The sequence below is a fragment of the Vitis vinifera genome, chromosome 2, assembly GCF_030704535.1.
Source record: "Vitis vinifera cultivar Pinot Noir 40024 chromosome 2, ASM3070453v1".
In the NCBI taxonomy this organism is placed as follows: domain Eukaryota; kingdom Viridiplantae; phylum Streptophyta; class Magnoliopsida; order Vitales; family Vitaceae; genus Vitis; species Vitis vinifera.
The window spans coordinates 7546922-7785934 of record NC_081806.1 but is presented as its reverse complement, the minus strand read 5'-3'; the positions used below and the strand labels follow the sequence as shown (position 1 = coordinate 7785934).

Sequence of the window (239013 nt, the reverse complement as noted above, 5' to 3'; positions counted from 1 at the left end):
TTTCTAGAAGACTGTAATTGAAGTATAATTTATTTTTAGTTTAATTTAATATGATTTTGAAATCTCATCTAAATAGAATTATTATTTTTATTTTCTAAAAGTTTAGGAAATATTTCTAAGAAATCATAGTTAAATAGAATTATTATTTTTTTCTGAAATTTTAGGAAAAAATATTGTTAAATAAATCTTATTTAATTATGCCATACTCACCAACATATGTTTATTTATTAAATAATAAAAAATTCTTAATTATTTTAAATTTGATTTATAGATTTTTTAATTATAGAATAAATATATGCATAGAATTGTCTAGAGAGACTACAACATATTTTTAAATACAAATGCTAAAAAGTTTTAAAAAATTATTATTTAATTTTACATATATATATATATATATATGTAATATTAATTGTATTCCCTAGTTGTCAACTTGCTTTGCATGTAGAACAAACCTAATAGTTATTAAAATTTTGATTACTTTATTTTTTAAAAATTATAATAATTTTAAGAATATAAATTAAAATTTTATTTTTGGTTAGAATTTCTGTATTTTATATGACCCAAATTTCATTTTTAAGCTTGTGTATTGACTAAGAGCACAATCATAATGGATGTACAATGGTTTAGGAAGGAGCTATGTCATATGATCCCAATTTCATTATCAACATAGGTTAAGAAAAATAGAGAGACCTAAGTTGGAACTCAGTTGACATTAAAAATATTTGCAGGAAGGGAGGAGATAATCTTTATATTTACTATTTAGTTATTAAAAATTATAAATATAAATATTAATTTAATATTTTTACCCCTTGTAAAATAAAATAGTGATTGAATGTGAGGTAGGGATAAAAAAATTGATGGTGAAATTTTTTATAAAAATAATAATTATATTTTATGTTTATAAAAGATGAAAGTTACTTTTTATAATATGTAATTATTTTATCCAACTTAATAAAATCACTCTTGATATTATTAATATTAAAAGGGTTATATAATATTTATATTTTTACCCCTTGTAAAATAAAATAGTGATTGAATGTGAGATAAGGATAAAAAAATTGATGGTGAAAATTTTTATAAAAAAAATATTATATTTTATGTTTATAAAAGATGAAAGTTACTTTTTATAATATGTAATTATTTTATCCAACTTAATAAAATCACTCTTGATATTATTAATATTAAAAGGGTTATTCAGACATAAGGATTATGTAAAAAATAGTTTCGAAATTGGACATGGTCCATTGTGGATTATTTTTTTGTCTTTTTTAATTTTCCTACAAAAAAAGCTCGCTTCATTCTCATTTTTGCTACCTAATTCTTTTTTTGAAAGCTCATGTTGTTATTTCTTTCTCTCTCTTTTAGAGGTCCATGGAATTTTCTCATCACCATCCATATCATGAAACTTTTTCATTTCTAACTTAATCTTTATGTGAGCATTACGACTTGTTGATCACTTTTTAACAATCACCATGATTTCTTTTGTCTCTCTTCTTGTCATTGTTTTAATTGGTCTCTTTCTTCACAACAATTTTATTGGTCTCCATCTCCACTATGTTTCATTTATTTCTCTTACCATTGCAACTTTGTCTTCATCTTACCGTATGACAAGTTCAACTAAAATTATTCAACTTAATTCATCTATAAAAAATTATGTAGTATTTGTTTTTCAGTTAAATAGAAGAAACTAAATATTTTGATTTTTTATATTCAACCAAAAGTAACTAATTAATATCAATCAATGCAAGTAAAGTAAATTTGTTATCAAAACCATTTTTTTTTAGTTAATTGAGCCTTTTTTATTGTGTTTTCTTATGCTTATTTTTACAAATTGTTTTTTAGTTAAATAGTTTTTAAATATTTTATATAAATAAGGGTGTTTGGCGAGTTTTTTTTTAAAATATTTTCTAAAAAATAAAATAAAATAAAATAACAAAAAACTTGTATGGGTAAATTGTTTTTAAAGTGATTTTTTTATTTGATTTTCTAAAAAGATTGTAAATTCAATTTATATAATATTAATTAATTTTAATTCGAATTTTACTAAAAACAAAAAAAAAATTTTAAAATATGGATAACATTTTTTACGGATAATGGATTTTTAGTTAAAAATGAATAATAATGATTTAAAAATACTAATGGCTACAAATAAAGTTTTAACTTTGTAACATGTAAATGAGTCAAACTTTTCATTATAAGCACATATTTAGTACTCAATTACAAATATAGTATATTTGAATATTTTGATTTAATTTATAATTAATTGGATTCAGTTTTTTGAATTTCAAATTATTCTTAAATTTTTTAAAATTTATTAAATAATTAAATTATGGATTATGTATGATTTAATTTAGAATATATTTGCCTAATGAGAAAATCTAAAAAATATAGTCATGTTTAGAGAAAAAAATAGTAAAGTCATTACTCATAATATATCAATTTTGTTTATTATTTTTTGTCACCATTAGATCTATTTTTGAGTGCTAGAATATTTTTAAAAATTATTAAAATTATTAATAAATTCAATATAAATTGTTATTTGATCTAAAATTCATTTCTCTGGGAGAAAATTTATAAAAATATAACCATGTGCAAAAAAGAAAGAATAGTTATTGTAGACCAATTTTTATCTGTAATTTTTTTGTATTAATTAGATCACTATTTGAATTTCAAATTATTTTTAAATATTAGACTCATTAATGAATACAAAGCATTAGATCTTCCTTAATTTGGAATTTATTTGTCAAAGTGAAAAAAAATTGGAAAATATGATTTTATGTTGAAGAGAAACAATAGAGTCATTTTTAATCAATTTTTGTTCATAAATTTTTATTATTAATTAGGTCATTAATTGAGTTTCAAGTTATTTTTAAAACTTACAAAACTCATTAATGAATCGAACACATTAAATCTTGCTTGATTTTGAGTTTATTTTTTTAATGAAAATATTTGCAAAAATATGATTATATAAAAAAAATGTAAATTAAAAAAAAACAAATTAATTCAAACCAATAAATATTTATATTTTTCTTATTTTTAAGAAGTTACAAAAAAATGTTTATCTAAATAGTTCTTTACTAATAAATTAATTAGAATCAAACATAGATTATTATCACTTTTTAGAGAAGGAAGTGTTGAAGTAGAGAGTAATTATTGGAAGCGGCTTTGTGGAAGCGGTTTAGTAAGAACATTGGCAAGTTGATCTGTTGAGAAAATATGAGTAACACGAAGAGCACCTGATTGAACTTGATCTCGAATAAAGGGATAGTCAATTGCCACATATTTAATGCACGAATAAAAGACTGGATTAAAACAGAGATAGATGACACCAACATTGTCACAATAGATAACAGGTGGTGTAGGTAGAGTGACGCCAAGCTCTGTGAGAAGGGAACAAATCCAATTGATTTCTGAAGTAGTAGTGGCAACTGATCGATACTCAGTCTCTGTGGATGACCAAGCAACTGTACATTGTTTCTTGGATGACGACCAAGATAGATAATATAGGCACTCGTAGAGGTATAATCGTCTTTGTTGCCAGCCCAATCTGCATCTGAGAAGGCATGAAGAGAAAGTGTATTTGCCTTATGAAGAAATAATCCATGAGTCAATGTGCCACATAGATATCGAAGCAATCGTTTTGCAACATTCCAATGTTCAGACGTTGGGTGATGCATGAATTGGGATAACTTGTTAACAACATATGACATGTCTAGGCGAGTGAGGCAAAGATACTGTAGACTGCCAACAAGGGTTCTATATTCTGTACAGTTAGTTAGAGCTGTACCTAAATGAAGTGTGAGATTTCCATCTGTAACAAGTGGTGTAGCAACAGGTTTTGCACCGGACATTTTTGTCCGGGCAAGAAGATCAGAGATGTAGCGCATTTGAGTAAGCAACACACCAAATGGAATGGTAAGAACCTCAATGCCAGGAAAGTAGGACAAGACGCTAAGATTCTTGATTGAAAATCTTTGTGCCAGGAGGTCAATGTAGCGCTGAATAATATTGGTGTTGGTACTTATGATAATAATGTCATCCACATAAACAAATAGATATATAGTAATGTCACCTGAGTGGATAATGAATAGAGAAGTGTCTGCATGAGAGTTTGTGAACCCAAACTCAATGAGGAGCTGGCGAAGTTCAAGATACCAAGCCCGTGGGGCATGCTTGAGTCCATATATAGCCTTTTTTAATTTGCATACATGTGTTGGATTGTCTCTATCAACAAATCCCAGAGATTAGGCCATGTAGACATATTCAGAAATATGGCCTTGAAGGAAGGCATTATTAACATCCAACTGTTGCAATTGCCAACCTTTACTGACTGCTAGGCTTCGAACAAGTCGTATTGTTGTCAACTTGACAATCGGATTAAAGGTGTCATGATAATCTACACCAGGTCATTGATGAAAACCTTTGGCAACTAATATGGCATTGTACCTGTCAATAGAGCCTTCAGGAAGCCGTTTAATACGAAAAACCCACTTACATCCAACAAGATTCTGAATAGAAGTAGATGGAACAAGTTCCCAAGTTCTATTCTGAACAAGAGCATCAAATTCATTATTCATGGCCTGTCTCCATTTGGGATCGATGAGGGCTTAGTTAACAGTATGAGGCTCAATGTTTGATGGTTGAGAAAGGACAGCAGTGAGATTCATCTTGGTTAGAGGTTTGTGGATATTGTTTTTGGCTCTAGTGGTCATGGGATGGGTATTTTGATGGGTGGATGAAGCTATGGTTGAAGTAGAAGAGGTCTTAGAATTGTGTGGTTCTGGTGGTAAACAATTGATTGGTGGGAGGGGCGGTCGACTGGTTGGGCATTTTAGGACGGATGTTGACACGAGGAATCCCTTTGTGGAGGTGTATTGAGTGAGCCATTTGAAATGGTTAGAGTTTGGATCGGTGGAAGCTAGTTGGAAATGAGCTCTGGGGTGGGACGAGCTAGATGGGATTGGTGAGTGGTAAAGGGAAAAGTGTTTTCAAGAAATTTGGCATGACGAGAAATATAGGTTTTAGAGGTGGACATATCAAGATAGATATAGGCACTTTGTGTTGAAGAGTAACCAAGAAAAACACAAGAAGTGGAACGAGAGTCAAGTTTATGTTGAGAATAAGGACGAAGCCACGGATAATATAAGCAACCGAACACCCGAAGTTTAGTGTAGTTGGGTGAAGACTCAAAGAGTTTGTCAAAAGGAGATGAAAAATGTAGTGTGAGTGCGGACATACGATTGATGAGATATACGGCATTATCAAAGACGTAAGTCCAAAAAGTTAGAGGCATCGATGCATGAGTGAGAAGAAATAGACCGGTTTCAACAATATGGCGGTGACCTCATTCGGAAATACCATTGTGTTCAGGTGTATGTGGTGGTGTAGTAAGATGGGATATACCATTGATGGAGAGAAAATTATCAAGGGCTTGATATTCGCCACCATTATTTGAATAGAGGGTAATAATTCGGTGTTTAAATTGGTTTTTAACTAATGCCTTAAAGCGTACAAAGACATCATACACATGGGATTTCCGTTTAAGTGGATAATACCAAATATACTGTGTATAATGATTAACAAAAATAACATAGTACTGAAAACCATCAACAGAAAAAACAGGAGAGGTTCATACATCAGAAAATAGAAGTTCAGGCGGATGAGATGAGGTTAAGGTAGAAGAAGAAAATGGAATTTTATGACTTTTATTACATGAACAGGCATTACAATGTGTGGAAGAGGATAACAGACTATACAATGGTAAAGAAAACTTAGAGACAATATTTTTCATAATAACAAATGATGGATGACCTAGTCTAGAGTGCTACTCGGACGAAGTGGTCTTGACACTGGAAAATGCAAGCAATGGTGAAGAGGTAACAGAAGGAAATGTAGTCAGCCACTCATATACGCCATCCTTAGGTTCACCCATCAAAAGGATTGCCCCCGTGTTTAGATCCTTCACCTGAAAAATAGATGGTGAGAATTCAATAGAAACATGGTCATTAGTGGAAAATTGATAAACTGAAATTAAGTTCTTTTGCATGGAAGAGACACAAATGACGTTTTGTAAAGTAAAGGTGTGAGAGGAAGTAGGTATGGTGGTAGAACCGATATGTGTGATGGGAAAGGCCGATCTATCGCCGATCATGATATCATCAAATCCTTGATATGAGCTATGAAGAGAGAGATTGCTTAAGTTAGACGTAACGTGGTAAGATACTTTACTATCCAGCAGCCAAGTAGGAGTAGTATTGTTGCTAAGAACAACATGATTGGCTCGTGGTTGCCAGGATGTGAAGGAGAAATATCCCTAAGTGCCTTGAGGACGAGGTGTAGGGGATTGTTGATTAGTGACAAACCGAAACATCGGGCATCGCTTGACAATGTGTCATTGAATACCGCATGCTTGACAACGACCTATATAAGGTTTGGGTTGACGTTGATCATGAGGAGAAAACACAATGGTAGGGCCTGGTTGTTGTGGAGTGGTGGCTGGTGGACGCTAATTTGGACGATTCTGGAAGGCTATAGGATTTTCCGTTGCTGGTAGTGATAGAGGAGATGGTTGAGCTGTTTGAAGAAATGCTTATTTGTTGAGAAGTTTCTCATGGAGCTCAGCAAAATAAATTGACTTGTCACGGGCATTAATTGCATCAATGACGGATTTGTACTTATCACTTAGTCCTTAAAGAACCCGATCAATAAGATCCTCATCATCAACTGGCTTCCTCAAAAAGGCAACTTCATCGGCATGAGTTTTTATCGCCTGCATATATTCACTAATTGATTTTGAGCCCTTGGTACACCGCTTTAATTGTTCCTTCAATTGTTTAATATGACCACAAGATGGTTTGACATAGGTATTGGCTAAGGTTTGTCATGCATCAAAGGAAGTGGTGGTGCGGGCAATAAGCGGTTGTAGTGAAACGATGATAGCACCAAGGAGAGCGCTAAAGATGAGATGATCCTGACGCTTCTAGGTTGTGTATGCCGGATTTGGGGATGCAACACCAGTGACAGTGACGGTGGGTGGTGGTAGAGTATGAGCGTCATCAATGAAGTGATGAAGATCATAACCTTTAAGAAAAGATTGGATTTGAAAGCTCCATGTGAGATAATTGGTGGATGACAATTTGGTGATATTGGAGAGATTGATTGTAAAGAAAGGATGTTGAGGATCTTGGGAGTTTTGGATGGTGATAGGATTGTTGGTGGAAGAGAATGATGCATCGGAAGCCATTGAGGATAAGGAAAAAAAAGAAGAAGAAAATACGCCCAAGAAGATTAGGCTCTGATACCATGTTGAAGAAGAGAGAAGATTGTTGAGAAACAATGACTTGACTTTTCCATTGATTAAGAATGAATATATATACACAAAACCTAAAACATAAAAATAGGAAACAATCCTAGAATCAAGGGATTACAACAAAAATAGGAAACAATCCTAAAATTAGGGAATTACAACAAAAATAGGAAGTTACAATTAATTACAAGAATTTGAAAATAGAAAGAAAATTTGTTGGAATGAATTCTCTAATAGGAAGATTATATCATCCCAAAATATTATTTTTAATTAGATTATAATAATTTTTTTAAAGAAAGATATAAATCTGTTTTTTTAAGTTGTTTCATATGTTTTCATTTTTAGAAATAGAAAAAAAAAATCAATCATGTATTTTTTTTTACTTGTGTTAAATTATGATAATTTTTTAAGAGAAGCATTATCTAAATCCATTTTTATATTTTATACCTTTAAACTTGTACAATTATAAAAAGAATTTCGTTTTTTTTTGTGCTTTTATATTTTATGTCGAAAGACATTTTATTTATTTGGATACGGGAAAATATGTAATTGAATTGTTCTATTTATTTTTTCTTTTGTTTGGTTTTGGTTTATTAATTTATCATTTGTCAAATTATTGAATTTAAAATATTTTATTTTAATTATATAAAATAATAATAAATATAACATTTATTTTTTAAGGATTATAATGATAAATTACTCATTTATAATTTTATTATTATAGTAATTTATATTATTTTGAGATATTTAGAAAAATGTTAAATTATTTTTTGTCAAATAAGAATTAATATAAAAATTATTTTTCTTGTTAAGATGTTGATTTGACATTAAAAAACAAATAACTTCACACTTAATAGAAAAAAAATATAAAAAAACAAATAACTTAATACCTAATGCTAATAAGTTATATTGATATTTAACTTAAATTAAGATCTATTTAACTTCACTTTTCTACGGTAATTTCTCTGATTAAAGAAAAAAGCTTTAATAGTATAATTTAAACTGAATTAATTCAGCATTTACAATAAGGATAGCATAATTCCATGGAATATATTCGTGCTTATTTTATTTTATTTTTAATTTGAGGAAAATTGAAGTTGATCTTGCTGCTTTCGTACTTCACACACCTCGTACACTAGTGGGTCCCATGTGACGTGGCGTAACATATGTGGCCCACAAATCAAAACAATGTCAGGCGAGCGTGAAGCGCGTGGTGGGTTTTCCCTCTATGCACTCACGTACACCCAAATCAACACCCGATTTCCACATACACAGCCTCTCTCTCTCTTCCCCCAAACCTTTCTGTCATTCTTTCCTCACCAAACCCTAACCCTAACCATAACCCCTCTTCCTTTTTCAAACCACCCAAATCCAGTACCCTAACCCTAAATTCACACACCACACTCCCCAAAACCCCAATGGATTCACAACCCAACAACCTCTACGACACCGCTTCCCAACCCGACACTGGCAACGACGCCTACACGTTCATCGAATTCAACACTCAAGGCGAGGACTTTGACTACCCTGACTTCCGCGACCCGATTCGCCCCTCCGCCTGGCCCACGCCTTCCGATTCGATATCCGACGCAGCTGACCACCAGTCCGATGCTTCTCCTGTCTCCGCCGCCCCCGGCAGCGCCACCAAGGCCCGCGGCGCCGCCGGCAGCAGCAGCAGCAGCCAGGCAGCCGTGGACGCCTTGGCTGCGGGAATGAGCGGATTAAACTTTGAGGAGACTGGGGATGATGATAATTATGAGTACGGAAAAGGGGATTTCACGGAGCACGCGTGCAGGTATTGCGGAGTTCAGAATCCTGCGTGCGTCGTGCGGTGTAATGTGCCGTCGTGCCGCAAGTGGTTTTGTAATTCACGCGGGAATACGTCCGGTTCGCATATTGTGAATCACCTGGTGGGTGGAGTCATAGCGGTTTGTTATGATGTGATTTGATTTGGCTTTTTAGTTATATGTGACAGTCATTTATGTGTTTAGATTTTGTTGGTGGGTTGAATGGAGGAAATATAAGGAACTAGGAGTATAAAACTGTTGAATTCAGAGTTTTCTATGTTCTTTTGTTTTAGGGTTCACTGAGAATTTAAGCAACTAGTTTAGATTTATGGTCGGGAGTATGGAAGACATGTCTGGGCATATAGTATAAAGGGATTTTCCCTGTATCTAGCTTATGATTGTGTTTAGATTTTGTTGGTGGGTTGAATGGAGGAAATATAAGGAACTAGGAGTATAAAACTGTTGAATTCAGAGTTTTCTATGTTCTTTTGTTTTAGGGTTCACTGAGAATTTAAGCAACTAGTTTAGATTTATGGTCGGGAGTATGGAAGACATGTCTGGGCATATAGTATAAAGGGATTTTCCCTGTATCTAGCTTATGAAAGTACCAATCAATAGAAATAAAAAAAGAGGAAGTGTAGTTTAAGTCCCATCCATGAGAAAAAAGGAATTAAAATAATGAAGTGAACAAAATAGTTGTAACAGCCATTATTGCTCGGAGTTTTTGTTCTCTATGGTCAAGGAGAGAAATCTAAGTTCCTAACATCATTTTCTTTTTTAATCTCTTCTCTGCGGCTAAATGCTAGAGTTGTGTGTATTATTATCAGTTCCCCCCAACAAATTTCCCTTCCTTTTTTTTTTTTTTACCCCGTTATTCATATTTTTGTATGCATTAGAGACAGTCTCAAACATTCTATAGCTCATGAACATTCTATTTAGCCTAATTTGAAAATTCTGCTCATTATTTATTTAATATGTTTGTTGGCTACCATTGAACTCATGAATGGATTATAAAAAATGGATAGAATGGATTAACTGGTGTATCTCATCAGCCAATTTCTCTGTTTTAGTTAATGGCTCCCTTATGGGATTCTTCTAAAGCTCTAGGGAATTAAATCAAGGGGACCCTCTATCCCCTGACCTGTTTGTGATTGCTATGGAGGCTCTTAGTCGTTTGCTTTTGAAAGCCCAGGATGAAGGTTTTATTATGGGTTTCAAGGTTGGGGAAAGGGGGTTGAGGGTGAGGAAATCTTTCATCTCCTTTTTGTTGATGACATTATTGTTTTATGTGAGGCCTCTCAGGAGCAAGTTACTAATTTATGTTGGCTCCTTGTGTGGTTCTAAGCCATTTTGGAGTTACAGGTAAATTTGGAAATACTTATAAAAAAAGAAGAAGATAAATTTGGAAAAGAGTGAGATGATTCCAGTGGGGGAGGTGGACAATTTGGAAGAGTTGGCTTGTGAAATTGGTTACAAGGTGCGAAAGCTGCCAACTTCTTATCTTGGTCTTCCTTTGGGGGCTTCGTACAAGTCAGTGGTGGTTTGAGATGAGGTACAAGAGAGGTTTCACAAGAGGCTTTCGTTATCGAAGAGGTCGCAACACCTTTAAAAAGGGGGAAGACTCATGCTACTTCGTTGTACTCTTGCTAATTTACCAATCTAGTTTATGTCATTGTTTACCATTCCAAGAATTCTGAGGTTGAGATTAAAGAAGATTCAAAGGGATGAAGCAATCAATTGTTTGTAATGCCAAATTGAAAGGTGGCCTAGGTATTCGTTCTCTTTCTTTGTTAAATATGGCCTTCTTTGCTAGTGGTGTTGGCATTACTCTATTAGTTGTGATTCACTATAGAAAAAAATCATTAGGGGAAAGTTTGGGAAGGAAGAAGGGGATTGGAGGTCAGATGTAGTGAGAGATTCTCATGGGGTCAGGGTTTGGAAAGCGATTAGGAAGCAGTGGGACTTTTTTAAAACAATGGTTTCTTTTGCAATGGGTAGTAGGAGTAGGATGAAGTTTTGGCAATTTAGGTGGTGTAGTGAGGAGCCCTCATGTGAGATTTTTCCCTCCTAGTTTGCCTTATCTATTTTGAAAGAGGCATGAGTAGTTGACTTTTTGGGGGTAAAGAGGGGAACTCGGAATTCAGAACTTCTGTTTTGTCAGGAATCTAAATGATTGGGAGTTGGTTGATATGGAGTGGTTCCTTCACATACTCCATAGACATACAGTGAAGGAGGAGGATAGAGTGGTTTGGAAGGGTATAACAGAGGGGTTTTCTTTGTAAGAGGGTTTTATTTTCTTTTAGAGACAGGTTGTGCTATCCCTTTCCCTTTAAAGATTATATGGAACTCGTGGATTCCTGTAAAGGTGAGTTTCTTCACTTAGAGGCTTGTTGGGGTAAGGTGTTGACTTTAGATCACATTCAAAGAAGAGGCTGGATGTTATTCAACAGGTGTGCTTTGTGCAAGGAGTTAAGAGTCCATTGATCATATTTTCATATATTGTGATAAGTCAAGAATTTTATGGCAGTTGGTGTTCTCCTTTTTTTGGTATTCAATGGGTTAGTTTCGAGACGATTAGGGAGACTCTTCTTGAATGGCATGACTCTTTTGTTGGTGGAAGGTTTGTTAAGGCTTGGAGGACTACACCTTTATGTATATTTTGGATCATCTAGAAGGAAAGAAATTGAAGATGTTTTGAAAATGAAGAGTTGTTAGATCAAAGACTAAAAAACATCTTTCTTAACAGTTTATTTATGTGGGTTAAAATGTACATAGGCGAAGCCGCAAAGGCTATATGCCTTTGCTGGACTTCATAGATTGGTTGGGTCTTTGTTGAGCGAGGGAGTATTTTTGTGCCCCTTCTTTTCTGCTTCTTTTTTTAGTGCTAATTGTATGTGACCCATGTACTTATGTGCTCTTTTTGCGTTTTTATAATACGTTCTCTTATTTATCAAAAAAAAAAAAATGTAACTTAGATGCTTGAGAAGGTGTGTGCCTTCTTCTTTGGTTAGGTTTAACTTCTAGTTTTTAGGTGAATTACTCAGTAGATCTATCCATTTCTTCATCTTTTCTTCTTCCTTCTCTTCTTTCCTATTGCTTGTCTTTACTTTCTATCTGATTATAATTTGCCCATCCCACAAATTCCAATGTCTGTCTCTTCAGGTCCTGCATCAACAATATGGTGGTTGGAGCTAGGTGTCTCAATTAATTAGTAAAATTTATGTAAGCACCTGTGATTGCGGCCTATAATCACAGTGCTCCTTCTCTTTTTTATTCTTGGTTAGAAACAAAATAGTATTATGCATTCAAAAGAAATATAGAGTACGACAAGGATAGCACTAGAGCAAAATTATGATTTGGAAGTCATCTAGGGCAAGTGTTTGGATCTATTATGACATACCGGCCTTTTCCAAAAGAACAGTGGAAACCAAAAATCCCAAATTTATCCAAAGAAAGCAAAACCAAATCCAAGGGGAGCCACCTACCTAGTCTAGTATAATGAAACCAACAAAAATCCTATCAAACTCCTTGGCGACAGGGACCCATAAAGCTGCTGAGGAGTGAATACATCTCTCAACATTGTAGATAATCCATATTTCCTCAAAGATTCTAGTGCTCTCTCTTACATATATCACCAAAAGAGTGCATAACTGACAAAGAGAGTGTATAATGGAGCACAACACCCTAGAACATTACCTCTAATCCCCTTTCCATGATCATCATATGTAGGATTTCTCTTGGAGCCACCTGTTGGATGCTTCCATGGCAATGATCACATGGGAGGGCCAATGGATGAACTATGGTCAATATGTATTCACTTTTTCCCTACAAAGAATTCATTAGTCAGTGCTGAGAGTTTGAAAGGTCTCTTTATCTTAAGAGTATCTATTGTGTTTGCCTTGTGATCCACCATCCATGTGGAAATTTTTACCTCAGGGGTGGTTGGAACTTAATATGAATTTGGTTGGTAAGCAATAGGTTGGTTTATTTTTTTTTTGATAGGCAAAAGCACAAAGATATATTAGAGAAAGGGAGCTTGAAAGGCAACCCAGAGCATACAGGGAGTATACAAAAGACACCTAAAACAAGCACCAAAAACACAAACACTCACCGAACCTCAACAAGAACCCAACCAATCCACAAAGTTAAACAAAGATAAAGAGCCTACAACTATAGAAGAATTAGCCCAAGATAAGAGATTACAAACAAAGGAGTTTTTCAATCTTTGAGTCGACAAAGCCCCGTTATCGAAGACTATCCTATTTCTTTCCTTCCAAATTGTCCAAAATAAACAGAGAGGAGCTGCCCGCCAAACCTTTCTATGATTCTTGTCCTTAAAAGAGACATACCAACTTAATAGAGTGTCTCTCACCGAAAACGGCATCACCCAATTGACCCCAAAAAGAGAAAGCAAAAGATCCCACAAAATCTTCGTCTTAGAACAATGAACAAGAATATGATTTATCGTTTCCTCTTCAACGCAACACAAACAACATCTATTGGCTAGAATCCAACCCCTCCTCTTAAGCTGATCTTGAGTAAGGACCTTCTCCCAAGAAGCTTCCCAAGCAAAAAAGCTCACCTTTGAAGGAACATACGAACTCCAAATAATATTACCCGGAAACAATACTGCATAGCTATGATCAAGAGACTTGTAAAGAGATTTTACAGTAAAAATCTCATTTTTCGTCCCTCTCCACAGCATCCTATCCTCCCCATCAGCATCCAACCTCTTCCCTTGAATGGACGATAGGAGTCTCTCCACCTTCATCAAATCAATATTGGAATGGAACTTTGTTTATAGAAAAACCCTGACATTGAAGTATTGAATTTTGTATAGGTATGTAGTGTGCCTGGGAGTTTCTGATGGGTTTTCTTCTATGTTTAGTTAATGATAGATTTTTTTTTTTTCTTGTTTGTGATGGTTAATGTTATTTACATGGTAGGTTATCAGAGGTTTTCTTGATAAAACTACTCAATTATTTTCTTTTTTGATAGGTAAAAAAGAATTGAGTAAAAAGCATTAAACAAAGCGCACCAAAGTACATAGGACGTATGCAAAAGCCGCCAAAAGATGGCCAAAAAAGGAAGGGGAAACAAAAGATGGCTCCCTCGCTTAGTTGAAGGCCTAATATCCTTCTATGACCCAACCAATCAATAAAGTCATAGAAGGATATTAGGCCTTCAACTATGTACAACTTGGTACAACAAAACAAGTTATAAAGAAACAAACTTTTTAATCTTTGGACAAAAAGCCCTTCATTTTTTAATGATATTCTATTTCTCTCCTTACAAATTGTCCAAAAAAGACACAAAGGAGATGCTCCCCACACTTATTTCTTTTCCTCTCAACAAAGGACCCATGTCAACCTAACAAGTTTTCTCTTATTGAGGAAGGTACACCCAAGAAACTTCGAAGAGAGAGAACAAAAGCTGCCACAAACACCTTGTCATACCACAATGTGACAAAATATGTCCAATCGACTCTTCTTGGACATGACAAAGGAAACATTTGTTAGCCAAGGACCACCCTCTCTTTTGTAGTTGATATAAAGTCAAAGCTTTACCCCATGATGCCTCTCAAGCAAAGAAACTCGCCTTAGGAAGAACCAAGAATTCCAAATAACTGTTTATGGGAAAGGGGTTGAACTCCAAGGCTCCAAGCAAAAATAAAGGGACTTCATAGAGAAAGAACCGCTCTTAGTCTCCAACCAAATCACCTTATCTTCTCTTCCTCCATCCACCGCCTTATCTTGAAGCCTTAAAAGAAGACATCTCACACTCTCAATCTCCCAATCGCTTAGACACCTAGAGAAGTTAGGAGCCCAACAACTACTAAAATCAGTTGACAATTAATTGTGATCTGGTGCCAACCCAATAATATTTTTAAACTCTATTTGTTTTTTAATAGAAACATGGCTTTTAATTCCCTATAATTTTTTTAGCTTGTGGATGCATATTTTGAACCATTTATCATTTTTCTTAATTCATGAATGCTATATATTCTCCTTTGAATACCTTATTTGATAATCTTTGTTTTTACCAGAAAATTATGCATCTACATGTTTAAATAGTATTAGTGTCTAAAACGAAGGTGGAAAATATCAGTTGTTTTGCTGAATATCTCCTTTAGCAGTCCATGATGTGGCAAGTTAGTGAATCACAGATCACAATCTGTAATAGGATTTAAAATACTCTGTGCTGAGGATTTTCTGGATTCAGTGTGTTTTATTGGGCCCTTTTTGTAGGTTCGAGCCAAACACAAGGAAGTTTGTCTTCATAAAGATAGTCCTCTTGGAGAAACAATCCTTGAATGCTACAACTGTGGATGCCGAAATGTGTTTCTTCTTGGATTTATATCTGCCAAGACAGAAAGTGTTGTTGTTCTGCTTTGTAGAGAACCTTGCCTGAGTGTTAATGCATTGAAGGACATGAACTGGGACCTGAGTCAGTGGTGCCCTCTTATTGATGATAGGTGTTTCTTGCAGTGGCTTGTTAAGGTGAGGTCTCTTTAGGTTCATTTTTATTCTATCTACAAAATGATTTAAGATTACCAATTTTCTAACTTTTTGCCCTTTCTAGATCCCATCCGAACAGGAGCAATTGAGGGCACGGCAAATCAGTGCCCAACAAATAAATAAGGTAGAAGAACTTTGGAAGACAAATCCTGATGCTTCCCTGGAAGATCTTGAGAAGCCTGGTGTGGATGATGAACCCCAGCCCATAGCCTTGAAATATGAAGATGCATATCAGGTGCGACCATTGCATAAATTTTGCTTGTTTCTTGGCATTATAATGTTGTGGAAAGATTTGAAGTTATGTCATAGCTATTTTGCTAATAAGTTGAAACTGTTGTCTTTTTTGTTGCAGTATCAAAATGTATTTGCACCACTTATCAAGCTTGAGGCAGACTATGATAAAGTATGGAGATTAGATTTCTATTTTTTCTCTCTTTTTCTCTTTTTTCCTTGCGGATTTAATGATTGTTATGGGAAAATTAGTTCTTGTGATTCAATTATTTTATGGTTTATTTTGTATGCTAGTGTGCTCTATTTTTTGCACTTGTTTATAAAATATTATTATTGCCTATTAAAAAATATTTTATGGTTTATTTTGTAATTTACTTTTACCAATGGTACATGTTTGCTTGTTTTATTAGAAACATCAACCTGATACAATTCCTTTCCTTTTTTGCCCTTAACAAAATGCTATGCATTAATTTTATTATCTTTTATTTTGTTATAGATGATGAAAGAATCTCAAAGCAAAGACAACGTTACAATTCGCTGGGATATTGGTCTTAACAAGAAGCGTATTGCATATTTCGTTTTTCCAAAGGTGCTTACTATTTTTATTTTTTGTTTAGTACAGTTTTATAGATTTTTTTTTTCTCCCAGATATTTTTGTACTGATTTGTCCAGTTTGCTGAACTCACAATACATGTTTTGCTGTTTCAGGAAGACAATGAGTTGCGTCTTGTACCTGGTGATGAGTTGCGGCTGCGTTATTCAGGAGATGCAGCTCATCCAGCATGGCAGTCGGTTGGGCATGTGGTACACTCTACTTCTTTGAGATCTATTTTTTCTTTAGTTGATGTATGATTTAGCTAGTGGTTTTAGATGTTCTATTTTCCTGTTCAATGTTGTCCATAGTACACATCCATGATATATGTATGGTATCACATGCCAATTCTCTTGTTTCAGATCAAGCTAACTGCACAAGAGGAGGTTGCACTTGAGCTTCGTGCCAGTCAGGTAGTTTCGGTTGTAAGTTTGGTAGTTTTGTTTCTTCCAGTCATTGTAAAGTTTGAGCTGTTCTTAATCCTTATTTTCATTGTTCTTTGCAGGGAGTTCCTGTTGATGTGAATCATGGTTTCAGTGTTGACTTTGTGTGGAAGAGTACAAGCTTTGATCGGATGCAGGGGGCCATGAAAACTTTTGCAGTGGATGAAACTAGTGTCAGTGGGTGGGTTGCCTACTAGGGATACTCTTGTTTGCATCTGTTTATATTTTAATGAGGATTTGACCAAAACTCTTTTTTCTTGTGCACTACCATAAGGAAATATTTTGAAAGTAGATGTTAATTTTTACTTGCAACCTCGTTGTCAAGAATACTTTGCTAACCGTGCAAACCTGAACGTTTAACTATATGTATGCATATATGTGCTTAAACTTGAGTCAAAGCCCTCCATCTTTGGCTTGCTCTTGGGCCTAATTTGTATATTCCATGTGTACTTTTTTGCGCCTTTTTCCAAGTGCCTTAATATATCCTTTTTTTTTACCTATTAAAAAAAACTTGAGTCAAAGCCCAAAATATGCATGGAGATAGAGTGGGCTAGTCTTTGGTTAAACAAGCCCAATTTCTCTCTAGTAGGTTCTCTTGGGGGCTGACTTAGGTGCCATAATGCTTATAGAGAAGATTTTCGGCCTTCTTGTTGATTTATTCGTTCAATACTTGCGTCCCAGTTGCTCCATCATTCCTTGAGCTTTGTCAACATGTTGTCATCCATGCAGATACATTTACCATCACTTGTTGGGTCATGAAGTTGAGGTTCAGATGGTTCGAAATACGCTCCCTCGTCGATTTGGCGCACCAGGCCTTCCAGAGCTCAATGCTTCTCAAGTATGCTACCTTTATCTTATAAATGAAGGACATTTATATGTTATACTTAATTAAAGTGCAGCTGTTGTTTCGCATTACGTACTAGGGTTGTTTCTTTTTTTTCTTTTTGTGGTGGGGGGAGAGGATTGGTTTTGGGTTGGGGTGCATAAATCTGGAGTGAGTGTGTGAGTGCTCACGTGTAGATGTGATTTTCATATTATTTATTTGTGTTTGTATAGTCATATTGCCTATGTATACCCATAATAAAAAAACCTCAAACAACATATTTGCCATGGTAAATTCAATGAAGGATGAGAAATACTTTCAAGCTTTACATACAACTAATCAAAATGGAAAAACAAGTCTATACCTATTAAAGAGAGCAAAACAAATTGTACATTTTAGATAGGAAACCAAAACAATGTAGCATTAATAAACTCAAAACATTTACCCTCTACCTTGCAAAGGCATTTGTGGTATAGGTCCACAAAGAAGTATAGAAAAAATCTAGTCCTAAAAAGCATCCATAGATTGCCATCCATCCTAAAAAATTCAGGCCTCTCAAAAGATCCCAAAACCTCTGAAGGAACAATCATCATCCTTGTCACCCTTTTTTTCTTGTTTTTGTTATGGGGGTGGGGTTTTGGTTTGCAATCAATCCTATCATGTTCGAGCAACTTAAGTGTCAATGTGCTAAGCTAGTGGATAGTGTAAAAGAAGATCACATAACACAATAATAAGGACAAATAGTTTTGTATCATTAGTATTAACTTTCTTATTGACCACAAGCCACCCAAAGGCCTTAACCATTCGAGGAGTTTTTCAATTTCAAATGAGGTTAGTGGGAAGGAAAGGGATTCGACTAAAAGAAATAGACAAAGCTTCGAGAAGAAAAAATATGAAAAAAAAAAAGGATTTTTGGGCCATCACCACAAATAAATGAATAAAACAAGTAGAATAAAAAAAAAATCGGTGCAATAGCCTTTTAAGGGAATCTATGTGACCACTTGGAAACCATGTTGGCATCCTATCCATTGGGGTGTGACCCATATTTACTCAAAATAACCATAGACCATAAATTCCACTGTCTTTGGAATCTTCGGAACATCTTCTCAAACAAGGCTTTATTCCACAAGGAAATCCTCCTTAAATCAAAATCCTGTAATGCCTTTGGTGTGCACACCTATTCCCGATCTATAAGGTGGTTTCTTCCCCCTTTCCAACTCCTAACCACATAAGATCACTTAGCAATATCTCAATCCTAGAAGCCATATTGCTTAGCTGTTTTCAATGTCAAGTCATTATTGTTCTCTAAGGATGGAGAATAATGTAGTTTTTCTTGGCAAGGAGATTTGGGGATCTCGTGCTCCTCTAAAAACTTGTTTTTTTTTTGCTTTGGAAGCTGTTTGGGGGAAGATCTTAACTGTAGATACTTTAATGAAGTGGGGATGACAAATGGTCAATAGATATAATCTTTATAAAGATAGTGAAGAATCAATCAATCACATTTTGATTCATTGTGCTAAGACAAGAAAGCTATGGACCTTTTTGGATTGGCTTGGGTATTTCTAGCCTCAATGAGAAATCTCATCCTTTAGTGGAATGTTAAGGGTTCAAAAGAAGAAAAAGGCAGTTTGGTATTTGGCTCCCATTTGCTTTAGTGTATTTGGAAAGAGCACAATTGAAGGACCTTCGAGGATGATGAACTTTCCGACCAAAGAATAAAGGATCTCTTCATTCGTGCACTTTTTTTTTGATAAGTAAAGCAAAATGTATTAATGAAGAGACGGAAAGTTGCAAAGTATACATGGGGGTATACAAAGCAACTACCCCCTCTCAAAGCAAAAAGAAGACCAACAAATCTCACCACCCCTTAGTTGGGCGCTAACCATTCCAAGAACCCTATAAGGGACATACGCTCCTCTCCAATATACAATCTAGCCCAGCTCCACAAACTACAAACAAAAGAATTCTTAAGCTTTTGAATATTTAACACTCCCCCCCTAAAAGCTAATCTATTCCTTTCCTTCCAAACCGTCCAAAAAATACACAACGGTATGGATTTCCATATCTTTTTCCTTTTCTTTCCCACAAAAGGGCCCCTTTAGCTAGTTAAGACCTCCTTTACAGTTTCTGGAAAGACCCACTGCACACCTGATAACCCAAGGACAATATCGTACAGAACTCTGACCACTATACAGTGAATAAGTATATGATGTACAGTTTCTTTTTCACAACCACACATAAAGCAACAATTAGGAAGTTGTCATCCTCTTTTCTGGAGCCTATCAAGAGTGAGCACCCTCCCCCATGTAGCCTCCCAAGCATAGAATGCAACCTTGGTTGGGGCTGAATCCACCCAAATGCATCTTGGCGGAAAAACAATATCATTGGATCTGGTCACCAATCTATACGCTTCTTTGACCCTAAACTTTCCATTCTTTCCTCCCGTCCAGTAGACTGGATCTTCCTCGATAGAAGGCTTGTAACCCCTCAGAGCATGGAGCAAGTCCCCTATCATATCCATCTCCCAATCGTTAAAGTCCCTCAAAAATCTTAGATTCCAACCCCCTTGACCGAAATTTTGATCCCACATCTCCTCCACCGTAGCATTCCTATGGGAAGCCATAGCGAATAGGTGAGGGAAATTTTGGGACAGCCTTGTACCATTACACCAAACATCAGTCCAAAAATTGATTTTGCTTCCCTGCCCAGCTATGAACCCCATGTTATCCCAACACCATTCAGTTTCCTTCAAGATTTCCTTCCACACCCCTACTTCGAACGCCCCATAAGCCCTCTTTGCTCTCCAACCATGACCTTCTTGCCCATATTTCGCCGTTATCACTTGCTTCCATAGATTATCTTTATCATAAGCAAATCTCCAGATCCATTTACCAAGCAAGGCTTTGTTCAAGAGCACTAGCTTCCTTAAGCCTAACCCTCCCTTGCTCTTATCCTCACAAATCACCTCCCACTTGATTAGATGAGCTTTCCTTTCCACGCTTCCTCCTCCCCAAAGGAAGTCTCTTTGAACTTTTTCTAGTCTCCTAGCCACTGACTTAGGCATTCGGAACAAGGACATATGATAGATTGGCATGCTAGCCAAGGTGCTTTTTATGAGAGTGATTCTCCCCCCTTTGGAGATATATTGTCGTTTCCACCGTGCTAGTCTTCTCCTCACTTTCTCTTCCACCCCATCCCAAACTGAAGGGGTTTTGTTAGGAGCCCCTAATGGCAAGCCCAAGTATTGAGAAGGCAACGAGCCCACCCTACACCCTAATTCCAGTGCCATCTCCTCTATATTGAATTTCATTCGTGCACTTTTTGAGTGGTCTAAGGATTCTTTGGAGTTGGAGTTCCCCTCTATATTGAATTTCCTACATACTCTTTATTGTTTGTGCTTTGCCTTGTTAGTGTGGAGCATCTTTGTTTGTGCTTTGCCTTTATACTGCTTGTATACAGACCCCCTCCTTTTTGGCACTTTTAATACATGATTTTGTTGTCTATCAAAAAAAATATTGCTTGAAAGATGCGCATTGATTGATTTTTTTTTTATAGGTAAATAAAGATAGTATTAAATAAAAGTGCCCTTTTTGGGTGCACCCAAGTACATAAGACGTATGCAATAGTTGCCAAAAGATGTCAAAAAAATTGAAAAAGGGATAACAAAACACTACTCCCTCCCTCAATGAGAATCCAACCAATCAATGAAGTTAAGTAAGGACATTGGCCTTTAATTATATATGACTTGGTCTAAGACATCAAGTTACAAAAAAATAAGCTTTTCAGTCTTTGGTCAGAAGACTCCTTGTTTTCAAACGATCTTCTGTTTCCCTCCTTCCAAATTATTTAAAAGAGGCATGGAGAAGGTGCTTCTGACATTTTTCTGTTTCCTTCTGACAAAGGAGCCACAACATCCTAACAGAGTCTCTCTTATGGAGGAAGGTAACACCCAAGAAACATCAAAAGGAGAGAACAAAAGTTGCTACAGAACCCTCGCCTTTCCAAAATGCAGCAAGATGTGGTCAATTGACTGCTCTTGAATATGACAAAGGAGACATCTATTAGCCAATGTCCAAACCCTCCTATGAAAATCTAGTGTTGGAGCTGTGAAGTTAATCTAGTGTTAGAGCTTTTCCTCAAGATGCACATTGATAGATTTGTTACATAGCTTCTAAATGTTTCAAGGTAGTTCAATGAAAGATAGGCTTCTAAAGTGATGTAGTGAGGTTTGGAGCAGTTTCTAGGAGGTCCTAGACATGAGAGGTTCTCATCATAGGCAGGCCCCAGATCCAAGTGCTTTTCATTCTTGATTATTGCACTGCCTTTGCTGGGCCCATATTCCTTATTGATCTTAAAATGGATAGGTTCACATTTTTAATGGGTGCCTTGTTGAGGTGGGGTTACCAAATGCATGGCCAAAATCCTAAGAATGCACTACAGGTTTTAAAAACTGTATTGGGCACTGGGGAAACTATACCCTTACTTTGGTCTATTTGAATGGGCCAGGAAATCTTCATACACTTCATATTTTTGGTTCACATCTTCCTCCGCTAAATCAGGTCATATCTCAAGGGATTTCTCTTTCTTTTTCCTTTTTTTCCCCTTTTTTTTCCTTCTTGGGTGGGAGGGTTGGGAAATGGTCAAGATTTGTTATTGTTTGGCTGTTACATGTTCATGCTATGTTCTTTTTACTTAATTTCCTGTATGTGTGATGGGTTTGTTGTAATAGCTGTTCCTTTGTTTGCTAGATTCCTAAATTACTGCTGAAGTAATGTTGCTTTGAGTGATCCTTACTTTTTTACTCCACTAGGTTTTTGCTGTAAAGAGTGTACTTCAAAAGCCAATAAGTTTGATTCAAGGTCCACCTGGCACTGGGAAAACTGTAACTTCAGCAGCAATTGTATATCACATGGCTAAACAAGGCCAGGGGCAGGTAATTTAATATCATTTTTTCCCTATTTTCTACCTGTTTAGACTCTGTGAAGCTTCATTTTTATTTTTTGATATTTCATTGCTTATTAGGTTTTGGTTTGTGCTCCAAGTAATGTGGCTGTAGACCAACTAGCTGAAAAGATAAGTGCCACTGGGTTAAAGGTAAAGCCCTTTGCAAAGTCAAAGCTATGCTTGCATTTACATTTGATCTTTAAATGTGTATTGCTTGAGTATGTTATTGTTTTTACTGCCATATGTATCATTGGATGCTTGTGTTCCACTAAATAGAATGAGGTGAATAATTGAAAATTTTATAGATTTATCATTGTTTTGCCTGATCCATGTATCACCTAAGCTCGTGGGTGGTTTTTGACTTGATATGTTTTAGGCGCTTTTAATGCAAGCCCCTTTTATTACCTATCAAAAAAAAAAATGTTTTAAATAAATTTTTAATGATGTGCTTATAAATTTTTGGTTGTATATTACTTTGTGCATTGCATAAGAACTAATTGTAATTTAGAGCTATTCTTTGCTCATCTCCTACAGGATTAGGCTATAATGCAATGTGAAGAAAAACTTTCAATACTCTGTCATGATATGGTTCTGTACTTTGTCTAAGAGAGTATTTCCTATTGCATTTCATGATCTGAATTTGTTTTGTAATGCTGTAAAGTTCTTGCCTAATTGATCTATTTGTAAAAAATCAAAGAGAAGTGCTTAAGCTTTCCTTCTGAAACTGTTTTTAATAGAAAAATTAATCTGTTAGATTGATTGCTTTCAAACTTCAATAATAATCATATTCTTTTTTTTTTATTTATGAGAAACAACAAAGCGATATATTGAATTAGGATTTAAGAAGTACAATAGAAGGATGAAGAATCCTCCCTCAAACAAAAGCTAAACAAAAGGAATACCATAAACCATATGATAAATACAAAAAGCAACCTCTCCATACTGACCCACACCCTTGGAACTATACACTACAAACCAATCAAGTTGAACCACATTAAGGGTAATGCCCTTAAAAGTTGTGGTGCAAGGAACCCAAAAAGAAGTAAGGAAATGAATGGTATCCTAAAGAACTTCTGAAGTCCTTGCCTTGTCCCAAAAAGTCCTAGCATTTCTTTCCTATCACATAACCAAAAATTAAAGCAATACAAGTGGTTTGCCACAATATTGGGCCTCTCTTGGAGCGCTTCCAAATCCCATATATGAAATGGTCATTATGTCATGAATACTCCTCCAGGGAGCCCAATCCAAAATTATATTCTAAAATCCATAAATGAGGCCTAAGGCGTAAAGTTCACCTATGTCCTATGCATAAGTCACAATCCAAGGTGATCTTCTGTGAGGTGATATACAATCTATGATGTATGCTAGTTTATAATAAATAGTGAATTTAGGTATTCAATGTTTATTACACACTAATATCATCAAATATGATCCAAAATTTGAATCCAAGCAGCACACAGAGAGAGAGAGAGAGAGAGAGAAGGAAAGATCAAAAGCATCCAACAAAAAGATAATTTGATCATATAAAATTGCAATACATAGAAATTTCAAGAATAGAAGTGTAAAAAAAAAAAAAAAAATAGACAAGGTGCATCTCTCCAACAAGGTGCATGCTTTGATTGGCTAGGCACTACAACTTGGGAGTCATTATGCTTAGGCAAGGCATGCCTAACGCACACCTTTAACAAGTATGATACTAACCCTTTTCGCAATGGTTTTAAAAGGTTTATTATTTTATTTACCTTAGTAATTGTAATTTCATAATTTTTTTTTTTTGATAGATAAACTCACAAAAAATATATTAAGAGAAAAAGGCGCCTAAAAGGCAACCCAAAGCATACAAGGAGTATATAAGAGGTGCCAAAAGGCAAGAACAAAAAGAAGGGGGGATACAAAAACTCACCAACCCTCATGTAGAACCCAACCAATAAAAAAAGTTGATTAAAGGTTTAGGTCCTACATCTAAACAAGACTTAGACGAAGACCAAAGATTACAAACAAACGTATATTTCATCCTTTGAATCTAGATATCCTCATTTTCAAAAGCTATTCTGTTTCTTTCCTTCCAAACTGACCAAAATAAACAAAGAGGAGCTGCCATCCAAGCCTTTCTATAACTATAACTTTTATAAAAAACTGTGATAATTCTTTATGGAAGACTACATCAGAAAGAAAGATATAGAGATTCTCAATGGGTATAAGATTCTTGCTAAACTCTCTGGGATGAATGGCTGGCAAGGTTGTTGTCCTAAGATGCCTATCTATATCTCCAAGTGAAAAAGCAGCCTATCTTTCTGGAGCAATTCAGAATCTCCTTCATCCAATGGTCATATATCAAAGATCCTTTTCTAGTTGAAGCCTATGGCAGAACTGTTGCTGAACTCCTTTCCACCAAAATGTTAGCTCCAACAGTTTTTCCTTTTCTAGGCCTTCTAATAGAAGCTAGGATCTTAGTCTCAATGGCTAATCCAAACCCAGATGACTTCAAGAACTATTAAAAAAAAAAATATCTCCAATGCTATTTGACTAAGATTGCCCAAAGAACATTAATCAAAGTAAGTTTGAGCATTCCTTCTAGTGGAGCAACTCCCTCTAATCTAATAACTTCCACTTTCCTCTTAGGAGAGCATATCACTCTCCAATTTCACAATCTAACACACTTGGGCCCCAAGGACTCCTTGGTCATAGACAACCAAAGAGTAGTGAGATGATAGATAGTCTCTTTCAAGTCAAAATTCTTATCTCCTCCTATCCTATAAATCAATGTGTTCCTCTCAAGCGAGACCTCAGATCAACTATAAGGTGGATAGGATGGCCTATTCCACAAAGCTCTCCCTATAGGGTTCCTCATTAACCCCTAAAAGGAAATAACAAACAAAGCAACAATGCTTCTAAAGCAAGCCGCATAATCCTTCCTAGAGAGAACAATCTTTGCCTTGACAATCCTTTAAAAGGCTTATGTGCTAACTTGGATTCTCTACCTTTGAATCCTTCAATTCAAGTTCCTAGTATTGAAATCACTTATTACCTAAGAGTCCAATCAATGCCTTTGACCGCTCTTTGACCTCTAGTATTGGCCTTCATTGCATTTCCTTTTTTCATTGTGTCTACTAATTTTGGATAAGGACTCTTCGATGAGGACAGTGCACATTTGGCCCTTCTACTTTATCCACATGGATACGAGTAAGAGCTTGAATGCCATCCACCTAGTATTAGTAACTTTCCAAAGCCTTTTTGATTGCACCTCAACCCTAGAGCTCCAATTTTTATATGATTGCTTTCACCACATTTTATGCATATAATAAGGCTTAATGGGAACAAACCTCTAATTCCATACCACCGTCGTCTTTATCATTGCATTTGGAAGACCACTTGTCATGCGTATTCCTTTTTGCTTCCCCTAGCACTCAAAGGAAGTCAATTTGGATCTTCTATAATACGTTAGATTGAAGCCATCATAAAAAAGGGAGTGGATGCAAAGTACACTTGTAAGTTCAAAATAGTACTCTTTTAAGCTTAAGAGAAGGATGTCCTCTTTCCCCATTCCTTTTCACCATTGCAATTGATGTTTTAAGTAGAAGAGCAGTTTGTTAGAGGGCTTCATAGTGGACAAGAATAGGACTAGAATATCTCTTTTACAATTTGCAGATGACACCATTTTTTTCTTTGGAACGTCTTTGGAAGATTTGTAAAACCTCAAGCTAATCCTATTGGTTCTTAGGCAAATATTTGAGGTTAAGATCAATCTAGACAAGATTACTTTCTCTGGTATCAATACAAGTCAAGATATGATCTCTAGATTGGCCTTAATGCTTGAATATAAAGTCTCATGTTAGCTCTTTAACTTACCTAGATCTTCCATTAAGAGAGAATCCGAAGGCAAACGAGTTTTGAAATCCAATGATCGACAAAAATTTTAAGAGATTGGATGAGTGGAAAAAAACCTTCTTATAACTTGGGGGGGTAAAATAACTCTAATTCAATCATTCTTGTCTCACAACCCTAGCTATTTCTCATCTCTTTTTAGGGTCCCAAAATCAGTAGCATTAAAGATTGAGAAATTGCAAAAAGATTTTCTTTGGTCAAGGGTTGGGGAGGGCATTAATTGGGACTTATTGTCTCGACCAAAGGAGTTTTGAGGTTTTAGGTTTGGGGAGACTTTTTTGAGGAATTTGTGTTTTCCTAGAGAAATGGCTTTGGAGGTTCCCTAAGGAAAGTTCTACCATTTGGCATCAAGTTATTTTGAGAATTTATAAGATACATCCTAATGGATGAAACGCCAACATTGTGGTTAGATGGTCACATCGATGTCTTTGGAAGGCCATTGCACAGGTATTCCAGGATTATTCTTCACATACTCGCTTTATGGTGGGTGATAGAGCCGAAATTTGTTTTTAGGAAGATTTGTGGTGGGGAAATCTACCATTGTCTTCACAATTTCCAAGTCTTTAAAGAGTTGTCACAACTAAAAATTTCATCATATCAACTATCGTTGGTAACTCTTCTTTCTCTTGGAACCTTAACTTTTGTCATAACCTTACTGATTTGGAAATTGAGAACCTTGAAAGACTCGTGTCCTCACTTACTGTTGTGCGCTTGTCTGCATTTGTCACATGTGACAGTTTAGTCTTTATCCTCTCTAGGCTTATTTTTAGTAAAATCATTCTTTTTGGCTTGTCTAATATTTCAAATCTAGTTCCTTTCCCTCCAGTCAATTTATATGGAAATTTAAGGTCTCATCTAAGGTGAAGGCCTTTGCTTTGATTGGCTAATGGTGCACAAGAATACCAACTCCAATGATATGCTACTGTTGAGAAGACATTTCAAATCGCTTCTTGCTTGGTGTAATTTATGTATGAAGAGCAGAAAGTCAATTAACCATTTCTTCCTACATTGCTCGATAACTTCGGGGTTATGGCACAAGCTATTTAGAAAAGGTAGGGTGAAATTGGTATCATCCAAGAGTATATGCAACATGAAGATTATTTTATACAGGGGTTTGGGGAATTCCATTAGAGGCAAGATCCTTTGGAAGATCACTTGTCTAACATTGCTTTGAATTATGTGGCGAGAGAGAAATGCTAGGATCTTTGAGGATAAGTGGAGGATGGCAAAGATGTTGTGAGATCTATTTTTCTTTTATTCCTCTTTTTAGGCCTCTTGTATAGACGTTGTTAAAGGCATTTCTCTTAATGTTATTTAGCTGAACTGGGATTCGGTGTGTAAACTAAAAGTATTTGGACAACAATGAGAGGAGTTTAACCTGGGATTGAGGAGATGACACTTATGTATATCCTTAAGTGGACTAAATAATTTTGTATAGGTCTCCTGGTATGGTGGAGGAATTTCGTCATACTTTGATCAGGATTTTGTATATTGTGGGGAGGACCCTTCATCCTTCTCGTGTACTTCTTATCCATAATCAATACATCTTTATATCGGATAAAAATATGTGTATATATATGAATAGGACACCCTCTTAAGAAAGATATTTTCTATTCCAAGATGCTATCCTCTCAAAATGATCCTCAAATTTTCACACCCAGATTTAGACTTCTAATAAACTTCCAACAGCAAGCTCAAATGAGTAGATGGAAGTGGGCCGATTCTACACCCAAGCACAAATGCTATGATGTATTTAAAGTTTTTTAACATTGCGGATGGGGCAATACTGAATACCATCATTTCTTGAAAAATTAGGCTGGAAACCTGTGTTTATTTTTTCTCGTTGAAAAAAAACTGAATTTCTTGGTATGCATTTTCTGTGGATTCCCTCCCCGCAATGTTGATTTTTTTTGTTAATCGAGTGTAACATTTCTTTGAATTCAGGTCGTTAGGCTCTGTGCAAAATCGAGGGAAGCTGTTAGTTCTCCTGTTGAGCATTTAACCCTTCATTATCAGGTTTGTGTATTCACTCATTTCCTTACAATCATGTCATGTCTTTCTTCTTCATTCTCTTTTCCTAATATTAATCCTAGTATTGATATCTCAATAATGATTTATTGCAGGTTCGACATCTTGATACGTCGGAAAAGAGTGAGCTTCATAAGCTACAGCAACTGAAGGATGAACAAGGTGATTAATATTTTTCTCTGTTTTACTTCTTCTGGAAGATGAGATTCATTTTGCTGTGGCATTCAGGGTTTTCCAGTTTGGCTTAGGGTCTTAATGATGTGTATGTGCGTGTGATTTTGATTATTGATTTGATTTTTCTTTGAGAAGAGGGGGTATTGTGCAGGAGAAGGATGGGGAAACCCCTATGCAGTGGATTTTGCTTTTGTGGTGTTATTCTCCTTTACTTTTTGAGTTCCTCCAGTTCCTTTGTGCAATGAGAAACAAATAGAGGGAACCAGTGCTTGAAGCCAAATTGTTTTTCCAATATTCTTGTTTCATGTAGCCAAATTATGCCCATGCCAACTTTAGCTGTCTACTTGTCTATTCTTTTTTTTGCCAGAAAGATAGAATGTGAATGCAAGCTTTTTTGAGTTTGCTTCATCAGCCTATGGCACTCGCTAGACTAGTGTTTTCCCCCTTTTTCTGATGTGCTCTAAATCTCACAAAGAACATAGGGTGCAAAGATACATATCTTTGCCTGCATGTTGTCATTAAAAGAAATCGGTGGAATTGACAAATATATTTTAGGGTACATTACTCTACATCCCTTGTATTTTTCGCATTTTGCACATCGACCTGCTTATTTCTGGAAATTACCGATTAATTTTATTCCATTTCATTTTTGTTGCGATTCTTCAGTCAAACAGTACTTAAGTTGTACTGAACAAGTACATATTGTCTTAAATAACAAAATTAACTTTCTTATCTGTATACAAACAATAGCTATTATTGTTTTATATGTGAGCTTGTTTGTTGTCCAATGCCTATAAAGCTGAAATATATTTTTGTATGATAGGGTAGGGATGAGGATTAGATGGACATGTTTGGATAATAAATAAGTTCTCAATAAGGCACAAATTAATCTGGTTTTATTAAATATATGATAAAATTAGTGTCATTGGCTAATAGAATAATGTGTACATTTAACAAATATGACTTTTAAAGTAAATACTGAATGTTGATGTGGAGATGCAAATTTTCTTTGATTTATTTTTTATATTTAAAAAACATTTAATGCCAAAAAGATAATGCATGTCATTCCCATTGGAAATAGTAAGAGGGAGCTAAGATTTTTAGCTCCAATTATCATAATGAGAAATGTCAATATTTCAAGATGTTGCCAAAATATTGGAAAATATAATTTATATTTTGATAAGTTTAGTGTTGAATTTTCCTCATTTCAGCAATATAGATATTTTAAGAAAACCTCAGTGATATTCTGAGTAAATTCTGTACTTCTTTCTATATAGGTACCCCAAATTATTGATATTTGTGCCTAAATATCGATGGTATTGTTGATTTTTATTCATTGTTGGACAAAACATACAGTTTCATGTCCTTTAGAAAAGAATTTGTGGTTCTTTGGCTTACTTGTAATTTGTCTTGTTATACATTCTAAAACAAAAGGTGGAGAATAGACTGAAACTATGTTGCATGGAGTAGTGTAAAAAAACCCAAAGAGTAATGGCACAACATGGCATCGGTGTGGGTAAGGAATAAGCGTCCAATCATGGAAGGAGGAGAGGATGAAAAAGGGAAAAAGGGGGAAAAATTTGCATGCATTTTTTACATTGCAAGTTGCCGTAGAATTCTGAGATTTTTTCTGGGAGAGAAACAAGTCAATAAGGCCTGCAATATGATTACCGTCATCGACATAGGTTGGTATAGAAGCTGGCAGAGCCAGAGACAGGATTATTCAAATCCGTCTCTAATAAGGGATCTTGGAATGTGTTCTTTTAAGTAATGCAGTTTGCAGTATTGTCTGCAAAACTCCATTTAGATGGATCCATTATTTAAAAAGACCTTTTTCAAATAATATTGTTACTTATTTTTGGGCACTTCAGTGCATTTTCTGTATTCATGTATCCTAAGATTGGGTGGTTCAATAAATCCAAGACCTAATGCACACTTGCATCTGACACTCATGTCTTAGTTCATTTAACATAGGATTGAAATGCTGTGCTGCATGTAGTGGTTCATTAATTCCCTAAAAGTGAGTTCTTTTTTTGTTTGTTTATTTATGGCATTCCTTATGCAATATGGTTAACGTGTTTGTGTTAACCAAAAAGATGCATATATTTAATTTCTGAATTTCAAATGTGTGTCCTGATTTTGTAATGGGGTTTTTCTTTTTTGGTTCCAATTTTTATAGGGGAGTTGTCTAGCAGTGATGAGAAAAAATACAAAGCTCTGAAGCGGGCGACCGAGAGGGAGATATCTCAAAGTGCTGATGTCATTTGTTGCACATGTGTTGGTGCTGGGGATCCTCGGTTGGCCAATTTTAGATTCCGTCAGGTAGGCATCTCATCTGAACATGCAGTTATCATTTGACTCATTTCACTTTCGAAAACTTTTACACATGGTTTTCCTTTTTTTTCAGGTGCTTATTGATGAGTCTACTCAGGCTACTGAACCTGAGTGCCTCATTCCTTTGGTTCTTGGTGTGAAGCAGGTATCTAGCAATCAATGTTGTACATGCTGGTTTCAACCTGATTAACACTTTTTCCCTTCTAACAAAAATTTCTATATTATTAGGTTGTCCTTGTTGGTGACCATTGCCAGCTTGGTCCAGTCATCATGTGTAAGAAAGCTGCACGGGCTGGGCTAGCTCAGTCTCTGTTTGAGCGTCTTGTGCTTCTGGGTGTGAAACCAATTAGATTGCAGGTGATGGTTTTGTCTGAGATGTTAATTGTTTGTGAAGTTTTTTGGACTGTATCTTGTATTTGATCATTTCTACCATCCTCTTTTTGCTGTTTGATGCCTGCTGCGGCACACATATTAGTTTTTAATAAACTGATAGAAAGTAAAATTTTGTCATGCATGACATCAGTTTCTTCAAAACATCTGGATGCCAATCATAAATGTTTTGATATCGGTGCAGATCTAATGAACTCACTTGTCTGGTCTTTTCCTATTGTGGGCATTGGACACCAAAAATTAATCAATGGTTTTCTTCTTATATAGCCTGAGACTTTGAATGAAGTTGAATTTTCTTGAGCCTCTGATGTACCTTGCTGGAAGCTTTATCTTCTTCAAAGCTGCTTTGATATTTTTAGTATATCTTTTGGTTATGCTTGGGTGGGTTATGGTAAAAGTTCGCTAGGGTTTAAGCTTTTCTCTTGATCAATCCTTGAAATGTTGAATTATACTGTTCTTTTAAAGTTCACAATTTTGTGGTCTGATTTCATTAGTTGTATACTAGTCCAGTTGGCCTGAAAGTCAAATGAATTAATGTCCTGACTAGATCCTGTCCCTTCACAGCAATTTCTTTCCATGTGTTTCCTAATTCTTATCAACAGATACATTGTTTTACACTACTTTTTAATAAAATTCATCTATTGCTGTGTGTTGTGTGTGTCCCCTAGCTGACAGTTGTTGCAAGTACAATTCTCTCTTGGAGTATGTTTTTGGTATTTTATGAGTGACAAATGATGTTATTCAGTATAATTGAAATGGCTTTTTGGTTTTATAATTGTAGGTGATTTGGCGAATTATGGTTATCCTCACATGTGTTTGTTGTATTGTTTTCATTGTTGTTTATATGTAAAATTTTATTGCTTAGATTTCTAGAAACACTGATATACTATGTTTTGTACTCTCAAATTACAGGTTCAATACCGTATGCACCCATCCCTGTCAGAATTTCCTTCCAATAGCTTCTATGAAGGTACACTCCAAAATGGAGTGACCATCAATGAAAGGCAATCGTCTGGCATTGATTTTCCTTGGCCTGTGCCAAATCGACCTATGTTCTTTTATGTCCAGGTATAAGAATCTATGCTTTAAAATTTCAAGTTTGTTTCTTATCACTTGCAAGTTTCAACATGGAGAATCAGGGGAATTCTTCCACAGCTAGTGCATAAACCTATGTTTGATTGCATTACTTAGAAACTCTTTTGAGCTCGAGAACATTGTTTATGTAGAATAACACTTGATAATTGATGGGTTCTTATTGAAAGGCATTATTTTTTGTATTACTAAGTTCTCTCTCTCTCTCTCTGCGTGCAATTCTTAAACAGCTAGGGCATTAACCATTATCTGAAATATCACCTCTCTCACCGTCTTATATTATCGCTGTTTCTTTTTGTTTGTCTCTGTTCAGAGATGCTTTGTGTTTTCTTGGTTTCTGTGGACCTGGATTTCTGTTTACTGTTCAAACAGAATTTAGTTGATTCTTGTAAACATTTTTAATGTATTCCAGTGAAGGAGAAGCTGTTCACTTAATTCTTATTTATGTTAAACAACCCCCCTTGTTTTTGTAGATGGGACAAGAGGAGATCAGTGCTAGCGGAACATCCTATCTGAATAGGACTGAAGCTGCAAATGTTGAAAAAATTGTAACTACTTTTTTAAGAAGTGGTGTAGTTCCCAGTCAGGTATGCAAATAAGTCTTCTTACATTGGATTCTATTGATGGGCATCTATCTTGTGATTTTATATTAATTGGGTGGAATAACTTTACAGATTGGGGTGATAACACCATATGAGGGACAGAGAGCATATATTGTGAATTATATGTCGAGAAATGGTGCTTTAAGGCAACAACTTTATAAAGAAATTGAGGTTATACTCATTTTTAACTTGCTAGATGTAGATGTCATTTATTTTTTTGATAAGCAAACAGAGCAATCTGATTCTTGGTATCAATGGCAATGTAACTCATGATCTTTATCCATTCAAAAAGATTTGCAATATAATGTATGGTCTTTGCAGGTTGCGAGTGTAGATTCATTCCAGGGAAGGGAAAAAGATTACATTATTTTGTCTTGTGTGAGGAGTAATGAGCATCAGGTCGGTTGATCAATTTGTTAGAAAATCTATTTCCTTTTGCAAAGTCAGCATGTAAGAGTTAAACATTGGTCCTAAATTTGAAATCTTGATGTCACATTTAATCCTATAGCTAGTGTTTAAGATTATTCTTTTATTCAGTTAGCCTTACTATGGAAGCTGCTTTGAAATAATTCTATATTTTAACAATTCCACTTTCTAGATGCAGTTTTTTTGCTTTCAGTAGATGTTGATTTGTTTTGAAAGTAGATAGATCTCCAAATGTAACTTGGCCTTATTAGAGCAGAAAAATGAGAAGCATCTTCCAATTTATAACATCATTAAAATAGGTAAAAGATTCAAGATGACTCTTTCTTATAACTCATTGTGATATTTGAAGACAATAACCTGCTCCATGTCTCTTTGGTCATCCTCCTCTTTTTTATTGGGTTTGGAGAAGACAAAAATTGAAGCCATGGGTAAGCGGCTCAATTTTTTTTAGTTGCATGCCTTTCAGCTGGGATGGTTTAAGCTCATTAGGTGGGGAAACCAGGCCTTGATGCCTTTCTACAGACTGTATAGGTAGATGTTCCAATGAATCCTTACAATCCAAAACATTTTGCTTCATGAGATTTCTGACCTAGCCAGCAGGTACGTGAGAAGTATTTCCTATAGATTCATTTCACAAATGGAAATACTTTGGAATAAATGTACAAGTTATTAGACTTTGCAGATGTGCGCGACCACTGCCCAGTCCTAACATGGTACTGTGCAAGCATATGATTGGTATAAGAAAAAAAAAAAAGGAGGAATCTCAAATCTTTTGTTTGGTTTTTCATGCAAAATTTGGAGGAAAATAAATTTTAATGAGAATTATTAAAACCTTGTACATTTTTTTTTCCATAAACCAACTCAAAGAAAGAGAATGATTTTTGACAAGTATATGTCATGTGGAGATTGCTTTGTCCATGATGGATTTTATTGATTGGTTGAGCTTTAAAGTAAGAAGGGAGTTTTTTTTGTTTATCTCTTTGCTTTGATTGGCTTTTTGGTGCGTTTATACACACCATATATGCTTTTTTGCGTGCCCTTTTGTTATAAATGATCTTTGCCTATATATATAAAAAAGGTTATTGTTATGTGCATAAAAATGCAGAAGAATCAATTGACCATCTCCTCATCAAAAACCTCAAATTTCTTTTTCAATTCGTGGATAGGGGACTGTGACACTTTTTGTTCTCTTTAATTGTCATCATGCTGGTTTTCCCTTTCTTTAGTGAAAGAATTGTTAATGGGTTGACATGAGAGTTTTGTGGGTAAGAAGAGAAGAAAGACTTGGAGAATAACTCCTCTTTGCCTATTCTTCCCAATTTGGCAAGAGTGTAATTGAGCAACCTTTGAAGGGATGCCACACTCAGATTAATCTCTTAAGGATTCCCTTATTTGTAATCTAAACATGTGATCTCAAGGGTCTCTTCAAGACAATGTTCAAGCTGGTTTCCCATCCCTTTCTAGCCTTCGTTTTGTGGTTATGCTTTCTATATATATAAGAGGAATGGCATTGGAGAAGTATGGTAAAAACCATTATGAATTTAAAACTTTTCCTGATACTTCCTGTGATTTAAATGGAGGCTTAATTTCTCCTCAAGCTATTTTATTAGCAAGAGGTATGAAGCTAGAACTAGGACCGCTTGACTCTTCTAGCACTTCTTAAATTGGAGATAAATACTTTATATTAATATGGGGTCATTCATTTTCTTATTCTGTCCCATCTGCTAATATCATTATCTAAAGCATGAGCCAAATTTTATTTTGATGGAATTCTGGATGGTATGTATGTGATCCAATTAATACCACAGGTTTTTTAACCCAAGTTTAATGTAGGAAAAGCCAAATTCTTTACTTGATGGCTATTTGCTATGGTCTAATTATTCTCTTACTATTGTAGGTGTAATTTTTTTTGTTCAAATTTTGTTATTTAAAAAAAAAAACCTTGATTTTAACTTTTCCCCTCTCTACTAGGGCATTGGGTTCCTTAATGATCCTCGCAGGCTTAATGTTGCACTAACACGTGCTCGTTATGGTATTGTCATCCTGGGAAATCCTAAAGTTCTTAGTAAACAGCCGCTATGGAATAGCTTGTTGACACACTACAAGGTATCTTTTTGCTACTTGTTCTCTGTTATTTTTCTTTGATGGGTTAAGTTAATTAGGGCCTATTTGGATTTACCTGGCTTTTGATATGTTGAAACCAGCCAATTGATATTGAAACAGTTGGATGGCATGTTGCTGCGAGTTATTTTAGGTAGTGATGTTGGAATTACATATTTTATGTTGATCTTCTTTCCATAAGAAGGCCATAAAATTGATGGTTTGTCGCTTGGTTGATGTATTATTATTGGCAGAATTGAAGGTCACTTGATACTTCCTTATTAAGTCATTTTTTTGGTACTAAATATTTTCTGCTTTCTTTCTTTGTTTGAAAAAAAAAAATCACCAGGAGCATGAGTGCTTGGTTGAAGGTCCTCTGAATAACCTGAAGCAGAGTATGGTTCAATTTCAAAAGCCAAAAAAGGTACGGCACTGGAAGAAGTAATAGCACAAATTAATCCATAGTCAAAGGAAAATGAATTTGCAGCATAGATAGTTCTATTCTTTCTCTCTGTTCTTTTTCCCTTATTATTTTGTGGGGTGAGGGTTCAGGTGATTTCATTTATGACCTTGAAGCATTTGTTGAGAGTATATCTTAACTGGTTTCATGGTTGATCTTCTTATGTCACAGATCTACAATGATCGTCGACTTTTCTTCGGAGGTGGCCCTGGGATAGTGCCTAATGACAATTTTGGAACTGTTACTTCGTCAAGCCCCAGTGCTGATAGAAGAAGCAGTCGTGGCAGGGGTATGTTAATTGTTACCACACTGGATCTCTAACTGTTTGTTGTAGCAATGCCATAGGCTAGTGCTTAAGATATACCATAGTTGCCTGGGTCCTAGGATGATGATTATAAAATGTAGAATCACTGCAGGAAATAATTTTGGTGAACATATCAATACTGATATGGATTCTCCCAACCTTTAATTTTATTTAATGTCTTAATGGCTTTTATATGGTATGGTATGGTATGATGACTTATTTTCCTATTGCAGGTTCATATATGCCATCTGGCCCACCCAATGGTACTCATAAACCTGGAGTGCATCCGGCTGGGTTCCCAATGCCTCGTGTCCCCCTTCCTCCATTTCATGGTGGTCCCCCATCTCAACCCTATGCCATTCCAACTCGTGGAGCTGTACATGGACCTGTTGGAGCTGTTCCTCATGTCCCTCCACCAGGAAGCCGGGGGTTTGGTGCTGGGCGTGGCAATGCTGGTGCTCCTATTGGCAGTCATCTTCCACACCAGCAAGGTTCTCAGCAAGCTGTTGGGAATCTTGGCTCTACTTTTAACTTTCCTGCTCTGGAGAATCCAAATAGCCAGCCATCCGTGGGTGGTCCATTATCTCAACCCGGATTTGTTACTAATGTCTGTACCATGTGTCCTATTTATTCTTTATTATGTAATACTATCTTGACATGGTTTTATTCTGAAATCTCTTTATTGTATGATAGATGCCAGTACAAGGTCCGAGCCAAACATTTCGTGATGGATTTTCTATTGGGGGCATGTCGCAGGTATATTATTTTGGATGATAACTAGTCTCTTTCTGTAATGCTCTGTTCTTTATTATCATTTCTTAAAATTGTATCTTCTGATGATCATGCAGGATTTCTTGGGTGATGATTTTAAAAGCCAGGGTTCACATGTACCTTATAATGTTGCAGACTTCTCCACACAGGTACACATAATAGAATCCAAAATGGTTCTAGACATCTAACCCCTTATCTTATGCATTGTGTGTGTGCACGTGTGGGAGAGGGTGGGGGAGAGAATTATGGACTTAAAATTTGGAGCTGCTGGAACTGCAGGATCATTTTGACTTGTGTGCTTTCACATTACTAAGTATGACATTGCTTTAAAAATTTCATACTCACCTCAAACTGAAGTCTATAATGGAAATTTTTATTTAATGAGAATTGGAGAGCAAATATGTGTATTAAATTTCACTAAATTCGTCATACTTTGCTCAAGAAGCATATTCGGCAAAATGAGATGCCATAGTGCATGCATTGGGAGGATGGGATGGGAATCCTTTACCAGATGCTCTTCTATTTATTATTAATTCTCTTTCAATAAAATGTCCTCACTGAGGAAAAAAGAAATAATGTTCAGTAGATTGTGTGATGAATGATGCTACAATGCTCTTGTTTGTTGACACTTGTCTCATTGCTCTGCAGGCTTCTCAAAGTGGGTATACCCTTGATTATGCTACACAAGGAGCGCAGGCTGGGTTTCCAGGAAGTTTCCTAAACCAGAACTCTCAAGCTGGATATACTCGATTTGGTACTGGAAATGATTTCATGTCTCAGGTTTGTTCAATTTCCCAGCCTTCGCTTGTTTTATGATTATTTTACTGGATCTGCCTTTCTAACCCCTGCTTGTGCAGGACTACATGGCTCACGGATCACAAGGTCTGTTTACACAGGTTGGCTTCAATGACCCATCCCAAGATGATGCCTCCCAGAGCCATTTTGGTGTGGCCAATCCCAACCCCCTTCAATCGCAGGTTTCTTCTTATACCAGTGCTGGTTGTTAATATATGTCATAGGTAAAATTATCAAAATGGTGAAGGTGTAGGAGACATTTAGTGGTGAGAAATGGGATGGTTTTGGGTTATGGCTGTATGTCTCCTGCATCCCACCTCTTTGTTAATTTTCCTAGCCTTGGCCCTTTCCAGTGTAACAGTTCACAGGTGCCTGACTTGCAGGGTTTGATGAATCCTCTCTACTCCCAACCCTTTGCCCATTACAACACACAGCCACTAAATTTGCAGGCTCCACAGCAGCAGCAGCAACAGCAACAGCAAACACCTCCCCAGCAGGGCCAGAGCTCCCAAAACCAGAAACTCCACTACAATGGTTGAGAGAATGCTGGGGCAGTTTTGATTGTGATGGGTTATAGTCTTTGCATCCAGCATCTTGATTTGTGCTGTCATGTGTGCCAAATTTATGTGCCCTTGAAGTGAAGATGGGGCTGCCATTTTTTAAGGTCAGTTTGATTCCTGTCCATTACCCATACTAGATTATTCTAAATGGCTGAGAATCTGATAGTTTGAGTTAGCAAATGGCTATGGATCTCTGAGAAAACACAGGACAGGCACATACTAGGGCTGAGAAAGAAAAGGATAACCCCAACTATCTGCTTGAAGTTTTGCATCGTTTTGGAGGGAAGGTGAATGTGTTCTGAGGGAGGGAGAGCAATTTGCATGGCATGGTTTTGTCGAAAGGGTTTTGGTTCTCGAACAAGCAGAACCATTTTGTTGATTCACGGGAAAGAGCCCATTTTTCATATAGAAGCAGTTACCACTGAAAATTTTGTACAGCATACCTGGGAAAATCAGCCTAACCCTTTCAGCTCTTCCTGACATGTAATTATACTCTTAGATTATAATATTGAATAGACAATGACGACATACCTTTGAAAGTGTTCTGTTTTTTGGTGTAAGTACTGCTGATTAATAGGCTCTGGAGGTATATAAGAAAGTGTGATACTGGTTTTCATGTGAAATTGGTTTGCCCTCCTCTCTTCTATTTGATTTAATTAGTGGTTCTATCACGGAGTAAATCATGTTTGGTAGTAATCTTAAGTCTTATGGTACTCTGTTCCTTTCTGCATCATATGCTTTCTTCTTTTAGGTCTTTTTTGTATAGGGTTGCAATGGTTTGACTGATCATGCGCTACCCATTGTCTCCTCACTCAAATTCAGGCACTCTGATATTAGATTTTAAAACATTTACCCATCTCAGATCGAAGAACTGGCTGGGACTTTGTTACCAAAGCAGAATATTTTTGGAACATATTTTAATTGCCTGGTTTTTTTTACAAAAATAAGGTTAATTTTATTCACTTTCACTGAGATTTTGGAAATTCATCGGGTTGATATTTTTAATGAATAATCAAAATTTCAAGGGAGTTTGAATGAAATTAAACCTAACAAAATAATTAAAAGCTAAGCATTTTTATGGACTTTTATTCTAGAAAATGTAATTTCCAAAAATCGTTTTTTAAGAATTATTTTCAAAAACATTCTAAACACCCTAATCATCTTTGCATGTGTTTGGTAGCCCAAAAAGACCCTAACCCCATTATTCAATCAACGTTCACACAGAGAGGGAAAAGGAAAAGGACACCAACAGAAAACCAAAAGCTAAAGTTTCTAAATTGGATTATTATTTTCTTTCATACGCCATCGACCGTTGTGCGGTGACTAGTAAGTAATGATTCAATATATGTCATATCACAGTGATCACACTATTGTTTTTGTGTTAGACTAAAGACTTTTTCCTTCCGACTCTATGATCTCTCTAATAATAAGTATAAAAATAGTGAGCATTATTTAGTCAAAATAAGAACAAAAGCATCTGGCAAAGGAAAAAGAAAAAGGTGGGCCACCTACGCATCACCCAGACCTTCAAGCACAAGATACTCGCCCACGTGGCAACCCTCAATCGGTGGAATGAGATGGAAAATGGAAAATAGGTCCCAACTGCCATCCGACACACCCACTGGACTCGGCAACTCAACCACTCCAAACCCTTCACTCACCAACTGCCCCAAGCACTCATATGTCCACTGTCTCACCTCGCTCCCGCACCACACCTGACTCCCACTCCCACACACCCTCTTCAACGTCTTCGCCAAATCCCCCATCGCCTCCACCTCCAAAAACACGTCCGACATCAATACGATATCAAACTCCCCCTCCCCCTTCCTTGCTCCACTACTCACCCACTCCTCCTCCTCCTCCGACCCCCACACTAGTTCCCTCACCTCCACTCTCTCCCCTAATCCGTTCACCTCCACGTTCCTCTCCAGCCCCCGCAGCAGCGCCTCCACGTCCGTCAGCACCACCCGCCCCGCCCCCAGCATCGCCGCCGTCAGCCCCGGGAGGCCAGTTCCGGCACCTAGCTCAATGACGGACTTGCCTCTGATATCTTCAGCGCGAGTGGCCATCCACTGGGAAAGCAGCAGGGAGGAGTCCCACAGCCATGACCCGGTGAGGACTCGGCCGGTGGCTGAGTCGCACACGTCTTCGAGTTCGTGGATGGTGAGCTTGTGACCTGAGATTGATATTTCTCTTATGCCCATATATTGTGTTGACTCTCACAGTTCACAGAAGGTTTGCGCTTAATGCTTATAGCCATTGTTTTTTGCTCTGTACAATCTCCTTTCTCCTGGCAAAACAAGAGTGGAAATAGCTTTCTTTCTTTTCTTCTTTTTTTCCGTTGAAAGTGTGATCTATTTCGGAAAAGTGTAAAGAAAAGAGGCAACTTGGTTGATATTTATTATTTAATATAGGCAAGGCTTATGTAACACATTCTAGTAATGTGAAGATGCTTGATTTAAAAGGCCTCCACCCATCCACTCGATTATAATTGGAGAATATGCCTCCGCTTTAACATTAAAGAATAATATTTAATTCATAATTCAGACCTAAAAAGTTATGGAATATATCCTTATAAGATGTGTAATACTTTATAGATATGATTTTATTTTATATTTTAATTTCTATGGAAAAATAAATAATTTTTGTAATGAGTTGGTTGAGCAATTCGGAATCTCCATAGCTAGGGTTCAAAATTTCACTCCTTAGTTGTGACATTGAATTGAGAGATCTTGTACCCATATATTCTAATTTATGTATCTCTCACAATCCCATAAATATTAATAAAATTTGAAAATGATTTATTATAATTTTTGTATCTCTCAACATTGCTTGAGCGAGGTGAAGGAAGCTCTGGTGGAGGCTCATACCGATCATGATGTGCAAACCATTCTTTGACTTGGATATAAAGATAAAGACTAATCAAATCATTTAGTAGATGGTTTCTTCAAAGTTTTCCTCAAGAAGGTAGAATCCACGAACGAGTTTTATCAAGTAGAGCCAGTAATTAGAGGCATCAGTGGCGTAACGTTCACCTATTCTCAAACTTTAAATAGGTAGGATGACATTATTGCTCCATTAAGTCATTTTATTGAATCGAGAGTTTCAAGAAAGCTATTTTTAGTAAGTGAAACTACCAATGCGGGGTAAATCGAAAACTAGGTAACGGTGCCCAATTGTGTGCTAATCTAGACTCGTAAAGAGTGTTGGTCGATTAAGACAGCAAGACAGTGGTCATAAAAGTCGAAGTCTGCCAAAAAGTGTGTAACAACCCACCTACCAAATTAACTAGTCTTAGAAATGAATGGCGTTGAATCACATTACTTATATCTAGGCGGGCATTTTGACTAAGAGGGATGGCAATCGCTGCAAAACTTGGGGCGCAAGCCTGGACAAGCGATTATCGGATCTTGATGGTAATAGCAAATATTCAAATGAGAACTTTGAAAACCAAAAATAATAAGAAAATTTTAACTTGGTATTAATTATTAAGCCTATCTTTGGTTCTTGAACAAATTGTGAGAAATTACTAAAGAAAGAAAATGGATGAAAAAAGTGAAATCAAAAAATAAAAATTAGTTGTAATATAATAAATTATTTTTATTTGTTATCTTAAACTCATTTCACTTTTTTTAAATATTAAAAATGTATAAGCTTTTAATTATTTTTAATAAAACTAAACATTAAAAAAAAAATTAGTTTTTTTACCTCCAGAAAACCAAAACTAGCTTAAATAAAAAAGTTTCAAAAAAAAAAAAAAAACAGAATTATCATAACCATCCAAATATAGAACACAATATTTCTTTTCAAAGAAACAGGATTTTAGAACATGATAAAAACTCGTAAAAAGGCTAAGAAAAAGGAAAAAAAATTGAAATTCTCTTATTTAATCAGTATTATATTTTATATTTCCAACTTTTCTTTTGTATAAAAGATGAAACCTTGATTGCTTTTGTTTTGGCCTCTTAAAATTCCTAAAGAAATTTCAGGCTGATTTTGGAATATTATAAATGTGTGGGTCTGGGCCGGTGCCCGTTTTGAAATTCCAGCCTAAGCTATCCGGGATAAGAACGAGACGAATCATCCTACGTGAAGTTATTGTTATTTAAACATATCCTTATCTTCATCTCAAACAAATAAACAAATGGGGCAACGCATACGTCAATTTCCCCAATCTGGCCCATGCAGTCCCCTATAATATTTTTATTTTTAATTATATTAAAAAATATATAATTATAAATAAATAAATATTATAATTTATCTTTTTAGAAAGTAAATTTTTTATGTATCAAAGAGGAGAAAAATGAAAAAAAAAAAAAAAACAAAATTAACTTTTATTATATATATATATATATATATATATATATATGATTATGACATCTTCTTCTTCAAACCAAATTCCTACAACAAAATTTATAAGAGAAGGAAAATATACAAATGATTAGTATTCCTTTGAAAACTGATTAATACTCAAAAAAAATTTATATCTCTTGATGTTGAAATTTTTATTTAAAATTAATTTGTTGAATAATAAATGAATTATTTTTCTATATTTTATTCCTTTTATAGTTAAATTTTAAATTAAAGAATAATACTTTTTATTTCAAATCTTATCTAATAAAATTAATTTAAAAGTTAAAACAAAACAAAATTATTTATTTTGTAAATAATTATTTAATAAAATTAAAAAATAAATAAATAATAACTTTGTTTTTTATAAACTCAATTTTTACATAATATATTTAAATCTGGAAGTAAAAGAAACAAAAAGTAACATATAAATATTATTTACATTATAAATACAAAAATATAAAACTAAATTAATTTTATTAGTTATAATCAATTGAATTAATTTAAAGATAAAATTAAAGATAAAGAACAAAATATTTTTTAAATCAATATCTAATTTAATTTAAAATAATATTTTTAAATATAGGATGTTAACATAATTTATATTTTATAAATATTATTGTTGATAAATATCTCAATAATTACAATTATTTTTAGATATTAAATTTAGTAAATAAAATCAATTATATATATATATATATATTATTAGTTAAAATATTATTGAAAAAAAATGAAAAAATGAATTTTCTAAAATAGTCACTTAAAGAAATGATTTTTTTTTCCTTTTTAAAAAAAAAAAATTAAGAAGCCTTCTTGAAGAGAGACTATTTCGCCATAATTTTTTTTTCACCAAGAGACGATTTCTCCCTAATTAATTAAATTTTATTTTTTATTTTTTGTTTTTTATTTTTTTCAAAAATCATCTATTCAGAGACAATTTTTACCTATAAATTTTTTTAAAAGAAATTTTAAAAATTGTATTTCAAAGGAAATAATTTTGTTATATTTTTTTTAAAAGGAAATAAATTGTCTTTTGAAGAGACAATTTTAAAATAAAATAATGATTTTTATTTTTCTCTTTCCCACTTGACAAAGAGTATTTTTAGAATTAGTTTAGAAAATATTTTTTAAAACTATGTCAAAAATCCCCTTTTCACCTTGACAAACAATCCTTCTCTTGTAGCAAGGAGTGACTTAAAAAAAAAATGATATGAAGAGCTTTGACACCTCACGGATCCACTCCATGAATGCCATCATGGGCACTTGAGTGGAAAGGAATATTTATCGTGAAAAATAAGAAGAATAATAGGGATAATTAGATTAATTTTATTAATTATGTATGTAAGGAATAAAATTAAAACTATAGTTAAAAAAATAATAAATTTGAATTTTATTTGTATTTTCCTTTTTCGTTTTACCTTCTACAAATCTAATTTGATAATCCAAAATTCCCAGCCCGTTCATCCATGTCTGGGCCACACGATTCGAAGTTTCTTCAGCAAAAGCCCAATTGTATTGTAAATGAATGGGCCGGATTGGGTTTGTTTAGTTGGATCGGACGTGGATCCACAACAAATACTCGGCCCAATACGTCGGTAGCTAGTGTGTTCATGTTCCAGAGGCAGAGATTTGACGGTGAATGGTGTGATTGAAAAGATGTTACTGACAAGGTCGTGTAGGGATATCGCTCCTTGAGAGTGACAGGCGTGGACCAACAGGATGAGATTTCACCGAATCCCATGCCGCAAAGTTAAAAAAATAAGAAAAGGAGATATTAAATATGATTTATGGTAATATTTAAAATGACGGCATTTAAATTAAAGTAAAAACTTTATGATAATTAAAAAATTGAATTCTGATTCATTTTGGGTGAGATACTATCATTTTAATTTTTTTAATGCATGTTGATTTTTATTTTTTATATAGAGTTAATTATCAGAATTTATTTTAAATTAAATTTATATATATATATATATATATGAGATATTTATTACATGTCAAATCAAATATTAAAAATAATTATCCATTAATTCAATTATTAAAAATGATTATCCTAAGGAATGATAATAAATGAAATAAGGTTTAAATTTTTTTTAAAAAAATCTAGGATAAATTCGGATATTAGATTATCTCGTCCTACATAAAATTAATTTAATTTAATTTTTATTTATTTATTTTTAATAATACTAATAATAATATTTATTAATAAAATGAGTTATAAAAAATTATAATATTTTAATTATTATAAAATATATTTATTTTAATATAATTAAAACAATTAAATAATTTTATTTTTTATTTTTTTCAAAGTTAAATATGATAGATAGACTGTATGTCCATATTAAATGTTTTTTTTAATAAGGGAGAAATGATAATTATTTTAAATAAATGATACGAAACCAGGCTCATTGCATCCCTAGTAGAAATTCGTTCAAATGTCGGTTACGTCGCACCAACGTACCCAAATTACTACCGCCATAAAAACTCTTTTTAGCTGGCCATAAAAAATAGAATTTACATAAAGGGAGAAAGGGATGGGTGGCGAATGGGCAAGTAGGAAAGTGCGAGGGATGGTGTTATTTCCTGTACTAGGAGACATCATGAGCGAGCTGGCAGCTCCTGACCTCTCGGACGCTTGCGGAAACGAACCTTCCTCAGTTGTGCCTGTGCCTTTGGTGACTTTCTCGGATTTGTCATGGCCTAAAAAATCGTGCCACCCCTTCGTATACCTAGCCTCGCATCGCATTGTGCATAAAGTAAGATAATTAAATACCAAATGAGGAATTGTAAGTTAAACCGCTAAAGTGGTAGTGATTATCGGATATGAACATTGAAATAAAGAGGACTTATCTTTCAGTCTTGTTTAAAATCATATCTGACATTTTGAAAATATTTTAACAATATTTTGCAAATCATGATAGTGTGCTAGCAACGGATGAGAGAGAGACTTTCAAAAACTTTCTGCCTACAACAATGAAGATTTTTATATTAATTTAAGAAACTTTATATGCAATATTCAACACAATAGCATAATTCTCCATTTTAATAACTGATTTATAATGCCACGTGGGCCCTCAGGTCCACGTGTCTTGCCTATTCATATAGCGTTGATGTGGCTGTGAACGAAGATTAATTTTTTTGAATAATTTTTATGCTATGATTTCTTATGTGACCATAGTTTATTAGATTAATGAATGAGAAGACAAGAGAAATGAAGAGATGCCGTGTGGTATCATAATAGTGCATGATGATGGGCTATGATTTTGTGGTCAAATGGGACGTGACTACTGCGTCCTCGATCTTCTTGAGCACGGAGAGCGGGAATCTGGGACCCACCTTCCAAAGGAATAAAATATTTGGGGAATAAATTATCAAACGGTTACGTTTGTTGAGAGGGTCCTCAAAATAGAAGCCCACGTTATTAGCCCAAATATCGGTTTTACCCTCGTCTGACACGAATTGTTATTTGTTAAGGCAGGAGACGCTTAGAATCTTAGATCCTTGAACATAGACATGCTTATTGAAAGCTTTGAAAGAAAATATTGCGAGAAAAAATAGAAGTAAATAAAAAATTAGAAAAATTAAAAATAAATTTAGATATATTTTAAAAATATTTATTTATTTTCATGTAAAGAATCAATAATTTTAATACATGTATTATGATAAATCAAATATGAAAAATTTTATTTCCTAAAAACTTTTCCATTATGTTTGATTTTCAAAACTAATTAGATTTATTTTTTTCTTTTTTTAAATTTTTTTTCCTGTAGACTTTCTTTTTGTATCGTGTTTTCCTTGCATTTTCTAAAAAAATATATATTATTTTATAAAATTAGATACATATTTATCTACATAAATAATATAAAATCTAAATAGTGAGAAAAATTAGAAGAAAAATAAAATTTTAATTTAAAATTAATATTTTATTTTAAACTCATTTAACTTATTTTAACTTTTCCATATAAAAATTAAATGATTTGAAAATTCATAAGTTTCTAATTAATTTTAAGCGTGATTTTCTTTTTTCTTTTCTATTTTTTATTTTGTAATACAATCATATATGAAAAAATAATTTTTCTTAATATTTTTTTCTTTCTTTAATTTTTTTTTTGGGAAATAAAATAAAATTTTCATTTTAACAAAAAATATGTAGTTTCTTCCTCAAAATAGAATATTTTATAAATGACTTAAAATACATTCATCGATTTCTATAAATAACAATATTCAAACAAAACCAAATAGAAGTAATTGAAAAATGACTTAAAAATGTGTTTGACAATAATTTTAAAAAACGTCTTTAGTTTTTTTAATACTTAAATGATGAAAATTTTCAAGTGTTAAAAATATTATAAGCGTTTATTAAAATCACTATCAAAACAGATCTTAAAATAAATTTATAAAGAAAGTAATAATATAATTTTTCGACCTACTAATATATTATGCATTTCAACAAATATGTGTGAGAAATAATATTGATATTTTTGTTAATTTATTGTTAAATTAAACATATGAAAGTAATTTTAAAAATTATACTTAATAATCTATTTTTATTATTTTAAAGTTTTACCAAAATAATAATAATAATAATGAGACATTGGTCTCACCGTGTGTGTGTGCACATATATATCTAACCTTTCAACCGCAAAAGAAAAAAAAAAGATTTGGGATTAAAGCATTTTAAAATGCACCAAATAAAATGAAATTTGGGATAGTGAAGGAAAATTTAAGAATTTCTGCCAAAATAAATACATATTACCAATAGAAAACAATATTCAAAATATTCAATGGTTAAAAATATAAACAAAATGAAGAAAAAAATTATTTATAATAATGTTTGGTTGCCACAAAAAATCTTAAATAAAACCCCCAAAGGCAATGCTTGGTTTCCAATAAATATATTAAAAATGATAGATTAGATGTAAAATTACAAGTATAATTTAAATTATTCGATTGTTAATAGAATAGAAAAAAATATATAAAAAATCCAAAATGATGTTTGACTTCCAAAAAAATATAAAAGAAAATGAAGAAGTACGTAAGATAGATTCCATAGTAGATGTATCATTGTTGTTACAATAGTAAAACATATGAGTGCCATATTCCATAGTAAATGTGTCATTTTTGTTACAATAGTAAAATTTATTAGTGTTATAGAAGTTGTGTAGTGAGCATTGGAATATGATTTATTTAACAATAACTTGGTAATTATGCATAAAACAAGTAATGAAATAATAATTGGGGTAGGATGGGATAGGTTGAGCAATATCCTATGAACCCGATTTGGGTTTTTCAGTCATCTCGCAATTGGTATAAACTATTTATATTTGTCATAAATTTGACGTATTAGGAGTAGGAGGTGATAAATATCTGAATTTTAGAAAAAAAAAATTATCATTCTTACCTAACCCTTGACTTCTCGTGGGAAGAAGCATCGAGAAGGGAACGACATTTATGAATAACGAAAGAATATATCATGCAATAAAATAAATATTGCTTTTAAGATTTTTGTTTTTTATTATTAGATTCATTAAAGTCAATAAACTTTATCTTTAATGCTTTTATTTTATAAAATTTTGCCTCAAAGAGTCGTCAAGTTCATACAAGGACCGGTTTAATAATAAATTTATTATTTTCCTCTAAATATTATATTATTGACTCCGCTAAAATTGCCCGATAGAGTTTATATCTATAAAATACATTATCATATGGAGTTTTTTAATCAATAAAAAACTTGTTTATACCGTTTAAATTTACCCCAAACTTGATGTGTTAGAAGTAGTGGGTTAATAAAATATTGTGATTCTTATCTTACCTTTGACCTCTCATAAGAAGTATAAAAAAGATAGTGATATTTATGATTAATGACAGAATATGTCATATAATAAAATGAAAATTGTTTTTATGAATTTCTTTTTCTCTGTTATTAGATTCATCAAATCCAATAATTTTTATGATTAGTGCTTTTATTAACTTTACCTCAAGGAATTGTTGAGTTCATACGAGGACCAATTTAATAATAAATTTATTATTTTGCTCTAAATATTATATTATTGTCTATATCATTTAAATTTACACAAAATTTGACAAGAAGTAGGAGACAAATTACCCCGAATTTTGAGAAAATTTGTCATTTTTACATAACCCTTTACTTTCAATAGGAAGAAGTAACAAGAAGGTAACAACATTTATGATGAAGGGTAGAATATAGCTTCAATCAATAAATTTTTTAAAAAAACATGATTTTTTTCTTTTTGTTCTTTAATTTCTCTAAAATATAAATAATCACATTTATGTTAATATGTCTAATGAAATATTTGGAATAAGCTTATACTATTTTGATATAAACAATAAATCTATGATTAATATAATATTATTATAATAATAATTTAAATTATGTTTATGTTTTTTTTTTAATAATAAAAGCAATGTTGTACAGTTAAATAGACTTACTATTTTAGTATTTTTGACATTTTTATGTGGAAAACAAAATCTATGAATTTAATTTAATTTTCAACCCAGAGATTACGTAGCGTACGGAGGAAAACAGATGGAGTGGTAGTTTCGAAAATAACATTAAAAATGAAGGGTGGATTGGAATGAAAGAGTCCAGATCACACAAGGGCACTGGTGATGCTGATATCTTTATGGGAGTCCAGCTATGCAAACGTGGCTTAGACTCGTACAGACTCTCAGCAGAAGAAAGACAGCAAGAAAAGGAAAAGCCAAGAAAGGGAGAGAAAATGAAAGAAAATGGAACTAACGATTTCACTACCCAACTGACTTGAGTGAAGTGGAAAAACCTAAATTCTCTTACATTCCATGCGATTTTTCCAAAATTGTCTCTCACTTTCTATCTGAAAACGGTACGCTTTCTTTCTCTTTTTCATTTCTCTGTTGTTTTTATGTGAATGTCTATTTTGTGATAATTGTATGAGGTTTTGGTGTCTGTTGTTTGGATGAGTTCCGTGATGTGCGATTTTCGTAGTGAAATGGAAATCGGTGAATGAGATGACAGATCTCACGAGAGTTTTGTTAAGTGTTTGCTTGCTTCCTCTGTTTAAGAATTCAAGTTTAGGTTTGATGATGATTCTTGTAAGTGATCTGCATTGCGCGCTCAATTATTGTCTCTAAATGTACGTGGATGGGCTTTGTGCATAAGTTTATTCGATGTTGTGAACTCGTAAATGAGATCATAAAATAATGTTGAATATTCATATCAGTTAGGGCTGTTCTTTGAAGGTTTTCTATAAATATAAGTTACAAAATAATCGATTCTTTACTGTCTTGCTTTTCTGAGTACATTTGTTTGTTTGAAGTACCCTAAATCTACTACAAATATTACTGCATCTGCTCCAGGCTTTGTGTCCAGTTGTCTTACTGTATGGAGAGGATGAATAAAAATCGTTCATTATGAAGCTTAATTTTGCAAGGCTTGTTGTAGGCGTTGTTATTATCATGAGAAAAAAGTTAGGACGTACCATCAAAATTGGGCACCTCAGCAATTCAGTGTTGTAATGCAATTGAGCTTCTTTTCACTTCTACAATCTCAGTATGGAAGTGGCTAAAGTTTAGTCTTTTTGATAGCCAATAAAAGAGTATATTAGTGGCGCCTTAGATATGGCATACCGAGTTTCACACGATGTGTATAATATGAGCCAAAAGGCTAACCAAGGAATGAGAAACAAAAAACAACCTCCCACTCCACACATGCCTCCTTTATTTACGGTAGTTTGCTTGAAGCCCAACCAGTCAACAAAGCCTATTATGGACATTGATTGATGATCTATGTACACTTTAACCCATTCCAAAAAAGGAGTCATAAAGAATATTTAATTGCTTGATTTGATTGCTCAACATCTTGAAATGACCTTCTATTTCTTTCTTTCCATAGAGTCCAAAAAAGGCATAAATCAGAATATTTAATTGATGATCTATGTACACTTTAAGTTGTGTTTTGCCTTATATGCATGCTGAAAATTTGTCATAAACCCTGGAAAATAATATAGTCTTTTGGTAGCTGAAGCATAACTTCTTGTTGACTCCTATATGGTACTGGGAATCTATATGATGAAAGATAGTGTGTTATAAAATTGAAGACAAGGATGAGTATCTATGTGTTGTTCCTCAATTTGTGTCAAAGAAATGCATGTTTGAAGTTGTCTCTATCAAGTAACACACTTCAATGTCTCAAAGACACCTGTAATGGAGTAAGTGAATGATATGAATTATATAAGAAAATTGCATAGAAATCATTGCAGGTTTTTAGATTGGTCTTTTTGAGTTTGTGAACTATATATATATATATAATGTTTGAAACATTTTTTCAGATAAATTTTAAATAGTTGACCATATAAGTGGGAGATAGTGGAGAGGGGTAGTTTTCCACTTGAATTAGATTTGGTGAGAGGGGTCCTAGCTTGGTTGCTGGAGGGGGTAGAAGCTTACTCTGAAGGGAAGTTTGGAAAGTTCTTCAATATGGGAAGGCGGAAGGGGTTATAAGTTAGACTTTCATAGTGATAAGGCAGGTAGATTTGTTGCTTTGCTCTGTGTTGTCTTTGGAGGAGAAAAGGTTCTCCTTAGTTTTTCTTGAAGGAAGGGATGGTCAGGGGGATGGAAGACCCTTGCCTAAAAGATGAGGAGCATTGGTGTTGTTTCGGTGCACAGACCTATGGAGTCACCAAAGTGGTTGTCAGACAATTGGTGAAAAGTGGAGGGGGAGGAGCATCCCCAAAGGGCAGAAGTTGGTGAACAGAGGACAAAGGGAGTTAGGTGAGGTGTTTAGTTTTAGAGTGTAATTGAGGAGGTGTTGAAATATTCAAAACTTCTTAAGAAGTGCTTGGTAGGGAGATAGGGTGATTTTTCTAACCAGGTGTTGGATTTAGGCTCTTTGAAAGCATGAGCTAGGCATTCTTGGAGATTGAAAATTAATTTTCACTTGTCTTTGCTGGGGGGCTTTCTTATTTTTTTCGAGTTTGATAATGCCTTCGAAGTAGAAAGGATTTGGCTTTTGGGAAATCATTGATTTGAGGGGAAAATTTTGCAATTGGATTGGTGGAGGCTAGATGTAGTCTATTTTAGGGATGGGTTTTGTGCCAAAGAGGTTTGGGTGAGAGTGTTAGGGTTATTGTTGCATTTGTGGGGAGAAAGAGCTCTTTAAGAGGTTCAATGATGCTTGTGAAGGTTTCGTGGTAGTAGATGAGGAGATGAGGGAGAGGCATCATCTACAGTGGACTAGGAATCTTGTAGAATCCAATAGGAGGAAGGTTTTGAGTAAGTTGCATGTTGTGGATGGAGTACATGTTTTTGAAGCCTAGCTATGGTGGTAGATTCCACTATGGTTGATGATGATGGTCTCTAAGGAAAGGTGCAAAGATCCAAAGGTTAGGAATGCTGGTGAGTGTAATTCACATGTGGGTGGGAGAGTGGGAAAGGAGGAAGAGAAACAAGTAGGAGAGGTCTTAATGGTGTCACTAGAGGAGTCAAGTCTCCCTGCATACGCAACAACGATGAGTACTAGTTTTTCGGCATGATGACAACAACGATTTGTTGGTCGTCAACCATGTTGTGTAGATTCTATGCCCTCAGTGCACCTTGATGAGGTTCTTGTTGGGTTGTTAGGCACCTTGGTTCCTAAAGACAAGGAGGCGTGTGGCTCATGTTTTCAAAAGCCCTACCCATCTACAGATCTAGCTCTCCTAGTCAAAGCAAGCTTGTGTGTCACAAGCCAACTCAGTTCTTCAAGTTTTGCCAAAGGCTTTTTATTAGGCCAACCTAGAACAGTTAAGTTGAAGTCTAGGTTAGAAAAGAGCTTTGGCAAGCTGACAAAGGATGGATTAAGGGCTATTACTTTTGGCAAACTTTGAGGCGATTTTTGGTTTAAAAATTAATTTGGATAAAGGTGAGTTAATCCTAATGGGGGAGGTTTCTAATACAGAGGATTTGGCTAGGGTGGTGAGGTGCAAAGTGGACTCTTTCCTCTATTTATTTGGGCCTCCCTTTGGGAGCTTCCTTCAAGTTTGTACAAGCGTGGGATGCAATGAAGGAAAGATTTCAGAAAAGACTTGCTTTGTGGAAGAGGCAGTACTTATCATAAAGAGAAAGATTAACTTTATTAAAGAACACTTTATCTAGCCTGCCAATCTATTACATGTCTTTATTTGTAATCTCTTCTAATGTGATTCTTAGATTAGAGAAGCTCCAAAGGGACTTCCTTTGGGGGGGAGGAGAGCTCCAAAGAAGGCCTCACCTTGTGAACTGGTCAATAGTTTGTTTGGATAAGAAGGATGTGTGTCTGGGTGTTAGAAAGTTGTCTTCTTTGAATAAGGCCTTTCTTAGGAAATGGTGTTGGAGATTTGCTTCTAAGAACGGACCCCTTTGGAAATAGGTGATTATAGGGAAGTATGAAAAGAAAGAAGGGGGATGGTGTTCCAGAGCTTCAAGGGAAGGCTATGTGGTGGGCCTTTGGAAGGCTATCCAAAGTTGGTGGAAGGGATTCAACAACAGGGTTGGTTTTAGGGTGGGAAATGGCAGGAGGGTGTGGGGAGGAGCCCTTGGTTGTGGTTTTCCTAGAGTTTTTTTCAATAGCCATTGATGGGAATAGGTTGGGGAAGTTGGTTTCTAGAATCCAGGGTTCACAAGATAGATAAATGATTGAGAATTGGTAGAGGTGGAAGAGTTGCTTAGAAGGTTGCAAGGGCAAGTGATTAAAGGAGATGCTAAGGATGTTATGGTTTGGTGGTTGTCAAAGTGAGGCACCTTTATAGTTAAATCCTTTTTCTCCTCCTTAGCAAGTCGCTTTTCAAAAGGGTTCCCCACAAGCATAGTGTGGAATCCCTTGGTCCCTATGAGAGTTAGCTTTTTTTGCTTAGAAAACAGTTTGTGAAAAAATTCTAACTCTAGGTTAGCTAAAAAAGGAGGGATTGGTGTCTTTCAAGCAGATATTATTTGTGCAAGGGTGATGAGGAGTTAACAAACCGTATCTTCCTTTACTATCCTAAGGCAATCATGCTGTGACATCTTATTTTTGCTTTTTTAATATACAATGAGTAATGCTTTCCTTAATTAAGGATGCTCTCCTTAGCTGGTGGGGTGTCTTTGTTGGGAAGAAAAGAGGTCTAGAAAGCAACTCCTTTGTGCTTATTTTAAACCTTATGGAGGGAGAAAAATCAAAGAGCCTTTTAAGATTCTGAATTGACAAATCAAGCTATTTTATGCTCCTTTATATACATGTTTTTGGAGTGGATTAAGGTACATTTAGGGTCTAGCTCATTGTCTTTATTTGATTTTATAGATTGGTTGGGCTATAAGTGATGGAAGAGTGTTTTTTTTTGTGTATCCCTCATTTTTTTTTTGGCCTTGTATATATCATGTATGCTTTAGGCACTTTTAATACAATTGGTTTACCTATAAAAAAAAAATGCTTAAGAAAGTCAAGAAGAGCTTCCAACACTCTCCGTCCAATAGAGAGAAAGGCAGCAATGACGAGGTTTTCGTTGATCCCTTTTACAAGAGTGGGTTTAGGGTTCTAAGGAAAGGGTTTTGGGAGTTGATGAGGCTTTATTGGCTAAGGCAATAGGGTTTGAAGGTAGGAGTCCCTTTTCTTTAGGTAGGGCTGTTCCCTTTTTCTTCATCTGAGGTTTCAATGGTTAGGTCAATAGTTGATGGTGGTTGGACTTTGAATCAACTTGTGGTAGACGGTCGTGACTTGAAGAAGAAGTCTCATTTGAAAGAGGGGCTTCTTGGTGAGGCTTTGGGAGAAGGAAATCAACCACTTAAGTTGTTTTTCAAGGATGGTTCTCTACTAGAGTTTCCACAGAACATTGTGGAAGGCCTTTTTTGTGAGGATGTCATTGTTAGATTTGAGGAGTCATGGTCTTCCAAGTTGAAGTTAGGTTGCCGTTCGACGGGGGAGGTGCATCCTTTGGATGGTATGTAATAAGCTGATTAATTTCAATAGCTATGTGGGGATGCTAGTGATGGTTTCTGAAAAGGAGATTATCTCCCTTTTGAGGATGATGGATGCAAGGAGAGGGCATGGTGTCAAGACTTCGGGGCGGAAGAGGAAGCTAATCGCGTCTTCCTATTTTGAGAGGGAGATTCGGAAGTTGGAGTGCTCAACTAACTATAATAGGTCTCCTATGATAGTTAGGGGCAAGGGGCGGAGCAATGGGGATCAAACTCTTGTTCAGTGAGGATTTCAAGTTGAGTTGTGGGGGGCTTGAGAGTTAGCTAGGTAAAACTTGTTTTTATGATAGTTAGGGGCAAGGGGCGAAGCAATGGGGATCAAACTCTTGTTCAATGAGGATTTCAAGTTGAGTTGTGGGGGGTTTGAGAGTTAGCTAGGTAAAACTTGTTTTTCTTGGGTGTTAGGTCGTGTGCCTGGTTGGTTTTCCCATGTTGTTCTCTTTTCTGTCATTCTGCCTTTGGGTGCTTTTTGTATACTACGTGTGCACATTGTTGCACTCTTTCCCAAGGCTTTTAATATATTTTCGTATTTTACCCATCAAAAAAATAAAGTGGGATTCTCTTACTACTATAGAGGCTTCTTCTGTATTTTTACCATTATTAATTCATATTTCTTCATTTCTGATAAAAAATAAAAAATAAAAATAAAGTGGGAGAGTAATATCTGCAGAGAATGCCATAGGGTCTAAAGAATGCCCAAAAATGTTAACATTTAGATTGATGTGTTTAATATGTCTTCCCTATATGCCCCTTTAAATCCTTGATTTCTAGAAGTTGAGATTGGTTGTTGGGAAACATCTAGAAGATGTAGGTTTCCAACTTGCATAAATAGACTGGCTGAAATCCAGTTATCTTAACAAAATGATTGGTTCAAATGAGAAAAAGTTGTAGGAATAGAAATAATTCAAAGATTATTGATTTAGTATTTATCACATGAGCTACAAATTTCTGATAATCTATATATCAGTTTGATCTAAGATCTTGGAATTGGGTAGAAATGTGTCCCTGGAAGACCTGCCTCTATTTACTGCTTTTGCTGATTTTTTATTTTTATTTTTTTCTGAGATATTTGCTTATGCTTGAGCAAAGTTATATGCACACATGAAACTACTAACAACCCCCGTTTTCTAGGTGGAGTTTGTGTTTTCAGTGTTTATATTGTTGAGTGGAACCAAGGATCTTTTTTGAAGTTGCTCTCAGTTTTTACACCATATAACATTACTATTGCCACAATTAACAATGACAGAAGATCTAATTCATTATAGTGGTTCTTGTTGGATTATTATTTGCTTGGTTTTTTATTTCCTCATATTTTAGCTTTTATCTAAATTGATGGTCTTAATGGCAGATTAAAAGTTCAACACATCTGGGCTGTAATATTGATACATTTTCAGAAACTTGCTATTTTAGAACACTAAAGGAGGGACTACAGTTGAAGACGGTTTGAAGCAACTCTATGTTCTACTATTAAGTATGCTTCTACACTAAACATATTGAGTTTGAGCAGCAACCTAAAAGTTATATGCTGTTCTAGATGCATTCGTCAGATACTTTTAAATTCTGTTACTGTGACAAGTGATGCATCCCATGTTAATTTATGGGTGCCTTTGCCAGTCCATTCTGTTGGGATCTCTTTTTGTGTCTGTGCTTGCTCTCACTTCAGTGCAGTCTAGAGGTAGAAGCTCTGTGTCCGGAAACTGGTTACATGGTTACTTGGGATCTGGTTCCGAAATCCATAACTCTATTTATATTAAAAGATCAACTGATTTATCCACATCAAATGATTCATTATCTTGTGAGGACCTGGAAGGTGTTGGATCATTCAACACGACCTGTTTTCTGAATTCAAATTTGTATTTGAATTCTGATCTTTATATATATGGTACGGGAAACCTAGAGATACTCCCTCATGTTTCCATTACATGTCCTGCTGAGGGCTGTTCAATAAGTTTCAATGTATCTGGCAATATAAAAATCGGCAAATATGCTGCCATTATTGCTGGGTCAGTAGTTTTTTCTGCAGCTAATCTGACTATGGAACAATATTCTTCTGTAAATACATCATCTTTGGGTGGACCACCGCCTCCTCAGACTAGTGGTACTCCAGTTGGCTATGATGGAGCTGGTGGAGGGCATGGTGGCCGAGGTGCTTCCTGCTTGAAAAGTAATCGGACAAAATTCTGGGGTGGTGATGTTTATGCCTGGTCTACTTTGTCTGAGCCATGGAGTTATGGGAGTAAGGGTGGTGGCAACTCTGCTGAGAATCGGTTTGGGGGGGATGGTGGAGGGCGTGTCATGCTTAAGGTGAGGGACATACTATATCTAAATGGATCTGTAACTGCAGAAGGAGGGAATGGAGGACCCGGAAGGGGAGGAGGATCTGGTGGAAGTATCATGGTACATGCTCTAAAGCTGTGAGTACATGCTGCCTACTTAGACTAATCTCATACTTCTACTTTCTTTTGGCATGCGCATAGTGTGTTTAATGTGGAGATCCCTGCCCAGCAACTGAAAATAGGAACATGTGCACTTGATAATTTCAATTTCATTCTTGACTTGACCTTCTCCGACACACACACACACACACACACACACACACATATCACTCATTCACTAAAACATTGTACATAGGCAAAGTAGGTATCAAAAGTTTAAACTGATCTTGAAGAGTTCATGTTAACTTTTCCCAGCATACTTGCAAGAAGCTGTTTTAACTACATTTTTCACAGTTTTCTGTAACAATGACGACAAGAACAAAGCCTTGTATCCTTACTGATACTTAATAAGATGACAATGCATGTAAGCAAGTCTTGCACCCTGAGTGAACTCAATGAGTTTGCTGGTGAATGCTGCATGGTTGTTCAACTCCATCTTTGGCCTTTAGTTAAATCATAGGCGTATCATGTCTTCAGGTTGTGTTGAAATACGTTTTTTTATGTCCTTCCTCTTATCCTTTTACATGACTTCTGCCTGAGTTTTATCATTCACTTGATTGAACCATCTTAAATGATTTTTTCTCATTTTTGCGCACAAAAAAAAAAAAAAAAAAAGAAGAGAGAGAGACCGATTAATGTCTGTTAAAAAATGTTTGAAAATTTCATATATTTATAATGTTTATTAAGATCAACTCACAAAAACTGTTAAAAATTGAAAATTGAGTATGCTAACTAAATTTTAGTCCAATGGTCTTTAAAAGTTCATGATTTATCAATCCTGATTATAGTATCAACCTCACTCAACCCCAAATCTAAAGTCTTCAAACCCAAATCCCAGCCACCCCAATTACAATATATCAAAAGCCTTATAAACCATGATTAGCCCTAATTTTGGTGAACTTCTTTAGGTCTATTCAGGAAAAGAGAGAGTATTTAGGTAACTTTCCATGCTTTGAGTTATTTGAAGTCAAAGTTACTAGTATTTAGTTTTAATGAGTCTTATTTAGACTTTGGAAACTTTTTTTTTGCTAGATATTTCTTGTTATAAGAAGTTGCCATACTTTTTTTTTTTTTTCTGATCAGAAACAAAATATATGTATTAATTGAGAAAAGAAACATGAAAAGGATGAGAAATCCTCCCCATGAAGTACAAGCTTGATCAATAGAACTAAGAAAACCTCCACTAACCAAGGAAGGCTATACAAGAGGTAGAAAAGGCTGCCTGATCGAAAGAACTAGGTATACCTCCACTAAACCAATGAGGCCTAGTTGCCATACTTTTGGAGTTTCTATTTTCTAAAAGGTTTTATTCTCTAAAAGCTTCTATTTTCTACAAGCTTATTTATTTTTTATTTTTTAAGAAATTTCTATTTTCTAAAAGTTTCTTCTTTTTTTGAATTTTTTTTTTGTTAAAGATTATTTTTGAGGTTATTATGGTAATTTGAGCAATAGAGTTATTATAGGGTTGCAGTATATAAATTTGCTACTATGGTTTGTTATTTTCTAATTAATAAAAAGAGAAGAGAAATACATTTTCTTTTCATATTATTTGTTCTCTAACATGATATTGGGACTAGAGGTCTTGAGTTAGTCTTTCCTATTGCTACTATTTTCAACTATTCATCTACTGCTACGGTTGATTTATTCCATCATGTAGGGGTATAGGGCTGCATGTGAAGTAGGGTGTAAGCTTAATATATATTTTGGGTCCATATTATAACAATTTAAGCTTTTAGGAAAGTTGGTAGCTTAACATAGTATTAGAGATTTAGACTAAAGTAGACAATTAGATTCATTGAATTTTATGGTAGTAATTTGGATACCAATATTGTTTTGAGTCAATTGGTTTTGATTCCCATAAACAACACCACAATTAGAAGCCATTTGACAAAAAAAAGGTGATAGATTGAAGTAACTCACTTGGATAGCAATATGAGCAATGGACTACAATTAATAGTCACACAAAGGTTGCAAGTAAAAACACCAATAGAGCTCACAGTTACCATTATAGTGGCAATAAAGTAGTTCTCTAAAACAAAACAGGAAATAATTCTATAAGTCAATTAGTATTCTAGTATTAAGAAAACTTCTGTCATATTAAGTTAGGATTTCTAGGACATGAGAGGTGTAGTGTTGGAGGAGGCTGAATAGAAATTTATTTTTGTGAATCCCTTTTTGTTGTTGAAATGCATTCTTCACGTCCAGATGAAATGAGATTTGCAACTAGGAGCAAAGGCTTCAAACTTGATGTTTCGAACTTGATTTCAATTAGACATAAAGAACACCTTGCAACAACATAAGTGCATAAGGGAAGGGGGATCCTTGGAAAGAAGTTTATGAACCACTTTCAACACCAAGCTTCTCTTCTTCTAGGAATCGTGACTTCATTTGATTGCAGTTTTCTTAATATTTAATATTAGAGTGTTGATCGACTTTTAGAATTCTTCCCTTGTTGTTTTAGGCAACCTCTTAGTTACCTCTATTATGATGATTGCCTACTGAATGAGTTTTGTCTATTGATGTTTTTGATTGCATCCTTTGTAAGAGTTCTAGTTGTTGCCCTTTGCTCCTTTTACCATTCAAAGGAGTTACTTCAATCTATTATTTTTTTTAAATGGCTTTTGATAATGGCGCTATCTGTGGGAATCAAACTCAAGGCAGTATTGGTATCCAAATTACTACCATAAAATTGAAAACACTAATATTTTTTTGGATAAGTAAACAAAGAATATGTATTTATAATTAAACACTATACATCCAAGTATATATGTCGTATACAAAGGATATGAAAAGGTGTAGCTTGAAGGAGGGACAACAAAAAAAAATTACTCCTTTCCTCATGTAGATCTTACCCAATTTACAAAATCGATTAAAGGCACTGATATTCTGCCATGTTCATCCTAACCCATGACAGACAAGTTTATCAAGAAGGGGCCCTTCAATGATTGAAACAGTTTTCTCGAATGATCTTTGGTTCCTTTCCTTCCAAGTTGTCCAAAAAATACACAATGAGGCGACTCTCCAGACCCAAATCTAATTATTTAGTTGCTCTAAAGCATCATAAATAAGGTTAATTGTTGTAAAATGAAAATGCAAATGAACAACTAGAATTTTTTCATTATTTGCATCCTTTAATGGCAGGACTCCATGATGTTTGCTCATCTTCACTTATTTTTATTGGTGAGACCCATTGGCTTTATTTTTTATTTTTATGTGGGACTCTAGAAGGCTTTACTTTCTTGGCGCTTTATTCCTTTCCTTGTTTTAAATAGTAAAAAGGTGAAAGCTTGGCCCACTGTTATGTGATTGTAGGTTTTAACTTGGTGTTTTCCTACATAACCCCCCAAAGTCCAAAGGCCAGATCCCAATCCTAGATTTCAAAAATATTCATCAATCATAATCAACCCAAATTCAAAATTCCAAATGCAACTTTTCTTTGATATATTATTTTTAATTTTTAAATTCAATCTCCATCAATCATGATTAACCTTAAATCCAAAATCCTAAATGTAAATTTTCTTTAATTATTTTTTATTATTATATTATTACTATTACCATGATTATTATTATTAGAAATGAAAACAAATGCGAATCCTATTCCTAACCCAAATTCCAAAATTCTTGACTCAACCATAATCATCTTCATATTGCAGTAAATCCCACATCCCAACATCAACCAGTTGTCTAAAGTTGTAGTGGAGCTGAAATCCATGTCCTTATTTGCTAACTTAAATCTTTGTGTCCAAGTTGCAACGGGGTTGGGATAGAGAATATACCTTGTTGAGTTACAGAGAGATGATCCCTATTGGTAGGGATAGTATTCAAATGACTAACTAGTCATCTCTAGAATGAAACATACATTGAATGGGAATCTATTCTTGTACCAAACAAACAAACATGCTGTTTGACTTTTTCATGGATCTGTTCCTAGCTATTCTCATATAATTAACCATCTCAATTATTTTAACACCTTTCTTCTTCTTCGTTTACTTCTTCTATTTTTTGCTCTTCCATCATTCCGTAGACACTTAAGGATTGTAGGTGTATCACTTTCTTTTGATTGGCAAAAGGAAAAAATATATATTAAAAGTGCCTAAGCAAATGGTGCAGTAAAGTGTACATGACTTATATATTTGTTGTTAAAATAGGCAAGCAAGAGAAAGAGAGAAGAACAAAAAAATAAAACCCTTTCTACTTACTTTGAGCTAAGCCAATCTACAAAGCTTATCATGGTCAAAGAATAACATTTTTTTTTTTGATAGGAAACGACAAAGGAATATATTAATAGAAAAAAAGTACAAGAGAAGGATAAGGAATCCTCCCACCAAAGAAAACTAGTCTACAAGAAACCAAAAATAAGAAATTACACTGTAATAACGAACAACTACTCTAGGCTAAACCAACCCATCGAAGCTACACGCCGATAACCAATCAAGTTGTAACTCAATGAGGGGGGTTCCCTTAAAAACCTTGGAACAAAAAGGCCAAAGGGAAGCAAGGAAAAAAATAGAATCCCAAAGACTTTCTGGATTCCTTGCTTTATCCTAAAAAATCCTCGCATCTCTCTCCTGCCACACAACCCAAATTAAAGCTATACATGCAGCTTGCCATAAAACTATCCCTCTCCTCGATAAACCAAAGCCATTGTAAGTGATGGATAGCATGTCGGAAATGCTCCTCGGGGGAACCCAATCCATCTTGGCTAACTGAAATAATCTGTGCCATAACCCCAATGTCAAAGAACAATGTAGGAAAAGATGATTTGCTGATTTTCCATGCCTCATGCACAACTTACAAATATCTGGACTACAAAGAATAACATCCATATATAGTTTGACCCATTCCAAAGAAGTATTCATAAAAGAGAGCTTATTTGTTTATTCGTTCTGATTGTTCCAAGTCTTCAATTGCCCTTTTGTTCTTTCCTTTCACAACGTCTAAAACAAACACAAAGGAGTTGTCCTCTAAGGTTTTTTCTATTTGTTTCCCATGAAAGATTCATGCCAACTCAATAAAGTTCCGTTTATCATAGAGTACATCACCTATACTCTACACCAAATAGAAAGAACACCAACTACCACAGGATACCTGCTTTAAGGCAATGTAGGAGCAAATGATCAATTGATTCTTCCTCTATTTTGGGCATGTAGCATCTATTTGACATTATCCTTCCCTTTCTTTTAAGCTGATTGATCATTAAAATCTTTCTCTATGTTACTTCCCATGTAAAATATCCCACCTTCATACAAACCTAGGAATTCTGCACTAAGCTCTTGTGGGAAAAGGCTTTCTTCTACCCTGGACTAGGGAGTCGTAGAAGGATTTGACGAAGAGCTTGCTACACTTGGGCTCCTTCCACCCTATTCTATCATCCTCATCTCTCCTAACTGAACTTGTATGCAGTTTCTGAAAAAAGACTGTTACTCCTTTAAGCTCCCAATTGTGAAACTGTTTTGAAAAGTGAGGGCTCCACCAATCTCGTTCCATAACTTGCTTCCACTCCTCAACTACCCATGAATCTTTGGCGGGGACTATAGAAAATAATGATGGAAAGTCTTCTTCCAAAGCTAAATTTTCACACCACCTATCTTTCCAAAATTTGACCCCTTTTTTTCCATTTCCAATTATGAAATGAGATCTGCTCCTGGGTGACCTTCCTTCATAGACTATCATTCTCATAAACATATCACCAGAACCATTTGCCTAATAGAGAACTATTTAGAGTATCCCACTTTCTAATTTTCATTTCTCCAAACTTTTTATCCTTGCATATCATAGTTCAATTCACTAGATGTACCTTTCTCTCCTCTTCCCCCATAAGAATTCTCTTTGTGTCTTCTCCAATCTGATTCTCACTTTCTTGGGAATTATAGATAAGGACATGAAATACATTCGAAGGATGGAAAGGAGGGTGTTCTTAATGATGGTCAATCTTTCCCTTTTAGACAAGTGCCTCTTCTTCCAAGAGGCCAATCCACTTTACCTCTTCTCTATTGAGTCCCACATTGTACAAGACCCATGAGTCACTTCTAAAGGTGATCTATAGTATGTGGCAGGGAGATACCCAACCCTACAACTGAACAAGGAGGCCCCATCCCTCCACCTCACCAATGTGAATCATCTCACTCTTCTACAAATTAATTTCAAGGCTTACCCAAACTCAAAACAGGTCAACACCCATTTCCATTATCTCATGTGTTCTGCACTAGCCCTACATAATGGTAAGGTGTTATCTGCCAACAAATGATAAGAGGAATCTCATCTCAGTTTTTAACTTTTGGATATCATATGTACTTTTGGTGATTTCTCGGATATGCTATCTTGTCATCATTGATCAGTGCCTTTGGCATGTCATAATAATGTTGTCCTCTGCATAGCTCCTATAAAGTGTGTACTTAAAATCTTCTATTGCCACTTTAGTGTATACCATTTTCAGAATTGATAAGTTTCTCTTATTTGTACACATCGAGGAACTCCAATTTCTTGCATGGTTTGGCTGCTTTATATAAAAAAGGCTTTCGTATTTAAGTTAGTAAGTTTCATAAAATGTGTACCTCTTGGACCTTCTTTATGTGTTGTTTCTTGGTGCAAAAGAGAAAATAATGTGGTTTCTTTGGTGTGTTCTTATACATTTTTCAACTTGTTTTAGGGTTTTATCTTTAAAAAAAAAATCCTTGACAATGTTGTTGAAGATTACTGATCAAGTAACTCTCATTGCAAGCATTCTTTGTACTACATTTATTTTTTGTTGCAGATGTTGCGTCCATGACAAATTAATTATGTAATTGTAATCTAGTGGACTTTCTGTGGATTTTTCTCCCTAACTATTTACTTAATCATTTATTTGGATAGGAAGGGATATGGCACTATAAGTGCAGCAGGTGGTAGTGGATGGGGTGGAGGTGGAGGTGGAAGAATATCACTGGATTGTTATAGCATACAAGAAGATGTCAAAATCACTGTGCATGGTTTGTACTGATCACATGTTTGTATCTGGTAGTTTCTACTTTCTAGTAGAAGCTTTGGTTCCTTATTCAAGTGCTAATAAATATTTCATTCTTTTGTAAGAGTCTCAACTTGCTTTACAGATCTAAATGGCTGCCTTCTAGAAATTGTTAACAGGGATAATTCCTTCATGTGCTTATTCCTGAAGCAACTTCTCCATGGCTAAGTTCTTTAACTTGATGCAGCCATAGTTATCAGATGCTGTATACATTTGTGTATTTATTTCTAGAGGCTTGACTAATGATGTTGCAAATTATGCGTCTTAACACTTGTTTCTTTGTATTGGACATTGAAATTAGGGTTAATTAACAAATATTTAAAAAATTGCCATTTTGTTTAGTTGAGTAATTAACTGTAGACAAAATTCTATAATCTTAATTAGTATTTGCATTGATCCTGTATATATTAATATATATACAGGTGCGTGTATGTGTGGGATGCTGAATCATATGGGCTTATGAATCATGAACAAAAAGAGATCCTCTTTTATGGGATGCTATTTATCTTGTGTAGGTATAGGGCCAAATGGATATTTGGTCCTATTTTTATTTTCAACTATCTCAGTCTTAAGAGACTTAATCCTATTAATTTAATTCCATTAGTAACAAGAGCACCCTTTTGCTTCTAATTAAACAATCCATAGACAATTAATAATTAGGCTACCTCATTTGAGTGATAGGGAATAATAGGTAGGGAGCATAGAGGCTTTTTGTGTGTGTGAGATCTTTGCAATTTCAACTACATATTTACTTCTTGTTAACCTTGAAACAGTCAAATTATCTTTAGGTGTCAAGTTGCAAATTTTAGGTTCGTAAAATTTTGTTGTAAAATCTCTATGTGCCTTTAAACATTAAAAAGAAAAAAAAAAAACCTTTAGTGTTTGTTTTTGTTGCAAAACCAAGGATAGTTAGGAATTAGAGGTGTCTTTAGACTCATATAGGCTGTGTGGTCAGAATGTTCTCCAAGCTAGCAGGGTTGGGTTGGCGATTGAAGCCGAGATTTTAGTTTTCTTAAAAGGGTTGGTAGTGGTTACATCCATAGGCATTTTTTAATTTTCAGGTGGGGAGACTTGGAATGGAACTTGGTTTTGTTGAATAGATGTTTCTTGTGCAAAAGTGAGGAATAATCAATGGATCATTTGTTTGTTCAGTGTTCCAAAATGAGAATGTTGTGGCAGCTGATCTTCTCTCATTTCAGAGTGGTCTAGGTGATGCAATGCACTCTTCAGTTAGAAGGAACTATTAAGTTGGCATGGCTCATTTGTGGGGAAGAAGTGGAAAAAAGCTTGGATGGTTGCTCCTTTGTGTTTGTTCTAGACTCTATGGAAGGAAAGAAATAGGAGGGTTTTTAATGACGTCGAGTAGTCGGACCAAACAATCAAATCGTATTTTATGTTTAGGTTTTTTATTGGGTTAGGGTGTATATAAAAGGACCATTCAATGTCTATGATGGAATTGCAGATTGGCTGAACCTCGAGTAAGGAGTGGGAGTCTATTTTTTGTTTACCTTTTCCTTATTTAGCCTAGGCGACTAATGTATACATCATGTGTATTTCGGTGTGCCTCCTCTTAGGCACCTTTAATATATTTTCTTATTTGCCTATCAAAAAACAAAAGGGAAAAAGATCCAACTAAATGTGACCATCTAGGCCATACATGTTGTTTGACATCTGAAAACACACCATATCCTATGGGTTGTAGATGTTCCCTAGGGAACAAACTTAGCTCTGCATTCTGTCATCAAAAGCAATTATTGATTGCAGTCTACTGGATATGTTGTGCTTGTAAAGCTATTTCCTAGGAGTACTGGATATTTCTCATCTGTTTACAATTGGAGTCAGTAATTTTCTTTTGATAAGCAAGCAAAAATTATATTAACAGTGCCTATCAAAAAGAATACAGCAAAGTACATGGATCGCATACGAGGGCATTAAAAGGCAAGAGTATATTCAGAGTCAATAATGGTCTTAATATCAGATTTTTGTGGGAGGATTAGTGGGGAGATCTTCCTCTTTGTACTTTCTACCCTCAGCTTTATTCTCTATTCTGATGTAGGAACTAGATCTAGTTGCTCTGCTCCTGCCATAAGTCCACATTCCTGGCATTTCAATTTCTGCCAAGACTTTAATGCTTATGAAATTGATGATATTGGTTCCCTCTTGCTATCACTTTGGATATACTCTTTTATCTCTTTTGGATGAGAAACATTCTTTGGACATGACAGCCTTCTTTTCTTCTATGTCCCTTTTTTTACTCCTTTCCTTTCACTTCTCCTCCAGCCAGATCAATTTTGAGTTCTAAAATGTTCTTGAAGGTCAAAGTATTTGCATAACTACTGAATCACATGGGAGTGAATACCAATTATGTTCTTTACCTTATAAGACCTTATAAAATTATTAGCTCTGCCATATGTATTTGCTGCAAGGAGAACGGGAAGTTTATGGACCATTTTTTTCATTATTGTCCTGTACACAGGACATGCGGCAATTTATTCTCTTTAGCAGGTGTCCAATAGGTTTCCTTAAAGGAGATTCCATAACATGTTGAATATTCCCTTTCAAGGATTTGATAGGTGTGAGGTGAGCAGTCCTTTGGCATTGTGCATTGCTAGCCACATTTTTTATTATTTGGTAACAGAGGAATTTTAAGATCTTCAAGGATAGCCAGAACCCTTTAGCTGAGTTACAAGGCATGGCCTCTTTTTTTAATTTTGAATGAGAGATTTGTTGGCATTTACTTTAGCCTAATCTCTTTGGACACGAAGATAATCTTCTTGCCCGAAAGGAGGGTGGTGGCTTCCCTAGTTGATTATATGTGGCTTTACTTGGGGTGAATTTGAGGATGACTTTGTCTTCTTCTCAAAGGATATCTCATCCTTCTTTGCATCCCTTCTTTGTTGTTGTTGTTGTTGGTTTTTTTTTTTTTTAAAAAAAATAGTATGTCTCAGTTTTGTATTAAAAAAATCATATTATATCTATTTACAATATTGCAACATAAGATACTTATGAAATTGGTATTTTGTTGGATAGATACCATGCCAAGGGTGTTAAGTTCTATCCTTTCTGGCTAAAATATTCATAATTTTTTTTCCTGTTGAATATAAACAGTTTCTATGCATTTAGTATATTTTGGGCCTGTGAACATCATATTGTTCCTGTCTTTAATTCTGGTCAATACTTTACCAAAAGACTATCTCCTTTTATATGCCTACAGTTTTACAAAGGTTATTCTGTGGAAAGATGGAACTTTCAGAAAAATTTATGTTAAACTGTCAATCTACAATAGCCGTTTTCATTGTTGCAGGTGGTTTGAGTATTGGATGTCCTGGTAATGCTGGAGCAGCAGGTACATACTTCGATGCAACTCTACTGAGTTTAAGAGTTGGCAATGACAATATCACAACAGAAACTGAAACTCCTTTGCTGGATTTTCCTACCACCCCACTATGGTCAAATGTTTTTGTGGAGAACAATGCAAAAGTTTTGGTTCCTTTACTATGGACCCGAGTTCAGGTTGTCAAATCTTAGTCCTTTTCAAATATTTTTATTTTTATTTTTTTGCTGAAGGATGAAACTTTCATTTCTTTGTGAGACATGTTAATGTTGGTATAAAGATATATCCTTTTTGCCTATCTGCTTCCTGAAGTATTTCCATCTCATCTATGTGTTTATTTGTTTATGTTTTTCTCATGATGCCTATGTGGAAAATGTTTGCTCTAGAGTTGTGCAATCTGTATAATATGGGAAATAAAAATTGCAGCTTGTTAGTAATTGTTTTTGTGGGCAGCTGTTGCCTATATTCAGGGCATGTTTCTGTTTCTTCTTCTTAAACACTTGTTTAAAATTACTAAAGCATGTCAACTGAGTATTTGTTTCTCTTGTTCAAAGTCCTTGCATTTGAATCTCTTGTGAGAGATCTCATACTAAATTATTTTATAGATCTCCTTAGGAACTGTTACAGCTTTATTCTAAGTATGTTTGATATACATTGTTAACTTATTATGTAGTTGAGCTTTTGAATCAAATTGGTAGCTTAACATGATATCAAAGCCTTGGCTTTAAAGAGGTCATGAGTTTAAATCTCACACTTGACATAGAGTGTGCAAGCGAGAAGAGGTCACGTGTGAGGTGAGGTGTTAGGGATTTATCCCTAGTCGGCTTAATATACATTGCTGGCACACCACCTGATAGATGCTGTATTTTTTGGGGAGGACCCCTCATCCTTCTCCTGTACTTTTGTCATAATTAATATATCTTTTTTTCTTATAAAGAGAAAAAAAGAAAGAACTAACTCCTTAGGTTCCTTGGTATATTTCAGGTTTTGATTCCAGGATGTCATCATGATATTACTTTTTCCAGGCAGAAAATAATTTTGATAGCAAGTATTTAATCATCATGTTGAACTTTTGATTTATCCTTCTTTATGAATTCACAACTTGTCCTTCTTTGACAACCAATTTGTTGGTTGAAAAGAATTTCCAATTAGATTAGTGTTGCATTTCGTTGCATCAGAAAGCCAAGGGAAATAAAACAAAATAAAATTCCCAATTGCTTATTTTTTGTTGCTTTGGTTTCTCTAACATGAAATTTCTTATTAACCAAGGAAAATGGTTCATGAGGCACAATTAGGCAAAAAAAATATTTTTTAGGTCTCAAACAAAGAATAATCTGAGATTCAAAACCTAAATTTATTTTCATTTCTTGGACCAACCAATTGGAGGGTAAGATTAATTTTAGTTGAACATTTTTATTCTTGCTTTCTTACATAAAAACATTAGTGGTAGAAGTGGATGATGGATTTTATTGTTTTTAAGCATTTGGAATGCACTATAGGTGGGAGAAATGGGAGTTTATTGGATGCCTGGGTGAAGAAATATGCATGAAATGGTAGTTGGATTGATTTGAAAACCTTTGACCTAGTCAAGGTTGAAGGTGACGCCAAATACGGTTTAAGTTTGAACTGATGATTGTTGAGAGAGGTAGAATTTACTCCTAAGGGTTGGTCAAATGACTTAATGGCCCTATAAAATGGTTTATCAAATGGTTTCTAGGAATGGAGGTAGTAAATTTTAATGGTGCTTTGCATATACCAATTTGAACGGTTTCCACACATGTTAATTGGGCTTCCTTGCTCGCTCGCAACTCTTGAAAAAATGAGATTTGGATAAAAATGGATTGGATGGATTAAATGATGCATATCCACTAAAAAGATTTCAATATTTGTAAATGGTACCCCTTTTTGGTTTTTATTTTAAGAGCTTTAGGGGTTTGAGATAAGGGGATCTTTTCTTGCCTTATCTATTTGTGTTGGCAGTGGAGGTGTTGAGTTGTCTTTTGGAGAGGGCTAGGGAGGGTGGTTATTGGTCGGGGTTTAGTTTGAGGGGGAAGAACGGTGAGGGAGTGTAGGTGTTTCATCTATTGTTTATAGATGATATGTTGGTCTTTTGTGAGGATACTAAAAATCAAAAGGTACATTTAAGTGGGCTTCTCATGTAGTTTGAAGCAATCTGTGGGCTGAAAATAAACCTAGAAAAAAATGAAATGATTCTAATGTGGAGGAGTTGGTGATAGAGTTGGGTTGTGAGGTGGGAGAGCTTTCGTCTACTTACTTAGGTCTACCCTTAGGTGTTCCTTTCATATTAGTATCGGTATTGGGATGGGGTGAAAGAGAGGTTTCGTAGAAAATTGTCCATGGGGAAAAGACAATGTGCTCACGTTGATTTGAAGCACATTATCTAGTTTGTCTATCTACTATGTGTTCTTGTTTGCCATCCCTAGAAAGCTCAAGTTGAGACTAAAGAAGATTTAAAGAGATTTTCTATGGGGAGATGGGACTTTGCAGAAAAAGCCACATTTAATGAAATGATTGATTGTTTGCATGGATAGGAGTAAGGCGGGATTGGGCATTAGAAGGGTTTTATTTCTTAATCTTGCTCCTTTAGGAAAGTGAAGTTGGAGATTTGCTTCTAAAGGGTGAGTTTTTTTGGAAATAGGTCATATAGGGAAGTATGAGAAGGAAGAAGGGGTTGGCATTCTTGCGAAATGAGAAATGTGTACAAGGTTGGAGTATGGAAAACTATTAGGAAGGGTTGGGACCTCTTCAATAATGAGGCATCTTTTGAAGTAGGTAGTAGAAAGAGGGTGAAATTTTGGAAAGCTAAATGGAGTAGGAAGGAACCCTTGTGTGTGTCATTTCCTTCATTGTATGTTTTAGTAGTATCTAAGGAGGTTTGGGTGGCGGATTAATGGGATGAGAGGGGTGTGGTCATTGGAATTCGTGCTTCTATAGACACTTAAACGATTGAGAGTTGGGGAGGTTTTTTCGTTAGATTGCATGATAAGTCGATGAAGAGGGAAGAAAACAATGGGGTGATTTGGAAGGATTCAAAAAACAAAGGGTTTTTTTTCCCCATCAAATCCCTCTATTCAGTTTCGGAGTTGGGAGGTCAATGCCCTTTCTAATGTGCATTATTTGGAATTCACAAGTCCTGTCTAACGTGAACTTTTTTTCTTGGGAATCCAGTTGGAGAAAACTATTGATGTTAGATCAGCTTCATAGAAGAAGGTGGTTGTTGGCACATAGATTATTTATTTAATTTTTTTGGTAAAAATGATGAAGAAGCAATTGATCACATTTTTCTTCACTGTGCCAAAACAAGGGTTTTATGGTAGTTGTTATCCTTATTTGGCATTGTTTGAGTGCTCCCTTCCATGGTTAGAGAAACTCTTTTAAGCTAGCATGACTCATTTTTTGGAAAGAAACAGCAGAAAATATAGAGAATTACTCCTCTGTGCATTTTTGAACAATTTGGAAAGAAAAAAGTTGAAGATCCTTCGAAAATGAAGAGCAGTTGGATCCAAAAGTTGAAATGTTCTTCTTAAGTAACCTTTTAGCATGTATCCCTGTTTAAGATTCCCGTTTCAGTGGCTGCAAAAATTGAGAGATTGCAAAGGGATTTCTTTTGGTCAGGGGTTGGGAAAGGTAAAAGAGATCATCTTATTAGTTGGGACGTAGTGTGTAAGCCGAAGGTAAAAGGGGGATTGGGGCTTGGGAAGATTTCTTTAAAGAATCTCACTCTTTTAGGGAAGTGGTTGTGGAGGTATCCTAGGGAGAGTACAACTCAGTGGCATCAGGTCATTCTAAGCATTTATGGGACACATTCAAATGGTTGGGATGCCAACATTTTAGTCAGATGGTCACATTGTTGTCCTTGGAAGACTATTGCACAAGTCTTTCAGGATTTTTCAAAGTATACTCGGTTTGTGGTAGGAGATGGGGAAAAAATTTGCTTTTGGGAAGATTTGTGGTGGGGGGACCAGCCTTTGAGATCCCAATATCCAAGACTATTTAGAGTAGTCACGGATAAAAATATCCCTATTTCTTCAATTCTCAGTTCTGCTGGCCCTTTCTCTTGGAACTTTAATTTCTGTCGTAATCTTTCTGATTTAGAGATAGAAGATCTAGAATGTCTCATGCAATTTCTTGATTGTATGCATTTATCCACTTCGGCTTCAGATGCGAGATCCTGGTCTTTATCTTCTTCAGGATTGTTCACAGTCAAGTCTTTCTTTATAGCCTTGTCCCAAATACTTTCCCTACTAAATTTGTATGGAATTCTTAAGTCCCTTTCAAAGTCAAGTCCTTTGTCTAGTTAGTGGCACACAAGAAGGTAAATACTAATGACTTGCTACAATTGAGAAGACCCTACAAAGTTCTTAGTCCTGACATTTGTAAGTTGCGCATGAAGTAAGGAGAATCAACAGATCGTCTTTTCCTACATTGTTATTTGACAATGGGGTTGTGGTACAGATTATTTCAACTAGCCAAGATGGATTGGGTTCCTCCGAGAAGCATTTCAGACATGATGTCCATCAATTATAAAGGTTTTGGCACTTTCAAGAGAGGGATAGTTTTGTGGCAAAATGCGTGCATTGCTTTAATTTGGGTTGTGTGGTGGGAAAGAAATGCTAGGATATTTGAGGACATAACTAGGATTTAAGAGAATCTATGGGATTCCATTCACTTCCTTACTTCTCTTTGGGCTTTTTGTTCCGTGGTTTTTAAGGGCATTCCCCTTAACTTGTTACAACTAGATTGGCTAGCAATATGTGGTTCCAACGGGATGGTCTAGCCAAGAGAGCTTGTTCGTAGTTTTCATAGTGTAGTTTCTTGTTCTTTTATTGTGTTGTTTAGTTTTATCTTTGGAGGGAGGATTCCTCATCCTTCTTTTGTACTTCTTTATCTATAAATATATATAATTGTTGTTTCCTATAAAAAAAAAAAAGTAACCTTTTAGCATGGGTTAGGTTACACATAAAAAAAGGTTAATGTCTTTGATTGATTTTGTAGATTGGTTGGGGTCGTGTTGAGAGAGTGAGCTATCTTTTGTGCTCTCTCTTTTATGGTATTACCATTTGGTGCCCATTGTATATGGTGTACTGTTTTCTTTTCTGTATATATAGAACTTTTATTGCCCATTAAAAAAAGAAAAAGAAATCAGAGGGTAACAAGCTAGAACTTTTTAGTGAATCATCATTTTTAGCCCAATTCCATGTGCAGGTTCCATTAATTGCTTGATTAGCTAATCTAGGCTTCCAATAGAAAGAAATTTCCATGTCTTTTGATAAATCAAACGTCTCTATCATCTAATGATTGTAGCTCTAGAAGCCATGTCTCTTGGTATTGGGCACAGGAAATGACCATGGAAGAATATCTTTCAAAAGGGAAAATATCATCCCCCAGGAAAGGGCCTCTTTCAAGCCTTCAAGAAAGGTCAAAATTTCAGCCTTGGTAGTAAACCAAAACTAGTCAGCTTAAAGTTCTTTATTATCTCTTGGCTAGAGGTTTTGCTAGTCCCTTGGATGCCAGCTTGCATCAGATTACCCAAATAGTATCCATCAAAACTAAACTTGTATTGGCATTTGATAATCTATTTACTCCATGTTCTACATATAACCACATCTATTGAAATAATGTTAAAAGGAGTTCCACCAAACTCCTTGGTAATGACACTTTTAACCAAGTAAAAAGTTGAATTCTACCCATCTTGCAAACAGTTTTGCCATGATTATCATCAAGAAACTTGTGTTCCTTTTAACAAAATCACTCAGATTGTGGCTAAAATAGAACAGTGCCAATTCCTTTTTTGCCAGAATTTTCACCTAATGAATCCTTGCTGAGAAAACACTCTATGCAAAAGCTTTTAACAAACAATTCTTTGCTGCCCATTTCATTTGGAGACCCAAAACCCACTAAAGGTAATGACCTTTTTTTCCTGTTTAGTGCCTAATATGAAGCTGCATGGCAATCATATACTGTTAGTGGCCACTAGCCAGTGTGAAGGTTCTTGCCAATCATATGCTACGGATGAGAAGTCCTTATAGGGCTTTCAGTTCAGATCATTGTGTTTTATGCATGGGCAGTGGCGAACCAACTGACCATCTCTTTTTCCATTGCTTGTTTATCTGAGTGCTTTGGCCAGGTTGCTCAGATTTTCTAGGATGGGTTCCCCTAGAAGTTGACATTCATGCTGATAGTCTCTTTTAGGCATCGTAGGGGTTTCTAGAGGTAGGGTTCTGTTGTAAAGTTTCACTTTGATCTGGATGATCTGAAGGAGAAAAGCTCTAGGCTTATATGTGTGTGTGTGTGTGTATAGGTCTAAGGTGCCTGTTGAGGACTTGTTTGATTTCTTTTCTTGTCTATGGGGTTCCATCATTGAAGCTTTTATGGACACTCTGATTTTTATTATGCTAGATTGAACCTTCCTTTTAATAGGTGAAGGAGGTTTGTTGAGGATATATATATTTAAAGTAGGACCTGTTCCCCATAGTTCTGAATAGTTAAACTTTGATGGATGATCCTTGGGTAAAGAAATACAAGGTAGAGATTTTAGCTCTTTCAGAAAGTATGGGCAACGGCTTTGAGACTCCAATCTCTGGGTGGAGGGAGATTCTACAATTATCATTTTGTGGGTGTCTGAGGAAAGTGGTCTGTGGAAGTATGACATGTGGCTTTGCCAAATTGTAGATGTTGCTAGTCATTTAGATGGCTCTTTCTCTTGGATTTAGTGCTTAGCAAAGTCATGCTGTAGGTCATTAGCCAAGAAAGTAGCTAGGCAGCAGGGCCCTTTGCAGGTCATATTGTAGGTCATTTAGCCAAGTCATGCTGTAGGTTGTTCAGCCAAGGGAAGGAGCTAGCCAAGTATGGTATGTTAGAGTTGATTGTAATTTTCTATTTTCTCTGTTCTTTCAAGTTGTTTTCCAACTGTTCAAGATGCTATCTGTGCGTCTTGATTCATTTTTTATTTGTAGAAAATGATAAAGTAATAGCAACTATTAGAGGCAATTTACCTTTTTGTATTTATTCTGATTTTAATCCCTCTTAAGGATAGTTTTTAATGTTCCATTGATTTTTTGGTTGTAAAGGTGAGAGGTCAAATTAAACTACTCTGTGGGGGCAGCATCATCTTTGGACTGTCAGAGTATCCAATCTCAGAATTTGAGCTTGTTGCAGAAGAACTTTTGATGAGTGATTCTGTCATTAAGGTACATATATTTTCTAAAAATGCTTCATGTTCTATACATCACAAACAAACTGTTCTTGGCAGATGTCCTCAGTAAAGTTGTCTTCATTTCATCGATCAGGTATCATGACCATGCTGGGTATAAGTGACATTTTCTCTCCAAGTTGACTGACCATGTTGAGGAGGGCTTCCAATATTATTATATTTTTTTGTCTTCCTTTCTTTCTTCTTCTACATCTTTTGAGAACTCTAAACAATGCACCTTAGAATTTTCAATCTATTGCAGCCTATCTTGTCTGAATATTTTGTGTTCTCTCTCCATGAAGTACATGTTATATTTCATGTTTTAAGATCTATAAGTACTAGCAAATTATGCAGTAACACCCTCAGAAAGTAGAATATATGCCAATGCTCTATTCATGGTCTAAATTGTCTTTCTTGTTTGTGTGATTTTTTTTTTTTTTTTTTTATAAATGAGTGAAGGTTTTTGGTGCATTTAGAGTGGCTGTGAAGATGTTACTCATGTGGAACTCTAAAATCAAAATTGATGGTGGTGGAAATACTGTTGTTACCACTTCTGTCCTTGAAGTTAGGAATCTTATTGTTCTAACGGTATGGTTATTTTGACCTTATCCATATTTAGCTGTTGTGGACATACTTTGTTCTTGGTGAATTTTATATCTGAAACCGGGATTATAAATCCTTGTTTTTGGCAGGAAAATTCTGTAATTAGTTCAAATACGAACTTGGCTGTATATGGTCAGGGACTTCTGAAGTTGACTGGTCATGGTGATGCAATCAAAGCTCAGCGACTTTCCTTGTCACTGTTTTATAATATAACTGTAAGACAGATTTATGTTTTCTTTGTACATTTTAATTATGAGCTTTATGAATAGATTCATATCTAGAATCAGTTATGAGCTTTATGAATGGATTCACATCTGGAATCAATTATTATTATTACTAACTTTCAAGAACTGGAGATGGAATATGTTTGTGAACATGAAAGGGATAGTTAGCATAACAAGGAAGGATTAGGAATCCTTTGCCAATGAACCAGAAAAAAGAAAATCCAAAGCACCTCTGGAATCAGCTTTCATATCTGTACATGATGGGCTTGCCCAGAGGCTGCTTTTTTCCTCATGTTCAGAAAGTTTCCTCCTCAATAGACCAGTATTGCCAATAGATTGTTTGAATCTTGGATCAACAGCAGCCTACCATAATATTACCATGGATGCATGATGCAAAGATATGTGAAATAAGTATTCTTTTTCCAATTGTCCATGAGAAGTATGGATAATTGATTTATGGATGAACTGGTGTTCATAATGGAATGTGTTTCTCCTTGCTTTCAATATAAAGAACTAGAAGGAAAAAACTGCTTGACTCCTCCAAAGTGCTAATAATCTGAATTTCAATCTGAAATTCTTTAATCCTTCTGCAAATATGAAGGTGCATAAATGCAAATTGTCTGTGGAAGTAAGTGAAAAATGACATGCAAAGCTATAAGTAAATTGAAGTATTTAATAGATTGTACTCTTTCCCTTCTGCTTTCACCTTAAGGAACAAGAAGGGGAAAATGATCCTTCAAAGTCTTGATAATCTACTTTGCAAGGTTACTGCCTTATCCAAGTATGGACATCATTCTTGTCATCGACATCATCAACATTTTCTTCTTATTTTCCTTTTTGTGGTGTTATTTCAACAATTACAACAGTATATCTTTTTGTTGGTTTTTTCTTCTTTGATCATTACAAATGGTTGCTCTGTTACATCTTCATCTTCAGATCATTCTTTATGTTTCAAGTTTGTTTTTTCTGGTTCTATTCTATTATGTTGCATGAGTATGTCTTTTACTTGGACAGTTGCCTCACTTTTATTGGGGCCTTCAGTTTGGATCGTTAAGAAGTATTGGCTTTGTGCACCTTGTATTTTGATATTTTACATTGCCACTAATTTCTTTTTGGTCCTTTTTATTTTATTTTATTTTTCTTCTCTATCTTAATGATGCATGAAGGCAACCCTCTTGTCTTCACCTCCTGCACTTCCTTTTGTACTTTGCAGTTGGATTTTAATGTTATGATAAGGTATTTGTTTAATAATATGAATCTTTTTAGCATGCATCTGCATTTCTTGTGGTTCCATACAAACGAGTTGTGTGCCAGGACTACAACCTTTGCATTTGTGGAACTGTATTTCTTGTTACGATGCCTTCTTTCTTCAACTTGTTTCTGTTTGTTTTGATCACAGATGATTTTAGTTTCTTGTTTCAGTACTGTCTCTTACATCATTTGTAATGTCCTTTCAATTTTTCTATCTGTAAATTTCTTTTCCTCTACTGCTTGCACTTGTCAGGTTGGGCCTGGTTCCTTACTTCAGGCTCCATTGGATGATGATACAAGCATGTGAGTGTGAAATCCTGCTTCATTTTCTTGGAACTGCTAAGAGTACACAATCATCCACAATTAAATCATTTCTGTAATTCTCTCTCCTTTGTCTCTCCATCTGTAGGGTAACAAAATCCCGTTGTGAGAGTCAGACATGCCCAATGGATTTGATTACCCCACCAGATGATTGCCATGTTAATAATACACTATCCTTTTCACTTCAAGTAAGACAGCTTTATCTTTGAATTGCTTATTATACTAATATATTTTGGGAAATATCTGCTTTTCATTTGGGCAATTTATTCTACACTTCATATAGGGATGCTGGGATGTTTTCAGTGATGCAACTAACTTACAGATGGAAAATAAATCATTGTAATAATAACATTCAATACATAAAACAAATAATAGATTTTTAAAATTAAAGCAATTGTATACTTCCTGTATGCTCTTTGGCTTTTTGCCTTCGTTAATATAATCGTTTACTTATCAAAAAAAAAATTAAAGCAATTGAAATTCCTTGGCCAGTAGAGGAGCTACAGTGCTGAGGGGAGTAAGTAGAGTAAAATTTCTACCTTATTGAAACCATTCATCCTTTTCTGTTGCAAGATATGCTCTATAATTTTGTGCCATTGAGAATGGCCAGAATACAGCAATGCTTCATGTGTTGTTGAATAATGTGGAAGAATATGATTAGGAAATGTTATAGCTGTATTTTTGTAATTAAGGAGAGAGTTAGAATAAACCCCATAATCAAGGGGATTTGATAGAATTATGTTAGGAAAGTTTCTATTTTTTGTGCTAAGAATATTTGTATAAATATATGGGATGCACAAATTGAAATCAAGGAAAAAAATTATTTTATTTACCTTCCAATTCTTCTTCTTTCACATGGTATCAAAGCCGTAGGCTAGTGAATCTGGCAGAAGAATTTTCTTCGGTCTTCATTGCCAAGTTCAATGTTGACCTTCATTGTCGACCTTAAAAGTTTTTATTTCATTATCGATTTTTAGAGCCGTTCACTGACGCAGAAAAAAAAAAACTGATCGTGAAACTTATCGAGAAAGCAGCTGGAAACCTAAGCTACTCCACACCGTCGACCACTGCTGCAAACAAGGATCGAGCCCTTGCCGTCACCCCTCGTCGTTGTCTTTGTCTTCACCTCGTTTTGTTGTCATCTTCTCCTCGTGCCATAGTTGTCTCCACTTTGCGCTGCTGCTATGCCACCAACAGGAAGTGGGTCGATTGTAAACACACAGTCAACCGTCTCTCTCCTTCAACAGCACAGTTATTGTCTTCATCTCACTGGGCCACTGTTGTCCCCTTGGATTTGCCTCATATTGCCGTTGCAGTTGCCCTAAGATCTCGATGCTACCATCGGTTGATGCCACCTTAGACTGTCGACTTGGTTTCTCCCCGACTTCACTTTTTAGCCCGTGGGTATTTAAGGCTTGACTATTTAAGTTGAGTTTTTTAAGTCTTTGTCTTATAATTTTTCCCTAAAAGAAAAAAAGAAACCGCTCAATTTGGAAAAATGACGACCAGTTACAATGGAGGGTAGCCGAAGGATATTGGACAAACACACTTGTCTTCGATTCAACTAGTGAAGAAAGATCCTTGAAACAAGCTGAATTCAATTAGAAGGAAATTGAAAATTTGAGAACTTTGTTGAGAACTCTTGAGAAACTTTCAAGTACTTCCTCATTGACACTTTTAAGTAAGTCTCCTATTTCCATTGGATTAAAAGCCTCGAATGAAACCTTTGTCAATTCATGAGTTATAGATTCAAGTGCCACGGATCACATGACTCATTCATCACACCAATTTCACAACTATAATCCTTGTTCAAGCAATAGGAAAATAACCATAGCTGATGGTTCGTTAACCACCATTGCAAGTGTAGGAGATATCTAAATTAGTCCTACCCTCACTCTGAGAAATGTGCTTCATGTTCTAAAGTTGTCTACTAATCTTGTCTCTATACAAAAGCTTACAAAAGAGTTGGGTTGTAATTTGATTTTTTACCATATTGTGTATTTCAAGACCAGAATTTAGGGAAGATGATTAGACTTGCTACGGAATGGAACGGGCTATATTCCCTTGAGACACCAAGCGAATCATCCATATCTCTTCTCTCTTAGCACCTCTGTTTTAATAAAGAAAAAATCTAGCTTCATCATCATGAGCTTGGACATCCGTCATTTAGAATTCTTAAAATCTTGTTTCCTTCTCTATTTAGGAAATTAGATGTTGAGAGCTTTCACTGTGAAGTGTACGAACTAGCTAAACACAAGCATTCAACCTTCTCAGACAGTAATAAAAGAAGTTTAAAGCCTTTCTATTTAATTCATAGTGATATTTAGGGTCCTTCACCAACCTTTGGGAACCCAATATCCAAGACTATTTAGAGTAGTCTTGGATAAAAATATTCCTATTTCTTCAGTTCTCGGTTCTACTTGTCCTTTCTCTTGGAACTTTAATTTCTGTCGTAACCTTTCAGACTCTGAGATAGAGGACTTAGAATGCCTCATGCGGTCACTTGATGGTTTGCATCTTTCTCCTTCGGTTTCAGATGCTAGATTTTGGCCTTTATCTTCTTCAAGGCTTTTTTCAGTCAAATCTTTCTTTCTAACCTTATCCCAATTTTCTGGCTCTCCTCAGGTTTTTCCTTCTAAGTTCGTTTGGAAATCTCAAGTCCCTTTCAAAGTGAAGTCCTTTGTCTGGTTAGTGGCACACAAGAAGGTAAATACTAATGACATGCTACAATTAAAAAGACCCTACAAAGCCCTTAGTCCTGATATTTGTATTCTGTGCATGAAACATGGGGAATCAACAGATCACCTTTTCCTATGTTGCTCCTTGACTATTGGGTTGTGGCACAAATTATTTTAGTTAGCCAAGATGATTGGGTACCCCCGAGGAGCATCTTTGACATGATGTCCATCAAATTTAATGGTTTTGGTTCATTTAAGAGGGGGATAGTATTGTGGAAGCTGCGAGCATCACTTTAATTTGGGTTGTGTGGTGGGAAAGAATTGCGAGGATTTTTTAGGATAAAGCAAGAAATTTAGAGTATCTTTGGGACTCTATTGTTTTCCTTGCTTCTCTTTGGGCTTTCTGTTCCAAGGTTTTTAAGGGGACTTCCCTTAATGTGTTACAACTTGACTGGTTAGCGGTGTGTACTCCATAAGGAATGGTCCAATCTAGAGAGTTCGCTTGTTTTACTGTGTACTTTCTTGTAGTTTAGTTTTCTTTGGTGGGAGGATTTCTCATCCTTCTTTTGTACTTCTTTTTCTATCAATATATCTATGTGTCGTTTCCAATAAAAAAAATAATATTTGGGGTCCTTCGCCTATCCCAAATATATCTGGGGCATGCTGGTTTGTGTTTTTCATTGATGATTGTACTAGGGTCTCTTGGATCTTTTCACTTAAACACCAATCTGATGTGAGTTTTGTTCTCCCAAGTTTCCATAAGATGATAAAAAATTGGTTTGGTGTCACTATCAAAAGGTTTCGGTCTAACAACGCCAAAGATTATTTCAATCAAGTTCTAATTTCATACTTTCATCATGAAGGTATAATTCATGAGTCATCGTGTGTGAACACCTTACAACAAAATGGAGTTGCTGAGAGGAAAAATGGTTACTTCCTTGATAGAACACGAATTTTTTTGTTCCAAAAACATGTGCCTAAATCTTATTGAGGGGAGGTCGTCCTAACTGCCACACATCTCACAAACTAATTATTCTTCAGAGTCTTAGGTTTCAAAAGTCCTATGGAAATACTCTTATCATTTTATCTTAATATAAAAACCACAAACCATCTCATTCCTAAAATATTTGTGTGTCCTTTATGCATGTTCATAGTCTAAACAATGGAAAATTGGACTTAAGAGTAGTCAAATGTATTTTTGTGGTATATTTGTCAACTTAAAAGGGATATAAGTGTTACCATCCATCATCCAAAATTTTTTTTTGTCTCAACTGTTACTTTCAACAAAATTGATTCTTATTTTCCCACTCCTTATATTTAGGGGGAGAATTCCATTGAGAAAGACAAGGATCGACACTTCTATTTCAACGAGCCCTTTTTCATTGATCCTATTTGTTGAAAGAGAGAGAGAAAAAACCTTAATTCTCATTCATATGATTAACTTCTTACAATAGAGAAATATATATATAAGGCTAGGTTGAACTAACTACCATATATGTGACCTATATTAAGAAAGGAAAGAAAGATTGTACACTATAAATACATTATATTCAACACTCCCCCTCAAGCTGGAGCATATATGTCATATGCACCAAGCTTGTTACAAATGTATTTAATCCTAGGACCTCTGAGAGATTTAGTGAAGATGTCTGCTAGTTGATCATTTGAATTAACAAAACTTGTAGCAACACACCCTGATGCGATCTTCTCTCTAATGAAGTGACAGTCAACTTCAATATGCTTGGTCCTTTCATGAAAGACTGGATTGGATGCAATATGTAATGCGGCCTGATTGTCACAAACTAGCTTTATCTGTTCATTTTTTCCAAATCTCAATTCCTGAAGGAGTTGTCTCAACCATATGAGTTCACATGTTGCCAAAGCCATAGTTCGATACTCAGCTTCGGTGCTTGATCTGGCCACTACATCTTGTTTCTTACTCTTCCAGGATATTAAGTTACCTCCAATAAAAACACAATACCTTGAGGTGGAACGCCTATCTGAGGGTGAACCAGCCCAATCTGCATTTGTGTAACCAACAATTTGGGTATGACCCCTGTCTTCATACAACATACCTTGACCTGATGTTCCTTTAATATATCGAAGAATGCGGATCACAGCATCCCAATGGTTGTCACATGGTGACCGTAGAAATTGACTAACCACACTCACAGGAAAAGAGATGTCTGGCCAAGTGATGGTGAGGTAATTCAGTTTGCCTACAAGTAGTCGATATCTCCCAGAATCTCTTAGAGGCTCCCCCTGTCCTGGTACAAGTTTGACATTTGGATCCATAGGAGTGTCAACAGGTTTACATTCTAACATATTTGTTTCTTCCAAGATGTCTAATGCATACTTCATTTGTGACATAACTACACCTGAACTGGATTAAGCTATTTCAAGTCCTAGAAAGTACTTGAGTTTGCCCAAGTCTTTGGTTTGAAAGTGGTTGAAAAGGTGTTGCTTTAGTCTTTGGATACCCTCCTGATCACTGCTTGTAATGACAATGTCATCCACATAAACTACCAAATAGATGCACTGGCTCGAAGAGTTATGATGATAGAAAACTGAATGATCTGCTTCACTCTGAAGCATTCCAAACTCTTGAACAACTGAACTAAAACGCCCAAACCATGCCCGAGGAGACTGTTTCAAGCCATATAGAGAGCGGCGTAACTTGCACACTAAACCAGACTCCCCCTGAGCAACAAAACCAGGTGGTTGCTCCATATACACTTCCTCGAGAAGTTCACCATGAAGGAAAGCATTCTTAATATCCAACTGATAAAGAGACCAATGACACATAGCTGCCATGGAGAGAAATAAGCGAACAAAAGCAATCTTGGCAATAGGAGAGAAGGTGTCACCATAGTCACAACCACAAATCTAAGTATAACCTTTAGCAACCAAGCGGGCCTTAAGGCGATTAACCTGACCATCAGGACCAACTTTAACAGTGTAGACCCAATGACATCCAACTGTAGATTTACCAAGAGGTAAAGAAACAAGATCCCATGTGCCATTGGAGTGCAGAGCAGCCATTTCATCAACCATTGTCTATCGCCACTCAGGATGAGAAAGTGCCTCACTAGTGCTCTTAGGAAGAGAACCAGAGGATAAAGTTTACAAAGGCAGAATAGGATGAAGATAATCGATGGTAGCTCAAAAAATTATAAATAGGATGAGGATTACAAGTAGATCGATTACCTTTCCGAAGAGCAATAGGCAAATGGTCAGTAGATGATAGGACCGGGGTAGGAGAAATCGGTGGGATAAGAGGTGAGTCATCAGGTACCTCAGCTGAAGAGAGAGGAGGAGCAACAGCACGATGTCGACGATGATAAACCTAAAGAGGACGAGAGAGTGCATTTGAAGGGGGAGATATATAGGGAAGTGACAATACTTCAGAAATGGGAAGAGATTTAGAGGATGAGAAGAATGGAGAGTCCTCAAAGAAGGTGACAGTAGCGGAGAGAAAATACGATGAGTGTCAGGGGAATAACAACAATAGCCCTTCTGAAGTCGAGAGTATCCCAAGAAGTACAACCAAAGACATGAGGAGGAAGGAAATGAAAAGGTTGGGTAGGAAAAAGAAGGGAATGAGGGATTTGGTCATGTAATATAGATCAGGGCATACGATTAATCAAGTAACAGACTGTAAGAACAGCATCCCCCCAAAAATGAAAGGAACATGACTATGGAGAAGGAGGGTACGAGTTGTCTCAACAAGATGTCGATTTTTACGTTCAGCAACCCCATTTTGTTGAGGAGTATGAGCACAAGATGACTAATGGAGGATCCCATGTTGGGACATAAAAGAAGTAAAGGGTGTAGAAAAATATTCCCGAGCATTGTCATTGCGTAACACTTGAATAGAAACATTGAATTGTGTTTGGATTTCAGTATAAAATTTCTGGAAAATAGAGAATAACTCAGCTTGATTTTTCATAAAAAATAACCAAGTACATCTTGAATAGTCATCAATGAAAGTGACAAAATACTGAAATCCTAAAATAGACGCGGTTCGACACAAACCCCAAACATCAGTGTGGACAAGTTCAAAAAGAGACTTTGCCCGATTATTCAAACGCTTTGGGAACAAGACATGAGTATGTTTCCCAAGCTGACACGACTCACACGCAAGCGACGACAAAGTGGAAAAACGAGGGACCATCTTCTGGAACTTGGAGAGACTAGGATGACCCAGACGACTGTGAATGAGAAGAGGAGAATCGGTGGAAATGCAAGCTGCAGGAGATGAAGGTGATGTGAGGTGATAGAGGCCTTGAGACTCACACCTTATGCCAATCGTCTTCCCCATACTCCGATCCTACAAGATCACAGATTTATCAGAAAAAGTGATAGAACAGTTAAGAGTGCGAGTTATTTTGTTGATGGAAATAAGATTAAAAGGACACTCAGGGGCATAAAGGACAGAATGGAGAGATAGGGAAGGGAGAGGATGAGTCAAACCAATACCTTTAGCCATAGTTTGGGAACCATTGGCTAAAGTAACAGTAGGTAAGGCAGAGGTAGTAATAATAGAGGAGAAAAGGTGTTTATTACCAGAGATATGATCAGATGCTCCAGAATCTAGAATCCACGGGCCAAAAGAAGGAAACTGAGTAAAGTAGACAGAGACATTACCGGTCTGGGCAACAGAAGTAACAGAAGCTGATGTGGCTGCCTGATATCGGAGATAGGCATCATAATCACTACTAGTAAGGGTGATACTTTGAGATGTGGAGCTTGCAGCGGAGTCAGGTCGAGATAGCAGAGGTTTAGATGACTGAACAATGTGGGCAGTGCGAGGAGGCTGTCCATGTAATTGATAGCAACGATCTTGAGTATGACCAAACTTATTACAATAGGTGCACTGAGGACGTTGTCCTCGACCCCGATTGCCACTACGTCCTCCTCAAGAGTTAGTTTGAGAGGCTAACACAGATGAATCTGAAGGACCATCAGTCGACAAGGTCTGAGTAGAGGAGAGGCGTAAGAGACGAGCAAACACATCATCCAATGATGGTACTGATGGACTAGCAAGAATATGATCTCGAACAGACTTAAGATCTGGACGGAGGCCAATGAGGGTTAACACCATAAAGAACTTGTCAGTCTGTATTTTTTGAGCTTCAGCACCATTAGTGAAGGGCATCAATAAGAACTCCTTCTTAAGAGACGTAATCCGGCCAATATAAGTAGACAGATCCATGTCCTGCTGTCTCACATGAACAATATCAGAAACCACCTTATAAAATTGTTGAATATCATTTGTGTATAATCCTTTAGTGTGAGTCCAAAATTTAAAGCAAGTTTTGTAGGCACGAAGATGATGTAAAATTTTGGAATCAACAGATTGCCATAATACGCTGCATAATTGTGCATTGATCTTCTTCCATTGCACTTTGTTAACATCAGGTATAGCATCCTCAGGTGTGACAAGATGATCCTCATAACCTTGTCCCATAAACCAGAGTTCCACGGACGCTGACCAGGAGAGATAATTCTCACTACCAATCAATTTTTCCGATGTGATAGTAGGAGATCTAGAGATGATGGTTGTAAAAATAGGATTTTTAGTCGCCATGCCCACTTTACCTGAGATTGAATCACGTTTGTATCTAAGAGAGCTCTAAAGGGAGGTCGGATCACAGCTGTGGAAGAAGAACCTAGTATGTCGGGACCCAAACAAAGGAGAAAAGTGACTGGAGATGAAGAAGAGGCCTTCCCAAGTCACACACAGGTCTCGGCCAAGGAAGGGAGCTGCCGTCGGAGGCCAGAGGAGGCTGAAAGAAGACCCGCGGAGGCTGAAATGCCAAAAAAATGGAGAAGCAGGGTTCGAAGAGGACTGATAGAGGCTTAGAAGTGCAAGACGGCGCCGAACGAGCTTCTACTGGTAGAAGCTTGGCACCAGAAAGTGGGTCACACGCCCTCACGCGCCGGCGCGTGGGATTCAGGTCGTCGGAGAAAAACGTTTGTGGGAGGTGCGTGGATGGATTTTTGGCTCCGGTGCTTTGAGAAAAGTTGCATATCTCCTCTTTACGCTCCTGATGATGTGGTCGGTGTCGGAAAATATCGCCCGAAAAATGTTGACGGTGATGAGGGTTTTCTGACCACGATATGGCTGACCGGAAAGCTTTGGGAGATGGAAAAGGTGACTGGAATGAAACACGGTCACTGGACGGATTCCCAGAATTAATTACACGCGTAAACCAGAAAGAATAAAGTTTTCTCCCTTGACTCTGATACCATGTTGAAAGAGAGAGAGAAAAAAACCTTACTTCTCATTCATATTATTGACTTCTTATAATAGAGAAATATATATACGAGGCTAGGTTGACCTAACTACCATATATGTGACCTATATTAAGAAAGGAAAAAAAGATTGTACACTATAAATACATTGTATTCAACACACATAATCTAGTGTAACATGATCGATTGAAGCACATAGAGATAGACAAACATTTTATTAAGGAGGAACTAGATAGTGAGTTGATCTGAATTCCTTATGTATTTACCAACTGCCAACTTATAGATATACTTATCAAAGGTTTAAGCAGTACAATGTTTCAAGCAAGTGTATCCAAGATGGGAATGGAAAAGATCTATTCACTAGCTTGAGGAGGAGTGTGGAAGAATGTAATTGGGAAATGTTATAGTTGTTTTTTTTTGTAATTAAAGAGATGATTAGGACAATCCCATAATCAAGGGGATTTGATAGAATTAGGTTAGGAACGTTTCTATTTTTTGTGCTAAGACTATTTGTATAAATATATGAGATGTATAGATTGAAATCAAGGAAGAAATTTATTTTAGTCAAGAAAGAATTAGAGGCCAGGAATGAGGAGGTGGACCCTCCTAGGGATGTGGGTTTGGGCAGCGTGGCAAAAGGGGAGGATTTTGTGTGTCTTCCCAATGGTTTTGTTGAGTTCTCTAATTGTTTGGGGATGCTAGTTTTGGGTTTTGAAAAGGAAATTAGTTCTCTTCTTAGAAAATTGGAATCAAAGAAAGGTTGTGGGGTTAAGGTATTAGGGGGAAGGAGAAAATCCATGTCATCTTCTCAACTTGAGAAGGAAATCTAAGGGCTCAAGTACTCAATCAATTACAATAGTGCTCTGTCCATGGTAAGAGGAAAGGAGAGGGGTGTGGGGACTTGACGGTAGGGGTTTCAACTGATCGTAGGTGTTTATTTTATTCTGCTAGGGGTTTTTTTGTTATGGGTAGGGGTTCTTTTGTTTCTCCTTTTAGGTTTCTGCTAGGGGCTTTCCAGCCCCCTTGGGAGCTGGGTGTTGGTGGGAAGGTGGGTTTTAGTTGCTCTTTTTTCTTTTCTTGCTTGCCTCTTGGCCATATCTGTATATCCTGTGTGTACTTTGTTGCGCCTTTTTGCAAGTGCCTTTAATGTATTCTGCTTATTTGCCTATCAAAAAAACATTGACAAAGAGAAGAAGTACATTGTTATCTTTAAATAATTTTCAATGAGACAAATAACCAGAAAATTGTATCCCCCTCTGTTTAGGCTTCAATTGGTGGGTTCAAATGATGCTCACTGCTAATCAGACATATCTCAATTTGCTAATTAGGTTGATGTGATTGGCCAATTAAACTTATTCATTTTTTGTTTTAACCTTTGGAAGATTTGTCGTGTTGAGGACCTTCTTGTTAATGGCCTCATCGAGGGAAGCATCATTCACATCCACAGGGCAAGAACTATCATCATTGATACTGATGGCATGATTTCTGCATCAGAATTAGGTAATAGTATCCCATGAGTTAGTTTTATTGTAATTCTTTTATTGTTCTTTCCTTCTTTTGCTTTTGTTTCTTTCTGCAATTAACCTCAATGACTAATTGATCCCATCTTAAAGAAGCTGAATAAACAAATTGCTGTATGTTTAAAACTTTCTGAGTAAGCAAGGAATCTTTTTTAGGTTGCAGAACAGGCATCGGTAAGGGTAACTATTCAAATGGAGCTGGTGGTGGTGCTGGCCATGGCGGAAGAGGCGGCTCAGGACTTTTTCATGGGAGGGTGAGTGAAGGTGGTGACAAATATGGTAGTGCTGAGCTTCCCTGTGAATTGGGAAGTGGAACTGAGGGTCCCAACGAATCTTATGGACATGTGGCTGGAGGGGGAATGATAGGTAATAATTTCAACATATGGTACAAATTTCAGAAATAAGTTTCTCTGTTTATCATATTTATGTTTTTAATTTATGTAACAAAAACTAATGGGTGCTGGAGTTATTATAATGTTAGTTCTTTGAGTTGTTCCTCTTGGTAAGTATGCGATTTTTTTTGGTGTTATTATTGTAATTATTATTTTTAGGTGTTATTATTATTATTTATTAGAAACAAAATATGTATTAATTAAAGTGAATAAAAATATGAGAAGGATGAGAAATCCTCCTCATGATATACAAACCTGATAAAAAGACCTAGAGAAACCTCCACTATAGAAGGAGGACTATACAAAAGGAGCGAAAAGCCTATACAAGTATAACATCTCTTAAAGTTCATCTAGGAAGTCACCTAATAGGCCCAACCCTAGGGTATACATATCGAAAGACAACTAAGCTAAATTACACTCAAAGGAAAGGGTTTAAAAATGTCAATACAGTAGGCCCAAAAAGAAACATAGAAATGAAGCAAGTCTTACATCATCTCAGATGTCTTCCAAGTATCCTCGAAAATCCTAGCATTCCTCTCTTTTCATACAATCCACAACAAAGTAAGATAAACAATCTTTCAAAGAGTCTTGCCTCTAGTAGAGTTCCCAAAACACTTGAAAGAAATAACCATCCTATCGTGAATATTGCTTAGTTGACATTTCCCATTTTTTCCTTCATTTCTATCTTTGTAGGTTAACATTTCCTGTTTTTCCTTCATTTCTATATTCCCCATTAGCTTGCCATCTTAATTTTAACTTCTTGCACCAAATTTGGTTTTGAATTGTAAGCTTAATTCACACAGTTATGGTTATTCGGTCTAGATACAAACTTATGTCACACAGCTAAAGTTATGGCTTCCATTCAGTATCCTGCATTTCATCCGATTACTATTCCTTTTTATTCCATTTTTCAGATAAGTAAACAATTTCAATGCTTTAACCCAGGTTGACTTTGACATACATTATTGGCCCATTGTATGACAATTTAAGCTTTTGGGTCAAATTGGTGGTTTAACTCATTGGAGTTATATTAACAAGCTAAAACAAGAGGAGAAAGAAAATGCTGAAAAGAATTCAAAAGACCCAACCATGTGGATGCATTGGATGGGTATTCTGCACACATTTTCTTAGAATATACTCACATCTTAACATAACCACAAATCACAGTCCTATTGAGGGGACAATTTGTAATTTTGAGATAAACACACACTCACACACACACACACACACACACACACACACACACACACACACATATATATATATATATATATATATATATTTAATGAAGTGTGAGAAAATGTTGGTTTCTCAATCAAACCATTTGATATATAATCTGGAGATATTGATGGTTTTCCCATTTAGCAATGCTATGAATAAGTACTGGATGCTGAGAAAGAATTATCAATCAATTCACTTTAGCTTCCAAAGATGCCTCAATCCAGTTTGCTATTTGATCTTACACCTAGATTATGTTCACCTATTCTTTGTTTCATTTTTACTAGTGATGGGATCCATTCAGTGGCCTCTTCTAACGCTTGATATTTATGGAGCTTTGAGAACCAATGGTCAAAGCTATGTTGGGGCAACAAGAAACATTAATGGGACTTTGATTGGTGGACTTGGTGGTGGTTCTGGTGGGACAATTCTCCTTTTCCTTCAAACACTTGTGCTGGCAGAAAACTCATCTTTATCTGCTGTTGGAGGCAATGGTGGTCTTTTTGGTGGTGGAGGGGGTGGGGGTGGAAGAGTTCATTTTCACTGGTCTAAGATAGATGTGGGTGATGAATATGTTCCAGTTGCAATGATAAGTGGTGCCATTGATAGTAGGTATGTCTATCACAACACACATATAAATGTTTATCCAGTGTTTGAGCATGGACCTGTACAAATCTTGTGAATAAGTTTCTTATTGATTGCAAGATACCTAAAACCTTGTTACTTTAAGAACTTTCTGTAACCATTTTGATAGGCTATTAAAACAATAGATTTAGGATCTGTTGACCAATGAAAATCTGCTGCATAACAACATATTACTTGCCTTATAATGTTTAACAGTGGAGGTGCTGGAAACAATGGTGGTTTTCATGGAGAAGAGGGCACAGTTACAGGAAAGAAATGCCCTAAGGGCCTTTATGGTACATTCTGCAATGTATGTCTTGCTTTCATTTGATACTTGTTTAGATTGTTAAAATCATATATAATTCCATGCGATAGGAAAACCTTGTAGTTTTTCTATATCCTTAAGAAACATGTCACATTTTGGAAGCATGAACTAAAGCACTATGAACCAATTATTGCCTACAGAAAGATGTCACATTTTGCAAGCATGAACTAAAGCACTTTTAACCAATTATTGCCTATTAGACCAATGAGATTTCTGTCATTAAGAAAAGTAATTTCTTATGTGTTCTACTGTTTTTCCAATTCCATCTCTGTTTCTCTGCTTTTGTGTACATTAATGAGACATTGAACATCTAATTTGTGTGCTTATACTATAAATACTTTTCATGATTGGTGGATCTGAATTAGGGAGGGACTTTTCATCACAGCTCAAACTTCTTTCAAATTACCCTAGCTTGAGCATCCAATGTAACAAACAGCCATAGGGAGGTCATTTGACTGCTGGTTAAACTAAAGAACACAAAACTTTACCTGATAATGTAGAAATTTATGTATGTCATCTCTTGATAAGGTTGTTTTTGCCTTGACCGAAAATTGTGCATCTTTTTAAGGCATATGACCCTCAATAGTGGGACTAGAACTAGGTGTAGGGCTTGTGAACACTGGTGAACAGGAGTAAAAGGAATTTGAGGTTGCATGGAACAAATATATGGTTAAACTTTGCCTACTAGATTGAATGGAGTAAATTTTATGTTAAGCCATCCTTTTTTTTCTCATCCACATCAAATGTGTAGATGTATGCATCTATGTGTTAAGTATGCTTGTCTATGTGTGTACATGTAGAAGTGTTCTAGTGTTTATTCACCTTTGTAAGTTGATCAAGAAAATTATTTTTGTCTATTCTTTTGGCCTTTTAGTTTACAATTGATATATTACCTTTCAAGTACTTTCTTTGTCTTTAGATATATTTTTTTTTATAGGAAACAAATAATTAATTAGTAGTGAGGAAAGCTACATGGAAGATGAGCTATCCTTCACGTCACAGCAAATATAGAGTACAGATGGGCATGGATGTTAAAGATGGTCCTAGGCCCAAGGTGCAATGACTCCCCAGCTGTTGCATACACTTGCTGAAGAGGCGCATGTTGTCAATTTATTTATTTATTTATTCTTTTCTTTTTAAGTTCCTGGTAAAACAAGATCGTTTTGCCCTTTCCTTTTTAAACTGAACATATTTGGTAATATGAGCATATGACAAATGTCTGCATGTTCAAATATACAGGATTTTACAAAGTTGCATATATACCTAGGTTATGCCTCACTTTGCTCAATTGTGTCTTGTGCCTGAAATGCACCTTGCTCCTTTCAGAACTATGCAATTGGGAGACAGAGATGTTACAACCATAAATCAAGATCAGAAAACCCGATGAGTGATCCTAGGAGAAATAACACTTCAGGGTGGCATGAAATCCCTAATAAACTCTTGGCTTCATGCTTAGTGAATTGGTCCCACTACTGAGTTGGCCAATCTTGGGATCCAAGTGAGAGAGCAAGCCATACACACCTTCAAAGTTCTATAGTTTTGCAAATTCACACATTCAGTTTTCAGGGCCTTCTCTTGACCTGAGACACCCAAGAGGGAACAAAGGCTGAATCCACTTCAAAATTGTTAATGCCCTAAAATGTCTTTTAGGTTTTGAAGTTTCAATTATTACTAAAATATGTTATTTGAGCATTGCAAACTTGATGTAATAATTTCTGGATGATTTTGAATATTGTGTTTGTTTACAGGAATGCCCTGTTGGCACTTACAAAGATGTTGATGGCTCTGATGTACATCTTTGCGCTCCTTGCTCTCTTGACCTTCTTCCCAACCGGGCAGATTTTATATATGTGCGAGGTAATTCTGACGGTTGCGCTTTAATATATGTGGTAGTATTTCTGGTCTCTTTCTTTAACTTTTTGGTTCTTTTGTCCCTCATCTTACAAGAGGGTGCCCACACTGCAGGAGGAGTTACTCAGCAATCCTGTCCCTATAAATGTATATCTGACAAGTATAGAATGCCAAATTGCTATACACCTCTTGAGGAGCTGATGTATACATTTGGAGGGCCTTGGCCTTTCTCGCTTTTGTTGTCGTGCATTTTGGTTCTTCTAGCTATATTATTAAGTACCTTGAGAATCAAATTGGTGGGATCAGGTTGTTCTTATCATAGTACAAATTCAATTGAAACACAAAGTCATAACCATTTTCCATACCTTCTTTCGTTGTCAGAGGTACATGATTGATAGCAAGTATTCCTTCTTTTCCTTTTCAAATATGATCAATAGCCACATGTGGTTATCCCTAGACAATTTTCTGCATTTTATGTTTCTGAATTTCAAGGTGCGGGGGACCAGAGCTGAAGAAACTCAGAGCCATGTTTACAGGATGTACTTTATGGGTCCCAATACTTTCAGAGAACCCTGGCATCTTCCTTACTCTCCTCCCAATGCAATCATAGAGATTGTGTAAGATAGCAATTTAACTTAAAGGGTACTTTGACTGATGGCACAATTGGATGCTAGGTTTATGTTATGATATTATGGGTTTACAATATGGCTGGATTTCAATCATGGGAAATATTGGTGTTTGCTGGATAATTTAACCTTTTTCTTTCACTAGTGTTTTCTGTTCATTCAACAGAAGAAAGTGATCTGAATTATTAGCAATGTCCAATTAGGTTGGATTTTTGATCCAGGATATGCTCCTTAATGAAGCTTACTGATCAAGTAGATGTGTATGCTTAGAAGCCTATTGTATTGGAAGAACATATTAGCATCAGGTTGTGCCATCTCATGATTCAAAAAAATGTTTTCTAATATTCTGACTATTTTGATCTACAGGTATGAAGATGCTTTTAACAGATTCATTGATGAGATTAATTCAGTTGCTGCATATGATTGGTGGGAAGGGTCAGTACACAGCATACTTTCAGTGCTTGCATATCCTTGTGCATGGTCATGGAAACAGTGGCGTAGGAGGAATAAGATTCATCGCCTTCAGGAATTTGTCAAATCTGAATATGATCATTCATGTCTCCGCTCATGTAGGTCAAGGGCTCTATACAAAGGCATGAAGGTCTGGTTTATTATGCGTTTGTTATCATAAGCCATTTTTTTGCACTTGCCAGTTTGCTAAATGACATTTTAATCTTTTGCATGCTTAATATTGGGACAATTACAGAAACCTCACTTAATGCTTTTGTGGCCAAAACTGACCTTCCCTTGCATTTAAGTGATGTTATTATCTTCCCTTGTTATTGGGGGTGACTGATAGTAGAAATAAAAAGTTTGTTAAATCTATCCAATATGAAGAAGATGGTATGATCTTCCCAAGAAGGGGCACTTATGGCCATGAGAAAATTTTTGGAAATCATTGAGGGCCTTTAGTTTTGAGATCTTCCTTTGCTTGGGGGGTCCTTTACTTGGAATGGGGGCTTGAATAATCAACCATGGTTGAGGTTATATCGTTTTTTGGTTTTTGAGGGGTGGGAAGGCCCTTTCAGTGGGGTAGTGCAATGTATCTTACCTAGACCTCTGTCAGATCATTTACTGATTTTGTTGGATGGGGGTGGTTTGAGGAGAGACCCTTCTCCTTTTAGATTTGAAAATATGTGGCTAAAGGATGAAGAATTCAAAGATATGCTGAAGAGATGGTGGGTGGGGTTCAATTTTAGGGGTTTTTGCAGCTTCATCTTGGTCGAGAAATTAAAAATTTTGAAGGCTAAATTGAAGAGTTGGAACAAAGAGGCTTTTGTTAATGTGGTAGTTAGAAAGAATTTGGTTATTTCCTAGGTTTTTGGGATTCTAAAGAAAGGTTGGGGGCTTTATCTCTAGAGGAGGTGGTAGCAAGGGTGAAGCTTTGTAGATGAGCACTTACGGAAGAAATTAACTGGAGACAAAAATTAAGGGAGGTATGGTTAGAAGAAGGTGATAGAAATACTAATTTCTTTCACAAAATGGCAAATGCAAACAAAAGAAGGAACTTTTTGCTAAGTTCAAAATTAATGAGGTTTGTTTAATTGTGGAGATTGAGATTAAGGAGGAGATTGTCTAGGCTTTTCATAATATCTTATTGGAGCCAAGGGAGTGGCATTGCATCAGGGATATGAATTTTGACACTTTAAATGTTCAAGATGTTGTAAAGTTGGAGTAGATGATTTTAAAGGAAGAGGTGCTTAATGCCCTATTAGATCTAAATGGGGACAAAGCCCCAGGGCTAGATGGTTTCTTAATGGCCTTTTGATAGTTTAGTTGGGACTTTGTTAAGGAAGAGTTGATAGGTTTTTTCAATGACTTTCATGAGTAGGGCAAATTTGTGAAATGTCTCAATGCGACTTTTCTAGTGTTGGTTCCAAAGAAAAGGGGGTAGAAGAGCCTAAAGATTTTAGGCCTATAAGTTTGGTGCGTAGTCTTTATAAGTTATTGGCTAAAGTATTGGCTAATAGGCTTAAAAAGATGGTGAGTAAAGTGGTCTCTAGCTTCCAAAATGCCTTTGTGGAGAGAAGGCAAATTCTAGATGTCGTGCTTATTGCCAATGAGGAAATTGACTCTATGTTGAAAAGCAAGAATTGTGGGGTGCTATGTAAGCTTGACATCGAGAAGTCTTATGATCATGTTAATTGGGATTTCTTGCTTTTAGGCAAGATGGGGTTTGGGCAAAAGTGGATCAATTGGATTGGATGTCGATGGTGCATACCAACAAGTTTCTTGGCTCTAGTGAAGGACACTCCTAGCTTTTTTCAAAGCTCTAGGGGCCTAAGGCAAGGGGACCTACTATCGTTGTATTCGTTCGTGCTAGACATGGAGATGCTTAGTTGCCTTCTTAAGAGGGCTAAAAAGGGTAGTTATTTGTTTGGTTTCAAGGTGAATAGTTGAGATGGAGAGGGAATGGAGACTTCTCATTTGTTATTTGTCAATGATACTTTGGTATTTTGTGAGGCCACCCAAGCTCAAATGACCTATTTAAGTTGGTTATTTTTGTGGTTTGACGCCATATGGGCTTGAAAATAAATTTAAGCAAGAGTGAGTTCATTTTAATTGGGAGGGTAGAAAACTTAGAAGATTTGGCTTTTGAATTAAGTTGTAAAGTGGGAGATTTTTCGACCACTTGGGTCTTCCTCTAAGTGCTCCTTCTAATTTTTTGGCAATTTGGGATGAGGTGAAAGAGAGTTTTTTAAAAAGATAGACAATATGGAAAATATAGTATATTTCCAAAGGGGGAAGACTCACTTTAATTCAGAGCACTTTATTTAGTTTGCCTATCTACTTTATGTCGTTATTCCAGATGTCGAGGAAAATGAATTTGAGGTTGGAATAGATTTGAAGGATTTCCTATGGGATGGCGGGGATTTAGAGGAAAAGCCTTATTTAATAAAGTGGGCTATTGCTTGTTCAAATAAAAGAAATGGGGGCTTATGAGTTAGGTGTCTTTCTTCGCTCAATAAGCTTTTCTTTGCAAGTAGATTTTGTGGTTTGCAACGGAAAGGGAGGCCTTTTGGAAGCATATTAGAAATGGTGAATATGGAGAAGTTGAAGGGGGGTGGTGTAGTGCATGACAAGTATGGGGTTAGGTTATGGAAAACCATAAGGAAATTGTGGGGAGATTGTTAATAGTAGAGTCTCCTTTTTTTGTGGGTAGTGAGAAGAGGGTAAAGTTTTGGAAGGATAAGTGGTGTGGTAATGAGCCTTCGTGTGTTCCTTTCCTTCTTTATTTGTCTTAGCTAGTTCAAAGGAGGCGTATGTGACGGTTTTGTGGAATCAATCTAATGTTAGAGGTTGTTGGACTCCTAGCTTCTCTAGGCATTTAAAAGATTGGGAGATTGAGATTATGAAGTGTTTCCTCTCGAAGCTTCAAGAAAAGGTGGTCCATGGGGGAGGAGAAGATAAGGTGATCTAGTTGGAGACAAAGACCAGTTCTTTTTATGTGAAGTCCCTTTATGCTTTCCTAGAGTTTGGTAGTTTAGCCCTTTTCTTAGAAGGTATTGTTTGGAACTTGTGGGTTCCACCTAAGGCGAACTTTTTTGCTTGGGACATGTCGTGGGGTAAAGCCCTGACTTTAGATCATCTTCAGAGGAGAGGGTGGTTGTTGGCTAACAAATGCTTCATTTGTCATATTTAGGAGACGATTGACCACATCCTGCCACATTATGGTAAGGTGAGAGTTTTGTGGTAGCTTTTGTTCTCTCTTTTCAGTGTATTTAGGTGTTATCTTCCTCTATAAGAGAGCCCCTATTACAGTGACATGGGTTCTTTGTTGAAAGGAACGAAAAAAGTGTGGGCAACAACTTCTTTGTGTCTCTTCTGAACAATTTAGAAGGAGAGAAAAAGAAGATTGTTTGAAAACGAGGAGCTCTTTGACCATAGACCGAAAAGCTTGTTTCTTTGTAACTTATTGTCTTCAACCAAGTTGTACATAGCTAAAGGCCCAATGTCCTTATGTGACTTCATTGATTGGTTGAGTTCTCATCAAGGGAGGGAGTAGTTTTTTGTTTTCCTTTTTTAGCGTCTTTTGGCCACCATTGTATATGTCCTGTGTACTTTGATGTGCTTTTTTTGACACTTTTTTTTAATACAATCTTTACTTGCCTATCAAAAAAGAGGATGGTATGATCTTGGAAAGCCATAATTTAAGTTTTGGGAAAGATCTTGAGGTATTATCCTTGACTCTATAAGAGATTGATGCATGTTTGGACGTTAGACATGCCTTTTCAAGATGAAGAATTTAGTGAAGCTATCTTTTAGATGGATATGAAGAATTCCTTGAGCCCTAGTAGGTTTAATTTGGGTTATTTCCAAGACTGTTGGGAAAAAACCCTTAGAGGGGAAGGATAAAAAGTTTATAAGGAGCTTCGCTCTAGTAAAGTGATTATCATGATGCTAACTCTATCACTACTACCATCTTCATGAAGGAAGATGTACTGAAAGCCTTGTTGTTGTACAGAATGGGAATAGAATACCTTGGGCTACTCATTCTAGAAAATCCCATTTCAATGTTTGGAGAAGTCAAGAATGCAAATACAAAATTATTTCTATTTGTATTGTTTGGTATCTATTGGAATAGATATTCAAATTTAGTCAAACTGTCAATATTCTCATTTATCAAAGATTAGAGTGAAAATTATTTTCAAGATTTTAACATAGGCTAAAGAGATAAAGCTTAAAAGTTGAAACCTAATCATAATACAATTATATGGTCTTATTATTTAATTAATTTAATCAATTAAATGTAATTATATATAGTATTTCTAATCATAATATATATAAACCATCTAATTTATGAACTTATTGCTGAAGTTTAGAGAGAACCAACAATTTTGTTTCTGATATTTTTTACTTTACTTTCTTCTAGTAGGGGGATGTTACTCCTTCCTACTATTTCTACCCTTCTCAATTCTCCTTCATGGAGAATCTTGTCTTTCTAGAAAATCTTAGTTTGATGACCTCTTTTCATTAGAATCCTTTTCACTTTTCTTATCCAAAAGCAAAACCTGGTCATCTTTCAGATGGCAAGTTTAATTTGGAAGTTAGTTCCCCTGAAAGTCAAAGCAATCAGCAGTGACAGGTGTATTTGGGATGAATGGGCAGTCAGCTATCTTTCTCTTCATCGGTCAGTGTTGTTATATTTGAAAGCTATCCCAGATATGTTGGTTTTTTCTTTTCAGGATTTTCAGAAGAAAGCTAGGAACAACACGTTGTGTCATTGTGTTTTGTTAGCCATGCACAGGTTTCAAAACTTGAGAGAGGTCCTGGATCTTTGAGGATGAGTAAACAGATTGTTGGAATGTGAGAGAATTCTTTGTTAGTTCTTTTGGATTTTATCATCAAATGTATATTACCACTCTTAACAGTCTTATATCTAGAATTACAACGGTTGCTTAGCTACTTAGAGGACAGTCATTGACCATGAGGTAGAGATCTTACCTTTGTTCAAACTTCAAAGGTCTAAAACAGGTCTCCCATTGGTGACTAGAAATCACAGGGTGGAAGAGGACTATTTGGTCACTATCTCCTCATATTCATCCTTGGCTACAAGAGACCCCTGAGAGTATTGAGGGACATGGTTCCCTCCTTCATGTGGAAGCCTAGGTTGGCTGATTTTGGGAGGTAAACATTCTATTCAAGGAGTATCCCCTTCTGTTGATAGGAAATTTTCTTCCTCTTAAGAGATTCCTGAGACTGGATTGGGTTTTTCCTGAGATCTTCTTTTGCTTGGTTTTCCCTGTCGTCCTTGTACTTTTTTCCTTTCTCCCTTTTTCTTTTCTTATGTTTAATATGAGTTATCTCTTATCCTTACTGTATTTACTCATTTTGCATTCTTATGAAATTCTAGGTTTCCCATCATGAAAAAAATATGATAAGTAAAAATGGCAAAAAATTTTAGAAGAAAAAAAATAAAATTGAGGATTGGTAAACTTACTAGAACTTGGTACATGGCAGTTAAATTAGGTGCTACATCTGCCTCTGGATGGGCCCCACCTAGAAGAATCAATGGGTTTACAGAGTAAATATGTCAAAATTTTGAATCATCCAAATCATCTCAATTTTGCCTCAGAGATTTCTTAATTGCAACCACTTGATGGCTGGTTTGACAGGCACATGCACATGACCCTATATGCTTAGAAAGTCTGAATATCTATATTTAGATATTCCCTAGATGTACAGCTGAAGAGCCTGATTATGCAGTGGCAAAGTTCGGCATTTGGTTCACACAGAGCAGTCTTCGAATAATAGCAACATAAAAGGAAAATTAAATTATTAAAAAAAAATAAAAACATAAATGTAATCTACGATGCTTCTATTCAATAAATTTGCCCTTATTATCCAAAACATTTTTATATTTAAATAATTTCATTAGCAATGTAATTGATTTAAGTTGCTTGCATATTAGTATTAAGAAATTCAATAATTTCATGAAGAAGTTTTAGTAGTAAAATAAAATATTATTATATAAAAAGCTAGAAAACAAATGCAACAAAATATTTCATATTTAAAAAAAAAACAAGAATCTAGATTATATATTTAAATAATCTCCTTGTTAATGTATTTAATCTTTATTTGATTGCATATTAGTATTAAGCAATTCAATAATTTCATTAAGAAGATTAATTAGATTGCATATTAGTATTAAGCAACATTACGAAATTTTAGTACTAGACTAAAAAATTGTTATATAAAAAGATAAAGAGGAAATTTCAATTTTTTCTTCCAAATAAAAAGGCTAAAGATGGCTAATAACAAAAATTTAGGGAAATAGAGTTTTTTAGGCTTTAGCTCTAGTTGGGAGGTTCTTGATTTTCCACTTGTCATGGTATGATGTATCTGTAGCAGCTTCTGAGCATCAAATACTTGTTAGCTCTCCTCATTTTATTCTCCCTGAGATGAAAATAATCATTAAGCATATTCATTTATCTAATCATAACAAACTCTGTGTCCTGGAAAGAGAACAACTGGGATAGACATGTATATCATCCTCCCCAGTTCACGAAGAAGAAAATAATGGTAAAATAGTCTTCTCAAGGAAACATTTCCTTTGAATATTGGAAGACTAATTTTCTACTTATCATGCCTTTATATGAGTGGCAATTAATGCAGGTTGGAGCAACACCTGATTTGATGGTTGCATATATTGATTTCTTCCTTGGTGGTGATGAAAAGCGCATAGACATAGTGTCTATTATACAGAAGAGATTCCCCATGTGCATCATTTTCGGTGGTGATGGAAGCTATATGTCCCCTTATAATCTTTACAGTGACACATTATTGACAAATCTTCTTGGCCAGGTTTATTAGCAGCCTCTTTTATTTCTGTTCTTTTGAATAGCTATAACAATTGTTCATTTCAACATTTTCACTATGTTTTTGTATACCCAGCATGTCCCTGCTACTGTCTGGAATCGTTTGGTGGCTGGTTTGAATGCTCAATTAAGGACAGTGAGACATGGATCCATCCGTTCTGCATTAATTCCTATTATTCGTTGGATCAGTAGTCATGGAAACCCCCAACTTGAGTTCCATGGGGTTAAAATTGAGCTTGGATGGTTCCAGGCCACTGCTTCTGGTTATTATCAACTGGGTATTTTGGTAGTTGTTGGCGATTACTCGCTCCATAACATGAATCAGTCTGATCTATTGGACAGAAGTAGTGATGAATGTCCAAGGTAACTTTATGTGATTGTACACATGAGAAGCATCTGTATATGGTTCACACAAATTCTGCTTCACCATTTCCTGCACATTTTAAGATCTATAAAACATGGTTTATCCATTTACTGATAAAGTGTCTAATACTAGCTCTGACACATGTTGCAATCAACTGTGATAAATTTTGGTGAATTGGTTGTAGTTTCTTTATGTTCTCCATACCAGTGACATATCCCTACCTCTGAAACTGTGTTGTCCAGTGCACTGGTGAGAAAACCTTTAGATGAAGACCTTTCACTCTTTATGGGAGAACAGGTGCAAAAATATTGCACCATATGAAAGAAACCCAGTCTGTAAAATCACCTGTTGTGTACATAAAAAAATGCTAAACAGTTACTTTAGCTTCTTCCAGAGAGAACTTCTCATAACATCTGTTTGCATGAACTGATTTGGATACTGTAGCATGTTTTTTCTGATCATTGGAGAAGTTGTATTGACTTTGCATTTAATAGGTGGTTCAGGATTTTTATTGGTTGCCCCAAATTGTTGAGATAAGTCACTGTTGATTAATAATAATACAATGATGTGCATTGGAAATTAGTACCTCGAGTTGTTGGCTTGGTTTCATTTTGTTAATTTTCTTATTCTCAATCCCTATAAAAACAAAAATACTTTCTACTAGATTTGTTCTTTAATTTGTTATCAAGAGACCTCTTATCCATGGGTTTCTATTTTATTTTCCTTTCCTTCTTGTTTCCTTCCAATGATTAAGTTCATTTCTCATCATGATAGTTGAGGCTACTACTATAGCATATTAATTTTTTTTTCTTTCACATATGTGCCATGATATGTTTCTGGGTGAACATCTTACCTGCCTTGAGATTTCTGGAAAACTTTCCCTAATGTTTTAAAAATAGAATTGACATCTCCTGTGATTTGCCAATATGGTCATGGAGCACCTGTTGCTACTTTGCTGTCAAATATAGTGAGAAAATGTTGACATTATTAAAATTTAGCTTGAAGAATTAGTATTGCCTTACTTTAAAGCACAATTGTTTGATGGAAAATGTCACAAAATTCACTGCCATGATAATTTTTTCTTTTTTTGTGATGACACTTAGACCCGTCATTTAGCCAACTCATGCAGATGCAACCCACACAGCCACACAAACAACACATGCAACTTACAGGAAATAACTTTCCCAACTTGTATTATTCCCTCACAATGCAAGAAACCAAGGCTTACAAAATTGCACTATGACTATGCATAGACTCTCTCCTTTTCACATGCACAATAGGGTATTTATAGGCAATCAAGGGCCATCAGTTACTCCAAATAACTTCCCATGTTTTGTCCATGTTTTGAGAGCTAGCCCATGTTCTACCACTTGTCTTGGCAATTTCTTAAGGTCCCCAGCTTCTCCGTGGGTGTCCCACATACTTTGGCCTTGCTTCAAGTATTGCCAAATGGCCCATGCATCTGCAGCACAACCCCATCTACTGATGAATACTGAGCCACCTCTCCATGCATCAATTGCCTTCGTATCTGCCACGAGTCAGCCACAGGCCCATATTTTATGCTTCAGCCAACCAGCCCCTGATGAGTGGCCTCCTAGACATGTGCCTTGCTTGCTCCCCTTCCTTGGGTTTGCATGCATGCTGTCCCAAGCCAGGCCTTGTTTAGCAGGAGAACCTTTCCTCGTGTTGTAGGGTCTTGGGACCTTGGCTGTGCCAAGGTTCATGCATATAGCATTTCCCATCTGCAACCCATGCACCAAGTTGCCAACATCCTGCCTTGTCTCAGCCACATAGCCCACACCTGTTATGTGCCATGCTTCGCTCATGGCCTAGTGTCTACACCCCCATGCCTTGCCCAAGCCATTGTGCACTTGGGTGTGTGCAAGCTCTAATGGTGTCTTGCACTTGTTCATGGACAGTCTTGTTGTGCTCAGGTATGCTCACACCCTTGGGTTATCCCCCATCCACACATACTCGCACACACACATACCTATTAAAGAGTATTTTGTCATTCTCAGGTTTTTTAGGAGGAGACCTCATCACTTGGAAAAATAATTATAAAACAAGTAGGAAAAATACCTCAGCACTGGGAAAATTCTTCTTAGACCTCCAACAACTTAGGGAACCTGTCAAAGTGTTAACACTCAACACTAGTTGTGTCGAGCCTACATGAATGTGTCATCACGTGGTGCCATTGCCACACACCGTCCTTATGAGACATGCAATGTGTGCTGGCATTGTGGTGAGCACTTGCAGCACTGCCAGCTGCTCACCACACATGTGCCACTTAGCCACTTTGATCCTTCAAGGTTGCCTTAGCCTAGTTCCCACCAATGCACATCATTAGAAGCCCCACTCTCCACCATGAATATGATTACCTAGTCACACTGCCTTGTTTGAGTTTAGACATGCCACCACCAACATGCCTTGAGGTATGTGGGCACAAGTTGTCTCCACACATGCCCCTATGTTGCCCTCTAATAGCTATATGGGAGTTCAATTCCATTTTGAAAACATCAGAAGATGTCACTGAAATTACTCAAAACCTCAAGGGAGGTGAGTGTACTTTTCCCCAAGTTTCACTGGTCTTAAATGATAATATTGAGTCCTGTAGTTATGTTAGTGCACCTGGACTGGTATTGGCCTATTTGGGTATGAGAAGGTAATTTTGTTTTTTTTTTTGCATTTATATTCCAGAAAAGATACAGCAGTTGCAAGAAAAAGCCTTAAACAGCTGCAGAAGAGTCAGCCACATACAAGTCATGCATTATCTCGAAAAAGGATTACTGGTGGAATCAATGGAGGTCTAATAAATGATGCTACTTTGAAATCTTTGGATTTTAGAAGGGACTTTCTCTTTCCATTTTCTCTCTTATTGCACAATACAGGACCTGTTGGACGTCAGGTACTTAGATGATGTTTTCTACTTACATGTGGTGCCTCTTAAGCAAGATTATGATTCTTACAACTCTCCTCCCACCAAAAAATAAATAAGGGAAAGGAAAACAGGGAAGAGAGAGTAAGATAATTATTGGATTATTATTCAACATCTCATATTTGGATATTTTGTGTTTCAGGAGTCCCTGCAGCTGCTGATATCTATAGTTCTTCTGGCAGATCTTTCAGTCACCCTCCTTACATTGCTCCAGTTCTATTGGATTTCTCTTGGGGCTTTTCTTGCTGTCTTGCTTATTCTTCCTCTATCCTTGCTCTCTCCCTTCCCTGCAGGCTTGAATGCCTTATTCAGTCAAGGACCTAGAAGATCTTCGCTAGCTCGCATATATGCATTGTGGAATGCTACATCTTTATCAAACATTGTAAGTTTTTCCTTAGAAGTTGAATGACTATTAGTTTAATTAAGAATTTAAGGATCTGTTGAAATCCCCCATATGAATCCATGACTTGATTCATACCGAAAGAAATATAAAAAATTTTAAACCACTATGCTGTATCGAAGTCGTTATTTTCCACCACATCCACTTTCTTCTTGGAATTTATGCCTTTTTTATTTTTAATTATTTATTAATTTCAAATGGTATGCAACATAGAAAAAAAGTAAGATTTCCACAAACCTCATCATGCCTCATATTCAGAAATATGGCGCCTCATTACTTGAGTTACTGGTTCTAAGGTTAGGATATTGAAGTTAGATGTGCTTCTTTTTAAAATGGTAAGGAGGCTAATATAATTTTATTTTATTTTATTTTATTTTCTTGGCTTCATGGAATGGAACCTCCCATCTCCATCCAATCCCTTGCCACTATTCATGCCATTGAATTCATATGTTCATTTCAAGTTGATTAATTTGGATATTTGCAGGCTGTGGCTTTCATCTGCGGCATTTGTCACTATGGACTTTCCTTTTTTCAACCATCTGAAAAAGCAAATACATGGCATTCAAGGAGGTAAGACCTTCAACTTAGACAATCCTATCTAAAAATAAGATAATGGCATTCTTGGAATACAATAAGAGTTGCTTTTTCAATTATAATACAACAGGAACTTGCAAACAAGTGTGTGCACAGCCTTGAGCACACAACAAAAACTTGAGCTTTACCAAGTTACAAACTTATGGTTTGCTTTATTTTGGGTTTTGGACTAATCATTTCTATGGTACTCGGTATTAGCCATGGTTAGCCTAGTTGGTGAAAGAGAACAAGTTATATTTATGAAATTCATGAATCTAAGCTGAAGTTAAGCACCTTTTTATCTCATTATTATACAAAAAGAGTTCCAATCTGCAAATGCATAGAAATGATTAGTTAGGTTGCAGTGTCCACCATAAAATCAATCCTAGGGCAATATGTATGATTGAGAAGTGTTACTCTTTAAATCTATAGGAAGATTAGCTAGCTTGCAACATCCATGATACAATAAATTCTAGAGCAATTTATAAAGATGGGGAAGCTTTTAGTCATCTTCTTTGCACATTGCTCCTATGCAGGGAGATGAGCGTTGTGCTCCGCTCTGTTAGTTTCAATGAGGGAGATCCATAAAGATGATCACCCAAATTGGATCAAAAGTTACCATTCAATTGATATAAATATAGTCCTTTTTTGTTTTTTGAACATTATAAAATCTTATCTAAGTTTTGGAATTCTTGATCCTATTCTTTGCCTAAATTTATTTGTTTATTTATTAATTTATGCATTTTAAACTTTTGCAAATCTCTTTAGAGCTTTTGAACTGTTATGTCCACAGGGAAGACGATAAATGGTGGCTTTTGTCAACCATCCTTCTGCTCTTCAAGTCAATACAAGCTCGTTTTGTTGATTGGCACATAGCAAATCTAGAAATCCAAGATTTTTCTTTGTTCAGTCCTGATCCAGACACTTTCTGGGCCCATGAGTCTAGTTTATGACATAAAAGAATCAACTATTTGAGAAGGGAACTGTACACATTTTAGAGTCCTCTTGGTGTCAACAGGATCAAGAGATACGAATCTCTACTGCTCCCGGCATAGCCTTGGACTCTTGGCACTGTAAATATGTTTAAAGCTGTATAAAATCATTGATATAGTTTTGCAGTTTTATTCCTTTCATAACCATAGTGGCATGAGAATGTAGAGAATAGGTTACAGGAGTAGGTTTCTCAATTTTTCTAACTCAATTCTAGTCCAGATGGAGAGGTTTTGTTTGTTTGTTTGTTTGTTTGTTTATTTTTGTAACATACAAAAACTTCAATGCTTTAGTCTTTGGTTCCTTTTTCTCATGACCATTTTGTGTACCTCTTTAACTTCATTCTAACTTTCCATTGGAGTTTTGTAGTTGCGTTAATAGTTGATGTAAGTTTTCATATAAAGTGCCTGCTTGATATTCTGATTCAAATTCACAACTGGAAGTCCCTATTCTTTTGTGGATTCTTTGTTGTCGGGCTTTGTGATTCATCTGAGTGTTTGCCCCTGGTTAGATCCAATCCCAAATCCGATTTTTTTTTGTCTTTGCTGTTTTTTCATTTAAATTTGTTTCCAGAAAAATAGGAAAAGTAACCGAATAAGAAGTTCGGTTTGCAGTATGAGAACAAGAAATTGAAATTCAAGGTTGGAGCCCAGCCCAGCCCACCGCCGACTCTGCATGTATGATATTTAAACTGGACAATCATCTGCTTCGTATCTCAGGTACCAGGAGTAACTAAAATTTTTTTTAGCTTAAGCGGTAATCTTTGAATTTATTTTTATCTCCTCTGCCGCATTGGTCTTACTCGCCTAGAATTAAAGTATTTAATTCTATTATTTCTTTTGAGAAATGCTGAATTATATATCACAAAGACCTGATTTGCATTTGTTTTTCTCTTTTGAAAAATCGAGGCTTAAAAAAAATTATACAAATGAAGAGGAAATTATAAACAAAAAAATAATAATAAAGTAAAATTTTTGAGATACAAATAAAATATTATTAATGGATAATTTAATTAAAATATTAAAATTTCTATGTATGAAAAATATGTACACTTGTTGAGTTCCTTTTAAAAAAACATGGGTGACTGCGCAAGTAAGACCTTTTGATTTTGCATAATTTGAAATTCTAGTCACCTAAAAACAATGAAAAACAAATTTTGCTATGTTACATATGATTGCCCAAATTTTAAGCAATATTTTTATTTTTTTTATTTTTAAATAAAGAGAAGATAGAATTACTCTTAATTTTTTAAAATCATGTGATTCATATCACAAGGCATGTACTTTGAAGAAAGGTTTCAACAGCCATCTGAAAATAACCTTTTTTATGTATTTTTTAAAAAATTAAAAATAATAAAAAGTTTAATCTAATTTAAAATTATTTTCGATATATATAATTGCAATTATGTTTTAGGGGAAGGTGAATTTGATGTTAGTCTTAAAGATCACGTATTTTACATAATTGCGTATAAGGATATGAGATGTGGTGGAAGTGTTTAGTCAACCCATGTTTTCCTTTTTGCATCTCTCTTTCATTTTATTCAATGGAAAACTATCTCTTACTTCGATTCTTTTGAAATCCAAGTTTCCATTATCTCAACCCAGCAAGTTCGACCAAAATCGCCCAAGATCATTTCATCGATAATTTGTTTTCAAAATTTAAAAAATCCAATAATATAAAATTAAATTGTTATTTTTCAAATAAAATTTAAAATGGATGTTAAAAATTTTTTAAAGTAATTTTTAAAGATATAATCCAAGGAAAAGTAGGGTTTAATTCACTAATATAACAATATATGAAAAAAAGAACTCTGAAAATTTTAAATTAGTATTATCTTTGTACATTTAAAAATAATTTGAATTACATGCATTTTTTAATGAATCATTCAATTATTTTAAAAATATTCTTTTGTTTGTCATGTCATTCAAATCAATTCACAACTACACTCCTTCATATAAATTTTTTTTTAAAAATATATTATTATTATTATTTTATTATTTGAGATTTTTTTTTTCTTTGGAAACAAACATCTCATAGGATTCTTATTTTAGTTTCCTAAAAGTTTAAGAAATATTGTGCAAAAAAAAAAGTCCTATTTAAATAAGAATTAATTTTTTTTTATTTCCTAAAATTTTAAGAGGAAATATTGTCAAACAAATCTTATTTAATCATAATTACCAATTCAAAAAAATAATAATATTATTTATTAAATAATAAACAATAAATTTAATAAAATATAAATATTTTAATTATAATTAATTTATTTAATATAAAATAATTATTTATTTATTTATTTTATACTATATATCAAAGTACAATTATATTGTAAAATATTTTATATCTAAAAAACTCTTACAACAAATTTTATTCTCTATTATATCATACAATTATTAATATTATATAACAAATACAAATTTATTATTGGTTTATTTATTATCAAGAATATGAATTTATTTTTAACTTATTAATACTAGAATAAACTTTCTTTTTTTTCAAATTCTTACTTTATAATGTTTCTAAAGAAAAAAAAATTCAAATAAAAAAATAATAACAATAAAATATTTAAAAGAAAAGGAAAGAAAACATCTATATGAATAGTCTAGTTGTCAATTGATTTAGATGATATGACAAGTAAAGGGGTATTTTTTTGGAATAATTAGATGACTCATTAAAAAATGCATGTATTTCAAATTATTTTTATATAGATGAAGATAATTTAAAAAATTTGAGATTCTTTTTTTTCATATATTTTCATATTACTGAGTCAAATCTTACTTTTCCTTGTAATCCAAGTCTATATTTTTTATATGAGAATCTTTATTTCTTAAGTTAGAAAAATTAGCATTATTCTCTACTTTAAAAAATAAAATATTTAAAAATTTTAAAATCTATAGTAGTAAAAATAAAAAATTTAAAATTTAAGGTAATGACAAATATTTTGAGATTTTAGGAATTTTGGGTTTTCAAATTATAAACCATATTTGAAAGTTTGACATATTTTGATCTCCTTCCTATGAAATAATTGCCACCTTAGCTATCTACATATATATTTTTTTTTTAAAACAACATTGAACATTTTTTACTCATAAAATGTGTCTACGTTCTCAAGAGTAATTTAGAAATTTGCTCAACAATCCTTTTAGGTTGTGTTTGATGTGCAGAAATGAGGAGTAAGAATTGACAATTTATTCATTTTCTTCTTTTATTCCCAAGTTTGGATGACTTGAAGATGATGAGAGTGGAATAAAAAATGATTCAATTGGAAATGAAATTTATCCTATGAGGTATTTTTGATTCCTTAGTATAAGTTATTTTTAAAAATATTTTTCAAAAATAAAAAATTAAAGACTTTTTAGATAAATTGTTTTATAAAAACTGTTTTTTTATTTTGATTTTGTCAAAAACGAAATTGTAAATTCAATTTGTATAATGTAAACTAAGTTTAATTCACATCTTATTAAAAAAAAAATAATTACAAATAAATTAAAAATAAATAGGTTTTAATAAAATATGGATATTAATAATATAATAAAATCATAAATTATATTTTTATAAATATTATAAAACTATAGATATTAACATTAATTGATCTATTTTGTTAAAATAAATAATAATAGTTAAAAATTAATAATTTCTAATACTATTTATATTATTTTACAAATATTATAAAAATATGAATAATAACATCTTATAAAACATAATTAATTTATTTTGTTAAAAATAAAGAATAACTATTCAAAATTTAATAATTGCAAATACTATTCTATTTTAAATGAATATAAAAATAAATAAAATTTAATTTTTTAAGGTATAAATGAGCCAACTTAATCACGAATAAGACATTCTGAATTATTTTATTTAATTTAAAATTAATTAATCATTTTTTTTAATTTCAAATTATACTTAAAACTTACAAGATTTATTAAAAAAAATTAAAATATTAATTATGTTTATTATTTTTATAGTCATTATAAATATTTTTTTGAGTTTTATTTATTTATTTAAATTATTAAACTCATTAATAAATTCAATTCTTTATTTTACTTTATTTTTAAAAATTATTTTTTAAAAACAACAATCAAATAGTGACATAATTTTTTAAAAATAATTTGTTTTTAAATCACACGTCCAAATAAATTTTTATTATTTAACAAAAAAAAACTTTAAAGTGTTTTTTTAAATAAAAATAAAGAAAAATTTTCAAATTATATACTAAGATATTTTTAAAAATAAATAAAAAAAATTATTTTAAATCATAGATATTATTGACATATATATATATATTTGTTATTTTTATTTTTATTTTTACTTAATATTAAAATGAAAACAAATTATAATTTCAATCTTACATTCCTACCTAGAAATGACCAAATTCGGGAGTAGGGATGAAAATAAAATATTCATCCCCAAATTGTTGCAAAGTATTTTCCAAATGTCAGAAAATGAATTTTAGTAAGCTAATTCTGTCACCGTTTAATTTTGTATACAGAAAACCCAAAATAAATTCCATTTGGGACAATTTCCCTTCATTAATCTCAAGACATGAAATTAGGGTTAGGGTTTGTCCTATAAAAAGGCCCTTTCTCCCTGCACTTCCTCTCGTCTACCACTCACCACACCAGCCTCCTTTCCTTGCTTCTCTTTCCCCTCTCTGCCTTCTTCATAGGCCAGTTTCTGCCTTCTTCTTCAAATGCTAGTTTCTGCCTTCTTCTTCGAATGCTAGTTCTGGTAGCTATTGCAATGATGAAAATCTAGTCTTGTGTACCAAAGACTCTCTTCGGAGTTGGTCTGTGATGGTAACACAACCCTCTAAGAAGTTCTGAGCTTCTTTTTTTCTTTTCTTTACATGTTTTCGTATATGCTGGAGTTTTGATTTTAGATCTGTTTTTTCGAAAACTCATTCGTTGATTTTGGGAATGTTGTGTGTGGTTTGAGATTGGAAAAAGCGAGGTGACGATAGAATTCATTGGTCTGTCAATCCACTGATATCAACATCAGATGATGTTAAACAATGAATCCCGACAGGTTCTGATCGCCTTCTACATCCCACACATCCACATCTCATTATTATTTCTTTCTTTCACATATACTCTCATGATTTTTTACCTTGTTTTTTCTGATTTTTTCTGATGAATGTTGAAGGTTTTTTCGTGAAATTGATGAAAGGGAAAGTGTTTTTGTTATTTCTTTGAGTATTGGCGATTGAGTTTGGCAGGGGCAAGTGATGAATCTCATGAAGTAATGGGTAATTTGCGTCTGAATTTTTCCATTGATGCTATTTCACCTTGGAGAACTGATGCCCCCTTTTTTTTTCCTTTTTCTTTTTGTTATTGTTAAAATTAATTTATACTAATATGTTTTTTTTTATTAAATAGTAAAATTATAATATTTAATTATTAAGAATATATATCATAAAGGAAAGAAATGAAATTTTATTATTTTTTATTTGAATTATCATTAATTTTATAATTTTATCATTCTAATATTTGGGTTTGGTACAAATACTCGTCTAAATAATGAAAATATTTAGTATATGCAAATAAAATCGCAAGAACAACGCAAGTAGTAGGCACTAGGCAACTACAATCCCTTCCAGGGAAACTATGACACCTTGGTTCAGGCCCTTAGGACCGACCACTGACAAAGAAAATTTTGTTTTCTTTTTTACGTTGAATAACTTCCACGATCATTTTGAATGTTAATATTTTGTGTCATTGAGATGATGGAAGAACAAATGCCTCATCATCATTTGGACTGAATAAAAAAAATTAAAATATTTAATTTTTTATTTTAATTTTTTTTATTCAGTTAAAAATAATTTATTATATCAATTAATATAGTTAAAGTAAATTTATTATTTTAATTTAATTATATTTATTAAAATTAATAGGTTATTTTTATTTAAGTAAAAAAATTTAAATATTTAATTTTTTTTATTTAATAAAAAAACCATTTACCATTGAATCTTGATGTCATCGGATGTAGAAATAATACAAATGGGTTAATTTTAACTTGCTTGTTTGAGTTCATTAAAATAAGATGTTAATTTTAAAAAATGTTTTTAATTTTTTTAACACTTGAAATTTTTAATCATTCAAATGTTAATAATGTTAAAAATGTTTTTTTAGAATCAATCTCAGGTGCACTTCAATACTCCAACATTAGTGGTTTGGTTAGGATGATGAGTAATTGAAGTCTGATCTAAATTAATACATAATTAACTCCTAATCCTACCTTTGAAAGTGCCTTCATCCAAGTTCATTTTAACCTCACTTTTTAAAATTTGAGTTATTTAGATTGGTTGGAGTTGGTTGAATTACATAATTCAAAATTCATTGTGTTTTTTTTTAATTTTTCTCCATGTTTGTATCAAAATTTAAATAATAAATTAGATAAAACTTAAAAATAACCAAAAAAATTATGTTGGAGTTGCTCAAGTCTGACTCGTATTGATTTTGAGTTGAAAAAATCTAATTCAAATTCAATCCAAGTATTGAAAATTTGTTACTTGGATTCGGATTGGGATGGGTTCACTCAAATCACACTCTTAAATGTAGCTAATCACAAATTTTGAATGCATTTGTCTAAATTATCTTTACCTGCAAAGGAATAAGACGAACTTTGGAAAAAGCAATGAGTTAGCTTCGTCCCAATTACCTATAGTAGCAAATTGCAATTGTCTTAAATCACCATTGATCACATGATTATTCAACTCAATTCTTTCAACAATACATGGTTATCATGGTCTTTCAGTTCTCCAACTTCATATGACTGATTATACTTTTACCATCAAGTTTCCTGCTAAATGCAAATTTATAATACTCCTCCCTACTTACAGATTTATAGATTGCACCATTCTCCTTTACAAGCTCTGGTAAAGGACCAATGATTGTCTCAACACTAGGAGAATGGAATGCTGCGATGGAGAGGCGTTCCGTCTCTGGGTTCACCACCGCTCTATGCTCTATGCTCTTGTATTCCCCATTGCTCATTATCTGCTCACAATCAATGAAACCATAAATTATCTTACTCCTCCAACTTTCAGGTTTCCAATGACCATATTAATACAAGGTAATGTTACTTAGGACATTTAGGGTTAATTACCTCAAGAATGTCGCCAATGTTGACGATGAATGCACCGGGGACAGGCCTTATCGGTATCCATTTACCATTTTTCTTTATTTGCAAGCCTTGTACTTCATTGACTTGAGCAAGAAGGGTAAGTCCACAAATATCTGAGTGGGGAGTGAGACCTATAACCTTGCTTGCATGCACACAAGGGGGATAATAATTCATTCTTATCTGTTGTCTTCCCTTTTGAAACATATTCATGAGCTGCCCAGGATCGACCTTAAGGTTCTTAGCCATCAACTCCAAAAGGCAGATTGAAACTTTTTGGAGCTCTGATGAATACTTGTCGAAGGTTGCCCTGGTTTACAAGGTGGAAGCTTAAGCAATGTGTGCCAAGCATACTGTAATAAAAGGAGTAGATCTATTTACCTGAAAGAAGTGGGTTCTTGAGGCCAGAACCTCATATTTCTTTCAGAGGCTGGCCGGCATTGAAGAAAAAGTATATCAGCCCAATCAAGCTTCTGGTCTTGGGAAACAACAAAGTGTTGGCCATAACCTTCAACCCCATTTGGTAGTTTTGCATATGCATTCTTCTCCTTTAGTGGCAATTTAAAGAACTCTTGAAGGTCTGCCTTCATTTTCTCAATTACTTCTTCTGCTACCCCATGATTTATCAACTGTTTGATGACAATATGCTCAATTTAACATAAGACAGTAGCCCATTAAGGTATAAGATAAAACTATCCAACAGACTCGGCTATAGCTGACTTCAATGATTTTAATTTACACTTTCAATAATTACCCAGAATAATAAAGATTTTTTATTTTTCACCAAGGTGGTTTAGATCTAATTATGTTGACATGATCTAAATAGTAATAAAGTCTCTATCTAAGAGAAATTGAAATGAGAAATTTTCAGCACTTATTGTTCAAGATAGATTAGAACAAAATATCATAAATTAATTTCATGTGGATCTTTTGCAGCCAAAACACAAATTCCAAGGGATAAAACTAGGGATGCAGCTCAAAACAGGAACTCTATAAGAATCCCAAGAGATAAGGATAAGGATTGTACCTGGAAGAAGCCCCATTCTTTACAGGCATAGTGAAGTTTACCCATCTCATCTTCAGCAACCATGAGCTTCCTCATATCTATGGTGGGAATCTGGATAGACTCGTCCGCCAAAACTTCTTCTGACTGGAGTTCCGGCCGGAGGTACCGGCTTGGTATTTCACCTGAGTTGTTGGAAGCGAGAGCTTGGACATTTTCAACTGGAAGAAAGAATCCCGACTCTGTGCTCATTTCTTCACCCACCATTTGTTGTCTCCACAGGGTTTCTCATTATTGTATATTATACATCATACACATGTTTTGCTTTATTTTCTTTGAAAACGACGCGTTACCTAAAGCTGATGTTTTGCTTGCGAGATACAGAAAAAATCTAAAGATTCGTGCACCTAAAAACCAAGGCTCATTTAAGACCTTGACTTTAGATTGAAGAGCCTTCATTCAAAGTTGCTGAAAAAAACTTTGAATTTAATTTTCAAATTTGCAGTCGAAAATCTTTTAATATTATGTTAAAGAACTGTTGTTGAGGCTTTGGGACCAGGGTTTTTTTTTTTTTTTTTTTTTCAATTTTTTAATATTTAAAATTTATTTAATAAGACATATTTTAAAAAAATAGTGTTCATAAAATATTTAGAAAAATATCATCATGCTTCTAAAATCATCCTTTAAAATTATAATTTTACATGCAAAAACCGATTTTTCAAAATGAGATTTTATCATGAGCACAATTTAAATTTGTATTAAAATTGTCTTTTAAGATGAATAGTTATAAGGTAACTTGTCTTTTTGAAAATGAGATTTTAATATAGAGACAATTTATAAATTTATATAGAGATAATTTTGACATGAGTAGTGTTATATTTCTCATAATTTTCAAATTTTCAAAATTTTCTTTTGAAAACAAATGTAATAATACAAAAAAAAAAAAAAAAAAACCCCATATCATTCATCCTAATTTTGATTCTTACCTATCAAAGCAATGATTAATCAAAGTTCTTGCGCAATCTTGAGTACAAGTTACCTTTTTACTAATCTTTATGCTTTATAGTGTAAATAGAGATTCTTTTTCTTCGCTAATCTTTTGATTTTGCGATGGAGATATGGTTGATGAGTTCAATGACCTAATTATGTTTTAAATTTGTTTTGCTTTATTTTCAAAATATGCTTGTCAACATATTCACAATGATTTTGGAATGAAAAATTTAGATTGAAAGCCATAAGGACCTTCCTGTCATTGGAAAAAGGCTCACTCAAAATTAGTTGTCATTTTGATTGTGCCAAAGTATTATATTTGTTGAAAATTTTGAAGGTACTAAACTTTGAATCATGACATTAAAAGTATATAATAAAATTTGGATCATTAAATAAAAGTACAAATAAATAAAATTAAAATACAAATAAATGAACCTAAAATAATAAAGAATAAGGTCAAAATATAAATAAATATAATTGAGATACAAAACAATGAGACTTTAATTATCGTACAAAGGAATAAAACTCAAGTACAAGGCAATGAGAGTCGAGTTGGATGCATAGTACCACTTTATTGGTGGTGTTTTTTAATAAGTACAAAAAAAGTACACTAAAAATATATATTTTTAATTCTATGTATATTTTATTTAAAAATGGATGGATGCTTGTACCACTAATATAAGAGAATTGTGGAAAAACAATGTTACCATTGTCTAGAAAGTGAGGATTGAAGTAAACTATAGTGAAGTTCTATAATTTTATTTCAATACAGAGTAAGATCTTTTGTGGAAAGTTTTAATACTTTTTATGTATCATGTTTGATTTTGATTGTACATATCTATGGTTATAAATTGTGATATCTTACATCGGATATGAAAAAAAGGTTTTAGTGTCATATATATGTTTGAATTTCTTTTAATCTTATAAATACATTTAAATGTTGTGAGGACCCTTTGGATCCAAAGTGGATAATATTTACATTATCGGGAGAGGTTCGGCCATTATAATGGTATAATTAGAACTAATCCTCAACCCTTTTGTGTGACACAACAAGGATATTGTCTCTATATGTAGGGATGACAACGGGACGGGTTTTTTCGGATACTCGCCCCGCCTTGCCCTGCTTCGCCCCTAATGGGACGGAGTTTAAATTTAATAAACGAGTTTGGAACAGGTATGAGATTTTTTTTTTAAACCCGGGGCGGGTTCGGGTATTGCCCCATCCCACCCCGTTTACATATAAAATTTTAAAATATATTTATTTTAATGTAATTAAAAAATTTAAAAGTAATTTTTTTAAAAAAAAGCTAAACGGGGTAGGGCGGGACGGGTATGGGAAGGAGATGGGGATGAGAATTTTTTTTAATAAACAGGGCAGGGTTGGGAGGGGGGCGACCCATCCCGAACCTGCCCCGTTGTCATTCCTATCTATATGGGGAGTGATTGTGATATGTCATATTGTAGAAAAATTCCCGGTGTTAAATATTTTAAAGTGATGAGGATATTTTGTTAATTTCTTCAAGCTTTATCAATCAAGTGAAGGCATTAAGCATTAATAATGTAAAACAACACAGTTTAAAGGCCAAAATAGCCTTGGCCCATAAAAGTCCATGAATCACCAAACAAAGTTCTCAGGCAATGGAAGTTATCATTGGTCTTTCAGTTCTCCAACTTCATATGATTGATTGCACTTTTACCATCAAGTTCCCTACTTAGTGCAAACTTTAAATACTCATCCCAGTCTACAGATTTATAGATTGCACCATTATTCTCCTTTGTAAGCTCTGGTAAAGGACCAATGATTGTCTCAACACTCGGAGAACAGAATGTTGCAATGGAGAGGCGTTCCGTCTCTGGGTTCATCACCGCTCTATGCTCTATGCTCTTGTATTCCCCATTGCTCATTATCTGCTCACAATCAATGAAACCATAAATTATTTTACTCGTCCAACTTTCAGGTTGCCAATGACCATATTAATACCTCAAGAATGTCGCCAATGTTGACGATGAATGCACCAGGGACAGGCCTTATCGGTATCCATTTACCATTTCTCTTTATTTGCAAGCCTTGTACTTCATCGACTTGAACAAGAAGGGTAAGTCCACAAATATATAACCTTGCTTGCATGCACACAAGGGGGATAATAATTCATTCTTATCTGTTGTCTTCCCTTTTGAAACATATTCATGAGCTGCCCAGGATCAATCATAAGGTTCTTAGCCATCAACTCCAAAAGGCAGATTGAAACTTTTTGGAGCTCTGATGAATACTTGTCTAAGGTTGCCCTGGTTTACAAGGTGGAAACTTAAGCAATGTGCCAAGCATACGGTAAAGTCTGTAGAAAAAATTAATAAAAAGAATTCATGTAATCAGAGGAGTTAATCTATTTAACTGAAAGAAATGGGTTCTTGAGGCCAGAACCTCATTTTTCTTTCGGAGGCTGGCAGGCATTGAAGAAAAAGTATATCAGCCCAATCCAGCTTCTGGTCTTGGGAAACAACAAAGTGTTGGCCATAACCTTCAACCCCATTTGGTAGTTTTGCATATGCATTCTTCTCCTTTAGTGGCAATTTAAAGAACTCTTGAACAACTGCCTTCATTTTCTCAATTACTTCTTCTGCTACCCCATGATTTATTAACTGTTTGATGACAATATATGCTCAATTTAGAATAAGACAGCAACCCATTAAGGGATAAAGTAAAACCATCCAACGAACTCAGCTTCAAGTTCACCATATCATGGATGTATGGTAGAAAATTCCTACATCTTGGTAGTCTCTATATGTTCTACCTTTGGGGTTCCATACAAAAGTCTTAACCAAAACCATGAGCCCTTATTATGGGAAAAGAATCAAGGATCCCATAATTTGAGGATGAGATTTGATTGTATATAGAAGATTATTTTTGATTGATTGTAATTGATACGTTTGCACATAGATTCCTAGAATAGGCTAACCAATGCTTTGTATATATGCATCTTCTTCCCTTAAGTTGATAGATTGAATACACAACAGATTTCCAAACTTCCAAAATACTCTGTTCTACTCTGTTTTCTTTCATGGTATCAGAGCACCAAACCTGGTGACTCTGAATTCTTCCAAGCGCTTCCGCAACCTATTTCTTCGTTACAGCTACTGCCATGGACATCAACAAAACAGGATTGACATCATCGAAGGCTATCACAAAAGCTTTAGACCCCTTCTCTCTACACCACTCAAACCACCTGGGTATGGTACTTGTCTCCAAGGTACTTGAAGGAGATAACTATAGCACATGGAGTCGGGCTATGAGAATCAGTTTGAGTGCTAAAGACAAAATTGGATTTGTCACAGGTTCCATTAAGCCACCCTCTTCGACTGATGATAGTTTTCCTTCCTGGCAACGTTGCAATGATATGGTGATCTCATGGTTATTGAATTCCATTCATCCAAACATAGCCAACAGTGTGATTTATGCCGAAACTGCAACATAAATATGGGCAGATCTACAAGAACGTTTTTCACAAGGAAAAGATTCAAGAATTTATTAGATCAAGCGAGACATTGTGGAACATAAGCAGGGGCAGCAATCAATTTCGGTTTATTACACAAAGCTTAAAGCTTTTTGGGATAAACTTTCATCCTATCATGAAGTGTTATTCTGCTCTTATGGAGGATTAGAGAAACTTAAGGAAATGGATGAAAAAAAAGAGTTATGCAGTTTCTCATGGGATTGAATGATAGTTATGCTGTCATTCGTAGACAAATCTTATTGATGCAACCTCTACCTGATACACGTCGAGTTTACTCACTTGTCCTTCAACAAGAAAAACAGGTTGAAGTTTCTCTCAGTCATGGGAACAAGAATCGTTATGCCATGCTTGCAGATCGGGACAATAAGGCAACTTTAGCACACCAAGTTCAAAAGCAAAATACTCCACTGCACTGCTTTTATTGTGACCGTGATTATCACAGCATTGAGAAGTGTTACTACCTACATGGCTTTCCAATTGGCCACAAGCTTCATGGGAAGAACCTGAAGCCTCCCAATCAACGTCACTCAAATGCAAACAATGTGAAAGTGGAAACAAATAAGGCTGTGGAGATAGAAACAAAATTTCTTCCAACAAGTGATGGATCAAGGCTCACAGTTGAGGAATATAACCAATTAATGGTTATGATTCGTAAAAACAATGGTGGTAATTCACAACATTTTGCAAATGCCACAAGTATAAATATGCCATCATCCAAAATTACTCCAGATTGCCACACTCAAATATGTGTTGGATTATTGATAGTGGAGCCACGGATCATGCAACTTACTCAATTGAATTATTAGATCCGAAAAATTTGCTCAGGACCACTACCATTAGTTTGCCAGATGGTGGTCAAGCACATATTGAGTCAATTGGTTCATTGCATGTTACCCCTCACATTAAACTTGATGATGTACTCAAAGTTCCACAATTTCAAGTTAATTTACTATCAGTTAGTAAACTAACGCGGGCATTACAATGTATAGTTTTGATTTTTGTGTTGTGCAAGACGTTACTACGAGGAAGACGATTGGCCTGGGTAAGCAACATAATGGCCTCTACTACCTTGCACACGACCAAAATCCAGCCTTGGCTTACACCATTCACAAACATTCTGATCTTTGGCATCAACGTCTTGGGCACCCATCATCCGGTCCTCTTCAAGTTCTTGCTAAAATTAATCCTGAAATTTATTTTGATTCCAAGCATGTTTATGAAATTTGCCCTTTAGCCAAACAAACTCGTTTGTTCTTTTCATCTAGTTTCATTTCTTCTCACGCACCTTTTGATTTGATACATTGTGATATTTGGGGACCACATCGAATAAATTCTCATTCCAAGGCTCGTTATTTCCTAACAATTGTTGATGATCATACCCGCCGCTATACTTGAATACATCTCATGAGTTTTAAATATGAAACACAAGGAATATTGTAATCATTCATTTCTTGGGTGGAAACACAATTTAATCGTTGCATTAAAACTCTTTGAACCGATAATGCGACTAAAATTTCCTCTATGAAGCAGTATTTGGATACTAAGGGGATCAATTACCATCATTCATGTGCTTACACCCCCCAAAAAAATGGAGTGGTTGAGAGGAAACATCGTCACCTTTTAAATGTGGGAAGAGCTCTTCGTTTTCAAGCAAACTTGCTGTTAAAATTTTTTGGGGAAACTGTTCAAATGGCTTGCTATTTAATCAATCGCTTACTTATACCCCTTCTTTCTCACAAATCGCCATACCAACTTCTCTATAACAAGCTATCTTCATATCATCATCTATGAACTTTTGGATGTCTTTGTTATGCCACCAATCTCTTACCCACACATAAATTTGATTAAAGAGCTTGTCGTTGCACATTTGTTGGTTATCCTCTTGGTCAAAAGGGTTATCGGGTTTATGATCTTGAAACTAATAAATTATTTTCTTCCCGAGATGTTGTCTTTCATGAACATATATTTCCATTCCACAATAATCCACAAGAAGAACAATATGATATGGTCATTCTTCCTTTACCACAAACCTCATATGAACCCATAACCACAAAGACAACCAAACCCCAAGCCGATGATCAATCTTTGTCTCCACCACCCTTACTTTCATCTCCTGAGTCTACCTCTAATGAACGTACACTTGATCTTGACACCATTGTGTCACCTCCACCTCCTGTTACTCATCGTTCTAACCGTATCAAGCAACCAAATGTCCAACTCTGGAATTTTCATCTTTACCACACAACCAAGGTTGCTTCCAGCCAATCTTCTTCCTTGTCAAGTACACGTCACCCTTTGACTCGGTATATTTCCTATGCACAACTCTCACCAAAATATTAGAATTTTGTTTGTGCCATCACCACTCTTGTGGAACCTACAACTTATGAACAAACAGTATTGGATCCAAAATGGCAGGAAGCTATGGTTGTAGAACTCCATGCTCTTGAACAAAATCACACTTGGACACTCACACCTCTCCCTTCCAGTCATCGTCCAATTGAGTGCAAATGGGTGTATAAGATCAAATATAACTCTGATGGCACAGTTAAGCGATACAAAGCTCGGTTGGTGGTGAAAGGCTTCACTTAACGCGAAGGGATTGACTATAAGGAGACCTTTTCTTCTATGGCTAAGTTAACTACAGTTCGATGTTTACTTGCTATAGCTGTTGTCCGACACTGGTCACTTCACCAAATGGATGTTCAAAATGCCTTTCTCCATGGTGATTTTCTTGAAGAAGTCTATATGCAATTACCGCCCGATTTTTGTCGACAGGGAGAGACACTTATGGTATGTCGACTCAACAAGTCATTATATGGGCTTAAAAAAGCCTCCCGTAGTTGGTTTCAGAAATTTTCTACCACCATTCAACAAGATGGTTTCCATCAATCAAAGGCTGATTATTCACTTTTCACAAAGATCTCTGGTAATTCTTTCATAGTTGTGCTCATCTATGTAGACGACATGATCATCACCGACAATGATGAGAATGTAATTGCAGCTCTTAAGGAGTCTCTCCACACCAAATTTCGCATCAAGGACCTCGGTCAATTATGATATTTCCTTGATATTGAAGTTGCTTGTTCTAATGATGGTATTTCGATATCCCAACGAAAATACACTCTTGATATCTTAGATGAAGCAGGCTTGCTTGGGGCCAAACCATTGTCGACACCTATGGAAGAAAATAATAAACTCCTGCCCACGGTAGGAGATTTATTGAAGAATCCATCCACTTACAGAAGATTGGTCGGACAACTCATTTATCTTACCATTACAAGGCCAGAGATAAGTTATTCAGTTCACATTTTAAGTCAGTTTATGCAAGAACCAAGAAAGCCTCATTTGGATGTTGTTCATCATCTTCTGCGGTATCATAAAGGTGCACCTAAACAAGGATTATATTTTCCTGCCAAAGGAAATTTGCTACTAAGAGGATTTTGCGATGCAGATTTGGCTCAATGTTCGATCACAAGACGATCTGTGATTGGATATTGCATTTTTCTTAGAGAAACTCTTATTTCATGGAAAACCAAGAAACAGACAACAGTGTCAAGGTCATTAGCTGAATCAGAATATCGAGCAATGACTTCCATTACGTGTGAACTTACATGGCTCAAGTATTTGTTGGATGACTTGCAGGTAGAACACTCGCAAGCAACCAAACTATTCTGTGATAGAAAAACAGCACTCCATATTACTGCTAATCCAATTTACCATGAACGTACCAAGCATATAGAAATCGATTGCCATGTTGTTCGAGAATAAATTCAATCAGGTGCCATAATAATTGCTCATGTTCCATTGTCTTGCCAGCTTGTTGATTTGTTCACTAAGCCACTCAGTTCATCAATTTTTCATTCCCTTCTCAACAAGTTTGGCGTTCTTGACATACACGCTCCAACTTGAGGGGGAGTATTATGGGAAAAGAATCAAGGATCCCATAATTTGAGGATGAGATTTGATTGTATATAGAAGATTATTTTTTATTGATTGTAACTGATACGTTTGCACATAGATTCCTAGAATAGGCTAACCAATGCTTTGTATATATGCATCTTCTTCCCTTAATTGATAGATTGAATACACAACAAATTTCCAAACTTCCAAAATACTTTGTTCTACTTTGTTTTCTTTCAGCCCTGCATATGAATATGCATTCTAACCCAATCCCTCCCTTCTTAAAAACCCAAAAAAGAATTGTTTACAGGACTCTATATGCAATATCAGTTAAAATGAAGTACTCATTGAGCCAAGAGACATATTAAAAGAAATAAAAGCAGCCCAAGACATGAATTTGCCAAAAATCCCAAGGATCGACCAAATATATAAAAATAATTATACCTGAAAGAAACCCCATTCTTTACAGGCCGACTGAACTTTTCCCATTTCATCATCTTCAACCATGAGCTTCCTCATATCTATGGTAGGAATTTGGAGAGACTCATCCACCAAAACTTCTTCTGACTGGAGCTCCGATCGGAGGTACCAGAGTGGCATATCATCGGAGTTGCTCGAAGCAAGAGCTTGGACATTTTCCACTGGAAGTGAACCTAGCTCCCAGCTCTCTGCTCATCACTTCACCCACCATCTTCGTCTACTCTTGATGTGACTACCTCTTCGCTAGCTTCTTGCATTGTTTCCTTTTCGTTTGTTCGTTCCTTTTTTTCCTATTTTTTTTTAAATGATGTGTCGCCTAAAGCTGACGTGTCACTCGTTGACATTTTACTATTTTAGACACTAATTTTGTCAACTCTAAATCTTGTGCCTTAGAATGAAATTTACATATGGTAATGATTTAATATAAGGGTTACTCACAAATAAAGTTTTACAATAGGAATTAAAAGTATTTATTTTTTTAGTTTTTTGTTGACAGTAATTTGTTTTCAAATTTTAAGTTGTTTGTTTGTTTTTTTTTTTCATAATTTATTTTAAATTTTTGGTTTAACAAAAAAATTAAAATATTTAACTTTTTTTTAAAAATAAAAAAAATAAAATGTTGATTTTTTTTTTTACTTTTTAATACTTAATAAAAATAAAATATTATGAAAACAAATAATTTAATACTTAACACTATTAAGTACTATTTAATTTTTATTTTCATTTAAAAGCAAGTAAAAAAAATAAACATCATCTCAGTTCGTCATTTTAGATTCACGAAACATGTATATCACCTTTTGTTTGAATATCTTTAACTTTTTCTAATTGTTGTTGAAGAATAATAATTTAGGTGTTCCTTTGCATATATATATATTTTTTTCTTGGGTTATTTGATAAAAAAAAGATAAAATAATTTCAAATTTGTAAATATAAAGTCTAAAAAATTGATCAATTTTTTAAAGACATACTCTTCATGTTTTCCAATAAAAGTAAAATTTTCTTCTAAAATTTATATGAAAATAATCCTAATAATGAAGGGTATTTATGTTGAAATATATTATTTTTTAAGTTTAAATATGGAAGAGGCTAATTTTGTTGATTCAAGATTATTTCATCTATTTTAATAAAATAATTCTTCTTCTTAAATTATTAAAAATAGAAAATATAAGTAATTTAAACCTTTATGGGCTTCTATTGAAAATGTAATAATTTTTAAAAACTACTTAAAAAATTTGAGATATGGAAAGTTTTTTACTTCAATTTTTAAAATTTTTTTGAGGATATAAGGTGAATCTATATCTATTGAATAAATTTTTTTACTTTCTATATAAAACCTTCTAATTTTTTCAAAACATTAAAAAAAAAAAAAAAAAAAACGTGCATTCAAATAAAGCCATTTCTAGAACTAAACCATTTTGATTCTTATATATCAAAGCTATGATTAATCAGAGTCCCATGTACCTGTGGGTACAAGTTCTCTCTTTGCTAATCTTCTTGTTTTGTAGTGTAGATAGGAGTGGTGAGCTCAATGACCCAATTCCTTGCTTAAAGCCACGTGATTGGGTATTGATAATATTTTTGCTAAAATAATATCTTATTATATATATATATATATATATTTTACATAATAACAAACTTATTTATAATATATTAATCATACTTGTGTACGATTCCAATTCATATTAGTATAGAAATCCTAATTAATGTAAGAAACCTAAATAAACAATTTATAATGTTTCTCAAATTCCTAAAATTCTTATAATTTGACTTTAAGTTAGATTATAATTTCAACATTCTCCTTTAAACTAAGTTGTAAGGTCAATCACACTAAACATCATTTTCAACTTCTTGAACACATCAATTTTTAATAGTTTTATAAAAATATTTGCAACTTGATCTTTTGATCTACAAAGCCCAAATTCAATCTCATAATTTTTTACGAGTTCCTTAATATAATGAATTTGATACTTATATGTTTATTTCTACTATGAAACATCAAATTTTTTATCAGTGCAATAATAGACAATTCTTCATATCTTATTCTTAATAATAAATTTTGGAACTTGACCTTTGAGTTATTTATTTTAGGATCAATCCAATTAATATCATAAAAATACATTAATGTGAACCACAAACATGCATGTATGAATTCATGAATCTTATGGTTAAGACACTTGGTTTGATCAAGGTAAAGTTAATGTAGTCATTAAGACAATTTTTTTTTTCCAATACCCTCTTGATGTGTCTTGATGGTATAAAGAGTTTTTGACAAAAAAATTTCTTTATTTCTTATGCCAATACTCGTTAAAAAGAGATTTTTAATACTTTGTAGGATACCTAGCAAGAGAATGAATATGTGTAATTTAAAACTCTTGGTTAGAGATTAATGATGACATTGAGGCGGTACCTACCTCGCCTTGTCTTTATGGGGCAAGTTTGAAATTTAAATAAAAGGGTTAAAGGTGGATTTGATTTTTTTTTTTTTAAATCTATGATGGATTCAAGGCAAGTTCGGATATTGTCTTGTCTTACCTCACCCTGATTATATATAAAAATGATTTTTAAAATTAAATTAAATTAATTTTTATTTTCTTATTTTTAATAATAATAATAATAAAAAATACCTTTCAATCAAATAAGTTATAAAAAACTATAATATTTTAATATAGTTAAATATTTTGAAATATATATATATATATATTTAAAAGGTTAAATGAAGCGGTACGGAATGAGTATGAGAAATTTGCATACTCACGCCGCCCCTCCCAGCTCCATTTAATTCTTTTAATGAGACATGGATGAAAAATATTTTGAATAAACAAGGCAGGATTGGGATGATGACCTATCATGAAACCGTCCCGTTGCCATCCCTACTAGAAATGTATCAATTTACATAAATCTCTTATTGTTTTAGGGGTGACAATTCATGTTGGTGAATTGTGTTTGTGATATGTCAAAACTCATGCATTGGACTAAATAGGTCAACTTAAGCACAAATCAAATAATAATCAAATTAAAATATAAACCAAACATGCTAATTACTAAACAGGTAATATATTATATAACTCATTTAATAGTTAAGTCTCATTTAATAATCAAGTCGAACTAGATCTTTGTTTCAGCCAATATGATTAACATCTCAACCTAACATGTTTATTAGCCGATTGACCTATTTATTCAAAATCAAATTTTAAATCAATCAAATATAAGCTAAATTGGTTATGATTATAATTTGATTAATCAACACGGTTATTAAATAGGTCATTTTGGGTCAAATTCATGTCATATAGGTTGATAAAGAAAATAATCTATTTATTAAATAAGTTATATAGGTCGACACGAATTTAATTAAATAATATTATAATCAATCTAAATTTACAAAAAATGTGTCAAATTCGAATAATATTGATAAATTGTATCAAATTTTATCACCACTAATTTTTCTCAAGATTCAACACAAGAATGACACGCAAAATTTATCAGTAACACTCTCTTAACATCATAACAATGATATTTTGAGAATGATTCACGGACTTCTAGAACCGCAAAACATTCGAGTTTCATGCTCTTTATGGATTCTCTTTGGAGTCTCTCCAAAGAGTTGCTTAGTAGCAATGCGTTTGCTTAGTCCCAATTAACTATAGTAGCAAATTGAAATTTCTTAAATTACCCTGGATCACGTAATTTATTCAACTCGATTCTTTTGACAATACATGGTTATCCTTTCAGTTCTCCAACTTCATAAGATTTATTGTACTTTTGCCATCAAGTTTTGTACTTAGTACAAATTTTATATACTCCTCCCTGCTTACAGATTTATAGATTTACAGATTTATAATAAAGATGTGGTTCCCGTGTAGATATGCCATGCCATGCCACGCCTCAACTTTCTTTTGCTAAAGGATATCACGAGTAAATATTGAAAGGTTTTGAAAAAAAAGAAAAAAGAAAAAAGGCACCAAGACCACTCTTCTTCCCTTTCCAGGTTTTTTTTAAGCATATGTAAAGTAGGCTTAGTAGATGCAGAGCAGGAAGACCCGAAGAAGATGCATAATAAGCGAGGATAAGGTTATCTAGTCAGGCTTTTATTTTATGTGCTTTGGGGTTCTAATGGGGGAATCCAATGGGGGGAAAAGTTTTCCTTCTCCAAGCAGATAGGAAAAAATGATGTATTGTGATGATGCTACACGTTTTGATTCTAGCTGATTCTATGTACATAAGCTGCATGGGGTTCTCTAAAAAGGGGTTCCCGTTTGCATATGCCAATGTTGCTTTTCTTCAGACACATTCAATTCTAGCATGGAGGGTAGAAGAATAATCAAATATTTATGTTTGTTCTTTCTTCTTCGGGGCAGTAATATTTGGTATGTATTTCTTTGCAACTATTTGATTCTGATCAACTCTCATCTTCATCATATTCTTCTACGGTAAAGCTGCTAATTCCTACTTTGAAAGAAGAGAACATGTTTATTATTGCATTGAGAACTGCGCTGAAGATCTTCCTCAAATCTTTATTATTTGTGTACTTGAATACCATGCCTTACTGCAAGACTAGTACAAATCAGAGAAAAAAGGACTAGAGTCTAGAAGGTATTCCACCAGCCACTACCAGCGTCTCTCCAGTGATATAAGAAGCATCGTCGGAAGCCAGGAAGGCCGTGGCTGCAGCCATATCCTTGGTGGTTCCAAGCCTGTTTAGTAGAGTTTTATCCTCAATGCCCTTCTTCTGCATGAAAGAATAAAATAAATTGAAATATCCAAACCCATAGCTAGTCCTTGACAAACTCCAGTATTGAAAGCTAGACACCTGAGTACCAGGCCAGAAATGCACTTACAATCTCAGCATTTTTCGTGAGGAATTCGGCAAAGTGTGTTGGTACAAAACCAGGCGCAGCACAATTTACACGAGTGTCTGGGCCCATCTCAGCTGCAAGGGCCTAAAGGCAGATCAAAGCAAAGTAAGAAACATCTTATCAGCCAGCTAAAACAAATGTAGAACTCATAAAAAGTTGCAAGAATTACAAGGCATAGAACAAGTTCACAAATCATTCAATGACACTGCCACACTGGAAGTAGATTTTCATGGTTTGAGCACATGCAAAAGCAAACACCTGATCTAAAACAAGACAGGTGTTTTTGGTAAACACCTGATCTAATTATGTACTTACAGTCGAGACTGGAAACTATAGGGTCCGCATGTTACCCACGGACCAACAATTTCATTTCTTACAGTCTTTCCTGGTAACGGATGATTTCATTTTCATTTTAAATAAAGAAATTAAAATTAATTTTTTAAACTAAATTTTATATGGCAAGACAAGATCCGAATCCGTCTTGATTTTTCAAAAATTCAAAACCCGTCAAAGAGATTTTCGTCAAATGTGATGCCATCCTTCCAAACAATATTAATTTTCTTGAGTAGATTCATGTCGTCAACTTTCTTTTTTTCAGATTGCAGAAGGGGGGATATGAAGAAAACGTCAAACCAAAGTTTCCCAGTAACCATTTCACGAATTCTTTTATTCCCCCACAATTTTCCTTTCCGGGAAAGTCCCTGGGAAACTTCACAAGTCCCCCGTTAACGTTATAATATATTTTTTGTGTCTTCTAGAAGCACATTGAAAATTCAAAATAAGGAATACGCAAGACCTAAGAAAATCCACAGCTATAAATTATTGAAAATGATGTGACTTTTTTTATTGAAGATAGGGTGATGTAGATAAAGAAGGGCAGGTGGGTGGAGGCTAACTTGGGGGAGGCATAAGTGATAGGGACCCACTTCTAACAAAATACCACATTATAAAATTCATGATATCAGGTTCAATGGATAGAATTATTATTGTCTCTTTGTTATCAGAGATCCCATCTTATCCTATCCTTTAAAATAGATATTTTCTTTTGTTTAAAAATAATTAAATTTTTACCATACCATAGTTTATGTTGGAGTTGGGTTTGGGTGATGAAGTGGTTTAACCCGACCTAACCCAACCCAACAAATCAAAGATCTAGGGGAAGGGGTTCTGAGAATTGGAACTACTAGAAATTGCTCAAAAATCACCCCATTAAATATATAAATCAAAAAAATTCTTTCTCTTAAACTCTTTAAACTCTTTTTTTTTTTTGAAAAGAAAGATAAAAAGAACTTATGAAGAAAAGTTCGTTGAATTTTGAGTTAGAAATGAAATGGTTCTCGAAATAATTAAATGATGAAACAATTTTTTACTCGATTTTGAATTTTTCAAAAGGTAATCTAAAGATTTTCAATAATATAAATTTATTTTTCGTAGTTTTTAATTTATCGTTTTGTAAAAAACAAATAAGAGTGTAAATAAAGTTGGTTTGGTTGATTTTTAAATTAAATTAATTTTTATTTTCTTATTTTTAATAATAATAATAATAAATAAAAATATCTTTCGATCAAATAAGTTATAAAAAACTATAATATTTTAATCATTTATAAAAGACATTTATTTTAATATAGTTAAATATTTTGAAATTTTTTTTTTTTTAAAAAAAAAGGTTAAATGAAGCGGTATGGGATGAGTATGAGAAATTTGCATACTCACGCCGCCCCTCCCCCGCTCCATTTAATTCTTTTAATGAGACATGGATGAAAAATATTTTGAATAAATAGGGCAGGATTGGGATGATGACCTATCATGAAACCATCCCGTTGTCATCCCTACTAGAAATGTATCAATTTACATAAATCTCTTATTGTTTTAGGGGTGACAATTCATGTTGGTGAATTGTGTTTGTGATGTGTCAAAACTCATGCATTGGACTAAATAGGTCAACTTAAGCACAAATCAAATAATAATCAAATTAAAATATAAACCAAACACGCTAATTACTAAACATGTAATATATTATATAACTCATTTAATAGTTAAGTCCCATTTAATAATCAAGTCGGACTAGATCTTTGTTTCAACCAATATAATTAACATCTCAACCTAACATGTTTATTAGTCGATTGACCTATTTATTCAAAATCAAATTTTAAATCAATCAAATATAAGTTAAATTGGTTATGATTATAATTTGATTAATCAACACGGTTATTAAATAGGTCATTTTGGGTCAAATTCATGTCATATAGGTTAATAAAAAAAATAATCTATTTATTAAATAAGTTATATAGGTCAACACGAATTTAATCAAATAATATTATAATCAATCTAAATTTACAAAAAATGTGTCAAATTCGAATAGTATTGATAAATTGTTTTAAATTTTATCACCGCTAATTTTTCTCAAGATTCAACACAAGAATGACACACAAAATTTATCAATAACACTCTCTTAACATCATAACAATGATATTTTGAGAATGATTCACGGACTTCTAGAACCGCAAAACATTCGAGTTTCATGCTCTTTATGGATTCTCTTTGGAGTCTCTCCAAAGAGTTGCTTAGTAGCAATGAGTTTGCTTAGTCCCAATTAACTATAGTAGCAAATTGAAATTTTCTTAAATTATGGATCACATAATTTATTCAACTCAATTCCTTCGATAATACATGGTTATCATGGCCTTTCAGTTCTCCAACTTCATATGATTTATTGTACTTTTGCCATCAAGTTTTCTACCAAGTACAAATTTTATGTACTCCTCCCTGCTTACAGATTTATAGATTGCACCTTTCTCCTTTGTAAGCTCTGGCAAAGGACCAATGATTGCCCCAGCATTCGGAGAACAGAATGTTGCAATGGAGAGTCGTTCCTTTTCTGGGTCCACCACTGCTCTATGCTCTATGCTCTTATATTCCCCATTGCTCATTATCTGCTCACAAATGAAATTAACCATTCAAGAATTTCATTTGTCAACTTTCAGTCTGCCAATAAACAACAATACGAGATTTGCCTGTTTGGTTTAACAATATAATGTTATTTAAGAGAATTTAGGATTAGTTACCTCAATAGCGTCACCAATGTTGACGATAAACGCACCAGGGACAGGCCTAATTGGTATCCATTTACCATTTCTCTTAATTTGCAAGCCTTGCACTTCATTGACTTGAACAAGTAGGGTAAGTCCTCCGAAATCTGAGTGGGGAGTGAGACCTATTACCTTGCTTGCATGCACACAAGGCGGATAGTAATTCATTCTCACTGCTTGTCTTCCAACGTCAAACATATTTGTGAGCTGCTCAGGATTTATCAAAAGGTTCTTAGCCATCAACTTCAGAAGGCAGTTTGAAACTTTTACAAGCTCCAATGAGTACTTTTCCAAAGTTCCCCTGACATACAAAAGGAAACTTAAGCAAAGTGCCAACGAGTGGGTATATTTTTTCACTATTAAGCTCATTTTTGTGCTCAATGTTCTTTCACATTTTAAAAAATTATATGAAGCGTAATAGTTTTTCAAGGACAACAGTCATCAACAAGAATTCATTCAATCAGAGTAGTTAACCTATTTACCTGAAAGAAGTGGGTTCTTCAGGCCAGAACCTCATATTTCTTTCAGAGGCTGGCAGGGATTGAAGAAAGTGCATATCAGCCCAATCAAGCTTCTGGTCTTCGGAAACAACAAAGTTTTGGCCATAACCTTCAACCCCATTTGGTAGTTTCGCATATGCATTCTTCTCCTTTAGTGGCAATTTAAAGAATTCTTGAACATCTGCCTTCATTTTCTCAATTACTTCTTCGGCTGCCCCATGATTTATTAACTGTTTGATGATAATATGCTCAATTTAGAATAAGACAGTAACCCATTGAGGTATAAGGTAAAACCATCCAACAAACTCAGCTTCAAGTTCAGCTACATCTGTGACTTAAATGACTTAAAATTTCAACAATAACTGAGAATAATACAGAAGAATCACTTTAGAGGGTGATGATCATATATCAGATGTATGATCATTTTTTAGGCCTTTGAATTGAAGAGAATTAATCATAACCTCCCAATCTTTACTTTAGAAATTATCATTTTGTACATACCATATCATGGATAAATGGTAGAAAATTCCTAGATTGTAATAGTCTCTATCTGTTCTACCTTTGGGGTTCCATACAAAACCCTAACCAAAACCTTCAGTCCTCAAAACAAATCTATAATCCAAAACAAAATCCCTGCATATGCATATGTATTCTTACCCAATCCCTCCCTTCTTAAAAACCCAGAAAAGAATTGTTTACAAGAATCTATATACAATAGCTGTTGAAAATGAAATTATTCATTAAACCAAGAGAAATTCCAAGAAAAAAAAAAAAAGCATAGAAGCAGCCCAAAAGAGGAACTTGATAAAAATCCCAAGAGATAATAAACCCGGTTCAAACATATAAAAATAATTATACCTGAAAGAAACCCCATTCTTTACAGGCCAAGTGAAGTTTACTCATTTCATCATCATCAACCAGGAGCTTCCTCATATCTACGGTGGGAATTTGAAGAGACTCATCCACCAAAACTTCTTCTGAGAGGAGTTCCGGCCGTAGGTACCGGAGTGGCACATCACCGGAGTAGCTGGAAGCAAGAGCTTGGACATTTGCAACTGGAAGCGAACCCACCATTTTTTGTCTTCTCTTGGTGCCACTTTCTCTTTGCTCAGCTTCTTGCTCTGTACTCTGTGGCCTTTTATTTGCATTTTTTCTTTTCCTTTTGAGAACGATGTTTACCAAAAACTGACGTGTCGCTTGTTGACATTTTATATTTTAGACACAAATGTCGTGAACTTTAAAAACACGTGCGTAAAAACGAAACTTAAAAATTCTATTAATTTAATAAAGGATTAATCCATTAAAAGGATGAAAAAATTTTAAATTTGTAAAACTAATATATCCCGTTTTGAACTTGAAGAGTAATCTAATTTTGACATAAATACCCTTTAACACTTCTATTATTTATAAGTGTGTTTTTTTTAAAAAAAAATAATTATTTTACAAGAAAAAAATAAAGACATTTTTTTTTCTAAATCGATTATTTTTTAAATTAAAAATAAATGAAGGGTTAGTTTTATAAAGTGGAAATGATTCCACCTCTTTTAATAGATTATCCTTTTAATAAAATGATACATACAATTTTTTTTTTTTTCATAATAAATAAGCATCAATTCATGTGTACTAAGCATGTGGTCTACTGTAACCCATACAATGCCATTTTGAGTTTGTAAACTTGTTTTTTTTCCCTTTATATCATGGTGGTTGTTCAACAAAAACCTTTTTAGTAATTATAAAGCTAACTTCACATCCATTTGGTAAAATTTTCACCTTTTATGAGTTAGATCTATTTATAACCTTTTGCTGCTTTAAATCGATTAGCTTTACCATCAAGTTTATACTTTATCTAATAAATCCATTTGACACTTACAGGTTTTTTAGTCAAAATCCATTAGTTCATTGCATGTGGACTCCTCATGAACTAATGCCCATAATCTAATAGGTTAGTGTTATTAACCCATCAAGATTACTTTTTCAATCTTTAAGTTACAAATCCTCCTATTATGTGATCAATTGAATATTTTAACTCATAAAAAACATATGTCAAATTCCACTTCAGGGGTGTTTGGTACGTCGGAATAGGGAATAGAAATAATATTTTGTTTCCTTTCCTATTTCTTAATGAAATGGAATGAATTTGATGATCCCATTTCTAGCATTTGGATGAACTTAGGAATGCAAGATTGGAATGATTATTTGTTTCCATTCCAATGTTTGATAATAATAGGAATGAAAATGAAAAAGAAATAAATTTATAATAATATCCTTACATATAATTTAAAATATTTTTTTATTTTTACTTGTATTTTAAAAAAATAAAATTTGAGAGGTTTTTTGTTATTAAATAATAAGACTAAAAACATATAAATATACTCAATAAATAAAAAATTAACCATAAAGTTGGGCCCATATAGATCAATAGCAGCTGGAATAAAAAAATTAATCAATGTTGGTTTCTCGGTGCTTAATGGTTTGTTTATTGTTAAATAGTAATGATATGAAGAGATCTTCACTGTGGCCCATGCTAAAGTTCCAAAATGAGCCGGAAACGCAGCAGATTTTTTGCGAGACGGCAGAATCCATAGCTTTAACTAGGAAAGGAAGACGCCGATAATAATAAACAAAGGGGAAAAAAAAACCAAAAGTTTTGTTTTTGTTTGTTTTTTTCTTTTTATTTTTTTCCTAACCATTAAAAATTTTCAATATTGTAAACACGTGAAATCGAAAAATCTTTTTCCAACCATTTTAATTTTTCTCTCCAGATTCCATTAATACAAGATAAAGAAACATCAAAGATTCCAAACATAAATTTATAAAAAAAAAAAAATAATCGATTTATAGAGAAGAAGAAACACATATAAAGAAGTAGAAGAAGAAAGAGAAAATAAGGTAAACCTGATCGAAGATGTAGAAGGGGGTTTTCAGAACCTAGTTGTAGCAAACAATGACGAATCCTAGATCCAACAATCAAAATGTACATCCAAAACCCTATAAATTATAAATTGATTTTTTTTTTTTAAATATCGTGGAAGGTTTAATTGATTCAATTTGGAAGAATCACTTGTTGCAGAGAATTGGATGATGAATGGGTCTCTAGCTTTGCAAAGAAGATAAGAAGTGGATGATGAATGGATCTCTACCTTTGCAAAGAAGATAAACATCGGGTTTAAAGAACAAGATAAGAGGGTAAAATAGTAATTTAAGTTATTTTATATTATCAAATAGGTTTAATGAATCAGAATACCACCTACTTTTAATGAATGCAAATCCGACTCATAAGTTGGATTTGATTTCTGCCGAAATAATTTTTTATTTCATTTTCACCTTCTTAACATTTATCCAAACATAGGAATAAGGGAGAAAATGAATGAGATGTCTATTCTCACTCCCTATTCCCGTGTACCAAACACCCCCTTAAGGAATTACTATGACTACAAATTTTATGAACACATGTCCTTTAGATCACTCATGGGAGAAAATTGTCTTAATCCCATGAGATATTATGGTGCCTCTATTGAGAATATCTATCATTACCATCTTCTATCAATAATGACTCAATCTATAGGGGTATATCATCACATTAGGATCTCATTCATAGGTTAAGACCTCATTTTGATTTCACCATAGGTTCAATATCTTCTCAAGGTTGAGGGTTCATGTAATACAGTGGCCTAGTGAATCATAATAATCTAATAGTTTTACGTCATAATTTAATGTAGGTTATATCCAATGTGTAACCATTCACACTAGTACACTCAACATGAGAAATTCATCCCGACAACCAAGACAAGTTATCCTCCAATTAGGAGATAGTGCACTACAACCTTTACTACATTGTCTAAATCCATGAACTGACTGTAAGCTACTTATCAATGTACTATCTCCTCTATTGGATTACTCAAATCCATAAACCGATTATGAACTACTTATTATCTTGCAAGGAGTCCATAACTTGTATCTTCTATGAAACTCTTAATACACCAAAGTCATGTACAATGCAAATGATATAGGTCTGAATACTCAAATCAATATTAGTGCAAATGATGGATAGAAATGTGGAAGCTCATATTCTACTTTGTTGCTTCATGTCTTGTTTTTAAAAGCTCCAACCCAACATTGGATTTTTGACTTCTTAAGCTTTAAAACCATAGGTAGTTGGCTTTAAAAGACAATCTAAAAGTACTCCAAAATTTAGCTCAAATTCATGTATTATGTTGTTGCCTTTAGTTTGAGTTTCAAATTTCATTTTAAACTTGTTACACTTGCTTCAAACCTCCTCACTCTTAGTTGTTTGCCCTCTACCTCATGTTATAATATTAATTTCCCGTATTTCATGCCCATGACTTGCTTATTTTGTCTTTTCTTGGATCTATTCATGCTTCACAAATCTAAAGTAGTATTTTATTTATACATAATTGGCTTTTTCCTCTTCCTTGGTTGAAAATGAACCTTGTATTTACTATTATTTTCCTCCCTTAAAGCCATGATTAATTTTAAAATAAAAGTTAGATCTATAACTAGGGCCTTACAATTTCAAAGTGTGACTAATGTCTTGCTTCATTCTTAATATCAAAAGCATTACATGTTCCCTTTGGATTTTGATGTGCCCGAGTAGAGAACTTGTTTTTGTCCTGTGGTAAGCTTAAAGTGATTTGACTTAAGACATTCCAAATGTTTGAAGTAACCTACGATGTTTAAGCATTTATTTTTAGCCGATTTTCATTAAACTTGCTTTATTGTTGCATGAATTGCCTTATTAAGTTCTCCAACCTTGGGTTAATGATAAAGATAAAGATTGCTATAGAAATTTCTTAGTAGACCACCACTTTGATTGGCTTGGAATTGATTTCCTTACTACTAAAACGTGCCATTGTTGTTTCTACTCCATGAAAAATTTGCATGTTCTCCAATTTAGATAAATAGTACATGAGAAAAATGAGTTGTTCATGAGTAGTGCATAGCTTCCAATGACATTTGCATGCTTTGGAAGCATATCATATACTAAAAGTAGAGTAAGAAGGAGACCTCTATTCCACAAACTTGTAAATCATACATGGTTGAGTGATCCTTTGTACCTCTCAAAATCCTTTACTTTCTAAATCATCTAACCTCTTTACAATAGTAGCAATTTTTGCTCGGAAATCTAAACCATTTGAGAGTGTTTACACTCTAATGGCTCTTGGCTTGTTCACCCCTTTGTCCCTTAATTGTTCTTAGATGATCAAGTCGTCTTAACTTCTGGATACTTTTGCAACATAATTATAGAGAAATTGGAATCCTTTTTCAAGACTCTAATTCATGAAATCCCTACCATGCATCATTCAAGGAGTTGCTTCATCGGAAGAGACATACCCTTGTAAAGGTAGGACACTAACATCTAGTCATCAAAGCTATGGTGAGGGTAGGCTATGACTATCTCCTTGAATATCTCCCATTGGACAAAAATTTCTCGTTCTTCATGCTCTATAGTTTGAAATTTCCTTCTTTAGTGCATTGATCTTGTGAGGTGGAAAGAACTTTTATAAGAAAACAAGCTATAATTTATTGCAAGTTTTGATGTTGCAGGGCCTTAGACTATTCAATCAAGTCTTGGATTTATTTTTCAAAGTTAATGAGAAGAGCTTCATATGCAAAACTCAATCAAGTCTTAGATTTATTTTTCAAAGCTATGTGTATCTCCTTCACATCCTAATAGGAGTATGGGGTTCTCATTCTCCTAAATATTGGCAACAAAGGAACTGTGGTCTGGTTGTGACAAAATTTTGATTCTAAGGAATTGCAAATCTCCTTCCCACTTTACTTGCGCAAGTCACTGCCACTATATGCACTTGAAAAACCACCCTCAATTTATACCACATTCATTTTTTAGAAGCAATTATGATTGTAAAGAAATTTTATTTGGTAGTAATTATGTTCCTAAAAATCTTCATAAAGAAGTGTGGTGTGAAAAAACAAAATCAGTTTCAACATTAAATATCTATCAATGGTCAATTTTGATATAACGATAAATTTGATTTTTTTCGAATCATTTGGTGGAACAAATTTGATTGTAAAATTTTTTTATTGGGTAGTAGTTATGTTTCTCAAAATCATCATAAAGAAGTATGGTACAAAAAATGTAAGTTTCCAAACTAACCTAACTATGCAACATTAAATTTCTACTAGTAGTCAATTTCGATACAAAAATAAATTTGATTCTTTTGAATGATGAAGTGGAACAATTCTAATTGCAAAGAATTTGTATTGGGTAGTGGTAAATTTTCTCAAAACCATCATAAAGATTTGTTGTGCAAAAAAAAGAAAAAAAGAAAAAAAAATAGATTGCTTCAAAATATTAGTTAGACTTTGCTAAATTAAATTTCTATTGTTGATTAATTGCTATGTAACAATAAATTTGATTCTTTTGAATGATGAAGTAGAGCAATTGTGGTTGTCAAGAAATTAGATTAGGTAGAATTTATGTTCCTCAAGATCACTATGAGCAAGTATCATGAGAAAAAAAAATCAATTTACTTCAAAATTTTAAATAATTAAAAACACAAGTGATTAACTTGATTCTTGATACCAAATGTTAAAAATTTTCATTTTGATGTTTAATATCAGACTTAAAAATGACATTTAGCATATGTAGAAGAAAACATATCTTGATATATAATGTTGACTTTAATATGGTTTAAAAATCCCCAAGTAACCCTCTTGATATTCACTCTTGATCTTCACTCATTTGTTCATTTTGTATGCAATTCTTAGTGATGGGGATGGAAAGTACTTTAAAAAATTGTGAGTCAAGAAAAGGACTAAGAGCCTGGATGTATAGTGCTTTATGGTTCTTTCCACAATGAATGATCTTGATCTTCGCTCCCTCACTCTTTTTTTATGCAATCCTTAATGATGGGAATGAAAAGTGCTTTAAAAAATTGTGAGTCAAGAAAAGCACCAAGAGCCTCGATATAGTGTGCTTTATGGTTCTTCTCACCATGAACCAAAATTTAGGTTCTTCAGATCTTATTCTTCGTAATAAATTTTGGAATTTGACCTTTTAAGTTATTTATTCTAGGATGAATCTAAGTAATGCCATAAAAATACATGAATGTAAACCACAAACATGCATGTATGAATTCATGAATCTTATGGTAAGAAACTTGGTTTTACCAAGGTAAAGTTAATGTAGTAATTAAGGTAATTTTTTTTTTTTCCAATACCCTCTTGATGTGTCTTGATGATATAAAGAGTTTTTGACACAAAAATTTCATAATTTTCTTATTCTAATACTTGTTAAAAAGAGATTTTCAATACCAAGCAGGATACCTAGCAAGAGGATGAATATGTGCAATTTAAAACTTTTGGCTAGAGATGCATCAATTTACATCAATCCCTTGTTGTTTTTAAGGGTGACAACAATTCATGTTAGTGAATCATGTTTGTGCTGTGTCAAAACTCATGCACTTGCCTAAATAGGTCAACTTAAGCACAAATCAAATAATTATCAGATTAAAATATAAACCAAACACATTAATTATTGAACAGGTAATATGTCATATAACTCATTTAATAGTTAAGTAATATTTAATAATCAAGTTGAGTTAGATCTTGTTTCAACTAATACAATTAACATCTCAACCTAACATGCTTATTAACCAATTGACCTATTTATTCGAAATCAAATTTTAAATGAGTCAACTATAAGTTAAATAAGTTATGATTATAATTAGGTTAATTAACACAATTATTAGATATATTAATTTGGGTCAAATTCATGGCATGCAGATTGACAAAAAAAAAAAAAAAAAAGTTTATTAAACGAGTTATGTTGATCAATAGGAATTTAATCAAATAATATAATGGTAATGAATGAGTTGTTTTCAATTTTTTCAAGTAATTGAAGGGTTCAAATCCTCTTAGTGTCAATTTTTTTTAAGGCCCTCATTATATTCAACCTAAGCCTTCAAAAAATGTGCCAAATTCGAATAGTGTTGATAAATTGTATCAATTTTTTTCACAACTAATTGTTCTTAAGATTCAAATCATGAATGACACAAAATTTATAGACAACACTCTCTTAACATCATAACAATGATATTTTTAGAACGATTCATCTATTTAGTGCCATTCAACTTCACTTAATATATATATATATATATATCTAATTAACAATCTGAATAAATAGATTCATACGAGAACTAATTGAATCACAAACCATGCCTATCCATACAAGCAATGAAATTAAGAGAAACTAAGAAAACAGGAGACAATAGCTAAAGGTAAGCAATATAAAGTTGAATATCCTATTAAGGAATAGAAAAATGGTACAAGACATTTATTTTGCACAAAATGCCCAATCCTCCCGGACCTACTCGTCAGGGACTTCTAGAACCACAAAACATTCGAGTTTCATGGTCTTTATGGATTCTCTTTGGAGTCTCTCCAAAGAGTCACTTAGTAGCAATGAGTTTGCTTAGTCCCAATTAACTATAGTAGCAAATTGAAATTTCTTAAATTACCCTGGATCACGTAATTTATTCAACTCGATTCTTTTGACAATACATGGTTATCCTTTCAGTTCTCCAACTTCATAAGATTTATTGCACTTTTGCGAACAGGTTTCCTACTTAGTACAAATTTTATATACTCCTCCCTGCTTACAGATTTATAGATTGCACCTTTCTCCTTTGTAAGCTCTGGTAAAGGACCAATGATTGCACCAGCACCCGGAGAACAGAATATTGCAATGGAGAGCCGTTCCTTTTCTGGGTCCACCACTGCTCTATGCTCTATGCTCTTATATTCCCCATTGCTCATTATCTGCTCACAAATGAAATTAAGCATACAAGAATCTCATTTGTCAATTTTCAGTCTGCCAATAAACAACAATACAAGATATGCCTGTTTGTTTTAACAATATAATGCCATTTAAGAGGATTTAAGGTTAGTTACCTCAATAACGTCACCAATGTTGACGATAAATGCACCAGGGACAGGACTAATTGGTATCCATTTACCATTTTTCTTAATTTGCAAGCCTTGCACTTCATTGAGTTGAACAAGTAGGGTAAGTCCTCCGGGATCTGAGTGGGGAGTGAAACCTATTACCTTGCTTGCATGCACACAAGGTGGATAGTAATTCATTCTCACTGATTGTCTTCCATCCTCAAACATATTTGTGAACTGCTCAGGATTTATCTCAAGGTTCTTGGCCATCAACTTCAGAAGGCAGTTTGAAACTTTTACAAGCTCCGATGAGTATTTGACCAAAGTTTCCCTGACATACAAGAGGAAACTTAAGCAAAGTGCCAACAAGTGGGTATATTTTCTTCACTATTAAGTTCTATTTTTGTGCTCAATATTCTTTCACATTTTGAAAAATTATATGAAGTATAATCGTTACTCAAGGACAACAGTCATCAACAAGAAGTCATTTAATCAGAGTAGTTAACCCATTTACCTGAAAGAAGTGGGTTCATCAGGCCAGAACCTCATATTTCTTTCAGAGGCTGGAAGGCATTGAAGAAAGAGCATATCAGCCCAATCAAGCTTCTGGTCTTCGGAAACAACAAAGTTTTGGCCATAACCGTCAACACCACTTGGTAGTTTCGCATATTCGTTCTTCTTCTTTTGTGGCAATTTAAAGAATTCTTGAACATCTGCCTTCATTTTCTCAATTACTTCTGCTACCTCATGGTTTATTAACTGTTTGATGACAATATGCTCAATTTAGAATAAGACAGTAACCCACTAAGTTATAAGGTAAAACCATCCAACAAACTCAGCTTCAAGTTCAGCTACACCTGTGACTTAAATGACTTCTAAAATTTCAACAATTACAGAGAATAATAAAGAAGCATCACTTTAGAGGGTGATGCTCATATATCAGATGTATGATCATTTGTGAGGCATTTGAATAGAAGAGAATTAATCAAAACCTCCCAATCTTTACTTTAGAAAATATCATTTTGGAGATACCATATCATGGATAAATGGTAGAAAATTCTTAGATTGTAACAGTCTCTATCTGTTCTACCTTTGGGGTTCCGTACAAAACCCCAACCCAAACCTTCAGTCCTCAAAACAAATCTATAATCCAAAACAAAATCCCTGCATATGCATATGTATTCTAACCCAATCCCTGCCTTCTTAAAAACCCAGAAAAGAATTGTTTACAAGAATCTATATACAATAGCTGTTGAAAATGAAATTATTCATTGAACAAAGAGAAATTCAAAGAAAAAAAAAAGCATAGAAGCAGCCCAAAAGAGGAACTTGATAAAAATCCCAAGAGATAATAAACCCGGTTCAAACATATAAAAATAATTATACCTGAAAGAAACCCCATTCTTTACAGGCCAAGTGAAGTTTACCCATTTCATCATCATCAACCAAGAGCTTCCTCATATCTATGGTGGGAATTGGAAGAGACTCATCCACCAGAACTTCTTCTGCGTGGAGCTCCGGCCTGAGATATCGGAGTGGCACATCACCGGAGTAGCTGGAAGCAAGGGCTTGGACATTTGCCACTAGAACTGAACCTCCCAACTCTCTGCTAATCTCTCCACCCACCATTTTTTTTTTTTTTGGTCTCCTGTCGATGCCACTTTCTCTTTGCTCAGCTGCGTGCTCTGTACTCTGTAGTATTGCCTTTTATTTGCATTTTTTTATTCCTTTGAAAACGATGTTTACCAAAACCTGACGTGTCGCTTGTTGAGATTTTATATTTTAGACACAAAAGTCGTGAACTTTAAAAACACGTGCGTAAAAACGACGCTGATATTTTAAACTCAAAAGTCGTGAAGTCGTGAACTTTAAAAACACGTGCGTAAAAGGAAACTTAAAAATTCTATTAATTTAATAAAGGATTAATCCATTAAAAGAATGAAAAGATTTTAAATTTGTAAAATTAATATTTCTCATTTTGAAATTGAAGTGTAACCCAATTTTGATATAAGTACCCTTCAACACTTCTATTATTTATGAGTGTGTTTTAAAATAACTGATTATTTTTATAAGAAAAAAGATGAGGATTTTTTTTTACAAAACCAGTATTTTTTAGATTAAAAAAAGTTGAAGGATTAATTTTACAAAGTGATGATGTTTTCATCTCTTTTAATGGATTATCCATTTAATAAAATGATACATACAAATTCTTATTATTTCGTAATAAATAAGCATAAATTCATGTGTACTAAAGCATGTGATGTCTATTTTAACCCATGCAATGCCTTTTTGAGTTTGTAAACTTGTTTCTTTTGTCCTTCTTTAATATATCGTGGTGGTTGTTTAACAAAAGCCTTTTTTATTAAGTATACCATTAAGAAAAGTTAACTTCACATCCATTTGTTAATTTTTCCACCTTTTATAAGTTAGATTTATTTATAACCTTTTGCTACTTTAAATCGATCAGTTTTACCATTTGGTTTATACTTTGTCTAATAAATCCATTTAACAACTACAGACTTCTTTTCAACTAGTAGATTAATTAACTATTGTATATTGTTCTTCTATATTAATTGAATTTCTTCATTTGTTACTCTAATTTCCTTTTAATCATTATAGAGTAGACTACACTCTAGTATAGTAGACCCCCCATTTTGTTCATTTAGCACATGTCTTTAAGTTCACTTCCAATGCTCCATAATAGTTCCTCGTGACCCATTGCCACTCATACTACTTACCTTTTTTAGTCACTTTGGAGACTTTGATTGAGGGGTTTATCCGATTTCATATTATGACATTGGCTGCCTTTCAAATTTAGATTAGGCTTCACTTAGGTGCACTTTAGGTTAGACTTAGTTAGGCCCACTTAGTCTCACCCTAGGCCCGTATAGGTATACTCAACCCATTAGGCACCACCTTAGGCTCATTTAGACACTTTAAGCCCGTCTAGGTTCACTTAAGCCCATTTAGACACCTTATGTCCGTCTAGGTTCACTTAGACCCATTTAGACATCTTACGCTCGCCTAGGTTCACTTAGGCACACTTGGCCCAGTAGACATTTTTAACGTGACTTGTATGGTTGCATGACTCATTTATCTCATTTACTTATTTGTTTATTTATTATTATTATCAATCACTTTTATCTCATCATTTGTTATATTTTTAATTTATTTATTTATTTTAATTTATTTTTATTGTTATCAGTCATTTTTATTTATTTAGTTATTTTGTTTTTTTATTATTTTGTTCATTATCTTGTTATTTATTCATTTATCTATTATTATTATTTTATCATTCTCCAATTTATTTATTATTTTATTCATTTATTTAATTTAATAATTTGAAGTTTTTATAGAAAAATCCACCAATTGAAAAGTTTTTAGAAAAGGTAGGACTCTTTACGTGATAGGCATGAATTGGTTTTTTTTTAAATTTAAAAAGAATTTTTTGGCAGATGAGACAGAGAATTTGAAGGAAGAAGACTCCTCAGGTAAAGGGGTTGCCAATTGCTACAAAAAGCACGGGCAGATGGGTTTTTCAAGAGACTAAAAGATATAGGGAGAAGTTTTCAAAGCAAAGACTTTCAGCACATATTGAAAGGGGACAGATAGAGAAAGGGGAACAGGAAACCGAGGGTCGTGAGGAGTAAAGAAGAAGAAAAGAGGGGATCTTTTAGTTTGCATCTTCTTAGAGCATTTTTTGAGGAATCTTATAAATTATGCATGCTATCCAAGTACGCTCTCTATCACTTACTTCTCGGAATTTTATGAACATGCATGTTGTTGTGAGCTATATCTATGTTTGATTCCATCCTTGGGTGCTTAGATGTATGTTAGATTTGTTTGGATAAAATGCATGTTGTGCACTATATTTCTATACTAACCATTGATATCTTGTGATAGCGCTTAAGAATCAGTCCAGGTACAAACCCTAAATCTTCTTTATGATTTGTGATTGATTTTCTTGTTTGACATGCTATTTTTGAAATCACCTAGCCTACCTAGGTATCTATAATCAACCAATTAATTGTCTCATTTCCTTCAACTTAGTCAATAGAGACCTTTGTAGGGCTTAGAGGGGTGCTACCTTTTAAAGGTACATTCCCAATAGGTAACCTGATCCTTGAACCAAGACTCGGGTTTTTCAAGACTTGCTTTTCCAAAATTATGGAGTCGTTTCTTTAGGGTTTTCTTTCTTGTTTTATTTTCCATTTTAAAATAAAATAAAATAAGTGGCGACTCCAACTTATCCAAAACTAATTTTTCACCAATAAAAATGAGTCTCGCCATTTAGTGGAGACACACATGAAAAATGTGGGTCCACAAGTATCTTATGAAATTACAATGAGTTAAAGTTCAAGTTTGTGACCTACTATTCATTGCATGTGAACTCCCCATGAACTAATGTCCAGAATCTAACAGGTTAGTGTTATTAACTCATCAAGATTACTTTTTCAATTCTTAAGTTACAAATTCTCCTATTATGTGATCAATTGAATATTTTAACTCATAAAAATCATATGTCAAATTCCACTTAAGGAATTACTATGACCACAAATTTTATGAACACATGTCCTTTAGATCACTCATAGGGACAAATTGTCTCAATCCCATGAGATATCATGGTGTCTCTATTGAGAATATTTATTGCTACCATCCTCCATCAATAATGACTCAATCTGTAAGGATATATCATCACATTAGGATCTCATCCATAGGTTAAAACATCATCTTGATTTCATCATAGACTCAATATCTTTTCAATGTTGAAAGTTCATGCAATACAGTGGCCTAATGAATCATGATAACCTAATAGTTTTAAGTCATAATTCAATGTAGGTTCTATCCAATGTGTAACCATTCACACTAGTGCACTCACCATGAGAAACTCATCCTGACGACCAAGACAAGTCATTCTCCAATTAGGAAATAGTGCACTACAACCTCTACTAGGTCTAAATCTATGAACTGATTGTAAACTACTTATCAATGTACTACCTCCTCTATTGGATTACTCAAATCCATAAATCGACTACGAACTACTTATCATCTTGTAAGGAATCCATAACTTGTATCTTTTATGAAACTCCTAATGCACCTAAGTCATGTACAATGCAAATGATATAGGTCTGAATACTCAAATTAATATTAGTACAAATTTACTTCATGTCTTGTTTTTAAAAGCTTCATCCCAACATTGGATTGTTGACTTCTTAAGTTTTAAAACCATAGGTAGTTGGCTTTAAAAGACAATCTAAAAGTACTCCAAAATTTAGCTCAAATTCATGTATTATGTTGCTGCCATTAGTTTGAGTTTCAAATTTCATTTTAAACTTGTTGCACTTGCTTCAAACCTCCTTACTCTTAGTTGTTTGCCCTCTACCTCATGTTATAATATTAATTTCCTATATTTCATGCCCATGACTTGCTTATTTTGTCTTTTCTTGGATTTATTCATGTTTCACAAATCTAGAGTCTTTTACTTATACATAATTGAGTTTTTCCTCTTCCTTGGTTGAAAATGAACCTTATATTTACCATTATTTTCCTCCCTTCAAGCCATGATTAATTTTAAAATAAAAGTTAGATCTATAACTAGGGTCTTACCATTTCTAAGTGTGACTAATGTCTTGCTTCATTCTTAATCTCAAAAGCTTTACATGTTCCCTTTGGATTTTAATGTGCCTGAGTAGAGAACTTGTTTTTGTCCTATGGTAAGCTTAAAGTGATCTGACCTAAGGCATTCCAAATGTTTGAAGCAACCTACGATGTTTAAGCATTTATTTTTAGCTGATTTTCATTAAACTTGCTTTGTTGTTGCATGAATTGCCTTATTAAGTTCTCCAACCTTGAGTTAATGATAAAGATTAAGATTGCTATAGAAATTTCTTAGTTGACCATCACTTTGATTGGCTTGGAATTGATTTCCTTACTACTAAAACTTGTCATTGTTGTTTCCATGAAAAATTCGCATGTTCACCAATTTAGATAACAAGTATATGAGAAAAAAGAGTTGTTCATGAGTAGTGCATAGCTTCCAATGACATTTGCATGCTTCGGAAGCATATCATATACTAAAAGTAGAGTAAGAAGGAGACCTCTATTCCGCAAACTTGTAAATCATACATGGTTGAGTGATCCTTTGTACCTCTCAAAATCCTTTACTTTCTAAATCATCTAACCTCTTTACAAGAGTAGCAATTTTTGCTTGGAAATCTAATCCATTTGAGAGTGTTTACACTCTAATGGCTCTTGGCTTGTTCACCCCTTTGTCCCTTAATTGTTCTTAGATGACCAAGTCTTGTTAACTTCTTGATACTTTGGCAACATAATTATCGAGAAATTGGAATCCTTCTTCAAGACTCTAATTCATGAAATCCCTACCATGCATCATTCAAAGAGTTGCTTCATCGGAAAAGACATACCCTTGTAAAGGTAGGACACCAACATCTAGTCATCAAAGCTATGGTGAGGGTATGCTATGACTATCTCCTTGAATATCTCCCATTGGACAAAACATTTCTCGTTCTTCATGCTCTAAAGTTTGAAATTTCCTTCTTTAGTGCATTGATCTTGTGAGGTGGAAAGAACTTTTATAAGAAAACAAGTTATAATTTATTGCAAATTTTGATGTTGTGGGGCCTTAGACTATTCAATCAAGTCTTGGATTTATTTTTCAAAGTTATGTGTATCTCCTTCACATCCTAATAGGAGTATGGGGTTCTCATTCTCATTCTCATTCCTCCTAAATATTGGAAACAAGGAACTATGGTCTGATTGTGACATAATTTTGATTCTAAGGAATTGCAAATCTCCTTCCCACTCGACTTGCACAAGTCACTGCCATTATATGCACCATAAAAACGACCCTCAATTTATACCACATTCATCTTTTAGGAGCAATTATGATTGTAAAGAAATTTTATTTGGTAGTAATTATGTTCCTCAAAGTCATCATAAAGAAGTGTGGTGTGAAAAAACAAAATCAGTTTCCTTCCAAATTTGAGTTAGACTATGCAACATTAAATATCTATCAATGGTCAATTTCGATATAACGATAAATTTGATTTTTTCGAATCATTTGGTGGAACAAATTTGAATGTAAATTTTTTTTATTGGGTAGTAGTTATGTTTCTCAAAATCATCATAAAGAAGTATGGTACAAAAAATATAAGTTTCCAAGCTAAGCTAACTATGCAACATTAAATTTCTACTAGTAGTCAATTTCGATACAAAAATAAATTTGATTCTTTTGAATGATCAAGTGGAACAATTCTAATTGCAAAGAATTTTTATTGGGTAGTGGTAAATTTTCTCAAAACCATCATAAAGATTTGTTGTGCAAAAAAAAAATAAAAAATAGATTGCTTCAAAATATTAGTTAGACTTTGCTAAATTAAATTTCTATTGTTGATTAATTGCTATGTAACAATAAATTTGATTCTTTTGAATGATGAGGTGGAGCAATTTTGGTTGTCAAGAAATTAGATTAGGTAGAATTTATGTTCCTCAAGATCACTATGAACAAGTATCATGAGAAAAAAAAAATCAATTTACTTCAAAATTTTAAATAATTAAACACACAAGTGATTAACTTGATTCTTGATACCAAATGTTAAAAATTTTCATTTTGATGTTTAATATCAAACTTAAAAATGACATTTAGCATATGTAGAAGAAAACATATCTTGATATATAATGTTGACTTTAATATGGTTTGAAAATCTCCAAGTAACCGTCTTGATCTTCACTCATTTGTTCTTTTTGTATGCAATTCTCAGTGATGGGGATGGAAAGTACTTAAAAAAATTGAGTCAAGAAAAGGACTAAGAGCCTGGATGTATAGTGCTTTATGGTTCTTTCCATAATGAATGATCTTGATCTTCACTTCCTCACTCTTTTTTTATGCAATCCTTAATGATGGGAATGAAAAGTGCTTTAAAAAATTATGAGTCAAGAAAAGCGCACCAAGAGCCTGGATATAGTGTGTTTTATGGTTCTCCTCATCATGAACCAAAATTTAGGTTCTTCAAATCTTATTCTTCGTAATAAATTTTGGAATTTGACCTTTTAAGTTATTTATTTTAGGATGAATCTAAGTAATGCCATAAACATACATGAATGTGAACCACAAACATGCATGTATGAATTCATGAATCTTATGGTAAGAAACTTGGTTTTAGCAAGGTAAAGTTAATATAGTAATTAAGGTAATTTTTTTTTTTCCAATACCCTCTTGATGTGTCTTGATAATATAAAGAGTTTTTGACACAAAAATTTCATAATTTTCTTATTCTAATACTTGTTAAAAAGAGATTTTCAATACCAAGTAGGAAACATAGCAAGAGGATGAATATGTGCAATTTAAAACTTTTGGCTAGAGATGTATCAATTTACATCAATCCCTTGTTGTTTTTAGGGGTGATAACAACTCATGTTAGTGAATCATGTTTGTGGAGTGTCAAAACTCATGCACTTGCCTAAATAGGTCAACTTAAGCACGAATCAAATAATTATCAGATTAAAATATAAACCAAACACATTAATTATTGAACAGGTAATATGTCATGTAACTCATTTAATAGTTAAGTCATATTTAATAATCAAGTCGAGTTTGATCTTGTTTCAACTAATATGATTAACATCTCAACCTAACATGCTTATTAGCCAATTGAGCTATTTATTCGAAATCAAATTTTAAATGACTCAAATATAAGTTAAATAGGTTATGATTATAATCGGGTTAATTAACACAATTATTAGATAGATTAATTTGGGTCAAATTTAATCAAATAATATAGTGGTAATGAATGAGTTGTTTTCAATTTTTTCTAGTAATTGAAGGGTTCAGATCCTCTTAGTGTCAATTTTTTTTTTCAAGTCCCTCATTATATTCAACCTAAGCCTACAAAAAATGTGTCAGATTCGAGTAGTGTTGATAAATTGTATCAAATTTTTTCACAACTAATTTTTCTTAAGATTCAACACATGAATGACACAAAATTTATAGACAACACTCTCTTAACATCATAACAATGATATTTTTAGAATGATTCATCTATTTAGTGCCATTCAACTTCACTTAAAATATACATATATATATATATGTCTAATTAACAATCTGAATAAATAGATTCATATGAGAACTAATTGAATCACAAACCATGCCTATCCATACAAGCAATGATATTAAGAGAAATCTAGAAAGATAGGAGACAATAGCTAAAGGTAAGCAATATAAAGTTGAATATCCTATTAAGGAATAGAAAAATGGTACAAGACATTTATTTGGCACAAAATGCCCAATCCTCCCGGACCTCCTCGTCAGGGACTTCTAGAACCGCAAAACATTCGAGTTTCATGCTCTTTATGGATTCTCTTTGGAGTCTCTCCAAAGAGTTGCTTAGTAGCAATGCGTTTGCTTAGTCCCAATTAACTATAGTAGCAAATTGAAATTTCTTAAATTACCCTGGATCACGTAATTTATTCAACTCGATTCTTTTGACTATACATGGTTATCCTTTCAGTTCTCCAACTTCATAAGATTTATTGTACTTTTGCCATCAAGTTTCCTACTTAGTACAAATTTTATATACTCCTCCCTGCTTACAGATTTATAGATCGCACCTTTCTCCTTTGTAAGCTCTGGTAAAGGACCAATGATTGCACCAGCACCCGGAGAACAGAATGTTGCAATGGAGAGTCGTTCCTTTTCTGGGTCCACCACTGCTCTATGCTCTATGCTCTTATATTCCCCATTGCTCATTATCTGCTCACAAATGAAATTAACCATACAAGAATTTCATTTGTCAATTTTCAGTCTGTCAATAAACAACAATACAAGATCTGCCTGTTTGTCTTAACAATATAATGCCATTTAAGAGGATTTAGGGTTAGTTACCTCAATAACGTCACCAATGTTGACGATAAATGCACCAGGGACAGGCCTAATTGGTATCCATTTACCATTTCTCTTAATTTGCAAGCCTTGCACTTCATTGACTTGAACAAACAGGGTAAGTCCACCAGGATCTGAGTGGGGAGTGAAACCTATTACCTTGCTTGCATGCACACAAGGTGGATAGTAATTCATTCTCACTGCTTGTCTTCCATCGTCAAACATATTTGTGAGTTGCTCAGGATTTATCAAAAGGTTCTTAGCCATCAACTTCAGAAGGCAGTTTGAAACTTTTACAAGCTCTGATGAATACTTTTCCAAAGTTTCCCTGACATACAAAAGGAAACTTAAGCAAAGTGCTAACGAATGGGTATATTTTCTTCACTATTAAGCTCATTTTTGTGCTCGATATTCTTTCACATTTTGAAAAATTATATGAAGTATAATCGTTATTCAAGGACAAGAGTCATCAACAAGAATTCATTTAATCTGAGTAGGTAACCTATTTACCTGAAAGAAGTGGGTTCTTCAGGCCAGAACCTCATATTTCTTTCAGAGGCTGGCAGGCATTGAAGAAAGAGCATATCAGCCCAATCAAGCTTCTGGTCTTCGGAAACAACAAAGTTTTGGCCATAACCTTCAAGCCCATTTCCGAGTTTTGCATATGCATTCTTCTCCTTTAGTGGCAATTTAAAGAATTCTTGAACATCTGCCTTCATTTTCTTAATTACTTCTTCTGCTACCCCATGATTTATTAACTGTTTGATGATAATATGCTCAATTTAGAATAAGACAGTAACCCAATAAGGTAAAACCATCCAACAAACTCAGCTTCAAGTTCAGCTACACCTGTGACTTAAATGAATTCTAAAATTTCAACAATTACAGAGAATAATAAAGAAGCATCACTTTAGAGGGTGATGCTCATATATCAGATGTATGATCATTTGTGAGGCATTTGAATAGAAGAGAATTAATCATAACCTCCCAATCTTTACTTTAGAAAATATCATTTTGGAGATACCATATCATGGATAAATGGTAGAAAATTCCTAGATCGTAACAGTCTCTATCTGCTCTACCTTTGGGGTTCCGTACAAAACTCTAACCCAAACCTTTAGTCCTCAAAACAAATCTATAATCCAAAACAAAATCCCTGCATATGCATATGTATTCTAACCCAATCCCTGCCTTCTTAAAACCCAGAAAAGAATTGTTTACAAGAATCTATATACAATAGCTGTTGAAAATGAAATTATTTATTGAACCAAGAGAAATTCAAAGAAAAAAAAAGCATAGAAGCAGCCCAAAAGAGGAACTTGATAAAAATCCCAAGAGATAATAAACCCGGTTCAAACATATAAAAATAATTATACCTGAAAGAAACCCCATTCTTTACAGGCCAAGTGAAGTTTACCCATTTCATCATCATCAACCAAGAGCTTCCTCATATCTATGGTGGGAATTGGAAGAGACTCATCCACCAAAACTTCTTCTGCGTGGAGTTCCGGCAGGAGGTACCGGAGTGGCACATCACCGGAGTAGCTGGAAGCAAGGGCTTGGACATTTTCCACTAGAACCGAACCTCCCAACTCTCTGCTCATCTCTTCACCCACCATTTTTTTTTTTTTTTTGGTCTGCTGTCGATGCCACTTTCTCTTTGCTCAGCTTCGTGCTCTGTAGTCTGTACTCTGTAGTATTGCCTTTTATTTGCATTTTTTTATTCCTTTGAAAAACGATGTTTACCAAAACCTGACGTGTCGCTCGTTGACATTTTATATTTTAGACACAAATTTGTACTTTAAAAAGCACGTCCGTAGAAACAAAACTTAAAAATTCTATTAATTTAATAAAATTATTTGATTGAAAGGGTAGTTGAAAAGCCAATTTTCAAAACCTCACCCTTTATTCCTTTTTTTTTTCTCTCGTTGTTTTTAAAAAAATAATATTTTCTTTTAAAATATATTTATCTAGTAAAAAAAATATTTATATCAAAAATAAATAATTCTATAAATAAAAAAAATAAGGACAAATTCACAAATATGTGAACTAATTTATCATTTTAATCAATCACTTTTTTAATAAAAGGATACGTACAAATCCCTCCATTGGAGCATAAATTAATTTATTTTTGGTTTTAGATGGAAGAAGCTCCAGACATGACCTATGGTTTAAACAAATTGTTATTGAAAAATAATAATTTTAGTGTTTGTTTGTATCCATATTGTTTTTTTACGTCTCAAATTGTAAATTTACCTATTTACATGTTTCAACCTAAAATATGATCAATTTTTAACAAAAATATCCCTTATGTTTTTGGGTTTAAAAAAAAATTATTACTTTTCAAGTTTAAATGTGAAAGAGATTACTTTTATAAATTTAAGATTATTTGATCCTTTTTAATTAAATATTTTTTTTTCTATTACTAAAAATAAAATAAAAAATGTAAGTAATTTAAACTTTTAAAAGCTTATATTAAAAGTATAATAATTTTAAAAAATCGATTAAAATTTGGAGTTATTGAAAAAAATTTACATCAAATTTTGAATGTTGAATATAAATTGTTACTTTTTATATAAAAACTTTTATTTTTTCAAAAAAGAAAAAAAAAAAAACAGAAAGTTTACTCAAATAAAAGTTTATTTAATAGTGATTTTAGAAAGCGTTTTTAGATTAATTTTTTAAAAATAAAAATAAAATATTTAATAAAATTTAAAAAATAGTTTTAAAATTTTTAAAAATTTATAAAATATGAGAATTTATCGGATTATGGGAACTTGTGAATGATCATCCATATTGATGTATAAAAGGGAGATACCTCTAATGAAAATCAATTCTTTTTTTTTTATCAATAAGTATATAATTGTATTGCAAAGAGGCGCTAAAATAGTGACCCACCGAATTACAATATAAAGGAATTTACCCCTTTACAAAAGGGTCCATACAACAAGAAAAAAACAAAAAAATCTTCTCACTTAATGCATACACACCCACTCTATAAAATCTATTAAGGTCGAAATCCACAAATTGGTTTCCAACCATAATAAATACACAAAAGAAACTTTCAATTTTTGAATGGACAGCCCGCAATCCTTGAAAGCAATTGAATTTCTAGCCTTCCATATAACCCAAAACAAACATAACGGTCCCAATTGCCACGCCACCTTCCTCTTCTTTCCCACAAAAGAGTCCCTCCATCCTAAAAGGGTTTCCTTCACCGAAAGAGGAAAACCCTAAGAAACTCCAAAAAACGAAAAGAACATCCACACTTCCCTTGTTTTTTCACAATGAATGAGAAGGTGGTCAATTGACTCCTCACATGTATAACATAAAAAACATTTATTTGTCATAACCCAACCTCTCCTTTGCAGACAATCCAAGGTTAGAACTCTCCCCCAAGAAGCCTCCCACGCAAAAAACTAATGAAAATCAATTCTATTATCTTCTTACGTTCTAATTTCTCTTTCTTATTTTCTTCTCATTTCACTTTATAATTTTACAACACGTTATCAGCACAAGTAGTCTCTACAAAAGAAATACCAAGATTTTCCTCTATTTAGAGAAATAGAAAGACGTTCTTTTATTCAAAGAAATAGAAAGATGTTTTTCCCTTTAGAGAAATAGAAAGATGTTATTCCCTTCATAAAAATAGAATGATTTTCTCTCTTCTTTCTCACAAAAAGGTATGTGATAAACTTATATCATGATTTTCTATTTTATTACCCTTTGATCTCTATTTTCATTTATTTTATTTAAATACATAAATATGTATAATCCCTATAACCAGAAGTTATGGAGTAAATTATGGAGTAAATTCATAACCAGAAGTTATGAAAAATATGTGCAAGTCCTATAACCAGAAGTTATGTATATGATACTTTAATTATTTATTTTTAATTATACAGTATAACTAGAAGTTATACCAAACAATATTATAACCAGAAACTATAAAGTAAATAAATAAATGTTCATAGCTTAAAACTATATACAAATCTACATAATAAAAATTCATAGCCCAAAGCTATGCACAAATCTATACAATGAATAGTTCATAGCCTAAAGTTATGCACAAATTTATATAAAAAAAACAGTTCATAACGTGAAGCTATGTACAAATTTAAATATTTTCTTGTTCTGACAAAATAATCATGTCCTAAAACTATGAAAGATATTAACTTTTAATTTATTTAATTTCTTTTAATTATATTGTATAACTAGAAGTTATACATAAATAGTTCATAGCTTGAAGCTATGTACAAATTTGAATATTTTCTTATTTTGACAAAATAATCATAACTCAAAGTTATGAAAAATATTGGTTTTTTATTTTTATTTGATACTCACTTATTTTTCACAACAAGAATTATGGAAAACAATTTTTATTAACAATTCTTTCATAGCCAAAAGTTATGCATACAATTTCTAATTCTCTTATATAACAAGAAGTTATACAAAACAAAATTGTCAATGAACAATTATGTACCTAGAAGATACAAAAAAATTTTTAATTTTGTTATATAACGAGAAGTTATATAAATATTATTATTCATAACCCGAAGTTATGAAAATAAGAAAATTAATATTCTTTGTGTTAATCAAAGGTTATGCCAAAATTGTTAATATGTGCTTTCTTATAACTAGAAGTTATAGAGAACAAAATTGTTAACTAACAATTTTGTATAACTTTATGAAATTTATATAACCAAAAGTTATAAGGAAATATATTATAGCCTGAATCTATAATAACAAGCATATAGATAATATTTACATATTATCAAAAGATTAATATTTTTGTATATCAAGTTATACAAATAGGTAAGGGTTTGATAGTTTTTATAAATTTCTATTATTAGAAGTTATACTGTCATTAGTAGAAAAATTTACATATATTATTGCATGTTGCCACATATGGTATTTTTATTAATGCAATAATTTCATTATCCAAAATAATTTTGAAATTGCAATAAGTTCAACTATTGTTCTCAATATATTATGTTATATATTTACATATATGTTCAGATGGATTTGTAGTATTTCAATTAAAGTTTTGAGGCAACAAGATGCTTTAAATCATGATATATTCTCTTGAAATTTTGATTTATGAATTAATTTTTGCACATTGATTTAGATCATAATAATATTTTGAATAAAATTATTGATCTATCACTACAATTAGTTTGATTATTGAAATATTTTCTAGTTATTTTATGTATAAATTGCTCCACACTTACAAAATCAAATGTGTGAGATATTTAAGAAATATATAACTTTAAATTATCTTTTCATATTTGTTTTATTTTGTTATATATGCTCTCATTGCTTTTACACAACTTATTATGTTATCATCGATGACTAATATTTTTCCATTGATTTTAACTCTTTCTCTATGATAATATTTCTTCAACTCTATAAAGATGAGGTATGACAATATTTTATGACTTATTACTTTGATGAAACTCTTGTCTCATTAATTGCACAAAATTGACGACAAACAATGTTAATACTATATCAAGTGATAGAAACCTGATTAAAGGCTCTAGAAGAGCTTATACCATGTCACTAGTAATATTTGATTTCATATGAATGACACTTTATACGATACTAGATCCAGAAGAATCTTGTAAGACCAACTCGGTCCCCTGGGGTAAAAAGTCATATGGATGTACATTATAAAACCAGAAGTTTTTTATTTAGTGACTAGTTTATCCATACATTTAGAAGGTAGAATGACATGTTGTGCATATTATTATTTTAATGAGACAATTTTCCCGCTGTTATGAGGAAAAGAGCCAGTTCCAGAAGAACGATGTGAAATTATTTAGAATGCATTGACTTTTACTTATCTTGATCTTTGTACCAATCAATGTGAACTAGGAGTTCAAAAGATCAATTATTTGCAAAATTTTGCAAATCAATTACCATATGCATTCATTGAAACAAAGAAAGTGACAAAGTCATATATCCTGACTGCAAATATTCCAACATAGATTGATGTCCCTATAGGACAAATAAAAAATGAATCTAAGATACGCCTGAAGCATGGTAGACTTGTCGGCTCAAAGAACAGTTAACAAATGAATCTAAGATACGAATGAAGCGTGATAGACTTGTCGGCTCAAAGGATGTAACTCCCCGGAAGATGAGAACCCAAGAAAAACTTGGCACTCTAGAAGAGACCATCAAAATGACTGATCAGTTTAAAATTGATAAATCTATAGCCCCTGAAGAGACACATATTAAACAAGAAGCCCCTGAAGAGGCACATATTGAACAAGAAGCCCCTGAAGAGGCACTGGTACCTGAAAATTGTGAGATCTCAATAAATTATGTATACACGGGAGAAAAATGAGATCAAAATAATAATATTATTAACAATATTTTCACTTTCCAAGTGGCCTTCGATATCATAAGAAATGATAAAGATCCTAAACCACAAAATGTGGAAGAATGCCGACATAGAAATGATTGGCCAAAATGGAAAGAAGCTATGCAGGCAAAGTTAAACTCATTAACAAAATGAGAAGTTTTTGGACCTATAGTCCAAACACTTGAAGATGTAAAGCCTGTTGGGTACAAATGGGTATTTGTACGAAAACGCAATGAGAACAATGAGATCATAAGATATAAAGTGCAATTAATAGCACAGGGTTTCTCGCAGAGACCTGGTATTGACTACAAGGAAACATACTCTCCCGTCATTGATGCAATCACATTTCATTTATTAATTAGTTTTGCAGTCCCAGAAAGACTAGATATGCGTCTCATGAATATTATTATATGGATCCATGGATAATGATATATATATGAAAATCCTTAGAGGATTTAAATTGCCTGAAGCAAATTATACAAAGTCTCGTAGCATGTACTTAATACAATTACAACAATCTTTGTATGGATTAAAGCAATTTGGAAGTATGTGGTACAATCGCCTTAGCGAATACTTGCTAAAAGAAGGGTATATGAATAACCCTATATGCCCATGCATCTTCATTAAGAAATCAGAAATCAGATTTACAATTATTGTAGTGTATGTTGATGACTTAAATCTTGTTGGAACTCCTGAAGAGCTCACAAGAACAACAAATTACTTGAAAAGTGGAATTTGAGATAAAATATCTTGGAAAAACAAAATTTTGTCTCGACTTGCAGATCGAGCATTTTCCAAATGGAGTTTTAGTACATTAATCAACATACATTAAGAAAGTTTTGAAGCGTTTTTATATGGATAAAGCACATCCTTTAAGTTCTCAAATGGTTGTCAGATAGCTTGATGTGAAAAATATCAATGTCATCCTTGCGAAAAAGATGAAGAATTACTTGGTCCTGAAGTACCATATCTTAGTGCTATTGGTGCATTTATGTATCTTGTCAATTGTACAAGTCCAAACATTACTTTTATATCAATTTATTAACAAGATACAGTTCCGCTCCAACTCGAAGATATTGGAATGATATCAAACATATATTGCGTTATCTACGCGGAACTACTGATATGAGTCTATTTTATTCAAGGGAATCAAAACAACAATTGCTTGGATATGCAGATGCAAGATATCTTTCAGATCCACATAAAGGTAGGTCACAAACAGGGTATGTATTTAATTACAATGGTACAGCTATCTCATGAAGATCTGTCAAATAAACAATAGTGACCAAATCATCAAATCATTCAGAAATACTAGCAACTCATGAAGCAAGTCGTGAATTTATATGGCTAAGGTCAATGATTCAACATATTCAAGAAACATGTGGACTACCTTCCATCAGAGGCAATGCAACAAAGTTATATGAATATAATGCTACTTTTATTGCACAAATTAAAGGAGGAATCATAAAAAGTGATAGAACTAAGCATATCTTCCTAAATTTTTCTATACTCATGAGCTCCAAAAAAAAGGTGAGATCGATGTTCAACAAATTCGGTCATGCAATAATCTAACAGATCTATTCACAAATGTGTTATCTTCGACCACATTGAAAAAGTTAAGGTATGATTTTAGAATGCGAAGATTGAGAGATCTACCATTTGAAATGTTGAAGAAATCATAATCATGTTTACATGAGGGGGAGAATGATAATATGAATATATTGCACTTTTTTTTCCTTCATCCAGGTTTTATCCCATTAGGTTTTACTGGCAAGGTTTTTAACGAGACAGTTATAGTAATCCAAAATAATATTGTACTCTTTTTCCTTCACTAAGGTTTTTTTCCCATGTGGTTTTTCCTAGTAAGGTTTTAATGAAGTATATTCTTATGATCATCCAAGGGAAAGTGTTATAAAATATGAGAATTTATCGGATTATGAGAACTTGTGGATAATCATCCACATTGATGTATATCTCTTTGTGACTCCCTATAAAAGGGAAATACCTCTAATGAAAATCAATTTTATTCTCTTCTTACGTTCTAATTTCTCTTTCTTATTTTCTTCTCCTTTCACTTTATAATTTTACAACACTTATAATATTTTTTGAAAAAATATTTAATAGATAATTCTCTTTAAAAACACTTCTTGAGAAAACACTTTCATTAAAAATATTTTGAATAGAAACACTTTTAAATGCATTCTAAAGCCAATTCTCAAATTTAAACTCCAAAATTTTCTAAAATTATGGTAAATAACTCTAGTTGCTTTGCAAGTAAATCAACGTGTAACTCTGATTATTATCTAATCATAGCTATGATGAGTGAGAGTCTCATGCTCTTGTGGGTACAAGTTTTTCTCTTTGCTAATCTTTTTGTTTTATAGTGTATGATTTTTTTTTCCTTGCTAATCCTCTTGTTTTGCATTTCCACATGGGGTGGTTAGTTCAATGACCTAATTCCTTTTTAAAATTTGCTTTTACTAATTTTCAAATTGATAGGTTATGTGGAGGACCTTCATATCATTAAAAAACAAACACACCAAAAAACAAAAACAAAAACAAAAACAAAAACAAAAAGCTCACTCAAATTAAGACTTTTACCTATGGACCAGCTTTAACCTTATTCAAGTTGTTTTTTTCCCAGTGAATACATGGTCTGGTGACCCATTTAAGGCTATATTGGAGAAGAAAGGCCCTGCTCATGCGTCTAATCTTTTGTGACATTTTGTCCTTTCCATCCTTCACTAATAAGTCCATTTGAAGTTGTCCTTTTTCAAGTTCATGCAAAATATATATAAGATGTTGCTGTTTTATAATAAGTTAATAATTTTGTTTCATTTATTTTAGTTTAGTACTTACATAATTTCTTATGATTTACATTGTCCTTTTGAAGATTTAAGATGTTGGATTGTGAAGCATGAATAAATTTTGTCGCGCTTCGCTTTAAATGTTGAGGGTTGAACTATTCGATCAACTCATGAGGATCGATATGGGATTGGAGAAGATGGTTAACATAAGATTAATGCAAAATCAATATCGGATAGTACAAGTATTATTGGGTTATTGGAAATAATAATGTGAAAGACATACAATGGACTTATACAAAAATTAAGAATAAGATTAATTCGAAAAAGAGTTTTAAATTGAGAATTTAAGAAGAAAACAAATATTCCAACTATCTTTTAAATTTTTTTTAAAATATTTTCAAAATTCTATAAGTTTAGTAAATTGTTTTTAATAAAATACATTTTCTAAATTGAGTTTGAGTTCACAAGGCTATAAATATGTCTTTTGGGGGAACTCTCAAAAACTCACATTAGTCATAAATTATTACTTTTCATTCCTAACTCAAATATTTCAAAATTGGTTTGTATTCCATTTTAAAGTTTGTGAGAGAGATTGACATCTCTTCGAGGCATTGAAGAGTTGAGAGGCTCACTAAGGAATATGATGGTGTTGCATTGTGGACATGAGATTAGGTGCAAAAGTCTTAGGAGTAATAATCACAAAACAAATTTGTGTAACTATTCTTCATATCTAGTGGATCATAGTTTTGTAATATTTGATTATGTGTTTTTTACATTTGCAAACTCTCTAGAAGGTTTTGTTAATCATTTTCCTCATAAATCGTTTGTCTTTCAGTGCAATTAAAATTCTTGCCTTGATTAATAAGTCTCAATCTAATTAAAAAAAAATCATAATTTTTTTTTTAAATTGGTAACTTTGGACTAAATTAAAGAAGACTTATGTATTCATTCCCTCTAAGTAGTTTCATGACCAACATGTAACACCAAAATAGTAAATTAGAAATAAATAATAATAATAATTAAATAAATTTAATGAGGGTGTAAAGGCCTTTTTGCATTAAAAGCCTTAAGTATGAATTAGATTTTTTTTACTTCCCTGTGTAAAAATCTTTTTACATGGAGAAAAAAAAAGATTGGAGAGTGTAGAGTAATGTGATGATTTGGAGGATTAGGGTTTAAAGATTAATTTTTGAGATAAAATTTTAATTTTTAAATTAGTATTTGATATTCATTAATTAGTTTTGAATACTTTGGAAATTTCAACCTAGATTAGGTGTTTGTTTATTTAACTTTTAAATAAAAAAGATTGGAAATTTGTGAATATAGGTAGAATTATTGAGGAAAATTGAATATTCAATTGAGTTGATTTAAAATAATAATAATAATAATAATAATTACAAAAGTCAAAGAATAACTATGGGATATAAACAATTATTCTTAATGATAAAAGTCAAAGAATAACCATAGGATATAAACATGAATTGTCAATACTTTGTGTCACATAGTAAAGAATATATGCACAAAAGTCAAAGAATAATTATATGATTTAAATATGAATTGTAAATACCTTGTGTGGCACATAGTAAAGAATGGTGGTTTAAAATAAAAATAAAATATATATTATATAAATAAATAAGCACACGTGGCAATTAATATTTTTTTAAAAGTATTTGTATGTTGAACAGTGAACAAAAAGAATAGTATGAACTATTCTTGATAAATTAAAAAAAAAAAAGTGATTCTAAAAAAATACTTTTAATCTAAAAAGTGTTTTTGAAAAAAAATTGAATGTTCGGCAAAATTTAAAAAACATTTTAAATTTTTTTTAAAAAAAATTAGAATCCGTTTTATAGTAATTTTAGAAAATATTTCTAATATTTTTTGTAATTCAATGTATGACTTTTGCCGCTTTTGCAACACAAGAAAGCCGCATATGAACAGTGTTGCATGTTTCCATGGTATTGGAATCCAAGCTTGAAGCAAAATTATGGTGAAATTCTGTTACCCTGCAAATTCAATGAACAACAATGAGGTTTTGTATTGGTAAACCTCCATTGAAGGAGAGAATTTTTTTTAAGTAAAATGCAAAATAAAAAGTTAAAATACAAAGAAGAAAACTTGTGGAAATCAGTTGAATTGTATAATCATTGTCCTCCGAGTAAATCTTGCTTCCTCTGCTTTTAGAGTAAATCTTGTTCCCTTTGAGATAGTAGATCAATAGCAGAAAGTCAACAATGACAATATGCTTCCAAGATGGTGGATCAGTTATTTGAATTCTAAATTATTCTTAAAAATTAAAAAAATATTAAAGAATTTAAATTATGGATTATATTTCACTTAATTTAGAATCTATTTACCTAGTGAGAAAAATTGAAAATATAGTTATCGATACAAGAGAAGCAATAAAGTCATGACTTATAATATATTAGTTTTAGTCTATTGTTTTTTGTGGTAGTTAGATCTATTTTTTGAGTTCTAAATTATTTTTAAAAATTATTAAACTCATTAATAAATTCAATACAAAATGTCACTTGATTTGAAATTCATTTCTTTAGTGAAAAAATTTATAATTATATAATTATGTGTAGAAAAATAATAATAGAGTCGGTGTTAACCAATATTTATCTATAAATTTCTAGTATTAATGAGTTTACTATTCAAATTATTTTTTAAAATTACTAGACTTGTTAATGAATCTAATAATTTAAGTCTTATTAAATTTGGATTTTATTTGTCTAGTAAAAAAATTCAAAAAATATGATTTTATGTGGATGAGAAAAAATATAATTGTTATACACCAATTTTTGTTTATAAATTTATGATATTAATAAGAGCTTTTAAGTTATTTTCAAAATTATTAAACTTGTTAAGAAATCCAATTTATTAAGTTTTGCTTGATTTGAAGTTTATTTTACTAGTGAAAAAAATTATAAAAATATAATATATACAAAGAAGAAACTCACCAAGTCATTCAAAATAAAAATTGATTTATGACTTTTTAATATTATTGAGTTCTATGACTTTTTAATACTAATTAAATTAGTTTTTGAATTTTAAATCATTTTTAAAAATTAATAAGCTTTATTTGTTTGATTTGGAATATATTTATTTAATGAAAAAAATTTTAATGAAAAATTTTTAGATAAGTAAAAAAAATAAAAAATTCAGAAAACATGTATAATTTAAAAAAAAAAATCATATTAAAGATTTTAGATATGGATTGGATCATGGAGAGAGAAGAATAATGATATTATATTTAATTTTATTAGTATTTTTATGATTTTTAAAAAAATTCTCCATATTTTTCTTTTGTTTTTATAAATTAGTAAAAATAACTTTTATCTGTTTCACTTTGTTTTTAAAATTTGGAGACAAAGAATAACGACCAAATAATATTATAAAATTTTAAAATCAAATATTTATTTTTAAAAAATAAAAAACTATTTTATAATTACACGACCAAATAGATTATAAATTATTAGGGTAAATTTCACTCATTTGTCCTAGTTTTTAAACTAAATATGATTATTCAAAACAAGTTTAAAATTTCATCAAATATTTCTCTTATTTTAAATGAAATGAAAAGACGAGTGAAAATAACATATAAAAAGGGGAGAGGGGGTATTTGATGAAATTTCAAACTAAATATGATTCAGTATATTCAACCCAAAATGTTACGGACAGTGAATAAAATTAGCCCTAAATTCTTACTTTAAAATACATACACATGATTTATTTAACTCAAAGTTCATTTATCATAACATAGTTATCAATTTTTTTATTTCATTTTTTTAGTTTTCTAATTTCATATGATATGATATACTCTTACCATTTGGAAAAGCCCTAAAAACTCGTCATTGCTTAGAGTTTTATAGAGAAGTTAAAAAGCTTTTTTAAAACTAAATAAAGCTTAATATAAAAGTTAAGAAATAAATAATAAATCAATAAAAAGTATAAAAAAAAATATATCTTAAAGTAAGTTGTTTTCAACAAAAGTTAAAAAAACAAACACTAGCTTATCTTTAAAACAAAAATCAAGAAGCTATCCCAAATGGGGCATTAATTAAAGAATTTAGGGTTAATTGCCTCAATAATGTCACCAATATTGACAGTGAATACAGCAGGGATGGGTATAATTGGTATCCATTTACCATTTCTCTTGATTTACAAACCTTGTACTTCATTGACTTGAAGAAATAGGGTGAGCCCAGTGGCATCTGAATGGGGAGTGATGCCCATAGCATTGCTTCCATTCACACAAGCTGGATAATAATTCATTCTTACTGTTTGTCCACCATTCTCAAACATATCTGTAAGTTGCTTAGGATTATTCCCAAGGTTCCTAGCCATCAACTTAACAAGGCAGCTTGAAACTTTTTGGAGCTCCAATGAATACTTGTTCAAGGTTGCCCTAATTTACAGGCTGAAAACTTAAGCAATGTACAAAAAAGTTGTTAGAAGAATTCATTTAATCAGAGATAACCTAGCTATACATACCTTAAAGAAGAAGGGTTTTCTGGCCAAAACCTCATATTTCTTTCAGAGGCTGGCAGTGACCGAAGCATAAAAATATCACCCCAATCAAGCTTCCGGCCTTGGCCAAAAATATAGGATTGGCCATAGCCCTCGACGCTATTTGGCAGCCGTGCATAAGCATTCTTCTCCTCTAGTGGCAATTTAAAGAATTCTTGAACAACTGCCTTCATTTTCTCAATTACTTCTTCAGCTACCCCATGATTTACTAACTGTTTGATGACAATATGCTCAATTTCAAATAAGACAGTTACCCATTAAGGTATAAGGTAAAACCATCCAACAAACTCAGCTTCAAGGTCACCATATCATGGATGTATGGTAGAAAATTCCTAAATCTTAATAATCTGGATCTGTTCTACCTATGGGGTTCCATACAAAAATCCTAACCCAAACCTTCAGTCCTCAAAACAAACCCTTAATCCAAAACCAAATCCCTGCATATTCATATGTATTCTAACCCAATCCCTCCCTTCTTAAAAACCCAGAAAAGAATTGTTTACAAGAATCTATGAACAGTAGCTGTTGAAATGAAATATTCATCAAGCCAAGAGACAAATTCAAAGAAATAAAGCATAGAACCAGCCCAAAATAAGAACTGGATAAAAATCCCAAGAAATAATGAACATGGATCAGACATGAAATTAACTATACCTGAAAGAAGCCCCATTCTTTACAGGCCAAGTGAAGTTTACCTATTTCATCATCATCAACCATGAGCTTCCTCATATCTATGGTGGGAATTTGAAGAGACTCATCCACCAAAACTTCTTCTGACTGGAGTTCCGACCGGTGGTCCCGAAATGGTATATCACCGGAGTTGCTGGAAGCAAGAGCTTGGACATTTGCAACTGGGATTGAACCGCCCAGCTCTCTGCTCATCTCTTCACCCACCATCTCTGTCTATAGTTGATACCCCTGTTATCTTTGCTCGGCTTCTTGCTCTTTAGCATATACTTTTATTTGCTTTTGTTTAATTTTATTTCCTTTGAAAACAATGTGTTACCCAAAACTGACATGTGGCGCAACCTTTTGTTTGAACAAATTTAATTTGTTGAAAAATAATAATTTTGGTGTACCATAGTATACATTTTTTTTATCGGGTTATTTGATTAAAAGGGATACGATAATTTCAAATTTGTAAATTTAACTTTTCATGTATTTATGCCCAAAAAATTGATTAATCCTTTTAAAATTTTTCTTATAAAAGTAATATTTTCCTCTAAAATTTATATGAAAACTATGTCAATATTAAAGGGTATTTATATTAAAATGAGTTCTTTTTCAAATTTAAATATGTAAAAGGTTACTTTTGCAAATTTGTAATTATTTCATCTCTTTTTAAGTAATACGTATATTAATATTATTTTATAAATATTCTTTTAGTTTTTCTTTTTTAAAGACAATTTTAACTTTAGAATTTTAAAAATTTATTTGCAAAATAAGTAATATAAAAATATAAATTTATAATACATGATATATGTATATGTCACATCTTACCTTTGGATTAACATATCATATGTAGAAATGATATAAAAAAATAAGACGGATAATATATCTCACTAATCTTATTCTATATTTGATTAAGTATAGGATATGATAAATGATTGAATAATTTATATTCTCTTATCACCAACCAAACATGGAATAGAATATAATATTTTCTCTCTTATCTTATCTCATATTATATCTAGTCAACCAAATATAACTTTAAAGTAAATCTCACTCCATCTAAAATAGTGCACTCCAACCACAAATAATAACATAATTACTCAATAGTGTTCTTTAAAAAATGATTAATTTTGAAATCGGTTTTTGAATATACTCTCAATTTTATTTTTCATTTTTTGGCCTTTTTTCCTCTATGGTTTTTTTTTGGTATGAATAAGCTAGTTTTTTTTTTTCTTTCCAAGAGTTAATTTTTTTTTTTTTAAATGTGAAAACGTTTCCCACTTATTTTGGTAACAACTACTAATCCACTTCCTATATGATTAAGAGACTTAGCAATCTTCCTATATGTATATAGTGAGAATTCAATGCATCAAAATTGGTGCTTTCAGGCTATGAACTAGCCTTAGGATGAGGAGTCGTGAAAAATAAATTTTCTATAAGCTAATAAATTGTGGGTCATGGAGACATTATCCACATTGTTTTTCTACTCATATTTGTGTAAGTGAGTTGGCATAAATAAACCATACAGTCTACCTAGATATTCACGGGAGCTCCATAGAACTTGTCTAAGTTCTCAGAAAAAACAACCTTACTTCCTCTCTCATATTGACGAATCTATCAAGTGTGCCATGTCACTAAACGTACCATCCATAAGAGTATGTATTCACTCTCAACCATTGTAAAATATGACAATATGTACCTCATATACATCATAGAAATGGACTCTCAAATATAAATAACTAATGGTATACAACATATTCAATTAATGACTTGTTATTACCCCCATATTAACCTAATTCTTGGGGATTCTATTCATATAAGTTGGGTTATCATCATCTTGATTTAATATTAGGCATAAACTCCTCGATGTTTCTTCCACTAATTTTTTATTTAATGGTTTTATCAGAAGATCAACCAAATTCAACTCTAACTTCACAAAATCTAAAGATGCAATCCTTGTCTCAATAACTCTATCTTATAATATTATATCTTAGGTATATATGTGTATTCTTTCTATTATACATCTTACTTTTAGCCTCTATTGCAGTCTGACTATTTAGCCTTAGTTTAGGCATGATTAAGATATATATAAGCTCACTATGCTCCAATTAATTAATTCTAAAATTGCAACTACACTACACATAAGGCATTTTCTCTTATTAATTAAACCTTTGATTATGCATGCAAACTATATGTATAGAAGAAAAATGGATGGATGGATGGATAGTTATTTGACTATTTAAGAACATTAATAATAAAGCCATCAAATAACAGAGGATCAACCAAATTCAACTCTAACCTCACAAAATCTAAAGATACAATCCTTGTCTCAAGTAACTGTCCTATAATATTATATCTTAGGTATGTATGTGTATTATTTCTATTATATATCTTACTTTTAGCCTTTATTGCAGTCTGACTATTTAGCCTTAGTTTAGGCATGATTAAGATATATATATATATATATATATATATATTAGCTCACTATGCTCCAATTAATTAATTCTAAAATTGCAACTACTCTACACATAAGGCATTTTCTCCTATTAATTAAACCTTTGATTATGCATGCAACTATATGTATAGAAGAAAAATGGATGGATGGATGGTTATTTGACTATTTAAGAACATTAATAATAAAGCAATCAAATAACTATTTAAATTGAATATCGAAGAGTCAAAGAAATTAAGCCAAAATACCAAATAAAAGTAGATTGATTTTTTTTCATTCCTAAGTGTAGACCCCCCGGAGGCAGGGAGTTTTCTTTTTATTTATTTATTTTTTTCTTTTTTCCTACCTTTTTTCCCGAGCCACTCAACATGATGGGGAGAGCTGTTTTTGGGGCAGTAAAAGGGGACTGATGGGGGGCTTTTGGGCGGTAGATGGGACAGGATATGGACATGGCTTGGAGGAGAAGCTAAAGAGAAACAGAGAGATAAGAAAATGAGAGACAGGAAGGAGGAAAGGGGTCTGGTGGATTTTTCTCGGGGAACCTAGCTGGAGGGGATCATCTTTAGGTACGATTATCATGGTTTTTCCTGTGTATTTTCGCTCTTCATACTCGTTATATCTCATGCGATGTGATTCCTACTCTGTTGGTTGGATTGTATATTTTTTTATGTTTATTGGTTCATGAAACGGGGTGATATAGAACATGACTTGTGCTTATGAATTACGGGATGAGATGAAGAAGGGAAAACTGGCACCGTCAGTGTTGCTTACAGCGTGCTCATCCATGGCCTCTCAAGGAATGAGCTTCTCCGTTACTTTGGGCACTTCATGCCAACCGTTAATTGCCTTAGGCTTGCCCATTGATATCTTATGGACTGGGCTTGATGAAGATGGGGCTTATTAGTGGGTTTAGACTTATGGGCTTGGGCTTGATGGATGCATATTATCATTTATTATTATTATTATTAATTATTATCATTATTACTATTATTATTATTATTATTATTATTATGGCCTCTCAAGGAATGAGCTTCTCCGTTACTTTGGGCGCTTCATGCCAACCGTTAATTGCCTTGGGCTTGCCCATTGATATCTTATGGACTGGGCTTGATGAAGATGGGGCTTATTAGTGGGTTTAGGCTTATGGGCTTGGGCTTGATGGATGCATATTATCATTTATTATTATCATTATTACTATTATTATTATTATTATTATTATTATTATTATTATTATTATTATTGATTATTATTATCATTGTTATTGTTATTATTATTGTTATTATTATCATTGTTATTATTATTATTATTATTATTATTATTATTATTATTATTATTATTATTATTATTATTGTTACTATTATTATTATTATTATTATTATTATTAATTGTTACTATCATTGTTATTATTATTATTATTAATTATTATTATCATTGTTGTTGTTATTATTATTATTATTATTATTATTATTATTATCATTGTTATTATCATTGTTATTATCATTATTATTAAATATTATTATTAATAATTATTATCATTGTTATTATTATTATTATTGTTATTATTATTGTTATCACTGTTACTATTATTACTATTGTTATTATCATTATTCTTGTCATTATTATTATTATTATTAACCCAACTTTCAAAATCTCATTATTATCATTATTATTAATTCACACTTTTAACATCTATTTATTATTATTATTATTATTATCATTAATCCAAACTTTCAAAGTCCTATTATTATTATTATTAACCCAACTTTCAAAAATCTCATTACTATTATTGTTATTAACCCAACTTTCAAAATCTCATTATTAATTCACACTTTCAACATCTATTTATTATTATTATTATCATCATTAATCCAAACTTTCAAGAATTTCATTATTATTATTATTATTATTACCTCAACTTTCAAAATCTATTTATTATTATTATTATTATCATTAATCCAAACTTTCAAAGTCCTATTATTATTATTATTAACCCAACTTTCAAAAATCTCATTACTATTATTATTATTAACCCAACTTTCAAAATCTCATTATTATCATTATTATTAATTCACACTTTCAACATCTATTTATTATTATTATTATTATTATCATTAATCCAAACTTTCAAAGTCCTATTATTATTATTATTAACCCAACTTTCAAAAATCTCATCACTATTATTATGATTAACCCTACTTTCAAAATCTCATTATTATCATTATTATTATTTCACACTTTCAACATCTATTTATTATTATTATGATTCGTTTGAGATCATTTCTATGTTTTCGTTAACTTTTGGTTGAATAGTAAATTGATTTATCATTTCTATATCTATAAGTTTTTTGATTAAATTGGTTTTATAGAGTTGTTCTATTATTTGGTCATCTGTATAGTTGTTACACATTATATTAACAAAGTTTTCTTGATCCACTTGTTCATCTAGTAATGTTGGATTACTAAATTCCTCTAACATTATATTTACTAACTCTGAGTTTTTGTATAGGTTTTCTACTGTCTCAATGTTTAGTAAAATATCTTCTTGTATAACATTTACATTTTCTATCTCACTATCTGACTCTACCTCTACATTTACAGTTTTATAATTTCCAAAGGTTTTTACTATATCATCAAATTCCATCATACATTTTAAACTTAAAGCATTAGTAGTTTTTCCTATAAATCCTATAGCTATGCTAAGGTTTTTACTTCCTAATTCCATATCATAACCTTTAGTATTTACAGTTATTTTTATTTTTTCTGTGAATTCCTTAAGATTTATACAAAATTGAGGTATACAACCAATAACTGCGTAATTTTGGTTCATATTAACTTCTGCACTAGCTAAAAGAGCTTGTCCTACTGTATTGTTTCTAGTATCTAAAAGGTTAATATTTATAAGTGCTCCAATTTCTTTACGATGAAGTCCTATTATTCCTATCAAAATTATTCCTAAGTGCATATATTTATCAGTTTTATTTTTTAATAATTTGCTTTTTGTTTCTGGAGATACTAAATCTAAATATACAATATTTCCTATTGAACTTATAGTATGTTGATTTAAAAATCTAGTTATTTTATAATTTTGAACTAATTGTTTTTTGTAAGGTGTTACTTCCTTTACTGCCTTTTTTAATTTTTCTTCAATAAATTCTTTTACATTATCTCGAGGGTTTATTGCTTCTACTATTTCCATGGTTTTATTGCTAGATTTTTTGGTTCAAAAGGATTTATTTTTCTTTCTATTTTAATTATTGGTTTTTCTTCTAAATTAAAGTTTTCAAATTATTTTAAAAGGTTATTTAATTTTTGTTTCTCTGATATTACTATATTTCTTTGTTCTAAAAGTTTATCTACTTTTTGGTTAATTTTTTCTAAAGTTTCTTTTAAATTTTGTTGTTCTAATTTTATTTGTTCTATTTCTTTTCTAACAAATTTTTCTTCTCTAGCTAATTGTTCTTTAATATAATCTAGGTTATTTCTTAGCAAGTTATGGTTCTTAAAGTCTTCCAGCTTCTTTTCTAATTCCTAAGACCGTGTTTAGTTTTTCTACAGATTTTATTTGTCTTTTTTGGATTTCTTTTAAAATATCTATATTATTTTGGTTTTCTTTCTGAATTTCTTCTTGTAATACTTCGTTTGTTATTTTTAATTGTGTCTCTACTAAAAATTTTAACTGCTTTACCTCTTGGGTTTGTAGATGAGGGTTCATTATCTCTAATATGTTTTAATTAGATGAGCTAGCATATAAATTATCAATATAATATTTTATAATTTCTCTTCTAATTACGGTTTCTGTAGCAAAAAGTTCGTCAAAAGCTTCTTGTATAGCTACTTCGTATTCATTCAAATATTTAAGAGAAGTTAAGTTTTTAATATCTGTAGTTAAATCTTTTACAGTAGTTCTTAAATTATGTAATTTGTCACAAGTTTCTCTAAATTCTTTACGTTGAGCATACAACCTATTATTAAGTTCTTTTACACAATCATAATCTATATTATATATACCAGGAGGATAAGGAATAAAAGACATTACTTCTTATGACACTAATTCATGTTAAGTAAGCAGAGAAAATAAAGATTCAGAATAAATTGAGCAAAATTAATCAGGCTTTATATGGGGTAAGATAAAGTTCGGTACTCTGAAAATTAATTTGAATCTACAGTCTCCTTTCCTAATTAATATACTGCAATACACAGAGAGGGGCTCTGATACCAACTTTTCCCATCACCAGTTTCAACAACAGTTTGTTAGTAAAGTTTCTTGAAATCTCCGTTAGCAATGAAAGTTAAATAAAAATTAAAGTATGAACAAAGTGTGAACACATTTATTGCTAGCATTAAAATAATACAAACACTTCTCCCATAATTAATATTTTAATATAAAATTTACAAAGACTTATTAAAATAACATAAAAATTTCAAACACTTAATAAAATAACATAAAAGGTTTCAGACATTTTGGAAAACTTAATATTTTAATATAAAATTTTTTCAAACACTTATTAAAATATTAAAATAACATAACATAAAAGGTTTCAGACATTTTGGAAAACTTAATATTATAAAAAAAAATTTCAAACACTTATTAAAATATTAAAATAACATAAAAGGGTTCTGTGCTTATAGTGAAAGTTTTTCAACGTATAAAATTAATCTTGAATGTATAAAAATTAAGTTTTAGAAATCGGGTATCTAAAAAAAAAAATTCAGGTAGTAAAATTCAAAATTTTTTAAAACATCACTTCGTGTCAAGATAATACCCCCCTTCTGACCAGACAGAGTCTCCCTAGAACGCCAATTTTCCGGCAAAAATGGGTTTGAGGTCAAGGGTTAAGACTAAAGACTCTAGTTTTAAAACATGATTTTACACCCAAAATTTTTTTTAAATAACCCGAAATTTATTTTTATTTTTATTTTTATTTTTATTTATTTATTTATTTATTTTTATTTTTTTTTATTTTTTTATTTTTTAATGTTGATGAGAACATTATATAAAAAGGATCCATGTATATTACATATATTAACTAGTAAAGAAAACTTAAAAATAATTCAAATAATTTTCATTTCCCTACTTTACCTTTTTACCCCCTAAGGGTAAGAAAAATACATAATAAATTTAAATGAAGGCAAAAAATTTAACAGAAAATTCTTACTTTCTTATTGATTGCTGATGAATGTACAAGGCTGAAGATGGAGCTTCTTTTTACAGATAACTTTGCACACTATTGCACACACCTTTTGACACACTTTCTGGGGCACCTCTTTTCTTTTACTACTACTAATTTATAGGCAAAGCATTTACAAGTGACAGGTGAGAATACAGGTGAGAATTAATTTCAAGTGGTTGGATTGTAGGAAAATATTTACGGTGTTCAGAGGTTTGGTATAAAATAAATACAAAGACTTTTGAGACTTTTACTTGTGACTTTTGTTTATTCATCTGTTCTTCTCTTCCTTCTTATCTCTTTCTCTTGTCCTTTTCTTCTCTTTTTATTACATGCATAATACGTGGCTTGTGGATGTCTTTACTGCTTTTGAACTTGTACTGCTATATTTAATTTTTGTAGTTGAAGACGCATTTACTGCTTCAATGTCGTCATTGCTGACATCATCCTTCCATTGCATTTTGTAGATTATGATAACTTTCATCGTCCAAGTTGTCCCAAAATAATGCGTCATCGCTGAGATAGGAAGATGGTTCCGGTATATCTACACTGAGTTCGGTATATCTACCTCAGCGATGACGCATTATTTTGGGACAACTTGGACGATGAAAGTTATCATAATCTACAAAATGCAATGGAAGGATGATGTCAGCAATGACAACATTGAAGCAGTAAATGTGTCTTCAACTACAAAAATTAAATATGGCAGTACAAGTTCAGAAGCAGTAAAGACATCCACAAGCCACGTATTATGCATGTAATAAAAAGAGAAGAAAAGGACAAGAGAAAGAGACAAGAAGGAAGAGAAGAACGAATGAATAAACAAAAGTCACAAGTAAAAGTCTCAAAAGTCTTTGTATTTATTTTATACCAAACCTCTGAACACCGTAAATATTTTCCTACCATCCAACCACTTGAAATTAATTCTCACCTGTATTCTCACCTGTCACTTGTAAATGCTTTGCCTATAAATTAGTAGTAGTAAAAGAAAAGAGGTGCCCCAGAAAGTGTGTCAAAAGGTGTGTGCAATAGTGTGCAAAGTTATCTGTAAAAAGAAGCTCCATCTTCAGCATTGTACATTCATCAGCAATCAATAAGAAAGTAAGAATTTTCTGTTAAATTTTTTGCCTTCATTTAAATTTATTATGTATTTTTCTTACCCTTAGGAGGTAAAAAGGGGTAAAAAGGTAAAGTAGGGAAATGAAAACTATTTGAATTATTTTTAAGTTTTCTTTACTAGTTAATATATGTAATATACATGGATCCTTTTTATATAATGTTCTCATCAACATTAAAAATAAATAAATAAATAAAATAAAAATAAATAAATAAATAAATATAAATAAAAATAAAAATAAATTTCGGGTTATTTAAAAAAAAATTTGAGTGTAAAATCATGTTTTAAAACTAGAGTCTTTAGTCTTAACCCTTGACCTCAAACCCGTTTTTGCCGGAAAATTGGCGTTCTAGGGAGACTCTGTCTGGTCAAAAGGGGGGTATTACCTTGACACGAAGTGATGTTTTAAAAAAATTTGAATTTTACTACCTGAATTTTTTTTTTTTAGATATCCGATTTCTAAAACTTAATTTTTATACATTCAAGATTAATTTTATACGTTGAAAAACTTTCACTATAAGCACAGAACCCTGTTATGTTATTTTAATATTTTAATAAGTGTTTGAAAAAATTTTATATTAAAATATTAAGTTTTCCAAAATGTCTGAAACCTTTTATGTTATTTTATTAAGTGTTTGAAATTTTTATGTTATTTTAATAAGTCTTTGTAAATTTTATATTAAAATATTAATGATGGGAGAAGTGTTTGTATTATTTTAATGCTAGCAATAAATGTGTTCACACTTTGTTCATACTTTAATTTTTATTAACCCAACTTTCAAAAATCTCATTACTATTATTATTATTAACCCAACTTTCAAAATCTCATTATTATCATTATTATTAATTCACACTTTCAACATCTATTTATTATTATTATTATTATCATTAATCCAAACTTTCAAAGTCCTATTATTATTATTATTAACCCAACTTTCAAAAATCTCATCACTATTATTATGATTAACCCTACTTTCAAAATCTCATTATTATCATTATTATTATTTCACACTTTCAACATCTATTTATTATTATTATTATTATTATTATCATTAATCCAAACTCTCAAAATCTCATTATTATTATTATTATTAATTCACACTTTCAAAATCTTTTTATTATCATTATAATTAATTCAACTTTCAAAATCCTACTATTAACCCAACTCTCAAAATATTATTATTATTATTATCATTAATTCAACTTTTAAAATCTTATTATTATTATTACTATTATCATTATTATTATTAATTCAATTCTCAAAATCTTATTATTATTATTATTAATTCACACTTTCAAAATATTATTATTATCATTTATTCAAACTTTCGAAATCTTATTATTATTATTATTATTATTAATTCAAACTCTCAAGACCTTATTACTATTATTATTATAAATTCAACTTTCAAAAGTCTATGGTCTCGCAGTTCAATTTCCTAAAGTCCGTTTCTCATTTTCTTTAACAAATTTCGATTTAATCACCGGAGCTCTAATCTTCAAAATTTAATTCCAAATACTCCAATTTTCAAATAAGCTCTAATAATCCAGTTTTCACTCGAATAGTTTTTAATCACATTTCAGTTCCTAAATAATCTTATGATCTTCTTGATTTTACATAAGCAATAGTAATTCCTTCATAATTCTAAAACACGGGATTTGTGGGATTAGCTTATGAACAATAAATCGAGCTTTGTTAGGGGCCCTATGTTTGACCCCTTTTGACTGTCAATTATCGTGCTTACTGTATTTTGCTTGAGCTTCGTTTTGCACTCCGATATGTATGAGCTATGTTTTGTATTCATTAATTGTGCACTAATCCCATTTCTTGATAGCGCATTGTGGCTCATGGCCGAGGTACGCATCCACTCCCTTTCTAGTTAATCTCTATTGCGTGTTTTGATTCTCATATTGTGCATGATTTAGGTGAATATCCATTGACTTTCTCGTTGATTGCCACGTCAGTTTCATTGTATTAGTAGAGACCCGACTTTAGGGGCTTAGAGGGGTGCTACGGTCTTTACCGTACCTTCCCGATGAGTAACCTAATCCCCGAACTCGATCCGGTTTTTCACAGACCACCTTTTCCAAAATAAGGAGTCACACTTAGGGTTTTTCTTTTTTATTTTGTTTACCCTTTTAAAAATAAAACAAAAATAAGTGGCGACTCTAAGTCATTTTTCTTAATCCATAAAGATCATTTTTCAAATATAAAAATCGAGCTCGCCATCGGGTGGAAAACGCATGAGCCGAAATGCGGGGTCCACAAAATGGCGACTCCACTGGGGACTTATTTTAGAGGGTCAAGCTTGAACTTAGAGTGAAGCAAATGTGGCATTTGATTGGACGATCAGTGGATGCTCATCTCTTGATTGTACATTGAGGATTTCTTGACGCATGCTTAGATGTCGTATTCATTTGAGATTTTGACATGCTGGATTATTGATGATTGATCTTATTGCATTGTTTAGCGTATTGATTCTAATTTTGGCATGATTGTTCTAATCACTTCACATGCATACACTCACCATTGTATATCACTCAGCTTGACATGTTGATTCTCTGACTTGTATACTATTTTGATCGTCTTTAAGCAGGATGTTTGTATCACTATTCGTCTTGGTTGTCGTATTCTCGCTTATCTTGTGTGTACATGAGTGATATATTCTACTCTGCTTGACTGTATGATGCATGACTGCCCTCCCTCTGCATGATTGCATGTCGCTTGTCTATGTGGGTCTCACTTCTATCCCCATACTTCCAAATCTCTTGGTATCGGTCATTCCTTTCATCTCGGTTCTCACTATTGCAAGTGTGAGACCTTCTGTGTGCTTGCTCTCTGACCGAGCCAGAGATTAGGAGTAGGGTCTAGCGATAGGCTATATCGATGCACGGGAGCATTCTGGAGGAGATCGACATTTTGATGTCGATTGGAGTCCGATCATTGAAGACCTGTATAGCCCCGAGCTAGGTTTCATGGATAGTCGTGCGACCAGTGTGTTTCCTCTTCTGCTCTATATTCTTAGGGTTTTCGGATGCACCCACACCATTCACTGTGCACTTTATTTGACCATTGAGCGTTGAGAGTTTGAAAGGTTTCACCATAGGAAACCCCCTGGGATGTCGAGGTAGTGCATGTGTGGAGGTGATGACCACCTTGCATCGAAGCGCCCCGTCTCTTCAAAGACGTGCAGAGGGTTGCGTACCGCCGGAGGGTACGATCGCTTCTGCTAGGGATCTTTTAAAGTCCACCCATATCCATTTAGAGCCATCTTGACCTCGTAGGTTGAGCCGTAGATCCTCCGATTAGGACTCCCTCCCTACACGTGGGTGCATCTGAGGGCCTTCGGCGCCTCTGTGGTCACATTGTGGATTCGACGCTCCCTCTTTAGACTCCAGTTGAGAATGCACAGAGATCAGTGTTAGTTTTGAGTACAGTCGGACCGTTCATCTTCACTTGGATGCTTCGTTGGTTCCCGCTTAGATTACTTTTTCTTTTGTACATTCTCAGAGCCATATCCTTATTTCGTTCTTCGTGCTTTCTCAGGATCGGACCTTTGTTCTTCATTTGGATATACCTTCGTGGGATAGAGTAGAGGAGGAGACTTTCAAGATCGGATTTTGATCATAGCCTGGATACACCTTCTTGGGTCAGAGTTGAGGGGAGATTAGTCCGATATTCAGAGAGACATAGTATGGATCAGCAGGTTGTTACTGTGGATCAGTTCACGGCCACCATGGCTTCTATCTAGGAGGCTTTAGCTAGCCTTAGACAGGAGATCAGTGGTCAGCAGGGTAGACCACCAACAGTGGCTCAGGATGAGACACCGCATGACTCGTTGCCACCTCCACCACCTATTCCTTCGGCGCCTCAGGCCTCACCCTATAAACTACACGGGCACTCTGAGATCGCTCCACCCATAGTCGCCCAGGCCACAGTCATTGATGACACGCATGCGCTCATGGACCGCATCGAGCAATGTATGAGGCAGATGAGAGTGTCACATGGATCAGTTGTTTGGGATGATTTTGAGGGTATGCCGGTAGCCAGTCTGCCGGCTAAGTTCAGGATGCCAGACATCGAGAGATATACAGGCATTGGTTGCCCGCACCTCCACCTCAGACTTTATAGCACCGTGATGAGGGCTCATGGTTTGGACGAGTCTCAGATGATTACTCTAATCCCGCTATCTCTAAGTGGGGCAGCCCAGTGATGGTTCACTTCCTTGAAGTCTTCACGACGCCAAACGTGGGGTGACTTGGCCCGAGAGTTCCTACAACAGTTTTCATTTAATATTGTCGTGGATGTATCGAGGAGAGAGCTAGAGGCTCTTAGGTAGAGATTGGACGAGTCAGTTTCTTCGTTCATTTCCAGCTGGCGCGGGAAGATTGCCGAGATTATTGACAGACCTTCAGAGCGAGATCAAATACAGATGGTCTTGAGGAGTTTACAGCCCAGGATCGCCAGGCATGTGGTCGGGGTACCGTTCGCAGATTTTGGGTCATTGGTTATGGCTTTATACGATGTCGAGGACGGCATCTCGAGAGGATTATGGACAGATTCTTCCCCTAGTGATATTAAGGGGAAGAAGCCCTTCGTAGGATCGAGGCCAGCAGATGTGAGCGCTATCGGTTCTTCCAATCAGAGGCCTCTCAGGCGCCATCAGCCGATCCCACAGTTTCCCGAGCCTCATTCGTCCTATGCATCTCATCAGTACAGGTCACGGGCACCTCGTCTAGCTTATGATCAGACATATACTCCGCAGACTTTGGCTTTGCCTTATTATGCCTCCCAAGGCATTGAGAGACCCTCGGTTTCCTACACGGCTACAGGACAACCATGCTATGCTGCTCAGTTCACTGCAAGACCCGCAGCGCCTTATCCCCGACTCAGAGCTCAGCAGACTTCTACTCCCTTTGCTTTGAGGACATAGAGGCAGTTCTCACAGATAGGCATGCTGTTGAGCCAGGCTCTTCGGAAGCTTACAGAGGCTGGGTTATTGACTACTCTCACCCCTCGGCCACCGCCTCAACCGATTCCGTCCCAGTTCAGGATGGATCTACACTGTGCATACCATCAGGGGCCTGAACACGAGACCGATCGATGCACCGCTTTGAGGCATGCCGTTCAGGATTTGATCGTCCAGGGTTTGGTACACTTGGGTCAGCCGAGTGTGACCACGAACCCGTTGCCTGCTCACACCACACATGCAGTCCCTCCACCAGCCGATGACATTCATTTCTTAGAGTTTGATGAGGTCGATGACCACATCCACATGCTGAGTGATGATGATTCAGACCCAAAACCCATCATGCCAGGTGTGATTTATGAGATGAGTGGGGCAACTCTGAGTTCTCAGACGCCTGCTCCATTCCGTTTAGTTCCCGAGACGGCATCAGTGCAGGCTGCCACCGTTGAGCCATTGATTTTGCCGCATTACTGTGTCCGGACGCCTTTCATCTTGATCCCGAATGTTGAGGAGGTTCAAGCTCCATACGTTGATGATTCTCAGACTCTGGACATTCAATATGTTCTCCGAGGAGGTTGAGTGATGCGATAGCCACCCCCCGCAGTAGCTAGGCCAGTTGAGGGTATGTCCGCTCCCGAAGAGGTCAGAGCCGAGGACGACGAGATCTTAAGACAATTGCGGAGCACTCAGGCTCGTATTTCCATTTGGAGCCTATTGGCCTCCTCGAGCACTCACCGTGATGCTTTGATTCGGGCTCTGAGCCAGATCCGGGTCTGAACTGAAAATAGTGATGGCTCTGAACGCTGATACTGAGAAGCGATGATGGCTCTGAACGCCGAAACCGAGAAGTGACGATGATGACTTTGAATGTCTAACTGAGAAGCGACTCTGAATGTCAATCTGAAAACCGATGATGGCTTTGAACGCCGAACTGAAAAGTGACAATGATGGCTCTGAACGCCGAAACTAAAAAGTGATGATGATGACTCTGAACGTCAAACTGAGAAGTGATAACGACTCTAAACGTCGAAACCGCGGATGCGACTCTGAATGTCGATCTGAAAAGCGATGATGACTCTGAAAGTCAAACCGAAAACACGGTGATGGCTCTAAACGTTAAAACGGATGAGTGATGATGGCTCTGAACGCCGAGCTAAAAACAGTGATAACGACTTTGAACACCGAAACCGAGGATGCGACTCTGAATGTCGATCTGAAAACCGATGATGGCTCTAAATGCCGAAACTGAGAACACGGTGATGGCTCTAAAAGCCGAAACTAAAAAGTGATGATGGCTCTGAACGCCGAAACTGAGAAAATAATAGCTTTGGAAGCCAAATCAAAAAGCTAACTCTAAACACTAAACTAGAAGAATAATGGCTCTAGAAGCCAAACCAAAAAACTAACTCTAAAAGCTAAACTAGGAAATAACAGCTCTAGAAGCCAAACCAAAAAGTTAACTCTAAATGCTAAACTAGAAAATAATAGCTCTGGAAGCCAAACCAAAAAGCTAACTTTAAACGCTAAACTAGAAAATAACAGCTCTGGAAGCCAAACCAAAAAGCTAACTCTAAAAGCTAAACTATGAAATAATAGTTCTGGAAGCCAAACCAAAAAGCTAAACAAAATGACAGTGGGGGATGCCCGAAACGAAATGACAGTGGGGGGTTGCCACAAACGAAATGACAGTAGGGGAATGCTCTAAACAGACTGAAAATAGGGGGATGCCCTAAACAAACTAAAAATAGGAGGATGCCCTAAACAAGATGACAGTGGGGGGATGTCCCAAACGAAATGACAGTGGGGGGATGCCCCAAACGAAATGACAATGGGGGGATGCCCCAAACGAAATGACAATGGGGGGTTGCCCCAAATGAAATGACTGTGGGGGGTTGCCCCAATAGAAAAGCGTTAAAAGAGGTATGCCCCAGTATGATGACTCGCAAAGATCAAGAAATGGATTGAGTAGTGAGAAAGATGTGCAAAACAGCCGATGAACTCAAAGACGAGGGTATACCTAAGTATGGCATGCCGCTGCAAATCTCAATCCGCTGGAAATGGCTGAAAGGGACTCTACGAGTCTCGAACGATGCTCCGCTAAGAGCTCATATCGATGAAGAGCTCAGGAATAATGGTCAGTGAGGCGAATACAATATATCTCGATTGAGTGATGGAAACTGTAAAGGATATGTGAGAGAACGATCGCCTCCAGGGCTAAATGAAGGCAATATGCCCCAGTATGACATCAAATGTACCCGATCTATCTTGGAGTACCCCTCTGAAATGATGACGCGGGAAATCCAGCCACTAGAGACGACTCCATCCAGGAATCACGACTATATCAAAGGGTATGAATCTGGCTGAATGACTCAAGAGAGGCTCCTCGGAGTATCCGGACAAAATGAAATCAAACATCGATCTGGCGTGTATCTCATAACCGTGGATAATCATGTAAACCAGTGGGGATCTATAAATCTCGATCAAAATGGGGAATATGCCCCAGTGTGGCATCGAGAATGTAATACGCCAAAAAATCAGATGAGCTCAGGTCATCCATGCCTAGCTAGATGGCTCTCGATAAGCTCCACTAAGGAATCATCGTGAGGATAGCGAATATATCATCATCTCTGCATACATCTCACCAAATAAGGATAAGCACGCGACTCCCTCATGATCTGTAAATCTCATTCGAACTGAAATATGCCCATGTGTGGCATCGAAATGTATGATAGGTCGGAAATCAGATAGCATGGAATCACCTATCCTCGAACATGTGACCTCTGCGAAGATCCATAAAGATCCTCCGAAACGGAATATGCCCCAGTATGGCATCAGGTGCGCGACAGGTCCGAAGAACAAATGTCATGAAATCATCCATCATCGCACATGTGACCTCCATGAAAGTCCGTAAATCTCATCTGAAACGGAAAATATGCCCCAGTATGGGCATCGGATGCACGATAGGTCAAAAATCGAGCGACATGAAATCATCTGTCATCAAACATGTAACAATGGTCGTCCGAATCCATAACTAAATCATGCACACATATCCAAGATGTACCTCCCAGATGGAGAGGCATGATGGCATCCAAGTGTCGAGAAGTGCGGACCTGGCTGGGTGGATCTCAGAGGCTCCGTAAGGTAACGATCATGTCCACGTCTCAGTGAGCATCCAGTAAGTGATGATCGTGCAAGTCCGTGAGGATCCATGAACCTCCAAATGAAATGGGATATGCTCCAGTGTGGCACTAGAGGTATGATAGGTCAAAAATCAGGTGACACCAAATCAATCATCATCAAACTCACGATCCTGGTAATCCGAACACAATTGAATTAGACCTACACATCAAAGAGGCGACTCCCAAAAGAAGAAGCATGGCGATATCTAAATATCAACCAGATCTCAATCACCTGTCCAAGTAGAGGCTGCTGAAGACGACATCTGATCCCATGGCCTCAGGGTGGTCTTAAGACACGAGATGTAATGTAGGTCAAGGTGATAGGGTGATAGAAACGAAAGAAAACTAGGCTCAAATACCCAATGATCAAAACTTATGCCCTCATATATGAAATGCAACATGTATAGTGAACCCCATGAGCCATGGACCTGAGGATGCCTAACGTGAATATGATGTCGATAAGGAGACAAATGAAGCAACATGAACTGATAGTGATATGTATAATGATGATGCGAAGTAAGTATCGAACCCGAGATGGGTCGCTGTAAGAAGAGAATAAGATGTGAAGGGAATGAGATGAATCACAAGCAACGATAAAAACGACAGCGAAACAATGGATATGTGAAGAAATGTGGTGATCGACTCAGATCAAACATGAAGTGAAGTCACATCAATAATGAATGTAATGATGGAAAGAACAATGACTCGGAGTCCTTAGGAGAAGGTCACTCATCTCTCTCACAAATAGGTATGACGAAGCAACACAAATAACATGGGATCTCGGAGAGCTCACATACGAACTCCCAATAACGAACATGCTCGATAAAAACGACCCCCAGACATCAATATACATACTCTATAATCAAGAACACTACACACATACACACACGTGCTTATTATTATTATTATTTTTATTTTTTTATTTTTATTTTTTACATATATACAAATACACATCCCTTGAACATGAACAAATGAACCCCGAGGGTGATGTCGATAACAGATGGACACCGACCCATGTGCTAAGGCAACCCAAAACTCTCTCTAACGAGATGACCTTCTCAAACTAAGGATCTCTAAACCAATGTCCGTGAGATAGACGGTGGAAATGATGTGACTATCCTCCATGTGATGAACTGAGGAGGCTCACCACTCAGGGTGGAGAGAATATGAGACAAACAAATAGTAGATAGGATAAAGAAGAAGAGATGAATAACACAACCAATAAGTTGAGATGAAAATGCAGAGGTGCAGTAATAGGAAAAGATGATGAGAAAAACATGCCCCTAGGTCCAAGGCTCATGAAACTCCCAAACAATGCATGCATACATTAAAGGGCCCCTATCCCGGTGTGAAAATGTGAGCAAGGCGATAAGAAAGAAAGGCTATAATACGCATGTGAGGCTCAATGGGCTAGCAACGGACTATGTATCACAAAGGAATAACAAGGTAATGGCTAACCGAAATGATGGCCACCCATCCTACGACCTTGGTCTCAAACATAGTACCTTTTTAGCTGATCCACATTGGTTGGCTCTGAGAATCGGTTTCCGTCTAAATCCATCAGCCATGCAGCGCCCTCTGGGGTCAACTCCCTGATGAAATAAGGTCCGCTCCAGTTGGGTCTGAACTTCCTTCTAGGATCTCTGATCAATCCCTTGATAACTTTCAAGACTAAGTCACCTAAATGTAGTGGTCTGGGCTTGACCTGCTTTTTGAAAGCGCGGGCCATCTTCCTTTGATATGCACGAACATGGTCTACTGCTCTCAATCTCCTCTCATCTAGGAGATTAAGCTAATCAAATCGAGCCTGAGCCCAATCTGTCTCGGGAATCTGCTGCTCTAGTGCTACCTCAACGAACCCATCTCAATCTCAACAGGTAGCACCGTCTCCATGCCATATACCAATAAATAGGGTGTGGCGCCTGTAGAAGTGCGAAAAAAGGTCCGATAAGCCCACAATGCAAATGGGAGCTTCTCTAACCAATCCCGAAAAGTCTCAACCATCCTCCATAATATCCTCTTGATATTCTTATTCGCGGCCTCTACTGTCCCGTTCGTCTGTGGCCTGTACGCAGACGACCTATGATGTCAGATGTTATATCGTTATACCAAGGTGTCAACCTCTGCCCTGAAATGTACCCCTCTATCCGAAATCAACTCATGAGGGACTCCGTATCGACAAATAATGTGTGATATGATGAAACTAGCAACTCCAGATGATGTCAATCTCGCATACGAAGCGGCCTCCACCCACTTGGTGAAGTAGTCGATGGCGACCAAGATGAACTCATGACCACTGGAAGATTTCGGCGAAATCTTCCTAATGATGTCGATACCCCATACTGAAAACTGCCAAAGTGAAGTCAGTGCGTGCAACTCTGAAGGTGGCATGTGAATGAGGTTCCCATGTATCTGACACTCGGGACATCTCTGAACAAACTGGCAGCAATCCGTCTCCATGGTCAACCAGAAGTAACCGGTCCTCATGATCTTACGGGCCAACATATATCCTCCCATATGTGGTCCGCAGACTCCCGCATGAACCTCTCTCATCACTCGATCGGTGGAGGCACGATCCAAGCATAATAATAGCATCCCATCAGCTGATCGTCTATATAATGTCTCACCACAAATCACGAATCAAGCGGCTAACTATCTCAATGCTCTCCTATCCTTGGCCGTGGCAACCTCAGGATACACACCAAGTCTCAAGAAGTGATATATGTCATGGTACCAGGGCAGACTATCGTCTATCTCTGTATCATCAATCAGACAACAATATGCAGGAGCAAACCTCGACTCGATCAACAATGGGCGAACAGTGGCATCAATAGGAATGTCAATCATGGAAGCTAGAGTAGCTAAGGCATCAGCAAACTGGTTCTACGCTCTAGGCAGATGGGTATATCTCAAATCATCGAATCTCCCGACCAGTAGCTCTAAATACGCGTGGTAAGGTCTAAGCTTCACATCTCTAGTCTTCCACTCGCCCTGAATCTGTCTCAATACCATATTGGAGTCACCAAACACCTTCATCTGTCTAATCCCGAGCTCGAGGGCTGTCTCTAATCCCAAGATACAAGCCTCATACTCAATAATGTTGTTCGTGGCAGGATGTCGATCCGAGAATGCCAAATGAACAGATCTGGGAATGTGATCACCATGAGGGGATATCAATAAGACGTCTATCTCCTATCCGAAATGGTTGGTTGCACCATCAAAGTACATGCACCAACCTGACAGACTAGTCACAGCAGCAACATCCTCGTTTGGGAAGTCATCATCAATGGCCCTGCCATCGAGAACTGGTAAAGAAGCTAGATGATATGCGACAACGCTCCCTCTAATGGACTTCTGAGTGACATAATGGATGTCAAACTCAGTCAGAAGTACCAACCATCTCATGAGGCAACCGACCAAGGCGGGCCTATCAAACAAATATCTCAAAGGATCTAGATGGGATATCAAGTGCACCGAATACTCGGTCATGTAATGTCTCAGTCGGCGAGTGACCCAAACCAAAGCCAAGCAATAGCGCTCAATCATAACGTATCTTGTCTCGTAGTCTAGCATCCTCTTACTCAGATAATATATGGCTCGATCCTTGCCCAAATCATGGAACTGAGCTAGCATGCATCCCAAAGCCACGTTTGAGACAGATAGGAATAGGAGTAAAGGACAGCCTGGTGTAGGAGGCGCCAAGACTGGGGGTGACAACAAGTACTCTCGGATCTTCTCGAATGCGCGCTGACATTGATCATCCCAAACAGTGGGTTGACTCTTCCTCAAGAGTCGGAAAATAGGCTCACAGATGTCTGTCAATCTGGCGATGAATCTGTTGATGTACTGAAGTCTACCCAAGAAGCCTATGACATCTCTCTCTGTCCTCGATGCAGGCATGTCCAGGATAGCTCTGATCTTATTCGGATCTACCTTTATGCCTCTCTCACTAACCATATACCCTAAGAGTTTCCCAGAAGTCACTCCGAAAGTGCACTTCTTAGGATTCAATCTCAATCTGAACTATCGGATCCTCTCAAAGAACCTCTCTAGAGCTGCCAAGTGATCTGGTCTGTCTCAGGATTTTACTATCATGTCGTCTACATAAACCTCGACATCCTGATGCATCATGTCATGGAAAAGGGTGGTCGTCGCTCTCTGATAGGTGGCTTCTGCGTTCTTCAATCCGAATGGCATGACTCTGTAGCAATAAGTACCCCACTCGGTAATGAAGGACGTCTTCTCCATGTCCTATGGAGCCATCAAGATCTTACTGTACCCGAAAAATCCGTCCATAAAAGACAACATCGAATGACCCGCCGTACTGTCAACTAGCATGTCGATGTGTTGAAGGGGAAAATCATCCTTAGGATTAGCCTTGTTGAGATCTCGGAAATCAACACAGACTCTCACTTTGCCATCCTTCTTGGGAACAGAGACGACATTAGCTAGCCACTTCGGGTACTCGACCACTGATAAGAATCCTACACTGAACTGCTTCTAAATCTCTTCCTTGACCTGCAGGCTCCAACAAGGATGCAACCGTCTCAACTTCTGCTTAACCGGCCTAGCATGGGGCAGAAGTGGCAAACGATGCTGGACGATAGATGGATCAAAGCTCGGCATGTCCTCATAGGACCATGCGAAGACGTCCAAGTATAATCTGAGCAATTGGATGAGGCTGTCTCTCTCATCTACAGATATATCTGACCCGATCCTCAACTCCCCAGGCTGATCTGCTGTGCCGAAATCAACAATCTCTGTGTCCCCTACAGCAGGTGAAACCCTCTGATCAACGGGATCCAAATCAGAAACAGAAGATGAGCCATCATCTGAGTCATGCTGTGCAATCTCATCATCAATATCAAAAATCTATGATGTGGGTGAAGATGGTGCGGATAAATAAATATCAGAAGAGACAGGAAAATACTCGAAAATGCTCAAATCCATAGATGAAAAGTCGAAAACATAATCAGGACGGGAGACAAATCCCGATAAAACATCAAATGAAAGAGGTAAGTCCATAAAGTCGGACACTCCCTCAATAAGGCCAACAGGGTCGTCAATCAAATCAACAGCAACTATAACATCCTCGACGATCTCGAGGACGGACACCTCGAAGAGATCAAATGGTGAAACAAGCTCCAGTAGGGCTATCTCCTCGGTCTGGCTCAAGCTCATCGCGAGCATCTCATCAACGTACTTGTCACGCGGCATGGATCCGTCCACTACGTCTCCAATCTCGGCAAAAGTCCTGTGATCATCAATCTCATCCTGGAAGCAAAGTGTCATAAGGCTCGTACGATCTGGGGAGGGAGGAGCAATCAACACAGAAGTCGAAGGGCCAGGGGCTTCGTCACTCAACTGTAATCGCTGGACAACGCGCTGAAGCTTGGCCTCCTGGGTGGTGTTGAGTCCTCCGATGATCCCATCAAATGGTGCATGTGGCTCTGATGCCCTCACAAAGTAATCGACTAGGCTCATGGTGTATGGGCGGACAGGATAATAAAAGGGGGTATGAGTAAAGCGAGCCCTCACCCTCTCCTTGCGCAGCCACGCCATATGACGATAGTCGGCCTCAGTAGGAATGAATCTGAGCCCAAATGGTATGTCGCAGTTCGGAAAGGCGACGAACTCACTAGGCCCGTGCTGACGCCGCCCCAGGCCCATACCGGGAAGATAAGACATGTTTCGCATGAAATCGAGCACCATCGTGCTGCTGTGCTGGTCGAATGACATGGCTACAAAGTCTAGACAGAAATCCTCCATCTCCAGAGTCTGCACCTCGTCGTCAAAGGTAAATTCGGTCAGAAAAAGATCATCATCAACGTGACTAATCTCGAATACAGGCTCGACAGAGATGAACCTATCACCCGCAGACTACACCACGATGGCCCGACCATCATGAATAAACTTCACCTTCTGATAAAGGGAAAAAGGAATAGCTCCGACTCTATGGATCCATGGTCGGCCTACAAGCAGGTTAAAGGATGTAGGAATCCTCAAAACCTGAAACATGGCGACAAAAGTGGCTAGACCAATCAGTAGCTCAATCTCTAGTGTACCCATGACCTCCCTCCTATTGCTATCATACGTGCGAGAGGTCTGAGTGGAGGGACCGAAGTCAGAAGGAGCGTATCTGAGGGCAATGGCAGTGGCGAGATGACATACGTTTAGGGCCGAGCCATTGTCCAGAAAGACAGATGAGACTCGACGGCCTAAACAACCAACAGATATGTAGAGTGGACGCGTGTGATTCGAGCCCTTCGGTGGCAAATCATCATCCGAGAATACGATGCATGTGGCTCCACCGGCCGTCATCATATGGATCAATCCCTCGAGGGAGGTGGTAGTCTCGACCCGGATTTGACTCAAAGCCCGAATCAGAGCATCACGGTAAGTGCTCAAGGAGGCCAACAGGCTCCAAATGGAAATACGAGCCTGAGTGCTCTACAATTGTCTCAAGATCTCGTCGTCCTCGGCTCTGTCCTCTTCGGGAGTGGACATACCCTCAACTGGCCTAACTACCACAGGGGGGTGGTTGTCGCATCACTCTACCTCCTCGGAGAACATAATGAATGTCCAGAGTCTGAGAATCATCAACGTATGGAGCCTGAACCTCCTCAACATCCGGGATCAAGATGAAAGGCGTCCAGACACTGTAATGCGGCAAAATCAATGGCTTAACGATGGCAGCCTACATTGATGCCGCCTCGGGAACTAAACGGAATGGAGCAGGCATCCAAGGACCCAGAGTCACCCCACGCATCTCATAAATCACACCTGGCATGATGGGCTCTGGGTCTGAATCATCATCACTCAACATGTGGATGTGGTCATCAACCTCATCTAACTCTAAGAAATGAATGTCATCGGCTGGTGGAAGGACTGCATGTGTGGTGTGAGCAAGCAACGGGTTCGTGGTCACACTCGACTGACCCAAGTGTACCAAACCCGGTCGATCAAATCTTGAACGGCATGCCTCAAAGCAGTGCATCGATCGGTCTCGTGTCCAGACCCCTGATGGTATGCACAGTGTAGATCCATCCTGAACTAGGGCGGAATCGGCTGAGGCGGTGGTTGAGGGGTGAGAGTAGTCAATAACCCAACCTGTGTAAGCTTTCGAAGAGCCTGGCTCAACAGCATGCCTATCTGTGAGAACAGCCTCTATGTCCTCAAAGCAAAGGGAGCAGAAGTCTGCTGAGCTCTAGGTCGGGGATAAGGCGTTGCGGGTCTCGCAGTAAACTAAGCAGCATAGCATGGCTGTCCTGTAGCCGTGTAGGAAACCAAGGGTCTCTCAATGCCCTAGGAAGCATAATAAGGCAAAGCCAAAGTCTGCGGAGTATATGTCTGATCATAAGCTGGACGAGGTGCCCGTGGCCTGTACTGATGAGATGCATAAGACAAATGAGGCTGGGGAAATTTGTGGGATCGGCTGATGGCGCCTGAGAGGCCTCTGACTGGAAAAACCGATAGCGCTCACATCTACTGGCCTCGGTCCTGCGAAGGGTTTCTTCCCCTTAATATCACTAGGGGAAGAATCTGTCCATAATCCTCTCGAGATGTCGTCCTCGACATCGTATAAAGCCATAACCAATGACCCAAAATCTGCGAACGGTACCCCGACCACATGTCTGGCGATCCTGGGCTGTAAACTCCTTAAGACCATCTGTATCTGATCTTGCTCTGAAGGTCTGTCAATAATCTCGGCAATCTTCCCGCGCCAGCGGGAAATGAACAAAGAAACTGACTCGTCCAATCTCTGCATAAGAGCCTCTAGCTCTCTCCTCGATACATCCACGACAGTATTAAATGAAAACTGTCGTAGGAACTCCTGGGCCAAGTCACCCCACGTCCGGCGTCGTGAAGACTCCAAGGAAGCGAACCATCGCTGGGCTGCCCCACTCAGAGATAGCGGGAATAGAGTAATCATCTGAGACTCGTCCAAACCATGAGCCCTCATTACGGTGCTATAAAGTCTGCGGTGGAGGCGCGGGCAACCAATGCATGTATATCTCTCGATGTCTGGCATCCTGAACTTAGCCGACAGACTGGCTACCGGCATAACCTCAAAATCATCCCAAACAATTGATCCATCTGACACTCTCATTTGCCTCATACACTGCTCGATGCGGTCCATGCGCGCATGCGTGTCATCAATGACTGTGGCCTGGGCGACTACGGGTGGAGCGATCTCAGAGTGCCCGTGTAGTATATAGGGTGAGGCTTGAGGCGCCGAAGGAATAGGTGGTGGCGGTGGAGATGGCAACGAGTCATGCGGTGTCTCATCCTGAGCCACTGCTGGTGGTCTACCCTGTTGACCACCGATCTCCTATCTAAGGCTAGCCAAAGCCTCTTGGATAGAAGCCATGGCGGCCGTGAACTGATCCACAGTAACAACCTGTTGATCCATACTATGTCTCTCTGAATATCGGACTAATCTCTCCTCAACTCTGACCCAAGAAGGTGTATCCAAGCTGTGATCAAAATCTGATCTTGAAAGTCTCCTCCTCTACTCTATCCCACAAAGGTATATCCAAATGAAGAACAAAGGTCTGATCCTGAGAAAGCACGAAGAACGAAATAAGGATATGGCTCTAAGAATGTACAAAAGAAAAAGTAATCTAAGCGGGAACCAACGAAGCATCCAAGTTAAGATGAACGGTCCGACTGTACTCAAAACTAGCACTGATCTCTGTGCATTCTCAACTGGAGTCTAAAGAGGGAGCGTCGAATCCACAATGTGACCACAGAGGCGCCGAAGGCCCTCAGATGCACCTACATGTAGGGAGGGAGTCCTAATCGGAGGATCTACGGCTCAACCTACGAGGTCAAGATGGCTCTAAATGGATATGGGTGGACTTTAAAAGATCCCTAGCAGAAGCGATCGTACCCTCCGACGGTACGCAACCCTCTGCACGTCTTCGAAGAGACGGGGCGCTTCGATGCAAAGTGGTCATCACCTCCACACATGCACTACCTCAACATCCCAGGGGGTTTCCTATGGTGAAACCTCTCAAACTCTCAACGCTCAATGGTACTCTAAAGTGCACAGTGAATGGTGTGGGTGCATCCGAAAACCCTAAGAATCTAGAGCAGAAGAGAAAAGACATTGGTCGCACGACTATCCATGAAACCTAGCTCGGGGCTATACAGGTCTTCAATGATCGGACTCCAATCGACATCAAAATGTCGATCTCCTCCAGAATGCTCCCGTGCATCGATATAGCCTGTCGCTAGACCCTACTCCTAATCTCTGGCTCGGTCAGAGAACAAGCACACAGAAGGTCTCACACTTGCAATAGTGAGAACCGGGATGAAAGGAATGACCGAAACCAAGAGATTTGGAAGTAAGGGGATAGAAGTGAAACCCACATAGACAAGCGACATGCAATCATGCAGAGGGAGGGCAGTCATGCATCACACAGTCAAGCAGGGCATAATATATCACTCATGTACACACAAGATAAGCGAGAATACGACAACCAAGACGAATAGTGATACAAACATCCTGCTTAAAGACAATCAAAATAGTATACAAGTTAGAGAATCAACATGTCAAGCTGAGTGATATACAATGGTGAGTGTATGCATGTGAAGTGATCAGAACAATCATGCCAAAATCAGAATCAATATGCTAAACAATGCAATAAGATCAATCATCAATAATCCAGCATGTCAAAATCTCAAATGAATACGACATCTAAGCATGCGTCAAGAAATCCTCAATGTACAATCAAGAGATGAGCATCCGCTGATCGTCCAATCAAATGCCACATTTGCTTCACTCTAAGTTCAAGCTTAACCCTCTAAAATAAGTCCCCAGTGGAGTCGCCATTTTGTGGACCCCGCATTTCGGCTCATGCGTTTTCCACCCGATGGCAAGCTCAATTTTTATATTTGAAAAATGATCTTTATGGATTAAGAAAAATGACTTGGAATCGCCACTTATTTTTGTTTTATTTTTAAAAGAGTAAACAAAATAAAAAAGAAAAACCCTAAGTGTGACTCCTTACTTTGGAAAAGGTGGTCTATGAAAAATCGGATCAGGTTCGGGGGTCAGGTTACTCATCGGGAAGGTACGGTAAAGACCGTAGCACCCCTCTAAGCCCCTAAAGTCGAGTCTCTACTAATACAATGAAACTGACGTGGCAATCAACGAGAAAGTCAATGGATATTCACCTAAATCATGTACAATATGAGAATCAAAACACGCAATAGAGATTGACTAGAAAGGGAGTGGATGCGTACCTCGACCACGAGCCACAATGTGCTATCAAGAAACGGGATTAGTGCACAATTAATGAATACAAAACATAGCTCATACATATCGGAGTGCAAAACGAAGCTCAAGCAAAATACAGTAAGCACGATAATTGACAGTCAAAAGGGGTCAAACATAGGGCCCCCAACAAAGCCCGATTTATTGTTCATGAGCTAATCCCACAAATCCCGTGTTTTAGAATTATAAAGGAATCACTATTGCTTATGTAAAATCAAGAAGATCATAAGATTATTTAGGAACTGAAATGTGATTAAAAACTATTCGAGTGAAAACTGGATTATTAGAGCTTATTTGAAAATTGGAGTATTTGGAATTAAATTTTGAAGATTAGAGCTCCGGTGATTAAATCGAAATTTGTTAAAGAAAATGATAAACGGACTTTAGGAAATTGAACTGCGAGAGCATAGACTTTTGAAAGTTGAATTTATAATAATGATAGTAATAAGGTCTTGAGAGTTTGAATTAATAATAATAATAATAATAATAATAATAATAAGATTTCGAAAGTCTGAATAAATGATAATAATAATATTTTGAAAGTGTGAATTAATAATAATAATAATAAGATTTTGAGAATCAAATTAATAATAATAATGATAATAGTAATAATAATAATAAGATTTTAAAAGTTGAATTAATGATAATAGTAATAATAATATTTTGAGAGTTGGGTTAATAATAATAATAGTAGGATTTTGAAAGTTGAATTAATAATAATGATAATAAAAAAAATTTGAAAGTGTGAATTAATAATAATAACAATAATGAGATTTTGAGAGTTTGGATTAATGATAATAATAATAATAATAATAAATAGATGTTGAAAGTGTGAAATAATAATAATGATAATAATGAGATTTTGAAAGTAGGGTTAATCATAATAATAGTGATGAGATTTTTGAAAATTGGGTTAATAATAATAATAATAATAGGACTTTGAAAGTTTGGATTAATGATAATAATAATAATAATAAATAGATGTTGAAAGTGTGAATTAATAATAATGATAATAATGAGATTTTGAAAGTTGGGTTAATAATAATAATAGTAATGAGATTTTTGAAAGTTGGTTAATAATAATAATAATAGGACTTTGAAAGTTTGGATTAATGATAATAATAATAATAATAAATAGATTTTGAAAGTTGAGGTAATAATAATAATAATAATAATAATAACGAAATTCTTGAAAGTTTGGATTAATGATGATAATAATAATAATAAATAGATGTTGAAAGTATGAATTAATAATAATGATAATAATGAGATTTTGAAAGTTGGGTTAATAATAATAATAGTAATGAGATTTTTGAAAGTTGGGTTAATGATAATAATAATAGGACTTTGAAAGTTTGGATTAATGATAATAATAATAATAATGATAAATAGATGTTGAAAGTGTGAATTAATAATAATGATAATAATGAGATTTTGAAAGTTGGGTTAATAATAATAATAATAATGACAAGAATAATGATAATAACAACAGTAATAATAGTAACAGTGATAACAATAATAATAACAATAATAACAATAATAATAACAATGATAATAATAATTAATAATAATGATAATAACAATGATAATAATAATTAATAATAATAATAATAATAACAATAATAATAATAACAACAATGATAATAATAATTAATAATAATAATAATAACAATGATAATAACAATTAATAATAATAATAATAGTAACAATAATAATAATAATTAATAATAATGATAATAACAATGATAATAATAATTAATAATAATAATAATAATAACAATAATAATAATAACAACAATGATAATAATAATTAATAATAATAATAATAACAATGATAATAACAATTAATAATAATAATAATAGTAACAATAATAATAATAATAATAATAATAACAATGATAATAATAACAATAATAATAACAATGATAATAATAATCAATAATAATAATAATAATAATAATAGTAATAATGATAATAATTAATAATAATAATAATAAATGATAATATGCATCCATCAAGCCCAAGCCCATAAGCCTAAACCCACTAATAAGCCCCATCTTCATCAAGCCCAGTCCATAAGATATCAATGGGCAAGCCCAAGGCAATTAAAGCCTTCATAAACTTGGGCTTCTCTTCATAGGCTTGGGCCTGGGCTCCAAGTTCAAACCCAAGCCTAAAACCATCATGGGCAAAACAACCCTTCTTTTCACCATTTGCCTCTCCACCCGCGAAGACTCCACCGGCGGCACGATGAAGAAGAGAGCCATGGCAACGCGGGGAAAAGAGGAGCAGCTACGGCGCAGGGAAGGGGGGAACCGTGGCGGCGGTCTGGTGACGTTCAGAAGGTGTTGCCGCCATGGTGACTGGCGCAGGCGCCCGCGCAGCCGGAGCAGGTGGTGGCGGCCTGGCGACGTCCAGAAGGTGCTACCAGTTCAGGGAGCGTGAAGAATGTCGACGCCACGCGTGCATGGGAGGTCGTGAAGCTCTCCAGGCCGCCGACAAACGCACCTCTGATGAAAACTGGGAGGAGTGATGGCGGAAACAGCTTGCATGTTTGGACCCTATGCGTGTAGAAGGGCGGCTTTGGAAGCTCTTGTGGAGATGGGTATGGCGGTTGGAGGGAGAAAAGGTATGGCATCAAGGGTCTTAGGTGGCTTAACTATGGTAGATATGGCTTCCTCTATTATCGATGGGCGGACCGGTAGAAAGGTTCGGGTTCAATGCCGTTGGGTTGGCATGAAGTGCCCAAAGTAACGGAGAAGCTCATTCCTTGAGAGGCCACGGATGAGCACGCTGTAAGCCAACACTGACGGTGCCAGTTTTCCCTTCTTCATCTCATCCCGTAATTCACAAGCACAAGTCATGTTCATATCACCCCATTTCATGAACCAATAAACATAAAAAAATATACAATCCAACCAACAGAGTAGGAATCACATAGCATGAGATATAACGAGTATGAAGAGCGAAAATACACAGGAAAAACCATGATAATCGTACCTAAAGATGATCCCCTCCAGCTAGGTTCCCCGAGAAAAATCCACCAGACCCCTTTCCTCCTTCCTGTCTCTCCTTTTCTTATCTCTCTGTTTCTCTTTAGCTTCTCCTCCAAGCCATGTCAGTATCCCGTCCCATCTGCATCCCAAAAGCCCCCCATCAGTCCCCTTTTACTGCCCCAAAAACAGCTCTCCCCATCATGTCGAGTGGCTCGGGAAAAAAAGGTAGGAAAAAAGAAATAAATAAATAAATAAAAAGAAAACTCCCTGCCTCCGAGGAGGTCTACACTAAGGAAGTGCATATTTTACTCGAATCTGCTTCCATGATGGGACGGAACAATAGTATCATTAGAGTTGATATACAAATATAAAGTTTTGAGAATAATTATAAGTTTATTGGCTATAATATTATAACTAACATTTAAATTTTTATATTTATTAATTTAATTTCTTTCATTTTTATTGATGTTAAAGGATGCCTCGTGCCCTTGCTCGAGTACTCGTGGTTGTAAGACACTAATTTCCTTCTCCAAATAAATCTCCTTAATGAATTTGTTATCCAATCAAGAATCATACAATTTAAAAAAAAAAAGTCCTAGTTACTACAATAGAATAAATTATTAAGATAAATTTCACTCGCTTCTTTTGAGGTTTGAACTAAATACATTTACCTACGATGAGTTTCAAATTTTATCAAATATCTCGCTTATTTTAAGTCAAAAAGAAAGTGAAAATACCACATAAATATATGAGGGATCATGTTTAATGAAATTTTAAACTAATAGTGACTAGGCATATTTAACCCAAACCTAATGCAAATAATCCTAAATTCTTACTTTAAAGCATATTTGCAAATATAAGAAAATGATCATTAAAAATATATAGAAGATATGCGACTGGTCAAAAGTCGTAGAGACCAAATATAAGAAATTGAAATTTTCTTAATTCACCATAAATCACATGATTTATTTAACTCAAAGTTCATCTAACATAACATAATTATCAAGTTTTTTTAGTTCTCTAATTTCATATAATATAATATACTCTTACCATCAAGTTTGGCCTTTTGGAAAAGCCCTAAAAACTCATCATTGCTTAGAGTTTTATAAACTGCACCATTCTCCTTTACCAGGTCTTGCAAGGGTCCAATCATTGCCTTAACATTTGGAAAGTGAAATGCGGCAATGGAGAAGCGTTCATGTTCTGGATTCAAGACTGTTTTGTGCTCTACACTCTTATATTCCCCATTGCTCATTACCTGCTCACAAATGAAATCATAGTGTATTTATCATCTTTTGGTTTTTAAATGAACTATACTAATACACATTTGCCTATTTGGTTTAATAATGACCCTATTTGGATTGAATTGTGAAAAGTCAAAAACTCTTTTTTATGTTCGATAAAAGTTTTTATACTTATTAGACTAATTTTATTTAAATAACTTATGACTTAAAACATAATTTAATGTAAAAGTTACGAAAAATATTGTTTTTTGTAGAAGCTCTATTTTGGATTATGTAAAACGTTTTTTCATGATTAAGTTACGAAAATATTAATAATTTGATAAAAACAGGAAATTATTTAGTTCAATTTCCTTTCAAAAGGTTTTTTCAATTACGATGAGTTTCTATTTTCCCTTTCAATTAAAGCAAAAAACAGGAAACTATTCCAGACAAATTAAAAAAGAGTTCAATATAGAAGTTAGGAAAATGTTGCTTTTTGTAAAAGCTGCATTTTGGTTTATACAAAAAGTTTTTTTATATTTAATAAAAAATTTACAATATCAATATTTTCCTTTAAAATTATAACTTTGACAGCAATTTTCGCTTTTAGTTAAAGCCAAAAACAGAAAGCTATATCAAAATGGTTAAAAATAATGCTATTAAAGAATTTAGATTTAATTACCTCGATAATGTCGCCAATGTTGACAATGAATGCACCAGGGATGGGGGTAATTGGTATCCATTTACCATTTCTTTTGATTTGTAGACCTTGCACTTCATTGACTTGAAGAAGTAGGGTGAGTCCAGAGGCATCTGTATGGGGAGTGATGCCCATAACATTGCTTCCATTCACACAAGCTGGATAATAATTCATTCTTACTGCTTGTCTTCCATTCTCAAACATGTCTGTAAGGTGCTTAGGATTGTTCCCAAGGTTCTTAGCCATCAACTTAACAAGGCAAGTTGAAACTTTTTGGAGCTCCAATGAATACTTGTCCAAGGTTGCCCTAATTTACAGGCTGAAAACTTAAGCACTGCATAAAAGAATTCATTTAATCAGAGATAATTTAGCTATATTTACCTGAAAGAAGAAGGGTTTTCAGGCCAAAACTTCATATTTCTTTGAGAGGCTGGTAGTGAGCCAAGCATAAACATATCACCCCAATCAAGCTTCCGGCCCTGTCCAAAAATATAGGGTTGGCCATAGCCCTCCATGCCATTTGGTAGCCGTGCATAAGCATTCTTCTCCTCCAGTGGCAATTTAAAGAATTCTTGTAGGTCCACCTTCATTTTCTCTATTACTTCTTCTGCTACCCCGTGATTTATTAACTGGTTTATCATAACATAACTCAAACCTAAGATGCTTGTCCATAAGGTTAAAAATAATAAGAAAAAAAATATTTCTTTCTGTTCTCCACAAAGTGGTTTAGAAATTGAGATTTGACATTATTTGAATAACAATAAATTCAAAATACTTTTATTAAAAGTGTTTTTTCTAGAAGGTTTTTGTTAAGAAGCATTATAAGTGCTTTTTCAAATTTTTAAAAGTACTTTTTAAATTTTGTCAAACATTTGATTTTTCTTCAAAAACATTTTTTTTATACTCAAAGTGTTTACTAAAAGTATTGTCAAACGGACTCTAAAACCTATCCCATTTCAATACTATATAAAAAGGTGAAAATATTTAAACAAATTAAGTAGTATTTAGGAGGGAATTTTGGATAAGTGACACCAAATAGAAATGAGGACTTGAAAAGGAGAAACCGTTGAATAAATAAATTTGACAGTCTTCAAAGGTATAGACTTCCAAAGAAAAAAAGACATCAACCATATCATAATTGAGTATCTTAATAAAAGTAATTCATTCTAGGTCAAGAAATCACAGAAGACAGAGAATATGGATTAACTATTGGATTGTGAAGTTTGAGTCAGTTTTTGTTACACTTCGCTCAGAATGTTGGGGATCAAGCTACCCAATCAGCTCACAGGGGTTGAGCTATCCAGTCAATTTATGAGAGTTGAATGAGACAACACCCCTTGGAGAAATTTTTTTTTATGTGATAATTGACTAATTTGTCCCTATTACATATTTTAACTCATTTGTTTTAGGGTTTTGTTTTTTTTAGAAAGTGTTACCACAATTAAGAGATGTTTTTCGATAATTTCACAATTGTAACTCCTTTTGTTCCTTTTGATTAATGGATTGTTAAGTATTAATACACTCCGTGAATATAAGGATCACATTGATCGTTGAACCACATTAAAAATCTCATGTTCTTTTTAATTTTTGTTCTCGTGTGTGCGTGATTTGGTTAACATTAACAAACAGGTGATATGGTTCCATGATGAAAATAGGCCAAGTGAAGTATAGCTTCCACTTCCAGTTGATAATTGCATGAATTATTCCCAAAGCCCATGCTTAGAAATTACACTGATCTTATTATTGTTGTTTAGAGGGTGATCCTCCTATATCAGATCAGACATTGGATCACTTATCAGGCCTTTGAATTGAAGAGATCAAATCAGATCATATGTAGGATCACTTGTCAAGCCTTTGAATCCAAGAGAATTTGCCATAACCTCCCAATTTTTATTTATAATTAGATAATTGGATGACCTGTAGAAACTATCTCTTTGTTCCACCTTAGGGTTCCATAGAAAACCATAACCCAAACCTTCAGTCCTCGAACAAATCTATAAACCAAAACCAAATCCCTGCATGTATTCTACCCCAATCCCTCCATTCTTAGAAACCCAGAAAAGAATTGCTTATAAGAGTCTATAAACCACAGCTAGAGACAAATTCCAAGAAATAAAGTATAGATCATGCAGCTCAAAATAGGAACTTGATAAAAATCCCAAGAGAGAAGCACCCGAGCAAAAACATATATAAATAAGATGACAATACCTGAAAGAAGCCCCATTCTTTACAGGCCAAGTGAAGTTTACCCATTTCATCATCTTCAACCATGAGCTTCCTCATGTCTATGATGGGAATTTGGAGAGACTCATCCACCAAGGGGTTGTTGGAAGCAAGAGCTTGGACATTTTCAACTGGAAGTGAACTTTCCAACTCTTTGCTCATCTCTTCACCCACCATCTCTGTCTACTCCTGATGCCACTCTCTCGTAGCTAATCTTCCTGTTTTGCAGTGTGCATAGGGGTGTTTCAGTTCAATAATCCAATTCCTTCTTCAATTATTGTATGCTTTAGTTTTCAATCATTGTATGGGTTGGGTAAAGTCAATGACCTAATTCATTGTATGGGTTGGGCAGTTAATGCATTTGCTATGTGCAAGAAATAAAAAAATAAAGATAGTTGACGGTTCTCTGTTAGCAATTATTACGAAAGAATCAATAGTTTCGAGTGTGAGAAAAAATAATTAGGAATTAGACTATTTTAAAATTACTAATGATGCTATTGTTTGAAAGTTCATTGTAAACAAGGAATTTTATTGATCCCAGGTCAAATAATGAATAAAAATGGCAAAAATGTTGTCATTTAAAAATACTTCTTGGAAATTTTTTCTGCATTTTTTGATCTTGTGTTTGATTAAATGTGATGAAAGATTTTTAACTGTGGAGAGCTAATCATCCTGCAAATTCCATAGCATTTCAGGATGAAATTCATGTGAGTTCTTTTTTCTCAGGTTCTACTTCTGAAATTAAGGCTAAACAAAATCCCTGTAAAATTTTAATTTGGAACATGGACTAAAAGTATTTTCTTTCTTGGTCAACAGAGTTTATAGTTCAAGTTCAGTGTATCAAAAAACTGCATGCAAATTGAAATTCTTTTATCTTAGAATAAATCAAATCATTTATTCAATTCAAGCCATTGATCACCATCTTCTTTTAGTTCTCAAATTTCAGATGACCTCATAAATTGGGCATTTTTCCAATTTATCAGTCCCCATCCTCACAAGGAAAATCACACCTCATTGTCTTTAATTTTAGTGGTTATTATTTTCTTGGATCTCATCTAGTTATCTCCGTTGGAGTTAGGTTTAGGTGCCCAAGTGAATAAATCTAACCCAACTCAATAAATGAAAAACGGAGGAAGCAGTTTTTGGGAGTTTTAAAACCCAAAATTGCTACTATTTACAATAATAATTTTTTTTTAAAAAAATATTTTTCTTAGAAAAATCATAAATAACATGCTTCTAAAGAAAATCATCTATCTGTATGTGTTTTTTTTTCTTCGTGAAAACAAAAGTTAAGGCACTAGTGTTGTGGAAATAGAGCAATTCTCATTTTGGTAGTTCTATTCGCAACTTGGAACAAAAAAACAAAAAAAAATCATCGATAAAACCCGAAACCTTATTTTCCATCCACCTCAAAATCAATTTACATCCGGTAAAGAAAGGTTAAAACTTTTGTGACATTCAATTAACATTATTTATTATTTATGTGACTCATTCTTGGACTTAAAAATAGAATTGATGCACCCCCTATAATTCTAAAGATTCTCTGACATGCAATGTCCATAGTTAAGTACTATAAATATCAAATTGATAAATATTCTATTTCAAAAGTCCTATTTATGTTTATTTAGTTTGAGAACTTTAATTAAATAATTTAATTGACAGAGAAATAATTAAATAATTTCAAAGCTTATTTACTACAAATTAAATATTTTATTTACTAAAAATTCCTATTTCCCTATTTCTCTATTATTTAATATAGTTTATTAGAATGGAATGGAACAAGAATTTTCACTTTATGAAAGGGTATTTTAGGGAAAAAAAAGTAAATTTATTTATTTACCTTTTAAATTTACAATATTGAAAAGAATATTTTAAACAATAATTTTTATAATTTAATTAAAGCAGCACACCGTATCAAAAATCAGTATCGCAACGTAAGTGTGGTGGGCCATAACCCTGTTTCTAATATAAAAGAAAAAAATTAATAGTGATAAAAATTAGGGACAATTGTGTTTTGAACCCAATTGGGTCTAAATATTAAGTTTTGATCCATATAAGTTCACAATTTAAGCCCAAGACTCATAGATGTATGAAAATTAGGAAAAATGATATAAATTTTTTATCTTTCTAAAAATAATATTTATTGACTATGAAAAAAAGATATTAGAAAAGTATTAATTTAAATTTATTTATTTTGTAAATCTCAATAAAATTTAATATAATTTAGTGATTTGGAAAAAAAAATACACATTTTTCCAAAAAAGTAAAAATAAATTATTATTATTATTATTTAAAAATCAAACATATTGAAAAGTATATATTTTTAAAATTGTGTATATAAAAAATATGTCAATTTTTTTTTTAAATTATATATTTTTAGAATATATTTAAAAAAATAGTTTTTTAAAAATAATAAATTTTCAGAATAATTATTAAAAAAAGATTTAAGATTAAAAAGTTTGTCAAATATTTTGGTAGAGATCTTCATATTTTATATCCTCCTCGGGCAACTTAAGACCAAAGCTTAATTTTTGGGCAATTGTCCCTAAAAAAAAATAAATTGTCAGATGTCAGTATATACACCCAAAATCAGAGTGGCGTAGCGGAAGCGTGGTGGGCCCATAACCCACAGGTCCCAGGATCGAAACCTGGCTCTGATAAATATTTTATTTTATTTTATTTTTTTAAGTCCTAATAAAAAAGATGTCAGTGTACACAACAAGAATCAGAGTGGCGCAGCGGAAGCGTGGTGGGCCCATAACCCAGAGGTCCGACCGTCCGAGGATCGAAAACTGGCTCTGACATCTCGAGCCTGTTGCTCAACCTGCATTTAAGCTTTTTGCATCTCCTCCGCTGTTTTTCTTTGGATTGGTGGATTGTAGTGGTCAATTTTGGGATGTTTTGTTAAGCAAATAGTCTTTCTATTAGGTTTCCTTAACATTGGTGCATTCTCTCATCTGGGTTTTGTTTGGATTTGGAGCTCATTGTCACGACCTGATCAAATGGCCCTCCCCATGGGGTTAGATAGAGGACAGGAAGCTTCGCACGAGCTTAGTAAAAGACTAAGTCCGTGACATCATGTTGATTTACTTGGACTCACGACTGCTGGGTATCTTCTTTTTCTTATCATTTATCTAGCAAATAGTCCTTGTATCGCTAAATTTGCAGGCTTTTTGTAAATTTCTATTATGGATCTTCTGGATTGGTTCCTCCTCCATTCATCAATCTGCATATGCTCTTTATCCCATTCCACTGTGTTTCTATCAGCTCTAACTTCCAAATTTCCCTCTAATTTAAATGTCTTTGCATTTAGATTTTAGAATATCAACTATCAAGGTGAAGTGTGACTGGAGTTCAGTGTTCTTCCTGCATAGACTATAGTTGGGTAAGCCATGAAGCTCATTTTAAATTATGAGTTGATGCTGATAAAGAACTGTTTGGCTGAAAAGGGATGTGTTGTAGGCATGTTTCTAAAATATTGTTCATATCAGCCCATATGCTGGTGCCAAATAAATACCAGCATTTTTCTAATTGAAGAACCTTTAGTTGAAGCTGCAAGAAAAACACAGAAGTTTGTATTTTTAATGGGAAGTCTCATCTTTATCATGCGGTTTCATCTTAGTAAAACACAGATCTTGCACTTTAATGAGAAGCCTCAGCTTCGTTGAATGGCTTTAAATTAACTTAAAGTAAAGAGGGTCATTTTGAACAATGAAATCTGTAGTGCTTTGAAATTTATGTTTCTCAAAACATGTGGTTGATAATAAAACATTTCTTGCTTTGAGGAAGTTTACCAACTTGTTGAATGTTTTTAGGTTGAGATTTACATGAAGCTTTCTCCCTCTTAGCTGATGGCCAATGTTCTGCTTTTGTAAAGCTATTCCCTGTTAATTTTGAGTTGTAATAACATTCTATTTTGGCTAATTAAATTAAAAGTCCTGCCAACAGAAATCGAGACCTTAAAATGCCTAATGATTCTTTCTTCCTAGTTCCTTTTAAAGTTTGTAGAATTCCAATTTACAATGGATGGGGCCATTTGACTTTTCTTTGTTAGAGTTTATGCCGATTAAATGAAGCTACCCAAAAGCTGAATATCCTTCATTTATCATGGATTCAAACACCATTGCCTATTCAGCAGCCGGTTCAGGAAATTGAACTTGTATCAGAACATTCATTATTCAACTGAAATTCTTGTTGCTGAACATGAATCAATCTGCAAATTTCATGTGTCCTAATAAATTCTTACCATCAAGTTTTCTGGTTACAACAATTCTTACAAAGTCTTCAAAGCTTATGGTCTTATAGTTGGCACTGTTCTCTTTTAGGAGGTCTGGAAGAGGACCAATCATGGTCCTATAATTTGGACTGTGAAATGCGGCAATGGAGAGGCGTTCTTTTTCTGGGTTCACCACCGCTCTGTGCTCTATACTCTTGTATTCCCCATTGCTCATAATCTGCTTACAAATGGAAGAAAGAAGTCATTTATATGGCAATTATCAAATGGTGGATGCAAAGCAACGAAGAGCTGATCCACCTTAGTATGCAAGTTCATCCATTAAGGTAAATTTTTATCGATTAGTAAAAGATTAATTACCTCAATGATGTCACCAATGTTAACTATGAATGCATCAGGGACAGGTCTAATGGGGACCCATTTGCCATTTTTCTTTATTTGCAGTCCTTGCACTTCATTGACTTGAACAAGTAGGGCTACTTATCAAAAAAAAAAAAAAAAACAAGTAGGGTTAGTCCTGTGGCATCTGAGTGAGGAGTGAGGCCCATAACTTTGTCTGCATTCACACAAGGTGGATAGTAATTCATCCTAACTCCTTGTGTTGCATCCTCAAACATGGTTGCAAGCTTGTCAGGATTAATGCCTAGGTTCTTAGCCATTGACCTCAGAAGGTTGATTGAAACTCTATGCAGCTCTGAGGAGTACTTTTCCAATGTTTCCCTGCCATACAATGTACAAATTTCAGCAGGATGATCAGATTAGTATGTTTCCTGTTATTGATCAAAACTTGAAGGGCCATAAGGAATAACAAGTTTGATGTTTGTAACTTAAGGTAATCATTGATTACCAATACCCTAACATTATATGAATGTTTTCTGTTTTACTATTAAGAAAGTGGTTTAGAAAAGCAACCATCAAGGATTGAATGTGTGTTCTGTGTTAAGTGTTAGGTCACATCACATGTTTGTTTTTATGGATGGATGGACTTGTGCATGTTTTTGGTTTTATATGTATATTTATGTCTCCATGTTTGTTTTTTAATAAAAAAAATTTCCAACTTTAATGCACATAAAATATGTATGTATGTATGTATGTATGTATGTATGTATGTATGTATGTATGTATGTATGTATGAGTGTTATTATTATTTACCTAAAAGAAGTAGGTTTCTTAGGCCATAGTCTCATATTTCTTTGAGAGGCTGGCAGAGGAAGAAGGAAAAGCATGTCACCCCAATCAAGCTTCTGGTCTCGAGAAACAACAAAGGCTTGACCATAACCTTCAATGTCATTTGGTAGCTGTGCATATGCATTCTTCTCCTCCAGTGATAGCTTAAAGAAGTCTTGGACATCCATCATCATTTTCACTATTACTTCTTCTTCTACCCCATGATTGATTAACTGTTTCACCACAACATCCTCAGTTTCCAAAATATCCTATGTGACTTTCACCCTAATATTCATAAATTCAAACTATGTAATTAACTAAACTGCAAATTTTTGATCTGTGAATCATACATGTCAACTAGAAACAGAATATGAAGCACTGGAGTTAGTTATACCTGAAAGAAGCCCCAATCTTTACAGGCAAAATGAAGTTTTTCCATTTCATCATCATCAACCATGAGCTTCCTCATATCTATGGTAGGAATATGGAGAGACTCGTCCACCAAAACTTCTTCTGACTGGAGTTCCAGCATAAGGTACTGGATTGGTATGTCACTGGAATTGTTGGAAGCAAGTGCTTGGACATTTGCAACAGGGAGAGAACCACCAAACTCCTTTCTAATGCTCATTTCTTCACTCCCCATTTCTTCTACACATCAACCCCCTCTATTGCTTTATCTGCATTTTATAGTGAGCCCCCATTTCTTGTACTCATCAACCCCTCGATTGTTTTATCTGCATTTTATAGCAAGTTCCCATTTCTTGAACACATCATTTGTCTTTTGCTCTTTATCATGTGGTTTTGTCTTAGTAAAACACAGACCTTGTACTTTAATGGAAAGCCACAGCTTCATCCAATGGCTTTAATTTCAGTTAAAGTAAAGAGGGTCATTTTGAACAATACTTTAGAATTTGAACAATATTTTAGAACGATGCCTATAGCTTATATTTTTTTAGCTGAGAAACCATATTTGACCCAGAACTCCTAAATTATTATAGAGAAAGATCCCCCTGATCTATACAGAAACCAGGTTCTGCCCATCCATTTATATCTTAATCGTTTGCAGTGGCAATACCATTGAGTTATATCCTGGTTGATTGTGATATAAATTTTTTGCATTTTTGTTTTTTTGTTTTTGCCAACAGTTTTAGGATGACCTGTTACCTATTATTTGTTTATTCTAGTGGTATGGAGCTATGGCTCTTTGATAGCAGTTCTAAGAACAAGAAGAATTTCACTCTGTTCCCATATTGGAATTTTGAATGAATGCACTGTTTTGTTAATTTTTTATCTTACCATTCATTGAAAAATAGTCTAAACTCCTCCCAATGAGATTATGAGTTGTGGTCTGTGCATTGTGCTACCTTAATACTCATTGTCACTTTGTCCACTTGCTGTAAAAGGAGTGCTTAGTGGCATGTATTTCTAACTTCTGCTTTTGAAAATCTACTCCCTGTAAATTTTGAGTTGTAGTAATATTATATTTTGGCTTTATTAAATTAAAGTCCTGCCAACAGAACTTGTGAGTTGTGACCTTAAATGCTCAATGATTCTTTCTTCCTAGTTTTTTTGAAGTTTGTAGAATTCCAATTTCCAATAGATAGGGCCATTTACTGATTACATAAAGCCACCCAAAAACTGAATACCCTTCATTTATCATAATAGATTAAAACACCATTGCCTATTCAGCAGCAATGTGATTCCTAGAAGAGCCCATGTTTTAGTTTAACTGTCAATGAAATGTATGAGGAAATGAAACTTGCATCAGAACTTCACTTATTCAACTGAAATTATTTTTGCTGAACATGAATCAATCTGCAAATTTCATTTGTCCTAATAAACTCTTACCATCAAGTTTTCTGGTTACAACAATTCGTAGAAAGTCATCATGACTTGTAGTCTTATAGTTTGCGCTGTTCTCTTTTATAAGGTCTGGCAGAGGACCAATCATGGTCCTATGATCTGGACTGTGAAATGCGGCAATGGAGAGGCGTTCTTTTTCTGGATTCACCACCGCTCTGTGCTCTATGCTCTTGTATTCCCCATTGCTCATGATCTGCTTAGAAATGGAAGAAAGAAGTCTTTTATGTGGCAATTCTAAAATGGTGGCTGCAAAGCAACAAAGGACTGATCCACCTTGGTATGTGTTGAATATAATGTATTTATAGTATATAATCTTTCCTTGTTAATATAGGTCACATGTATGGTAGTTAGGACTCCTAGCCTTGTATATATATATTGCTCAATTGTAAGTAAACATATGAATGAGAATTAAGGTTTTTCTTCTTTCTCTCTCTCTCAACATGGTATCAGAGCCAAGGGAGAAAACCTAATTCTTTCCTGTTTCCCGTGTCATCAACTCCGAGAAACCTTCCGGTGACCGTGTTTCATTTCGGTCACCTTCTCCATCTCCCAATACTTTCCGGTCAATCGAATCGTCGTCAAAAAACACTCACTGCCGGCAAACTTTTTCGGCGAACTTCCGGCGACGTCTTTTCCGACACCGACCATACCAGAAGGAGCGCCTGGAGGAGATCTCCAACTTTTATGAAGGCACCGGAACCAAAAGACCATCCACGCGCCGGCCACGCGCAATTTTCCGGTCGGCGACTGCGTCTCACGCGCCGGCGCGTGAGGGCGCGTGAGGCCTTTTCCGGCGACGCGCCTCCTCCTCCAGCCTCGCCTGACGCCGACCAGCATCCCTACCTCCCTGGTTCTCCCATCCGAGCCCTGCACGTACCTCTTTTGGGGATTTTTGTCTCCGTCAGCCCTCCAAACAGTCTTTCCGGCGAAGGTCCGACTACTTTTTCTCCACCCCAATCCCTGCACGTGCCTTGGGAAGTGTTCTTCTACCTTTCTGGTGTTACCACGCCGCGATCTGAGGCCGTCTCCTTTTTTCGGTGGTGCCACGCCGCAATCTGAAGCCGTATTAGGGCTCTCTTCGATCCAAACATACTTCATTCTCCAGATAAGTGGATATGGCTACTAAAACTTCCATTTTTTCCTCTGTCATATCTAGATCTCCTATGATTACTTCGGAGAAATTGGTTGGTAGTGAAAATTATCTTTCCTGGTCTGCCTCTGTTGAACTTTGGTTTATGGGTCCAAGATATGAGGATCACTTGGTTACCCAAGAGGCAGATATCCCTGAAGTTGACCGCGTACAGTGGAGGAAGATAGATGCACAGTTATGTAGTGTATTATGGCAATCGGTTGATCCCAAGATTCTTCTTCATCTTCGGGCCTACAAAACTTGTTTTAAATTTTGGACTCAGGCCAAAGGATTATACACGAATGATATCCAGCGTCTTTATAAGGTGGCTTCTGCTATTGTCCATATCAGCCAACAGGACTTGGATCTATCTACTTATATTGGTCAGATTGCCTCTCTTAAGGAGGAGTTCTTGACTGTGATGCCTCTTACTCCTGATGTTGGGGCTCAACAAACACAGCTTGACAAGTTCTTCATGGTTCTTACTCTTATTGGCCTCTGTCCGGATCTTGAGCCTGTCCGCGATCAGATTCTTGGTAGTTCATCAGTTCCGTCCTTGGATGATGTGTTTGTTCGCCTCCTCCGTATCTCCTTTACTCAGACTTTGCCATTTGATAGCACTTCAGATTCTTCTGTGTTAGTTTCTCAAACTAACTCTCGAGGAGGCCGCAGTGGTACCCGAGGTAGAGGTCAACGTCCTCATTGCACCTATTGCAATAAACTTGGCCACACTCACGATCGTTGCTATCAGTTACATGGACGGCCTCCTCGCACTGCCTATGTGGCCCAGTCCTCTGATTCTCCGCTGCCTCAGCCTCCGAGCTCTTCCGCATCTCAGGCTTCTGTTGCCTCTGTTGCCCAGCCTAGTAATGCCTCTGCCTGCCTTACCCACACATCTTCTCTTGGACCCTGGATTCTAGATTATGAAGCTTCTGATCACCTATCTGGTAATAAGGATCTTTTCTTCTCTATTACTACTACCTCTGCTTTACCTAATGTTACCTTAGCTAATGGTTCTCAAACTGTGGCTAACGGTATTGGTTTGGCCCTTTCTCTGCCTTCTCTACCTCTCACTTCTGTCCTTTATACTCCTGAATGTCCTTTTAATCTTATTTCCATCAGCAAAATCACTCGTACTCTTAATTGCTCTATTACCTTTTCTGATAAATTTGTAACCTTGCAGGACCGGAGTACGTGGAAGACGATTGGCATAGGACGTGAGTCTCAAGGCCTCTATCACCTCACCTCGGATTCATCTCCTGCAGTTTGCATTTCCACTGATGCTCCTCTCCTCATTCACAATCGTTTGGGCCACCCTAGTCTCTCCAAGTTCTAGAAGATGGTTCCTCGTTTTTCCACTTTGTCGTCGCTTCCGTGTGAGTCATGTCAGCTTGGGAAACATACTCGTATCTCGTTCCCAAAGCATTTGAATAATCGGGCAAAGTCTCCTTTTGAGCTTGTCCACACTGATGTTTGGGGTCCTTGTCGGACTGCGTCTACTTTAGGATTTCAGTATTTTGTCACTTTCATTGATGACTATTCTCAATGTACTTGGTTATTTTTAATGAAAAATCGAGCTGAGTTATTCTCTATTTTCCAGAAATTTTATGTTGAAATCCAAACCCAGTTCAATATTTCTATTCGTGTGTTACGTAGTGACAATGCCAGGGAATATTTTTCAGCCCCATTTACTTCGTTTATGTCTCATCATGGGATTCTTCATCAGTCTTCTTGTGCTCATACTCCTCAACAAAATGGGGTAGCTAAACGCAAGAATCGACATCTGGTTGAAACAGCTCGTACTATCCTCCTCCATAGTAATGTTCCTTTTCGTTTTTGGGGGGACGCTGTTCTTACCGCTTGTTATTTGATTAATCGTATGCCCTCCTCTGTCTTACACGATCAGATTCCTCACTCCCTTCTCTTCCCTAACCAACCACTTTATTTCCTTCCTCCTCGTGTCTTTGGTTGTACTTGCTTTGTTCATATTCTCACTCCTGGACAGGACAAGCTTTCCGCCAAAGCCATGAAGTGCCTCTTCTTGGGATATTCTAGACTTCAAAAGGGTTATCGTTGTTATTCCCGTGAGACTCATCGATACTTTATCTCCGTTGATGTCACCTTCTTTGAGGACTCACCATTCTTTTCCACCACTTCTGAGTCTCTTCCTGTTTCTGAAGTCTTGCCCATTCCCATTGTCTCCCCACCTAATGCTATGCCTCCTCGACCACTTCAGGTTTATCATCGTCGTCCTCGTGTCGTTGCTCCTCTCCCTTTTGCTGAGGCACCTGCTGACTCACTTCCTATCCCTTCGGCTTCACCTGCCCCGACTCTGCCTTCTCCTAATGACTTACCCATTGTTGTTCGGAAAAGTACTCGCTCTACTCGTAATCCTCATCCTATTTACAATTTTTTGAGTTATCATCGATTATCTTCACCCTATTCTGCTTTTGTTTCTGCTATATCCTCTGTTTCTCTTCCAAAGAGCACCCATGAAGCTCTTTCCCATCCAGGCTGGCGACAGGCAATGGTGGATGAAATGGCTGCTCTGCACTCTAATGGCACTTAGGATCTTGTTGTTTTACCCTCTGGTAAATCTACCGTTGGCTGTCGTTGGGTCTACGCAGTTAAGGTTGGTCCTGATGGTCAGGTTGATCGCCTTAAGGCCCGCTTAGTTGCTAAAGGCTATACTCAGGTTTATGGTTCTAATTATGGTGACACATTCTCCCCTGTTGCCAAGATTGCTTCTGTCTGTCTGCTTCTCTCCATGGTTGCTATGTGTTCTTGGCCTCTTTATCAGTTGGATATTAAAAATGCCTTCCTTCATGGTGATCTTGCCGAGGAAGTTTATATGGAGCAACCTCCTGGTTTTGTTGCTCAGGGGGAGTCTAGTTTAGTGTGCAGGTTACGTCGTTCTCTATATGGCTTGAAACAATCTCCTCGAGCATGGTTTGGCCGTTTTAGTTCTGTTGTTCAAGAGTTTGGCATGCTTCGCAGTACATCAGACCATTCAGTTTTCTATCATCATAACTCCTTGGGGCAGTGTATTTATCTGGTTGTTTATGTGGACGACATCGTCATTACAGGTAGTGATCAGGATGATATTCAGAAACTAAAGCAACATCTTTTTACGCACTTTCAGACCAAAGACTTGGGGAAACTCAAGTATTTCTTGGGAATTGAGATAGCTCAATCCAGTTCTGGTGTGGTCCTTTCCCAAAGGAAGTATGCTTTAGACATCCTGGAAGAAACTGGTATGTTAGACTGTAAACTGATAGACACACCTATGGATCCGAATGTCAAACTTGTACCAGGACAGGGGGAGCCTTTAGGAGACCCCGGGAGATATCGACGACTCGTAGGTAAATTGAACTATCTCACCATTACTCGTCCAGACATTTCTTTTCCTGTGAGTGTTGTTAGTCAATTCCTACAATCACCATGTGATAGCCATTGGGATGCCGTAATCCGCATTCTTCGATATATCAAAAGTACACCAGGCCAAGGTGTGTTGTATGAGAACAGAGGTCATACTCAGGTTGTTGGTTACACAGATGCAGATTGGGCTGGCTCACCCACAGATAGACGTTCCACTTCAGGGTACTGTGTTTTTATTGGAAGTAATCTAATATCTTGGAAGAGTAAGAAACAAGATGTAGTGGTCAGATCTAGCGCTGAAGCCGAGTATCGAGCTATGGCTTTGGCAACATGTGAACTCATATGGTTGAGACATCTTCTTCGAGAGTTGAGATTTGGAAAGGATGAACAGATGAAACTCATCTGTGATAACCAGGCCGCATTACATATTGCATCCAATCCAGTCTTTCATGAAAGGACCAAGCATATTGAAGTTGACTGTCATTTCATTAGAGAGAAGATCGCATCAGGATGTGTTGCTACAAGTTTTGTTAATTCAAATGATCAACTAGCAGACATCTTCACTAAATCTCTCAGAGGTCCTAGGATTAAATATATTTGTAACAAGCTTGGTGCATATGACGTATATGCTCCAGCTTGAGGGGGAGTGTTGAATATAATGTATTTATAGTATATAATCTTTCCTTGTTAATATAGGTCACATGTATGGTAGTTAGGACTCCTAGCCTTGTATATATATATTGCTCAATTGTAAGTAAACATATGAATGAGAATTAAGGTTTTTCTTCTTTCTCTCTCTCTCAACAGTATGCAAGTTCTACTATTAAGTTAACATTTTTATAGATTATTTAAGATTAATTACCTCAATGATGTCACCAATGTTGACAACTAATCCATCAGGGACAGGTTTAATGGGAACCCATTTGCCATTTTTCTTGATTTGCAGACCTTGCACTTCATTGACTTGAACTAGTAGGGTGAGTCCTGTGGCATCAGAGTGGGGAGTGAGGCCCATAACCTTGTCTGCATGCACACAAGGTGGATAATAATTCATCCTAACTCCCTGTGTGCCATCCTCAAACATGCTTGCAAGCTTGTCGGGATTTACCCCCAGGTTCTTGGCCATTGACCTCAGAAGGTTGATTGAAACTCTATGCAGCTCTGAGGAGTAATTGTCCAATGTTTCCCTGACATACAAGGTGGAAATTCCAGCAACCGACCAATAAGTTAGTATATTTCCCATCATAGATCAAAACTTGAAGGATCATGAGGAATAACTAGTTTGACGCTTGGAACCTCAATGCCCTAACATTATGTACAAAAAAATAAACTAATATATTCAATTTAATCTACTGTACAAAAGATATAAACGTTTTCTGTTTTAATATTAAGAAAGTGATTTAAAAAGGCAAGCATCAAGGATTGAATGTGTCGTCTGTTTTTATGTATGGATATGTGCATGTTTGTTTTAGATCAAAATTTTTCCAACTTTAATTCACATAAAATAAGTATATATGTATGGGTGTTATTGTTGTTTACCTGAAAGAAGTGGGATTCTCAGGCCATAGTCTCATATTTCTTAGAGAGGCTGGCAGAGGAAAAAGGAAAAGCATGTCACCCCAATCAAGCTTCTGGTCTTGAGAAACAACAAAGGCTTGACCATAACCTTCAATGTTATTTGGTGGCTGTGCATAAGCATTCTTCTCCTCTAGAGGTAACTTAAAGAATTCTTGGACATCCATCTTCATTTTCTCAATTACTTCTTCCACCCCATGATTGATTAACTGTTTCACCACAACATCCTCAGTTTCTAATATTCATAAATTCAAACTGTATAGTAAACTAAAGCACAAATCTTAATGAATTATGTCGACTAGAAACAGAATATGAAGCCCTGGAGTTAGTTATACCTGAAAGAAGCCCCAATCTTTACAGGCAAAATGGAGTTTTTCCATTTCATCATCATCAACCATGAGCTTCCTCATATCTATGATGGGAATGTGGGGAGACTCATCCACCAAAACTTCTTCTGACTGGAGTTCTGCCCGGAGGTCCCGGATTGGTATGTCACCAGAATTGTCGGAAGCAAGAGCTTGGACATTTGCAACAGGGAGAGAGCCACCAAAATCCTTTCTAGTGCTCATTTCTTCACCCCCCCCATTTCTTGCAATACATCAACCTCTCTGTTGCTTTACCTGCATTTTATAGTGAGTCCCCATTTCTTGTACATATCATTTGTCTTTTGCATGATCTCTTTTTATTCCCTACCCATTTGATTTCTTGACCTACTCAAATCCAAATATCATATTTTCCCACCTACCCACTCAGTTTCATTCCCAAAACTAACCCGTGTAGCCATTGGGTCTTTTTCACCTGCGACCTCTCCGTATATTCATTCAGTTTATCTCTGCTTTGCATTGTATATGATCTCGATGTCTCAATAATTTAACTCATCTCTTTGTTGTAGATTAGTTAGGATATCCCTAGGCCTCACCTAACTCTTGGAAATCTCCACAAGTTTGCTCAACATAAGAATACTTCTATACATATTGTACTCCAAGTTGGTCATAAGATCCATTTTTAACTATCAGCATCCAATCATCATCGGTTGACTAACTTCACACCTTTTAAACAGAATGGACGGTTACATTTTCTTGCTCTTGTTGCCCTTTCCTTCCTTTTTTTTTTAACAAATAAAAAATACTAAATAGGGAAATAAAAATTCGATGGATTGGGACAGATATGTTTTTTATAGTGATCCTCATGTGTTGGATGATTTCAAAGTCGTGCCAGAGTTAGCTTCTGATGGACTTGAAGCATATGAACAGATGCCAGGAAGACAAAAGGCAATAGAAATTTTATAAATTTTAATGGAAGCAAAAAAATATTTTCTTTGTTTTTGTCTCCTCTCCCAAATTTGTCTTGAATTGAACTGGATGACAAGAATACAACAAAAAGGGACACACAGAAGTTATTGGAATCATTCCCAAACAATGCTGGTATCTGATAGCCGTCTGACACAATGTGGAATCACAAACAAAAAAATAATTCAGCTCAGAAAGGGTCTACTACTTTCATGATGGTGATTAATAATGCTATTGAATAATGTTTTGGAAATAAAGCTCCAAGATCATACCCCAGAAAATGATAGAAAATACACATTCTGCAATGGTGGTGGTTGTTTCTTTTCTCCCCTTTTGTTCTTCATATGCTAAATGAGTAGGGGATGGGAGAGAATCAATGCAGAATCCTTGGTGGTTGTTTCTTTTCCCCCCTTTTTCTTTTCTGTTTTTGAGGCAGACCTAAAAATATACAAGTCTTCTGCTCCAGGGTCTGTCATTCATACCCAGAAAGAAGCAAGTCAAGACTCAAGAGTAGCATAAAACAGAGATGGAATTATGAAATTTCAAGCTATAAAGGATCCAAAGCAAATATCAGCAAAGAAATAGTTTGCCTGACCTGTTTGTTCTACATGAAAAGCCCCAAATCAATTGTGAAATACATCAAAGCAAGCATTCCCTTGCTCAAATAAAATGATAATTTATACATGTTACAGTACCAATAACCAGGACGCGGTTGTTTGCCCTCAATACATACAAGCTTGGTGGGAATAAAGAATAATACATACCAAGAATTTTCATTATAAACTTGAAAAAGGGAATGGCATTGCCAGACCCGTTTATAAATATTGCAACTTTTGCCCTTTCTTTCCTTTTGTCATAACTATGTCCAGTTCAACCCATTAACCACTTCTCCAATCTCCAATTGCCGAAGGTCCCTTCACCCTTGCTGAATGAATACAAAGTCTGTATGCTCAATAGATTTGTTGAGAAAGTAAGCATCTTTATCACCAGAGATTTGTTAGATACATGGGTCAAGGGTCCTGTCACAATTTTGAGTCTCGTCTCCACGGGCATCCACCTTCAAAAGCCTGCTCCAGTACATCTTCCATTCGCTTAGCAAGCAGTATCTGTTACAACATGAAGCAGTGAGAAGACAGGGAAAGCATTCTACCAGTACAGCTCATAGAAAATAAAGTAATCCAATTATCACAAAAAATGAGCAGCTCTAATACATCTGTGGGAAACATCTGGAGAGAGCCTATTATCTGACTATATCCCACCCACCAGCAAATCGGACTATAATTTTTAGTCTTTGCTCCCATATTCATAAAAATATGGTTAAGGAGATATAAAGGTCATAATTAATGCCGTTCAAGTTTCTGAAGAAACCCAAGAGATTCCTTCAGGAGACGAATTAAAAATTGCAGGCCAAAGCCATCACAAATCAAATGCGAGCCCATGAGAATTTAGATCCAAGTTTAGTTAAATGATCCAAACATGGATGTACCACTGAGAAGTAAAAGAAAATTAAGTCCCAAGAGCAAACCTCAATTTTTACATTTACTCTTATATTCGACAAACACTGTAGCCACTCAGAAACAAAAATACCTCCAAACTGGCAAGCACAGCTGATGGCACTTCCACTAAGTCCTTCAAGTTCCTCTCTGGCAGAATAACTCTCTTGATACCATAACGATGAGCTGCCAATATCTGCAATGTAAATTTGAATAAATAATCTACAAGAACTTCATTTCCCATGTATGCAGTGGTACATATCGAAGTATGCATTTTCAATAAATCTGAGTACTTTGCTACTAAACTTGCTGGTTAATGGATATAGTCAAAGAATAATGAACTGTATCTTCATCTGCATATAACTGTAAACATCAAATTTGACTACCTAAGCACACATGAGGATCCATAAGCCCAGGTTCCATAAACAAACTGTACTCAAAAATCTTTTGATGACATTTCATAATTTTCTTTTAAGGTGTAAATTTTATGATACAAAAAGGCCCCCATCATTGTTGGAAAGAGTAATCAATTGCCTGGTGGGATGGGTAGTTTCATCATCTAAAAAATGAGGTAATAGACATGACAATAAAAGGACTCAAAGCACAATATAACTGCAGTGTGGATATATCCAACATACTTGACAAAGCATTTGATGGTGATCAAAAAGAATAATCATTACCCAAACCAAGATGTAATAACCAATAATAGAGGAAAAAAGAAAACAGCCTAATATAGTTATGCACAATATCACAACTATTCTCTTACACAAACCAAATAAGAGTAGAACTAGCCCACCAAATATCAGAAGCATACCTTATCTTTGATACCACCTACTGGTAATATTAGACCCCTCAGAGTCATCTCTCCAGTCATTGCTGTATCCGCTCTTACTCTTTTCTGACTGAACAGTGAAACCAATGATGTTACCATAGTCACACCTGCCGAGGGACCATCCTTAGGCACAGCCCCAGCAGGAAAATGTATATGAACATCCCGTCCCTGCAGCAGATTGATTTCCTCAGCAGCTGCCAGCTTAAGATCTGCTGCCCTTGCTCTTACCTATTAAAACAAAACAATAAATAAATCTGCAAAATCTGACTTTCCCAAGGAAAAAGAAAAAGGCCAAAATGTTAAGAGTGGCAAGTTAAAGAGTACATTTTACAATGAAACTACAATTGTACAGCACAGAAAAGACATTCTGGTATGTAAATGATTGCCACACAATGTAAGTTTGCTTCCTATTCTAGTCTAAGAAAATTGAGCAACAGAATACAATTTCAACAGAACTATGCCCTGTCATATGAAGAGTGTTGATATATGTTTGCAATGAAAGGCTTGCAGAAAAAATGTTGTTGATAGAAAACATAAAAGCTTTTTCTGCTTTATTTGAGTAACAGTGTTTAGGTGATAGAGTACAATCTTAGCATATAAGACGAAACAAGTAAAGTGAAATAATACATTACCCATGTAAGTGCTATTTGTGCTGATTCTTTAATAACATCACCAAGTTGCCCAGTTAGATGTAAATCACCCTTTCCCAGCATCGCCGTAGCCTCAACAAATTGAACTTCTCCACCAAAAGCAGTCCAAACAAGCCCAACAGATACCCCTGCAGTTGCAACTCGTTCCGCAGTCTCTTTGTCATCATATCTTGGAGGCTACATTAAGGTACAAGAAAAAACACTCTCAGATCTGTAAAGCATGATGAGAAACTCAACCAGGCTGTAAGTAAATAAGAAAACAGAGGCATTTGGTCTAACTGCAGTTTGCTTTTGGTTCAGGACAACATCTTACATGTGGTGCCTTAGCCTAATGCCCATGCTAAAAAGATACTTCCCTAGAACTCATTGAATCATATGATAACAAAAGGCATTTGAGAACATAAAAAATAGGAACGTGGAAATTCTTTCTCCCAGGTTCCATTCCACCAGAAGAGAAGGGAAACACTTCAAACTGCCTTCTAGTGTGCTTAAATGGACAAATTATGCATCAAAAGTCAATTAAGTGGAACAGCAGAGTAAAATTTTCTAACAAAAAGGCTACAAACAGTCATTTCTATTCAAAGAGGACATGGACTTAGAACTTCAAGAATGAAGCATTCTGATTAAAAAGTAAATAAAATAAAAGGAGAAATGATTACCCCAAGTACTTTATCCAGCATAGCCTCATCCACAACCAAAGGCGAGGCAACCCTGAATGTATTTGACAACTCCTGATTGTTTACACCCATTGGAATGACTTCCATTTCCATTTCAGACCCATCAGCAAGTCTGCTGTCCAGCAATGGTGAAGCAAGCCGGTGCATGTCTTTGCTGAGTGGAATGGTTTGTTCTTGCTCGGCAACCTGAACAGCTGCTGCACGAGCCAAGGCAGCTAAGTTCCTTTCCAGACTCCGAACACCAGCTTCTCTAGTGTACCTCTGAATAACAAGTTTCACCATAGCCTACCACAACAGAAAAGAATAAAGTTTACATTGTTGACCATCTGAAAACTAACAATCAACACACAAAATCTATTAACAAAGTGAATAATTAGATGCTGGTTCTTGTGTTAAGAGTTCATTCTGGACTTCTATCTTTTGGGTGGCATGAGAGGGAAAATGACCAGAGATGGCTTTAAACTCAGCAGGTGTATCAAAGCATGAAAACACCCAACTCTCTCATAGAAAAAGTCCACATCTTGTTTATCTTGGAATGAGGCATGGCTACATATTCCTTCCATTACATTAAAGAACATGCAAATAATTTGAATAGGAAACTTACACCTACGAATGAGATCCTCAATCCCAAGAACTAAATCTGCATATGTCAAATTAATATCACTAAAGCTTCATATGTCACCTCAAACTAAATCTTTCTAAACTCAGGAAAGAATACAAAAAGGAGGTGAGAGGAAGGAAGGAGGGAGGGAGGGAGGTAGAGTAACTTAATCATCATATTTTGCAGGGCAAAACCTCAAAGTGGTTCATATAACTGAAGTTTGTGAATTAGTCTAGTGCCTCCCCATCCTTATGATAAACCTTGCATCATCAAATATCATTGTTCCAAGCTTTTCTCAGCTCTTTTGGGATAACAGAGCTCGCCTAGTTCAACAAGTTACCAAGTTTTAACTATCATAAAAAATTATGAGATGAGCCAAGAGAGCATATTATTGACACTTGAACTAACGAATGTGTTGTAATTTGCAAACTCCTAAATATGAACATCCGGTGAAACATAACCCCTTTCTTTTAGTTTTATCCATAGTCCAGACTCTTGAATGACCTTCCAGAATTGAAGAGGCCAATCCCTTCAGCAAAAGTGAGATTATTGAAACTATGCACCAGAAAATTTCCAGTGTTTCAGTTTCCAAATGCAACATCATGAAGAGGAAAAAATGGCACCATCTTATACTAATGTGCATCAGCACAAGAAGTAGAACTATTTGAAACTATTTCAGACGATCTCCAAAATCATGTGGGCCCTTTGTCCATACAAACAAGGGCACTTCCAACTAATGCATGAAATAATAAATCACATTCCGAAGTTTTCAGCTACCAATCCATTAGTGGAACAGACGTACAGACACACATAGACATAACAAAAACCTCTAGCGTTGTCGATGCCATTCAATAATCTTTTAGAAATGCTACTGGAACCAGCAAAAACGATTTTAATCCCATCAGCGATATGACATAAGTGAATCATGATCTATGATCTAAAATCTGAAAAGCATCATGATGGAGTATTTTACAAGTTTCATTCCATTAATGCTTGGTAAAAACACTGTAGAATAGATTCATTACCTCAGATATTTCTAGGAATTCAGAGCTCAACCCATGCTGATCCAAAACTCGTGGTATTAAATGTCGCATAGCTATTTTAAGCTTTTCTTCAGGGGTATAACCAGGCAGCTCAATGACTTCCATCCTGTCTAAGAGTGGCGGAGGGATAGGCTGCACCCTATTTGCAGTTGCCACAAAAATCACCTTTGAAAGGTCATATGGAACATTCAAATAGCTATAGATGTTTGATTAAGGAATACTTTAGATACAGTTGCATTAATGAACAATATCAGAACTTAAAGTCACCCAAACCCTATTGAAAGTTCAAAAATTCATATTGAAGATTCAAAAAATCATGCAAATGCAGTTATCTCCTGGAGAAAAAACAAGGCCACTGGAAATGGGATAATTTGTTGCACAAGATTTTTAATTTATCCGTAGAGTTGGGCTGTTCTTTTACATGGATCCCTTGCTTCACCAACCAAACTGCAGATAGGCTAGCCAAGTAAGATTTTTCTGTGCTAGAGGTGTTTGAAGGAGAGTTTTTAGCTCCCTGAACTTTGTACCTTGGTTTTGGGGTCAGCCTACAGTTATTTTTTAGTGCTATTTGTCATACTTCCCTTTTGGTGGTTCGATTGTATTTTGTTGACTCAACTATACTTGACACTCCTAGTGTTCTTTCTGGAAGGACTGCTTATTCCCTATGCTTTTCTTGATCATTGATCAATGAATTTTGTTGTTTCTTATCAAAAAGAAAATGTTTCATACACCGGAGACAAACCCTATCCAAATATCCTGTTTGTAACCTATGAAATTTCCTACAGAGGAAAGGGTTGTAAGCAAGGTAATGAAGAACCTTGCCTGGTAACTGGAAGGAGCCAGGAAACAGAAAAAGTTAAAAACCTTAGCATATGAATCATCCAATTTAGAGTTCTAACATTCAACAGCCAACTATCACATGATAATCACTGGAAGCAAGACTTTTAGATCTGTATAATAAGATATTAGTACACAAGTCTTGCACAATGAATAAAACACATGTTCATAAGTCATAAGGTGTAAGATTTGTAAACCATTTTTTTTCAATGAATTACTCAAGAGTATTTAATCTTAAGGGGAAAAAACAGGCAGTTTAGAAGACCAAAACTAAGATTCATTGAAGAACATCCTGAAGAAAATAGGATACTGATCATTGAATGTTTTGTTCTGTTCAGGGTCAAGAACCTCCAATAGTGCTGAAGCTGGATCCCCACGAACATCAGAACCTGTTTTATCAATCTCATCTAGCAGCATAACTGGATTGCTAACACCTACTCTCTGAAAGTTATAATAAGAAATGACAGTTTAGTCTTCCTCAAGCAAGCAAATCAAAGTAACCATAAATAGATATTTAACCAGTACATTGTGTTCAGTCATAGAATATTAGAAAAGAATCCAAAACCAAAATAAGAATCCACCAGATCACATAGTTCAACACACTGCTGCATTCAGAATCCAGTCAGCTAGACCTACATTTGGTCACATATCAGCTCAGCCCCCTGAGGACCACAGGATCTGAGTGCACAAACAAATAATATCAACAATTTCAAACTCAACCAAATGATCTTGATTTGTAGCCTGTGGATTAAATTCTTGATTCTTTCAACAAAAAATTCAACAGATTAATGATACAAGATTATGCAGTCATCCATATCAGTCAATGTTCACGTATATTCACCCCTGAGGCCTGTTTAACACTTAGTTGAAACTTGTAACCACCTCAAGGGAGCCATAGAGACATTTCTGCTGTACTTTCTTTTATCTGCAACAATATTTATTGAACATTTCTGCTTTTCTTTAAATTATGAAAAGCATAAATCAAAGGAGAGAGGCAAGCCACTCCAAGGAAGCCATGGAGGCAGCTAGCCTCTAATTAGACACGCTCAATGGAGTAAATCAAAAGGGAATCCTTAATTCCATAATAATGCAAGCACTATAAGATGCTCACATGAAAATAGACTAATTTATGTTGTCAGTAATATGCACATACAACTCCTAGAATGTGAAGTAAAGATGATTCAAGGATTACAGGGTAGTAGCCCAGAATAACAGGGGTTACAGGGAAAAATCACGCTGAACATATTTGGAAATTGCAGAGCAAAGAAGCCAACTAACTAGTCAACAATTTCTTGAATTAATTAATGCATGGAAATACAGTATAGAACAGCTCTCTATGATGCTTTATCAATTGAAGAACGACCTTGTAAGCTCCATCTACAAAGCTAGAATAGGAGTGGGGAATCAGACCATAAATGGTTCCAGATATATATTAAAGCATTTCAAAAGACAATTGCTACAAAAGAGCATGTGTACAGAGAGCTATCCTAAGAGAAAGGGCTTTACTTCATCTAGGCTATCTGGATCAACATTAGGTGAAAAGCCAGGGTGTAGGATCCTACTTCTTTTTTTTTTTTTTTTTTGACCAGTAAGAAAAAATGTGTAGGATCCTACTTCTGATATATTATTACTCATCCAACACCTCTCTTCTTTTTTTCTTTTTTTTTTCCCTTCCTTTTTTTTTTGTGGGATGTATCCTGCAGGTTTATTTTTTGGTGCTATCCAACATAATACCAATGTAATAGTGCATCACAACCCATGTATGTTATAACACATAATAGACAGATAGTTGTTGTACATAATCAACATATGCATCTGAAAGGATACCATAAATTTTCTAAGAATTCTATTGCCAAAGAATACCTTGCTGCAAGCATTTAACAAAGCTAACGACAAACATTGCAGAAAACTTAGTATAATGTTGTATCCTTAAAATAGTTTCAACCTTTAATCCTTCAATAAGCCGGCCTGGCATACTTCCAATGTATGTCCTCCTATGCCCTCTAATATCAGCCTCATCCTTAACACCACCAAGTGATATGCGTACAAATTTCCTGCCCAAGGCAGAAGCAATAGATGATGCCAGAGATGTTTTCCCAACACCTGGTGGACCAACAAAGCACAAGACTGGGCCTCTCGCATCTGGTTTAAGCTGTTATATAGATAATTAAAATAAAACACACATGAGTTTCAATACAAAGCATTAGGGACATTCAACACCCCTAGAAATAGATAATTGGTCAACCTTGCGAACAGCCAGATACTCTATAATCCGTTGCTTGACCTTGACTAAACCATAGTGATCACTGTCAAGACGCTCTTTTGCAGCTCTCAAGTCCAATTCATGTTCTTCACTGGCCTTCTGCCAGGGCAGATCAGCAAGAAGCTCCAGATAAACACGTGAACTATTATATCCAGGTTGTTGAGGTTGCATTTTCTTGAGTCGCCTGAAATTAGTATTTGCAGTAGGAATCAAAATAAAGTACCAACTAGAATCTCGATCTTCAAAATCAAAATTCAGCACTTGATTAGAGCACTGAGGGCTGAGAATGCAAGCATTGAAGTTCAACATAGAGCAAGTATTCAGCAAAAGTTTCTCATTAAGAAAGAATCATAAACTAGGGTGTATGCTACAAGATCTCAGAGCTAAATTACCAAGTATGCAGCTTCCTAAAACTAACAAGTTTAAACAAATATTAGCCACAAGAAAAAGAAACAAACATCAAGTACAATTTCCAGCATCCTCTTGAAATATAGGTAACTATTATTGATAATCAACAATCACATCATTGTATAGAAGGTGCCCCATAATGCTTAACAGTAAACAGTCCACCAACAAAGCATGAAAAAAGCTTTAAAAATCCTTTTCTGAAGAGAAGATAGATGATACTAAAAGAAAGCTAAAAGAATTTTAAAAATATAAATAAAGTAGAGAAGAAGATCTATTCACTAACAAAGAAACATAAGAAGATACAAGAAAGGGAAAAGGGGAAAAAAAAAAAGCGCACACACACACACATAGAAAGAAAACAAGGAATGCTAGCTCAGCATGTCTGGATTATAGCATCACTCCCTCAAAGTCGCTCCCCCTTTGAAAGCAAGAATCTCAGCCAAAGAGGGTGGGACTCCTTAAAGGTCTTTAAAATTACGTAGAATATGGACAGAGAGGAGTTTACATAAGGCCTCAAACCTGATCAGCAGGTTGCCCAAGGATCATATAACTGGCTGAAGAGGAGCCTGAGCTAGTTTCAAGGTACTGCACAACATCACTAAAGGAAACATCCCAAAGCCCAAGAGAAACAGATGCCTTAAAGTGTGAAAAATCTTGGACTCAACCACATGAACAATGTGAGATATTTATGGGTACAACTAGTAGAAGATACAACATTATGCACTGGTTCTGGTGGATAAATTCTGTATATCCAACTGTCTGAAACCATGAGTCATCCTATTTTAGCATACCTTTTACCATGCCAAATGAATCAATACATGTGTTGAATACCATCTTGGGCACCAACACCCTATCACAGTTCATTTTGTACTGAAACATTCCAGTCAGACACTTCTCAAGTGCATATGTTCCAACAACCTGTCCTAATCACCTGGTTAGACCAGTTTTGGACTTTAAGACGAAGATCTCTACAACTTAAAATATAACTCATGATGGTTGAAGATCAAAAAAAACCTCTCAAACTCCTACATTAGGATTTTATGATTCTCCAAAGCATGAAAAGCATCCTTTTCTTTCATGCATGCTGAAAGACAATATCTATACACCCTTAGCAGGATAGTCGTTCCTTTAAATCTACATTTACAACATATTATACCTTAACTCCCTTTGTGCATGCTTCCAGATATTTGGAGGCATTCCTGCACTTTGCATCTTTCTTTCCAGTGCAGCCACATCATCCTCATCGTCATCATTGTCACCAAGCTCCTCTTTTATAGCCCTCATCTGGAATATCAAAAGAAATTGTCCAAGGAAAATAACTCAGATATGTAAAGGTCAGAAAAGTGCAGCAAAGAATTTTAAAATAATAATAATAATAATAATAATTTTTTTTTTTTTTTTTTAATAACCGAGGAATCTTCCATGGCCAAGCCCTTAGGACTCTCCATGGGGACCCAAACCTCAAGGTGCTAACCGCCCTACAACAACCAGCATCAGGTAAATTCAGGTATCATCAGTGGCAGGAAATAATAAGAAGAAGAAGGCTGAGAAAAAGGTTCTTTAGCAGCACAATCAGCCAAGATGTTTCCAAAATATTCAATATAAGAAGTCACCCGAACATCTATATCAAACGCCCCAATAAAGCAGGAGCAGTTGTTCTAAACAAGGGCCATGTAACAGTATCATTATCATTAAAGCAGCTTAAGCATATCTAAATTTTTGCATGTTGCTTCTTAATGTGCCATAGATGGATGTGTCTGATTAGATCTAACAGCTAAAATCAAACATTAACAGTGTCTTAGGGTTGGTTAGTATGCTTACAGATAGATACTACTAAACATTGTATGGGACTCACGTTGTTAAAGGAATTTTACTTTGGCCTTTAACTTCTTTTGAGGAACTTTCTAAGTTTGCCTGGATTAGTACCCTCTAAAAGTCTTTGGCTTTGTTTTCCCTTAATAAACTTGATGGTTTGACAAATGTTGAAGAGTATGGCTTTCTTCTTTAAGAAGTTCCAACCATGTCAGTACAAAAAGCCAAAGACAATCCACAACTCTTGATCAATGAACTTATACTCTGGGTCCTTACTACTGCAAATTCAATAAAATTGAAAACAAGAAAAGTTTGGTACTTCGTCCTTGATTGTCACACAAATTTGATGTCTAATGTACAGGAATGCATGCAAATTTAAATGCTTGAATGTATTCTAACCAGTTTAATAACTTGCAATAAATATAAACAGTTACATAAAGACGTAAAGCTCCTAGTATGGCTACAGAGTGACCAGGCTATTTAAAAGGTTTGAAAATTATAATTCATCCCCAAAAATTATATCTTAATTCCAAGGCATGACTTCACTGGATCATGTAATCCCCAAAAAATGACTTTCAGCATGAGTGGATGACATAGAACATAGATGGTTAGCAAGAAAACCAATGGAACTACGAGCAATAATTTCCATCACTATATCCAGAGACTCAGATAAGTATTACAAACCAAATAACTTTCCCCTTCAATAGCATGCAATGTTTTAAAAGCCAAAGGATTTAAACTTACATACAACTATTAACTGTTAGTTTCAAAAACAATCATGGAAGAACAGATCCAAGAAAGAAAAAACCGTGTAGATGACAGAAGGTGTGCATATGCATATGTGTGCATGACATATATATATATATATATAGAGAGAGAGAGAGAGAGAGAGAGAGAGAGAGAGAGAGTTCCCTCCAATGCTGAGAAAGGAAATCCTTGATTTGAAATCCAGAAGGCATTGAGGGAAGAGAATTAGCTCTAGTGCATTGACCATATGAAATTTTGGTCATAGCGTGTAATTTTTTCAGAATTTTTTTTCTAAGTATGTAAGATGAATGCTTCAGATATAAGGACAGTCCATGAGGACAGTGCTGCGTGCATCTCAAAATCATAGGTGCGAGCATCAAAAGATATGAAACCATAATTTTTCTTTTTAGGGATTTGCTCAAGTTTTTTCCCCAAGACAAAGCGCAAGCATCACATGCCTTCAAATATGGTCAACAACCATTAACTAATCAAACATTGTCATTCCACCTTTTATGGCAACAAGGGAAAAACCTCACATAAAAAATGTTAGTACAAGCTCCAAACAAAAGGCCAATATTTTTTTGGTGAAATTCCTCTCACTTCTAAAGAAGGGTATCTAGTCGATAGAGAAATCAAACCTGCTGACGGAGAAGAAATTCCTTTTGTGACTTTGACAACTGTCCCTCCACCTTTTGGGTAATCTTCTCTGCTACACGTATCGACTGTCATAAGCAAACATAAATGACATGATTCCGAAAAGGCCAGAGGAAATATCTGGACAACTGGATCTAAATGAAATAGATGTTAAATGCCACTGAATTAATAGCTTACTTGTAAATGCCGATCAACTAACTCAGTGGCTTTTGAAAGCCTTACTTTCAGATCAACTGAATCCAACATTGATAACTGTTCCTCAAAACTTATCTCAAAGCTAGCAACAAAAATATCTGCCAATTTGTGAACTGGAACTGTCTCCAAAAGTACTTTCGTTCTTCCACCAGTTTTTTGCTTCTATGAACAAAAATTAGAACAAGAGTTACTAATAGAACAATGCTCCCAAAATATCATGCTAAACAACAATACTTAGACACCCTTATAGTAATAAAAGAATCAAAATCTTAAGGCAAAGTTTTCCAGTCAATATGAAATATATGCACTAATACCAAAATCAGATTCTGGTAGCATTGAGTGTGTGAACACACATTCAATCCTTAGCACATGCTAAACATTCAATCCTTACATGAAGAATCCAATGACGATGTTCTTTAACCATGTATTAGAAAGACGAGTCATTTTCTCTAACAATCATAATAAATAAGCAAAACATTAATAAGAACAAAAAATTTCAAAATGCTAGACTACCAGTCGCAAGATCAAGAATTGGGAAATGAATTCTCAGTGAGATCATTTTCACCAAAATTTTGAAGTTCAAAAAGTTACCTGCTCAAGAACAGAGATAAGTTCCATGGCAGTAGCTTTGAATTGGCGAGACAATGCTATGAACTCTGGATCTTGCTCTACTTGCTCCATTTCTGATTGGAAATAGAGAAATGAGAACAATTCAGAATCTAGACATGATGAGTGCTTAAAACTAGATCCCATCATTTACACAATAACGGTCATGTTATCATAATATTAAATTACTCCACTAAATGTTTAGAAAATAGGTATCATTACATCTAAAATCACCACTGAGGATGATCTGAAACAAGGTCTTTTAATACAGTGAGAAACTATTCATGATGCATGGCTTTACCATCAAAGAAATGTTAGTATAATGAGCTCAGAAACTCCATCAACTAAAAGACTCCAGGTCCTTATAGAGAGACAAAAGTACAAAACCTCCTGGAAAAAAGGGTTTACAGAATGCCCATAGACTGAAAAAATAATAACTACGTGAAAAATAAAAATAAAAAACCCTAGATTTTCTTCACAGAAATTAACCTCCTAAGATATACTTATTATTTTAATGTAAAAAGTCTTTGTTACCTGAAAACTTATCTCGACTTATGCCTTATTTCTAAGCTGGCCCATCTCAACTAGGTCCCAATCCCAAAGAGAAAAGAAAGGAAAACGGAAGTGAATAAAAAAATTAAAAAATATATATACATATATATAAAAACCAAAAACAAAAACCTTCCTCCTAATCTGCAATAAATCATGCCTGAATTTTTTACAAAGTCAAATCAATGAAATCTGCTGATATCATACTTAAGAACAGTACTTCTCAGTGAATACTTGCAATATTATAATTCCAAAATGATAGTTTAATATAAACATATTTGTTCAACCTGCATTCCCCAAACAGATAAATGAAGTTCAATAGTTAATGGTGATCCATGGTTTAACAAACACGTAGTGATGCCATAATAGTAATGCCACAATAGAAATGCTCCATTTGAACAGTAACACATATATTCAAACTTGATTCTAGGATGTTAGCCCAAGGTTTCTCAACCTAATTTTGATGATAATAGAACAAAGGATTGGCACTTAATCATTTTCCTCAAGCGAATGCAGGATATAATATTACAAGTTGTATCAAATCAATTTCAAGAAGAAAGGAGGAGCTTGAAAATGAAGAAAATGGGAGTTTAAAAATGAAGATCATGCATCAACTAAAATTTCTTTTATAAAGTTAAGTCAAGGTATAATGAAAGTAGACTTTAATCCATTTAAAAAAAAATAATTAAAGCATCCTTAACAAGATAACTATTTAATGATAGGTTTTTTCATTTCACGAAAACATTTTCAAAGTTGAGCTCATTAAAATGAAAAACCCATTTTAGATCTTATAAAACTTAACAACCTATCTAGCTTACCAACTACATGCCATTATTTGTCAAATTGAGAAAGGTAAGTTTAAAGCTGCAAAGGTCCAAGGGGATTTCTTTTGGGGAGAAGGAATGCTTGAGAGGAGTGGGGGCTTGAGTATTAGAAGCTTGTCCATTCTTAACAAGGCTCTTCCCAATAAATGGTGTTGGAAATTCACAACCAAGGACAAATCCCTTTAGAAACAGGTGATTACAGGAAGTATGTGGAGGAAGAGAGGAGATGGTGCTCTAAAGAAGTTAGGGAAGAGTATGGGGTGAGTGTGTGGAAGGCAATCAAGAGCGAGAGAAAGGTAATAGCAGAACTGGAATTAAGATGGGAAACAATCGAAAATTTTGGAAGGATAAGTAGTATGTTGATGAACCCATGGGAGAGGTCTTTCCTATGTTATTCTTGATAGACATCGCTAAAGATGCATGGGCAACTAAGGTGTTGGAGTAAGAAAGGGAGGAAGGTTGTTAGAACCCTAGGCTCACAAGATAAATTCATGATTTGGACGTAGACGAGGTCAAAGACTTTTTAGGAGATTGCAAACGCAAACAATTAGTGGGAATATAAAGGATATAATAATTTGGCCAAATTCAAAGTGTGTCAAATTCACAATTAAATCTCTATATTCCTCTTTATCTAATGGAAGAATGGCAGCATTCCCCTCTTGTATTGTTTGAAATATGTGGGTTCCGATGAGGATTGGCTTTTTCGCTTAGGAAGCTATGTGGAGAAGAATATTAACATTGGATCAACTCAAAAGGAGGGGTCAGAGGACACTAATTAGATGCTACTTGTGTAAAGGAGAAGAAGAAACAATAGATCAAATCATCCTTTAATGCTCCAAAGCAGTCATGCTGCGGCAACTAATTTGTACTCTCCTTGGTGTACAATAGGTGATGCTCTCCTTAGTTAGATAAGTACTTCTAAGCTAACATGGATCTTTTGTTGGGAAGAAGAGAAAGAAATATCGAAGAGCAGCTCTTTTGTACTTATTTGAGACCATATGGAAGGAGAGAAATAGGATAGCATTTGAAAATACCAAAAGAGCAGGTCAATTGATCAAACAACCTTCATATATAATTCTTTAGAGTAGATTAGAGGGTAAATAGAAAATTACTCATTATGTTTATTGATTGGTTGAACTCTAAGTAAGACAAGGATGTTGTTTTTTGTATCTTCCTCCATTGTATTTAGCCTTTTGGCACTCTTGTATGCATTGTGCATGCTTCTATGCGCTCTTTTGTTAGGCGTTGTTAATATATTTGATCTACACCTATCAAAAAAAAAACACCTTAAAAATAATTTCAAAAAAGTGCTAGAACCAAAACTAGACCAAACCAAGATGCTACAGACCCCAAATGTGCTACCTATTGGAGAAGTGCAGCACAGGTGGCAACCGGTTGGTTGACCAGTTAGGCAATGCTAACTTCCTCCAAAATTGTGTCTTCGGTTGTGGCTAAGGGGACGAGTGACCGATCAATCAAGCAATCTGTCTGTTTTGCTCTATAACAATCACCTGCAAAATGCATTTATTGCCAAAAGGTGGTCAGGTGGTCAACTGGTCAATCAACCAATTGAGTGGAATTTATATCTATGGCTCTTTCTTGCATTTATCTGATATAAAAGACTCTTGAACCTCATCTATGACCTACCTAACTCTTGAAAATCATTGTTCTCAATCATTTTGAGTCTTCAATACATCATTAGTGTAATTACAATCAACTTGTATACCTCATAAATGCACCTTTGGGTCTAACTACTTTTCCTTGTAATCTCACTTGTTTAAGCTCTTGGATTAATCTTCATTCATACCAATTGTACCATGTGAGAGTGGGTTTTTGAGTGAGAGACAAAACTTAATGAACTTTGTAAAGATGATTACTACCTTAAAACCTATCGTACTTTGAAGAAACTTTGGTTTGAAGGATCCTTACATGGTGAAGCAACCATAAGGCTTCAGTGGATCTTGAGGATCATGGACATAGATAGGATTCTGCCGAACTATGTTAAATTAGGCATTTGCTTTTTCTCTCCCTCTATCTCTCTAATATTCTATTGCACTTGTTATTGTTGAATGATTGCATTTTCTCATTCTTGCATCGAATTTGAACAAAGGAGTTCACATAGCATGCCAGATGCATAGACTGTGGTTACTGATCAAACAGAATAGAGTTTTAATAAGTTCATGCATAACCATCACTGCTTGAGCAAAATGCACAACTAGAAGCTATGGTTGCATTTTGGCTTGTGAGATCAACTTGGTTTATTTTGAATAGTCTTTGTATTGGAATCATTTGAAAAGGGATTACTAGGTCTATGTAAACAACTTGGTTTACGAATAGGGATCACTGGTTCTATGTAATTAGTTTTTTTTTTTTTTTTTTGGATAAATAAAGAATTAAATTAAAGAAAAAGAGCAGCCAGAAAAGCGCCCCAAGCTATACAAGAAAACAAACTCCCCTTCACCACCAATGCTCAACCAAAATGTAACAGAAAAAAACCTCAACAAGTACCCAACCATTCAAAAAAACCTACCAATCAGTGGGCAATCATCTACAAACAACTTAGACTCAGACCACATAAAGCAAACAAACTCCCTTTCCAGCTTTTGGATGGAAAAAAACCTCATTATTCAAAGCAATGTTGTTCCCGGCCTTCCACACCGTCCAAAACAAACACAAAGGGCTTGCTAGCCAAACCTTCTTCTTTTTTTTGCTCACAAAAAAACCATGCCAACTGTTTTTATCAATAAGTTAATACCCACTAACTGCAATGGCAATGTTATAAGTCACTTTAGTGGGCCTCTTTACACTATTTTTAAGGTTTTATTTTATGTTTCTTTTTCTTTTCATTTCTATATCATACTTGTATGCTAAGGTCAACGTTAACGTTCCTGCCTCCTATCACTACAAATTGCCATACATAACAGAAAAAACAACATCAAAACATAAGAAGATAACACATGTTAAAATCCTTCAGTAATTAGTGATCAACTAGGGATGCATAAGAAAGTAGGGTTATTTGATTAAAAGAGTCATTGAAAAGCCAATTTTGGAAATCTAACCCTTCATCCTTTTTTTACCTCATTTTAACAAAATGCCCTCATTTTTTTCTTGTAAAAATAACCCTTCCTTTTAAAACACACATGTAAATACTTGAAATAATGGAGGGCATTTATATCAAAAATGGGTTACACTTCAAACAAAAACATAGGAGGGGTTAAATTCACAAATATGGGGATTATTTCATCCTTTTTAATTAATTAATTCAAGAAAGTACAAATCAAAGCATCTAATGTAGAACTTATATAAATATAAACGAGAAATTCTAAGTTTGTAATTGTTCACTTACCAGTTTTGTTCATATCAAGAGAAGAAATCCGAGCAGTATAATATGTTCCCCTTGTACTAAGCTCCTGGACACTAAATCTGCACAAACCTTCAAGGACAACTATGTACGTAACCCTCCCACTAGGTTTCTCCACTCCTCTAGACAGATGTAGAGCTCGAGCAGCAACCCCTCTGAATTTTCAATTCAAATATAGTCATCCATTACATGTCTAAAACTCAAGTTGAGGAAATACTGAACAAAAAAAAATGTTACAACACATCAACAAGGAATAAATTGCAGCAACACCAAGATGAAACATGCTAAATGCACCAACCATCTCTACTATGTTGTGGGTGGTGATTGGTGGTATCAAAGGTGACAAAGGCAAAATACATATTACATTCTGATTACTTTTTCTACTACCACATAAGGCGGTGGTAAAAACAGTGATGGAATTAGTGCTACATGTGACATAAGCTTATCAGAATACTTAGAGAAATAGGGAAGTGAATACAATGGCAGTATCAACCATGCAACTGGAAAAGGACATTAAAACAAATACCGAGAAATAGCACAATAAAGGTGGGTCTTCCAAAAATTGTTGGGACTAAGATTGATATCTAGAAATTTCTATAACAAAAAAAAAAATTGAAATCACAACTAGATGGATGGTAAACTGAAGCATATAGATATGTTTGTACTTCTCCCCAATTACCATCTCATACATGTATACTTGGACATTGCTGAGATAAAGCCAAGTCAAGTTCAGCATTAATGTGAGGACCTTCCTGCATTAGTTAATGACATAGACTTTATTTTACTTCATTCTATGAAGAATACCTTGTATGCCAATGAATAACTTCCTGCTGATTTTTTCCATCCGGCTTGTTAGATTCCGATGTGGCAACTTGAATTTTTGAGCTTCGCTCTCCAGAATCAGTTCCTACACCTGCAGATAAATAAAATGCATTTCCCTCAAAACATGCAATGAAAGAAACTTAATCCAAACGTGCTCATCACTACCAAAACAAAAAAGAGTTTTTCTCTTTCCCCTTTTTGATATATAAAAGTATAAAACAGACTAAAACGCCTAAAGGGGTTGACCCAAGTACACAGGTGAGTGTATAATGGACCACCCAATAGGGGGGCCAACGTAACAAAAAGGAAGTTGCGTTCACCTTGGGATAACAAGGGCCCAACCGTGGTCATCTCGGCAGTATCCCGAACAGGAAGAATCCCAATTAATCCTTTCTCTTCCCTCTGCCATAACTCTTGCTCCACCAATTTCACACTGTATATATCAAAATACCATGTTGATTAGTTTCAAAAAATAAACAGAAATATAAGGATCAAACGATAGAAGGCGTAGAAGAATTCATGACAAATAAATACCAGATTCGAAGTACAACACTATTTTTGGATACAATAGAGATTCTCTCACTTTTCAATACAGGCATAGACCAGGAAAAGAACATGATGTAAAGGAAAATTTAAGAACATAACGTTCCGTTTGACTACCAAAAAAAAAAATGGAAAACGAGTCTTTGTGGTAGGACTACCACACAGATAATTCTCTTTCTCGCTTTCCATGGTTTTCTCATCAATCTTCACTAGCTCAGAGAAAACCCCATGATCCCATTTGAAAAATAATAGCGAAAGAAAATTCGTTATTTGGTTGCCGAGAACATGAAGAAAGATTAAAAGAAAGACCAGACCTTAAGCTTTCATTCTGTCCGTTCCCAAGAACCAAAAAACCACAACTCAATTAACTCAAACTCAAACAAGTGGGTCCCAAATTATCAATTCCCCTTCTTTCCCCACATTTTCCTACCTCCCGAACAGACCCAATTCAATTCCAACTCATAAAAGCCACCCAAAAAGGATTGGGTCATTTTCTCACAGAAATGACACTAGAAAACCCAAAAAAAAAAAACAAAAACCCAGATATTTTCATCTCGAAAATGCCTCAAAAAGTACCTGCTCGGTGAAGTACATCGAATTCTAATTATCGCGCCAGGCAACAACACCTTGTTTCGGAATGGAAGAATCGCCAACCGGCTCGGTAACTCGACCGACTCCGCCATGAACCAAACTTAGATGAACCCTCAGAAAAAGGGCCGTAGAGAAAGGTTGAGGTTGAGTCAGAGCAAAACTGCGAATTCCATTTTGGGTGATTCTATTGCTGTATATCAGGTTTTCCTCAGCAGATTTTTCATTTTTCAAGTATTTTTTTCACATGCCCTTTGTGTTTTCTTATATTGCTAAAAAAACCTCTTCATCTTTTGGTATTTTCATTTGTCGTCAAATGATTATTCCACCGTTATGAGTGCATCTTCATTTTCCGAACGTTTGAAAAAATTAATTTTAATCCTTAAAATTTAATAATAAAGATCACCAGACCACAACAAAAACTCATCATTGTTTTTTGTCTGTTTATATTATTGAGATAAAAGAAATACTGATATTTAAATATTTAAATTCAAAAAAAAACATTATTATAAATGAGTTATTTTGAGAAACTTTTGAATATCAATATTTTTATTTTTATTTTTACAATTTTTAAAAAACATGGACAATTTTGGGAAACAATCTAAAGATCCACATTTTCATTATTTTAGAAAAATAATTTATTTAGAAAAATAATTTTTTTAATAGGGTGATAAAAAGAGAAATAATGAAACAAAATTAATATATATATATTTAAATAGTTTTTTCTAACATTTATATTCAAATTTTATTTGATTAAAACTACTTCCTTTACTTTCATTTTCTTTTAAATCCCCCTAAAAAAAAGTAAAAATGATAGGTGTTGTTTGTTTTTAACTTTTTTTTAAAGTAATTTATTTTAAAATTTAAATCATTTTTTTTTTTTACTTTTTATAAATTTATTACTTATTTCTTAAATTTTTTATTGAATAAAAAAATGTCAAAATATTTTATTTTTCTAGGGGTTAAAAATATCAATTGGTTTTTATTTTTATTTTTTTAATACTTAATTATTAAAAAAATAAATAAATAACTTAATACTTAACACTTTTAAGTACATGTCAAAATATTTTATTTTTCTGAAGATTTAAAATATCAATTCATGCCTCCATAACCTAAATTAGATGCATATGATGAAATAAAAGATAAAAAACAATTGCAAAGATTTCAAGCAATGTGGAGAATGGGAAAGTAAAGAGAAATTTTGAGACTTACCTTCTGCAATCCTCATACACGTGGAAGAAAATTAAAGACTCAAAGTTTTCTTGAAACCCAGAGCCTCGCCTATGAATAGAGCTTCAAAGTTCTTCATCAGGTAGAGTTCAAGAGTGGGGAAGAGAGCTTCCAGAGCAGAAAATTTTTAGAGTGCAAAAATTTTGAGAGTTCAAAAAATTTTCTCCTATAAATTTCAATTTTTCAAAAAATGCACCACTTTTTGCATTCCAGAGATTATCTAAAATGCATTTCTAATTTCCTTTATTTGCAGCAAAAAGTTCTAACATTTATATTCAAGTTTTATTTGATTAAAACTACTTCCTTTACTTTCATTTTCTTTTAAATCCCCCTAAAAAGAAGTAAAAATGATACATTGTTTGTTTTTAACTTTTTTCGAAAGTAATTTATTTTAAAATTTAAATCATTTGTTTTTATTTTTAACTTTTTTATAAATTTATTACTTATTTCTTAAATTTTTTATTGAATAAAAAAATGTCAAAATATTTTATTTTTATGAGGGTTAAAAATATCAATTGGTTTTTATTTTTATTTTTTTAATACTTAATAGAAATAAATTATTAAAAAAATAAATAAATAACTTAATACTTAACACTATTAAGTACATGTCAAAATATTTTATTTTTCTGAAGATTTAAAATATCAATTGGTGCCTCCATAACCTAAATTAGATGCATCTGATGAAATAAAAGATAAAAAACAATTGCAAAGATTTCAAGCAACGTGGAGAATGGGAAAGTAAAGAGAAATTTTGAGACTTACCTTCTGCAATCTTCATACATGTGGAAGAAAATTAAAGACTCAAAGCTTTCTTGAAACCCAGAGTCTCGCCTATAAATAGAGCTTCAAAGTTCTTCATCAGGTAGAGTTCAAGAGTGGGGAAGAGAGCTTCCAGAGCAGAAAATTTTTAGAGAGTGCAAAAATTTTGAGAGTTCAAAAACTTTTCTCCTGTAAATTTCAATTTTTCAAAAAATGCACCACTTTTTGCATTCCAGAGATTGTCTAAAATGCATTTCTAATTTTCCTTTATTTGCAGCAAAAAGTTATAACATTTATATTCAAGTTTTATTTGATTAAAACTACTTCCTTTACTTTCATTTTCTTTTAAATCCCCCTAAAAAGAAGTAAAAATGATACGGTGTTGTTTGTTTTTAACTTTTTTTGAAAGTAATTTATTTTAAAATTTAAATCATTTTTTTTTTAACTTTTTATAAATTTATTACTTATTTCTTAAATTTTTTATTGAATAAAAAAATGTCAAAATATTTTATTTTTCTGGGGGTTAAAAATATCAATTGGTTTTTATTTTTATTTTTTTTAATACTTAATAGAAATAAATTATTAAAAAAAATAAATAAATAACTTAATACTTAACACTATTAAGTACATGTCAAAATATTTTATTTTTTTGAAGATTTAAAATATCAATTGGTGCCTCCATAACCTAAATTAGATGCATATGATGAAATAAAAGATAAAAAACAATTGCAAAGATTTCAAGCAATGTGGAGAATGGGAAAGTAAAGAGAAATTTTGAGACTTACCTTCTGCAATCCTCATACACGTGGAAGAAAATTAAAGACTCAAAGTTTTCTTGAAAACCAGAGCCTCGCCTATAAATAGAGCTTCAAAGTTCTTCATCAGGTAGAGTTCAAGAGTGGGGAAGAGAGCTTCCAGAGCAGAAAATTTTTAGAGTGCAAAAATTTTGAGAGTTCAAAAAATTTTCTCCTGTAAATTTCAATTTTTCAAAAAATGCACCACTTTTTGCATTCCAGAGATTATCTAAAATGCATTTCTAATTTCCTTTATTTGCAGCAAAAAGTACTAACATTTATATTCAAGTTTTATTTGATTAAAACTACTTCCTTTACTTTCATTTTCTTTTAAATCCCTCTAAAAAGAAGTAAAAATGATACATTGTTTGTTTTTAACTTTTTTCGAAAGTAATTTATTTTAAAATTTAAATCATTTGTTTTTATTTTTAACTTTTTTATAAATTTATTACTTATTTCTTAAATTTTTTATTGAATAAAAAAATGTCAAAATATTTTATTTTTCTGGGGGTTAAAAATATCAATTGGTTTTTATTTTTATTTTTTTTTAATACTTAATAGAAATAAATTATTAAAAAAATAAATAAATAACTTAATACTTAACACTTTTAAGTACATGTCAAAATATTTTATTTTTCTTAAGATTAAAAATATCAATTGCTACCTCCATAACCTAAATTAGATGCATATGATGAAATAAAAGATAAAAAACAATTGCAAAGATTTCAAGCAACGTGGAGAATGGGAAAGTAAAGAGAAATTTTGAGACTTACCTTCTGCAATCCTCATACACGTGGAAGAAAATTAAAGACTCAAAGTTTTCTTGAAACCCAGAGCCTCGCCTATGAATAGAGCTTCAAAGTTCTTCATCAGGTAGAGTTCAAGAGTGGGGAAGAGAGCTTCCAGGGCAAAAAATTTTTAGAGAATGCAAAAATTTTGAGAGTTCAAAAAATTTTCTCCTGTAAATTTCAATTTTTCAAAAAATGCACCACTTTTTGCATTTCATAGATTGTCTAAAATGCATTTCTAATTTTCTTTTATTTGCAGCAAAAAGTTCTAACATTTATATTCAAGTTTTATTTAATTAAAACTACTTCCTTTACTTTCATTTTCTTTTAAATTCCCCTAAAAAGAAGTAAAAATGATATGTTGTTTGTTTTTAACTTTTTTTGAAAGTAATTTATTTTAAAATTTAAATCATTTGTTTTTTTTTTTAACTTTTTTATAAATTTATTACTTATTTCTTAAATTTTTTATTGAATAAAAAAATGTCAAAATATTTTATTTTTCTGGGGGTTAAAAATATCAATTGGTTTTTATTTTTATTTTTTTTAATATTTAATAGAAATAAATTATTAAAAAAAATAAATAAATAACTTAATACTTAACACTATTAAGTACATGTCAAAATATTTTATTTTTCTGAAGATTTAAAATATCAATTGGTGCCTCCATAACCTAAATTAGATGCATTTGATGAAATAAAAGATAAAAAACAATTGCAAAGATTTCAAGCAACGTGGAGAATGGGAAAGTAAAGAGAAATTTTGAGACTTACCTTCTGCAATCCTCATACACGTGGAAGAAAATTAAAGACTCAAAGTTTTCTTGAAACCCAGAGCCTCGCCTATAAATAGAGCTTCAAAGTTCTTCATCAGGTAGAGTTCAAGAGTGGGGAAGAGAGCTTCTAGAGCAGAAAATTTTTAGAGAGTGCAAAAATTTTGAGAGTTCAAAAAATTTTCTCATGTAAATTTCAATTTTTCAAAAAAAGCACCACTTTTTACATTCCAGAGATTGTCTAAAATGCATTTCTAATTTTCCTTTATTTGCAGCAAAAAGTTCTAACATTTATATTCAAGTTTTATTTGATTAAAACTACTTCCTTTACTTTCATTTTCTTTTAAATCCCCCTAAAAAGAAGTAAAAATGATACGGTGTTGTTTGTTTTTAACTTTTTTTGAAAGTAATTTATTTTAAAATTTAAATCATTTGTTTTTTTTTTTTAACTTTTTATAAATTTATTACTTATTTCTTAAATTTTTTATTGAATAAAAAAATGTCAAAATATTTTATTTTTCTGAGGGTTAAAAATATCAATTGGTTTTTATTTTTATTTTTTTTAATACTTAATAGAAATAAATTATTAAAAAAATAAATAAATAACTTAATACTTAACACTATTAAGTACATGTCAAAATATTTTATTTTTCTGAAGATTTAAAATATCAATTGGTGCCTCCATAACCTAAATTAGATGCATATGATGAAATAAAAGATAAAAAACAATTGCAAAGATTTAAAGCAACGTGGAGAATGGGAAAGTAAAGAGAAATTTTGAGACTTACCTTCTACAATCGTCATACACATGGGAGAAAATTAAAGACTCAAAATATTATTGAAACCCAGAGCCTCGCCTATAAATAGAGCTTCAAAGTTCTTCATCAGGTAGAGTTCAAGAGTGGGGAAGAGAGCTTCCAGAGCAGAAAATTTTTAGAGTGCAAAAATTTTGAGAGTTCAAAAACTTTTCTCCTGTAAATTTCAAATTTTCAAAAAAATGCACCACTTTTTGCATTCCAGAGATTGTCTAAAATGCATTTCTAATTTTCCTTTATTTGCAGCAAAAAGTTCTAACATTTATATTCAAGTTTTATTTGATTAAAACTACTTCCTTTACTTTCATTTTCTTTTAAATCCCCCTAAAAAAAAGTAAAAATGATACGGTGTTGTTTGTTTTTAACTTTTTTTGAAAGTAATTTATTTTAAAATTTAAATCATTTTTTTTTTTAACTTTTTATAAATTTATTACTTATTTCTTAAATTTTTTATTGAATAAAAAAATTGTCAAAATATTTTATTTTTATGAGGGATAAAAATATCAATTGGTTTTTATTTTTATTTTTTTAAATACTTAATAGAAATAAATTATTAAAAAAATAAATAAATAACTTAATACTTAACACTATTAAGTACATGTCAAAATATTTTATTTTTCTGAAGATTTAAAATATCAATTGGTGCCTCCATAACCTAAATTAGATGCATCTGATGAAATAAAAGATAAAAAACAATTGCAAAGATTTCAAGCAACGTGGAGAATGGAAAAGTAAAGAGAAATTTTGAGACTTACCTTTTGCAATCGTCATACACATGACTCAAAGTTTTCTTGAAACCCAGAGTCTCGCTTATAAATAGAGCTTCAAAGTTCTTCATCAGGTAGAGTTCAAGAGTGGGGAAGAGAGCTTCCAGAGCAGAAAAATTTTAGAGTGCAAAAATTTTGAGAGTTCAAAAACTTTTCTCCTGTAAATTTCAATTTTTCAAAAAAATGCATCACTTTTTGCATTCCAGAGATTGTCTAAAATGCATTTCTAATTTTCCTTTATTTGCAGCAAAAAGTTCTAACATTTATATTCAAGTTTTATTTGATTAAAACTACTTCCTTTACTTTCATTTTCCTTTAAATCCCCCTAAAAAAAAGTAAAAATGATACGGTGTTGTTTGTTTTTAACTTTTTTTGAAAGTAATTTATTTTAAAATTTAAATAATTTTTTTTTAACTTTTTATAAATTTATTACTTATTTCTTAAATTTTTTATTGAATAAAAAATTGTCAAAATATTTTATTTTTAGGAGGGTTAAAAATATCAATTGGTTTTTATTTTTATTTTTTTAAATACTTAATAGAAATAAATTATTAAAAAAATAAATAAATAACTTAATAGTTAACACTATTAAGTACATGTCAAAATATTTTATTTTTCTGAAGATTAAAAATATCAATTGGTTTTTATTTTTAT

General features: G+C 34.4%; 12 protein-coding genes, 1 long non-coding RNA gene, 4 other non-coding genes and 2 pseudogenes across 20 annotated transcripts; 7 read left to right on the top strand and 12 right to left on the bottom strand.

Moving 5' to 3' along the window:
• Nucleotides 1-8522: 8522 nt before the first annotated feature.
• LOC100264343 (regulator of nonsense transcripts 1 homolog) lies at nucleotides 8523-39188 on the top strand. 2 transcript variants are annotated; one of them, XM_010665755.3, is made up of 29 exons: nucleotides 8523-9216; nucleotides 15342-15593; nucleotides 15676-15846; nucleotides 15964-16014; nucleotides 16339-16431; nucleotides 16551-16646; nucleotides 16797-16847; nucleotides 16940-17058; nucleotides 17607-17715; nucleotides 22511-22633; nucleotides 22723-22794; nucleotides 28474-28545; nucleotides 28653-28719; nucleotides 30911-31053; nucleotides 31139-31210; nucleotides 31294-31422; nucleotides 32368-32523; nucleotides 33021-33134; nucleotides 33222-33320; nucleotides 33471-33548; nucleotides 35547-35681; nucleotides 36025-36099; nucleotides 36307-36424; nucleotides 36673-37046; nucleotides 37133-37195; nucleotides 37288-37359; nucleotides 37859-37990; nucleotides 38068-38187; nucleotides 38374-39188. In XM_010665755.3, the coding sequence occupies exons 1-29, from the start codon at nucleotides 8725-8727 to the stop codon at nucleotides 38542-38544; spliced, it is 3819 nt and encodes a 1272-aa protein (XP_010664057.1). In that variant the 5' UTR covers nucleotides 8523-8724; the 3' UTR covers nucleotides 38545-39188. The 2 variants fall into 2 exon arrangements, with proteins under 2 accessions (XP_010664057.1, XP_002279304.2); XM_002279268.5 differs by having other exon boundaries at nucleotides 8563-9216; nucleotides 38389-39188.
• An 885-nt stretch (nucleotides 39189-40073) lies between these two features.
• LOC104882453 (uncharacterized) lies at nucleotides 40074-40769 on the bottom strand. Its single transcript, XM_059742042.1, has one exon. It carries the CDS (start codon nucleotides 40767-40769, stop codon nucleotides 40074-40076), a length of 696 nt encoding a protein of 231 aa, XP_059598025.1.
• An 8816-nt stretch (nucleotides 40770-49585) lies between these two features.
• Nucleotides 49586-105649, top strand: LOC100254039 (uncharacterized). The gene is made up of 23 exons (XM_010665774.3): nucleotides 49586-49778; nucleotides 56228-57293; nucleotides 64167-64282; nucleotides 67622-67830; nucleotides 74743-74862; nucleotides 75324-75452; nucleotides 75557-75682; nucleotides 77196-77245; nucleotides 77352-77451; nucleotides 87582-87699; nucleotides 87876-88085; nucleotides 89617-89941; nucleotides 90170-90263; nucleotides 92027-92135; nucleotides 92244-92512; nucleotides 92622-92746; nucleotides 93122-93356; nucleotides 99872-100060; nucleotides 100151-100437; nucleotides 103136-103343; nucleotides 103516-103755; nucleotides 104258-104343; nucleotides 105140-105649. Exons 2-23 carry the CDS (start codon nucleotides 56458-56460, stop codon nucleotides 105297-105299), a joined length of 4341 nt encoding a protein of 1446 aa, XP_010664076.1. The 5' UTR covers nucleotides 49586-49778; nucleotides 56228-56457; the 3' UTR covers nucleotides 105300-105649.
• Nucleotides 105650-110071: 4422 nt separating this feature from the next.
• Nucleotides 110072-110163, top strand: LOC132253383 (small nucleolar RNA U61). The gene has a single exon (XR_009465223.1). It is a non-coding gene; the product is annotated as a small nucleolar RNA U61 (small nucleolar RNA).
• Nucleotides 110164-110281: 118 nt separating this feature from the next.
• On the top strand, nucleotides 110282-110372 carry LOC132253387 (small nucleolar RNA snoR14). Its single transcript, XR_009465226.1, has one exon. It is a non-coding gene; the product is annotated as a small nucleolar RNA snoR14 (small nucleolar RNA).
• A 176-nt stretch (nucleotides 110373-110548) lies between these two features.
• LOC132253377 (small nucleolar RNA Z101) lies at nucleotides 110549-110641 on the top strand. The gene has a single exon (XR_009465220.1). It is a non-coding gene; the product is annotated as a small nucleolar RNA Z101 (small nucleolar RNA).
• A 1371-nt stretch (nucleotides 110642-112012) lies between these two features.
• On the bottom strand, nucleotides 112013-113769 carry LOC100248938 (S-norcoclaurine synthase 1). The gene is made up of 4 exons (XM_002279319.5): nucleotides 113483-113769; nucleotides 112837-113084; nucleotides 112441-112765; nucleotides 112013-112331 (listed from the first exon to the last, which is right to left on the bottom strand). The coding sequence occupies exons 1-4, from the start codon at nucleotides 113723-113725 to the stop codon at nucleotides 112086-112088; spliced, it is 1062 nt and encodes a 353-aa protein (XP_002279355.1). The 5' UTR covers nucleotides 113726-113769; the 3' UTR covers nucleotides 112013-112085.
• A 2338-nt stretch (nucleotides 113770-116107) lies between these two features.
• Nucleotides 116108-123315, bottom strand: LOC100243787 (S-norcoclaurine synthase 1-like; annotated as a pseudogene).
• A 3469-nt stretch (nucleotides 123316-126784) lies between these two features.
• On the bottom strand, nucleotides 126785-127288 carry LOC100266107 (short-chain dehydrogenase/reductase SDRA). The gene is made up of 2 exons (XM_002279347.5): nucleotides 127176-127288; nucleotides 126785-127066 (listed from the first exon to the last, which is right to left on the bottom strand). Exons 1-2 carry the CDS (start codon nucleotides 127260-127262, stop codon nucleotides 126917-126919), a joined length of 237 nt encoding a protein of 78 aa, XP_002279383.2. The 5' UTR covers nucleotides 127263-127288; the 3' UTR covers nucleotides 126785-126916.
• A 2521-nt stretch (nucleotides 127289-129809) lies between these two features.
• On the bottom strand, nucleotides 129810-131894 carry LOC100245473 (S-norcoclaurine synthase 1). Its single transcript, XM_010665785.3, has 4 exons — nucleotides 131641-131894; nucleotides 130765-131012; nucleotides 130259-130583; nucleotides 129810-130126 (listed from the first exon to the last, which is right to left on the bottom strand). Exons 1-4 carry the CDS (start codon nucleotides 131854-131856, stop codon nucleotides 129881-129883), a joined length of 1035 nt encoding a protein of 344 aa, XP_010664087.1. The 5' UTR covers nucleotides 131857-131894; the 3' UTR covers nucleotides 129810-129880.
• A 7150-nt stretch (nucleotides 131895-139044) lies between these two features.
• On the bottom strand, nucleotides 139045-141406 carry LOC100260905 (S-norcoclaurine synthase 1). The gene is made up of 4 exons (XM_002279368.5): nucleotides 141097-141406; nucleotides 140225-140469; nucleotides 139717-140041; nucleotides 139045-139584 (listed from the first exon to the last, which is right to left on the bottom strand). Exons 1-4 carry the CDS (start codon nucleotides 141337-141339, stop codon nucleotides 139339-139341), a joined length of 1059 nt encoding a protein of 352 aa, XP_002279404.1. The 5' UTR covers nucleotides 141340-141406; the 3' UTR covers nucleotides 139045-139338.
• A 7527-nt stretch (nucleotides 141407-148933) lies between these two features.
• LOC100255836 (S-norcoclaurine synthase 1) lies at nucleotides 148934-151303 on the bottom strand. The gene is made up of 4 exons (XM_002279386.4): nucleotides 150985-151303; nucleotides 150119-150366; nucleotides 149612-149936; nucleotides 148934-149479 (listed from the first exon to the last, which is right to left on the bottom strand). Exons 1-4 carry the CDS (start codon nucleotides 151225-151227, stop codon nucleotides 149234-149236), a joined length of 1062 nt encoding a protein of 353 aa, XP_002279422.2. The 5' UTR covers nucleotides 151228-151303; the 3' UTR covers nucleotides 148934-149233.
• An 11522-nt stretch (nucleotides 151304-162825) lies between these two features.
• On the bottom strand, nucleotides 162826-164212 carry LOC109123721 (S-norcoclaurine synthase 1-like; annotated as a pseudogene).
• A 5826-nt stretch (nucleotides 164213-170038) lies between these two features.
• On the bottom strand, nucleotides 170039-198652 carry LOC100267786 (S-norcoclaurine synthase 1). 2 transcript variants are annotated; one of them, XM_059734116.1, is made up of 5 exons: nucleotides 198283-198652; nucleotides 196456-196703; nucleotides 196057-196381; nucleotides 195202-195409; nucleotides 170039-172229 (listed from the first exon to the last, which is right to left on the bottom strand). In XM_059734116.1, the coding sequence occupies exons 1-5, from the start codon at nucleotides 198472-198474 to the stop codon at nucleotides 172177-172179; spliced, it is 1026 nt and encodes a 341-aa protein (XP_059590099.1). In that variant the 5' UTR covers nucleotides 198475-198652; the 3' UTR covers nucleotides 170039-172176. The 2 variants fall into 2 exon arrangements, with proteins under 2 accessions (XP_059590099.1, XP_010664126.1); XM_010665824.3 differs by lacking the exon at nucleotides 170039-172229 and adding an exon at nucleotides 194245-194290 and having other exon boundaries at nucleotides 198283-198651.
• Nucleotides 198653-200885: 2233 nt separating this feature from the next.
• TRNAM-CAU (transfer RNA methionine (anticodon CAU)) lies at nucleotides 200886-200957 on the top strand. Its single transcript has one exon. It is a non-coding gene; the product is annotated as a tRNA-Met (tRNA).
• Nucleotides 200958-200999: 42 nt separating this feature from the next.
• LOC109123705 (uncharacterized) lies at nucleotides 201000-211855 on the top strand. Of its 2 annotated transcripts, XR_009464598.1 has the most exons (5): nucleotides 201010-201406; nucleotides 201611-201682; nucleotides 202623-202857; nucleotides 205629-205838; nucleotides 211015-211481. It is a non-coding gene; the product is annotated as an uncharacterized LOC109123705 (long non-coding RNA). The 2 variants fall into 2 exon arrangements; XR_002031492.2 differs by lacking the exons at nucleotides 201611-201682; nucleotides 211015-211481 and adding an exon at nucleotides 211630-211855 and having other exon boundaries at nucleotides 201000-201406.
• LOC100253917 (S-norcoclaurine synthase 1) lies at nucleotides 202506-204341 on the bottom strand. Its single transcript, XM_002279574.4, has 5 exons — nucleotides 204093-204341; nucleotides 203684-203931; nucleotides 203043-203251; nucleotides 202892-203007; nucleotides 202506-202751 (listed from the first exon to the last, which is right to left on the bottom strand). The coding sequence occupies exons 1-5, from the start codon at nucleotides 204339-204341 to the stop codon at nucleotides 202506-202508; spliced, it is 1068 nt and encodes a 355-aa protein (XP_002279610.1).
• On the bottom strand, nucleotides 205333-212554 carry LOC100248824 (S-norcoclaurine synthase 1). The gene is made up of 4 exons (XM_019226281.2): nucleotides 211979-212554; nucleotides 211608-211852; nucleotides 210931-211255; nucleotides 205333-205754 (listed from the first exon to the last, which is right to left on the bottom strand). Exons 1-4 carry the CDS (start codon nucleotides 212210-212212, stop codon nucleotides 205509-205511), a joined length of 1050 nt encoding a protein of 349 aa, XP_019081826.2. The 5' UTR covers nucleotides 212213-212554; the 3' UTR covers nucleotides 205333-205508.
• Nucleotides 212555-213491: 937 nt separating this feature from the next.
• Nucleotides 213492-232668, bottom strand: LOC100262630 (lon protease homolog 2, peroxisomal). Its single transcript, XM_002282621.4, has 17 exons — nucleotides 232426-232668; nucleotides 231627-231739; nucleotides 231289-231397; nucleotides 230470-230639; nucleotides 225736-225827; nucleotides 225127-225306; nucleotides 224934-225017; nucleotides 222893-223020; nucleotides 221311-221512; nucleotides 221011-221217; nucleotides 219376-219506; nucleotides 218211-218424; nucleotides 216567-216869; nucleotides 215890-216084; nucleotides 215240-215485; nucleotides 214520-214621; nucleotides 213492-214038 (listed from the first exon to the last, which is right to left on the bottom strand). Exons 1-17 carry the CDS (start codon nucleotides 232530-232532, stop codon nucleotides 213955-213957), a joined length of 2667 nt encoding a protein of 888 aa, XP_002282657.1. The 5' UTR covers nucleotides 232533-232668; the 3' UTR covers nucleotides 213492-213954.
• Between the last annotated feature and the right edge of the window lie 6345 nt (nucleotides 232669-239013).

Coding starts and splice junctions, on each gene's coding strand:
- LOC100262630 (XM_002282621.4), bottom strand. CDS start 232,532: ATGGCGGAGTCGGTCGAGTTACCGAGCCGGTTGGCGATTCTTCCATTC. Junction 231,398..231,626: donor TGGGCCCTTGTTATCCCAAG/GTGAACGCAACT, acceptor ATTTATCTGCAG/GTGTAGGAACTGATTCTGGA. Junction 215,486..215,889: donor CACAAATAGCACTTACATGG/GTAATGTATTAT, acceptor TTGTTTTAATAG/GTAAGAGCAAGGGCAGCAGA.
- LOC100267786 (XM_059734116.1), bottom strand. CDS start 198,474: ATGGTGGGTGAAGAGATGAGCAAAGAGTTGGAAAGTTCACTTCCAGTT. Junction 196,704..198,282: donor AAGAATGGGGCTTCTTTCAG/GTATTGTCATCT, acceptor ATGATAAACCAG/TTAATAAATCACGGGGTAGC. Junction 172,230..195,201: donor CCAAAAGGCCAAACTTGATG/GTAAGAGTATAT, acceptor TGCATTTTGTAG/ATTATGATAACTTTCATCGT.
- LOC100248824 (XM_019226281.2), bottom strand. CDS start 212,212: ATGAGCACTAGAAAGGATTTTGGTGGCTCTCTCCCTGTTGCAAATGTC. Junction 211,853..211,978: donor AAGATTGGGGCTTCTTTCAG/GTATAACTAACT, acceptor GTGGTGAAACAG/TTAATCAATCATGGGGTGGA. Junction 211,256..211,607: donor GAGAATCCCACTTCTTTCAG/GTAAACAACAAT, acceptor CTTGTATGTCAG/GGAAACATTGGACAATTACT.
- LOC100264343 (XM_010665755.3), top strand. CDS start 8,725: ATGGATTCACAACCCAACAACCTCTACGACACCGCTTCCCAACCCGAC. Junction 33,321..33,470: donor AACTTTATAAAGAAATTGAG/GTTATACTCATT, acceptor TGGTCTTTGCAG/GTTGCGAGTGTAGATTCATT. Junction 37,360..37,858: donor TTGCAGACTTCTCCACACAG/GTACACATAATA, acceptor ATTGCTCTGCAG/GCTTCTCAAAGTGGGTATAC.
- LOC100260905 (XM_002279368.5), bottom strand. CDS start 141,339: ATGGTGGGTGGAGAGATTAGCAGAGAGTTGGGAGGTTCAGTTCTAGTG. Junction 140,042..140,224: donor GATGAACCCACTTCTTTCAG/GTAAATGGGTTA, acceptor CTTGTATGTCAG/GGAAACTTTGGTCAAATACT. Junction 139,585..139,716: donor ACATTGGTGACGTTATTGAG/GTAACTAACCTT, acceptor ATTTGTGAGCAG/ATAATGAGCAATGGGGAATA.
- LOC100253917 (XM_002279574.4), bottom strand. CDS start 204,341: ATGGGGAGTGAAGAAATGAGCATTAGAAAGGAGTTTGGTGGTTCTCTC. Junction 203,008..203,042: donor CTCAGATGCCACAGGACTAA/CCCTACTTGTTT, acceptor TTTGATAAGTAG/CCCTACTTGTTCAAGTCAAT. Junction 202,752..202,891: donor ACATTGGTGACATCATTGAG/GTAATTAATCTT, acceptor ATTTGTAAGCAG/ATTATGAGCAATGGGGAATA.
- LOC100248938 (XM_002279319.5), bottom strand. CDS start 113,725: ATGGTGGGTGAAGAAATGAGCACAGAGTCGGGATTCTTTCTTCCAGTT. Junction 113,085..113,482: donor AAGAATGGGGCTTCTTCCAG/GTACAATCCTTA, acceptor GTCATCAAACAG/TTGATAAATCATGGGGTAGC. Junction 112,332..112,440: donor ACATTGGCGACATTCTTGAG/GTAATTAACCCT, acceptor GATTGTGAGCAG/ATAATGAGCAATGGGGAATA.
- LOC104882453 (XM_059742042.1), bottom strand. CDS start 40,769: ATGGGCATAAGAGAAATATCAATCTCAGGTCACAAGCTCACCATCCAC.
- LOC100255836 (XM_002279386.4), bottom strand. CDS start 151,227: ATGGTGGGTGAAGAGATGAGCAGAGAGTTGGGAGGTTCGGTTCTAGTG. Junction 150,367..150,984: donor AAGAATGGGGTTTCTTTCAG/GTATAATTATTT, acceptor ATCATCAAACAG/TTAATAAATCATGGGGTAGC. Junction 149,480..149,611: donor ACATTGGTGACGTTATTGAG/GTAACTAACCCT, acceptor ATTTGTGAGCAG/ATAATGAGCAATGGGGAATA.
- LOC100245473 (XM_010665785.3), bottom strand. CDS start 131,856: ATGGTGGGTTCGCTTCCAGTTGCAAATGTCCAAGCTCTTGCTTCCAGC. Junction 131,013..131,640: donor AAGAATGGGGTTTCTTTCAG/GTATAATTATTT, acceptor ATCATCAAACAG/TTAATAAATCATGGGGCAGC. Junction 130,584..130,764: donor GAAGAACCCACTTCTTTCAG/GTAAATAGGTTA, acceptor TTTGTATGTCAG/GGGAACTTTGGAAAAGTACT.
- LOC100254039 (XM_010665774.3), top strand. CDS start 56,458: ATGCATCCCATGTTAATTTATGGGTGCCTTTGCCAGTCCATTCTGTTG. Junction 64,283..67,621: donor TGTCAAAATCACTGTGCATG/GTTTGTACTGAT, acceptor TCATTGTTGCAG/GTGGTTTGAGTATTGGATGT. Junction 103,344..103,515: donor CAGGACCTGTTGGACGTCAG/GTACTTAGATGA, acceptor TTTGTGTTTCAG/GAGTCCCTGCAGCTGCTGAT.
- LOC100266107 (XM_002279347.5), bottom strand. CDS start 127,262: ATGGGCCCAGACACTCGTGTAAATTGTGCTGCGCCTGGTTTTGTACCA. Junction 127,067..127,175: donor TCACGAAAAATGCTGAGATT/GTAAGTGCATTT, acceptor TCTTTCATGCAG/AAGAAGGGCATTGAGGATAA.